The sequence below is a fragment of the Cucurbita pepo genome, chromosome 17, assembly GCF_057944985.1.
Source record: "Cucurbita pepo subsp. pepo isolate OVF chromosome 17, ASM5794498v1, whole genome shotgun sequence".
Lineage (NCBI taxonomy): Eukaryota > Viridiplantae > Streptophyta > Magnoliopsida > Cucurbitales > Cucurbitaceae > Cucurbita > Cucurbita pepo.
In genome coordinates this window covers 1,308,202-1,577,704 of record NC_141814.1, presented here as the reverse complement: position 1 = coordinate 1,577,704, position 269,503 = coordinate 1,308,202, and the positions used below count along the sequence as shown (strand labels likewise).

Genomic DNA, 269,503 nt, shown 5'->3' with positions numbered 1-269,503 from the left:
CCTTCTTTTTCTGTATCTCAATCATAAGAACTTCACAGTTAAGCGTTTTGCTTGGAGCAATTCTATGTTCGATGACATGTGGAAAACTTTTTGAAGATGCATGTGAGTGAAGACAAAGTATGCTAGAAGGACTCGTGTTGATTTGTGGGAATAATCTTCACTCTTAAGAAGCAAGGAGTAGGTAATGGGAATGATAGAACTACCAGGTACCGAATTCGGATTCCAAATCTTGGACGTAAGGCGTTACATGTTAGATATTTTTATTAAATTTTTTTCAAAATCAAAAGAAATAATATTAATATGAAACTAATATATTTTATGATAAGAAATTATAATTTATTAAAAAAAGTAAGATATGGTTGCAGTGACATTCAATATGAAATATTTTGTTTTTTATGGCAGCTGTAGAATTTAATATGAAATCTAAGATGTGGTTGCGTGGATGATCGTTCCACTAGTGTTGTGATAATGAGAGCCACTTGGACGTTATTTAAATTAATATACCGTCTAACTTCATTGCTAGCGTATATTGTCTTCTTTAGGCCTTCCCGACAGTTTCTAAAACGCGTCTCTTAGGGAAAGGTTTCTACACCCTTTTAAAGAGTTTTTCGTTCTCCTCCCCAATTAATGTGGGATCTCAATCTACCCCATGCAGGGTCCAACGTCCTCGCTGACACTCATTCCTTTCTCTAATTGATGTGGGACTCCACCAAATCAACCCTCCCTTCGAGGCCCATCGTTCTTGCTAGCACATCGCCTCATGTCCACCCTTTTATGACTCAGTCTCTTCACTGACACATCGCCTCATGTCCACCCTTTTGGGACTCAGTCTCTTCACTGGCACATCGCCCCGTGTCTGGCCCCTCATGTCCACTCTCCTTCAGAGCTCAGCCTCCTCGTTGGCACATTGCCTGGTGTCGGACTCTGATACCATTTGTAAGAGTCAAAACCCACTGCTGGCGGATATTGTTTTCTTTGGGCTTTTCCGAAAGTTTTTAAAATCGAGAGAAGTTTCCACACAGACGTATTTCATTATCCTCCTCCAAAGGGCGTCGGATCTCACAAAAACTACTTGTCTTATAATTAATTAATTTTAAAATTAACCTCAAGTTTTCCCATAAAAAGCCAACAAGTTTCAGCTTCCCAACAGGCAGCTCAAACCAAAAGCCACAATGTTTGTCAAGTACTTCCTATTGCTTCTCCTCGCAGTGGTGCTTCTTACCACCACTCAAGCTCTGAAGCATCCCTCCGACTCTGCCCATGAAGTGATTCCGGTCAGCAACCAAAAGCTTCCGAGCACCACCGCCACCGACACCGAGGCTGCGTCGGAGCATGAGGAATCCAAGTTCTACAGGAAGCGACCCTACAAAAAGTACCCACCCTACAAGAGGTACCCACCATACAAGAAACGCCCCCCATACAAGAAGTACCCACCATCCTCCAACTAAACGCCACCCACAAAATTATGACTATGAAATAAGCGCCGCTGCAGTCGGCGGCGCCCAAATTTCCCAAGTTTAGGGTAAGTTTACGAGGTTTAAGTTGTGTAGTATGTTAATTTGAAGTTGGCATGTGCCATATGTTGTGTTATGTCTCCATACTCCTTCACTTCTCTCATCTATCATTCAATAAAAAGTTATATTATGTCTCTTTCTTTCGTTTTATGGAACTTCACGCTTTTTCCGTCACAAGAATAACTAACTTGCTTCTATTCTTTCTTCACAACGGCTAGACCTGCTTCCCAGCCGTGGTCGTTATCCACGAGATTAATCTGACCCTTGCGATCGATTGAGTTCGACTATAATAAAATATTACAATAAAAACTTTACATGTCCATTCAAAACTATAAATATGCCATTAGAACTCTATAAATGCACTGACAATATTTTATCCGTTCATGATCACATTTTTTTACATATGATGGAAAAAATTTCATATATTCAGGAATGATTTACAGGGTTCATCAAACATTCATCACTTTCTTAAATCAACTTGAATTGGTCTTAAGAAGAGAAGATGTGAATCTAGTACTAAACTCGGAGAAGTGTCATTTCATGGTAGGTGTTGATAGTTATATATAGCTTATCGTTATACACATTAGATATACATATAATAGATAAGATATATAGTAAATAATCATATTTATTAAATAACGGTATAATAAAACTATATGGTAGATAATTATATATAGTAGATGATTATATCGGGTAAAACTAAATCATACATATAATCCTTAGTCAGTTGTTTGAAGACGTACTTTCTGTATTCTTATTACTGTACATACTTGAAGTTATTAATATAGACGGATTGCATTTTTTCCGTTTTTTTGTATTCATCTATATTGAGTGTGCCAATTGTTGTACAGTTGAAGTTATGAATCTAACACCACCCGCCAAAAAATGTATATTTTAAAATTGACAATAAATTCGAGTAAGTTCGAATCAACCCAATCTAATTTTGGGAGAACGAATGCACCAATCTAATATATAAAATTTCCATTTATTTGAACTCAATTTGACCTAAATAATTCGTAACTCAATCCAAATCATATAAGTTAGATTGGGTTGACAGTTGATTGAATTTTCCGCATCATGAATTTTTTCGAACACTCCTTAATATCCGAACAAAACTTTAAAGAAAATAAATTGAAATAACTTGGGAATAGTTTTCAGACATTGTTCCCATTGCATTATAATTTTCAGTCATTCATTGCTTTAGTCATGCATGACGTTACCATAAGCAGCCTCACATACTATTATAAATCACTCCCATCACTTAATATTTTCCACTTCATTCATAACCTAATAACTATAGCATTCTCGTGCATCATTCCTCTCATATGATCCTGTTACTTCTAGTTTCGAAGAGTGAAGACTATTTCCAAACACCAACATGGGTCTTTTCAGTATGCTTTGTCTTCACTCACACTGTGAGATCCCACATCGGTTGGAGAGAGAATGAAACATTCCTTACAAGAGTGTGGAAACCTCTTTCTAGGAGACGTGTTTTAAAACCGTGAGACTGACAACAATACGTAATTGGCCAAAGAAGATAATATTGCTAGCGGTGGGCTTGGACTGTTACGTCAAACATCGAGCAACGGGCCAGCGAGAACGTTGGGCCCATACGGGGGGAGGGGGGGGGGGGGCATGTGAGATCTCATATCGATTAGAAAGGGAAACGAAATATTCCTTATAAGGATGTGAAAATCTCTCCCTAATAGAAACATTTTAAAATCGTGAGACTGAGTATGATACGTAACCGGCCAAATGGGAGAATATCTACTAGCAGCGAAATTGGGCTATTACACACACGCTTTATATGAAAATTCCTTCAAGGTTACTCAACATAAAATTCCAATTTTCAAACACGAATTAAAAGTCAACTTCAAACATGGAACTAAAATATTAAATTTTTAAAAACTTACAAACCAAATAGAAACTCAGTTTAAATCTATAGGATGAAAAGAAGGGAATTGAAATCAACCTCATAAATGGATATGTGAGTTTGTTGGTCGAAATTGAGACCTCATCTATGTATTGTTTGTTTTAATGTCAACTCCATTATCCAGTACCCATTCCTTTGATCTGCCGACAAAGGGAAGCTCCGTAAGGCCACCCAGAAGGCTGACTACGTACAAGCAGTCGATGAGTTCCAGTACTGTTGCCTCTTACTTTAGTGTCCCATCTTTCCAGATTCTAAACAATATATTTGGATGCGGTGTGTATCAATAATTCAGCTCTCCAATAATACTCAAAATTATTGTATATCCAACCACAGACAGACAGCCGAAACATTGATGTAATTGCCCATTTCCCAATCTAATTGTGTTCTTTGGTTACTATCATCAACGTACAAAGATTCCACTTCCTTCCCTTCCAATTCTCCACTTCTTCTTTCTCTTTTTATGCTTCAAAGATCGTATCCTACTCGTCCACTCCAATGATGATACATGTATTCAGTATATATTTTCAAATGACAAACTATATCGAGTATATTTCTAATAAGTTCTTTCGAGTTTTTTTTTTTCTTCTTCTCTTTTTTAATGGCTTCTCTCTCCCTTCTAAAGATTAGACGTTTCAGCTGACTGTCTATATTTTACTTTTTTTCCGATCAACGTCAACTACAGTCAATTGATTGCTTCAATAACGACCACTACTGGTGGTGTCTATGGGTTTGGTGTACATGAGACCAATATGTATGCAACGTTAACTACTCGTGGTCTCTTATCATCGAGTATGCATCAATTTCGTATGAAATTTTGAATTTCTGACCATAAAAATAAAAAGTAAATATTTTAATGGGTGAGCAATGGTAAGTATAATCAATGTAATCGTTTGCTCTAAAAGCTATAAGAAATAATAAATAGAATATTACCAAATACCTCTAGATGACTTTCATTTTTTAATTTTATGATAATTAGTGTCTTATTTAATGAACTAACGTTCAAAATTACCTATGAGATTCCACATCGGTTGGAGAGGAGAACGAAAGATTCATAATAAGGGTATAGAAACCTCTCCCTAGTAGATGAGTTTTAAAATGATTAAGTTAGCAGTGACACGTAACATGCCAAAATAGACAATATTTACTGTCGGTGAGCTTGGACTGTTATAAATGGTATCAAAGCCAGATACTAGGCGGTGTGTCGGCTAGAACACTTGCCTCCAAAGAAGGTGGATTGTGAGATTCTACATCGGTTGGAGATAGAAACGAAGCATTCATCATAAGAGTATGGAAACCTCTCCTTAATAAATGTGTTTTAAAACTGTATGATTGACGACAATACATAACCGACCAAAACGAATAATATCTACTAATGGTGAGCTTAAACTATTACCGACCCAAATATATTTATTTGAGTGAGTAAGAAGTTACTTATGAAGATTGAAACATAAGCAAGTAAAAAGTAAACCCACAAGTTTGAAATTTGAATCCATTTGGCTCAAATTTCAAAATTTTCTACTTTTCTTTGTCCTCCCTACTTTTAAATTTTAGTCCCATACTTCACTGCCGACAAAACTGTACTTTATTTAATTACTATTTATGTTTCTTACACTTTTCACTTAATAATTGAACCTTTTAAATTTTATAATTATTTTTAATTTTATATCTAAGTTTTTAAGCTATTTATAATCTTAATTAAATCAAATAAAAAGCAACTATTAATCTAAAATTCACATATATTCATTAAGATAATGGTTTCTCTTAGAATCCCTAGCATAATTAAGAATTTAGATTTTAATAATAATTATTTTATTTTTAGGAAAAAGAAAAGTATTGTAATAATTATAAAAAAACCAAATCCACTTTAAAGATGAAAATGTAATTTTAAGTAAAGCAAAAGCAAAAGCAATTATTTACTGATTGGGGAAAAAAATTATTGATATATATACTTTAAACAAAAGGTGTTAGTTAGTGTTAAAAAAAGTTATAAAAAATAATAATTTACCTCATATTTGTGTCTTTAAATACGTGTCATTGCCTTCAAGTTCTTAATCACAAAGCCACAAAAATGACTTCCTCCTACCTGTTAGCTCTCCTTCTTGGCCTGCTCGCGGTGGTTCTCGCCAAACCGGCCGTTGGAGATAACGCCGGTGAGACTCAACCTCCAAACCCACCATCATCAATTCCAATTTACAAACCCCCCAAGCTTCCCCTAGTTCCCACATACAAACCACCCAAGCTTCCGATAGGTCCAATTCACAAACTACCTAAGCCTCCACTCGGTCCAATTCACAAACCACCCAAGCCTCCACTCCATAAATCGTTAAAGCCTCCGGTCGGTCCAGTTCACAAACCACCAAAGCTTCCGGTCGGTCCAATTCACAAACCACCCAAGCCTCCGGTCGGTCCAGTTGACAAACCACCCAAGCCTCCAGTTGGTCCAGTTGACAAACCACCAAAGCCTCCAGTTGGTCCAGTTGACAAACCACCCAAGCCTCCGATCGATCCAATTCACAGACCACCAAAGCTTCCGGTCGGTCCAATTGACAAACCACCATTGCCTCCAGTTGGTCCAATTGACAAACCTCCCAAGCCTCCAGTTGGTCCAATTGATAAACCACCAAAGCCTCCGGTCGGTCCAATTGACAAACCTCCCAAGCCTCCCGTCGGTCCAATTGACAAACCTCCCAAACCTCCAGTTGGTCCAATTGATAAACCACCAAAGCCTCCGGTCGGTCCAATAGACAAACCTCCCAAGCCTCCAGTCGGTCCAATTGACAAACCTCCCAAGCCTCCGGTCGGTCCAATTGACAAACCGCCCAAGCCTCCAGTCGGTCCAATTGACAAACCACCAAAGCTTCCGGTCGGTCCAATTGACAAACCACCCAAGCCTCCAGTCGGTCCAATTGACAAACCACCCAAAACCCCAGTTGGTCCAATTCACAAACCACCAAAGCCTCCAGTCAGTCCAGTAGACAAACCTCCCAAGCCTCCAGTCGGTCCAATTCACAAAACACCCAAGCCTCCGGTTGGTCCAATTGACAAACCACCCAAGCCTCCAGTCGGTCCAATTGACAAACCACCCAAGCCTCCAGTCGGTCCAATTGACAAACCACCAAATCCTCCAGTTGGTCCAATTGACAAACCACCAAAGCCTCCGGTTGGTCCAATTCACAAAACACCCAAGCCTCCGGTTGGTCCAATTGACAAACCACCCAAGCCTCCAGTCGGTCCAATTGACAAACCACCAAAGCCTCCAGTCGGTCCAATTGACAAACCGCCCAAGCCTCCAGTCGGTCCAATTCACAAACCGTCCAAGCCTCCAGTCGGTCCAATTCACAAACCACCAAAGCTTCCGGTCGGTCCAATTCATAAACCACCCAATCCTCCAGTCAGTCCAATTGACAAACCACCCAAGCCTCCAGTCGGTCCAATTGACAAACCACCAAATCCTCCAGTTGGTCCAATTGACAAACCACCAAAGCCTCCGGTTGGTCCAATTCACAAAACACCCAAGCCTCCGGTTGGTCCAATTGACAAACCACCCAAGCCTCCGGTTGGTCCAATTGACAAACCACCAAAGCCTCCAGTCGGTCCAATTGACAAACCACCCAAGCCTCCAGTCGGTCCAATTGACAAACCACCAAATCCTCCAGTCGGTCCAATTGACAAACCACCAAAGCTTCCAGTCGGTCCAATTGACAAACCACCGAAGCCTCCAGTCGGTCCAATTGACAAACCACCCAAACCCCCAGTTGGTCCAATTCACAAACCAACCAAGCCTCCGGTCGGTCCAGTTGACAAACCACCAAAGCCTCCAGTCAGTCCAGTAGACAAACCTCCCAAGCCTCCAGTCGGTCCAATTCACAACCCACCAAAGCTTCCGGTCGGTCCAATTCATAAACCACCCAAGCCTCCAGTCAGTCCAATTGACAAACCACCCAAGCCTCCAGTCGGTCCAATTGACAAACCACCAAAGCCTCCAGTCGGTCCAATTCACAAACCACCCAAGCCTCCAGTCGGTCCAATATACAAACCACCAAAACCTCGAGTTGGTCCAATTCACAAACCACCAAAGCCTCCTGTCCGTCCAATTCACAAACCACCCAAACTTCCCAAACCTCGGATGAGTCCAATGTATAAACCACCCAAGCCTCCCGCTACTCCCATTTACCAGCCACCAAAACCTCCATCAGCTCCAATTTACAAACCACCGGTTGAAGTTCGTAAGGCCACCAGTGTCAACTAAAAGGCCATACCTTCCGCCACCATATCCATACAAGCCTCCCAACAAGCCACCTACATCCAACTGAGTTATGTGTTGAGGTAAGTTAATTACCAAAAATAAGAGGTTTTGGCAACCCAAATGTTGTATGCTTTTTAGCACTCTACTGCTCATCTTTCTTTTGTAAAGCAGCAATGGGTGGCCATTTGGCAATCGTGTTTGCAATCTTTTCTTTTCTTTTTTCATGTTTCTACTTTTAAAATTTCCCCACTTCAAATCCAAAGAAGCCTGCCTACTCTTTTCATTTCGTCATGGTCTTCTCGAGAGGGTTCATGTTGTGTTTCATTTCGTCATGGCCTTCTCGAGAGGGTTCAGGTTGTGAAGTCTTATAGACATGAGTACATGTTTTTTATCGTTCTTATTTTACAAACCATCTCTAGTGGATATGATATGATATTAAAACAAGAAAAACTTTTCTAAACGAGTTTCCTCGTCTCAAAGAAGAAAAAAAGTGCAATGATACACCTATGGAAAATGATTCGAAAATGACCCGAAAATGAAAGTGTCTCAGTTTGGTTTTTTTACTAAACATATGTATCAAATTCATCAAATTTGAACGTTTCTTAGAGATTCAGCACTATCATCAGCAAATAATCTAACTCTTTCAATTTTTCGCAAAATGATAACGAATATAGTTGGAAGAAAGTAAAATTTAATCCATAAAATTTTTATAAATAATTTTAAGGTAAATTCTACCTTTATTCGAATTATTGGAACCAAATTTACAAAATAATAATATAAAAAAAAATAGCATAACAATAGTCAAGAGTCAGTGACCTTGTTACATATAGGCTTATAGCACTATTCCATAGATTTAATGTTGAAAAAAAAAGAAAAAAAGTGTTTCACATCCTTGTAGATTTATAAAATATGTTAAAAGAACTCGTATTAATTTGTGATAATTGTGAGATCCCACATCGGTTGAAGAGGGGTCCGAGGCAATTGCTAGTAGATATTGTCCGCTTTAACTCTTCACGTATCGCCGTCAACCTCACGATTCGTCTTACTATCATTGTGACTTTGTCTTTTCTTTCCTCGATCAATCTTTCTTCTTCGTTATAAGTGAATTTGATGGTGGTGTAGAGATCTCATCCTTCTATTTTAGATATGAAGAATTTTCAAATATATATGGTAGTGGGAGACTTGTCAATGACTCAATCTCTCTTTCTTCTCGGTTGTAGTAATCGTAGTGGACAACATCAAAACTGTAGGGATCTCACAACTTGGTATTAACAATGGAAGGATCGTAGACTATAAGAATGTTGTTCAAAATTTAGAGAGGGAAGGGGCGAGAAAATTAGAGGTCAATTATAAAACTCTATTTCGAAATTTAGATCTAATTTTTTACGTCACCCGGTCAAATTTCTCGTGATCTTTCGTATAACAATTGAACGAAAAAACGAAGCAAACTAGTTGGATATAATTTATACATTCACACTAAAATAAAACAAAAAAAAATGAATTTTTTTTATTTTTCACTTGCTTGAAAAATGCAAGGAAAAATTATGGCTAATGTAGCTATTTCTGGTACGGGTCTCGTTGTTCTAGCCTTTCAAATAACTTTTTATAATCTTGAGATTTCGAGTCGAGATGCCGATCATGGCCGGAGATTCTCAGATAGCTCCAAGAGTTCTTCCAAATAATCAGGGCCAAGATCTTCCAAAACAACCACATTACTCTCTGTTTTCCCAATTTCTTCTTTATTTTTGCTCTTTCTCCTTCTTGATTTATTCCTCATAGAATGTTTTCTCTTCAAAGCAACCACCGGAGATTCGCCGTCGCCGCCGTATGCCCATCTCCTTGAGAGATTCCTGAACTCTTTCCACTGGAAAATTGAGAACGGCGGCGGCGCCCCGCATCGAGAAAGCGGCTTGATCATAAGCCAAAGCAGCCGCCTCGGCGCTATCGAACGTTCCGAGCCAAACCCGAACACCATGCCTAGTTGAATCCCGTATCTCCGCCGCGAATTTCCCCCATGGACGCCGGCGGACTCCTCTGTAGGATTTTGGCTTGTGGGGTTCTTCTTCTCCGAGCGAATCAACCTCCTCTTCCTTGATCGGATCCTGCCGGAGAGAATTCGCCTGCGGGTACGAGGTGGGCTCTGAGATCAAGTTGTGAAGGAGCATTTCGCCGGAATCATTCTCGTTAAAGAGCAGAGAGTTGTCGTTTGTTTGAAAAGCTTCCCATCGGAGAGATTCGAAGGAGCTCAAGGAAGATTCCGGCGAGAAATCGGAGTCTTGGCAGTGAAATAATGAAGAACTCATTGAAATTTTAGAAGAATTAATGAAGGGAAATTGTGGTTCATGAAAGGAGGAGGCCACAACTCTGTTTCTTGGGCAGGAAGATGTCTCCATTGGCGTTAAATAGATATCCTCACGACTTCGAAACAAAAATAAAAAGTTTTTCTTCGGGTTAAACTAAGTTTTAAAAACCGTGAGTTTGGGCTCTTACAAATGGTATCATGGTCAATCACTGAACGGTGCCAGGCACTAGTGGGTCTGCCAAAGTTAGTAAATTTGTCTATAACAGGATGTCTAAGTGTGTAGAACTTTGATCATGCATAGAACTGATAAGCTCTTGCACGTTCTCGCTAACTTCCCACACACACTCTTATTGTCCCCTGCTCGCTCTATCCCCCGCAGACCTCTACTCGTGTGTCTTTGTTTTATTATACTTTTAAGTCAATTATTTACAAGATAAATAACATGATTTCAAATACGTATATTAAAACTGAAGCTACGTAATTTGAACCCGACTTAAAACACATTTATTTTTTAAAAAAATAAATAAGATTTGTGGGTTAAAAAGAGAAGATAATAATAATTTAATAAGAAAAATGGAAGAAGATTTAATTGTAAAAGGTGGGTCAACGGGTGACTAGTCAAATTGGAAGAAAGGAGCACGATGACGTCATCCGATGACTCGGATTGGAAGATGACGTGGCACTTAGCATTCAGTTCATGTAGACAAGTTTGATGGATGGGGAAGTGTTTAGGGTGACAGTTGGGGTGACATGTGATCCTCAACTGAAACCCACATTCCAAATCTTCTAGAAACTATCACATTATTATTAATTTTGACTAATAATTTTCTAAACTTTTTTTTATTTTATGTTTAATTAACTTAACTTATTAGAGATCGATAAATTTTGCGTTTAATACCTTTGTTAAATTTTAAAATATGTTGAATATGTTACAGAGTTATTAAACGTATAATTTGCAGACTTATATCATCTTTTTAATATTAAAAGACGTATTATATATATAGAATCGAAAGTTTATAAATTTATCAATACTTTTAAAGTTTCATATATAAATGAATGTTTACCGGGTTAATTATTTGACAGTGTTCAAGTAAAAGTGGACGTAGGTTGGAAATTTTTTTTGACCAACTAGAAACTTGAAGTTAGCTGGATTGATACTCAAGCAACTCGAATAGAGTTCACAATTCAACACAACTCTCTATTTTCGAGTTAGGTTGGGTTAAGTTGTCGGGTTGTTCTTTTTTTAATTATTTTAAAAAAATCCTACTCTAACCCTTTTTTTTTTTTGTTGGTTGAGTGGACTGGACACAAAAAAAAAATGTTAACCAACAAACTAAACTGAATTCTTTTCAGTTTTTTAAAAACCCAAATGAAAAAAAAAAATTAACCCGACATAAGTTTTTATGTAAAGTTCCAGATCCACCGCTAGCAGATATTGTCCTCTTTGGGCTTTCCCTTTCGAGCTTTCCCTCAAGGCTTTAAAATGCATTTGCTACGGAAAGGTTTCCACACCCTTATAAAGGGTGATTTGTTCTCCTCCCCAACCCCCTTTCGGGGCCCAGCGTCCTCGCTGGCACTCGTTTCTTTATTCAATCGATGTGGGACCGCCCCCAAATCCACCCCCCTTTGGGGCCCAGCGTTCTTACTGGCACACCGTCTCGTGTCTACCCCCCTTCGAGGAACAGCTAGAAGGCTAGCATATCGTCCGGTGTCTGGCTCTAATACATTTGTAACGACCCAGATCCAAGTTGATGATTTGAGTTAGATAATCCAAGTTGATTAGATTATCGAGTCATATGAACACTGTGAGTACTTTTTACTTTCATTTTCAAAAATGAAAATTTGAAGAAAAAACTATAGATAGAAATGATTAACCAAATGCACATCCGTCGCACGTCTCTTATCCTACTTTTTTTAGGGAAGTGTAGGATGTAGATTCATGTGAAATGAGTCCATAAATTCTCCAAATTTGCTACACGACTTAAAATGATATGATTGAAAATGAGTATTCAAAATGGGAACATTTCTCTTTCTATAGGTCTATTTTAAAAATCTTTCGTATCTCTGACAATGAAACTTCACCAACAAGAGAGCGTTTTATTATTTTTCTTCATTTTTATCACTCCTTCATCTATTTTTCTCTAACTTTATGATTAATTACATCATTTTTCATGTTATTTCTTGTTTTTTTTTTTTTTTTTTTTTACAAAAATATATGTTTGTGTATTTCATGTATCATCATGACAAGAACATTTATCAACTCAGGACGAAAACTGGATAGTCGACTGATATTGGAAAGGGAATCCATCTTTTTTCTTTATAATTTACCTGTTATGGAACCTAAACCTATTTACTTTATTTATAAACCTGACCTGAACCTTTCTTTTACTATAATCCCTTAACGAACTCAACTTCCACTGAAAAATCATAATCTCTATGCAAGGTTCGTCCATGGACAGTTAGTCAGGGCTTAAGGCATCTCTTCCCGTGCTAAGGCATTATATGCCAACGAACTTGGTTGACACTCATGTTAGCATCAATAATCTAATTAGTTTCATGACATGAGCTGGGTAAAGTTCGATTCTAAAAATTAGGTGTCAATACCCATCAATTAGGGTAAAGTCTCTCAGAACATAAAAAAAAAAAAATGGAATGTTTTGACTAGAATTATTTAGGTCCTACATATTCACGTCACACACTCATATAGCGTGTACTTATAATGTTCAACCTTTTCATCATAATTTTTTATATCATAATATAAATGTATTATGATGTGAGTTTGATTTTTGGTCGTGTCTAGGTGAACGTCCATTTTAATTCATACTTTAAAATTTTAATTTAATTAAAAAAAATGAATTCAACTTGGTCAATTTAAAATCAAAAAATTGGATGGTTAAAATACTCTTAGTATTATCCATAATTGATAAAATTGGAAGCCATCTAATCAAAATATTAGGCTAAATATGTTTTAAAATAATAATTTATTTGTATCATGATTAAAGATTTTGATAGTGAAATATAATTGGTATCTTTATAATAACACTCATTACCCATTAAAATTATTAGAGATCGGTCTATTTTTTAAGTCCGTAATTTTGACTTTTAGAGTTCCGAGCAACGGTAGAAGAAATCACAAAACTGAGTTTCTCCGCAACAGTCCAAGCTTACTGCTAGCAGATATTCTCCACAACATGAGCTACTTTAGAACGCGTCTGCTAGAGAGAGGTTTCCACACCTAATAATAAAAAATGTTTTGTTCTACTCTCCAACTAATGTGAGATTTCACAATCTACCTCCTTAGAAGTCGAATGTCCTAGCTAACACTCGTTCCTCTCTCCAATTGAGGTGAGATCTCACATTCTTTTATTGGATGTCACATCATCTGTTTGTTTAAACTGAGAATTCTCTCCATGCTTGAGGTGAGTCCCGCAAATAAAATAGACATTTGTGGTCCCGCCGGACTCGTCTCTTCACGTGATCTAGTAATATTTTTCAAATAAATAATAAATAAATAAATCCAACCACCAAATAGATATACAATACGAAAATTCTCACACTCTACTACTCCAAAAATAAATTATCTACTAAATTATGCTCGAATTAATGTCTAAATCTTCTTAATTATATTCGAAAGGTTTCTTTTAAGAGATTTATCATAAAACTCCAAAAATAAAATCCATAATATTTTGAAATTAAATTTTGATGGACGATCTTATAATAACTCTAATATTTTATTATAATCTAAACGTAGCCTTAAGTTTTCGAGTAGGCTTAGACTCTCCCTTTCAAAAGGAGCTTGACCTAAGATTTGACATAAGGTTCGGCCACTGAAAGGGATAATATAATTTAATTTCTTGTGAAAAGAAAATACGATTGGGTTACGTCTAATTCCATTTAATTAATATCTTATGGTTTTGATTATTTGAAAACAAATATAAATATTTTCAAAAATTTTAAAATAAGTTCATGAGACAACACATTCTAAAAGAACTCGTATTAGTCTACGAGAATAGTTTTCACTCTTAGAAACAATTCAAGATAAGTAGCTGACAAAGTCGTGTCGTAAGAGATGCAAGAGAATGTTGAAGAGCATTAAATCTCGAATTCAAATATGAGTGTTACATTTAAAAGTGCTAAAAGAAATTATTATTCTTTCGCTAATAAGAACGATTTTAAATTATAATGAATGAATTATTCATTTCACGTGTTTGGGTAAAAAAATGAAAATAATAATAAGGAAAATGCGATTAATACTATTTGAGGAAGGTAGCATATTGATTAGGGTGTAGACTTTAGGGACAAGTAGGTGAAGTGTACCACATAATGTGACCAAAATTAAAATAATTCATATATATATATATATATATATTATTTTCATGTTCAATTAATTTACACGGTGGATTTTTATTATAATTATTTTTCTCTATTATAATTTTTGTCTATAGTTCCATGAATATTTTTTTAAAAAAATTATTATAATTTTTATATTTAGTTCGAGGATTTTTTTATTTTTATTTTTTATTTTTTAGCTAAATTTGTATTCAATTGCTCGACAATATTTTGATTTTATTTAGGATTAATGATGTTTTTAATAATTGGGGACAAGCATGTTTTTTTTAGAAAATAGTTGTAATATGAAGTAAATATGTGTTTAATAAATTCTAATTAAAAATAATTGAAAAAAGAAAAAAAAATGGATAAAATGAAAAATTTTAAAAATTATTTAAAGAATCGTGAATTTCTTTGATTTAATTATAATCACATTTATTAAATACTAATATATTAGATACGAATAAATACTCTCAAGTCTAGTTTCAATAGTAATGGGCCGATTAGATTTTCCATAATGACCCAAAAATTGGTCTGAAAAAAAAAAACATTTCAATTTTTAATTATTTTTTTCTTACAAAAACCTAATTAATACGAGGAGAGGTGTGAAACATCTTTTTAGTAGACGCGTTTTAAAATCTTTAAGGGAATCTCGGAAGAGGAAGCTCAAAAGGACAAAATTTGCTACCAGTGGACTTGGACTCTTACAAAAGAGTCGGTGTAAGGGCAAAGTTTTTATTTTATTTTATTTTTTTCCATTCAATAGTTCTCGGGTGAGAGATTATACCATCAATTTGTCCACGAACTATATTCAAAATGACGTATGAAGGATTATGGGATGATGTAATCAAAGGAAATGAACCCATAAAGGGTCAGCGTTAAGATGAGTCGAGGCCAATTTGTCCTTGGCCTAATCTCTGACGACCCTATTTTTATTATATGACTTGACTATTAATACATGTCACGAGGTTTTCAAATTAAGTCGAGCAGAAAATAATCATACCTTAAACTCCTTATAAAAAGAATAATTCTAATTATAACATTTTATAAGTATTAATACCAGCATACCGTATTTATACAAAGTCACGACTGATTATATGTGAGTGAACATATATCATATAAAATCATATATAATTATTCAATTCAAGAACATGTAATCTTAGTCCAGAAGGTATGTATTATTTACGCATCAAAAACTTCATCCAACCTAGCTCTTAGGCATTCCAATTGTAAGTCCACTTACATCGATAGTTAAATACGTACAATACGCCTATACTCTGATTGTCCTTAAGTTCAACCCTAATCGAATCCGTACTAACAACCTTCAAAGTATATGAAAAATCGATCATAAAACTTGGTTCAAAATACAATGAACTGACACGAACTAGCTGAAAAGACCTAGAACCAGCTAAAAAATGATGGAATTAGAGCTAAAGCATTGGGCAGAGTGTGAACCAAAGTTGAATGGTGGCTAGAGAGTGGAACGCGTGCAATGAATGGGGACGAACATGAACCGACACGAACCAGTGCAAACCAACAGTTAAGGAGAATTGCTCATACTCATGTGGCTAAACTAAGGCTACAAATACCTAGACTGAACCAAACCAATCAACCTCCAAATCAGTCGAAAAACCACAAACCAACAGTGACCCACGAACTTCAACGAAAAAATCACCACAAGAATAGTTATCAAACTCCAAATCGGTCGTAAAAAAAATGTTCATAGCACCAATCAATTTGAATATACTAATTTTACTTAATCCGTCTGACTTATTTAGATATGATCGTTAGGTGGATTTTAGAAAAGTGAATCGAAAATATCTGAAAATATAGAATTTTGGGTCGTCTTTGGATTTATGCAGATTTATGTGCATAGAAAACCAAAAATTCTTTAAATTCAACTTTTATTACCTTTATACAATTCGTCAAACTCAACCCTCCAATAATTCTCCTCTTTTTTCCTGGTATAAATATTCCGTTTGAATTCTAAAATATTTATATTTTTTAATTTCGTTTCTTAAAAATAAATCATTGAATTCTTTCATATCTAAACTTTGATATGATTATGTATATGTCAAAATGATATTTACGAAATGTTTTACAAGGTTTAAAAATCATGAGTGAAAGTCCGAGAGGAAACACCGAAAGAAACATTATTTGCTACTGGTGGGATCGAACTGTTACAACATATCTATTATCTATCATCAGTAACATAGCGATTTCAAACGTAAAAATCAATTAGTTTTATTATAAAATGCGAAAAAAAAAAAAGAAAAAAAAAAAAGAAAAGTAGTTAATTAAGGTTAAGCCCTTCATATTATATAGACCAACTTTTGGGAAAATTACAACATTATTGATAGACAAATCCCAAAGAAGGTTACTTTCACATCTTCTTCCTTTTCTCCTCATACTCAAGAAGCTCCTCCAGTATCCTATCATCGACACATTCGAATTCAATCACTTGGCGCTCACCCGAGCCATGGCGCCTCGGAGCTGGACCAGAAGAGGAAGACGAAGAGGAAGAGGAAGAAGAACGGCCACCTGAGAGATGGATATTCATCAGGAAAATTCAGGACAGCCAAATGACCACGCATGGCATAGGCAGCTCGGTCATAGGCCCGAGCTGCCTCCTCCGCCGTGTTGAAAGTTCCAAGCCAAACCCGAGCCCCCTGTCTCGATGAGTCACGAATCTCAGAAGCGAACTTCCCCCATGGACGCCGCCGCACTCCACGGTATCGAATCTCGCCACCCTGATCATTGCCGGACCTCCCTTCCACGTCCATTTTGCATGGTGTAATGGGCAAGTAGGATACCAAAATCATCACCTTTTTATAGAACTAAAATCAGTCAAAAGAAAAACTCACGTGGAAAGAAAATCTTGACGTTACCACGTGAGTTTTTCTTTTGTTCTTTATTATATATATATATATATATATATATATATATATATATATATATATATATATATATCAAATCAATTAGAAGCTTCTGAGATATTTTATTGTTTATTATTTAATTTAAGAATATAAAAATTACTCTTTATGAAAGGTAATTTTGGGAGTGAAATTAAAAGAAAAATAGAAAAACCCCATTTAAAATAAGGAAAATGTTTGAGACAATGAAACGTATTCGGAAATTTCAAACGTTTGACCAAAGTCAAAATCAATATTTTTGAGATATTTATGCCTGCCTGTCCTTTTGTTCACTAATTTAGGGCCCTTAATTTTACCTTTAAAAAATAAATGAAAACTTTAGGCTAAAATTCTAGGTCGAGTTAAAAGTGGTTTACTTATTCTAAAAACATATTTAATATGTTGATAAGTAAAAAAATTATATTTTCAATGTAGACTTCACGTGTTACATAAGTCTACGGGACGCACATTATGGAATCAAAGCTAAAAGTCCATACAAAATGATAAAGTTTTACATTATTTTTTGATTTAATGATATGTGGCTTGGGTTATATCTTCATTTTTAGTTCGTTGACGAAAAAATTCATATTCTTAGTTTTATTTTATTTTTATTAGGACATTGTTTGTCGTGTATTTGATCAGATATAATTTTTAAGTAGTTTTATTTTAAAAATATCAATGTCCAGGTTTTTTTTATAAAAAAAATGAAAATATATAAAACTATTTTGAAATTAATTTGGAGAATAAAAGGTTTTTTTTTTTTTTTTTTTTTTTTTTTGAAATTGAACGAATAAAACAAAAGCTATTATTCTTTAAGTGGGATTTCTAGAAGGGCATGCATTTTTAACGTTGGAAGCCAAGTTGCACTTTTTGTTTTATTGAGGATACATGGAAGAAACTTACATGCTACAAAAATTGTTGAGGGTGGAATGGTTGAATACGCCGAAGAAAGATGAGGTTTTTTAGGTTCAAATTCGAAGGTCGAGAGGCGAGCGTGAAAGGACAAGACATCCAGAACCCAAAAGAACCATGATCAAGAGTCTAGAGGTCGAGCAAGGCCCAAAGCTCGACCCCGATAGGGATTGGGCATGTTCAACGAGGCCATCCCATTTTGAGGATTGACCACAATGCCTGTAAAACGACTTCAATAATTTAACCTAAAATTTAAGTGAGAAAACAATTTGTGAACTAGTTGTATACATTTTTAATGAATGATTTGAAATAATTGCGATCAATTTAGGTAAGTGATCATAGGTTAAAACAATTGAAGTGTGCTCGTAAGTTAACTTGAAGACTCACAAATATATCTATATAAAAAAATATTTCGCTCTTTAAACTTTGAGGTTGTTGAAAAAATATATCATATATATTAATTATGCAACACTAGAGAACTAATTTGTAACCCAAGTTCACTGCTAATAGATATTGTCTTATTTAGGTTTTCTCTTCCGAGCTTTCTCTCAAAGTTTTTTAAAACGTATCTGCTAGAGAGAGGTGTGACTCGTTCCCTTCTTCGGGGCCAGCGTCCTCGCGTCTTTGGGGCTCAGCGTCCTCGCTGGCACTCGTTCCCTTCTCCAATTGATGTAGGACCCCCCCCCCCCCCAATCCACCTCCCTTCGGATCCCAACATCCTTGCTGGCACAGCACTTCGTGTCCACCCCTTTGGGGCTCAGCCTCCTTGCTAGCACATCGCCTGATGTCTGGCTCTAATACTATTTGTAATGGCTCAAGTCCACTACTAATAGATATTGTCTTCTTGAACCTTTTCCTTTTGAGTTCTCCTCAATGTTGTTAAAACGAGTATGACATGGAGAGTTTCACACTATTATACTGAATGTTTCGTTCTCCTCCCCAATCAATATGGGATCTCACATAATTAAATTTTAATTTGCTGCAAACAAACAAAACCTCGAGAACTTGTTTAAAAGTTAATAAGTAATCAAAACATTGCCCTAAAGACAATAATTATTCTTTCTTTAATACTAAAATCGACCATACTATTTGAGGTTAATGTCACGTCATTACAAGATATGATATCACATTAAATGATTAATTGAATCATAACTAAAAACTTAACTTTGGATTTGTATGGTGATTTTCTAATTAGAAACTCAATATTGTTGATTTGTTGCAATCTTTAGTTCTTTTTAACAAATTTTTCTTTTTTAAAAAAAAAAAATCAAAATCCTCAAAATTTCAATCCTCATCTTCCCCGTCTCTTCCACTCTGCAACTCAAAATTTTCCGATAATGCCCGAAATCCTCATCGGTCCCTCGTTTGGTTCGCTTCATTCTTCCACCTATGTTTCCAGTTTTCCGATCATCGCCGTTGCCGTCGTCGTATTCTGCGCCACCGCAATTTTCCTCGTCGGCTATTATATCTTCGCCATCAAAGGCTGTTTCAACTGGCACCCAACTGAAATCCTCCACCAGTTTTCCCTCTCCGACAGCCGTGAAGAAACCGTAATACTCCAGGAGCCGGTGGAGCCACGTGGGTTGGACCCATTAACCATCCAATCAATCCCACTGATTCGTTACAAAAAACCCACCAACGAATCAACCGCCGGCAGCGAATGCGCCGTTTGCCTGATGGAATTTCAGCCGGAGGAGGAATTGAGAAAGATTCCGATCTGCAGCCATCACTTTCACGTTGATTGCATCGACATTTGGTTTCAGAACAATTCTAACTGCCCACTTTGCAGAGCCACAATCTCCGCCAAAAATTGGCTGATTCCGGCAGATCAACCCCCTTCCCCTGGAGATTCCACCCCCAATTTCATCCCCATCGCCGCCGCCGCCGCCGCCGCCGCCAATGAGGAATTCCCTGTAATTGAGGTTGTTCGGAATCCCAACCGCAGCCGCCCTCCTTCGTCGATCTTCAGGGAGGCGCCGAAATCAGGGAGGAAGCTTACGAAGGTTACAAGTATGGGGGATGAGTGTATTGACATGAGGAAGAAAGATGAGGAGTTTCTAATGCAGCCGATTAGAAGATCGTTTTCCATGGATTCCTCCAGCAACCGGAAGATGTTTGTGGTGGTGCAGGCGGCGGTGCGCCAGAATTGCGGCGGTGAGAATGAGATTGAAGGTTGCAGTAACAGAATTCGAAGATCTTTCTTCTCGTTTGGAAAGGGCAAAGGATCTAGAAATGCAATTTTGCCCATTCAGATTCAACCTTAAAATGCTCTGTTTTTATGTTTTCTTTTTTTTCTTTTTTTTCTTTTCATATTTGTATTTTTTTAATATTGTAATGTAACTTAGTTTATAGCATATAGTTTATATTTGTTTGATTTTGGAGGAAATTTATATTCTCTCCTTAAATATATGTTAATAAAATAATAATTTACTAGCATATTACCTAAGGTCGAGAATATTATTTTTTTCATAATTATTATATTAAAAAATGAACTTTAAAATAATAATAAATGAAAAAAAAATCAGATTTGGTTCGGTCCTTCATTTTTTTAAATAATTTATAATACATTTTACATTAATAACTAAAATCTCGTAGAACTTAAATATCAAATATTCACAAATCACAGTCAAATATTTATAATCTTTGTAACAAATTAAACACTTCTTAGAACTAAAAATTCAATAAAAGTTATTTTATCTTGCATTTATTTAAAATACTTTAAAATGCTTTTTCCTTACATTTTATTCAAATATGATTAATTAATTACAAAAATGTAACTTTTCTCTTACTTTTTTGTTTCTTTTTATTTATTAAAAAATATTTTTCATCATTTATACTAAATTCACTTTAAATTATTTATTTTCTAAATGAAGCTTCAAAGAAAAATTGATATTTGTTTAAAATATAATTTTTTTTTCAAATGTGTGAGATTAGTTGAGCGATAATTAATATACTCGTTGTTTAAAGGTCAGAGATTCAAACCTGATATCCCATTTATTATAAGTCGAGTCATATTAAAATACCCACTAATTTAATAGGCACTAAGGTTGATGTTGTAGAACATGGTTAGGGGGTGGTGATGCACCAATTTGCAGATGAGGTTGGTTGAAAGTTTGATGCACTGAATCAGATTCCAATTGTGACTTATTTTGAAGCTGGAACTCATCATATTCTTTGCCCCATAACAGCATATACAGCCCCATAATCACGATACCTCCACCAACAATGCTACACAATTACAACATTATCAAAAACAAGTTTCAGATATATCAATGAACTCTTATAGAATTCGATCTAAGAAATTCATCCGATTCTTTACTTTCAATGTTTGTAATGGCTCAAGGCCACCGCTAGCAGATATTGTTCTCTTTGGACTTTCCCTTTCGAGTTTTTCATCGATATTTTAAAACGTGTCCACTAAGAAGAGATTTATACGCCTTTTATAAGTAATGTTTTGTTTTTCTCACCAACCGATGTGGGATTTCACAATCCATCGCCCTTAGGGATCCAGGGTCTTTGTTGGCACACGCCCTCTTTGGCTCTGATACCATTTGTGACGGTTTAAGACCACTGGTAGCAGATCTTGTCCCTTTTGGGCTTTTCCTCTCGGATTTCTCCTCATCTACTAGAGAGAGGATTCCACACCCTTATAAGGAATTTTTTGTTCCCCTCTCCAACCGATGTAGGATCTCACAATCCACCCTCCTTAGGGATCCAGCGTCTTCGCTGGCACAACACTCGATGTTTCGTTCTAATACCATTTGTAACGGCACAATGCCACCCCTAGCAAATATTATCCTTTATGGGCTTTCCCTTTCAAGCTTCCCCTCAACGTTTTAAAATGAGTCCACTAGAGAGAGGATTCTATACCCTTATAAGGAATGAAAGAATGTTTCATTCCCCTGTCCAATCGACGTGGGATCTCACAATCCACCTCTCTTGGTGACCTCAGCTTCCTCATTGGTACACCGCCCGATGTTTCATTTTGATACCATTTGTAACGGCCCAAGGGCACCCCTAGCAGATATTGTTCTCTTTGGGCTTTCCCTTTCAGGCCTCCCCTCAAGGTTTTAAAACGCGTCCACGGGAGAGGTTTTCACACCCTTATAAGGAATATTTCATTCCCCTCTCCAACCAATGTGGGATCTCATAGTGTTCTGTTATATTCGAACAAAAGAAGGGAGAAGAAAAGAAAAGAAAAGAAAAGACCCGTCTTTCAATGAGCTCACTCGATTCACATCTAGCTCTATTGACACAGGAAAAACCGCTGATGAACAAGATCGATAAATTCTCGAACTCTTAAAATTTATAATTTGATCATTTTTTATCATGCTTCATATCATGTTCTTGTTGTAGATTGAATTTTCTTACCTCCCCATGTAGAGCTTTTGTCCAAAAACAAAGTAAGCTAAAGCAGCCACCAAAACTGTACAAAGTGGATCGAACATGGTCACAAAAACTGGGCCTTTTTCTTCTGTGCACCAAAGTTGCACGTATACTGTCAAAGCTGAGCACACAATTCCCTGCAACAATTCAACTCACACCATCAAAATCTAAAGCCCTTTCAATTTTTAATACCCATTAAACCTAATGAAGGTTGCTTTTGGTCTGTTTCTTACAGAATAGATAATGCACCAAAGATCAATGTTAAGTCCAACACTCCAAACTCCTGGCTTGTGTTGTGTCAACACGGCAAACACACCCGATTGCGCTGCTCCAACCAAGTTCATCCACGTCGACAACGATAGCTGCGCCGGGTATCGTTTCAATGTAAATGCCTTCAATTCCACCCCACAATAGATTACATTAGAATATATCGAAAAAAGGTCTTGTTTTTAAGTAACGACACTGATCAGTACGTGCATGGAAAGTCGATCATTAGAAAAATTAGGGTTTAGGGACCTGCATAATGTAGGAGAGGGCCCAAGAAATGCAACTTGAAACAGTAAGAAGTGAACCCTTGAGCCAATTCTCATGGAGATTAGAAGCTTTGTGTTGAATATGGATGAAAGGATGCCATAGATTTTTGATGATGGGTCCTTTATAAAAAGTCATTATCATCACACCACCCAATGAAACCAATGTCCCCACAACTTTTGCTATCCCTCTTGGATTTTTAAGGTCAACAATTTCCATTCTGCCCATATAAATCAAAACAATGTCACGATTTGTTTGATAACGTTTTTGTTTCTTGTCGATATACATAGACGTGTAATAACCTGAACATGACTGCAATTATGAACGTCAAACACGCTATTGTGTTGATCGATGATGTAACGAACGTGGGGGATGAGTATGTCAAGCTTGCAAAGTGCATATTGAGACTCAAACTCATCCTGTATTTCATTATCCGATCTTTAAAGTTTACGTATTAAAATGGATTAAATGATGATGATTCAAAGGCTTACCCTAAAAGCGAAAGAAAAAAAATTTCCAAGAATAGTGTCACCGTCATCCTCGGTCTTGTTTTTCTACGTAAACCAACATATATTTTAAAATAATCTAATACACGAAATAAAGCATGAAACTTTGAGAAGACAATTAGCATGGAACCTTTCGAAGAAATAAGCGAGGGGAAACATCCCGACGCTAGCAACGATTTGTCGATAAGTGATATGGACGTGAGGATTCATGCCATGCTTGAAGGAAGCATCCGTGAAGAAATACATAAATGTATAGCCAACCTGAGCAAAAATTATGAGGATATGTGGTTTAAACCTAGTGAAAAACACTCCTAACCGGACGTTCATCGCCATGGCGATGGTCGATATCCTCCGCTAACGCTTCTCTTCGGTTTACGAGCTAATTGAGCTGAATATAAGAAGGTATATATACAAAAATTTATTGGAAGTATCAAGTTGACAAAGAAAGGTTATTCTGCTGAGCACTTGATATTGTTACATATCAAGTTGTCTCACTCAAATTTCTTCTATTGATTCACTTATTCCAAATTCAGAAAGGTCCAATATTAGAACGTATATATACAAAAATTGGTTATTATTTAGATTTGTATGCAAAAATAACATAATTTCTCATTACACGCCTTTAACTCGAAAGGTCATAAATCACGTTTTTTCATTTGAGATATGCATACTTCGTACTACTTACCTCATATGATGCCATCGCAAGTCATTATAGTTGAAGATACTCATGTGTACTCGTGGGTTTCTCCATAAAGCTTTATACCATCGGAGATAGTGTCTCTTACTTATATATTCCTGATCTTCTCCTCGATTAGCCAATGTGGGACTCAAACAGTTCTCGACATGAAACTGAGAGAAAAAATTACTCCAACGGGTGTGTTCTTTGTTGGTTATCTCAAATTAGTTGTTGTGATACCTAGAAGTCAATAGTTTTTGTTGGGTTATTTAGAGTTCGTTTGTAGCGATATTACTACCGTAACCCTTCGTTTTTATATTGGGGGCATTTAAGTCATTTGTCGTTATTTGCCGATGACATCAGCAAGATTACAAGAAGTTATTATTAAAAATAGATTCTTTTTACTTTAAGAGAGAACATATAAAAAGATTAAGTAAAGCTTTAGAAGGGTATATGTTAAATTATGGTAGAGTTTAAGGAGATTAATGAAGATTAAGATTTGATTAAATTTGGGAAGATTGAAGAACCTTGTGTAATTAGAAGACAATGATGGATCAGAAATTATTGCATTACAAGAATTTATCAGATTTGGGAATGGATCCAATTCTTGAGAATATTTTGTGTTTGATTCTCTCAACCAAAAAATCAAAGAATAATTTTGTTGAATGCACTAACAATTACATTCCCCACTTAGAATAACTTTCTTTTAACATCAATTCCAAATAAACTTCTAATAATCCATTCAACATCGCAATAAAACTCACTATTTTATTCAAATTTAGCTCATAAATATGTTTAGAATAATTTATTTAATTTAGAAAAACAATTTACGATAGAAGCTAGTCGTAAATGTTGATTGATTGAAAAGAGAAGCTTGGACGCTCGGAGCCAAACCCTTATCGATCTTGTGTGGAACCTTTTCTTTCTGGTGCAACTACAGTGAAACGTAACAAAATCTTATGGCAATATATATCAGTTTTAGCATTGATTTTATGTAATCTCAATTAGTAAATTCAATTTTTTATTTTTCATCGTCTTTTGAGCTAAGTTAAGGACAACGAGAAGAATTTTCACTTTATAAGCTTGTAAAGCTTTAAAAGAGAACGGGAGTAAAGGAACCATCTCGTGTAGTGATTGTCAACTTGTACAAGGATATTGAATGGACGATTGATGAATCAAACTCAACCCTATCCTTTGGAGTTTGAATTCTCATCCGTGGCTAATTTAGTAGGCTAAGATGTATAAATAGTGATTTCAAATTGTAACGTTAAACATAATCCTTCGAGAATTTAATACAGTTTTTTTCGTATTTCGACACAAATGTCTATGATGAAGACAAATGTCGCAAGGAACAATTCTTTTGCACTTTTGGTACGAGCGAAAAAAAAATAAACAAAAGGATCAAAACTCAGATAGGACCGGACAAAAAAAAAAAATGCCAAGAGTTCCATCAGTCCACTATTCATCGATAAACAACACTCTCTCTTTGTCATCTTGTGCCAAATGCAACAAAGGATGAGTCCTTTTTCTTTCTCACGAACCACAAGAGTGCCATGAATCCCAAGGAGAAACTCATTTTACTTTCAATATAAAACAACACATAAAAAATGGTTAGTCTTTCAAAAGTTCTGTTCTTTCAAGAACGTAGTTTAAAATCAAAAAGGGTTCATGAATGCAACAGCTCATGCCCACCACTAGCAAATATTGTTCGCTTTGACCCGTTACATATCACTGTCAGCCTCACATTTTAAAATGCATATGCTAGAGAGGTTGTCAGCCTCACGTTTTAAAATGCATATGCTAGAGAGGTTTTCACACATTTATAACGAATGTTTTGTTCTCCTCTTCAACTGACATGGGATCTTACAATGAGCAAAGGTATTGCAAACTATATCCGTATCAAGGAGCTGTAATTTTACTTGATCCATAGTTGGTATATAGCAATGGTTGGATGGTTAAAACGCGAGCTGAGTGAAGAGTATATAGACTTCTGAAATATTCATTCAAATGGCCGACCAAAACAGCCCAAATGGAGAGGAGATTCTATCAAAAATCTGCAATACAACTTTACTTCTATTTCTTTCAAGTCTCATCAACAAAAAACACGATTCTTTAACAAACTGCACATTAGCATCATTCTATCTCATGTCTTCATTCTTTTGCATTGTAGAACAATGAAGAAAGATTAGACAGATGTATGAAAACTACACGAAATTACGTGGCTGAAGTCATCTTCAACCTGCAGCCAATATCCAGAGCATGATCAGAGCTGAAATGGCTATGGTTATCCAGCTTAGAAAGGCTAAAACAACAGAGATTTGAAACTTTCGACATTCGTCACCGAAACTACAGTGTCCCAAATTGCTGAAGAACAAGACGGCTACGCCACCTGAGGCGGACGCTGCGGCAAGAGACAAGGTTGCTGTCACCTGCAAACCAATCAATGGAGAAATGGTTGAACTCCTAGTAGTAATCACAAGACAAAATCTAAAGAATCTAAGAACTTTGTAGGTGCTCAGTTCTCACCCAATCCCCAACTACAAAGAGGCTGACAAGAATGGGGTTATGAAGCATCTTCTTTCTTAGCAATGCATATGCATCTAACAATGCCAACATGAAACTCCATGTCACTTGCAGACCCATTGATGCAATCACATAGCTGCATATCATATCACAAACTAGGAGTTCATTTGGGATAGATGAAGATACATCCAAAGAAAATGGCATCAATACGTTTAAATTTGTGTCGTATGTCATGTCAAACTTGATCACTTTACTACAAGATAGAGATTTCATTGCATTCAATGAGTGATAACAAAATGTGAAGTCCCACATCGGTTGGAGAGGAGAACGAAACATTTCTTATATGGGTGTGGAAACCTCTTCCTAGTAGACTCGTTTTAAAACCTTGAGGAGAAGCCCAAAAGGGAGAGCCCAAAAGAGGACAATATCTACTAGCCGTGGGTTTAGGCTGTTATAAATGGCATCAGAGTCAGACATCAGGTGGTATACCAACGAGAATGTTGGGCACCCAAGGAGGGTTGGATTGTAAGGTCCCACATCGGTTGAAAGGAGAACAAAACATTTCTCATATGGATGTGGAAACCTCTTCCTAGTAGACTCGTTTTAAAACCTTGAGGAGAAGCCCATAAGGGAAAGCCCAAAAGAGGACAATATCTACTAGCGGTGGATTTGGGCTGTTATAAATGCCATCAGAGCCAGACACCAAGTGGTGTACCAGCAAGGATGTTGGGCCCCCAAGGAGGGTTGGATTGTGAGGTCCTACATCAGTTGAAGAGGATAACGAAACATTCCTTATAAGAGTATGGAAACCTCTCCCTAGTAGACGCGTTTTAAAACCTTGAGGGGAAGCCCAAAAGGGAGAGCCCAAAAAGGACAATATCGGCTAGCAATGGGCTTGGGCTGTTACAAATGGTATTAGAGCCAGACACCGAGCAGTGTGTCAGCAAGAACGTTGAGCTCTCAAGGGGGTAGATTGTAAGGTCCCACATAAATTGGAGAGAACAAAACATTCCTCATAAGGGTGTGCAAACCTCTCCCTAGTAGACACATTTTAAAATCTTGAGGGGAAGTGCATAATGGAAAGTCCAAAGAGGACAATATCAGCTAGTGGTGGTGTTAAGAATGAGATAGAAAATATAATTGGGAAGGTGTGTATTATCATTGATATTGATATCCTTTAAATAGGATACAAAAAGTACAAATGAGGAAAATACAAAATAATTAAATACTAGAATAAAATAAAATATACTATAAATCTAACCATAAATGGAAGAATATTAAGATATAATATCTAGGATATATTCCATAAATAATATATCTCAACAGGTGGGCTTGGGTGGTTACACAAAATCCCCTCGAGGAAAATCCCTCGAGGAAGCAATAGTAGTACTTGAGAGAGAGATACATCAAAGAAAGTGTTGGAAGTCATATGACCCACGAAGGAACTGTTCATCTTGAATATGCTAAACAAGAACAATCATATGTAGGTTCGACAGATTTGAACATTCGACCTCAATATATGTTCATTCAGGTTGAAGAAAATCTAGAAAGTTAAGATATAGCCAGTTTCTTTCCTAATAAGCTTCACCTAAGGGATGTTTATAAGCATTAATATAAAGCATAATCTACATTGAACTTGTCACAAAGTTTACTCATATCAAATGAATAAAGAAGAATAGATAGAGTTAATGCTAAGCTCAAGAACACAAGAGGATGTTTGATAGCCCTGCAAGAACAGCTCTAGATAAACAAACAAAGAACTATAACCCCATCCAGAAACCCCAAATGCCCTGTTCAATTATTCAAAATTATAGCGATTTCCAAACAAAAAGGAGCCAAACCACAGCAGAAGGCAATGATCACATCCAGTCATAAAATCCTTATTCTCCATTGAAATGTAGAACAAAAACCCTTGAAGAATATTCGATTCCAATCACAATCAAGAACAATCAAAGCCAAAAGAAAGAGAAGAGAAGGGTAAGAATCAATAAATACCAAAAAGCTGTGAAGTTATAGAAGCCAACAGCAGTAGCCATGGAAGCAACAGAACCAGCAGCAAAAACGCATTGCAAAATCCTCAAAACAAAGGCAGTCAAAGTCCCTGGAGTCCCAGGAAAATCCAACATATTTCCCCTTTTCTCCAAATCAAAACGCACTCAATCACAGATCCCAAATGCAACAAAACCCCCCATTTTCTTCTCCCACAATACTCCATCCACAAGCCACAGAAACCCCTCAAATCCCCACCATTTTACAAACCCATTAAAACCCAATCACCAAATCGAAACGGATCACAAGAAAAACAGAGCAATGTGGGTATTGGAAGGTTGTGGTAAGTGGGTTTTGAAGCGATTAACGAACAAGGAAGGCATCCATGGATGGATCTTTGAAGGGTTGAAAATGGGAAGAAAGAAATGAAGAAAAGAAGGTTAAAAATGAGAAATGGGAATCCCTAAAGGGGGTTCTTCGGCGGCACGCGTTGATAGGCCCACCATATCCCCTGGATTTTTTTGGTGGGGTGCGGTCAGTTAGGGAGTGGAAGAACTAATTTGAACGAAATTGGTTAGAATATTTCTTAAAAGAAGACAACTTTGGAGGTTGTGAAACTTGTGGGTGAAGCACTCAAGAGTGGCCTTCAGCTTACTTTAGCTTTACTTTTTATTCATATTCTTACTATTCTTGTTATGATGTTGTTGTTCATAACTTGTATCTCATTTGGTATGCTTCCAAGAATTTAATTGATATCTAATCTTAGTATTGGATATCTATACGTGAAAACACGGTCATATCATAATTTGTGACTCATATATATATACGAGGCCGTCGGAGTTATGGGGACTTGTTTCCATCTTCAACCTAATTTAGTTAATGAACAGAAATCTCTGCTCTTTCTCACATTTATTGTTTAAATCGAGATTCTCCACCCGGGCCTCATGAGTTCAATATTTTTAAAATGAACAAATATATTAGATCTAAAATTGAATAGTGTGCCTAGTAATTCAATATGCCGGTAAATATTTAAAAATATGAAGTTTATAACTCATTAAACACACAAATGAAAGTTGGTTTCACGGAAAACGTTTTACAACTTAAACAAGTCTAATTTAGAACACTCATCAAGCCCATTTGAAAGGTGAAGCTCTATAAATTCTTTAGGATCGACCTGTTTGTATATTGGAGGGATGTCTTCAAATAATAGCTCTTTAATCGGTTCATACAATTTTAAGTTCTTCACATCTTTCCCCATGTATGGTCGAAATTGGCTTGCTATTGAAGTTCTTGGCCCTATCTCCTTTGCTACCACCCGGTGACTCACACTCACCATTTTATCGTTCGAAATGATCTGCTAGAACCATGAAACAATATATTAATATAGTCTCAAATCATTTACCTAAACTTCTAATATTGTATCTAAACTAACTTTGTCTAAAATTTAAAAAATACATAAACAGTATCTATTGCCAGCACATATTGTCATTTTTGGATGTTTGTTTTCAGTTTTCCTTCAAGACTTTTAAAATGCATACATTAGGAGGAGGTTTCCACGCCCTTATAAAATCGATGTGGGATCTCACAATCCACTGTCCCTTCAGGGCCAGCATTCTAACTGGCACTTGTTTCTCTGGTATCGATATAGTTTTCCTCTCTAATCAATGTTGGACTTCACCGAAAATCAGTTAAAAAGAACTTACCTGAAGGAAATCTCCAACGTTGATTACAAGGGCTCCATGCAATGGGGGGACATCGAGCCATTGATTGTCATGCAAGACTTGGAGACCACCGATTTGGTCCTGTAAAAGTATGGTAATGAAGGCCACATCGGTGTGGTTGGTGGTGCCAAGGGTCAGGTCAGGCTCGGGGCAGGCTGGGTAGTAATGGCCTAACATTAGGAGCCCCTCTGCGCAGCCCATGTCCTTCAAATGGGTAGCTCCAAGTTCAAGAGCCTTTGATATCAGCTCAAACAGAGTCAATCCCAATTTCTTCACTTGCTCTGTGTATTCCATCACTATTTCTCTGCCAAAAATCCATTGCAAATCATCATTTTCTTAGTGGGTTTGTTTCAAATTTATGAACTTTTACCTGCAAATTTGAGGGATCTCCTCGGGAAGGGGAAGGCTGGGAGCCATGGAAAAAGAAAGGGTGTCTCTCCAATTAGCCGCTTTCGATTGGAACAGATCGAAATTCGAAAAATAGCTCACTTTTTTGGTACGATCCCGGCTGTAAAATTGTTTCTTCAACTCTGGATCTTGTTCATGAAACCCACGAACCCCATTAATTATTTGCTCCAGAACCTCCACCGGAATCCCATGATTCACCACCTGGAAAAAACCCCATTTCCGGCAAGCGTTTCTGATTTCATCCACCACCTCTTCGACGCTGCCGTGGAGGTCGATTATCGGAATACTCGACTCTGACTCTGTGGCGGCGGTGTTGGTATGTGGTTTGACGTGGCAGTGAAATATAGACGGGATTTTGGTTATTCCGGCGTCCAACAGCCCCTTCACGCCGGATTTTGTATTCTCGAACGCTTCCAACTGGGATCTTCTCGAGTTGAGTGACTCGGTTTTAATGGCCGCCATTACGATCGAACTTGAGTAAGAAATCTAAGGAAGGAAAATCAGCTCTGTTTTGCTGTGTGTTGTTGGAGTTTCAGAAATGGGATCTTTGAGAATTAGGATTGAGTTGAAATGTGAGGTGGATATTATTTTATCCTTTACTCGTTCATTGTTCATGGAGCAAGAATTCTTGTTGGTTCACTATTCGGTGTCCGGCTCTTATATCATTTGTAACTCTCCAACTCTATTGCTACTTGTTCATTAGGGAGAGGTTTCTATGCCCTTCGGTCTAGCTCTTATACTATTTGTAAGAGTCCAAACCTACCGCGATTTGTTCACTGAGGAAAAGTTTTCACACCTTTATAAAAAAACGTGGTTCCTTCTTCTCACAATCCACCCCTATGGGGGCTAGCACTGAGCTCACCGCTGCTTGTTCACTAGGGAGAATTCTTCACATTAAGGAAGGAATGTCATTCCATCTTCTCACAATCCACTTTTCTTGGGAGTGAGCAACTGCTTGGTGCAAGACTCTTATACTATTTATAAGAGCTCAAGCCTACCATGAGCATATATTGTCCACTTTGTCACAAGCTCACCGTTAGCAGATATAGTTCGTTTTGACTAGTTACATATCGCTTTGAGCCTCACGGTTTTAAAATGTTTCGACTAAGAAAGATTTTCACACATTAATCTTCCCAAATAAAGAGCTAGTAAACTGTATGCAAATAAAAGTCTCTAAAAATGCACAAGATAATATACCAGAACCAACTGTTAGAACTCCGATCAGAGCTTGAACTGTTCAAGCGCAGAGACCCCATTAAGCCCTTTAGTATAATAATGCGCCACAAAGTTCTTGATCGTCGTTTCTCTATAAACCGCCGGCTTCTCCTCCGAAATCAACTCCTTTATCGGCCCATAAACCTTCCTCTCACTCTCCGGCGGAAACTGGTACCTGAAAAAACACGCCACCGATATCCTCGGCCCTTCACTTTTAGCCACCACCCTATGATTCAAGCTCTTCAATCGACCATTCGAAACAAGCTTCAACAACAAAACAACCAAACAAATTCAATAATCCCAAACAAACCCCAACATTCAATCACAAACCCATTACCCTTTTCAATTCACCTGTAACATATCGCCGATGTTTATCACAAGCGCGCCGTCGATTGGCCGGACATCAACCCACCGGTCATCATGGCGGACTTGAAGCCCCCCGATTTGGTCCTGTAAAAGCACTGTTAAGAAACTGCTGTCGGAGTGGTCGCTGGTTCCAATTGCGAGCTCTGGTTCAGGGCAGGCTGGGTAGTAATGGCCGAACAGGACAAGCCCCTCGCTGCAGCCGATTTCGTTCAACCGATTGGGGCCGAGCCCTAGAACTTCGGACACCAATTCGAATAGGGTCTTCCCTAATTCGAGTACCCTTTTGGTGTAATTAAGGATTATGTCCCTACAGATTAAGGGTATGTCTTTGGGTTCAGCCCCTCGTGGTGCGATTGCGCAGGTTAGTGTGTCTCTCCAATTTGTAACAGGGGCTTGGTAGAGATCGAAATTGGTGTTGTAGAGTACTGTTTTGGTGTAGTCGCGAGAGTAGAATTGCTTCTTTAGTTCGCCGTCTTGCTCGTGGAACCGTCGGATTCCGGCGAGCATCTCCGCCGTGACGGTTGAGGGGATGCCGTGGTTGAGGATTTGGAAGAACCCCCAATTTTCGGAAGCGTCTCGGATTTGGTCGATTATGATGGATCGCGATTGGGGGTTTTGGGCCGTTGAGTGAAGATCGATGATGGGGATGGTGAAACGGGAGTCGTCGGATGGTAGGGCGGCCGTGGAGGAGGACTTCTGGATTTGGTGGAGGAAGATTTTTGGGAGGTTCGTCAAGCCCGAGTCCACCAGTCCTTTTACGCCTAATTTTGATTCGTCTAAAGCTTTCAATTCTCTTTGCCGGTCGTAGGCGTGGTTGACGGAATGCTTCTCCGCCGAACTCCGACCTTCCGCCGCCGTCTCCATTTTTGTTTCTTGAGGGAGCTTTTTGCAGTACCCTTACTGACCGCTGCGATCGGTATTAATTTTTCTGGATAAAGATTAGGATTTTATAGAATCATACAAAAATGTATTATTTATTAGTGTTGGATGATAAGTGTCCACAAACTAAAATGATCATGGATTTATAACCAAGCAATACTTTCTCCATTGGCGAGGTCTTTTTGTAAAGTCGAGAGCAAACCCATGAAAGTTTATGCTCAAAGTAGACAATATCATATCATTGTGGAGAATCGTGTTCGTCTAACATGATTTCAGAGTCATGCCCTAAACTTAGTTCAAAGTGGACAATATCATACCATTGTGGAGAGTCGTGTTCGTCTAACATGGTATCAGAGTCATGCCCTAAACTTAGTCGTGTCAATAGATTGGTGAATCCTCAAATGTCGAACAAAGGACTCCAAGGAGTCGAGCCTCCTCCTAATTTAAGGAAGGAATAATCATGGATTTATAATCCAAGAATACTCTCTTCATTCATTCGTATTAGGCCTTTTGGAGAAGCCCAAACCAAAGTGGACAATCGAGGCCTTTTGGAGAAGCCCAAACCAAAGTGGACAATATCATAGGTGTTCTGCTAATACAATTATTATTTGAGCTAGCTTTCGTATCATTTTTTTTTTTTTAATAAGAAAAAGAACAGAAAGAAACTTAAAATTTATGTGAAATAAATTTCATTACAATCACATAATCCCCAACTCGAAAATACAAGAAAACATCCTCAAGTTCATATCACAAACCAAAATGAAAGATTCAAAGACAAGAGGATCATCATATGAGTGTTAAGCTACTAAAAGAGTCCTACAGACAACAAAAAAACATGCGCCGCCCTCCCTCTCCTCAGCTGATTCATTCATCATAATAATCTATGATGTTTTTGATTTGGGATTCCTCTTCCCTGCTTGTCTCCTTGGAATCGAGTTCTTCATGCCGATGAAGAACAGCAATGCTCCCAACAATGCCAGATTCTGCAACAATCGTATCACCCAAAACATGTCAGCGTTTGGATTGTAACAATCAGATGATTCATCATTCATGGTGTTCAATTACCTGAGTGAATTTCACAAACAGTTGGTTGAATTCCTTCTTCTCCACATCATAGTTGTAGAAATCGTACAAGATCGGTGTAGCAATAGCCTGATGCAAGATCTGCCCACCAAGAACACCACCAACATTCAACAAAATTCAACCCATTGGTTTCAAAAACTAGATATCATTATCATACATACCAGTAGAAAGGCTCCAATGGAGCTATTGAAGACGAACAGCAGACTTCCAAGGCCCTTCAACGCAATCGCACTAGCCACAAGATGTAAGATCTATACACCCAACAACAAATCTCAGAATGCCACTTTGAAATTAAGAAATAATGAGAAAGTGATGAACAACATTTTCTCACCTCAACTTTTGGGAAATTCAACCCTGTATGAGATTCGAAATTGCGAGTGAAAACGTTGAATTTCGGCTTCAGATACTTGGCCGCTGATCCTCCATCAGTACCAAAATCATTGAACCTAAACAAACAAAAACCAAATCAAGATCCAAAACAATTTTGTCGATCCCTTATCTAAAAAAAAATCCAAAAATCAACGAAGAACTAAGCACGCTGTCATTTCAACTCACAGATCTGAACTCATAACAGGAAGAAACAAGGCTAACAAGACTTCAAAACAACAGTAGCAACCATGATTTCAAAATTTAAAAGTTCATCAACTAAAACCCTAAATCAGGGTTTTCTCAACACACATTTAGAAAGTGACCCTACACCCGAATATTCAAATTTCCATTGAAGAAACTTCAGATTAGACAAAAGAGCAACAAATTAAAGTAGATCTGAGTTGCTTACTCTTGCCAAGCAGAGAGAACAAAGACCGAGACGAAGAGAACTCTTCCGACGAACGAAACAAACGCCATTTCTTCAATAACAAACAACTCCGATTCCGATACCGATTCGGATTCCGACCGAGATCTCGAGCCCGAAACAAGAGGAGAATAAAAAGAACAGGAAAAAAAAAAAAAACAAAAAGATTTTTTCTTTTCCTGTCTGAAAACTTCCTTCCGTCTCCTTTCGTTTCCTCTGCTTCTCTCTCTCACGCTCCTCTGCCTAAATATAAACTCGGCGCGACTGGAATTTATCCGTACTCGCTTTCGAAATTGACTGTATTGACCACCTCTTGCGGTCCACGTTTCTCCAGCCAATCATATTCGTTCATTTGGCAATAAGTTTGCCATGTGTCAGTTTCATCGAGCCAGTGAGAGCGTACGTGGCTTTTACGGATTTTTTTTAAATATCCGTCTTTTTTAATGTAATTTACCATATTACCCTTCGGTAATTTCTTCCATGAAATTATCGACTGTTATCCAATATTTTTAATTAAAACTTATTTAGTACGCCACGTAAAAAATAAGTAATTCAATCAAAACATATTTGTATAGTATATTTATAAACTATAAATAACAATAAAGTTAGATTTAGTTTATTTTTTAACGTCATATTAATTAATAATAATTGTCAAAATTCGAGTTAAAATATGAAATTTTAATTGATAACTTAACCTATAAGTTGAATTTATTGGAGCTGGAATTTTTAAATTTTTTATATTTGAAGGTGTTTAGTGGAACTAACGTGGCAATGACTTTATTTTTTCTTTTGGAAAAAAAGTAAAAGCTTTAGTTTGGAAAGATCAGATTCACACCCATTAAAGAATAAGATAGTGGAAAAAAACTATGAATTATTGGTGTGATTTTATTATTATTATTATTATTATTATTATTATTATTATTATTATTATTAGTATTTCAATAATTATGCCAATAATAACTGGAAATACAACTAAGCTACGAAGCAAATCACGTGATGCACGTGAAGAGAGTAGCCATCCCAAACTTTACGTTTTAGGATTGAACGGCTGAGATGAGATCTGAGCTGACCCAATCTATTTCTCCACACTTTTCTCCCTTTTTCATTAAAAAATTCATTTTTATCTTTAAAAAAAAAATATATATATATATATATATATATATAATATATATATTATTTTAGTTTTTATATATATTTTTAATAATTTTTAAGTTTGTTTAATAAAATGGTCTCTATTATTAACTTCTCCAAAAATTTGTTCACATTCAGTTTTTCTTACACCAAAATTATTACTGTTATTATTATTTAATCAAATTTAATTTTAAAATTTTTTTAAAATATTTACTAAAATAGACGAAAAATGATATTTAACATCATGGGAAACCTAATAAATTAATTCTACCTTATATCCCACTCTACCTTTAAATAAATTGATGGATAATAATGAATAATGGGTAGGTGATGAAATTGGATTGTTGAATAGGTGGCATTAAATTGTCATAATTAGTGAAAGTTTGGTCTTCTTTGAATGCTACATGTTCTTATGTCCTTTCCCATTTTATTTGTATTCATAACTTCCAACTCTTTTTGTGATCTATTTAATGATATTTATTAAAAGGCGGCAATGTGATTAATTATAATTATTTTTATTAATAATTATAATTTAAACAGTAAATATATATTTCTTTTTCATTTTTCAAATACTAAAAGATAGGATAGATTTGGTATTCATATTAAATTTTATCGTGATAATAATATATAGTCATAATTATTTTCTTAAATTAATTATAAATCCAAGCCTAAATTGTATGATTGGATAGGACATGTAGTTTGGTAATACACCATTTATAAATTCAGTTAAAATATAGGGACAGGACTGGGACAGTGAAAAAGTCCCACATCGGAAAGGCTGAAGGAGGAGAGGGAACTAACCTGTATAAATATGGGCTGACACTCTTGGTCACATTGAAGAGGGTCGGCTGGCTAAATATGCCGCGCTCGCTTGTAATGAGTGGGTTCTGTATTTAGACATGGCCGACATAATTTGTGGAAGATTCATTAGGGTTGGCTCGATTAGCCGACCCTTCAATTCTCTCTCTTCCACATTCTGATTTTGTAGTAAAATAATTATAGCAATTGGAAGTTTCAAAAATATTTTTAAATTAAAATTTTTTTAGCCCCATTTACACTTGTGCGTCACAAGTTAAAAAATTCTAAAAATTAAAAATATCATTACCTTAAAAAAGATTCAAAAGTTCCTTACTTTAAAAAGTTAAAAAAAAAATATAAATTTGTAAAAAGTAAAAAATCTCTTACGGAACTTGTAATTCACTATTACTTAATATGGTAAAAATGAGTAACATAAGAAAGTAATACGGTAAAAATGAGTAACATAAAAAGAAAATTTATAAATTAATTAAAAATATGTGATATAGGATAAAATTAACATAAGAAAGTAATACGGTAAAAATGAGTAACATAAAAAGAAAATTTATAAATTAATTAAAAATATGTGATATAGGATAAAATTAAAATAGAAAATACTGAACTAAGGACGGCTTGTTTAAAAAAATTAACGATAAATTAATAATAAAAATGAATTTGAAGTCAAAATAATTTTTTTATTTTATTTTAAAACCAAAACCTCGTTGATGTACGATTGGGTAGCGAGTAGGTCTAATTTTATCATTTTAGTCTCTCTTATAGTTTCCTCTGGTTGGATTCTACAAGGTTTTGATTAATCCTTTTCTCTCTCTAGAAATGGGGTTCTTCTCTTTCCTTGGTCGGCTACTCTTTGCCTCCCTCTTCATCCTCTCCGCCTGGCAAACGTAATCTCTTGAACTGAATCATCTTTCTGTTTATTTGTTTTCCGATTATCATCGATATCTCGGGTTTGTAATTGATGCTGTGTTTAGATGATTGGCTTTGTGTTTTAACTGATTTTAGTTTTCTATTGGTTCAGATAATTGTTCTCTTTTTGGGATTGATAGTCTTTTTGTTGATTGAATCTACTTTTCGAAATCGGAGTGTAAGTGGGCGTTCTTCGTTTTCAGAAATTGAAGGGTTTAAGGGATAAACGAAGCCTTAATCGGAGTGTATTAGTGTGGACTGCAAGGTTTTTTATTGCGTTTTTTCTCGCGAGCTCTGTTGGCAACTTGGATTTTGAGCTATCGCTTCTTGAGATTCGATTTGGAATATTGGGTATTTTGACGAATTGTTGTTAAGAAGCTGCAGTTTTAGATGATTCTTGAGGACCCACTTTACTTTTGGGTCGTTGTTGATATTTGATTGTTTGAATTATGCATCGTCTGATAATTTGTTTTCCAGATTGTTGTATGTTCTTGATTTCATTTTTTTGTGTTTTCAGCTAGATGGTACCTTTCCAAATCCTTTTTCCAGGAATCAATCTTAATTACGAAAAAATTGGCGAAGGTTTTCAGTTTTCACCTTTGGGCAATGCAAGTGTAGTGTTGCTTAAGTTGTGTTAGATAGATTTATGTTCTGCTTGTTTCTTCAATCTGTGCTATTCTTGCCTCGTCAATGGTAATAATTATTTTAACAACGCTGATCCTAGGAGCTTCCCATTTCTCCTACTAGCCATGGGTTTCTTGTCAAACGTGATCCAAAGTGACCACAAAAAGTAGTATGCAAAGGAAATGGAATATGTTTTGTGAGATTCTACATGTGTTGGGGAGGAGAACGAAGTATTCTTTATAACAGTGTGAAAATCCCACTCTAGTAGACGCGTTTTAAAAACCTTGAGGGGAAGCCCGTGAACAATATGTGCTAGCGGTTGGCTTGGGCCATTACAAAGGGTATCAGAGCCAGACACCGAGCGATGTGCCAACAGGAAGCTGAGCCCCGAAGGGGAGTAGACACGAGGAGGTGTGCCAGCAAGGGGTGGATTGGGGGGATCCCACATTGATTGTAGAAGGGAACGAGTGACAACGAGGACGCTGGGTCCTGAAGGGGGGTGGATTGTGAGATCCCACATCGATTGGGAAAGAAAACGAAACATTTTTCATAAGGGTGTAAAAACTTCTCCCTAATAGACGTGTGTTAAAATTCTTGAGGAAAAACTCGAAAGGGAAAGCCCAAAAACGACAATATCTTAGGCCGTTACATGTCTTGTCTCCTTTTTTTTTTTTATGAGAATCTGAGCTTATATCGAGGGAAATGGAATAAAAGAAACGTAACATGTCTAACAAACACTGAAATAAAGTATTTTCTATGTTGTCTGCTTGCTTCTTGTTAAAGCCTAGTGTGCCTGTAATTATTGTTTTCTACATTAACTTCATAAACTATTGGCTTATAATTTGGTTGAGAACATTGTCCAATTTTTTGCATTTACGTCCATCTTGATAAGGCGTCTATGTATAGGTTCAACGAGTTCGGCACTGATGGTGGACCTGCTGCAAAGGAATTGCTTCCAAAGTTGAACACTCTTAGGTCAAACGTCTCTGCTAGATTTGGATTCAACCTTCCTTTCATTGATGTAAGCTTTGTTTCTTCTGTGAAATGAACCGAGTCTTCATACTTTTTGTGAGATCCCACATTAGTTGGAGAGGGGAACGAAGCATTCTTTATAAGAATGTTGAAACCTCTTCCTAGTGGACGCGTTTTAAGACCTTTAGGGAAAACCCCAAAGAGGACAATATCTAGCAGTGGGTTTGAGCTGTTACAAACGATATCAGAACTAGACACTGAGCGGTGTGCCAGCGAGGACGTTGGGCCCCGAGATTGCACATTAATTGGAGAGGGGAACAAAACATTCCTTATAAGGATGTAAAAACCTCTACCTAGTAGACGCGTTTTAAAACTTTGAGAGGAAGCCCGGAAGGGAAAACTCAAAAAAGACAATATCTGCTAACAGTGAGCTTAGACTATTTCGGCCCACTTCACTTTTTTCGCTGTCGTATTCACATGCGAGTTCATTTTATAGGTTTCCCATTTAGTTGCTGCATTCCTGTCTCTGAAAGGCATTGGCGGGCTACTCTTTGTTTTTGGAAGTCAGATTGGAGCTTATCTTCTGGTGGAATTTTCTTTGCCACTTTTTGATTACGCCTTTGTTACTTAGCAGTTCATTCTGTTTCCCACTATAACACCAAAGTTGGTTTCTGTATGCAGCTTCTCTACTTGGCAATTAGCAGCCCAATTCTATTTGATTTCTTCAACTATGGCCGTGGGAATTCCCAATATAGCCTACTACTGAATGACTTCTTATTGGTCAGTTCATCTAATTGATGTACTTCTACACTAAGCCAATTCATTCATCTCCCTGCAAGCTTCCTTCTTCTGGGTTATGATTCGTTTTTCGTTTTCGCTTTGCAGCACGTCGCACTTGCTGGTGCATTGCTCTTCTTCATCGGAACGAAGAACTCGATTTCGAGGAGGCAACAGAAGAAGAAGGCACACAAAGCCAAAACAAACTAGAAATGTAAGAGAAACCACTACTTCAACTCGAAATCGTTCCTTTCAATTCCCTTCGCCCGGGTCGGGACTTGGGTGGAAAGATGGGATTGGATTGGATTGAATTGGATTGGATTGAATTGGATTGGATGATATGGATGTGGGATTTGAAAAAGCTTCTTATTTATAATTCCTTTTTGTAATCATAGGTTTACCCATTTAGGAATTTTAGTCCTCTTTTGATTGTCAAATGGATATGAAGGGATTTAAGCATATGTTTTTCTCCATTCAAACTGTTTGATGAGGATTAGAATCTTTTGACGACATGCATCGAAACGATGTTGATAACTCTTTTGGAGAATCATATAAGGATATCTTGACAGAAGTCTCGTATCAATGAATATATTTTTAAACCGAATCATCATTTCCTGAGTCTGTTTTATGTATATGTGCTTTTGTTGTAAAAAACTTATGTGGGTTATTTTGAGTTGTAAAAAGTATATGGTTTTATGATGATTAAATGTAAATAACGTGATTCACATGTTTTACTTATGTTATGTTTTATGGTTGATTTTCAAAGCAAATTATCCGTGTCAGCAGTAACACCTGTGATTCGAGTGGTCAATAAATAGGTGTTACAAGTTGGAACGCTCATGAATTTCTTGTAATCATTTATCGTTACCACTCATAATGAAGTGATAATATATCAAGTTAATGTTTTAGGGTACAAAAATCTAATTCGAGTTAGTGTTTTTTTTTTTTTTTTTTTCTTAATAGATGGTAAAAATTTACTAAATTTTCTGCGATAAAGATATATAATTATAATTATTTTCTTAAATTAATTCTAATTATTGAATAAGGCATGTAATTTGCTAACACAATTTCTATAATGTTAAGTTCTAAATATAGAGAGAAAAAGGAAGGGGAACTGGGAGAGTGAAAGACCCACATCGGAAAGGCTTAAGGAGGGGGAGGGAGCTGACTTGTATAAATATGGGCTGACAAACAAGTTGAAACTTAAAAGGGTCGGTTGGCTAAATATGCCGCGCTCGCTCACAACGAGGGGGTGCTGTATGGCAATCTAGACATATGGCCGACATAATTTGTGGAAACTTCATAGGGTTGGCCCAATTGGCCGACCCTCCAGTCCTCTCCCTTCCAAATATTTATTTATTGGTATATACCCCTTCCAAACAAACATTGTTTTGTAACTACATTATTTGAATTCTCAAAAACATAACTAAATTATCAAAATTTTCAATCAAAGTTCAAAAATAAAAAAATATCAATAAAAAATTTAAGTTTTTATTTTATTTTATTTTATTTTTATATTTAAAGTCAAATTTTTAAAAAGGTTTTTAAATTAACTGAAAATACCTCTAAGCTAAAGAGAAGGAAAAGTTAAAAATTAAAAATACTCTTACATCTATATTAAATTATAAATGAGATTAAATGACTAATAGAAAAAAGAAAAAAAAAGAAAAGTCAAATAAATGATAAAAATTAATAGAAAATTCGAAATTAATAATAGACACGTGTCATTAATAGGTCTTTAGGTGAGATAATAAGCTTATGGGCATTTTTATCTTTTTACGTTGTTGGATTTAAAATTTTGTCATATTTATAAATAGTTTCTGGCTTATCCTCTTATATTTGATTTCTACATGTAATTGCCCATTTAATTTTTTTTTTTTCAAATTTGATTTTTTGTTCTAAAATTTAGTTTAGAATACAAACAAGGAATGAAAAAAATTAATAACAAAATATATATATATATATATATATATATATATATATATATATATATATATTTTAACGAAACAGTATAAATTATAAAATTAAAACAAAATCGTTATATCCAACACGACTTAATTTAATTTAATTTTACATTGTAATGGATAAAAAAACTTATATCAAATTAGCAAAAATTTAGAGAAAAAACGAACTACCATAATCAATTAAGGACTAATTGAAAATTGATTCAATTCACATAAGCATACAAATATATATTTATTGAATTTGACACTAAATATAGGACCCATCGAAAACTTGGAAAAGCATGGACTACATCAAAATTATGCAAATCTATAGGGACCAATTATGTAATTTAATATTTGATTCATTTATTGAAGATTTCTGCAGACTATTATTATTTATATCATGATTCCCTACACCAATTCAACAACTTTTCAAAGGTCTACAAAATACACACAATTAAATATGGGTCAAATTTTGTGTTAAATTTAGTCCTTTTCATAATTCAATACAACACCCAATAATTGTTTATCATCACGTGCTAGCTTTTACTATCTCAATTATAAGAAAATGAGCTTAAACCCTATTATTATTTATCTTCCAATTAAATATACAAATCCTAAAATTCATATTTTAAAAATACCCTATAAAATTTTAAATAATTATTTCAATTTTATAAATTAACAAAAAAAAAATGCAAATATCGGTATTACTTTCTATTTTAGTTATTATAATTAAATTATGCAAATTTCTTATCAGATGAAATTTATCAATATTAATTTTCTTCCTATTACATTTAATTTTTCTAAAATTCATTTCTGTCAGGTAAATATTAATTTTATATGCATCAATTTTTTTGTTTATAAATTTTAATACTGTTGGATAAAATGAAATTTTGAAAAGACAAGGGCCAATTTGAAAATAAGTAGAAACTGAAGGGTCATTTAATATATTTTAACGTTCTTTTCTTTTCAAATTATTCGTAACCAGTGGCGTTCGATCAAACAAATATCCACCATACACGTGTCCTCTTATCTCTGCTTGCTAAGAGGTTCTCATTTTGACCATGTTCCTTAAAATCTGACGTCATTATTCCTAAAACCGCCGCAACGTTGTTGAGACCAGTCAAAATGATGCCACGTCGGAATCATACCTGTCACCTCCTGTTTTACGTCACCCTTGTCTGCCACGTGTTAAATCTGTATTGTAAGGCATCAATTCCCATGACCATTATTATTTAATTATTACTAATCAACCAGATAAGATGAAAAATTAGTGGAGCTCACGTGGTCTAAACAACTTTAATTATCCAACTCAATGTTTAATTTTTAAAATTCAATTTCTAAACGTTAAGTTGGATTAATTTTTTTTGAAAAATTAAAAAAAAAATTAATTTGATTTGCGGGCTCGAACTTTTTGATCAAACCAAACCCGACTTATTTCCAATTTCTAATTTAATCTAATCATACATATTTTTAAGATTATTACGAACGTACAGAGTTTATAATTTAACCCAACCATATCTTACTCTTTAAATTGTTATATACAGATGTTAGATGTTAGTGTTAGTGGTAATTTGTGAATGTTTTATATTTGAAATTTGTGAAATTCTAATTATTAACGTAACCTTCCTTGTGAATAAATATTATTAAAAAAAATAAATCAACCAACCCAATCCAACTTAAACCCGATGAAATTGAGTTGGTGTAACCACACAAAACCTATCGTTAGTAGATATTATTGTCTTTAGACTTTATCTTTTGGGCCTCACCTCAAGATTTTTAAAACACGTCTACTAAGGTGAGGTTTCCAGACCCTTACAAAAAAAATGTTTAGTTCCCCCTCCAACCGACTTCGTATCTCACAGTTGGATTCTAAATCCTATTTAAATTTTCTGTAAAAATCTAGAAAAAAATTAGAACACGAGAATATTGTGTTATATTTTTTTGTTTGAATTATTTGTTAAAATAATGTGAGAGAAAAAAAAAAAAAAAAAAAAAAACCAAAACAGGGGGAAGTTTGAATTTTAATAGGGATGGTTTAGAAATTTCATAAAATATTTTCAACCATAAAATAAATTGGTCAAAAAAGCAATGGTTCCAATCCCTTGTATTTTATTCCTTTTAAATTAAAAGAATATCTTTCTTTTTTCTTCAAGATTTTTCTTCTCCTCATAATTAAAAGGAATTTATTTTAAAAAATTCTTCAAGATTTTCTTTCCTAAATTTAACTGCTTAAGTTTTTATTTCAAAAATAGACGTCCTCAAAATAAATATTAATTATACAATATAAAAAAAAATATATATTATTTATTTATTTATTATTATTTAAAAAATAAATAATAATAAAAAAAAAAAGAAGTTGGAGCCCGTTATTCCACGCTCCACCAACTGGATGACACAGACCGTGCCTCCCACATGCCTCCCTCTGTCTCCTATAATTACCCCTTCCCCTCTTCCTCTTCTTCCTTATCTTCTCCATTAATTCCCAATCCCTTCTTTCTCTCTCTTTCACCTTCCATGGCCGAATCGCAGAGACGACCCTCCGCCACCGCCTCCCGGAAGCAGCAGCCAAGCCGCCTACAGCGCCGGGCTCCAGCCTCCCTCCAAATCAGCCGCTCCGATTGGAAGGTCGCCATCCCTCTTCTATCGCCGCTCGTATCACCATCGTCGCCGACAGAGATCCAAAATTGGACCGCCGATTCAGGAGTGATTTCTTCTTCTCATCATCATCATCATCATCATCATAAAGAATCGGAGCCGGAGAAGCCGCCAGTTTTTAAGAAATGGCAGCATCCGGCGGCGCCTTTTCATTACGATTCGGGTTCTAGGGCTCCCAGAGCATTCGTACCCGTTTAGATTTCTCTTCCTTTTTTTTTTTTTTTTTTTTTTAATAAACTCGACTTGGATCTGTAATCAGAAGAATTGTAGTCTGTAGATCTAACGGTCTCTTTTTGACGAGCTTATGGACTAGATCTTATGCTTAACACACTTGATTATTTGTACATTGAATTTTTTTTTTTTTTTTTTTTTTTTTTTGCCTGCCGCTAATATTGTATTATTATATTATTTGGTCACGAACTCCTCACCACACTGATAACGTTTAGATTGAAATTACATTTTAAAAATAATAAATTCAACTCACATTTACTTATTAAAATATTACATTCAACAATAATTTAAGCTTCAATGTGGAGTAGAAGTTGTACGACGTCGTTTCTCTATTTTAGTTATTTAATATCTTTTTTTTTTTAAAAAAAACTAAAAATTTGAATCTAGCCATATTTCAATTATTGTGTTATGTGAATATTTAAATATTTTATATCCAATAAATAAATAGAATTTTTTAAATAGTTAAAAGAAATTAATAATCCAATGGAACGATAATCTTCAATACCCATTTTCAAACACGAAGAAAGGGAATATGTTGATTCACTCACGAGAATGACTTAACTTGATACATTGACGTGGAAGAAATGTTTGAAATTTTCCTTCCTATTCTAGCGCATGATATGAAAAACGGTGTAATTCGACGATACTTTGCATTAAAGATGTGAAAGCAAATTGATCTATTTTACAACAGAACATCCATTAAAAAATAAGAGGAAAAAAACGGCAAAAACTAATTGTTTAGAACATTATATCCTAAACACAACTTTCTGATTCTCAAGTTTAAAACACTGAACTCCGAATAAGTTTTTTACTATCAAGCTTAACACGACACTCAAATACAGAACATTATTTACGTAGCAGAGAGTCAAACATCCCGTAATTTTTATTTATTTTTTTTTCTTTAGCTATTTTGAATATTTATTTATTTTCTTATTTTAATTGTTTATAATTGAAAAAAAAAAGAATATAAAGATATATAATTATGTACCCGTATTAGTAAGGTGATGTTTCTATTTTCATATAAGATTTTGATATGGTTTGAATGGTCAATATTCAAAATTCTGAAGAAAAAAAAAACAATAAAAAAAAAAAAGAAAAAAAAAAGAAAAAAAAAAAGGAGCGGGCTGCAATACAAGAATAATATAAAAAGCATTCAAACTATATTTTAATAAACAATATTTATTCCTTCAATTTTTCTTAATATATATTCTCTGAATATTCCCTTAAAACACGGATTTATTAATTTAAATTATAAATTGTGAATTTAGCATAATGCAAGAATATGCTTTGCTCTAAATCACCCACTAAAAAACACCCAATTTCAACCCTCTCTTGTTTCGCTCATTTAAATATATAATCTCTTCTTATTATTATAATAATAACTATTTTAAAAATAAATTTGATTGTACCCTCCCAATATTATATCATTTACTCACGAAACTTTAATTCTACATTTTGAATTTTATTTATTTTAATTTTTAAAATTAATATTCATTGACGAAATCCTAACACGACCGACGACATGATGCTTCTATTAATTATTTGATAATGTGAAAACTCATAGATCGACACAATCACTCGAACTAGATTTGAGACGAGATAGAACTGGGTTGAGTTAAGATGGAAAAATGCAATTTTTTCTCGAACTAAGATTTAACAATTTCTACGTTTGAGAATAGAGATGTCTATAGGACGTGATGGGACAGAGAAGCCTTTTCCATCTCCATCGTCGTTTCTTTTTCATTTTTCATTTTTGTGAAATTCTTCACAAATTTATTTTACATAAAAAAAACACCATGTTAAAATTTTTTGTATTTATCTTGTGTATGAGCTTTTGTTCGTTAATTTTTTAGAATTAATGTTAAATTTCACTTCTCGGGCTTTCTACCATTTTTCAAACCCAGAGCCGATTGATAATTTAATATCTAGTAACCCGTAAATAAGACGTTCCAAATATAACAAACTAAACTTGAAATGGTCAGATTGGTTCTATCTGACTCGAGGTGACAAATAACATCTTGATTTAATATACTTAATATATATTTATGTCACATCAGCTTAAAAGGAATAAAAAAAAAAAGATTATAATCGTCACTGTTGAACATAATTTGGACGGTAGGGACAAAAGAGACATCATCCCAACCTAGAACCTCAGAAACCTAAATGCTAGTGGCTCGAATACAGGACATCCTTTTAAAAACCGAGACTTGTAAATCAGATGTTATAGAATAATAGATAAGTTGGGATAGGCATTGAAAGAAAAGGGCGATGATACATGCTAGTGTAGTAGCAATATTGATTGATGATGATCACAAAACAAAAAGGGTTGCCCCCACTTTGTGTTTTGTCACTACTTGGTTGCTATTTTGCTAAGGAAAAATGAATGGGCATATGGATTTGGTGTACCCCTCCTTCACTAACTTTTTCTTCTTCTTCATTAAAACCTTTATACCTAATCCCACTATCAACATCTCTACTTTTGACCAAAGACATAGAATAATCGGAAACCGTCTAAATTCGCTGCAAAGAGATATTGTCTTAAAATGTATCTATTAGGGAGAGGTTTCCACACTCTTATAAAAGATGTTTTTGCTCTACTCTCCAACTGATGTGAGATCTCACAATCTACCCCCTTCAGAGCCCAATGTTCTCGTTGGCACTTGTTCCTCTCTTCAATCGATGTGGGATCTCACAATTTCATTTTGGTTTTTGTACTTTGAAATATCTAAATTCAGTAAAATTATAATAGTAACTTATGTTCAAGAAAATATTATAGATTTAAAAGAGAAAAGGACCCACATCCTCCATGTTCCTTTCCATTGTCGAAGTTCATTTTTCTTCTCGATGATTAGAAAGATTTTTTTTTTTTTTTTTAAGCTTCGAAATCAATCGTTCAAGGCTCACTCGTTCCATTTGAAGTTAGTGGGAGAAGTGGAGAAGACTTTTCGAAGGGTCTTAAGTAGGTAGGGTCATTATTATAAGGAGTAGGATCATGATAAACAACTCGAATGTATTATTTGCTACACAAAAAATCAAGGAACATAACGAATACAGGAACATCAAACCATATATGTTTTTCAGTATGAAAACTCGAGTTTTCCTTAATGAACTGGGAAAGCTTATTCCAAAATATATAAAGAGAACTAAAACTAAATTGAGTTGAATCGATCCAATCGTTAATAATTTAGTAAATATAATCAACCCAATTAATAAAATATATAATTTAGTTGAGTTGATGTTTATTTATTGACCAAAATTGTTTGAACTGACAAATTTATAACTCGAACAATTAAATTTTAATTTAAAAAAAATTAAAAAAAAGTTTCAACTAACCCAACCTAGAAGTGATTTTAACATTTTATAATCTCTCCTTTTGGATGAATGATTTTTTTAGGGCTTTTGTCCTTTCTTCTTTTTGAGTTGTTCCATAATAAAAAAAAGAAAGAAAGTTCCAACTCATACATGGCATGCTTTTGAAGGCATTCAGACATTATGATGGAAGGGGTGGAATGGGTTTACTTAAAATCATATCACTTTTTTAATCAAAATCATTCCAACCTTCCAAATCTCGTACCATTAAAAATTTTAAGACAATAACACTTATTTGAGATTCGAATCACTCCACGAGCATGATCGATCATGTCAAGCTTGAATGGTTCTACAAATACAACTTAAGTTACATAGTGTTGAAAATAAATTTAGTTATTGGCTAAAGAAAAGTAAAAATGCTCTCCTACATTTCAAGAGTTTCTAATTTAATATTTTATAATCATAAATTGTATAAATATAACTTAATAAATAAAAAAGTCAAAAAAGCTTAAAAGGCTAGAAAAATCTTTGGAACAGTTGAACAAGATCATTAACCTTTTCAAATTGTAATTGCTCATAATTTAAACGTTTGGGATTATCCAAATCATTATCGACATGAACTTGAAAAAAAATTCACTAAACTTTCTGAAATGGACGAACAAGGACGAGATAATATCGCCATAAACTAATTTCATCAAATTCAAATTCAATTGCTCTAAAAAGTTCGGTTATTTTTCCAAATTTTCAAAAAGAAAAGAAAAAAAAAAAGTCAAAAGAACGTGAATTTACAACTACATCACTGTTCTTCAACGTTTTTGACCTTCAAAATTAGTCACACAGAGTGCGTCTTTTTTTTTTTTCCCTCCAATCGCTCTCCCTCTCTTCTGGGTTTTGTTCCTCAATGAGCTGTTCGGCGCCGCTCTTCGACCTCCGAATTCTCTCTCAGTAATCATCTCTTCCTCTTCTTTAATGCAAACCCATCAATGATTTTCCACTTCCCAACTCTTCGATTCTTCCCAATCTTCATCAAATCTAATGGGTTTGCTCTAATTTCTCTAATTTCTTCTTCTTCAGATCTGCAGGTCACTTGGGTTCAATCTAATTTCGTTGCGCTTTCGAAGATTACTCTCAGAAGGGTCGATTTCTACTGGGTTTTCATCGATACCCAGATCTGTTTCTGTTCGAATTGACGAGCAGCAATGGTTGCAGAGCCTTGGATTGTGAAAATGGGGAACCAGGTTAGCGCTAATCTCAAGCAAGCCCTTCTCGAACCTTCAAAGAATAAGAGCAATACTAAGCAAACAATCGGTATTCTCTCTTTTGAAGTTGCTAATGTAATGTCCAAAACGATTTACCTTCACAAAACCCTGTCTGATTCGGCCATTTCAAAGCTCAAGAACGACATCTTGAGCTCTGATGGAGTTAGAAACCTCGTGTCCTTTGATGAGGTTCATCTTCTCGAGCTTGTAGTTGCAGAGAAGCTCGAGGATTTGAACCGTGTGGCTCATGTGGTTTCTAGGCTTGGGAAGAAGTGTTCTCAACCTGCGTTACAGGGTTTTGAACATGTGTATTTGGATATCATTAATGGAGTTATAAATGTGAAGGAATTGGGGTTTTTGGTTAAGGATATGGAAGGGATGATGAAGAAAATGGAAAGGTTTGTGAATGCTACGGCCAATTTGTACACTGAAATGGAGGTTTTGAATGAATTGGAACAGGCTGCTAAGAAGTTTCAGAATAATCAACATGAAGAGAGTAGAAAAGCTTATGAACAGAAGCTTATATGGCAGAAACAAGACGTGGGGCATCTTAAAGAGATTTCTCTTTGGAACCAAACATTTGATAAGGTTGTTGAATTGCTAGCTAGAACTGTTTGTACTGTTTATGCAAGGATTCATTTGGTATTTGGAGACTCTTTTCTCAAGAAGGATGTTGAGATTGGTTCAGAGTCATTGGAATCGAAGCGTGTGTCACGCCCTGGACCGAGACGAGGGTCGAGTTTCAAGTCTCAAATTAGCACAAGAAGAGGCGAGGTTCCGTTGTTTACACCTGATGACTTCAATTTCCCTTGCGGAACCAATCCTGGGAGGCTTTTGATGGATTGTCTCAGTTTGAGTAGTTCAGTTTCCAAGAAGGATGAGGAGGAGGAGGACGAGAACGGTTATGATGATCGGAGCTGTCGAATCTCCGGTTGTAGCATTAGGAATAGTGGCTCGAGTCATTTCGGTTCGTTCAGTCAGGTGCAGTTCTCTGTTCCATTTGGGGTAGAGCAAAGACAAGCCAAAAGTGTAATGTCTAACAATGGAGGAAGTTTTGGATTCAAGAGTAGGTTATCTGTGTATGCACCTGTTTCAACCGTCGGTGGCTCGGCTCTTGCTTTGCATTATGCAAATATCATTATTGTCATAGAAAAGTTGCTTCGTTATCCTCATTTAGTCGGAGACGAAGCTCGGGACGATTTGTATCAAATGCTACCAACGAGTTTAAGAACATCCCTGAATAAACATCTGAAGTCCTATGTTAAGAGCCTAGCCATATATGATGCTCCTCTTGCACACGATTGGAAGGAGACACTCGACGGGATCTTGAGCTGGCTTGCTCCATTGGCACACAATATGATTCGATGGCAAAGCGAGCGCAATTTCGAACAACATCAGATTGTGACACGGACTAACATTTTGCTTATCCAAACTATATACTTCGCTGATTGCAAGAAAACCGAGGACGCCATATGTGAGCTTCTTGTTGGATTGAATTACATTTGTCGTTACGAGCATCAGCAAAATGCATTGCTGGATTGCGCGAGTAGTTTCGACTTCGAAGATTGTATGGAGTGGCAGTTGCAATGTAAAGCTTCATATCTTAGTTGAAGACATTGTTTCCCTTATGAAACAATGCATCTTGTGAATACTGAGCAGCTTTAGCACACTGAAAGAATTTGTCTGATGGGGACTTCATTTCGTCACTGTTTGCTGTTGAGAGGTATGAATGTTCAATCCAAATCACTCATTTGCATCCATAATGATATGAAACATTGTCATCATTCTTGTAACGGCTCAAGCTCACTGCTAGTAGGTATAGTCTTCTTTAGGCTTTTCCTTTCAGGGTTCCCTACTAGGTTATTAAAACGTGTCTACTAGGGAGAGATTTCCACACCTTTATAAGGAATGTTTCGTTCCCCTCTCCAACCGATGTGAGATCTCACGATCCACCCCCTAGGGGAACCAGCGTCCTCGCTGGCACTCTACCCAGTGTCTGGCTCTGATACTACTAGTAACAACCCAAGCCCACCGCTAGTAGATGTTGTCCTCTTTGGGCTTTCCCTTTCGGGGTTCCTCTCAACGTCTATTAGGGAGAGATTTCCACACCCTTACGAAAAATGCTTCGTTCCAATCTCAACCAATGTAGGATCTTACGGTTCTTCTCGACGTGCCTCGAATAATCGCACCGTATAGTACCAACTTGTGGCCAATCATTCATTTATCTGATATCTTTTTTATCACTTCCAAATCCAAACACAGTGATCTTTTGGTTTGCTGTTCTTGTGGAATGCTGTTTATTTGGTCTTGAACTTGCAGAAGATTGAGTATAATTTTGCTTTTCAGGTGGAAAATTCCTGTTTTTCTGCATGAAGCGATCAGGCTGTATCAGGGAATTTGGTGCTCAAACTCCTGTTCATAGATCTACTGTTAGTTTCTCTCCCCATTTCCAACCCGACCTGACCCGACCCGACCGGTGATTCGTTCTTTTGTTTTAAATGTTTTTGGTGGTTGTAATTTAAATATAGAACTGTAGCTTGATGTATTTAAATCACAACCATATCTATATATTGCCAAATCAATGGATGAAATATATTTCTTACCTATCTGCTACATACACACTCACTCACCACTTTGAGCCCCTCGAACAACCCTCTCAGTTGAGGCAGGTTTGCCTCCCTCCCCTCGGAAGCCCTCGAGCAAAGTTCACATTTTGTTCAATACTTAAGTCACTTTTGACGGTACATTTGAGTGTAAACTCTAGTGGCTGAGTTAAAGGTTTGACTTTGATCTATTAGGCACGAATTTGAAAGTTGATAGGGACGAAACCAGTTCCCACTCGGGAGCCAAAGCTTGACTAATAAAAACTACCTAGTCAGCAAAAATGGTTAAATAACCGTTTTGAGTTCCGAAATAAACACGTAAAGTTCACCTAGCAGTGAATATTAAGAGCAATGTTAAAATCAAAGGGGTAGTATGGAAAATGGTCCAAAGTTTCCTTAAAGTTGGAAGTAATGAATGTTGGGGCTTCACAGCTCTGTGTAGCCATAATGGGATAAATGGATGGAGTTGCATTCATTGTGGCCTTAAAGCTTCTTTGCCCATGTAGTTGGGTCATCATAATGTGCTCCCATGTGCATCATCAATTCATCCAACATCTTTCTCATTTCCAGCTATCTCGAGCATACGTCAATTAGTTAAGATATTTGCTCTTCGTTCTTTAAGAGATTAGAAAGAAAAGTTCTCAAAAACGAAAAAAAAAAAAAAAAAAAAAAAAAACGTTAAATTTGATCAAATAAAAACTCGAAGATTCAATTGTGAAAACAATCCATGTTGGAGTCGAGGTACCTAAAATTATAGTCGGTTTGGATGTGTGTGTATATATATATATATATATATATATATATATATATATAATTGTTTTCCGTTCGTGTTTCTTGCATTAGAGTTATTATTATTATTTAAATAATTTCATTTAAAAATTAACTTCGAACCAAGAATAAAAAATAATTTTAAGATTTATTTAAGTATAGCAATTAAAATTTGATATTTAAAAGTATATGGATTAAGATGGATTGAAACGGAAAATGATATTTTGACCTTAAAAAGACTTAATTAAGTGGTTGTTGGGCTACCATACATTGGGCTGAAACTCAGATGGGCCCAAATATCATGGGCTAACTTCATCAAGTATGTTGAGCCCAGATATAGTGGGCTAAGTTCGTCTAAAATACGAAAGAGGCAGTTCGATTTAGCGCTCACCGGAAGGGAATACAAGGAAAAGGGTATTCAATTTTGTTCGAAGCCAGTGCTGATTTCTTTCTCTTGTCCTCATTTCCCCGGTACTCGAACGGAATAGATTTTTCTCGCGATCGGTTATTGTCTCAATTGGATTTTTCCGTCGATCGAATCTAATATTGCTGTACAATTTGGAACTAATTGTGGCGGAAGAGCAACGCATTTCGCAGAACTGAGCCCGTGATGAGTTACAGAAGGTTCGTATCCGAAATTTTAGTCAATTCCAAGTTCTTTTCTCGGTTATACGCTCAAAATTCACTTGAAGTGATTTAATTATTTCATGAGATTGTTTCGCTGCAATGTGAACTTATGATTTGGATCTGAGGACCTTTTTTTGGTTAAACTGAATAAGCTTCCGTTAGCGCCTGAAATTCTGATTATTACCTTATTTTATTGTCAATTCGTTGATTAACTCGCGTGGAGTTTCTGTGATCTTATATTTGGTAGCTTTTGTATGAATTTGGTTCTGATCTTGTGTTGTATTTTGAGTATGCCGTATATTTGAGCTTTTAATGATGCAATTTGGGATAAAACAGAGTTTAAACTATAGAGCAGGTCATTGCACTGATTTTGTATGATAAAATGTGGTTTTCGATCTTGATGCATAACCGCGAGACAGAAGTGTGAAACCTATGATGAATTAAAAAGCTGCAAATGATTATTAGATTTTCTGCCGTGGTTTTAAGTTTTCGTGCATATTTTGAGAAGTAATTTGAATGAAAGCATAATGAGGTGAAATATCTCCGCAATTCTGTAATTCTGGATGTTGGGGTCTATTAATCGGTTTGCGTCTTCCTCCTTGGTAACATGGAGTTAAATCGTAGTCTATTTTGGTTTTATTGATTAGATGTTGTTATACACATATACTACTCTTGAATACTCGTATCTCATTTTTTATACCACATATCTTATTTCATTTGAAATAACTGGTATCGATTTTGTTCATAGAGAGCACCGTTCTTCTAGATCTGCACTCTTTGATGACCTTGAGGAGGGTGGTCTTAGAGCTAGCGCTTCTGCGGTTGAAATTAAAGAGCATGACAATGATAGAGCGCTCCTCACTTTGGAAGATAGAGTTTCTATTCTGAAGAGGGTTAGTTTTAAGCAGGGAAATTTTCCTTAATTATTTATTTATCTATGTCTGATCTCCCTTTACTATAATCTCCTGGCCGTTTTACTTAGCAAGCTGTTTTTATTTATTTTTAATTATAAACAAACATTTTGGCATTGGGATCTTGTCGCTGTTTCCTCGTTGCTGCATGCGCATAATTTATTGCTTCAGATCCTTTTGCAATTCATCGATTCATCCTTTTGCCTCAGATTCTTTAACCATTAAACAAAAATGATTAGGTAAATGGATATGAAGTGTATTCTTTGAGAATTTCTTCAGCTGTATTTGTGCATCTAAGCATCCATATTTAGTACTATAATGAGCTCATTCAAGTATGATTCTTGCCTGAAAGTGCCTTTGATGCAATAGACTGTTGTGCTTAGAGAGCTCTGGGATAAGTGAACTAGTTGATATTGACTTTTAAGTGGGTTTTGTTAGTTTATGTTCAGGTTGGACATAGTGGTAGAACTCTTGGAGTTAATAAATAATGATGAGCGACCTCTTAGATTATGGGTCCAAATTTCCTTCTAATGACTAATGATATAGTAATTTTTCAGTTTCTCACTGCTTACAATGGTGAATTTCTAGGAATAGAAATACTTTTGAGGATTGCTGAAGTATGAGATTTGGATTTTCCATTGTGGAAAAGAACTTGCATATATGATTTCATCACATAGTACTTAAAGTAACACTTCACTTCATGTCGATCAGCTTAAATGATCACTATATAGCTCCATCATCCCTTGATATATATAACAAGAATTAGGGATCTTTTTGTACTTCGACTTACTCTTAATATGCATATTATTTGAAATAGTTGACAGGTGACATTCACGAAGAAGTGGAGAGTCATAATAATTTACTGGACCGAATGGTATGTTGTTTCTTCAAGGCTATTTGTTTGTGTTTTGTCAGTGGAAAATGATAGGAGCATCTTCATATGGATTTTATTCTAATCCAGGGAAATGGCATGGATTCTTCAAGGGGTATAATGTCAAGAACCATGGATCGATTCAAGATGGTACATGATCTAAGCCTTTTTGAGTTCGTCATGTTTAGGGAATGTTTTTGTTCGTTACCTACCTTTTATAGGGAGAAAGAAAATGAAGAGAAATTGAGAGAGAGCTTTTGCAAGTTCAGCACTTACATTGTTGGACTGAACTTGCAAAAAATCTATTTTGCTCCCAATATTTTTCTTCTTACTTAATAAATGCAAACAACCATATATGTTCCAAAAAGTAAAATGATACAGAAAATCTGGTCCTAGAAATATGATAGAACATTCCTTGATCTTGTAAACGTCTACTACTTCCATGCATCCTCCTAATTTTTCCAAGTTTTCAATGTACATGTTCTGTAGGTTTTTGAGCAAAAATCGAAGTGGAGAACTTGTAGACTTGCAGTTTATTTTGTATTGTCCTTCTTACTTCTTTTCTATCTCATCAGGTAAGGGTTCAGCTCAACATTTCACTTTGATCATCTACTTTTTCCAACATTACTTTTTCCAACGTAATCCATGTTGTTTGATGAGCCTGAATTACATATTTACACCATTTTATCGAGTTCTTTCAAATTTCATTGCATTTTTCATTTACATTGTTATATAACAGCTCGCAACCATGTTTTATCAAGTGAACTCTGGTAAAGCTTGGTTGAATGTTCTTTTTCCTTTTATACAGTAGTGAATGCAATTTTGATATCCTTCTCTCTCTTGCATTACCATTTTGGGGTTTAGATTCATTTCCCCATTTTTGTATTTCATTTTGCTATCTTTTCCATTTCCAGGTTCCTCAGATTTTTCATGCAAAGTTAAATAAGATTTGTACGTCGAGTCAACTCAACGTGACGTATTAGATGCATCGCATGATTGTTCCCACCTCGCATAGTCCTTGTCTTTGCAAGAACATTGGAACACAGGCCACACGATTCTGCAACACAAGACTTGCCAAAAATACATATTTTTAATGGACTGGAACAGGTCAATAAATGGCCCCCTTTCTTCTTTTTCTTTTTATTGTTTGCTTATTATTATTGTTACTATTTTTTGACGAGCTAAAAGCATATCCATGGGTTTAGAATATATACTGCATTCAACCAGTAATAGGTACATAAAAAGAGTGTTCTTTTTGCTCATGCTTTTGAATGAAAGAAGGTTTTTATTTTCAGGATAGTGTAAGACAAGACACTTCCCATCTTACTAGACTACTTTAATAGGTTTATAGGTGGATTTGGTTTGGTGATTAGGATTAGTAGGTTAAATGATGATTGTTATTTTGAATTCTTTTTGTGATGCAATTAGTGGTGTGCTATTTAACATTATCTTAATTTATAATGTGTTTTAAACATTAATTTGGGATATGTTGTTGCTTTTTGTTTATGGAAGTATATAAGAAACAAGAGTAGAAGGATGTAGATCCATTAGCTTTCGTGAAGTATTAGAAGTCTCTTGCCTCATCTTAGTGCCTACATACAACATGTATGCATGTTTAACTTATATGTCTAACTTGATTAGAGAGATCAATTACTGACTTTTTTGATATTAAATTTTTCTAAAGTTTATTTTTTCTTTAAATAATTACATGAACGTATAAGGCTAGTAATGGCTTATTTATTGAATGAGTCGTGGGCTCCATGTCAACATGAATTTTTGCATTATGCCACTTTGAAAAGATTATCTTATTTATAATTCCTTCTGATATTGATTTTTTAGGCTTTTATTTTAATGTGTATGAATGTAACCAAAATGTATGTTTGAATTAAGTTTGAATGAGTTGTATTTAAATAGACGAATCTTCTAGTGTAGGTTTATAAAAAAGTTTAAATGGTGTCCTTTCATTAATCGAAAAACATGTGCAATTGGACAAAGTACTTCAACTAATGAAGCTTTTTGTTCACGTCTTTGAAATTAAAATAAACTTGCGAATGAATTAATTGAAAAGAAAATTAGAATGTAGTTTTTAATTTTTTATTATATAATTAAATTCTAATATTTTTAACCTAAAACTTTTGTATATAATAACGTTATATGCCCCTTCCCATTCTCAAGTTAATTGCTTTTTTCGCTTATGATCTGAAAAAATAGTTGCCCATAAAATATAAACATCTTCCCATTTTTCAAAACTGAACCTTTTTCGAATTTACCTTCATTTTCCGCTACTCTGGCTAATCCGAGGTGGGTCAGTCGGGTGGGCTTCCCAGCCACCAGTCCAGCAGAAACCGTCGTCAACGGCGGAGGAAGAGATCATGACGACGAAGAAGACGAGCAGAAAGAAGGCATGGTGGTGGTTGGCAACCGCCGATCGAGAGGGCGGCCACTGGGATCCAAAAATAAACAGAAATCCCCAATTACGGTCCTCATGCTCTTAGCACGCACGTGATCGAGATCGCCGGAGGAGCCGACGTCGCCGACAGCGTGGGGTTTGTGTTCTCAGCGGCAGGGGCATGGTGGACGACGTCACTTTCCGGCAATCCGTTGCTGTGATTTCACTTCATGGCCGGTTCGAGATGCTGTCTTTGACCGGTTCTTTTCTTCCCGGTCGAGCCCCTCCCGGTTCGAGCGGGCTGACCGTAAACCTCGCTGGCGGGCAGGGGCAGGTGGTCAGAGGGACAGTCGTGGGCCCGCTGTTGGCGGCTGGGCCTGTAGTGTTCTTTTGCTAATGCAACATATGAGAGATTGCCTTCAGAAAACGATCATAAAGAAGATGAGGTTTATCCGGCCACCGCAGGTAGCGGAGAAGTGGAGGCGCCGCCGTCGCTGCCGTATCCTCCGACGGTAGCTTCAATTCATGAGACGACGGCCATCTTGTAAATTGATCAAACTAGTCATAATCTCGTCATTCTATTCACATGCATTTTAAGAAAATTCATACGATATCACACGAATACAAGGTAGAATTGTTCTAAATAAAATGAGTGATTTTTAATTCTTTTAAGCATTTCTTAACCATCATATCCTTAGGATTGCTCTCCTTCGAATGAGGTATTTTAGTATTAAATATGTCTGTTCGCGGTTGTAAATACCTCCTCATCCTAATAAGTTTTCATCTCAAGCAATTCCAAGCACAGCAGTGTAGTAGTTTCTACCTACTCACTTATAATCTCTTCTTGATTGGTGTTAGTAAAAAGTACGGAGTGTTTTCTCATAAATTCGTTGTGTTCAACAACATACACCAAAAGCAATAGGGTTATCTCGAAAACAAAATTGATAGAGAAATTATGGTCGGAATAACTTTTCTCAAAATTTTTTGATAGAGAACTTTTGGTCGGAATAACTTTTCTCGGCCCTTGTTTGTAACTTTTTTCGATGCTTTTAAGAATATGTAAAATCCATTCTTGTTAAAAGTAATATCTATCAAAGAATTAAGCATACATAGATCAGCAAATCAAAATTTCTATCACAATTTCATGAACAAAAGCATGAAATAATTAGGGATTTTTTTTCAAAAGATCATTTACGGAATTGGTACACCAACTTCACATTGAATAACCAAATTATTAGATTGTCTATTCCTAAAACAAACTACAAAATACAAAGAACAGCTAAGGAATTGAAAGATAATGTATATGTCATAATCTTTTGCTCAACTAAAACATGATTAATCCAATGTTATGGGAGCTTCAATACCCTAATTGCTCAAGAAATAACAAGAACAAAATAGATATAAAAGCTTTGTATTCATAAAGTGTAAAGAAAATGATTACCCTAAGAGCATAATTAGTGTACTAAACGAAGTGAAATATAGAGATCTAGGGATAATGGCCAAGTCGAAGCTCCAAATCCAAACCCTCGCCGCTCCAAACCCCTCTCCTCCCCTTACTTGGTTCAATTCTTAGGCTCAAATCTTCCCCCCAAAGGTTCATATTCAAGTCGCCAAGTTCTTGGAAGTACCCATCTGGGTTCGAACCCGATGGTGCATAACTCACCTTAGACCCAACCAAAAGTGGCTCAAAATTAGGCGTATTCACGAACGTGGATGGCTCAATTTGCTTGCTTGGAACACAAAAAGACGCGACTTGCTTAGCTTTATTGGCTCGATCTTTTCTATGGATATTCATATGCCCTCCAAGAGCTTGAGCGTTGGTGAACCCACGCTTGCAAAATATGCACCCATATGAACGTTTAACCCCAAACGAATCCGAATCGTCTTCGTTTACTCGATCGGATTGTTCTTCGCTCGAACTCTCCGAACTACTGCCCAATTTTTCTGAATCCATAACGAAAAAAGATGAGATTTTTGGGAGAATAGGAAGGGGAAAACAAGCTTTGGAAGAGATATTATATAAACATGATTGAGAAGACTATTTTGGATGTTTGTTCTTAGAATTTTTATGGCTGCCGGCTTTGTTTGATCTATTTGTTAATGACATGTGTGCTGTGATGTGAATTCAACTGCTCTAGTTGCTTTCGGCTTTGTCATTTGGATGTGTTTATGAATCTTCCTTCACTAATACAAATATTAATTGTCTCTAATCCACAATTAAAAAAAGGGGTTTTTGTAAAGAATTATAATTTTTAAAATGTTAATGTCAATGTAGTTGTTAACGATATATACCTTTTTGTTCTTGTTTTTTTTAGGGTTTATATCTTAATAATTTGATAATGTCAAAGTCTTTCTTAAATAAGGAGATCACGATCCCATTCTATATGTCCATGCAAAACCCTCCAACAACAAATGGACATTTCTATTGTTATATTTCATTGTGACAAATGGAAACATTCTCCTTTATTTGTTCTTTTTTTATAATATTGTTTTAGCCTAAGATTTGAACTTGGTCTTTCGTTTTTCAAAATTTGATCTTTTGGTTGAGAGTACATGTACAACGACTCTATACCCAGGATTCAGAATCTAAATTCGACACTTGATGGCCCGGTATTTCTTTGCATCCTCTGCGACATGGTCACGTTACCTACAAGAGTGAAGACTATCCCTACAGATCAATACGAGTGCTTCCAACATGTTTTCTCACTCACATGCATCTCAGGAAAATTCCTAAGAGGTCACCCAACATAGAATTGCTCCTAATAAAACACGTTTCACTATGGACCACTGATGATTAAGTCATCAAAAAGAAAGGTGCACTTTGTTGGTATAAGTAATGACTTAAGTCTTTCTTAGTCATCTTATCCTCAATATTTCTCTCATTCAGATATCGTCTTGGTTCATTCATGTATCCCTCTTTTACTCAGGTGTCACAATATATTTTAATAACTCAATGACTCGTTTTCACGCTAAATCTTCAAAAACTTTGTACCAAAATTTGCTTTCACATTCTCATGTCTTCAATCGAAACAGCTTGTAAAACTCAAATACCTTAAACCGTCGTTACATCTATACGTATTATAGTAAAATCAAACACAAATCATATAACGTCTCACATGATGAACAATCCAAATATAGATTAGATTCTACAAAATCTTGGATAGAACACACGAGCCAGTAGTATTCCATAGCTAAATTTATGAAGTAAAAGCCAAAAGTGAAAGAGGAAAGAGGGGGAGGGGGTTTTAAGGTGGGTTTGCAAAGGTGCAGTGTTTATGAGAGAAAAAAGAGATGTTGTGATTGCAGTGAGATGCTTCAAATTTGAGTGGGAAAAGAAAGGCATAAATCCCAAGAGGGAAAAGGAATCATGTCTACTTCCAACCAAACATCGTTGGAAATATGCAAAGACATCAAATTTTGGTTAAGGAAACACAGCCTATGACGCTGTCTTCTTGTCATATTCAAATCCCCAATGCCCTGTCTCACTCATATGCATTACAATTAATAGAAATGGTAATGAAGGGTGGCGTCAAATGGGAACCCTATTACTTTTATTTTCATTCCACAATTTAACCCTAATTTAATACTGGTTTGATTTTTAGTTTACCTTCTTAAACCTCTATGCTCGGTATGCTCGGGATTCAGTGTAATAAGGTGCATCTTGTTTTTCAGAGACTTTAAAGGTAAACATGTTTAGCTCAGAACAATTTATGTTGGGTGACCTCTTAAAAACATGTGAGTGAAGATAAAACATCTTAAAGAAATTTGTGTCGGTCGGTAGGGATAGTTCAAAATAAGTAGATAACATGGTCATGTAGCACCAGATGTAGGAGAATGTCTGGGTCTTCACTCTAAAAAGTAGTTCAAAATAAGTAGACAACATGGTCCGATGGCACGAGATGTAGGAGAATGTTGGGGTGCTAAGAAATAGTTCAAAACAAGTAGACAACATGTTCATGTCTCAAGGGATACATAAGAAGGTTAGGGTCTTCACTCTAAGAAGTAGTTCAAAATAAGTAGACAACATGATCATGTGGCACGAGATGTAGGAGAATGTCAAGGTGTTCACTCTAAAAAGTAGTTCAAAATAAGTAGACAACATGGTCCTGTTGCATAGGACAAGAGAATATTGGGGTCGTTCACTCTAAGATATAATTCAAAACAAGTAGACAACATGGTCATGTCTCGGGGATACCTAAGAAGGTTAGGGTCTTCACTCTAAGAGGTAGTTCAAAACAAGTAGACAACATGGTCATGTGGTAGGAGATGCATGAGAATGTCGGAGTCATCATGTGTCAAATCTAAATTACAAATCTTGGTCTAAATCATGGACATGAACGGTTTGTTTTGTCATTGATTTACTTTAGTCGTACATGATGAACGCAACCTTGGTACCCATAATAGATTAAGAAATTAAACAAAACTATAACATTACAACAAAATTAAACAAAAACTCATTCATGGGTAACGAACTCCATTTCTAGTTGAGACCAAAAGTAAGCTAAAACCCTAATCTAAGTTCCAAATCAATCTCATTGGAACTACCAAGAAAATCAATCTCCTTCACAAACTTCTTAACATTCTTCCAAATCTTACACTCTCCATCTGCTTCTTCTTCACCACTAAGGCTTGTGAAATCATAGAGTTTAAGAAACTTAATGGGTTGAGACGAGGATCCATGAAAATGAGGTGAACCCAATGGAGGAGATCTTCGGAGCTTGGCTCGGTCTCTTCGATGAACATTCATGTGGCCACCAAGAGCTTGCGCAGATCGAAATTGCCTTTTGCAAAACCCACATGAATAAGCTCTTGATGAACCCCATGCAAATCCAACAATGTCTTCTTCTTCTTCTTCTTCTTCTTCTTGATGATCTCCTCTTGTGTTGTTTGGTTTGTTTGTAATTCTAAGCTGTTCTTGTGGGCTGTTCATCTTCAAACTTTTGCTCTCCATTTCTTGAGAGAGAGAGATGGAAAAATTATTGTGTTCTTACCCACAAAATGAGTTGACGTTTGGAATTTAGGGTTTGGATATATATAGAAACAAAAAGGTGTGGGAAGTATCCATGTGTTAGGTGTTGTTCTTCATAAAACCTACATCATCATACCTAGGGTTTCACTTTCATGTCCAAATCTAGTATAGATTCAGATAGTACCTATTTTGGTCCATTACGTATCATCATCAGTCTCACGATTTTAAAATACGTCTCCTAGGGAGAGATTTCCACACCCTTATAAGGAATGTTTCGTTATCTCACAGTCCACTCTCCTTGGAGGCCCAACGTCCTCGTTGGCACACCACTCGGTACCTGACTCTGATACCATTTGTAATAGCACAAGCCCACCATTAGCAGATATTGTTCGCTTTGGCTCGCTAATTCGATTGATTGATACGAGTTGATTTTCTGTTACGATAAATTGACGAAACAATAGCTGGGTCAATAGCTGCTTCAGCAGCTGCAATAGCTTGAGAAAATATTCCCTTTTAATTGGCGACTATAAAAAAAAATCAGAAAATGTTACGAAATTCATATTAACTGCATTCAGTATAAGCTCAAGACACATAATTCATATTAACTGCATTCAGTATAAGCTCAAGACACATAAGGGCCCTAACCATATTCCGGCTCGTGATCAATCCATAGATACCGATAGAAAATAAATAGGCACTTGGAATAAGTACATATTCGAGCATGATTAACCAACTCCACATCGTCAACCTCACAATTTTAAAACGCGTCTGCTAGAGAGAGGTTTTCACATCTTTATGAGAAATGTTTCTCTTCTCTAACTGATATGAGATCTCACTTTAATCAAGTTTTAGAAGTAGTTAAACTAACTCAAATTGACAAATTAAGACGTGGATTGTGGATAAAAAAATTAGTATCTTAAACAAGGTAAGATGATAGAGTTTGTTTAATAATGAAAACAAAAGAGAAGATGAGAATGAGAAATAAATATAAGAAATTGGTATGAGTGATAAGGGAAAAAGTATGGTGAAGAAGGAAAAAATCCAGCAGAGAAGCAAAACACACAAAAGATTATTGCCTTTATTAACTGAGATTTGAAGTATAAAAACTGGTGGCTAATTTGGTGACCCCATGCAATACTCCATATGGGTATCATTTTTTTAAGGTTGTGATACCCAAATTGCAGTCTTTACCCTCACTGCCAACGCCCTCTGCCGTCTCTTTCACTCCTCTCCTCCATCTCTAACATTATTCAATCAAACCATACCTCTAATCCTTCTCTCTTAAGGCTTTATAAACCTTTAGATACAACAAGAGACGTGGATCTTCGCTTCGTTCTAGAGTTCAAAACTGATTTTTTATGGTCTTTTTTCTTAAACGAATGGAACTTTTAGAGTTGATGTAATCATAGTGTTGAACAGGTTGGAGTAATTGTTGAGAATCGAGGGTATATTCAATTGAACAATACATTCGTTTTTTTTCAATTTTCAAGCAGAGTGTGTAAGAGAGTTGATGTTGATATTCGAGCTAAATCTCTAGTAAGTGCTAATTCTTGTGATACCCGAGTAAAAGAAAGGTACATAAATGGGCTAATACCACCTCCAAATGAGAACAATCCTCATAATATGATAACAAAGAAAGAGTTAAAAGAATAGAAAGTTTCTTACTTATACCAACAAGATCAACAAGATGCACATTTCTTTTCGGTGACTCAATCATAGAACGTGATTAAGAATGCTTTGTTTGGTTTGAAGCAATTCTATTTTGGGTGACCTTTTTAAAACTTTTCAAGTAATGTATGAGTGAAGATAGAAGACAACTCGTACTGGAATGACTTGCATTGGTCTCTCGAGATAGTCTTCACTCTTATAAGCGAATAGTAAGTAATTTGACCATGTCGCACGAAAATGTCTAAGTCATCGAGTACCGAGTCCAAATTATGAATCCTAATTCAAATCCTTATAAGCGAAGAGTGAGTAACCTGACCATGTCGGAGCAGCTATCATCGTAGCTATCAAATACCAAATCTAAATTCTGAATCCTAATCTAAAAAAAAATTAATTAAGTTAAATACTAAATCAAATAATTTAAACAAGTACACACGTTTTTATTAATTACCCAAACTAATTCTCTCCTTTAAAATTGAGCTAAATTTTAATCTTCTAGGTTTTTTTTTTTTTTTAAAGATGAAACTAAAATTATAATTAAAATAAAAATAAATGAGTTTCAAATAAAAACAAAATAAAGAAAATTTGAAATCTAATTGTTGGCACGTTTAAAACGTGCGCAGCCAAATAATAAAGTAAATGTCTAAACTGCCAATGCCCACCTCGGAATGAGTTTATTAATAGAATTAGCAACTTTTTTTAAAACAGGGCAGATCTCATCTTTTAATTCAATTTTTTTAATTGTAATAAAATAAAACTACTTTATTTTCCTTTATATAATTAAAATATATTTTATTTTTTAAAAATTAAGAACCTAATAAATTGAAATTGGTAGCTATTTATTTGCCACAAGCTGCATAAATTCATTGAAAGAAAAAATGTTTAAATTTCAAAAACATTTTTAAAATTACTTTACAATAATTTAATCAAATTTCAAAGACAAAAATCAAGTTTTTTTAAAATTAAAAAATTCATCAATATTTAAATAAGAAAAGCAAGAGTGCAACCGCCTTCACATGCTCCTCCACTTCACGGCGGTTCTTTTCCTTCTCTATAACCGGATCACCGCCGCATTCCGTCGCAACGACGTCGTCTCTCCCCTACTTTGGGCTCTCGTCACCATCGCAGAACTCATCTTCACCTTCGTTTGGGTCCTAACCCAGTCGTTCCGATGGCGGCCGGTATCCCGCTCCGTCTCGCCGGAAAATCTCCCCGGCGACGAGGAGCTACCAGGCGTCAACGTGTTCATCCCCACAGTGGATCCGGCGAAAGAGCCGACGGTGGAGGTGATGAACACCGTATTGTCGTCTCTGGCTCTGGAGTATCCAGCGGAGAAGGTGGGCATCTACCTGTCGGACGACGGCGGGTCTCCGGTGACGCTTTATGCATTAAAAGAAACTTTTCTACAATATCAGAAAGAATGATATCTATGACAACCAATCCCGGTATGCCTTCAAGGTAATGAACTCCTCCACGACCCTTTCCTTTTACATGGAGGTTCTTGCAGGCTACCTGTTTGTTAAAATGCCATGTTTCTGGGTTTTGTTTTCTAGACTAAGTGGCGTGGAATGGATGGGGTAAGAGGGCCGGTGTTGTCCGGAACTGGATATTTCTTGAGGAGGAAGACGTTGAATGCAAAAAGCTCTTGGTCGATCCCAAAAGTTCATTGACTCGTTGAATGCAAAAAAGGAGTATCAGTGGGTATCTGCTGCAATGCAGAGGATGGAGTTGTGTTTATCTGTACTCAAAGCGGGCCTGCTTCCTGGGTTGCAGCCCAGTGGACATGAAAGACGCCATGGTTCAGATGCTAAAATGGAGCTCAGAGTTGTTCCAAGTTGCTTTATCTAAGTATAGTCCTCTCACATACGGTGTCTCAAGGATGTCAATTCTCCAAAGCATGGCCTACGCCTACGCCTACGCCTACTTCGCATCCTCCTCCCTGCCTTCAGTTGCTTTCGTCTTGTATGGGGTGGTTCCTCAATGGGGCTTCCTGAAAGGCATCCCCTTGTTCTCCCCACAATTTATTAATAATTCATTAAAACTAATAGTCAATTATAAATTTACTATTTTCTAAAAGAATATAACACTAAAAAAAAATTAGCTTCAGTAATTTCATATGGACACATAAACTAATCCACAAATAAACACACATATATATGAGAATAACTACATTTTTAAGCTGCAATACTTTTGGTTGGTAACTGAGAGATGCATCAAATTTTAGTGAGATAACTGAGAGCGTTCTGCAATTTTCTCAAGTAGTGATGCTTTTACCGAGTTAAGCCTAACATTTCTAAACCATTCAATCAAAAGGGAGTTCATGCCATAGACTCGTGAAAATACCTTCTATTCTTGTGATGCATTCATTTTGGTGTAGATGAGGATCGGTGTTCCAGAAATTTCCATGAAGATCCTGAAGCATTTGGCAAAGCCGTTCCACCCTCCAAAATTTGTTTGATCCATTTAATCCTGTTGATCACCTCTTCCAAGTCCAAAATTGCATCTTCTAATGAACCATGGTGCATGGAATTTAAACTAACATTGGGTACCATCTTCTTTACAGACTGACCATCACTACATCCATCTGCATCCGTTTTTGTTCCTCGAGTTTCTGTTGTCGTGCTTCGTTCTCGAATAGGTGAACTCGAGTCATTGTCCGATGTACTTTTTTTCTTGGCTACTGTATTCACACGGTTCGAATCGGAACTTAATTCTGGTGTGTGTTCGTGTTTCCCCTTCGATGCCGTGTTGCTGTACATTCGCTTGGACTTTCTGGCTAGTGCAGGAATAGGTCGCGTGGAACTAGCCTGTAAATCTAACGATGCATTTGAGTTTCCAGCTGCGGCTTCACTGTCATTTCCTTGACTCACGTTCTGGGGTCTCGAGGCTGTCGTGCATCACCAAGAAACCATAATGAATCAATCCCAAAACATATATGAATAAAATAAATAGCTTATTTTTCTTGTAAGAAGATCTTTCTAATGTACAAACAAGTGGCCATTAACTGTAAAATATAATAATTCATACATTCTTAGAAGTGATTAGTGTTATTATTGCGGCTCTTACCTACACTTCCATTGTTAAGCACCCGAGCACATTGAGCACTTCCATTCACCTATAACCACAAAGGAATTACAAAGACCTTAGTACTAAGCGAACGACAACAAAAAAGACTGAAGTATCTGAATCATCCAACCAAGCTTTCTTTTATCAAGTTTTCAACCCAAAGTTTTGAAAACAAGCCCTTGAGATGGAAAAAACATCCAATTCTCACGCACAAAAGCCCCAATTTCTAACTAACGGGACCAATATTGAATAGAACGGTTGAAAGAATGACACCTTCATATCAGGGACCGTCCAACCAGATCCCGGAGACCAGTCTAAGGATGGCCGCAAATCCTTGGAGGAGGCATGATAAGCCGATCCTTCACCAAATGGAGGGGGAAGCAGCTCAACCTTGAAAAAACAGGATAATACAAAAGAAAAATAATCACTCCCTTGAAAATAGCCTTCAAACTAGTGAATAAAGTTACACACGATAATTAGACAGTGGAGACAAATCAAACAGTTGGTCTGACTTGTTATATCTGACAGGGTAGCTAAGATTTGGGCAATAAATATTTTTGGGGAAAAGGCATCCTTAGTCACAAATAAAAGCCGAGCATTTGTTAGTCATTGCACTATCCACTCTATCATCCATGATTAAGTTAATAAGAAATAAGTAAGAAGTAACCAATGAACACAGTTGAAAATCTAAGGTAGTAGGTAAATAAAAGTACCTTGACCTCCTCATCTCCCAATATTGCAATTATTTTGCAAGACCAATAACAGTTATCCTTCCACCAATCAACTAAATCCCCCACCTTCCAGACATCATTCACAACAAAAGTCACCTCTAGCTGAGAGTTGGTACTATCAGATAATTGTTTTTCACGATATACTTGTGGAAACTGAGGACGCACCATCAACTGCCCTTTTGGCCCAGTTGATGGGATACCAAAGGCAGCAGGTGGTTTTTGAAACGGCTTTGTCCATACTACTTCTGAAATCAGAGACAAGTTCAAACCGTGAATATAGTACTGTCCCAGAAACTGAATCCGATATGTTTCATGACTACGTACTAAATATTTATTCTACAAATAATTTCAGCCACAAGCATCAATTAACGAAAGCCTTCAGGCTCACCCAAAAGAAAATGGGTTCGAAATCAACTTCAACCTACTGCTGGTAAATATTCCACAAGTTTTTTACTACCAAGTACTGAACAGAAGCCAACCACTGTAAAACTATACGACAAAAATGCAAATGGAATTCTTAAAGAAGTTCACAATTAATTCAAATTGTTAGTCTAAGAATGGGCAGTCTCCTCTTCAAACTACTTTATAATGGTTCTCTACAGAGATATATCTCATTCTTCCAATTTTCAAAACAAGTAGTCAAATCAGCTAATTGTGATCACAACATTTGGAGATCAAAAGATGGCTATACTACAAAAGAAAGTATTTCCACGCTGAGTTGGAAAACTAGTTATACATTTGTGATCAAACACTAAGGATCCTTCGTAATGAAAAGCATAGTCAAAGTAATGGAATTTTTCATCGCAATATCATTCACTTGATGTCATAATAAAATCAATGAATAATAGTAGTTATATTCCATGAAAACTCTTGAAGGCTTCGACCAAGAAAGGGACAAGCTAGTACAAAGAATAAAGATAAGTACGTACCTTCATCAGGAAAGTCAACAAATTCCAATTCATACGATAGACTCCCCATTCTCCAGGCAATGTCCTTTATCTGGTTGAAAATGTACAAACAATTAAGAAAAGTATTGTATTCAATACCTGATAACAGAAACTGGCCAAAAGATATGTGTTTTTTAATCCAAGAAGAATTTCTAGAAACAAAGTTCAATTATAGCAGAAGGTTCACTAAAGAAGTAAATTACTTGGACGATCAGAAACCACTTTGCTTTACTAGATCCACATAAGATAAATCGCTTGTAACCCATTCTCATGTTTTTATCTGTCTCATAATACCATGAAAATAGGACTTTAGAACTAAACTACGCTGTAATGTGACATGAAGAAAAATTGCTTGATAGAGAATTAATACTTGGGGAAGTGGAAGTGGGGTATAAATTTTAAATGAATTTATATGGCACTTATGCCTATGGAGAGACTAAGCCCTCAGAATTCCTGGTCAGCATCCCCTCTTTCTGAACTTTATTCACGGGGGGCATATGTATTCTTTTTTATTTCTTGTTTTAGAGACTATCAGAAATGTTCTAACCTTTCTGCGCTTGCTTGATATTAAAAACAAGGGACCAAGCAAAAGATCCAATAGTATTGAAAACTTGGATAACTAATCTTGAAGTATCTCAAGTAGGTGATCCAAGGAGGTTTAAACCCATGACCTAGAGGTTCAATCCATCAGTATTTTCAATGAAAATGCTTAAGCCTGAAAAGGCAATAAGCCTCGGGGAAACAGTGTTCATTTTATTATGATAAATCACAAAACTTTCACTCATTTATTTAAAAAAATGCTGATAATAAATACTGGAGTTGATGGAACTACAAAGTAGGTCTCAGCTTTTTTACCTATTTATCCCATATAACAAAGTAAGTCCTATAAACCAATTAACTACTGGAAGCAGACATATCTAACTTAGGTTAGAGGAATGTTCGCTCTTGTTGCAGGTATAATCCTTTAGGGACTCTGGGGCTTGAGTCTACATAAGTATCCTTTTCTTAATCAAGAGCGTCTCTATCAATGATTGTCCTTAGATTGACAAATTAAGATTGTAAATGTTAAAAATATTTGAAAAAAATGGAAAAAATTAGATCATAAGGGTAAATCAGATACATGCTCTGAGATTGTCAACAACGCCACTTCAATAATTAGCCTTTACAAGAAGGAATATGATTCATACCTTACATCGGAACCAAGCACCACGATAACCAATGAGAAAGCAACGTGATTCTACCAGTTGCCCAATTTCAAAAGGTAACTTGCTTGCCATATCAGTTCACAATCTAGCATGCACCTGCTGGAAAGAACTTCCAAATTGAAAAACTAGAATACATAATTCAAGCCAAAAATATAACATTAGCAGCATAACTTTCATCTAGTTCATCATTTGCATTCATAATACCTGGGTAGAAGGGAAGCCATGGCCATGTAAAGCCAGCGCTTCAATAATCTACATACAAAAATTGCACTAGCTTACAAGTATTAAGCAGCTCTTTGTTCGTACATACAAGCATTAACTATCTCTGTTTGTTCTTGTTTACACATATTATGGCTGGTAATCGCATAACCCTACAAGATTCCCATTAAATTTAAATATGTGGTCACCCTTCTTTGAACCTTTACCTTCATGACATTTTCTTTTCTTTCTTATGGATAAGAAACAAAGCATATTGATTACAAAAGAAGAACTCTCCATTTGGCTGCAGCTAAGGGGAGAGCATAATTATAGAAATCTTTGGTTAGCTTATAAACAATCAATTAGGAAAATCGGTTCACGTCCAATACCAAGTATCTAAGTTATTCTATCTAGATCTTGGCGATGTTTCTCTTATCTGCTAGAGCGGAGGAAAAAAAAAAAACTATCACAACATGTGAAGAATTGAGTAAGGAAAGCCTGAGAGAGAGATAAACAGTTTTCCCAAATGTTTCTTTATTTTGTGAAACATTTCAAGAAACGGATAGGCATTGTTTCCCATTATCATAGGAGAGCACTCATCAACTTCTAGAGAATACCTCCTCAACGAACAGGATACTCGAAAAAAGTTACCTCGCAAATATGTTTCTAAAGACTCTCACTCTCTCTACCACAAACAATTCAAAGCCTACTGCAAATAAAGACTAACAAAACCTTGAGCTCCCCATTTCCCCAACCGTCACGTTCAAAAACCATTGCAGCAAACTGAAAATCGATCATCCACTTGGTAAAAGCATCATAGTAACACTGAAAATTAAAAGATGACAAAAAAAAAAAAAAAAAAAAAAAAGCATTACAGTTATGAGCGTAGCCTGAGCTTGCTCGGCGACAATTCTTCAAATGCCAAAACCTAGGGCTGCTAGAGGTACAGTCTAGTTTATCGCCATTCCCGCCGGTAAACAGCCTGAAAATTCATTTTCTCGATTAGCCAAAACAAGTTTCCTACACTTCCTATCTCCCTAGTTGCTCTGCGACATTCAGTAACGAACGCAGAGCTAAACTGCAATATAAGGCATCTTGTGAAGGTGAAAAAAAAATGGGTGAGCTCGTATTCAAACTGTACCTGCCTGCGCGCTAATTCCTGCAAATGTAACGTCTTCTTCTCCGCCTTTCCAGAGCTGAGACAAGTGCCGAGCGAACCGCGTCTACTGGATTTTCCAATTTTGTTTCGCTTTACATTTTCCTCTCTAATGCCTGTTGGATTTATTATTATTATTATTATTATTATTATTTTAGGTCAAATTACAAATCTAATTTTGCACCAAATTTAAATTTGATATACGGTGGTTATATTGACCTAAAATTACTCCGTTTTTAATTTCAATTTTTTCTTTTTTATCTCACGGACCCGAACCAATCACCATGAATTAAAATAAGTTACCCTGATTTAGTTATTTGAATTAGATTTCATTTAATCGAATGTGCAGGAACAAGTTACCAACAACATCTTTTTACAAATTGTTGAATGGAAGCATAAATGCAACATTATCCGTTAAGACAATTGAATGGAATCCCAAAATAAAACCACCAGAGATTATGCTCAAAGTGGACAATATCATAGACAGTTTTGTTCATCTAACATGGTATCAGAATCATGTCTAAATTTAGTAATGTCAATAGAATCCTCAAATATCTAATAAAGGTCATCTAACAACTCCAAAAGAAAAGGAGTCAACTCCAAAAGAAAAGGAGTCTAGCCTCCAGCCTTGATTAAGGGGAGGTGTACTTTGGGAAGGTGTTGAATGAAAGTCTCATATCCACTCATTTAACGAATGATCATAGGTTTATAATCAATGAATATTTGGATGAAAGTCTCATATCGGCTAATTTAGCGAATGATCATGGATTTATAATCAATGAATATTCTCTCTAAAAAAAATATTACGTGTTGATAGATTTTGGTTATAATTATGTGTTGTCCGTCTCTAAAATTTATAATTATAAACGTTGATAGATTTTGGTTATAATTATGTGTTGTTCGTCTCTAAAAAAAATAATAAATCCTCTTCTTTATAAAAAAAATTTATTGATGGTTGATGTCTAAGCCAAGTATATCTCAATTCATATTCATAATTTAAGAGGGAAAAAAAAGTTAGGTACCTAATGGGATAATTAAAATAATTAAGAACACGTTAAAAAAAACAAAATAATTAAAACATCTTAAACAACCCTTTAAAAAATTAAAAAAATTAAAAAGAAAAAGAAAAAAAAGAACCCACTATTACACCTAAAATTATTCCAAATAATCAGGTACAGTCGATATCAGTGGCCTTTAATCAAGAGGCTCAGATGTCCGTTGGATTAAAAGAAAAAGAAGGGTTGATGAAAATTAATCATCAACCCTATTGGTTGAGTCTCTTCCCATCAAAGCTTTAGAGTAGGCCATGATAAAACGATGTACAAAAACAGTGGGCCCGCATGGCCCACATGCCTTTAATGCCACTCTATTCAACTGCCTCCTTCACCCAATCATAATAATAACAATTAAAAAATCCCTTTCTATTCTTTTCTTATCTTATTTTAGTCTTCAAATATTCGAAAATTTGACTTATTAATTATGCCTTAAGATTTATATAAATTAACATTTTTCTTTTTCTTTTTATACATTATAAATTCTCTTGCTTTTATTGATTTTGTATTTACTTACATACGACCCACTAGTTTAGTTAGCTAGTTGCGGTTTCTCGCAGACATCTTCTACAAAGCAAGTTAGCCCAAAGCGAAATTGATCGATGGTAGTTGATCGAAGTTCCAGTAGGTAGCCACTCTTAAGACCTAATATAGTCCTCGATATAAATAATTATGTAAAAAAATTATTTATGTAAAAGCTCCTGTTATTTATGTGAAAAAATTATATATATACACGCGCAGGAAAAATATAAATAATTAAGACATTTTAAAGAAAAATTATTAAAGGAATTAATATAACTTAATGATTAAGATAAAGGTTGAAAATTCAAATTTCAACAAATGATTTTTTTTTTTTTTTTTTTTTTTTTTTTGAAAATGAAGAACAATAATAATTATTATACAATTATTGCCAACTCACTATTCCATTCAATCATTATATATATCTGTTACCTTCTTCCTCTTTTCATTTGGGTGCGGTGGTTGGCTTCTCCTGCTTGCGGTTGAGCCACCGCCGCCCTCCGTTCCCCCTCCACCCTCCTCGCCTAATTCTATATGCTTTTCGAATCTCCCAATTCGCTTTTCCAACAAACCCTAATTTTTTTTTTTAATTTCTTTTTTGGAGTCTAAAATGTCATCTCATATAAGATTAGACATGGGAGTTGGCATCAAATTATATGTTTCCATCATATGTCTCAATGCTTCCTTTCTTGTTGTCACCTAAACATTATATTATATTATATAATAAAGTTTAATCATCTCAAACTTATTAATTTAGATAAATTTTGTCTATTATTTATTTATTTAGGGTTAATGAGATAAGGATTTAGGGAGGGAAGTAGGAGTGGGGAAATTAATTAATTGGAGGTTGATGAGGCCTTATCACAAGGGTTAGGAGCAATAATCAAATAATTATTTGGATGTGACACCATTATATTTCTTTACTTTTTTTTTTTTTTGTTAAGAAATGGATCTCCTCTTTCATGTACGCCTTTCGCTCAATTTTGAACTCCCTCTTAACAATTCGTCTCTCGAGCACTTCACCATAGAACCTCTCGTGAGACCTAATATAGCCCTCGAACAACTTCTCATTTATTGATACTCAATTTATTCTCTAAAACTCTCGAACAAAATACACCATTTGTTTAACATTTGAGTCATTTTTTACTACACCTTCGAGGTTAGCAACTTCTTTATTCCACATATGAGAATTCTAAGTTAAGAACATGACTCTAATACTATGTCAAATCACAAACATTCGCAAAGTAATATATTGTCTACTTTGAACATGACTGATATTTTTAAAATTTTTGCTCAAATAATTATATATATAATTTAACTAGAAATTATTATATTATTAAAAAAAAATATTAAAAGGAGTTATCTAATTTATTATATATTTTTTAAAGTAAAGAAATTTTTGAGATAAAAAAATAATAAAAGTTTACATCAGGCACCGTCATGTGTCTTCAACAAGACAAGGAAAAGACTAGGGGGAACATTTATGTTACCTACTGACCCTCCTATTTTAATTTCAAAATAGTCCTCATTGTAGGAAGTAATAAAATAAAATTATTACCTTTAAGAATTTTACCAGACAGTAAAAAACAAAAAATGAAATAAAAAACCTTAAGGTTTAATTTACCACTGCATCGAAAAAATAATCTTAAAGTTTAATTTTACCCTATTGAACGGTAACTTGATTAAACATTTTTATAGTTAAATTATTTATATTAAAATTCGAGTTATTTATTGACTATACAAAAAATATATTAATATCCTAAGATTTAAGAATTAAATTAATCAATTTTCTTAAAGTTTGATAACTCCGCGCTTGAATATTTTGAAATGTTAAATTTTAAAATTAAAAATTTAAAAAGATTAAAAAAGGTATACTTCATTTATTAATTTTCATCCCTCTCAAACAAATAAATTCAAAAACGATTTTTTAAAAAAGGGAAAAAGAATAATAATGCCGCCGTTAAAACACGAGAGTCGGCACCGACGCGGCTAAGTTTATATAAACAAGGAACAGAAACAGGACGCACTCCGACACCGTTCTCGGAAGCGCGAATTCACTCTGATGCCTTAATACAATCCCAAGCAATCCACAGGTAGCGTTGCGATTCATCTTCTTCTTCTACATTTTGAAGAATGTTTCTTGGAATCGATGTAGTTGTTAGATCTGGTTGCTATCTCTCGATCCACTGATTTTTTTTTTTTTGGTCACAACTTGTAGATGTCATATTGATTTCTGGTTGCTACATTTTCTTGCTGTTGTTTTCTAATCTCTTGGATGAATTTTGAAAATGATTAGCTGATACTGGATACATGTATGATTTCCTGATGTTTGAGAGGTTGTGTTTTTTGTTGCGTTTAATCTGTTGATAATTTGTTAATCGATCACCATTATCTCCTTTTACAGTTCATTTACAGTTAATGTTTTCGTTTTAGAAAGTTATGTCTGCGAGTACGGTGTTGGTTTGATAATTTTAATTAAGGTAATAGCCACCGCCTATATTGAGCATTTCGCGCGCGCGCGCGTATTTATGGCATGGTAAGATTTGGTTAATTGTAGTTCTTATAGAAAATTTTGGTTGTGGCTTGCGATCATTTAGTTGCATTTTTATACAAATGGCAAATCCCTGGGTGGCTGCGGCAACTGTTTCTAGTTCTCTTCCTTCTCTCTCAAAATATCGTTATCAATATTAACAGCCTCGGATTTTCTTATGTATGTGGTATGTGCATTCATGTATTTGATTCTATTGCAGAGTTGGTTTGTGTACCAATTGTGACCCATTGACGTCATTATCACGGTTTTCATCATTGTAGTATTATGGAGATGGAAGGTACAGATGTTTGTATGGACAAAGAGCCAGATCGTGTCATAACATATTCCTCTGGAGTAGTTTCCCATGATTCTTCTTGTGAAGATAGCCTCAATCATCAAGATGTTGTGGAGTCGTTTGGCGAAATAAATGGGCATCATGATATCCACAATTCAGAAGAGGGAAGCGAAGCAAAGGAATATGAAGTGAAGGAATGCACAAATGAAAAATCAATCAAGGTTCCTGAACTTCCTCTTACAGAAAAACCTGACCAGCAGCAAAGTGTGATCAGCTTGAATAACGAGAAAGAGAGACTGGACGAGAAGGTGGTACTAGAAGGAAAGAATGCCCATCAATCTATGTTAACTGTGAACTCATTTAAATCTTCTGCTGGAAATGCTCGAACAAGACACACCGTCCCACAGCCATTTGCCTTGGCAACAGAAAAGCGTGCTTCATCTGGTACTCGACCTCCCAATGCTATTGTGGCTGAAAAATCTATCAAACACAATGTTCAGCCTGCAAAGATCAAATCCAATCAGGTACGTTCTAATGGAATATTAATTCTATTGGTAATTCAACTTGGTTCCATGGACGTGTATAATTCAAACCCTGTGGTGGTAGACCTACATGCTTAATCCACTGCTTTCACTTTAAGAGAGGTTTATGTTTATTAATTATTATCCTGAAACGTTTTCATGAATCAGAAAAATTAACGTGTACAGCTTCATGGCTTAGGAAAAAACTGGTTTTACTTGTATATGGCTCAATGGATTTGCTTTTACTTCCTGCAGCCTGCATCACCTAGAGCGTTGAGGAAGCCACTGCAACCTAATAACAAGAAGCATGCTGATGAGGAAGATTCCTGCTCGGTGGTTTCCATGTATCTTTCTCAACTCTATGTTTTATTTACTACTGGGTTTAACCTTTCCCATTTGCTCTAAAATTGATTTTTGCCTATCGACTGGTAGCAATGCCGCAGCATCTCGGGCTATTAAGACAAGAACTACTGTTGCTTCAGCTCCTACATTTCGATGCACAAAGCGTGCCGAGAAAAGGAAGGAGGTATTGCCACCCACGCCATCTTATCCTATCCAGTTTCTTTGGATACTATTTTTTTCTATGATAGTCTATATCTTACTACATTTTTCTCATATATGTAGTTTAACTCGAAATTGGAGGAAAAACTTCAAGCTCTGGTGGCTGAGAAGACCGAGTGTGAGACAAGGTCCAAGGTAAAATATGTTCTCTCTGGTGGAGGATATTTGTTGCTTCCCTTTTAGCTGCTTCCTGAAGGTAATTCTAAAGTTATTCTCTTCTTTTTTTTCCATCATCAACCTTCCAAATTTTGAAGGAAGAGACTGAGGCCGCTATCAAACAACTAAGAAAGAGTTTGTTATTCAAAGCAAATCCAATGCCAAGCTTCTACCACGATGGGCCTCCTCCCAAGGTTGAGCTGAAAAAGGTACTTATTACGAATCTTTTGTGGCCCCTACATTATCTTGTCAAACAGAGAGCATATTATTGGGAATATATGAATTCACTATCTTCTTGAATTATCATTAACAATACTCTGTTTGAGTGCCAGCTCCCACCAACTCGTGCGAAGTCACCTAAACTTGGCCGACGTAAGAGTTGCAATGATGCAGTTCATTCATCCTATGGAGACAAGATAAAAGTCAGTTGCGGCAAGGGAAATGGTCGTCATACAGACAGCTACAACAGAGATATCATCGCACTGGATGTCATTGAGAATCGAAGCGATGTCATTCGCTTCGTAGAGAACAAGCTGAAGCAAGAAGGAGCTTTCCACGAGGTGATTCCTATTGATGTAAATGGTTCAAAGAATATGAATATTTCTGTCCAATCTTGAGTTTGTGACCAACTTCCAACTCGCTTCTATCATGCCTACTACGTCTCGCATTTTCAAGAGTTCATTGCAGTGGTTTATGTAATTTATGAAATGTAAATTTCTGTAATTTATATCGTTTGTTTATGCGGAAGCATTTTACTTCCGGACAAAATACTTATCTTATAATGGCCCTCCCCCTGAAAGAAAAAAAAGGAAAACAGAGAGAAATAGATCTACTAAGATGTGGTTCAAGCTATTGTTTCCTTTGTTACTTTTGTACGTAAATTATAGATTGACCATTCTTGTTTTGTAGACTTCAATGTGAAATTAAAATGGATGTTCTTCAAGTGGTTTATTGCTTTTACGCGACATGATTCCATTGTTTCTGAATCTAATTATGCTTTCTATCATACAAGAAAGGATTCTTGCTCATCAGTTATTCACATGCATGGACGATGAGGCAAAACAAGGTACGTTGCATAGACGTTCCAATTTACTGTCTGGGAAATATTTTTGCTTGAACTAGTTACGATAGAAGAACTAAATGGCTACGAGAAAACGTAAGAAATGTAGGTGTTGGAGCCTTGAATGCCATGTATTTGAAATCGTCTAGGCGGTTTTTCTCGAGGCGTTTTAGATCATGAGTTGGTTGCGCTAGGTTTGTTTAATACGAGATTACGAAGTTGATTTTATTATTATTGGTACATAGTGCATTTAACATGATTTTCCTCTTTTGTTTTTATTTTTTCTTCGAATTATTCTTGACAGGGAACACAGACAAATGCAAAATAGGAAATGAGCTTGGGAAGTAATTTCACTCGAGACACCAGTGGCCTCATGGATCTTCTTCTACTATCTCAACTCCCAACTGTCTCTTACGACACAGTCAGCTATGAGTTGCTTGGATCCCTTTTCTAAGGTAAAGAGAATCCTTTTATCCTTGCTTGTTTCTGTAACAAATAATATGTTTTATATCTTGGATGACCATCAAGATCTCAGAATCCCTCGAGAAATTTTCTTTTAGTAAGTTTGAAAACTGATATAGAGTCCCTTTTCACTAGCACAGGGCTCACACCAATCTGAAATGCGAACTCAATACCTTACAGCTAAAGCTTCTATAGGTTGCCAAGAGAAAAAGACGCAGCTCCCATGACACCCTTTTAGAATCTCAAAAAATTGCTACAACTCCAAGTTAGCCTTTTCCAGTTGGATTTAAGGCTGTGTATGTGTTTGATTTAGAAACATTAGGACCAGATCCTTCCTTCCACCTTGACGGTTTGAATTGTAAGGTTCCAAATTGACATTGGGTCCGTTCTAGTGATCTATACTGTATACCTTTTTACAAATCATTAACCTACAAACTTACATGAAATCAGGTTTTTATAGCCCATTCCTTCACGTAATTCAAACCCAAATTTCTACCCATTAGTTTCATAAAACTAAACTTATTGAATACAAACTTCCCTTTAAATTTATCAGCTCCCTTGTAAATATTCTCTTCCTTGACTTGTTTGTGTATGTGAGATCTCACATCGATTGGGGAGGAGACCAAAACATTCTTTATAAGAGTGTGGAAACCTCAAAAACCTTGAGGAGAACCCCGAAAGGGAAAGCTAAAAAATGACAATATCTGCTGGCGGTGGGCGGTGGGTTTAGGCTGTTACAGTTTATTTGATCTATTACTCGATTTCCTCCCAAAGAAATATTCTTCCTCGGGTCTTGAGTATTTATCTCCCAAAAGTGTGTATTATCTTTATTCCATCGGTCATATTGCCATTGAAATCTTTGCCATACCAAATTCCTCAACAATGGAAAATCTTCGCTCGTTTCGTATGCCCCGACATGAGATACTTGCAATATGATGTTCAAAATGAGAAAAATCTAAGGTCTTCAACGGCAGCGAGGGATCAAGCTCACAGGCCTGAGTTTCTTTTAAATACTTTCTAGATATCGTCAAATTTACAAGTCTATTTCCTTCGCTTGTAGTGATCTTTTTTTCGGTAAGAGCAGTCTTTCACGTAAAATCCATTTGTTAGTTTGTTAATTTTTCTTCTTTTCATTACATTTTATCTAGCTTTTATTTACTTGTTTGGTTCATAAATCAAATTATTGAACAATCTGTTTGCATAATTACAGCTATCTACAAGTTAGCCGACCCTAGGTAGCTTGTTGTTGAACTAACCCAATTTCAACAAACACGGTCCAACTATTTTTGTTGTTTCTGTTTTGATCGTCTTTATAGCTTATAGTTGAAAAGTTAGATTTGGTAGATGTGGAAAAAGCACATCCTTTGTAGTACACAACTGACCTTCAAATCTGTGAGTTTACACGCATACACATATATATAAGCCCATATGAAGAATCATTGCATTCTCTCATCTTAGCTCTCCAGAATTGTTGAGGAGAATGCAGTCTGGTCCGAGAGCATCGTTTGAATAGATTGATCTCGGACCAGGCTTCATTCTCGCCAGCTCTTCGATTAGCTCAGCATGCTGTATTACCTAGTTCATATACAACAAGTAAGTTCACATCTATTTCTCAAGTGCTTTTGTTTGTTTTTCTTTTTATTTGTTGGAATTATGCACCTCCACTGGGACTGGAAAGATGCAAGTCGAAGAAGGCAAAGCTGTACTTGGGAGATTAGACCAGGTACATTACTTCGATGAAAATTTTATTTTTTTCTTTAATTTCGTGTAATTTATATTTTTAAAAATAGATTAGACACAGAAAAAGATCTTTTCATTGGAAAAGAACATAACTTTTGAAAGAAAAAAAAAAAGAAAGAAAAGAAAAGAAAAGAAGAGTAGTTTAATAATTCAGCTGGTTTAATAATAGGGCAGACGCTATTATTTAATTTAGGATTAATATTTATTTATTTTGGAAGAATAATTTGTAATTTAGAGGTCGGGGGTGTACATGCTAATTCCTATTTTCTTAATAAATGGGATAATGATGTTGTCGGGATCATTTTCCAACAGCTTTTATCACTTGCCGACTCCTTTTTCTTTCTTCGTTCTCAATTATTTGAAAAAATAGGATGACAGGCGATTAGAGGATAGGTACCAAAATACGACCCAAATTGGAAAAAAGAAAAAGAAAAAAAAAAGGAACAGATAGAGAAATTAATGCAAAATTAGATTACGTAACATTACGGGGAGAGTTCACTAATGGTTTATTTGAATTAATTAGCAGAAAAAAAAAAATCAAATAATATTCTTGATTTTTAAAAATATTCTAAAATAAGTTTAAAGAAGGCTCTTTCTAGTAAAAATGTTTCAATTTTTCTAACCATTCATTTTTTTTTAATATTCTTAATTTTTTTTTAAAATTTTTAAAAAATACATAAACCAAAGGAGGGCGAGCTTACTTGTATGCTAGTATGTAGTTGGTGGCTCAGAAGACTAGCAGCAATTCAGGAGGGCGAATGACAAGAAGTGGTAGACGTTTTCAACTATCTACAATTCAAGAGAACCAGAGACGGTTTATGGCAAAGTAAGGCGAGTGACAAAAGTTATAGCGGAAAGGAATGAAGAACAAAAGATACACACACGAGAGGAGAAATAAAATAATGATGAAGTAGATTTTGTATTTATTTTCTTAAAATCCTTTCTTTACTTTAAGGTTATGTTAAAGACCAAGCATAAATATGAACTAGAAATTTTTAAGGTTCAAAATAAACTTTTGGTCTGCAATTATCTCCATAATAATTAGAAATATAGGATGTAACTTCACTTAAGGTTTTAGAATTAAGATTTTTTATTGTAACGACTCAAGCCCATCACTAGTCGATATTATCTGTTTTAGCTCGTTATGTATCACTGTCAGCATCATAATTTTAAAATGCTTTAATATTAAAATTCAGTACAATATCAAGTTTCATTTCACTAACATATTATAATCGACCCTAATAATAAAAATTTGGGAATGATTCAAATATCGGACACCCACTCGAAATTTGGGGGCATGTGAAAAATGATAATAGGTCTCGTGTTAATAATTAATATTATTAAAAAAAAAAAAGTGAATATAGATACCGATCGATGCAAAAGAAATATATCTAATATTGGGCCTTAAATGGGCTTCACTGTAGGCCCAAGTCAGAAGCCCGAATGATCAAAACTGGTTCTTCTCGGCCTAGGGTTTCAGCCATTAGAGTTGCAGTTTCTGACCAATCTATATATAGACCGCCGAAAAAGAAAGCCTTGAGACCCTGCAGATTCGGAAGCATTCTCCCGCCGATTAGTTCTGCTTTCATATCTCGGAGAGTTGAAAACCTAAACCATGGTAAATTTTCAACACTTGATTTTCCGTAATTTATCGTCTCTTTCTCTCTCTCTCTTCCAGTTTCGTTAATGGCGTTGCTTCGGCCATCTTCAGGCGGATGTAGAAGCCGATGTTGCAGTGGCGGGACAGCCAAAGAAGAGAACGTTCAAGAAGTTCAGCTTCCGCGGCGTCGATTTGGATGCTTTGCTCGACATGTCTACCGATGAGCTCGTCAAGCTCTTCACTGCTCGTGCTCGCAGAAGGTATCTATTACTGAATATATGTCATGAATTTATTTCGAGTTAATTCGATTTTTTTTTTTTTTAATCTTAATTTTCTATTGGATGATTTTTGGGATAGGTTTCGAAGGGGTTTGACTAGGAAGCCAATGGCCCTTATCAAGAAGCTCCGCAAAGCGGTAACTATCTTTTAGATCCTTTTCTTAACTCTTAAGACAATTCATTGGAGGACTCACTTTACATTATTTGGTATTGTTTCCTTGAATGCACTGGCTGTATGCAAGTGGGTATAATTGTTGATGGACTCGTTACTGTATTGTTGTGCATCTGAGATGTAATTCGAGTGATTTCTAGGGGAAAATTTATGTAGTTAGACATGATATCTTTAATTTACGTTCCATGGATCCTTTTCTAGGCTGGTATTAACTTCTATGCTCCATCTTGACCTGCAATTTACTTTAAATGAACATTAGTAAAATAGAACACTCGCCAAGATTTTCATTAGCATAATCTTTCGCCCTGAATCTTAGGATGTAGAATTGTGCTCTCTTGGTTTTTTGTTACACCCTTCAAAGATATTGGAGAAACTAGTTTGTCGTGATATTGCCGACAGGTTATTATGATGGGAAATTGGAATCAGTTTTGACACAAATAAATGAACTCTCTTTAATTTGTTAGAAACCACCGATCTCCACACTGGTATGATATTGTCCACTTTGAGCATAAGCTCTCGTGGCTTTGTCTTTTGGTTTACCAAAAACCCTTATACCAATGGAGATGTATTCATTACTTGTAAACCCATGATCATCCCCTTAATTCCATTGTGGGACTCCCTCCAAACAATTCTCAACAATACTCCCATTGAACAGAGTACACCATAAACTCTCCTGAGGCCTATGTAGCCCTTGAACAACTTCCCTTTAATCGAGGTTTGACTCCTTTCTCAGGAGCTCTTGAACAAAGTACACTCTTTGTTCGATACTCGAGTCACTTTTGACTACACCTTGAGGCTAGAAACTCCTTTGTTTGACACTTGAGGATTCTATTGTCATGGCTAAATTAGGGGCATCACTCTGATAATATGTTAGAAACCATGGACCTCAACAATAGTATGATATTGTCCACTTTAAGCATAAGCTCTCATGACTTTCCCCAAAAGGCCTCATACCAATAGAATTGTATTCATTACTTGTTAACCCATGATCATCCCCTTAATTAGTTATTAGACTCCCACCCAACAATCCTCAACATTATTTATCCTGAACTTTGTAGGCTTCATTATTAATTTAGGTATAACTTTATCTCCCACTACTGCTTCTTGCTATGACAACCTTCTTTTTGCCCTTGATTTATCATATCCTGAAGTGGGATCATACCCAATGGTAGCTTTGTAAATTTTATTTATCATGAATCTCTGAAGCTCTAATTATACCGTTGTGTTAGTTTTTTAATATCCTTGTCTTTGCTATTGGCTTTCCCATAACCACCAATGGGAAGTTACGGTCATGGCCCATCGGTAGATTTGGAAGTTAATGTGCCTTGAGTCTTTGCAATTCATCATTATACTTCTGAGTTCTAACAGGATGGGATCATACACCAATGGTAGATTTGAAAGTAATTTTCCTGGAGGCTCTGAATTTCATCATTATACTTAGGAGCTTGGTAGACTTGAAAATATATGTACAATGAATCTCTGAAATTCATCATGTTTGTGCCCTTGTCTTCCCACCTGGATATCTTTCCTTCAACCACAAGCAGAAGAATAGGTTTCTTATTTTTTTTTTTCTCTCGTCTCATTCATTTTCTTTGCTGCGTTGAATAGAAAAGGGAAGCACCTCCCGGTGAGAAGCCAGAGCCTGTACGAACTCACCTCCGTAATATGATCATCGTCCCAGAGATGATTGGAAGCATCATTGGTGTTTACAATGGAAAAACCTTCAACCAAGTTGAAATCAAGCCAGAGATGATCGGGCATTACCTAGCAGAGTTTTCGATTTCATACAAGCCTGTTAAGCACGGTAGACCCGGTATTGGTGCCACCCACTCTTCAAGGTTCATTCCTCTAAAGTGAAATCTGAGTTCATTTCTTGCTTCCTTAGTTTTGTTATATTTCTACAAGGTTGTTGATCAGATTTTGTTCTTAGTTTTTGCCCATTTTTCTATGCTTCATATCTGATTAGAACCACCATGGAAGCTGGTTTTATTCTTACTTGTTTCAACTAAATGCAGACTTGTAGACTTGGTTGCTTCCTAGTTTTGTTTTAAAATTTTTCAAGTCATGAATCTCATATCTAAGTCTTCTTCAAAGGTACCGAGCTTCTATTTTTATTTAAAATTTAAAGCATAAAAGATAAAATTTCATGATCATAAATGTATTTTATAACTTCGCTTTTTTATTAAAAATTGTAACAGGATGTTATATGTTTGTAACTTTTTCTTCATCTGCCCTTATTTTACTTCTCTTGTTATGATGTCATATGTTTATTATATTTAATACTTAGTATACAAACTTGATATTAACAATTATTTTTCTTTGAATACAATTCATAAAAAGGTTAAAGAACATTAAAAAATCTGTCCCAATTATACATTAAAATTCTATTATTCCAAGTAAATTTAGAATAACCCATCGTTGTTCTTACCATTTAGATATGAATTCTTAATTATTCACTCCAAACATGATGATATAAAGAACATTTGTAATCATACATTCTATACATAAACACAAGAATATTATAAAGATACGTGAAGTTTATCATGTATAAATTATTCAACCCAAGATATATTATTGAATTGAACAAAATTGAAACAAAAACTTACTAGAAAAACATGGTTAGATATGAACTATTAGAAATAGATCTCCCTAAGCCAACATCTATGACTATGACTATCGTGTTTGACTATTGTGTTGTGTGCAGGTGACCAAATAAGAGGTGACATTGATTTGGGGTAGTGGGAGTTGACCGCATATGATCGAAGGACAAAGGTGATCTAGAAAAACATGATAATCGAAGTATTTATTAAGGGAGACTATAAACTTCTGCTTCGACAAATTAAGAAAGGAATAAATATGAGCGACAATTGCCTCTCATGATCGAAAATAAAAAGCTTGCTCGAGAAGGCTGCATGACATCAAATATCCCGTCAACCAAAAAGGACAAAAACAACAATGCATTGTGATGTTATTTATTTCCTAGTTTGTACACGTTTTTGTCATTATATTTTATTCACTTGGTTTAATTTTGTCTTTTTTTTCTTTTCTTATAGCATCTCTAATTCTAACCTTTTAATAATTTAAATTTTCTCTAAAATATTGCAGCTTGACTAATACTGAGTGCCGAAAGAATAATTTATATATTCTTTTTTTTGGGAAATGACTCTATTAAATAGTTCATCTAAAACGTGTTAAACATGGTAAATTCAAATTAAAACATAAAATTAGAAATTCAAGTCAACCACAAAACTATATATTTATTTATTTACAACAAGACACGCCAAAATAATATATATAAAAAAAGAAAATTCCAACGTGTCTATTAAGACTTCAAATTGTGGACCCATCTTTTACGTCATGGGAACCTTCCTCGCATTGCCTTTGAAATTTCCTCTCTATTTCGCTTACCGTCATCTGTAACGCTCTTTCCACTTCGGCACCTCTCATCTGCCCATCAAACCAACCAAACAACCAAAATTTCTTCCAAATCCATAAATTATTACACGAATTCAACCCAATACGTTCAACTTTAAAACTTAAACAGAGATATTTTAAGAACAGATTGTTTACTTCATTCAATTTTCTCTTAGAGAAAATTGAGTGTCTTGTAATTTCTTTTCGATTGATGTTAATAGAGTTACGTTACCTATTTGACACAAATTTAAAAGAGTCGGGTGATCTTACGTGAGAATCAATGGCGATGTGCGTTGAAAACCGAGAGTCCAAGAAAGTGGCATGAATAGCTTTGGCATTCACTCCAACAGTTTTGAGAAGATTAAGAACACCCAGCATAGAGTTAATCCCAGATGAAGGGTTAGCCACTGCAACCCTAATTGGTGTTGTCCCCTTCTCTTGCTTTCTCTTCTTTGCTGATAACGCCATTTCCAGCTCTATATTTCTCTTCTTTAGCATTCCCTCTGAGGCTTTCAGCTCCTCTATCATCCTTGCCGCCATTTGAACAATCGAATTCTTGTCGTTCTACAAAAACAAAATAACACATACAATATCAACAACGACCCTTCGTCTGTGTAAAATTTTTCTCTTGTTAGACATAATTACGACTCTTCATAATAATATGATATTGACAGGACCTTAGTTTTAATTGGAAGCATAGAGTGGAGTTCATAGTAACTCCGTCTATGTTTCTCTCTCCTCATCCTCTCGTTCACCATGTGCCTATGACTTCTTTCTCTCTCTAGATCTCCCATTTTAGCTGGTTTCTTTTTTTCTTGCCACTGCTTTCTCCAGTACCCGATCACCCTCTTGTGGACGTTCTCCGAATAGGTGGCGGTGATGGTGGTGGCGGTGATAGGATTGTTCTTTTGCCTCGATCTGATGGCGGGTTGGGGCAGATATGGTACGAAAGCACTTATCTGTCCCGGAGCGGGGTCGGAGACGGGAATTGGAGCGTCGAGCCAATAGAGATCAGTATGCCAGAATTCCACGGGAAAACCATCATCCATTGGAGGGAAAAAAATTGTATTTTTCTTTTTAAATTGTGGGGGAATAGAGGGTGTGGGTTTGATGTGTGTATTTATATGTTTTGGGGATGGAAGGAAGATCATAAATAATAAATAATAAATAATAATAATAATTGAGGGTATTGAACACGTGGTAAATGAGATTATTGTGGACTTTTTAGGTGGGTTTATTTTTGGTCAAATTTCCCAAGTGGCTCGTTTTGGAAGACTTGAATTTAAGGGGACTATCGTGGGTCCCACTCCTTCCAATGGGGTCAACGTTTTCTGACTAAGCTTCACAGTCTGCAGTTGGTCACCTAATCACTGCTACATTTCCACGTAGGTATTTCTTATAATATTAGGCTAAATTAATAAATATACAACTTTTATCATTAATTCTATATGAATCCATTAATACACTTAAATTTAATATATATATATATATATATATATATTTATTTATTTATTTATGGCTGTTAATATTTGGATTAAAAAATTTCTTTAAAAAAAAAAGTTTAAAATACAAATTTTTGAGTTGGTTAGTTCCGCAGTTAGGATGATTTATATAAATTTTTATTTTAAATAAAATTTAAATATTAGTGAGAAAAATATTTATTATTGGATAAATTATTTTTTCACTAGGGAGAAGTTGACAACTAGTTGTTGTAGTAATTTTTGAGACATTTCAGGTCTGACACACCTACACATGATATTTCTGAAACATTATACTCTCTGTAAATAGAAGAGTAAAACACTAGAATATGAAAAAGACATAAAAAGGTTGGGCTTGTCATGGGCATGCGGCCATGGGCAACATGCCTTGGACGAGCATGACCGTGACATCCTCCCCCACCTAATTGGTTGACGTCCCTGTCAACCGACTACTTTCAAACCTGGCGATGTGGGTGGCAGCGGAGGTAAGATCTTCGACGCGTTCCCTGCTGGTTTCCTCTGTAGGGAGATTCTTCCATTTGACAAGGAATTCACGAATCGTCCGTACATATCTTCCTATCTTCCTAACCTTATCGGCTAGGATCTCCTCTATTTCTTTGCTGTCTCTTTGTTTCAGATCGATGTTCAGTCTCGTGATTACATTTCGCTGATCGTCGTCCGGGTCAGGGTGATAGATGAGAGAATAGATAATTAAATAGATGCATGTATAATTGTATATCAAGCAAAATTATATTTTTAAAATTAATAATAATTTCGATTAAATTCAATTCAACTCAATTTAATTTAGAACCTCCTAACTAATTCAATGCATAAAATTTTAATTTATTTAAACGGAATCCAACTTAAATAAATTTATAATCCGAATTCATATAAAAATACAATTAAGAACAAGAGCATCCATAAGTATAACCACATGGCTTTATGAACTCAACATGCAGAAGAGGCAGCCAAATGGTGTTATTCAGCCATAGTAGAAATAGAAGAAGCAATAATAAGGTGATGATCTAAAGAACATTAGGGCGGCCATGGCAGCAAGTGAATCTGATACCACTTCCCATGTATCGGCGACACACCGGGCACATAACGGTTAGCGGTATCCACCCGCTATATCCCATAATATTCACATGCGTGCATTCAAGGCTTTTACTAGTGAGCTCATCGAAGTAATCTTTGAAAGAATCCGAGAAGCCTACTCGACGTAGGTTTTTCTTCCATGTTTGAAACTCCTCTAATGCTTTTACGATCAAGTCCCCGCCCCCAACCATGACGACGGTCTGGCCTTTGGTTACTATTGTCCAACCCTTTTCGTTTTCGTAAGATATCAGTCGTGAAATATGTTCGGTTGCGGTCGAACCTTGTAGCTGATGCTTGAGAATGAAGAAACTCCGTTGCGCGGTCCAGAAACGAGACATGATGGTTGGATCAGGCTCTCCTTTTTGGTTCAATCCTAGGGGTACTAATTCAAAGGTTATTCCTTCTTCTCTTAGCACTGGGTCTCTTTTAATGGCTTCGGCTGTGTCTTCAAATCTTTTAATCCATCCCTGATTGTGTCCTCCGTAGAATATCATAGTCCTTTCCTTGTTAATCTGAGAGAAGGAATAATCAGATGAGATTCACACAACTCCAATGGATTTTAATTTTTAGTTGTTAGAAAGTTTAGCGGTTAGTAAACAAGAACATTTCATATTGTTCATGGAAAACAAGAACGTTAATGTAATAACCCAAGCCCATCACTAGCAGATATTGTCCTTTTTGAGCTTTCACTTTCGTACTTCTCTTCCTAGGGAGAAGTTTTCACACTCTTATAAAGAATGTTTTGTTCCCCTCTGCAACCGATGTAGGACCTCGCTGAACTCTGAAGGGAGATGGACACTGGGCGGTGTGCCAGTGAGGACGCTGGCCCCTAAAGAGGTTAGATTGTGAGATCCCACATCGATTGGAGAGTAACGATGTGAGTGAGGACGCTGGGCTCCGAGAGGGGGTGGATTGTGAGATTCCACATCAATTAGAGAGGAATGAATGTCAGTGAGGACGCTGGCCCTGAATGGGCTTTCCCTTTCGTACTTCTCTTCCTAGGGAGAGGTTTTCACACTCTTGTAAATAATGTTTTGTTCCCCTCTGCAACCGATGTAGGACCTCGCTGAACCCTGAAGGGGGATGGACACTGGGCGGTGTGCCAGTGAGGACGCTGGACCCCTAAAGAGGTTAGATTGTGAGATCCCACATCGATTGGATAGTAATGATGCGAGTGAGGACGTTGAGCTCCGAGAGGGGTGGATTGTGAGATTCCACATCAATTAGAGAGGAATGAGTGTTAGCGAGGACGTTGGCCCTAAAGGAGGGTGGATTATGAGATCTCACATCGATCGGAGAGGAATGAATGCCAGCGAGTACGCTGGGTCTCAAAGAGAGGTGGATTGTGAGATCTCACATTATTGGAGAGAAGAATCAAACATTCCTTAGAAGGGTGTGGAAACCTCTCCCTAGCAGACGCGATTTAAAAATCTTGAAGGGAAGTTTGGAAGGGAAAGCCCAAAAATGACAATATCTACCTCGGGACGAGTAGATGATAGATTTTTAGGAGAGGAATGTACCATGGCCAAGCTGTTCAACCTAGGTTGATCAGTGAATTTGACAACAGTTGAATCAATCCAACTCCTTTTCAACAAAGCATTTGCTCTCTCATACGTAAAAGGAATAGCCTCTTTCTCCCAAATTCGAGTCAAATGAACTGCATTGGGGAATTCAATCTTGGATTGTGTGTTTAGAACAACAATCAACAAATCTTCTCTAACTTCCCATTTCTCTTCCAAGAACCTCAAACCCGCAACCTTTGTATCAAATGGCACCGCATACCATTTCATTATAGATATCAAAGCTTCATAAGCTTCCTCATCACCTTCAGCAGGAGGGTCTGATATCACAGGAACCCATACAATTTCATGCTTGTTTCCCTTCTTCACCTCATTGTAAACCACATTCAGGCTATCAAGATCTTCTTTTGAAACATCTAATCGCTTTGAAACTATTAATATCAAATTCTTTTCCTTCAGGAAATCTTCAATGTATTCCTGCATCGTTCAGTACAAGTGTTGGAATCACAAATGATATCAATTTTTGAGTGAATTAAGAAAGTGTGTGTTTGAAGACCTCCAAACGAGTAGAACAGTTTATGAGAGGCCTGGCTTTGTGTTTGCCATGTATCAGCTTGGAAAGGAACAAGGTAATATCAATAGGAAAATGATCAGTTTGGTCCACCAGCCATCTATAAAGCTCTACCTCTTCTGCAATACATAAACCAAATTTCTTTTCTTTAAGTATATCGCCACAAAAGAAAAAAGAAAAAATTTAACCGTCCAAGCTCATCGCTAGCCGTATCTGGAGTTTCTTTTCCAAATTTCCCCTCAAGGTTTTTAAAATAGGTATGCTAGGGAGAGGTTTCTACACCGGAATGTTTCATTTTCTCCTCCCACCAATCGATATGGGATCTCACAATCCACACCCAGATGTCCTCGTTGGGCTTTCCCTTTTGGACTTCCCTCGAAGTTTTTAAAACGCGTCTGCTACGGATAGGGAGAGGTTTCCACACCATTATAAAGAATACTTTGTTCTCCTCTCCAACCGATGTGGGATCTCACAATCCATGCCCTGATATCCTCTTTGGGTTTTCTCTTTCGAGCTTCCCCTCAAGATTTTAAAAAAGCGTCTGTTAGGTAGAAGTTTCAAGACCCTCATAAAGAATGTTTCGTTCTCCTCCTCAACCGATGTGGGATCTCACAATCCAGGCCTCGATGTCCTCTTGGGGCTTTCCCTTTCGGGCTTCCCTTCAAGATTTTTAAAACACGTCTGCTAGGTAGAGGTTTCCACACCCTTATAAAGAATGCTTCGTTCTCCTCTCCAACCGATGTGAGATCTCACAATCCACCCCCTTCTCTGACACTTGTTCCCTTCTCCAATCGATGTGGGACCCCCTAATCAACCCCTTTCGGGGCCAGCGTCCTTGCTGGCACAGCACCTCGTGTCCACCCCTTTCGGGGCTCAGCCTCCTCACTGGCACATCACCCCAGTGTCTGGCTTTGATACCATTTGTAACCGTCAAAACCCACCACTAGTAAATATTGTCCTTTTTCGACTTTCACTCAAGGTTTTTAAAACTAGTCTGTTAGGAGAGGTTTTCACACCCTTATAAAAAGAATGATTCGTTCTCCTCCCCAAACGATGTGGGATCTTACAAAAATAAAACTTCCACCGAAGACAAAAGAAACGGACCTTGTTGTTTCATGATGAACTGATGATGCTTCTCAAGTGTTACAAGTATGGATCTCTTTTTCTCAGTCAATTCATTCAAATATTTATGGGTTTGACCTCTGAACTTGCATCAATAATCATTAGAATAATAATAAAGAAAAAAAGTATAATTCATTTTAATAAGAAGAACAATCTTACTCCGTGCCAGAAAGATAGCAATGAAGATCAATGCTGGAAGCCACAAGAGCATGAACAATCCAATAAGAAACCAATGGGATCCGGCGAAGTGCCGCAGACAATTCAGGCACTTCTTTGATATCATATTTGGACAAGTTCTTGAATTCATTCATGTATTTAATGGCCTTCAAGCAGCTGTATATCAAACTGTTGGGCCCAAAAAACACCTGCCCATATTGCACAGAATCCAGCTCCTTCCTCAGCGAACCCACTCGCTTGATCATCGCCAACGATTTAGCGAGCGGGTCCGAGCGCGAGTAATTGTCGAGGTGCCACAAAGCTCCATAGTTCATAGCGAACGCCGCGAAGATCAGCACGGCCTTCGCCTCCCATGAATATTTGGTCAGCTTACTTAGAATATCAAGAGTTGTTTTGTGAGCTATATCTATCCCAGCAGCCTTACATCCCATCTGAAAATTGACATTATTTCAATACAAAAGTAGTGAGGTTAAAATCTCAAGATTTTTGGCTAAGTAAAGACCTGTTTTGAGATATCATGAAGGGTGCAAACTGGTGGTTCAATTGAGGAGGGATATGTGAAGGAGTCATCTGAAAGTTCAACATGCACTTTGCTTCCCTGAGCCTAAAATGATCATAAAAATTTGCATAAGAAGGGAGAATAAGAAGGGGAGAGATTAAGGCATGTGATATCTAACCCAATGAGAAGCTGCGGAAATCTGATCCGAGGATTTAATGACGTTTTCGATGAACAAAATGTAGTCGTTAAGGTCGATCTTTATTGTCTCGTCGTCGCCATGTTTGGTGAATAAGTGATTCATGATAACATCGTCGGATAAGTGCTTTAGATTCGTCTGTTCCTTGTCTGTTTTTTGCATTAGAGCGAGCGCCAATGGAACGGCCGAGATCTTGGGACGAGGTGCAAATGAAGCACACATGATTTTGGTTTGGTTAGTTGTAGCAAGCAAGATTTGGGAGTAGGGATAGAGAGATTTGTATCTTATTTATAGCCCCCACAAGGGTGGAAAATGAGAGATAAAGCAAAGAATTTGGGAGTTTTTCAAAGAAAGAATAATGAATGTAATGGTGGAGATGGGAGCTTTAGTGAAGCTTTTCTATAAGGCTTCATTAAAGAATATGCATTTGGGGCACCTCATATTGACTAAATATATATATATATATATATATATATATATATATATATATATATATATATATATATATATATATATATATATATATATATATATATATATATATATATATTTTAAGCGTCATAATTGAAGTCGAGAAAAGAAATTTAATTGGTGTAACTCTCGACATAACAACCCAAGTTCATTCTAGCAGATGTTGTACTCTTAGTGCTTTCCCTTCCGAGCTTCCCTTCAAGTTTTTTAAAACGCGTCTGGGGAGGTTTCCAGACCCAATATGCTTCGTTCCTCTCTCTAACCAACGTGGGATTTCATGGTCCACCCTCTTCAGGGCCTAGCATCCATGCTGACAATCGTTTCTCTTTTCAAACGATGTGAGATCTCAAAATCCACCTCCCTTCGAGATCCAATGTTCTCGTTGGCACTCAGTTCCTCTCTCTAATCGATGTAGGGTCTCACAATTGGGTAATAAGTTAACTCAAAATTCTCAAAGTAACCATCATTCACAAGGAAAAGGGGTCCTTCAACATTTTCATGCATCTCGTGAGACATGACTACGTCATCTATTTGTCTTGAATTATGCTGAGGAGGTCAACAACATAGAATTGCTCCAAGTTAACACGATATTAAGTTAACAAGGGAGAAGTTGTAAGATTGAATAATTCCTTATCCCACATGTGATAATATTCTTGAAAAAGAAATCGAATTATATTTGCACATTCTATATTACTCAACGATTCTATAGCATAGATCAAATCTAAGAACCCTAATATAAAATCTCATTTATTGATCATTAGGAGGTAGGCTTTTATTGATGAGGATGAATTAATTGAATATATGTACCAAAAGTCTCTTCATACTCGAATATATGAAAGTTTAATTGAATGGAATAAGTTATTAGCTAATCATAGCAAATATTTTTCTTTTTTTTTTCTTTAAATTTTTGTTAGGAAAATTCCTATGGTTTATTTGTTCAAAAAGGGTATGATAAAGCATTAAGACTCCAAATCATTTGATGGGCGACCAAGGTTTTGAAAAAGAATCTTATTTCTAATGGGATTTTCGGTTTAAGAAATGAAAATGTAATCCTATTTCTAGGTCTTCTGAAACTCAGTTTTAGGAACATCGTCATCTAATCTAATTGTTTCTGAACTCGTCCCTGAGCCTAAGGCCACTTACCAAGAAGATTCGCCCAAACGTAGTGGCTGCTTCTTGGCCACGCCCCCCCACAACTAGATACAAGATACTTGATCTAAATTCTCAAATAGTACCTATTGCGGATATTAATTATGAGTAGCAGCCAAAAATTTGTTTCCATTTTTTGTGATATTATGCATGAATCATGGATCAGTTATATCATGGCGAATTCTCGGTCTCACTATTTCATTGTCTCTTCCTCTCGGTCGAGCAATTCCTATATTCATAAGAATCAATAAGAAAATGAACCGGGAAAGAGGTTGGTTTTGATCTATTCGACTATTACATCTAAACATGTGGGTTTGTTCATTTTGATTGACGACAACCAGCTGACAGACAATGAAAAATAAGTTCCAACCACTTGGCAACACTTTCTTAATAAGTAGTAAGTGAAATGATTCGTTTTTGAAACTCCAAAATGAAGATTTGAACGCTTTTTGATAAACCAATAGAAATTTGGACACCATAAAGCATAGGACAGAGAAACACGACCACAGGTATTTCGCTTCGAGTATACAGGTAAGGATAGATGCTGATCTTTAAACACAAGTATTATGAATATTGATAAATTATGATTTTTTTTTTGCTTGCTAAGAGTTTCAAAGTTTTTGAAATTTCTCTCTTCCTATTAAGGATGAAAAAGAGTTGAATAGGAGTTAAAATGGCAAAAAAAAAAAAAAAAAAAAAAAAAAAAAAAAAAACTAGACCGCTCTCCTCACAAAAGGGGTCGCAGTTATCAGGTTGTTTATCAAAAGCACAGGTCTCCACAAAGTTGTAAGACCATGTATGGGGACTGACGTATGTCCAGTGCCGGAAAGTCATGGAAGTTGGTGACCTGATGATAGGAGAGCCGGCCACCGAAGCCCCAGTGAATGACGATCATAACTATAATGGTGGGTTGGGGGTTGGATATGTATGTGTTAAGGATATTTAGTAATAAATTATACTTTCCCGTATATATTATATTTGATATTTTATTATAAGACAAATATCTAATATTTGCCTTATTACCATAGGTATCTTTCCATTTATTGTTATTTCCATTTATTACTATTTCCATATCCTTGTAATTATTTGATTATAAATAAGATAACTTTCACACCATTTAGGTGTGGTGGATTAATCAAACATTCATATGGTATCAGAGCCCTTTTCGGTTTAACAACCCCGATCCCTTATTTTCAATGGCTTTTGAAATCTTCTACTGTTCTTCTCCACCACCACTGCTGGCTTTGACGCCGCAGGGGCAGTCGTCATGGCTGCCACATGCAGAGCCGATTGATTACTCTTCGGCTCCACCCTTTTGACCTCCAAATCATCCTTCGCCATACTCTGTACATACAACCTCACCTTTTCCAAACATAGTCTCTTTCATTTTCTTCCCAATTTTCCCTTTATCCTTCATCCTTCACATAAACCCTAATCTTAGGATCTTCATCAGCATTCCTCTTCGGAAATATACAGAATCTCGATAAGCCTATCGACCTTTTGCAGAGATTTACCTTTGGAATCTAGGCGCCGCACTGACATCTTTGCCAACCAAGTTGCCGCCGCCCTTCTCGCCAAAATTGGCTCCTTCGCCCCAATGTGGCGACTCTTCCGGCTGCCCTTCTTGCCAAAATTGGCTCCTTCGCCCAATGTGGCGACTCTTCCGGCTTCAACATTGTCTTTGTCCCTTGCTCTAGGTTTCCCCTTCTACTTCTTGGGGTTAGACATATTCTCACCAGAGCCAAGACAGCATCGTCGCTAAGCGACAATCCCTCTTCATGGGATAGACATATTCTCGCCGAAGCCAAGGCAGCATCGCCGCTAAGCAGCAATCCCTCTGCAATTTTCGATGGCCAAGAAAGTGTTTCTCTACGCCTCCTCTGAACCAGGTTGTTGACATCTTCACGAAAAGTGTTTCTCAACCTCTTTGAATTTTTCAGATCCAAGCTTCACGTTCGTTCAAATCCAATGCTCAGCTTGCGGTGGGGTGTTAAGGATATTTAGTAATAAATTATACTTTCCCGTATATATTATATTTGATATTTAGGCAAATATCTAATATTCGCCTTATTACCATAGGTATCTTTCCATTTATTGTTATTTCCATTTATTACTATTTCCATATCCTTGTAATTTATTTGATTATAAATAAGATAACTTTCACACCATTTAGGTGTGGTGGATTAATCAAACATTCACAGTATGGTTCACATACGAGTAGTCATGCGTGACTGGAAGATGTAGGTGCACTCATTGCGCGACACGTTACAGTTGTGGATTAGGGCTTCCGATTATCGCTTCCTGCATTCAATCTCTGGAAGACGTACATTTTTCGCTTTACTACCGTTTTGTTGGAAAAGGGATAGTGAAAGAGATAGGAATAGATAAAATAGATGAAAGTTGCACTGTTTTGTTATTGTTTTCTGACTCAATGCTTACACGGTTACACAATTCCAGTATTTATAGCTTATACACCGGACCAGAAATAGTAAATCATGGAAATCCAGATAAATTCAAATCTACTAACAATCTTCTAAAATCTGGTTGGTAGTTATAAATATTTGAATCATATCTCAACTACTTTAAATCATATCTTCATTTTGAATACTTTGAATCATATCTCAACACTCCCCCTTGATTCAAAGTTGCAGAGGTCAAGTACAGAGCTTTTCTTTTGACAAGACCTTCGTAAGTATGTCTGTTTTAACCCGTACAATGTCTGTCTCAGCTTGTATACCTTTGTTTCTTTGTCTTCCTTTATGAATCCCTCTAGCGGTGTTACATAAACCTCTTCTTGTAAATCTCCATAAAACTTTTCGTTTGGTAGGTCAACCATATCCCATGTTCCATCTTTCTTAACGGACTGCATCTCTATTGCCATGGCTTTCTTCCTGTCTTCTTTTTCAGTTGCTTCTTCATAATTCATAGTGTCTGAAACAGTAAGAGTACATTGACATGGTGTATATATGTCAGCTAAAGATTTATACTTCCTTGGAGGTGTCTCATCTGAAAGTTCTTCAAGAGAAGAACAGTGATGCTGAAGATGATGTACCCTAAATCAGGTACAAATTGAACATTATCTAATTGTTTTATCTTACCATGACTGGTTTCGACTTTCACGGTACCTCTTCCTTTAACTTGCATCTCTTTTGTATTTCCAAGTTGCACCTTAATTTCTTGCGTCTCATCAAGCTCTTTGAATAAGGATTTGGTGCCTGTCATATGGTTCGAGCATCCGCTATCAACAAACCATAAGTCACTTTTTTTTGGATTGTATCCATGCATGCCATAAACAACTTTTCTTCTTCTTCTTCTTCATTCTCTGCTCCAAAATTCATTAGTTGATTTTTATACCAACAATCAGATTTTGTATGCCCATACGTTCTGCAAGGGTAACATTGTATGACATTCCTTTGTTCATTGAATTGTCTCTAACCATCACTTCTCCATCTACCCCTGTTATCACGACCACCATGGACGTTGCGAAATCCCCCTTTTCCACGACTTCTACCTGCTAAATGAATATTTTCTCTTTCGTTGTTTTCATTGTTGGTTGTCTCCTTCACTTGTAGTGCCTTTTCTTTGTTCCTTTCTGATGCTCTATTGATTCTTGCCTCATGAGCCTGAAGCGAGCCCATCAGTTCATCAACGGAGAGTGTGGATAGATCCTTCGCTTCTTCTATGGTAGCCACCACATGGTCAAACTTTGGAGTCAAGCTTCTCAACACCTTTGCAACAATTGTTTCGTTTGAAATTTTCTCTCCATAGGTACACATCTGACTGACTATTGTCATTGCTCTTGACAAAAAATCAACAATTGATTCACCATTCGTCATGAGCAAAGTTTTAAAATCACGTCTTAGAGATTGCAATTTCACTGTCATGACATTTGAATTTCCCTGGAACTCCTTCGGTAGAATTGACCATGCTTGCTTTGATGTGGTTGCTGCTGCAATTCGTGAAAAGATAGTCTCATGAACTGCTTGCTGAATAATGAATAGAGCCTTGGCATCGTTTTTTCTTGGTTTCTCTTAGTCTCTCCTTTTCTTCTATTGTGGGTTCTAATAAATCAACAAACCCGTGCTCCACCAAGTCCCATAGCTTCTGCGATCTGAGTCTCTACCACTCATATTTCTCACCATTAAAGATAGACAACAACGGTGCAGAGGAAGAAAAACCAGCTACTGACATTTTTGTTTTGTGAAAGAAAATAATCACTCACCCTCATATTGAAGAAACTTGGCTCTGATACCAAAATTGTTGGAAAATGGATAGTGAAAGAGATAAGAATAGTTAAAATAGATGAAAGCGGGAGTGCTTTGTTATTGTTGTCTGACTCAATGACTCATTGTTAGAAAATGGATAGTGAAAGAGATACGAATAGATAAAATAGATGAAAGCTGGAGTGCTTTGTTATTGTTTTCTGACTCAATGACTCAATGCTTAGAGTTACACAATTCCCGTATGTATAGCTTAGTAAATCATGGAAATCTAGATAAATTCAAATCTACTAACAATCTTAAAAAATCTTAGTAGTTTGAATATTTGAATCATATCTAACTACTTTAAATCATATCTTCATTTTGAATACTTTGAATCATATCTCAACACGTTTGACACATGTTCTTCACTTGACGAGACGCGCTCTGCCTCCCTTTGTGTGGCATGTGTCCTTGCCATCGCTTGATGCATTCTTCCTCGCCCTGCCACCTTCAAGGTTTATTTTTCAGATTTACAGTATTTCGTGTTTTTCTTATTTTCTTTTAGTTTTTGTATCTTTTTCTGTATAACTCAATTCAATACGGTTTTTTTCACTAAAGTTATTGTTTAATCAAGCTATCCAACAGAAATAGTTTCATTCGGTTTTATTAATCATGGAGAAAAATAATAAATAATCGTGTTGAAATTAGGCTCAAAATTCATAAACTCATGGTTCATGAGGATAAGATTTTTTGAGAATAGGACGTTTGGAAATAAGATGCTATATAAAGTTTTGATTTTTTTTTTTGTAATCAATCTTAATAATTAACATCACATAGATGATTTTAATAAAACTATATAAATTTATATTCGTAAACATTTAGTACTAACTTATCATTCAAAAATTAAATGTTGTATTTAGTAAAGTAAATTATATTAAATGAGATATATTTATAAATCTTATATAATTATAATTTGGAATTGTGAGAGACGATTAGAGGGTGAGGAACCATGCTCCTGATCGATCCAGACCTAAGGAGTCGGAACTGAGTAACTTGGATACGTAAATATTTGTCTAGATCGCCAAATCGTTCTAGAGACAAAAGACCACCATGACAACTTCAGAGAAAATGAAGGTAGCATGTAGGCAGGTAGCAGTCGGTGTAATGTTTGTGAAGCTTCCAGTTCCCTGTCCATCCAAAGGTACCGTTGAGCTAGGCGTGAAGCTTCCAGTTCCCTGTTCATCCAAAGGTACTGTTGAGTTAGGCGTGAGGCTTGTTAGAGATGTACGACTTGAGTAGGAGAGTTTGACTGGACTATCCTGCGCGGTGGGTCCATCCTGCGGGAGGATGTTGATCATGTGGATAGTTAGCAGAGTTGGTAAGGGTAGCGCTCTTGACTTTGGGCAACTCCATGACATGTGGGATGAGTTCACATTTACCTCCCATGGTTGACTAGCAGGCTAGCACTCATCATACTGTCCCCGTCTGATAGAGTGTTCCTTAAGGTAGTGCCTCAACTCCAGACATCGGTCACCATTGCATAAGTTAGCTAGCTACCCAAGTCTGAGCACAACAAGAACGACATACCTAGATCCTAAAGATAGCTCGTGGCCTCCGACTAGGTCAATGATGCGATGAGGGCCTACAAGTTGGTTGCTTATTATGTATATGAATGTACTCATTTCTTTTTACATCTTTTTTTCAGGTGCATGACCATATTGGTCAAGGTGAAAGGGTGCTCGGGAACTTAGTAGTCACAAAAGAATATCGACTCAGGACATTTGTCTAGTTCACATATTATGTATCACGCATTCAATTATCTCTTTAAATAAACATAACATACATCTAAGCATGCCTTCGGTTTCACTTTGGTATTGCAAACAATGTTATAAAGTTTTAAATTCGTGGGAAAATTCATATTCGATTTTCTGTCTTTTCATTCATTCATCTTGTATTGCATAATTTGTTTAGTCATATCCAATCTTTCGACGCTTCAAAATTTGGGGCGTGACATCTCTTTTATCTTTCGATTACAAATGATTTTTTTGATAATACAAACTCACTATTGATCTAGCCGACTCAAATCCAATATCAACAAAAGCTAAACTATGAAGTAAAACATATGATTCGTTGGTTTATTTATACCAAACTTGATGCTTGAAGATTTGCACCCCCTCCGGCATAACATATATATAAAGCCACCAGGTGAAGCACGATTCATACGATATGGTCCCACTTTTACGGCTTGTTAGCTAAAGCTCTCGCTCCACCAGCTACCTAATATGCAATATTCTTTAATTGAGATAAAAAAAAGACAAAACGTTTTCATAAAGGTATTGCTTCTTCTTCAACTTTATCTCCCCTTTCTTCACTTATCAAGAGCTATAAGAGACGTTATTAAGAGCAAATGGCACAACAATTTCTTCCTTCCCTCTTCCTATTTACATTTGTTCTTAGTTTCCCAATCCCTCCTTTGTGAAATCATGTCTCTGTCAGTTCCCAACAACCCCGTTGCTTCATTGCACCATCCAAAGCTTTCAACCTCCACCAAGGACGACCAAAGCATAAGGCACTTATCCGACGAGACAGTGATCGGCCACATTTATACTAAACATCGTGAGGACGATAGTGTCAAGATCGACATCGATAATTACCTTGCACTCGTTGAAAGTATCATCACAACTGCTGACCGAATCACCGAAACTGTTACTCACGTACTCATTTCTACCTATCATGTCTATTTTCTCGTCATTAATTGCTATCTTTTTAGTTTAGTTTATATATGTATGTGATTGATCCATAACCAAGATCGACATCGATATATATGTATGTTATTGAATTATTCATATTATCGTTGCTACCCGAATTGAAATTTCAAGTTACTTGAATGAGACCGAGTAAGTTCATAATTATTCTTCTCTTGTTTATCTCCATTGTTTTAAATCACTTTTTTCATATTTATGAAATCATATTGGTAATTCATTCTTTATTGAATGAATTTATTTTAATTTTTTTAAAATAAAACAATGTAGCTTTTCAAGCTCAACTTTTTGCCAAATTTATTTGATTCTTCAATCAACTCAATGATTTTGTAATAATATTTTCAGGGGCCAATCACAAAGGTATCTGAATGACTTGGCCGAAAAGATCAACCATTTACTCTGTACGATTGAAAATCATCTCAACGTCATTCGAGAACAACAAGGTCAATTTTCAATTTAAACATGTTTGTAGAGAAGAGAGAGTAAAATATCTTTTCAACCAAAACTTAGATTTTTACTACATATGTATATGTTAAGTTGCTAACTTCAAAATCATATGTTTTTGTTTTTTTAATATTTTGGATGCAGAGTGGATTGATCTTTATAGATGGCTTGTGGGTCACATTGATAATTCTCCCACTCGGATAACTTTAGTTCTGGCTAAGCTTATTGAAGGCAAGGTCGAGGCAAAGCCTTTCATAGATGGTTCTACTCGATTGCAGGTCTTTGCCTTACAATTTTATAGTACAAACGAACATTTTGTTTTTATAATCAGATATATTTAACATACACACGTGATATCTTATGCGTTTGTAGGTTAGTGTTGAAGATGCTTTGAGAGACAAGAACGTGATCTTGTTAATTTCTGGATTAGATATCTCGGATGATGATATTAGAGCTGTTGATTTAGTTTACAATGAAGTGAGAAAGGAGGATAAGTATAAGATTGTTTGGATTCCAGTTATTCCTGAATATTTTCGAGAAGAAGAAGCTCGAAAGAAATATGAGTACTTAAGCTCTTTAATGAAGTGGTACATTGTGCCATACACAAGAAAGATTGCAGGTTGGAGATATCTGGAGGAGAATTGGCAATTTAGACAAGACCCATTAGTTGTTGTTATGAACTCCGAATCAAAGGTTGAATTTGCAAATGCAATCCATTTAATCCGAGTTTGGGGAGCTGAAGCCATTCTGTTCACGAAGGATAGAACTCTTGCTTTATTGAAAAAGAATTGGCCTGAGTTCACCCTTCTAAAATTTATTGAGGAACCAAGATTGCGAAGTTGGGTATGTAAATATAACGTTTTTTCATTAATTTCCACATATTTATGCGTTTAGCAATGTTGTTTTGACTCGTACTTCATGTCTTGTTAAAGATCATGTATTTGTTTAGATTGCTGTCAGTTAGTATCTAATTAAATCTCGTTAGGAGTTAGATTTAGTTTTTGATTTGATTTAGTTTTGATTTAATTTGATTTTGATTTGTTTACTGGTTTGTTACCAGATTTTCTCCCGATATTTTAGGTAGATTTTCTGAATATCTTTTGTATTCTCGGTATAAATATGGAGCATTCTTGCTCTCCAAAATTCAATCTTCTTATCAATTATTCAATCAATCCCTCTTTCACTAACAATTGGTATCAGAGCTATCTTCTTAAGGGATCTGTGAGATCAAAATGGGAGGAGAATCTAGTTTTTTCGCTGTTGCACCACCAGTTTTCGATGGAGACAATTATCAAATGTGGGCAGTTCGTATGGAGACCTATTTGGAGGCCTTGGATCTTTGGGAAGCAATAGAAGAGGATTACGAGGTTCCTCCGCTTCCAGCAAATCCTACTGTAGCACAAATCAAATTACAGAAGGAAAAGAAGACAAGGAAATCAAAGGCGAAAGCTTGCCTATTTGCCGCTGTATCACAAATGATCTTCATGCGAATAATGTCTCTCAAAACAGCAAAAGGAAATCTGGGATTATCTCAAGGCCGAATATGAAGGAGATGAGAGGATTCGTGGAATGAAAGCCCTAAATTTGATTAGGGATTTCGAGTTGCAGAAGATGAAGGAGTCAGAGTCGGTGAAAGAGTACTCTGACAGACTTCTCAGCATTGCCAACAAGGTGAGATTGCTTGGTTTTGTTTTAAATGATTCAAGGATCGTTGAAAAGCTGCTAGTCACTGTTCCAGAGAAGTTTGAAGCCACCATTACTACTCTGGAGAACACCAAAGACTTGTCAAAGATTTCTCTTACAGAGCTCTTGAATGCTTTACAAGCACAAGAGCAAAGGAGGTCTATGAGGCAAGAAGGGGTGATTGAAGGTGCCTTACGTGTTAAGCATCAAGACAGCAGCAGGTATAAAAACAATAAAAATTTCAAAAATCAATTGACGTATGGAGATTCATCTGCCAATTATCAGAAGACAAAAGGAGGAGTTTCAAAAAATCCTATCCACCTTGCCGCCATTGTGAGAAGAAAGGTCATCCACCATACAAGTGTTGGAGAAGACCTGACGCCTTCTGCTCCAAATGCAATCAACTTGGACATGAAGCTGTGATCTGCAAAGCCAAAGATCTGGTGAAAGAAGTAGATGCACAGGTAGTTGATCAAGAAGAAGAAGAAGAAGAAGAAGATCAATTGTGTATGGTCACTTCTTCCTCAAGCAAAGAATCAAGCGAGAGCTGGTTGATTGACAGTGGGTGCACAAATCACATGACATATGACAAGGAGTCTTTTGAGGAATTAAGAGACACCGAAGAAGATAAGAGAGTGAGGATTGGCAATGGTGAACACTTGGAAGTCAAGGGTAAAGGCACAGTAGCTATAACAAGTTATGAAGGTACAAAATTTATTCCAGATGTTTTATTTGTGCCTAAAATTGATCAAAATATCTTAAGTGTTGGTCAATTACTTGATAAAGGCTATAAAGTGTTGTTTGAGAATAAGCAGTGTTTGATCAAAGATGCTAGTGGCAAAGACTTGTTCAATGTCAAAATGGAAGGAAAAAGCTTTGCTCTAAATCCGACGGCCTTTATATCCAGAGTTAGTGCCACTGAGATTTGGCACAAAAGACTTAGACACTTTCATCATCGAGGTTTGCTTCAGATTCAATCAAAGAAGCTGGTAGAAGAACTCACTGACATTGATGAGGACATGTCTCCTTGCCGTACTTGTAATTTTGGGAAGCAACATAGGCAACCCTTTCCTAAACAGGCATGGAGAGGCTCGAAAAAGCTGCAACTGGTTCATACTAAGCTTTGTAGTCCTCAGCGAACACCATCATTAAATGGTAATCTTTATTACATTGCTTTTATTAATGTTGGATATTCTTGCTGAAGCAAAAGTCAGAAGTTGCGAGTGTATTTTGGAAATTCAAAGCCAAAGTTGAGAATGAAGATGCATGCTTGATTCAGACTATAAGATCAGATAATAGCAAGGAGTACACTTCAGAAACTTTTAACCGGTTTTGTGAAGAGGCTGAAATTGAACATCAATTGACAACACCATACACTCCTCAACAGGATAACGTCACTGAAAGGAGGAATAAATTCATAATGGAGATGATGAGATACATGGTTCATGAGAAGGATCTTCCAAAACGTTTTTGGAGAAAAGCAGCAAACACTGTTGTGTGCTTGCAAAATCGAATTTCAACAAAAGCTGTGAAGGATCTGACACCATTTGAAGTTTGGTATGGTTACAAACGTTCTTTAAAGTTCCTTAGAGTATTTAGGTGTCTTTGCTTCACTCACATTCCACAGGTCAAGCGTGATAAGCTTGACAAAAAGTCAGAAGTGGCATCTTTGTTGGGTATAGCACTATATCCAAAGCTTATAAAGTTTTTCAACCACACACTAGTCATGTTATTGTGAGCCGAGATGTTCATTTTGCTGGAAATGAGCAATGGAATTGGGAAGAACTTACGAAGGTGAATCAGATTTCTAATGCACCAAACAATTTCTTTGGTAGCATGTTAGAAGAGTCTGAAGATAAACGACTAGAAGAGTCTGAAGATGAACAACAAGATGCTTCGGTTGATGATGCACCTGTCAGAGGAGGAGCTTTCAGTGATCAAGAAAAACAAAACTTGAGAGTTGGTTGATCGACCTCTAAACAGAAAGATAATTAGAGTAAGATGAGTGTTCAGAAAAAAGCTTGGAGTTCACACCATCTAAACAAGGAGTGTTAAAGATCATGTATTTGTTTAGATTGCTGTCAGTTAGTATCTAATTAAATCTCGTTAGGAGTTAGATTTAGTTTTTGATTTGATTTAGTTTTGATTTAATTTGAGTTTGATTTGTTTACTGGTTTGTTACCAGATTTTCTCCCGATATTTTAGGTAGATTTTCTGAATATCTTTTGTATTCTCTGTATAAATATGGAGCATTCTGGCTCTCCAAAATTCAATCTTCTTATCAATTATTCAATCAATCCCTCTTTCACTAACAATGTCTTGACATATCCAATATTTCATCTTTGTTAGGTCAATCAAGATAGGACCATCCTATTTTATGGAGGAAAAGATTCAAATTGGATTCAACAATTCGAAGAGAAAGTAGTAGAAATTAAGAACGACCCATATATTAAAGAAAAAGGACATACATTTGAACTTGTTCGTGTGGGAAAGAAAATCAATGAGGTGAATGATTTTACATTGACACCTCGTTTTTGGATCAAACAATGGAGTTATTTCGTAATCAAGAGTCAAACAACAGATTCAAGTGCAACTGAAACAACGGAAGATATTTTACGATTAATATCTTATAAAGATGAAAATGGTTGGGCAGTTTTAGCAGTTGGCTCAACTCCATTGCTTGTAGGTCGAGGCAATTTGATTTTGACAGTTCTCGAACGTTTTAACGAATGGAAAACAACTTTGGGCAATGAAGCCTTCCATGATGTCTTTAAAGACGAGTTCGGCCTGCCACGCCTGTTAAATCGCCCATGTGAAAGAGTTACACTTCCTCAATTTAGTGGGTGGATTCCAATGAAAGTAAATTGTCCTGAATGTCCTCTCGCCATGGAGATTGGTATAAGCTTCAAGTGTAACGGCGGGGGTCGTGAGGACTAATGATGTCAACAATAATATACTCTTTATAATACTATATGTACTACTACTAAATAATATGAGGTGATCCGACAATATGGAATCCTACTATTTGTATCATCAAGTTTGAGCTTGTTATGCTACAACTAAACGTGATTATTTCTTATTGATGAAAGCCGGTTGGTTCTTCTTTCTCTTCTCCTTAGTTTTTAAAAGAATTACTTTTAAGTGAGGTTTTTCAATTTGAAATGAAAATGTTCATTACTACAAACCTTAGCAATTTCATTGTTAGATACTTCGAGGATTTTATCGACATGGCTAAATTAAGGGCATGTGTAAAATTGAAATAAAAAATAAAAAATAAAAAATAAAGAAACAAATCGACCCAAGCCCATGGAGGGGCAAATGTGTCATTTTGCCACTCCACCTACTACAGGGTTCCACTTGGAACCCTAATAGAGGCCAACAAAAGGAAAGGGAGGACTAGGAGAGGGTTTGGGAGAATTGAGGAGCCGCAGCCAGGACTTCGTCAAGAATCGAGGTGAGTTCTTGAATGTTTTCCAGATCCAGACTAACCTTTACGAATCGGGACCTAATGTTTGAATACGTTCATCTAGGGAAGTTGATTTCGTGAAGAAGCTTGGCAGAAATCTGGGAATCGTCCAAGGACAGTAAACAAACTTTTGTGGCTCAAATCTCATTCTATGTTGAGGCTAAAATCACGAAAAATACCAAGATGTATCCCTCAACACGATCTAGAACTTTGTCGAAGGAACCATATCCATCCGAGCTCCGGATCAAAAGATATGAAAATCGAAAAACGGTGGATTGGAAAAAGGCTACGGATTGCGGGAGGAAGAAAAGAAAAAAAAAAAAAAAAAGAGGCGGCAGAGCGCGGCGACATGCGTCGAGCGTCAGCTAGAGCAACGCAGCTCCAGCGGAATGATGAAACAAGTCACCAACAGAAACCAGGCCAAACCGTAGCGAACTGGACCGCTGGCCGAGCCGAGCCGACCCGCGACTGCGTGAAGCAGTCTGTGCATGCAGCCTGCGACTGGCGTCCTTTCCCGCGTGTTGCTGGTACGTGAGGGCGCATGAGAGGCTCGTTTTTCGTCTATTGACCTTCTGTTTGTCCCGATTCCTATTTTAATAATATTTTTATGTGAATAGGGACCTAATCGAGGATAATCAGTATTTTTGGACACCCTACGAGCGTAAAGGCGTTAGCGAAATGGCACGCGTCAACCAGGTAAGTCACCACCCCGTATTTAGGAAGAAATGCTTGTAGGATCCGCTTGGATTGCATGCATGCTAGTATATTTGCCTTAGATTAGCTTTCTATGAATGAGGTTAGGCAGGACGATTGTTACGGGCATATTGGAGAATTATCTGGGTGTTGCTGGTATGTTTTAAGCTTCCGCTATATGTATGCATATGTTTAATTCATGTCGAAATTGTGAACTCTGCGTTTCGGGTGCCCGAGGGATGACATCACCCCTTGAGCGCAAACTCCGCGTTCCGAGTGCTTGATGTAGGTCATCGTCCCGTGACACATGTGTGTCTAGTTTGCATGAGTTATGTATGATGATGCTAGTCAACGACTGCATGCACACTGTTATTTTCCATGACCCATTACTACGATAAGCCTACCTAACAGATTACCACGACGAAGAAGTACCTTGAGTGTTCTTAGCCTGCTGGTTGTCTTCTTACTGCTCCTGGCCATTTCGCATGGGAAATGTGTCCCCACGTCGTACAACCCATTAGCTGCACAGGAATGGGATGGGTTGGGTTAGGTCGTGCCCCCTCTACGGGGACTATATGGGCTTGGGAGTTATTCAGCACACCCTGGGCTAGATACCATGTAGTATCAGATAGCCATGTAGATGTTGGGTTTTATGTCCTAAAACTCATAGTTTGTAAACAAAAACATTGCTTCCGCATGTGTTATATTAACACCATCAATTGGTATGAGAGCAAGTTTTAGGGATTTTATTTACATTAATTTGATCATGGTGGGTACCATTTCATGAATGAAATTTGTGGTTGTTAAAGTGGATGGTTTTGGTTTTGGCATTTTTTTTTATGCTTCCATTTGATACAATTATTGTAATAAGCTTAATGTGTATGGGCTTTAATGAATGAAGAAAGGTCTGTAATTTTATGGAGTCATTAGAGTCCATTTTAGGTTGTAATTGATCGAAAATGGAAGAGATAGCAAGCTGAACCGAAGAAGATGGAAGAGGCGGTTCGAGTGTTTTTTCTACCGTTGGGGTCCGATTCAACGTTTTTAAGGGTTGGTTCGCCCAGTTCGTGATCCTCGGGAACGGCTCAAGTTATTTTTAATTATTAGTGTAATAATTTAGTTAATTGCTTGCTTTAAAATGCCAAAACCAACCCACTTTAGTGTGGTTAATTAATTATGCATTATGAATGTATGTTTGAATTAAATAGAAAATGTATATGCATAAAGTATGTCATATAGATTTAAAATCCCACCATAGGCTAAGCATGTTTCATGCATTCCAAGTATGTTTAAGTGTTATAATGTATAGTATGCATGTTTAGGGTTCCATGAGTGAAAGATATAAATTGTTATATTATTGCATGGAATGGATGATTATATAATTGTTATATAAAGCATGTTAGATGCATGTTATAGGTTATTTTCAACGTCATAAAACGAGATAGACGTTAAAAATCTATAATAAAGATAAGTGCATGCTCACTTAGGGTTGAGAACCGAGCACGATCAATTTTAATAGTTAAAATAGGTCGATGTCTTACAAAATTGCGGTTACGAGAAAGCTCACCTGGCACGATCTTGTCTAAGGCTGAAGGTACTTAAGTTGACGGTTTACGGAACACCTACTACCTGGAGATCGGACCAGTACTTAGCTTAGTTAGCCGAGTTTTATGAGCATGCTTAAGTGATGTAAGATTTAGAAAAATCACATAGACTTAAGTTATATTTAATTAGCCGGAATATACTTAAGTAATGAGTATACCCAACCATCTCAAATACTTAGTGGGAGGAAAAAGGTGTATAACATCATCGTTTTCTTTTCACGCTCTCGGTAAAATTCACACAGTGAGATTCATGCTCGGCCTCGTGTCGCCCTGGGAGCGTCCTCCATTCGGAAGGTATTTGCATGAGTCAATAACAAGGTGAATAGAGAAAGTATTTATAGTAAGTGGGAGAAAGAAGTATGTCAAATACGTCCTATGGTCTCCACCACTAGGTTGCACTGTAAGGTTCCCATGTTCCACCTGCATGTTGCCCTAGAGCAACTACCCATTCGGAGGGTCGTAACATGGGAGTCGAAACAACGCAAACTCCAGAAATGGATAGAATTTCTTAGGTCCGTTCCCAACTTTGGCTTTTTCATTCGATAGCATTGTTGGGACCGATCTATGAGGTCTGAAAATGGCGGGTCACACTTACGAAGAAATACTAAGAGTTGGTATATTCTTGACCAAAACAGCGATAACTAAGAACACTATAGGAACAAGAGTTATTCTGGGAATAGTGTTTAAGTCAAGAATGTCTTGGTTTAGTGAATGAGTGATTGACTGCCCCTCGGTAGCAGTTGCTCTAACTCACTAAAGTATCGCTGCAAATTAATAATGATTTGGGTACATTATTACATTTGCTAAAACTGATTGGATTAAACAGGATTAAGTCAAATCACTAATAGAATTTTCTTTATATCACAGCATGACAAACTCAATAGTACAATTACTCGCTTCTGAGAAATTAAACGGCGACAACTACACAACTTGGAAATCAAACCTAAACACAATACTGGTCATTGATGATTTAAAGTTTGTTTTAACTGAGGAGTGTTCTCCAAACCCCAGCTCAAATGCAAACCGAACAGTTTGGGATGCGTATGACAGATGGATAAAGGCAAATGATAAAGCCCGAGTGTACATTCTAGCCAGCATATCTGATGTTTTGGCTAAGAAACACGATGTTATGGGTACTGCTAAAGAGATTATGGAATCTCTAAAAGGGATGTTTGGACAACGATCCTTCTCCCTTAGACATGAAGCCATAAAATACATTTACAACTGCCGTATGAAAGAAGGGACCTCAGTTAGAGAACATGTCCTGGACATGATGGTCCATTTCAATATGGCAGAAGAAAATGAAGCTGTCATTGATGAGAAGAGTCAAGTTAGTTTTATCATGATGTCTCTTCCGAAGAGCTTCTTCCAGTTCCGCACCAATGTGGTAATGAACAAAATAGAATATAACTTGACTGCTCTTCTCAATGAGCTACAGACTTATCATTCCCTCTTAATGAACAAGGGACAAACAGGAGAAGCGAATGTTGCTATCTCCAAGAAATTACTACGAGGATCATCCTCCAAAAATAAGTCTGGACCTTCAACTTCTATAAGTGTTTTGATGAAGAAGAAGGGTAAAGGGAAAAATAAGATTCCTACTAACCGCAAACACAAGGTTCAAAAAGCAGATAAAGGAAAATGTTTCCATTGCAATGAAAACGGGCACTAGAAGAGAAACTGCCCAAAATACCTTGCAGAGAAGAAAGCCGAAAAGACACAACAAGGTAAATATGATTTACTCGTTGTAGAAATATGTTTAGTAGAGTATGACAACTCAACTTGGATACTAGATTCAGGGGCGACTAATCATATTTGTTATTTTTACTAGGAAACTAGCTCCTGGAGAATGCTTGCGGATGGCGAGATAACACTCAGGGTTGGAACAGGAGAGGTTGTCTCAGCAAGATCAGTAGGAAATTTGAAGTTGTTTTTTGGAGATAGATTCATTATATTAGATAATGTACTTTTTGTTCCTGAAATGAAAAGAAATCTAATATCTATCTCTTGTTTATTAGAACAATTGTATAAAGTATCTTTTGAAATCAATGAAGTGTTCATTTGCAAAAGAGGTATTCATATTTGTTCTGCAAAACTAGAAAACAACTTATATATGTTAAAACCGAGCGAAATAAAAGCTATTTTAAATACCGAGATGTTTAAAACAGCTGAAACTCAAAATAAACGACAAAGATTTCTCCTAATACCTATATTTGGCACTTAAGACTAGGTCACATTAATCTCAATAGGATTGAGAGATTGGTTAAAAGAGGACTTCTAAATGAGTTGAAGACAACTCTTTACCTCCATGTGAGTCTTGTCTTGAGGGTAAAATGACTAAACGATCATTTTCCGAAAAAGGTTGTAGAGCCAAAGAAACCTTAGAACTCGTGCATACAGATCTCTGTGGTCCAATGAATGTCAAAGCACGAGGAGGGTATGAATATTTCATCAGTTTTATTGATGATTATTCAAGGTATGGCTATCTTTACCTAATGCATCACAAGTTCCAAGCTCTTGAAAAATTCAGAGAGTATAAGACTGAGGTTGAGAATCTATTAGGTAAAACTATTAAAACACTTCGATCAGATCGAGGAGGAGAGTACATGGACTTAAGATTTCAAGACTATATGATAGAACATGGAATAAGGTCACAACTCTCAGCCCCTGGTATGCCTCAACAAAATGGTGTATCAGAAAGGAGAAATAGAACTCTATTAGACATGGTTCGGTCTATGATGAGTTTCGCTCAATTACCCGATCCGTTTTGGGGATATGCAGTGGAGACTGCTACATACATTTTGAACATGGTTCTTACTAAGAGTGTTTCAGAAACACCTTATGAGTTATGGAAAGGGCGTAAAGGTAGTTTACGTCACTTCAGAATTTTGGGATGTCCAGCACATGTGTTGTTGCAAAACCCCAAGAAATTAGAACGTCGTTCAAATGAAATAAAAAAAACCTCATTTAAAAGTAATTCTTTTAAAAACTAAGTAGAAGAGAAGGAAGAGCCCAGGCTTTCATTCATAAGAAATAATCACGTTTAGTTGTAGCCTGACAGGCTCAAACTTGACAATACAGATAGTACAATTCCATATCGTCGGACACCTCATATTATTTAGTAGTAGTACATATAGTATTATAAAGCGTATATTATGCTTGACATCTTAGAGCTCAGGGCGTCCATGGTTACACTTGAAGCTTATACCAGTCTCCATGAAGCGAGGACATTCAGGACAGTTTACTATCATTGGAATCCATCCACTAAATCCAGGAAGTGTCATTCTTTCACAAGTGTGAAATTTGAGATTTAACTCGTTGAAGTAGTCTTTAAAGGCATCAGGGAAGGCTTTTATGTTCAAAGTTCTTTTCCATTTGTTAAAATCTTCGAGAACTCCCAAAATCAAATTGCCTCGACCTACGAGCAATGGAGCTGAGCCAACTGATAAAACTGCCCAACCATTTTCATTTTCATAAGATATTAGTCGTAAAATATCTTCTGTTGTTTCAGCCGCACTTGAACCTTTTATTTGACTCTTGATTACGAAGTAACCCCATTGTGTGATCCAAAAACGAGGTGTCAATGTATAATCATTCATCTCATTGATTTTCTTTCCCACACGAACAATTTCAAATGTATTTCCTTTTTCTTTAATATATGGGTCGTTCTTAATTTCTACTACTTTCTCTTCGAACTGTTGGATCCAATTAGGATCTTTTCCTCCATAAAATAGGATGGTCCTATCTTGATTGACCTAACAAAAGATAAAATATTTGATATGTCAAGACATGAAGTACTAGTCAAAACAACATTGCTAAACACATAACTATGTGGGAATTAATGACAAAAACGTTATATTTACGTACCCAACTTCGCAATCTTGGTTGCTCAATAAATTTTAGAAGGGTGGACTCAGGCCAATTCTTTTCCAATAAAGCATGAGTTCTTCCATTCGTGAACGGAATGGCTTCAGTTCCCCAAACTCGGATTAAATGGATTGCATTTCTAAATTCAACTCTCGATTGGGAGTTCATAACAACAACCAATGGGTCTTGTCTAAGTTGCCAATTCTCCTCAAGATACCTCCAACCTGCAATCTTTGTTGTGTATGGCACAATGTACCACTTCATTAAAGAGCTTAAGTACTCATATTTCTTTCCAGCTTCTTTTTCTTCTTCTTGAGAATGTTCAAGAGAATGTTCAGGAGCAACTGGAATCCAAACAATCTTATATTTATCCTCCTTTTTCACTTCATTGTAAACTAAATCAACAGCTCTAATATCATCATCCGAGATATCTAATCCAGAAATTAACAAGATCACATTCTTGTCTCTCAAAGCATCTTCAACACTAACCTACAAACGCATAAGATATCACGTGTGTATGTTAAATATATCTAATTATAAAAACAAAATGTTTGTTTGTACTATAAAATTGTAAGGCAAGGACCTGCAATCCAGTAGAACCATCTATGAAAGGCTTTGCCTCGACCTTGCCTTCAATAAGCTTAGGCACAACTAAGGTTAACTCAGTGGGAAAATTATCAATGTGATCCACAAGCCATCTATAAAGATCAATCTCCTCTGCATCCATAATATATATATATATATATATATATATATATAACATATGATTTTGAAGTTAGCAACTTAGCATATACATATGAACTTAAATATCAAATTTTGATCTTTATTTTACAAACATAGATCAAAAGTTGAAAATTGACCTTGTTCTATTCGAATAGTGTTGAGATGATTTTCAAGTGTATCAAGTATAGAGTTGATTTTTTCGGCCAACTCGTTTAGATACTTTTGTGATTGACCCCTGAAAATATTGCCACACAAAAGTTAGCTGGTTGAATAGGTATAGAATATCAAAATCAAGTTGTTTATACATTAGGCAACAGAATAAAGTATTGAATAGTGCATGGAGTAGTACTTCACACAAAGAGAACAGAATCAAATAAATTTGGTATCAACTTTACTAAGCATGAAAAGCTACAATATTTTCTTTTTAAAACATTGAAATAAATTCATTCTACCAATATGATTTCACAAATATGAAAAAAGTGATTTAAAACAATGGAAATAAACAAGAGAAGAAGAATTATGAACTTACTCGGTCTCATTCAAGTAACTTGAAATTTCAATTCGGGCTGCAACGATAATGTGAATAATCCAATAGGAAACCAAAGGAATTTGGCGAAGAACGGAAGATAACACGGACAGTTCTTTGGTATCATATTTGGCGAAATTCTTGAGTTGGGTAATGTATTTCATGGCCCGCAAGCAGCTGTAGATCAAACTGTTGGGGCTAAGAAGCACTTGTCGGTACTTCATAGCCTCCAATTGCTTCTTCAACAAAGGAACTCGCTTGATCATTGACAATGATTTTGCGAGTGGATCCAACGATGAGTAATGGTTGAGGTGCCATATGTCTCCATATTCAGTGGCAAAAGCAGTCAATGTTAGCACTGCTTTGGCCTCCCATGAGTAGCTTACCAATATGTCAAGAATGTCAAGGGTTGTTTTGTGCGCTTGTTCTATACCTGGAGCTTTGCATGACAGCTGATACACAATTCATTTCACCAATTAATACATATATGAATGTCCCATGCTAACTTCTTTTCTTAACCTAAAGTTTTTGTATGTTTAAAAATCGTCAAGAAAATGATTTGGAAATATTTAATCATTTAATGATTGGTTAAATATTAATTTTTGAGAATGACCTGGCTTGACACTTTGTGAAGGGTGCAAAGTGGTGGATCAACAGCATTGACCTTCAAGAAATCATCCGAGAATATCAAACGGCCCTCGGTGCCCTACAATTTTGGTTATGGATCAATCACATACATATATAAACTAAACTCGAAAGATAGAAATTAATGACGAGAAAATAGACGATGATAAGTAGAAATGGGTACGTGAGTAACAGTTTCGGTGATTCGATCAGCAGTTGTGATGATACTTTCAACGAGTGCAATGTAATTATCGACGTCGATCTTGACACTATCGTCCTCACGATGTTTGGTATAGATGTGGCCGGTCACGGTGTTGTCGGATAAGTGTCTTACGCTTTGGTCGTCCTTGGTGGAGGTTGAAAGCTTTGGATGGTGCAACGAAGCAATGGGGTTGTTGGGAACGGATAGAGACATGATTTCACAAAGGAGGGATTGGGAAACTAAGAGCAAACGTAAGTAGGAAGAGGGAAGGAAGAAGTTGTTGTGGCATTTGCTCTTAATTTGGTGTCTTATTTATAGGTCTTGATAGGTGATGAAAGGGGAGATAAAGGTGAAGAAGAAGCGATACCTTCATGAAAACGCTGTCCTTTTCTCTGTCTGAATAAAAGAATATTGTGTGTATAGCTAGCTGGCTGAGTGAGAGCTTTAGCTGACAAGCCGTAAAAGTGGGTCCATATCTACTATAGATTGAACTTAAATTTGGTAGGTTTTACTAAAAGGGGAAGAAAATCGGCATGCATCACGTTTGGAATAAATATAAATGATTATATGGTACTTAGCTTCCATCTTGGATTCGTAATGTTCTCACTATCACATCTGAACAAGGGCGATGAAGATGTATTCTTTACTTATAAACTCATGGTCATCCTCTAAATTAGTCAATGTAGAACTCCTTCCGAATGATCCTCAGCACAATCTTGATAATAAAATGACTAAAAAAAGGTTTTGTAGAATTTGAAAGTTACTAAAAGGTGCACATTTCTTCGGTTGGCTCAATCATATGAATTCAAAAATTAACCAAGCTTAATTTGAATAAGTCCATGTTAGGTGATTTTCTGAAAATTTCTTACAAAACATATGATTGAGAACCGAGAATGCTGAATGAACATGATCATGTTGCAAGAGATGTAGAATAGTGTAAGAGCACATAGGTACTGAATTCAAATTTTAAATCTTGATCTAAACTTTTGGACATAGGACGTGGCAAATGAAAGGGAGTGCACAACTTTTTTTTTTTTTTTTTTTTAATTATTGGTTAGGATTTTACCGAGAGTTTGTAGAAGTGAGAAATGAGTGATTGCTACTAAATTAATAAAAATATCTTTCCAATTTTGTCTCAAAAATATTTTTAAACTTAAATTTATAAAAGTTTTTATTTATTTTAAAAATAAAATATTAATGATTTTCATCCAAAACTAATAAGTTGATTTTTTTAGTTTAAAGATATTTTTTAAACTTGTATATTTGATTTTAAATCATGTAGAAGTTTATGATTATGTATAATGTTGAATCTTTTTTTTAACTTCCACGTTTGGAAAGTTAGAAATATCTATTTACGTAACACTTGAATCTCGATGTAGTATTAAATACTTGAATTCAGGAAAAAGACCGAATTTTAGGACAAGGTAAAACAAATGGCTGAAAGGCATTCTTGGAGTTGGATTCTAAATTTTTGAAATGTCATCGTCGAGGGATTATCGAGCAAAATTGGATCGAAAAATGCATTTTCGGCGATCGTCAAGAAAAGTGCAAGATTTTTAAGATTTTAGTTTTTGAATGATTTTTAGACTCATTTATTTCGGCCTATGTTTGATTGTAAATTAGGAAAAAAAAATATCTTTATAAGGATGGATTAAAACTCTACAAATTTGATGAAGAAAACAGGTTGATTTGAGTTATGTAGAGAAAGTTAACTAAAATTAAAAAAAAAAAAAAAATAGGTTATTTGATAGAAAAGTCTACGTTGACAACTCTTTCTATGGAGCCCTCGAACAAAGTTCACCATTGGGTTTCCCTTTAAATCGGCTCACAACTTCTTTGTTCTTCACATGAGTCACTGTGACTATACGTTCGATGCTCACAATTTCATTGTTCGACATTCGATGATTTTATTGACATGACTAAATTAAGATAAGGACATGACTCTTATACGAGGGAAAGGATCAATTAACCTCCACATTGGTATGATATTGTCCATTTTAAGTATAATTCTTCCTTAAGTAGCCAACCTGACACTCCAACAATCCTAGACATTTATAATAAAACATAGAAAATTACAAACAAAATCTTACCAACTAAAAAATAAAATGATTATTGATATAATTAGTACACAAACACAAAGTAGAGTAGTAATCCCACACAAGGCATTAACTCGACCTTCTACTGCAATTTTCATATTACAAAGTTCATATTCTACGAACTAGGATGGAAAAGAAAAAGACCAATATTTTCTTTTGTCCCTTCTTTCTAGATGCAGCAAATGTTAGAACAAAAATTTAGAAGGTGGAGTAATTTTATTTAGCTCTAACATCGTTCCTCTCAAACGATGTTGAGATAACTTCCGAGCGTATTAAGTATTGAATCGATCTTTTCAGATAATTCATCCAAGTAATTTTGTGGTTGACCCCTGAAAAATAAAGCCACAAAACTTAATAAGTTGCTTGAACACTTTTGATACTCGTATTCTACTCGAGACCAAATAAAGATAATCAGAATTAAAAATCTTAAATTTATTCAATCCTTCGAAAGATTTGTACAAAAATATCTGAAGTTTGAAATTTGTGTCTATTTAGTCATTTGAACTTTAAAATACTTTAATACTTACTCGGTAGAATTCAAATAACTTGAGATCTCGAATTGAGCCGCAACAATAATGTGTATTATCCAATAAGAAATCAATGGAATTTGTCGAGAAAAGGCCGAGGATAACTCCGAAAGTTCGTTTACATCATGTTTGAAGTGTTTGTTGAGTTGATTCATATATTTGATGGCTCGTAAGCAACTATAGATTAAACTGTTGGGGCAAAGAAGCACTTGTCGATATTTGATGGAGTTTAATTGCTTCTTCAAGAATGGGACTCCTTTGATCATTGACAAGGAGTTTGCAAGTGGATCCAACAATGAGTAATGGTTGAGGTGCCATATGTCTCCATATTCAGTGGCAAAAGCAGTCAATGTTAGCACTGCTTTGGCCTCCCATGGGTAACTTACCAATATATCAAGAATGTTTAGTGTTGTTTGGTGAGCTTTCTCTATTCCTGGAGCTTTACGTGTCAACTAAGAAACATCAAATTCCACTCGTGGTTAGATCTTGTTTGGAATCCTTTTTCAAACGTTCAAAAATTCTTTCAAATATGCACTTAATGTGTTCGAATACAACTGTAACAGTTCAAGTCTACGACCGATGGATATTGTCTGTTTTAGCCTGTTACATATTATTATCAGCCTCATAATTTTAAAATCTGTCAATAAGGGAGAGGTTTCCACATGTTTGTAAGGATTGCTTTGGGCACATTAGTTGGAGAGGAGAACGAAGCATTTCTTATAAGTGTGTGGAAACCTCTCTCTAGAAGACACATTTTAAAACCGTGAGGTTGACGACAATAGATAACAGGTCAAAGCTGACAATATCTGTGAGTAGTGGCTTTGAGGTGTTAAAACAACTTAAAAAGTGATACTAATCCATTGAAAATTGCATAATTTTTTTTCTTTCAAATAATCCAAACAAACCCTAAATGTGATACATATAAAACTAAATGTAGATCACACAACAAGGTAAGTCGATTTTTATACTAACCTCGGTCGATATCTGATTAAGAGTAAAAATTGGGGGATCAACATTCAAGAAATCATCTGAGAATTTCAAACCTTCTTTGTTACCCTACAATTGATTATATAAAAAATACATAAATGGGGGGAAATGTAAATGGAATAGTACGTATACGAAAATGCTTACTTTGGTGATTCGATCTGCAGTTGTAATGATGCTATCAACCAGTGCGATATAATTATCGATATCGAACTTGATTCTTTTACCATCACGGTGTCTAGTATAGATGGATCTGGCGACCACCTCGTCGGAGAAGTGTTTTAGGCTCCGGTTCGAGGATGGGTTGGTAGAAAATGATAGAGACATCGATATCGAGAAGGAAAATCAGGGAGATAAGAGTATATTGTTGTGTTGTTTTGGTCTGGTTTCCACTGCCTATGTAGTTATTGAGAAGGGAAAGAAAGGAGACAAAAAGAAAAAGAGAAAGGTCAAAGTGGGTCGTGATATGTGCATGCACCAACAACCTTCCTCACTTTTGTCACCGACACAAAATACTAGCTGACTGAGTTAGCTTTGCCTAGCAAATGGTCAAAGTGGGATCATTATTCCATTTTTTTTTCTTTTGAATTCATCTTTACACATGCATCAAAATTAGTAGTAGTCCAAGGAAACAAAAGGTATAAAAAAATGTATCAACCTTAAAACAAATAAAATTATAATTAATACGATTAAAAGGATCTCTGTTAGAAGATAATCGAAACAAGTTAGAGTTTCAAAATAAATATAAAAGAGATAAGAGAAAAAGAATTGATGTCAAAAGTTGTATTGGTTCATCTCCAAATTCGAAACTGTATTTAGTATTCTGCAACTTCAAGAAATCATCACCGACTACACATCGATTCGATCCAAATTGCATTTTCCTACTTTCAACCATTTTACTATTAGATAATTAATTGCATTGAGTTATTTTACTTTCATTCGAGTCATTCAATTAAATTTTTAATGTACTTTCATTATTTATCCTTTAAAATTTTGGATTTAAATTGATCTAGCAATCAAATTTAACTATGATTTTCATATAAATAAATTTCATAAATACATGTTATAGTTTTTAAAAAATCGAATATGATTAATTTATCTCACTTTTCTTAAAAACACAAGTATATTTCAATTTATTATCATTTATTCTCTACTTCTTCTTAACTCCTCAATAAACTATTTGAAATCTCTAAAATTGTAGATGATGTTGGATGATGAAAGTCCCACCTCTCAGCTAATTTAGGATAATCATGATTTTATAATCAAAGAATACTCACTCCATTTGTTGGTATGAGGCCTTTTGTGGAAACCCAAAATAAATTCACGAGAGCTTATGCTCAAAGTGGACAATATCATATTATTGTGGAGAGTAACACGTCTAACATGGTATCAGAGTCATTCTTCTACCAGATAAAAATAATATTTTTATCAAGAAAAATAAAATACATAATAAATAACGAAAAGAAAACCATAAACAAAAAACAAAAAATTCGAGTTAGAAATGAAGACAAGACAAAACACAAATAATATAACAAAAAAAAAATCATATTACAAAATTAAAAACGAAAAAATAGAAGAAAAACATGGAATACCGGAAAAATAAAGAAAATTGACTATTATTTTTTACTCTCATCTGCATCTCTATGTCTATGTTTGTTTTGACCCGTTACTTATAGTGTAAGTCTCATAGTTTTAAAATAAGAGATATCCACATTCTTATAAAAAGTGTTTCGTCCTCTTGGAAAAATCCTCATTTTTTTATTTTCTTACAAAAAAATTCGAGAAAAAGTATCACGTTTTTCATTCTCATTTACATAAGAATGAATACTATAATTCGCATTTCGAACAGGCATGAATATAGCGTCTATAGGATAATTTGCGTCTTGAAAATTATTTCACATTTGTACCACTAAAGTTTACAACTTTAATCATCATTCCTTGTCTCTTTGACCCTTTGGCAAAATTCAATGAGACAAAAATATAGTGTAGATTTTCTACAAAATTCAATGTAGTGTAATTTAAAGTGGAATATTATTAATACAAAAAAGTGCAAAGAAATATTTACATGGTCCTAAATTATGAACACATTTCTTTTATGTAATTTATCTTTTCTTTAAATAAAGTGATAAAAAAAATGGACCCATTACTATATTTGCAAACTAAAGCTTATTAATTACGTTGGAGGAATATTCTAATCCTTACGGACAAGATTGTTATATTCTATGTCCCTAACTTTTATTTTTGGAATATATACATATATATGATTGTTTGATAATTAATTCATTTCTCAAATATATTTTTTTCAATTAAAACCATGTTTTAAAGATAATATATATATATATATATACATTTTGAAACATATATGGTAACACTCGAGTAAAGGAGGGACAGATGAATAAACTGAGACCATTCTAAATGAGAGCTTTCACGAGGATAGAATAACTAAAAATGTTTAAAACAATATTATACTGAGTGACTTCCTAAAAGAAAAAAAAATTTAAGATGCACGTGAGACACATGATCACATTACAGGAGAATGTTGGGATTATTAAGTGCCAAATTTGGATTTCAAATCTTGAGTTTGTGTTACCATCTCAAAAGCTCAATTTTTTTTATCTAAATTTTTCTTTGGTCTTTCTAAATTTATACTATTTCTCTTAGTTTCTATATTTTTGTATTCATTTTTCCACACTTCTCTCTCTCAGTGAGTTTCTCTATCATCCTCAATGGCAAACCAAAGGATAAAATATGGGTAAACAGGGGCATTATTAGACATTGGCAGAATCAACCGCGCTCTTGGGAGATTCCACGTCGATTGGGGAGGAGAATAAGAGTGTGGAAACATCTCCTTGACAAACGCATTTTGATAACAGTATGTAATGAGTCAAAGCGGACAATATTTATTAGCGGTGAGGTTAGCTGTTACAAATGGTATTAGAGCTAGACACTGGGCGGTGTGCCAGCGTGGACGCTGGATCCCAAAAGGGAGTGGATTGTGAGATCCTACATTGGTTGGGGAGGAGAACGAGACATTCTTGGTCTACCGCGGGCGAAGGAATTTTCTCTATTAACACCATGAACCTACTTCTCACATAAGATCGCCCTCATTTGCTTGTGCTATTGGTGGTGAGCTTGAGTCGACTTCATCGAGTAGACATGATTGACGAATATGGCTAGGAAGGCCTCGCAATCCCTTCAATTTCTTCACGTAATGTTAAATGATTCAATGCAAAGCAAAGATTTTCTTAAAAGTTGCAACATTTTTTTTAAACAAAGAAATAAAAATGATTCGGTTCGTAGATGTGTGAGTGAGATCGATCTTATTTACACTTCCGCTACAATATTGGAACAACTCAAATCCACCACTACCCGATATTGTTCTTTTGGGCTTCATCTCAAGTTTTTTAAAACTTGTCTAGTAAGGAGAGGTTTTCCCACTCTTATAAATAATGTTTCGTTCTCCTCTCCAATCAATGTGGAATCTCATAAACATCTTGAAAGATTTCTTATGTTTCGAGTTGTAGTGCTCTCACCTACCATTCTCATACTTAGGGGTGCCTTTAGGGGTTAACCCCTCCTCCTCATCGTTTTGGAAACCACACCTACATCTTAGTTGGGATTGTATGACATTAGTGACTCATTAGAATTAATTTAGACACATATGAGGATATAAATAGTCTAATTCTTTAATTGTTGAGAATTCGTAGAGTTTCACATTGACAATTAAAGAAAGATGATAGGTAAATAAGTAAGAGACTATCTTCATTGTTATAAGGCCTTTTGGAGAAACTAAAAATAAAACAACGAGAGCTATACTCAAAGTAGACAATATCATACCAATATGGAGGGTAGTTGTTTCTATCAAGTAGTATCAAAGTTATGCTCTTATCTTAACTTAGCGAGTCTCGAAAGTGTAGTCATAGTACAGATCCATGGTATAGCTATATTAGAATAGAAGTGTGCTTTAGTGAAGAGGACCTAGAATAGTATAGTGTTAAATGGATAGATGACTATTCAAGAGGATGCTCAATGGTATACTTTGTTCGAGTGGAGAATTGTTGAGTATTGCTAAAATCCCACATTGACTAATTAACGGAAAAAAAAGAGTACATAAACGAGAGACAATATTTTTATTAATGTGAAGCTTTTTGGAAAATAAAAAACGAAAGCCATAAACATTTATTCTTAAATATATCTTCAAAAAATTCCATATTCTAAAATATATATATATATATATATATATATAATGATTATAGACAAAAGCTTAAATTTGAATAGATTCTTAAAAACTTAATTTTGAAGGTCTTGCCCTGCTTTAGCCTCGACAAGATGTGAGGACCAAAAGGGAACTATTTTCATGGGGATAAAATAAGGTTATCGTCATGTTGGTTGGTTTGCATAGGAAGAACATCCTGCTCTTTACTCTCAGACAGCTAAGAAATGAGATCTTTGTCTCTCATTAATGCATCATACAAAATCAGATCTTTGTCCCTTCCTAACAACAAGGAAACATCTTCTGTTCTGTTCAAGCTAAGAATAGATTCAACCACCTTCACCCATACACCATCCACATTCTCATGCCAACAACCACTCATTTAAGGATCTCGAAAATTTTCTTAGAAAGCATATTGAAAGGACCCGTATTGATTTGTGGGAATAGTTTTTGTAAGATCCCACATCGGTTGGAGAGGAGAATGAAACATTACTTATAAAGGTGTTAAACCTCTCCGTAACAGACCTGTTTTAAAATCGTGAGTGGAAGCCCAGAAGAAAAAGACCAAAGAGACAATATCGGCTAGCGATGAGCTTGAGCTGTTATAGTTTTCACTCTTACAAGTGAGAAGTAGGTAATGTGATTATGTCGCAAAGGAAAGTCGAGGCCATCAGGTGCCGGGAAATAGTATTATAAACTTGATTTTCACAAATAGAAAACAAAAATTAAAATAATTTGCATTCAAAGCATTAAACGTGAATCACAAATATTACATAATAATAACATGAGTACAAAGGAAGATATGATATGATTCATTATATACTTTAACCAAATTTCAATTATAAAATATTCTATCCTTTGGACCAAAGCTGTGGATTTCCATGGTTGTCTTTACCATTGTCTCTTCATTCTTCATTCACATTCTTCTAAGACCTATAAATATCAAACCCAAATCAAATAAACAACAAACAAAAACCCTTCTTTATTTCTTCTCTGTTTCTCTACCATACATTTTTTTAAATCTCCTTTAAGTTCCCCTCAATCATGTCTTTGCTATCACTTAAGAAACCCATCACCTCACTTGTTCATCCAAAATCGCAAAACCTTGACGAAGCATTGAACCTCGAAAGCTTCACAGATGATATCGTTGCAAATTATATTTACGCCAAACATTACGAAGATGAAAAATTCAAAATTGATATCGATAGTTATATCTTACTAGTGGAAAGCATTATTATAACTGCAGATCGAATCACCGACAGTATTTCTCGAGTATAAACAACTTTTGAAGTCCTTCGCTAAGAAGTTTCATCAAATTTTTTTTTCTTTTTTGTGGGAGGATTTTGTTGTATTGTATCATATGATTTGTTTTGGGTGCAGGTAATTGAAGGACGTATTGCATTTGGAAATGACTCCTATGCTGCTTCACTCAATCTACCTCTTTGTACTCTACATCTTATCTCTAGTCAGGTCATTTATTACAGCTTTATTGATGTGTATCTTTTTAGATTGATTGTTAATCTATAGAAATGAGTATCATGTCATCTCTCCGTGTCTAGTTTAGATTTATTTATAAGTAGGTGTGTACACTCGTTGGATTAGGTTGGATTGAAAAATTTTTTGAACTAACCTGTGAGATCTCACATTGATTGGAGAGAGGAACGAGTGTCAACGAGGATGTTGGGCTTCGAAGGTGGGTGGATTGTGAGATCTCACATCGATTGGAGAGGGAAATGAGTGCCAACGAGAACGTTGAACTCCAAAAGAAGTGGATTATGAGATCTCACATTGATTGGGGAAGATAAAAAAACATTTTTTGTATAAGGGTGTAGAAACCTCAAACGCGTTTTAAAAACCTTGAGGGAAGTCTAAGAGGAAAAGTCGAAAGAGGATAATACTCGCTAGGGATGAGCTTAGGCTATTACATAACCTGAAATTTCGAGTTGGTTAAGTTAGTGACTGGAATAATTTGAATGCAATTCACAACTCAATACAATACAATACTCTATTTTTAGATTGAGTTATCTATTTTTTAAAAGAAATTCTACTTGTCACAATGTATAGTACATTACTGACTAAAATCTTTAAAGTTCAAATATCAAATACAAATATTAAATATTCTTAATATTTAAAGAAAAAAGTAGAGAAAGGTTGAGTTGTACTCTTTATATTTTCGGTTTGATGAGGTTGATCGACCAGAAAAAGTGTCAACCTGCAAGCTGAATCAATTTTTTCAATTTTTCAAGAAATCAACCGAAAGGAAACTAAAAATAAAATTTAACTTGACTCAATCTTTATAGTTTGGGTTGAGTAGTCTAAATTAGTATGATCAACTGGATATAAACACCCCTATTTATAAGTTCCACTAGATTTTTGTTTTCTTTTAAAAAGGTTTGAAATGTTAATGATTGAAAGTTTTGAAAACACAACTAATTGGATTCAATATTGATTAGTTGGCATGCAAAGCAGCAGGGATCGAGAAAGCACACGAGACAACCATGGAGATCCTCAACATACTAATCAACTATCCATGGGAGGCAAAGGCAATTCTTACCCTAGCAGCATTTTCCATGGATTATGGAGATTTATGGCACCTCAACCATTACTTCAAAACAGACCCATTGGCCAAAACATTGGCCACAATCAAGCGAGTGCCCGAGTTATACAAGCACTTGGACACACCCAAATATCGCCAAGTGTTTCTTAGCCCAAAGTGCTTAATCTACGCTTGCATGCAAGCCATCAAATATATGAAAGAAATTAAAGATATATCCAAGTATGATATGAACGAAATAACTGAGTTATCTTCAGCCATTCGCCAAATCCCTTTGATCACTTATTGGGTTATACACATTATTGTTGCTTCTAGAACACAAATTTCTGCTTATTCCACTGCCAATCAGTAAGTACTCTAAGTTCATGCTTTTAACTAAACTTGATATCAAATAGCTAATGAATGTTGTATTAATCTCAGGGGTCAATCACGGAAGTATTTGAATGAATTGACAGAGAAGATCAATTCAATACTCTTCACACTTGAAACCCATCTGAAAGATATCCGACAACGGCGAGGTCATACAATTTTTTTTTTTTTTTTTTTCAAAATCATTGTTAAATTTTTTTTTTGAAACAAAATTCCTTCTTGCAGAGGAGATTAAACTATATAAATGGTTGGTGGATCATATCGAAAACCATCCTACTCAATTGTCGGAGGTTGTATCGAAATTGATCGAGGGAAAGAACGAAGCAACACCTTTCATAGATGGCTCGACTCATAGAAAGGTCAATATCTTTAATACTCATTTGTTTTCATATTTGATTTATGCATTTCATAATGGATATGAATATGATATAGGTTAGAATTGAAAGTAGCTTGAGGAGGAAGAACGTGGTATTGGTAATATCTCGATTAAACATTTCAGAAGACGATATCAAAGCTCTTCATGAAGTTTACGACGAATTGAGTAGAGAAGATAAATATAGGATCGTTTGGATTCCGATTATCAACCCACATGATCGAGAAGAAGAAAATCGAAAAAGGTACAACTATGTTGCATCTAAGATGCCATGGTATATAGTGCAATATACTACAAAAGTTGCAGGATGGAGATTTTTAGAAGAAAATTGGCAACTTCGAGAAGATCCATTAGTAGTTGTTCTTGACTCAATGTCAAAAGTGGAGTTTACAAATGCAATTCATTTAATTCGAGTTTGGGGATCTGAGGCTGTTCCTTTCAGTCGTAGAAAAATAGACATTTTGTTGGAAAATGATTGGCCAAAGTCTACTATTCTCAAATTTACACGCCACTCGAGAGTAGTAAGTAATTTTGTCTATTACACACATTTTTGTCTATAGGGTTTGGTTTGGCCATAAAACATTGATAAAGTTTTTGTTTTTCAATTAGATCGATGAAGACAAGAGTGTCATATTTTATGGAGGAAAAGACCCGAATTGGATTCAACGATTTGAAGATAAAGTTATAGACATTAAAAACGATCCTCTAATAAGAGCGAAAGGGATTACATTCGATATTATACGCGTAGGGAAGAACGCTATGGGAAAGGATGATCCTACCGTTATGTCTCGTTTTTGGACTACGCAATGGGGATTCTTCATAATTCAGAGTCAAATAAGAGGTTCAAGTGCAAGTGAAACAACGGAAGATATTCTGCGGTTGATATCTTATGAAAATGAAAATGGTTGGGGCATTATAGCTGTGGGTACTCTACCTGTCCTCGTTGGTCGTGGGGATTTGATTTTGGCTGTATTGGAAGACTTCAATAAATGGAAACAAATATTGAACATAAAAAGTTTTCCGGATTCTTTCAAAGATTACTTTAATGAAGTTGCTTTAAGGAGGCATCAATGTGATAAAGTTGTTCTTCCAGCATTCAGTGGATGGATCCCAATGGTAGTCAATTGTCCTGAATGTCCTCGTTTCATGGAAACCGGTATCAACTTCAAATGTTGTCACGGTAAAACTCACATGTAATGATGGGAGGTCTTATGCTACCCTTTTTGATGTTACTCCATTTGGGTATAATCTCATTGTATTTCCTTGAAAATTAGTGAATTAAGCCATGCAATTATTAGAGATTGGTATTAGCATGCATCTTCTATAAGTTTATCCAAGTAAAATATCTTTTTCCATTAAGATTTTTTCTTTTGTTGATATTATATCTCATAAGATAGGGTTGATAATCAAGTAACTATCAAACGGAGTCCAGAAATATAGATCGAGATAAAGTAATTCGGTACCATTACAATTAGCATGAGGCTAAAAATAATAGTTTCCATTACATTAAGAAGAAAAATAATATATTTAAGTATATTACTAGATAATTTAAACAAAAAAAAAAAAAAAACATCGACAAATTCATATTCGACACATGATGGCCTCAACGGCCTCAACATGGTCACGTTACGTACTCCTCACTTCTTTCACATGCATTCCACGGAAATTTATTAGAGGTCACCCAACATTGAATTGCTCCAAATAAAATACATTTAACATTTCTATGTTTGAGCCACCGAAAAGAAATGTACACTTTATTGGTATAGATAATAATTTTCATTTCTTTTAAGTCTTTCTTTATTATCATAGTCCATTTAGATATGATCTCATATCTAAATTCATTCATATACCCTTTCTTTACTTGGGTGTTACACGAATAATAGAAAACTGTGAATGTTTGCTGAATCCACCACACCTCAATCGTGTTGAGAGTTCTCATATTTATAATCATTTACAGAATACAGAAATATAGTAAATTACAAATAATATGGAAACAACACTAAAAAAAGATAATAAATGAATACAATATATTTACCTTTAATAAAAGGACAAATATGGTAAGCTTTATTCTTACGCAATATATACCTTATAATGAACGGTCAACTATCGAAAGAATAAAATTACTTTCGAGATTGTACAATATGAAAGAATATGAAAGGAGAAAGCATGGCTCCTTGCAGTCAAATTCCTCATCTCCCTTCTTTTTAAAGTTATGAATCTTGATTCTTTGTGCCCTTGTGATTCAATACTCACAAAAGGCTCCCTTGTTCATACCCCACCAATCCTTTACGCTACTACCTCCCTTTTTTCCATCCAATATTTTGCTCAACATTACGCCTTCTTTGTTTCGGGTTGTTTGTACGACTCCTTTTCCTATTTATTCTTGAACGGTAAATATACTAACTTAGTTTATTAGCCGTCACTCTATGACTTGTGGCCCAATGTCTACAACCTCCCATAGAGAGGTAATCAGAGTTAAGTCACCCATGACACTAAAAATAACTCGATTCATCAATTGGAAATCATAAGCCATAGATTGAGGTGTTCAAAAAGTATCAATGTCCCAAAAATTTGATCGATCCATATCCGTTAACCGATATGACTTAGGTTATGTTACCAACTTATTTAAATTGAATTAGGTTATTTAAATTGGATTGAATTCAAATGAAAACGGTACGCATCAAACCACTTTTTTTAAAATTAAATTAGTTCCCCACTAAAAAATAACTCAATTCTTTGATGTTGTTGTGACTATGATTTTGTTATATGTATAATTTTATTCACTTCTTGATGGTTTTATAGAAAAAATGGAGTTTGATATATAACCATAATATTCTTGAGGGTTATACTTCATTTGTTGAGGTTTAGGAGAAGATTGGATAATCATTTAATCTCACGTAATATAAAGCATACATAAGTTGTTCAATGACAACATCGAGACCTAATGGACTCGAGTTTAAAATAAAATTGCATTATTCATTTTAGTAGTAGTATAACATAATAAAAGTATGAGTATGACTTTCCACCATGGATGCAAGTGTGGATCACATATGAGCACCTCCATGGCAACACTTGAAGCTAATACCCGTCTCCATGAAGCGAGGGCATTCAGGACAATTGATAGTCATAGGAATCCATCCACTGAATCCCGGCAGAATTACACGATCACATTGGTGACTCTTGAGAGCCAATTCATTAAAGTATTCTCTAAAAGCATCCGGAAATGCTTTCAACCGCAAACTTTGCTTCCATTTAGGGAACTCCTCTAACAATCTCAATATCAAAACCCCACGACCAACTAGCACAGGTGCCGAGCCAACAGTCAAAACAACCCAACCATCCTCATTTTGGTAAGAAATCAATCTTAAGATGTCTTCGGTTGTCTCACTCGCACTTGAACCTATTAATTGACTCTTCACTACAAAATAACCCCATTGTGTGTTCCAAAAACGACTCATAAGTGTAGGATCATCCTCTCCTTTCACATCCTTTCCTATCCGTACGATCTCAAACGAACTACCCTCGATTATAAAAGGATCATTTTTCAAAATTTCTACTCTCTCTTCAAATTGTTGGATCCATGCCGGGTTTCTTCCTCCATAGAATAAGATACTTTTTTCTTGTTTGATCTGTTCGAAAAGAGTATATGTCAACGTATAAGATAGATAGATATATATAGTAGATAGAACGAAATAAATGATATCAAAGTGCATGCATACCCAATTTTGTAGTCTCGGTTGGTGGGTGAATTTGACGAGCGTCGAATCGGGCCAATTTCTTCTTAGCAAACTCTTGCTTCTATCATGAGTAAAATCAATTGCTTCATTACCCCAAACTCGAATCAAATGAATTGCATTTGTAAATACTACTTTAGATTGTGATGTGAGTACGACAACTAAAGGATCCTCCCTAAGTTGCCACCTCTCCTCCATATATCTCATGCCAGCTATTTTTGTAGTAAATGGTATTGAATGCCATTTCATTATAGAACGCAAGTACTCATATCTCTTGAGATCTTCGGCATGATAAGACGCAGGAATAATCGGAATCCAAACGATTTCATATGTCTTGTGATCCGTTTTCAATCTTTCGTAAACATGATGAAGAGCCTCGATATCATCATTCGAGATATTCAATTCAGAAATTACCAGGATCACATTCTTTCCCGATAAACTTTCTTGAACGCTAACCTGTAAACACATATTAATGTTAGATAAACACGACTCTTCACAATAGTATGATATTGTCCACTTTGAGCATAAGCTCTCGTGCCTTTGCTAGTATTCCTTGATTATAAATTCATGATCATTCCCTAAATTATTCAATGCGGGACTTACGTACCCTCTTAATAAAATACATTCCAAAAGATTATAATAGTATTTATGATAAAGATGAGACCTCTCTTAGCGTAGAGCCATCAATAAGTGGATTGGTTTCAGTTTTGCCACTAAGGAGCTTGGAAACAACTAACGTAATATCGGTATGATAATGCTCAATGTGATCAACCAACCACCGGAAGAGATCAACCTCGGCTGCATCAAACACAACAAATATAATGTTATTTTTCCAATCATAGCGTTACGATTAACAATCGATAATATGAAAGTAAGTATTCGACCATGTTGTTCTCGTATGGCGTTGAGATGCTTTTCGAGCTCGTTGAGTACATTGGCGATCTTATCGGACAAATCATTCAAATATCTTTGTGGCTGATTCCTGAAAAAAATAACATTTGTAATGAATCGTAAATAAAAACTTATAGATCGTTGTTCCAGTACTAGGGTTTCACTTTAATTGTGACGACTTCGTTGAATAATTTGTTGCGGGTATGAATAGCGTACTTACTCGGTTTCACTAAGGTAGCTGGAGAGGTGTATTTTAGAAGCAACAATAGTGTGGATAACCCAATAAGTGATTAATGGGATTTGACGAAGAGCGGATGGTAATTCAGGAAGCTCCTTGACATCATATTTGGAGAATTCTCTAATTTGATTCATGTATTTGATGGCTTGCAAGCAACTACGGATGAGGCTGCTGGGGTTGAGAAGCACTTGTTGGTATGGGAATGAGTCTAAGTGCTTCTTTAATGAAGCAACTCGCTTGATAATTGCCAATGATTTAGCCAATGGGTCAGTCATGGAGTAATGGTAGAGATGCCATAAGTCTCCATAATCTGATGTGAAGGCTAACAAAGTGAGAGCTGCCTTGGCTTCCCATGGATAATTTGTCAGTATGTCGAAGATTTCTAGTGTCGTCTCGTGTGCTTTTGTTATCCCCGGAGCCTTGCATGACAACTGAGGACGTAATATTTTAACTTTCAATTGCATGTTACAATGAATCAAAGTAAATCCTATTGAATCCTAAATTGAAATAGAAGTAGAGATGTCCATTTAACCTACGAGAATCTACTGCAACAGAGTAGAAAATTCCCGTTAAAATGAGAAGTGAGGGAGAGACAAGAAAATTTTCTCCGACATGGATTGTCTCACTTTCAAATAAATAGAGAAATTTTGCCTGTTCACGCCCCACTCTGTGAACATCTCTAAATATCGTCTGAGCCCGTATTATTATCAATAGAAAAAATTAAAGCTAGAGACTAGATTATGATCAAAAGGGTCGTAATAATTAAAGTTTAAGGAGTATGACCTCGCTATTGATACGATGAAGAGTACAGAGCGGAGGATCAATCACAACGTTTGATCTCAAAGTATCGTCTGAATATACTAGACGTCCTTCAGTTCCCTGCATGAATACGATAATGGTTACTCATACATTCATTAAGTTGAACAAAAGCGACACAAATGGTGCATAAATATTATATCTTTACCCGATGGATATTATCGGTAATTCGATGAGAAGTGGTGAGAATATTTTCAATAACTGAGATGTAACTAGGGAGATCAATCTTGGTTGTGTCGTCGTCGCGATGTTTGGCGTAAATGTGTCCGGTGACAAGTTCGTCGGAGTAATGCCTCGTGCTTGTCTCCTCCTTGTGGGCAGAATGCAGCAATGCAGGTGCAGCGGTGGGTTTCTTGGGGACAGTAGAGGCCATGGTTTGGGAGTAGAGAGAGGAGAAAATAAATGGAGGAAAGAAGGTTGAATCAATGAATGAATAGATTGCTTGTGTTGTGAATTGAGTTATTGGGCTATATTTATACACAAAAATCTTGAACAAGAGAGAGAAAAACAGAGCAAAGAGTGTGAAGGAAATTAATGTTGTTGTCTAAAGAAAAGAATGTTACTGCTAAGATTTGAGCTTTAGCTAATCACATGGTTTGAGTTTGTCTACCTTGCTTCTTTGTCGTCTTATTGTCTTTTACCACTTTTTTGTTTGTTTATGACATGGGCCAAACACCTTCTAATGTTCAAAATTTGAAACCAAAGTTTTCGGGTTTTTCGATATAACGTTACTATCACCAAAGGGTAAGTGAAAATTTATCTCTATAATTTTTTTAATGTAAGGTCTCGACATTTTCCTGCATCTTCTGTTACATAGACATAGTTACGTTACTTACTTTTCGTTTCTAGGATTGAGTACTATCCTCCCAGATAATCACTCAAAATTTCCACGAAATCACTCGAGTTGCTTCATCCAAAATATGCTTAATTTTAAAGTTTCTTTTGATTGAGCTACCGAAAAAGAATAACGGTAGTAACTTACAATTCTTTTGAAGTTCTTTAGTCATTTTATTCTTAAGACCGCTCCGTCCTAACTTGTTTTCGATTCATATATGAAAAACTTGTGATTTAGCTCATCATGATTAAGGGAATAGTTATGGGGAGTGGGGAATTGTGTGTGCATAAAACAAATGTGACAGCTAGAAAAGAGATTGAAGAATCATTTCATCGGAGAAAGTGAATCTTCTAAATTACTACACCCAACCATTCCAACCAAATAGATTCTTTAAAAATAGATGAAAGCATTAAACAATATATAAAATTATTAAAAGAATCGTCAAATTAAAATTATAATCATAAAGTTTTTATGATTGAGTCACCGAGAAAGAACGTACATCTTATTGGTATAGACAGTGACTTTCATTTTTTTTAAAGTATTTCTTAGTCATCCTATTCTCAGAACCATGAGCCTTCAACGGAGATTGTGAATCTCCCATTAGTTGGAGAAGGTATATTAAACCTCGAGGAAAATCCAAAGAAAACAATATCTTTAGTTCCATTTAAAAGATCTAAACGATGTTTGTACAATTATCTGCCTGAAACCAGAGTTAAATCGAACAAATAAGCTATGAAATACCTGCTGATCTTTGATTTCATAAGCTTGTTTCATCCATATTTATTTTCTTTTCCTCTTCTTTCTCCAATTCATATACTATAATCCACAAACTGCAATTATATAGTCAGGTATGTAATTCACTCTAAACTATCTGCAATGGACTTTTCTTATTTCTATCGTTTTTTGCGACGGTTCGACTACCGACATCCATCTGTAAAGGGTCGGATGTTCAATGCAAGAAGATCAAGACCCCACCAAACCTTTGAGGCGAGCATAGTAAACAATCACCACGAACAGCAAAGCGCAAGCTACTCCAGAAACAATGACAACCTGCGCATAACGAAGACCAGATGATGGTTATACGTTATTGTTCGGAGTCTCGAGTTCCAGCATTTCAAGTCAAATCACAGTCAAGTTCTTCAACATACCCATTTAAACATGTATCCATGGTCGTCATTCCAAGTATATGGAATATTCATTCCAAATATGGCACTCACCAATGAATAGATAGACATACAAACCGTTCCAGAACTTAAAAACAGCTCCAACTGCAAAATTGAAGAAATTTTAATAAACAAGATTGTGGGAAGTGAAGAAATCTCATCAATGTATGGAATGATATAGAACCTGGATGAGTTGATTTCGATGATTATCGAGCTGCGAAAACGGTGAAACTTCAAGTGAGAAAAGAAAGAAAAAGAAAAAAGGCTTACATATCATGCATCAGTAGATCAAAATCTTTCATTTCTTACCTGGATATTGATATAATCTTCTGTGTCGTCAATATATTCTCGCAGCTGCAAATCATTTTAAACAACCAAAATCATACATTACCACAAATCATTCAGATTAAGGAAAATCATCTTTGGCCCGTTGCGTATAGCCGTCTGCCTCACGGTTTTAAAACGCGTCTATTAAGGAGAGGTTTCCATGCTCTTATAAGGAATATTTCGTTCCCCTCTCCAACCGATGTGAGATCTCATAATCCACCTCCCTTAGGGCCCAATGTCCTCACTGGCACACCCGCCCGATGACTGGCTCTGATAACATTTGTAACAGCCCAAGCCCACCACTAGTAGATATTGTTCGCTTTGATCCGTTACGTATTGTCGTCAGCCTCACGATTTTAAAACGTGCCTACTAGGGAGAGGTCTCCACACCCTTATAAGAAATGTTTCATTCCTCTCTCCAACCAACGTGGAATCTCACGTATCAAACTCCAAACGAAATTTATCGATCACGAAGTGTTTCATTTCTGAAAACAAACTACAAATCCTACGGATAGAACAGTCCTTTGGATTATGGTTCGTAGGAAGCAATCTCAGTTTAAATGTAAATTGAATAAGCAGGGAAAAAGGTGAACTTACTGTAGTTAATTTGTTCAATGTACCATCAATCTGCATAAAGTAGGCCTGCAACAGGTAACACCTCCATTAGAGACCTTTAAGAAAATAGAGTACCCAGAAACTATATGAACTATTACCTCCAGTAACATTTCAAGCTCTTCGATGTCATCTTCGTCCCCTCGTGCAGTTGCAATACTTGCTCTGCTTGCTCTTGAGATCTTTGAACCAATGGTAGGAGATGCAGGAAACCAATTGGCAGGACCAGAACCACTTACAGGAGAAGATGAACTCGTCTTTCTTGACAAGTAAAGGTCTGCCATATCTTCGTCATCGTCTAGTAATTGTTCAAGCTCATCTCTCACCTGATTGAAAGGAAAGCCCGGAGCCACTAGTCAAAAATTATAGCTACGCGGATGATAACTGCTGATCTAGTTATGCATTATTATCAATTTAGAACCGTGTAACAGAGAACTTTGGAACATGCAAAGAAACTCCAAACCCACCGCTAGCAGATATTGTCCTCTTTGGGCTTTACCTTTCGGGCTTCTCCTCAAGATTTTTAAAACGCATCTTACTATTAAGAAAAGGTTTCTACACCCTTATAAAGAATGTTTCGTTCTCCTCCCCAACTGATGTGGGATCTCACAATTCACCCCCCTTCGAAGCCCAGCATCCTTGCTGTCACTCGTTCCCATCTCCCATCGATGTCATTCCCCTCTCCAATCGATGTGGGATCACACAATCCACCCCTTTCGGAGTCCACCTTCCTCGCTAGCACTCGTTCCTCTCTCCAATCAATATGAAATCTCACAATCCACATTCCTTCAAGGTTCAAAGTCTTCACTGGCACACCGTCCCGTGTCCACCCCCCTTCATGGCTCAACGTCCTCACTGGCACACCTCCCGATGTCCACCCTCCTTCAAGACTTAGCATCATCGCTGGCACACCGCCTAGTGTCTGGCTCTAATATCATTGGGAATAAACCGATCTTATCTTACCCATTCAAATTATTCCTAGGAAATGAGATGTATATGAGTTTTTTCTACTACAAACCTTATTTTCTACTGCACTTTCGGAGCAATCTGCTTTCTCCAAATAGAACATATTCCAGCATACATATTTTTTCATGTAAAGAACCGAACATTCATTGAGAAACAAAAAAAAAAAAAAGAAAAAACTAAGCCCACAAAAGAGAACTCTATTAAAGAAAGAGGCTCCAATCAAATGTTTCTACACGTACCTTTTGAACCCTTGCGGTCAACCTAGTCATTGCACTCTTCAATTTACGAACTCTGTCCAAATTGCGGCTACTAATCTGCAAATTCCCGGGAAAAACAAAGCAAAAAGGACAAACAGAGCATGAGGTCATACGGCAAAAAGAACATATAGTTACATAGTTTCTTAGTGTAAGGATTATGGTAGAAACTAGAAGGTTACTGAGGGACATATTAGTTAATAGCTAGTGAAATTGTTGGAATGTGAGCTAAGTTTATTGGTATCAATGGTCTTATATAATTAATTACTGGGTGAATCGGCTAGGCGAGTGGGGAAATAAAGCATATTATCTCAACCTCTCTTCAGTTTCACAACTGTTCTCTTTCCAGGACAATAATCAAACAGCAAGGGCTAGAGATACGCACGTTTGACGTTTGACTACAAATAAGCTCCCACCTAACTCCTTACAAAAGATTTCGTTAGGGACATATTAGTTAATAGCTAGTGAAATTGTTGGAATGTGAGCTAAGTTTATTGGTATCAATGGTCTTATAAATAGGGACATATTAGTTAATAGCTAGTGAAATTGTTGGAATGTGAGCTAAGTTTATTGGTACCAATGGTCTTATAAATAGGGGGCATTTCATGTTCTCAAGGCACCACAAGAACTTAACAATATTACCTCCCGGAATAATCATTTAGTACCTTGGTAGTAAGCTCATCCAATGCTGGATAAGCAGCAGTCTCCAGTTCAGTTGTCCGAGCGGCAAGAAAACTACATATAGCTTCCAAAGCTACCTCGAGGGCACGGAATTCAAATGGGGATTCTGGAATGCACATTCTCAACATCATTCATATATTGACGAAGTAAAAACAAACCATATGGACAAATTTGATTGCTTGTTATGAAAAAGGACTTTGAATATGTTAAGAGCAGTATGAGATGGCTGAGGAAAACTGGTTACCATCTTCTTCAGCTTCCCCATCATGTAGCCCACCCTGATACTCTTGGAAGACATTAGAAGGAGGCAGTCGTCTCTGAAGCTCTTCAACCACAGGGATGACATGTTCATCTGTTGGATCTCTAAGCAAAACCTATAGATAACACGAATTAACAAGAAAACCAACGACGAAACGAAATCAATAAGATCTGTATGAAGAGGGAACGATATTGATTTCACTTGTTTGGCGTAGAGAATTAACAAGAAACATAAACAAAATCAGTATGAAAAGGGTTGAGAAATAAAAGAAAATTTACCATAACCTATCCATTTCGGTTTTAGTTTTATCCGAGCAATTAGTCTCAAATTCATACTCCACATCTCTTCTTTCATTACATACCATTTATCTCATCCTAATATTCATGTAACAGCCTAAGCCCAACGCTAGTAGATATTGTCCTCTTTGGGCTTTCCCTTTCGGGCTTCCTCTCAAGGTTTTTAAAACGCGTCTACAAAGAAGAGATTTCCACACTCTTATAAAGAATGTTTCATTCTCCTCTCCAACCGACGTGGGATCTCACAATCCACCCCTTTTGGGGTCCAGCATCCTCGCTGGCTTCGTTCCCTCCTCCAAGGGACCCTTAATCCACCTCCTTCGAAGCCCAGCGTCCTTGCTGGCACACCGCCTCATGTACATCCCCTTTCGGGGCTCAGCCTCCTCACAAGCACATCGCACGGTGTCTAGCTCTGATACCATTTGTTATAGCCCAAGCCCACTGCTAGCAGATATTGTCCTCTTTGGGCTTTACCTTTCGAGCTTCCTCTCAAGGTTTTTAAAATGCATCTACTAAGAAGAGGTTTCCACACTCTTATAAAGAATGATTCATTCTCCTCTCTAACCGACGTGGGATCTCACAATTCAAGTCTACAAAAGCCCACCTAATCAACCAACTTCTACCACTAATTCAATACTAATTGATGATGCAATTGCTGCAAGTCAACTTAATGAAATGCCCGTCTCCGATACAGATTAGCAGGGATCAACAGGCTAGTCAACTTAAACAGACATACAACTGTTGCACCCTCAATTAATAATCAAAACTGGCAGTCAAGAATGAACTCGAGAATAAACGTTTCAGTTTGACTAATATTGATTAACCAGAAGAAGAAACAAATCCTCCCTTGGTTTATCTTATATCAAAGTTTTCCTGCAATTTGTGTCCTGTTTTTTCGACTATGCATATACATGAAAATATCCCATTCAAGTATTAAAACAGTACCAACTTGATAGAGTAGTAACAAAAGAAACAAAAGAACAAGCCGACCTCTTCAGCAGTAATGATCGCCTTTATATGCTGCAGAACCCACATACAAACAAAAATAAAAAAAGGCTAGATTAAGAACAATTCGCAAAAAGAATTGAAAAGGACTGAACAAAACTACAATGAATTCACCTCCAGATTAAGAACAATGGCCCTCTCACGCCCCAAAATCTTAGAGGGATAAGAAAGCAAAGGGTCAAGAATCCGAAGATCTCGAGCATGAATTTGAACTCGATGCATAATCGCATACTTGTCGACATCGAGGACGGTCCCTTGGCCCGTACAATCCAGTAGAATCCAACTCCGAGAAGACTGTTTCTTCTTCTTAACAGTCAACGCCGTCTGTGAATCCACCGGCACCACATGCCCGTCCCGAGCCATTACAAATCATCCCATAAACCAATCACATCCCAAAAAACTCTAAACAGCCCTCTTCAAATCTTGTTCAGAAAAACCCTTCACCATAAATAAAAGCTACAAAAGAGGATCAAATTACACAATGGCGGAGAAATTACGACGTGGGTAATCAAGAACAGGATGAACAAATTGAAAACTAGAAATGAACTGGAATTGAGGGTTAATGGGTAAAGATTTGAGTGGAGAAGGTTGGGTAAAAACGGAGGGCTTGAGAATTTCTTCTCCACCTAGTTGCAGAGGGAAGAAGGCGAATAGGAGAAGGACGAGTATCGATTCTTTGTAGGGCATATCGGTTTCACATATGGAAAGAAGCTGAAACATTGGGCCACAGCCACAGCCACAGCCTCAGCCGCCAAATGTGAACTCCAGACGAGAATTTGTTCTGCACATTACACCCTAATTTTACCATTAATCTTCCCATTAATTACATATTATCTCCGTTTTAGTTCCATTAATAGGACCCACTGTCAATTTACCAGTTTTCTTTTTTTTTTTTTTAATTTTGAGTTAATAATTTAAATTATTTTAAAATCACTTTAAAACGTGTAATGGCTGTCATTTTTAATATTAAGTAAATTGTTTAAAACAAAATAAGTTTAAATTTATTGTTAATTGTTATAGTATTAATTAAAAATTATTTTGCTAAATGTATTTTAATTAGGAAAAAGAATATAAAATAGATATATTTAATTTCTGTTTTATTCTTTACCATCTTTAATAAATAACATTAATCAATTTCTAATTTTGATTTTGATTTCAAACATTTTTAACAATTCCTAAATAATTAAATTATATCAAAATAATATTTTTATTCTTATTCCAATTATATTTAAATTTTATTTCCGATAATATAATAAAAAAAATTAATAATACATTTTTGTTCCAATCAAGCATGTCTTGTCCTGACCCATAGAGCTAGTAATTGCTCCAAATAAAACACATTTAACCATAGAGTTCCTATAATTGCGTCGTTAAAAAGAAAAGGTACGTTTTTGTGGTATAAATAACAACTTTCATTTTCGAGCATTTTTAATCCGATGACGACGACGAGAGAAAAACATATAAAAATTGTATTTATTTAAATCTTATAAAGGTTACAAATTTGAAAATTTTACCATTAGTCCTCAAATTTCCAAACTTTCACATAAAAGGTAAGTTTGAAAGCCAATTTTGATTTCTCTTCGACTATTTCGGTATTATTTCTTTTTATTGGTAGTTTGGTTGAATAAAATGGATTATTTAAATATAATTTCATTTTTATGTTTAAATTTCTAGAAAATTTCACAATTTTATACTTTGATTTATTTGTTTTGTAGGGACAATACTATATTAAATGATAAAAACAAAGTTATTATTCGACTCGAATAATTTTTTTAAAAAATATATCAGCTAAATATATGTTAATTTTTTTTAAAAAGTCAAACTTTACACAAAATTGAAATTCTATCTGAGAATGTTTTTATCGATAAATTTTTAAATGGTTAAATAAATTTGAAGGTAAAAATTACGACATTTGTTTAAATTTATGATTAAAACCGACCAAGCTTGGAGTTTAGCTAATCAAATGCATATTTTAGATGTGATTAGTGGAGTTGTTATATGGATAGACCCATTTAATAATTTTATAATCATTAATTTGTTTAGTTAATTATGCTTATTAATATTATATTATAAAGTTTGCATCAAATAATTATTTTTATTTATGACCATGGGTCCGTACATGACCTATGCCTGAAAAAATAAATAATTTCATTTTTAGGTTTATTCCTATTCCTATTCTTAAAAAAATAATTATTCTTTATTATCCTTTTCTTTATGAATTTCAAAACCATAAAAAAGACATTATTATTATTTATTCAATTTTCAACTCAAAAAACTTCAAACTAATCAATAAAATAATAGAAGACTCAAACTACATAGAACAAAATGCTCTTCTAACCTAAATATTTTATTATTTGTTGTCGATTTTTTTTATTTTTAGTTAGGATATTTGAATATTATAATAATAGTGGTGTACACGGATTAGGTTGGGTTGGAATGTAGAAATTTTTTGAACCAACTCGAAATTTTGGGTTAGTTAGATTGGTAACCTGACCAACTCAGACAGCGTTCACAACCCAACTCTTTATTTTTAGATTGGATTAGGTTGTCAGGTTATTTTTTTAATTATTTAAAAAAATTATATTTATGGACAGTACATGTTACATTAATAACTAAAATCTCATACAGATCACAACACATCAGTTATCGGCCGTAAACAAACGTCAAACATTTGAGAGAGTCTGAAAGGAAAAGGTGGATTTTTCACTTTATTTTCTAAAGTTTCCTTTTTTTCCATTCAAATGTTTCATGTTTAAAGTTGACTTCAACTTCTTTCCATTCAATCTGCTATGGCAACTGATTCTTGTTTTTTGGGCTTTACTTTACATCTCCTTCACATGTTTGTGTTGACTCATCTTATCGTGTGTTGACTCATCGTATCGTATGTATATGTATGTATATATATAATATATGACACTTGAATAAAGGAAGAGTTCATGAATAAATCGAGACCATATGCTTAAAGAATTGAAAGTCGCTACCTATACTAATAAGGTGCATCTTTCGTTTCAGTGACTCAATTATAGAAACTCCAAGGTTTAACGTGTTTTACTTGGAGCAATTATATGTTGGGTGACATTTTTTGAGTTTTCCTACAATGCATGTGAGTGAGGTCAAAACATGCTGGAAAACCCTATGTTGATATGTGGTGATAGTATTCTCTCTTAAAAATAAGGAGTAAGTAACATGACATTATCGTAGAGGAATACAAGGTCATTGATGTTGAATTTAGATTCTGAATCTTGAATATGGTTCGTTACATAATAATCTCGTTCACTTGTGAGTCATGCTCTTTCGTGGGCATTCCAACCACAAGCAACTCATGAGTCATGCTCTCTATGGGCATGGTTTGTTTCATCATAGTTCATGTTATGTCATGAACCTATGTTATTTGATATATGTGTTGGATGATGAAAGTCTCACATCGGCTAGTTTAGGGAATGATCGTGGGTTTATAATCAAAGAATACTCTCTCCATTGGTAGGATGCCTTTTGGGAGGCCCAAAGCAAAGCCATGAGAGCTTATGCTCAAAGTGGACAATACCATACCATTGTGGAGAGTTGTGTTCGTCTAACATTGTATCAGAATCATGCCCTAAAATTAATCGTGTCAATAGATTAGTAAATCCTCAAATGTTGAACAAAGGACTCCAAAAGACCAGAGTCATACCCTAAACTTAGTCGTGTCAATAGATTGGTAAATCTTCAAATGTCGAACAAAGAACTCCAAAAGATCACAGACAACAAAAAACCACTAGCTATGAACAAAACAAGGAGCGATTAGACCACAGTTAATACCAGATCCAAGAAAAACCCTACTACACTATATAATATTGGAAATGACAACATTAATTTTATACATTGATCCACAAGTTAAGTAAAATTGTCATGGCATAAACTGACATAGTTTATGATATTCATATTATTTGATTAGGATTATTCCCACCATAGACTATATTATAAAATTAAATTTCCATTAATCAATGCCCCCATGAACATGCTAGCACATGCCCTGTTCCCTCTCAATGGGGTCCCTAAATATTTATACTCATTTATTTCTCTCCTTACGCACAAAAAATGAGTACATAAATACCATAAATTAAGGTATAAAATAATGCAAATAAAAAAAGAATCTTCTTTTTCTCTAAATAATACAATTTCATAGAATAAAATACCATCTGACAACCAAACAAAGAAATGGGTGTAATTATTAAGCAAAAAAAACCCATTTTTTTGGAAAATTAATTAGTGATAATAATAATAAAACATGACAAACAAACCAACCAGACAGACAGTAGGTGAAGGTTTACAGCTTTTCATGTCTCATCCATTACAAATATTGTCCCCAACAGCATATCATTTTGGGTTTTTTTTTTTTTTTTTTTTTTTTTTTTTTTTTTTTTTTTTTCTGTATATACTAATAATTTAAATTATAAAAAAAAAAAAAAAACATTAAAGTTTGAAAAATACACACAAAACAACATGCATGTTTCCAAGCTGGAACCATCTTCACAAACACTTCTGTTCTAGCTTCTCCTCTTGCATTTCTCCATAGCTCTTGGGGCTGAAAATTTTTAAAAAATAATGTCAAGATTTTGTATTCTTTAGAATAGTTTCAAAATGGAGCGTGAATTACCTAGCCCGATGGCTTCAGAACCTTTCATGATTCTCAAACGCTTGCATGAATCGACAAACATCCTGTTAGAGAAATCGTTGTCTAGTTAATGAAACCCAACTACGAAAGGAATGGAAAAATTTAAATAAAAACTTACTCCCATGGAACGTCCCCGACGAGCATCCAATCACCGTCTTTATCTTCGTAAGTTGGAACGAACTCTGAGCTATTGAGAAGATCCATCAACTTTCCTTCGTTCATGAAGTCTATCATTCCTTGAGTACCAGAACATTTACCCATTGCGAAGGAGCTAAACATCTTAGCCAAGGCATCGGAAAGTTCTTGGTAGCTTTGGTACATTTTCAAGTCTACCTTACGAAGATATGGAGCTCCGTCCATGCAAACCTTCACGAATGCAACGGCGGCGCCACCACTCGCTTTCTCCGTTCCTTCACCGCTCGTGTTCTTCTGTGCCATGACGTTCTTCCTATACGATCGCACCGGTGGCCAACCCACAGCTTGTGCCCTACAAACCCAACAAATATCCATGAGAAAAATCATTCAACCTAACGCTTAGTTATGTCTTGGAAGAAGAAATTTACTTGACAAGAGGCTTAGCCGGATCCTTGGAGCCGAGGCTCTTTGGACCGTCGACACTCGTCGGAATGTTCTTAATATCGTCGTTGAGACCGACTCCAACGCGAGAATCTCCGCCGTCATCGTTGCTCTGAATGTTAAGCTTCAGATCAATAGTTTGAGAGAAACCCCTCTTGCCGGAAGGTTTAAGGGTGAGGTCAGGAGGCGGATCTCCGCCGCCGGGCAAGGCGAGGCAGAGCTCAGTCTCCTTCAAGCTTACAAACTGGTTGGGCATATTCCGGCCGACAGCTTCCATATAGAGAATGAAAAAAAGGTTGTCGTTTTGGGATTTCTTCTTATGGTGTCGACTACCCGATAATATTTAAAACCAAACAAAATTCACCCTCTTTTATTGGATAGGGTGGTAATATGTATTCTGTATTTTTATATCAAATAATTAATAATGGGTCCCTATTATAAAGTTTTTATTATATATTCAATGCAATAAATCATATGATATGTCAATTTCTTTTTCTACTCTCTTTTTTCCCATTTCTACAATTTTTTTAAATTCTGCATTCATTTTGATATTGCTAATATTAGACAAATAATTATTAGGGTCGTTTTTTTTCTCAATTATAGGGTCGTCATGCATTTCCTATAACATGATCACGTCACCTACTAGTATTGTATTGCTTTTAAGAGTGAAGACACTGTTCCCACAAATCAACACGAATCTTTTTAACATGTTTTGTCTTCACTCACATACGTCGTATAAAAATTATTAAAAGGTCACCCAACATAGAATTGTTCTAAATTTAGCACGTTTTATTTCTTTTGACCATTTTTTAACTTTGAGATCTCTCTCGTTGGGATGTGGTCTCAGTTCATTCATTCATGTACCTCTTCTTTATTTGAACCTTACAATGAGGTATATGGGAAAATTTATAATTTTTTTTCAATGAATAAAAAAGAGACACGTCACATGGAAGAGATCACATGCAACACACTAATCAACCTTTATTATACACTAATCACTTAATTAATATCCTACTCTTTCCATTAAAAATACTTTAAAGTTGTTAATCTTTGATTAAAATTTCTAATTATATTAATGTTTTTTTTTTAACTATTTTTAAATAATCTAACATTATTACAGATATTAAAGGTGGAAATTCAAAGCTAGTAATTACAGAGTTTGGCACTAATGTTCTAAATATTTAATTAAAATAAAATTTTGACAATAATTAAACTCAAAAAACTGTTTGGATATTGTAATTTTCAATCTAAAAATGCACGTAATATTAAATTTTAATTTTAATTTTCGTGAAATAGAGAATATTTATTTTACTAATTAAACCATTCAATCTCGTGGATCAATGAAAATTATTATTATAAATTAATTCCCTTTGATAAAAAAAAGAAATAAGGGATTCTTCCATGAACCTTCCTTATAAGCATATATGCACATGAAAATCATATCTTATAATTGCTTCTTTTTTTTTTAATTTATTAATATATTAAAGAAGGGTTCGTGATAGAAAGAGATCGAGCTTTGTACTAAGCTTTCGAAGCTTGTTTTCTTGGGAGGAAAAGATTTCCTCTTATCGGACTGATATCAATAAATAACTTGCTCGAGCGTAGAACAAAAAAAAAAAGGTATAACGAGAGAACGTTTTTAGCCTCGATATAAATTAATGCAAGATAGACGAACGAGTCAACGTAATCCAACACATTATTTGAGACCGAATGTCTACTCTTCTTATCCCACAAGACATATGAACATGAAACAACATTAATTCTAGGAAATAAGATGACATGGTGGTGACTAACAGACAAGTCACATCTCAAGAAAATGGAGACATTTCTTAGCCTAGCTGTGCCCTTGGTGTGTCACAGTCCCCAAATTATGAATTAACGTTTTTTTTTTTTTAATTCTTACTGGGACCTAAAGGTGGAGACGAGGATCGGGATCAATTCCTCATATCTACCTCACTTCGTGGATATCTCGATAGAATCATTACAATATTAACTTATCTAAATAAATATTCAACTCAAAATAATAAACAAATTATTGTCCATAAACATACAAATAGTACACGTTTAATATAGTATAGCCAAGTATTTTTTGGCTTAATAAAACATTTAAAACTAACAACAAATCAAATCTGGTATGATATTGATAATCCTCAATTTTGATACTTTTGAAAAGAGCAATTTTATAATATAGTTTTAAAAAGTAAAAATTAGGTACCAATAAGACCATAGTTTATTTGCAACCATCTCCATAATATTCCAAATGTTCCTTTAATTTAGGACATGGTGGGGACTGTTTTTTTTTTTTTTTTTTTTTTTTTTTACCTTGGAATGTCCAAAGAAAAAAAAAAAAGAAAAAGACAAGGTATTTGATTATCCTTGACTTTATAATTGCCATTTATTATTATTTTGCTTCAAATAATAATAATAATAATAATTCTTACTGCCTAAGTTTACCTTAACATTCAAATAATGTCAACTATATGAATATCAAGTTGATTTGTCTAGATAAAATATTATCTTAAACGTTAAATATTTATGCTAAATTTATATCAAAGAATTAATTTTTAAAAAAATATAATGATATTAATCGGGTGTGATTAAGGTTATTTATATCAAATTAAAACTATAACTAATCTTTATGGTCTACGTCGATAATTATTTTGTGCTCCCATCATTATTTAAAATAATAATAAACAAATAAATCATTAAAAAAAACATGTAAAAGTGTGGTTTTTTATTTGGTAGTTTGAGGTCATCGGTATCAGTTAGTGGGTGACAAAAGAATCTCAATCCTCACATTATAAAAACAATTTATTATTACTATTATTATTAATTATTTTGGGTGCTTGTCTTTTACATTATTTTCTATTCTCATGTAATTAAAAAATAAAATATATATATTTGAATATAAGTTCAGATCCATTCAGTTTATTTTAATGTTGTGTTTGTCTACGTCTAGAATATAGTTCAACTGATAAATATATAAATATTTAATTAAGAGGTTTGAGTTTCAAATCCCGAATACTTTTGATTATAAAGTCTAAAATTATGATGGTTAAGTTTTGAATAAAAAACGTTAAAGTTTTGTTCCAACTATACTCCTAAACTTTTATATATATATATATATATATATATATATCTCTCGTAAAGTTGTAAATAAAAAACATTAAATTTTCGTTTCAATTGCCCTTTACATTTAAAACAATGACTTTATATGACAAAAATTTAATAACATCAAATTATCATACTTCACATATTAACCAAAAATATAATTAGAAATTTTTATTTTAAGAAAATGGAAATAAAATAGGAATTTGAAATTAATTATGTATTTCATGGCCCACAGAAAGAAGGAAGCAAAATTGGACACGCAACGGAACGCGGTCTGCAACAGGTAAAACGGCGTCGGTGAGTGGTAAAAAAATAAAAAGTTTTTTTTTTTATTTTTTTTAATAAAAATGTAAAAAAGAACACGAATGGTAATGGCTGCAGATACGTGGCACGGGGTTTAAGGCAACAGGTGGCGTGTTTGTCAGGTGAGGACTTTGAAAGCTGCTGACAGCGCAATCCAACCAAACAGCCTCTGGACAGTGGACAGGGCCCCACGTTTCCTCGTCAGCAGTACCACACGTGGACGATGGTCCAACCCACCGTACGTGTTCCCGCCGTTCTCAATCTCTGCCCCCACACGCTTCCAGTTTTCTCCCCGGCCCCACACCCCCAGCTTTTATCCTAAGATTAAATTACATAAATTTTACAAATTAAATTCAAATTATTTATTTATTTTTTTTTAATTCTTTTGCCCTTCTCAATATTATACTCTCTGCATTAATTTTTTAATTTAATATTTAAATGATAAAAATTGAAGGTTTATAAATAAAAAATGAATAAACAAGATTTAAACTTAATTTATAATATAATTCTCAATTTTTTAATTTTATATCTAACAAGTCTCTTAATGTTTAATTTTGTGTCTAATAAATCATTGACCTACTCGACATTTTTTTAAAAAAAATTACGAACTTATTAGACTACCAGCAGTAGCCGATATTGTTCTTCTAGGCTTCCCTCAAAGTTTTAATTAACATGTGTATATTAGGGAGAGGTTTTGACATCCTTATAAGAAATGTTCCGTTCCCCTACCCAATCGACGTGGGATCTCACAATCCACCCCCTTGAGAGTCTAGTGTTCTCACTGGCGCACTGCCCGGTGTCTGACTCTGATACCATATGTAACAACTCAAACCCACCTCTAGCAAATATTGTCCTTTTTGGGCTTTCGGTCTTCCCTTAATGTTTTAAAACGTGACTGTTAGGGAGAGATTTCCACACTCTTATAAGGAATGTTTTGTTCTCCTCTTCAACCGGGGTGAGATTTTACAAACCCATTAGACATAAAGTTAAAAGATCAAATACTTGTTAGATACATTTTACGTGACGAGATGTACTAGCCACAAACAGGAAAGTTGAAGACTAAACCTAAACTTTTAACACAAGCAGTCAATATGAGTTGAGTGACGAGATTTGTGAATTATTTATGAGTTAGAACGGCGAGAAAGACGCGAGGAATGAATATGGTAGGAGAAAGATTAGGGTTTGAGACAATACATTAATGGTAGAAGAAGTAATATAATGTTTGGGTGAGAGATAGAAAAGGAAAGAGATTGTGCATATAGTTCAATGTATAGGTGATAATGGAACATAGGGGGATGGTCCAAAATTAGAGGTTGAATCATGTGGACGCAATGCTCAGAACCATAATTGAAAGATATTTGTTTTCAAGTTACAAAGTTATAAGACACTACAACAATTTAATGGATTTTAATGCACCCAAGACAAAGTTTCCCACTTAATTTTTTTGTCTCTATGTCGTGTTCTTTTCACTTCCTTAGCTTATTTCATTTATAACAACAGTTGTTTGTTCTTTCTTTTATTGTTCATATTAATTTTGATGAGTGGAATGTCGTCATATGTGCAGGTACCCAAAGTTTTGGCATTGATTTTTTTTTTTTTTTTTTTTTTTTTTTTTTTGGTAAGAAACTGGCAACGAGATGAGTTAAATTATTTGGAAATAATTTCTGTATATGACGTTCGGGATAAGTTTGATATCACTTCGGAAATGGTTGGTGTGCAAATATGGATAAGGTGGTAAATTTGTTGAGCGAAACACATACGTAACTTGTAAAATAGTGAACGTTTTAATCTTTTGAGTTAGAGATGTTGGAGTAAGAGAATTCAGTTTCGACTTTTAACTGTAAAGCATAATTATCTATTTCTACTTGACAACCTAGGATTAGGGTCGGGTTGGTCTTCCTTTTGGCCTAAGGGTTTGATAATGAGTCAAGACAGTCATAGGTATCTTAATCAATTTCTTGAGATTTTGGCCCAAGGTACGTATTGTTTCCCCACGACCATATAAACCCTAGGGTGTGGTCAGTTGGGTACGAAGCTAGGGGCTCCATTTTGGGTTAGGTTCATCCAGTTTGACTCTCTTGCCCTCTTTTAATTAGTTCGAGATATTATAGTTAGGTTCAATTTTATCAATATAACATAAAAAATTATTTTCATAATCTCTATATGTAATATACCATTATAGCATATAGACTCGTGTAACTCCTAAAAACAGAGGTATGATTCAGTAGCTTTATTAGAGACAAAAGAGTTAGGCACCGCCCTTTGTACTCACTATTAAAGAGCTAGGGACAATAATAGCTCACTAATATCTCGTTGTTGTAGATAGGTGATGATGATGGTGATAAATAATCATTTTTTTTTCCTTTAAAATTTTAATTTTTCTTAATTTAAAATAATTTTAAGTCGGCAAAAATTTTCTTTTCCTTTTTTGTCACTTAATTTGAAAAGTTGAAATTAATAAATAATTAGCTGTTTAGTCAAAAAGGTTGTGTTCTTTCAAATTTTAATCATGCCTAAAAAGACTATCACCATAAAAACTACTCCTTTTCAAATGTTTTGTTTCTTTCACTTTTTCAAATTGATTTTATTTGTGTGAAACGATAAAATTGAAATTTTTTATTGTAAATGCAACACGTAAATGAGTTGTTCATAAATAAATCAACAACACATTCGAATGTTTAAAATAATTTAAAGTCGCTATCTATATCAACAAGGTATACTTTTTATTTCGACAACTTAACCATAGAAACTTCAAAATTAAACATATTTTATTTAGAACAATCTTATCTCACTCGATGCAAAAGAATAACAGAGTCATTATCGTAACATTATAAAACCAAAATAATAATAACAAGGGTCGAGATTTGAAAGCATTAATGAGTTAGAAGACGCGCACGAGGTGGGGGAGGATGGGTCCTTTGGTTCGTGGGACTCAACCACCACCAAATAGAGAACAAGAAACAAAAAATAAATTATTAAATTATTAAATTTTAAAAACTAATATTTATATATAATAAAATTTCAGGACGGTTTTAAACTTTTTTTTTATTTTATTTTAATATCTTCCCCAATTTTTTAGGCGTAACTCAAGTTGGTCAACTAGAGACGACTTTGACTTAGTCAACTGGATTTTTTTTTTCTTTTTAATTTTTCCATGTAATTATAAAGTAACTTCTTCTAGAAAGAATATAATTTAATTGTGTTTGTTTTAAATATTTTGAGAAAATTGTATAAATATATAAATTATATAAAATGTTTAATTTTATATAATTGTAAAGGCTATGGGGCCCCCACATCACATGGCAATGCTTGTACCTTAATATCCAACGCTCCCGATTGGGTTTCTCACAGCCACGTAAACGCATCTCAACCGTCCATTTTCACTGCTCTTCCTGTCCCCTCCTCTGTCCCTCCTTTGCCGCTGTCTGCTCCCATTCCCGCCGACAAATTCCCATCCTCATCCCCTTCTTCATCTTATCTATAAAACCACCTTTTTCTTCTCTCCCAAACAAAAAAAAAAAAAAAATGGATTCCAAGCTCTCCGATCTCAATCTCGGAGCCACCGAGCTCCGCCTCGGCCTCCCAGGAACCGCCGCCGAAAGCGACGGCTCTGCAGACAACTCTTCTGGGGTTCGAACTAACAAGAGAAATTTACAGAACGACTCTGCTCCTCCACCCAAGTATGCGCCGTTTCGATTACGACTCTTTGTTATGGTTTTTGGGGCTCTGTTTTGATTCTCAATTTGGGTTTTGTAGGTCTCAGGTTGTTGGGTGGCCGCCGATTAGATCCTTTAGGAAAACTACTCTGCTTCCCAAGAAAACAGAGGCAACCACGGCGGCGGAGGGCGGAGGGATTTATGTGAAAGTAAGTATGGATGGAGCTCCTTATTTGAGGAAGATCGATGTGGGTCTCTACAAGGGGTACCCTGAACTTCTCAAGGGTTTAGAGGAGATGTTCAAGTTCAGAATCGGGGCGTACTGTGAAAGAGAAGGGTACCGGGGATCGGATTATGCCCCAACTTATGAAGATAAAGACGGAGATTGGATGCTGGTGGGCGATGTTCCATGGCGGTGAGTTGTTCTAACAATTCCCTGAAATTCCAAATCTGTATTTAATTAAATTCATGAGCTTATTTGATTTGGTGATGAATTAAATGCAGGATGTTTATTTCGTCGTGCAAGAGGATGAGAATCATGAAAGGATCAGAAGTTGGGGGACTGAGAAATTAACACAGAACGATATGTGATGAATTTATTCAAGTTTTGTAACATAAATTTGCTGATGAAATCAAATTGTAATTAATATATACTTTTATTACGATATATATATTCCGAAGTCTCTTTATGGAGTGTTGATAATTCCATAAAACTGAGAAGCTTTAACAACTGAATATTGGAGGGGTGCGCCTGGCCCACACTGTAGTGCAACGAATAGGCGATGCTCGAGAGCCCCAATAGCAAGCTACTGTGGTGGGCTCTCCCCCTTGAAAAATTAATTTAATATCATGTGGGCCAATGGCCCACGTATCAGATATTAAACTGATAAGAACAGATACTACACTTGATCTTAGCCAAAAGGCCGAGAAAGGTATGCTTTAGAACGGCGTATGCAGGCCTGTTTTATACCCAGTCTCCTGCTCTTGCTTCTAAGTTCAACCGATGTGGGACAGATTGCTCACGGCAATTCTGTTCATTTTCTAAAATCCCATTTTCGTTGGCAAATTTAATTTTTTTATTTTTTCTTAAATTCCAATTCAAATCCTATTTTTGTTCTGGAATATTGAGTTTAGCATTTCAGTTGTAAAAAGGAAAAAAAAAAAAATAATAAATAACAATTTTGATCTTTGTTTTGTACAAAGACTATGATGTAAATAGAAAGATTATGAAACTCGATTATTGAATATATTCTCTCTTTTAAATTAAAAAAAAAAAAAAAACTAAAAAGACTTCAAAATTTAATAGGTTGTATTTTATATTATTTTTAAATATATTATTTATTACATAAATAAATTAATAAACTATTCATATATTTTATACTAATTTTTAATATATTATTTATAAAGTAGTAAAGAATATGATTTATAGGACAGAAAGTATATTAGGTTTAATATTCATACATATATTTAAATAATTTTAAAATATATTGTTTTCATTTTACATATTATTAAATGCATTTTTTGAAATTGAAATTTTCGGTTGAAAAACGTTGTTTTGCTTCTCTCAATCCATAATTTTTCTTATTTTAAATAAGAGTTTTATCAAAAGTAAAAATATTGAGTTGTTCAAAATATTGTATAAAGTAAATAATTTTAAATAACACGATTATATCAGAGTTTTTGGACACGTACATACATCACAATTTACATTATTATTTTTTAATTTAAGACCCTCCCCTTCATAACAATCATACAATAAGTCTTTTATAAAAATTTTATTTTCTTTATGCACCATTTCTTTAAACTATTTGTTTTTTATAATTTTCGATATATTTTATTTTACAAAATCTTTATTTAAATAATTATAGATTTATTTGTTAATTATTTTTATTATTTTTAAATTTCGTCTATGAATATATTTTATTAGAATAATTATAGATTTATTTGTATTTATTTATAAATTTTACCCTATTTTATCAAAGATGGTATTTAATAAGTATGAATTATTGATAAAAAAAAAAAAAAAATTAATGGGAGAGTTTTAAAAAGGTGGGGCCGTTATATGTCCAAACCCTCTAATGCATAAAGATAATCTAGTTTATTAAATCTAACATGTTATTGAATGTTTCCATTAATGAAGCATGGGTGAAATCTTTTTCTTTTCTCAGTTCATTTCAGTTCCTGAAATCAACTTTCACAAGATTAAACACCATACCATTTCTAACAATACACCACAAACATGTTAGACCTCCCCCTCTCCTCCCCTCAATTAAGCTCTTCTAGTCCAATTTCCATATAAACAAACACCTTCAACAATACCCCTGACCAATGCCAAGATGGAGCCTGAGCCGAGGCCCGGCCCCGGCTCGACTACCTTCCGAGCACCCGAAAAGAAGACTAGCTTGTGAATCATATGGCCTCCTCATTGGTATGCCAAGAAACAACAATGTCCTGCAACTTGGCTTTCAAATCCCCCCAATGCATCCTCTCGAACTCAGCTTTGGATTCAGCTACCTTGACTTCAACAATTAAGAGATTAGCAGTGATTTCCAAAACCTCCACCACCAAAATCATCCTCCCTTTCCCTAACCCAATTGCTCCGCTCTTCCCTTTCTCCACTCTGTACCCCAATTCCCCACCGATCTCTGTTACTCTCTCCTCCACCTTCTCCACGCTCACCGCCGTCGTGAATCTCTTCTTCTTACAATCATCCGTTGTCTCAAACAGCCCCGACAGATCCAAACCAGATGACATTGAAATTATATCAAAAGCATTTAATCCAGAAACCCCCAATTCAGATTTGTAATTACCCAACGATTCGAACAAGCTTCTGTTGCTGATTTGGGGCTTCGATCGCACCGATTTCTTGTACCACGAGTGCTGCATCAACGCCTCGATGCTCATCCTCGTGTTCGGATTTGGATCCAGAAGTTGGAAAATCAAATGCCTAGCCGGCTTAGAAATCGAATCGGGAAATTGATACTCCCGGCGGTAAACTTTACTGTACATGGCCACGAGATTGTTGTCGGTGAATGGGAGGTGTCCGGAGAGTAAGACGAAGAGGATAACGCCGCATGACCACGCGTCGGCTTTTGCGCCGTCGTAGCCTCTCCTGGTGACTACCTCTGGCGCTGCGTAAGCAGGGGTTCCGCACGCTGTGTGGAGCATTCCGTCTTTGATTTGTTCTGGTAACGCTGAGAGACCGAAGTCGGAGACCTTTAGGTTACCGTCTTCGTCGAGGAGGAGATTTTGGGGTTTGATGTCGCGATGAGCGACGGCGTTTTGGTGACAGAAATGCAGAGCAGAGACGAGTTGTTGAAAGTAGCGGCGAGCGGAGGATTCCGTTAACCTACCACGGCGGAGGAGTTTCGCGAAGAGTTCACCACCGGAGGCGTAATCGACGACGAGATAGATCTTCGTCTTTGTCGCCATGACTTCGTGGATTTTGAGGATGTTTGGATGGTGCTGAAGGCGGCGCATCGCGGCGATCTCACGGATAATGCAAGGCTCCATGGCGGCATCGATGGTTTTGTTCTTGTCGATGATTTTAATGGCGACGATGGAGTCATCGGCGAGAGAACGAGCCTGGTACACCTTAGCGAAGCTTCCACGGCCGAGAAAACGACCTAACTGATATTTGCCGAGAAGGATGGCGCCGGTGGGCAGCGGCGGGAGCGGCGGAGGGGTGGGCGGACCACCGGACTCCATTGTGAAATATCGGTAATCGAAACGGAGATTACCGACTGATGTTTCGTTTCAATTTAGGGAAAAGGGTTTTTATAGGCTCCATTTTCGCGTTCGTTGGGAATTTCCTTTTCCATAGAAATTTTAGGAGTTTTCTTTTTCTTTTTCTTTTATTCACCAAAATGCCCTTCTTATTTTTTACCATGATTAACGTTTTTGCCATTTTTGTAATCCGTGTTGAGGGGTCAGTTTCGAGATAATGTGAGGGACAAGTTTAATTTATCATTTAATTTATCATTCAAATTAAGTTTTGATAATTTACTGTGTTAAACTTTGAATGAGACTTAAAACTTTACCGAGGGTCAAAATTGTAATCTAAAGTTGCATCGGTCCTCTATCAACGGTCGGAAAATTTAAGAGCTGATGGGTGACGTGGCTGCTGTCGACTGTGAATGGAGTTATGACGTGGAGTAAGCAGTAGCGATTTAAGAAATTTGGCGACAGTGGAGTTGACACGTGGAGATACAGTTCATCGATTCGGAAATGTGGGGTCCAAATTTGGAGAAGTTGACTACGCTCCTATTATTTGTTGATTAGGTGTCTCGAAAATATTAAAAGAATAAAATTTAAGAATATTCCCCTAATTATACCTCCAAAAATACAAATTTTATTCTATAATTTAATATGGTTTAATAGTTTTTTTTTTTTTTTTTTAATTTTTTTTGTTTGTTTCTCATAATATTTTTTTTTAAAAGAAAATATTTAAGTTCTTAGTTACTCTTTTATTACTGTTTTTACTTTGTGTTTTAAAATTTAGATAAAAATTAGATAAGAAAGAAAAAATAAAATTCTTTCTTCCCCTCCATGTGGTTGGTCTTCTAACTGACGATTACTTGCGATTTCAGCTCTATAGGAACGAAGTATCAAATCAAAATCAAGTCGTTTATTCAAACAACAATTGGAGGATTTCTTCTTATTATCGATGTCTCGAATATCCATCTAATGCATTCTTTTCAATCTTGTACAAAGGATACACAGGCACCCATACCCGAAGATTTAAAATTGCTTCCCTTTTGCATTTAATAATATTAAGAGAGATATAGCAATACAACCTCACTGCTAGCACATATTGTCATTTTTTGGTTTTGGAACTTTGGTTTTTAAAATGCGCCTACTAATAATAGGTTTCCACACGAATAATTTATTCTCATTCCAAAATCGAAGTGGGATCTCACAATCCATCAAACCTTTGAGACCTAGCGTTCTACTCGTTCCTCTTTCTGATCAAGGTGAGATCTCACGTATCCATAAATAATTTGTGCAATTGGAAAGGGTTTTGGAAGGTGATTTGAGCAAGCTCCTAGCCCATAAATGTAGAAACAGAGCTTATTGGGCTTCCTCAACCGGACGAATCTCTGTTTCTCTCGTCATCTTTCTAAGGTTTTCTGTGGCACACGATTTCTGCATAGTTCTTCAAATTTCTTGTGTAAAATGTGTTCAGTTGGAACCTCCAAGGGAATTCTGGAGATAGCCAAGTTTGGGCGTTACCCTACCTATCTGTTTAATGTTCACCTTCTTGTAAAAAATCGCAACAATTAGACTGACTCTTGACCCGTAGGTCTTGACACAAGGTTAGAATTCTAACTATTCTAGAGTGGCATCTCACTGATGACACGTCGATGATATGTGATTTTGTGAGTAATGCAGGCATTTAAGTTCAAAGCTGTTGAACTAATTGGTCCGCATGTATCCATGTTACAGCTCATGCCCACTTTGGTTCGTTACGTATCGTTGTCAATTTCACGGTTTTAAAAAGCGTCTGTTAGGGAGAGGATTCCACACTCTTATAAAAGATACTTCGTTCCCTTCTCCAACTAACGTGTAATCTCACAATCCATGCCTCCACATCTCACTGATACTATTTGTAACAGCTCAAGCGCACTGCAAATAGACATCATTCACTTTGACCCGTTACATATTGCCATCAGTCTCACAGTTTTAACCGATATAGGATCTCACAATCCACCCCCCTAAAGAGTCCAACGTCCTCGCTAGCATTCGCTCGATGTAACTCTGATACCATTTGTAATAACTTAACTCCACCACTAGCAAATATTGTCCGCTTTAGTCCGTTACGTATCGCCTTCAGCCTCATAATTTTAAAACGCATCTGTTAGGGAGAGATTTTCATGCTCTTATAAGAAGTGATTCGTTCTCCTCTCCAGATCTCACAATCCATCTGTAGTAAAGTTATTGATGACTAAGAACACGAAGAACAAGAAGAGCTGAATCAAACTTTGGAGAAACCAATGCAATGTCATGTCTCATCTGGCTTATCCATTTTTGAAAGCTAGTTTCCTTATAAGATGATTATCCTTTTTACATTATGCAAATATTTTTGTTTTATTGGACTCTCAATTTTTAAATTACTTCAAGAAATTTAAATTATTTTTTTTATTTTTATTTTGAGAGATTCGTGATAATAATTTTATTAAATATTTTATTTTTGAATAACGCCTCATTCGTTGAGTGTAAAATGATAGGTCGTTGTAGATTTTTTAATAAACACGGTTTAAATATTATTTGAATATTAAAATAGCTATGCATAAAAATTATTTTTAAGTCAATTAAGTTTTAATTAATATTGCAATATTATAATTCAAAAGGGTCTCTATTACACTCATTATTATCATTTAATTTTTATTTACTATCAATTGAATTATTGATAGATTAATTTATTTATTGATAATGATAAATAGGTCATATTGAAAACAAGACATTCATTATTAATTTTTTTTAAAATCAAATAATGTAAAGGATAATATATTATTATTTATTGAATCTTTCAATAAATAAACTTAGTTTTCATTAATTGATTTATTACCATCTAAAAATAAGCTATAAAAACAAGCTTTTCAAACTAGTGTTAAGAAAAATCCAAATTTATTAAAACCATTAGTGGTTTTTTTTTTTTTTTTTTTTTAATAAAATAAACTAATATTCTTCATTTTAATAAAAAAAATGAAATATTTCTAAAATGCACGTGAGTGAGAATAAAACATTTTGAAAAGACTCGTGTTAGTCTATGAGAATAGTCTATGCTCTTAGAAGGAAAAGAGTAAGTAACATGATTATGTCGTAAGAGATGTAGGAGAATATCATGATTATTAGATGTCGAATTAAAATTTTAAGTCTTTTGAATGCAATTTTTTAAAAATATACTATAATTTTTTAAATAAGTTAAAATTACTCAATATTTGAAATATTAAAGTTTTTAATCCAATTTTGTACAGAAAAAAGTTATATCAACAAAATTAAATTTTAATCGATTTTTTTTTTTTTTTTTCAAAAGATGATTTTTGATTGACGATACTCTATAATCAAACTCTAATCCAATTGAACCTAAAGTCAAGGATAAGAACTATTCAACTAAGTCACTTATTTGAAAATAATTGAAAAAAAAATGAAAATAATATCCAAATTGGATATATTATTGGATAAGATATTAATTATTCAAATAGGATTTAAATATGTGACGAGCTTCTTTTCATGACCTAAGTTTTAAATAATTAAATGTCTTGATTGTGTCGATGATTATTTGGCTTGGAGCTAATATTATAATTTTATTATATTTTTAAAAGGGTAATAACCAAAAATGTATAATAAAAAAATAAAGGGGGAATCATGAGAATATTAAATGGACCCATTATTTAGTTAAAAATAACAAGAAGTTGAATGGGTTTCTTAGAAAACCATTCAAATTAAATTAATTAATTATATATATATATATATATATATAATTTTTTCCCACAATTTATAATTAAATCCAAATTCAATTATTAATATTATTGTTTATGTTATTTTACTCAGTTTAATTAATAAGTGTGGTAAAGGAAACTTTTTTTTTTTTCTAAATGTTCACATTAATTGGAACATTGTTTTTCATAAAAGTAGTTTTTTAAAAAATAAATAAATAATTCGAAATTAAAAAGGGAAAGAAAAGCTCTCAAAAGACGAGAAATTATTAATTTTGATGTATAAATATTTTGGCAAAATTATGCTTTTAAGTCGTCCTGCTGTTCCCTTTTAGGAAGCATTCACTCTTCGATTCAATTATAAAAAAACTCTTATATTTTAAAAATAAATTAATAAAAATATTAACAAACTTTGTATTTTTATTTAATAAATTATTCTTTAACTAAAAAAAGAAGTCGCGAATGAATTGCTCACAGGCTAATGCCAAAAGTACATAGATAACGAAACAAATCAAAAAAACGCGTGTTGCCAGCCATGATCAAGAAGTTTCCACAAATGTGACAAAAGCTTAGACTTTGGTCGAGTCCTAACAAACTTTGTATTTTATTTAATAAATTATTCTTCATCTTAAAAAAAAAAAAAAAAAAAAACTCTTATTACTATTGCAAAATTCTACAATATATGTTTTTTTCAAAAAAAAAAAAATTACAAAGACGATTGGCAATCCAAATTTTCAACCAAAAACGGAAGGATTTTCCTTTTTTTTTTTTTTTTTTTTTTTTTTTTCCTCCACTAAACAAAAGGACATTTATATATATCCTGATATTTAATATTTACCCACTTAATTATTATTTTTTTTCTTTTGTTTATGATATTTTAGATTTTCAATACAAAAAAATAAACAAAATTTCTACGGATTCTCTTTGAGGATCGATGTCAATCCAGTAACGATCTTCGCTCCTTTATCGAGACTCTTCGGTTTGATCGCCGGAGGTTGCCAGGCCGTCACTGCCACAGCCGCCTTCTCACCGCCATTAAAACATTTCTGCGGCGGAGGCGATGATTTCATCGAATCACTCTCAGGTGATGTTGTCGTCGTCGTTTCCTCGTCGAAAATCATTTCGAATTCTTCGCAGTCCGTCTCTATCGAGGACTGCTCGCTGCTGTCGCTTCGGTCCTCGTCCGTGATTTCGTTCTCGTTTTGCGATGGATTTGGAGGTTTGGATCTGATGTGAGAGGAAAGCCATTTGGATCTCATGTATTCGGCTTTCCTCCATGGCGGAAAGTGCATCCCCTTCTTTTTCAAGCTCTGTCTCGCCGCCTCCGATACGATCGAGACGATTTGACCTAGACGATCCGTTTTGCCGACGAAGATAGTCGGAAGTACTTGGAGGATCGCCTTGTACACACCAGTCGAACGAGCGATCTCAAACTCCGATCTGAAATCTATGTCTATCACCAATCTCTCGCCCTCCACCATCACATCGATGTATTCATATTCCCCTACACCAAGAATATTCAGTTTAATTCGAATCTACTGGAGTTTTTTTTTTTTTTTTTTTTTTTTTTTTTTTGTTTCATTGTTTGGTTTTGTTCTTAGAAGAGTGAGTACCTGCAGGATATGAAGGAGATTTGTCCCATTTTGATTTACAGATTGAAGAATCGTAACCGAGAGATGTAAGCGCATCCGTGACAACTTTTCTCAAATCGTTCTTCATTTTGTGAATTTTATTGTTCTTCTCAACAATCTTTGCGGTGTCCGCTAAGAGATTTCTCTCGGTTACACTGGCGCAGAGAATCAGACTCTGATTCCCAAAATCGATTCGGATCAATTTAAGTTTTCAAGACCTTAGAGTACTAATTTTCAGAGAATAATCGAAGTGGCGTTTACCTTGAGTAAATCGGAAACATCTGCACCAGATGATCCGATTGTTACCGATTCACCAAAGTCATCGGACTCATCGTCGGAACTGTCATTACTGTTTCCGTTGAAGCAATTACAGCGGTTGCGACCATTTTTCATAGCAGTGGCCACTGACGACTGCTTCTCGTTGCTCTCCTCTATAAAACACTGAATCATTTTAGCCAAACAGATGGAGCTCGGCTCGAACTCACCCACTCCATCTTTATTGACGATGAGCTGTGCGGCCTCTCCAGTCGCTATGGGCTTTTCCGCTGAAGAATTCTTTAGAACATTCGGAAACGGCCGATCGAAGAGCTTTCTCAAACGCGATTTCAGCATCGGCTTGCCTGGATCATTACGAATGGCAACCCTTCCATTTGGAGGATCGATATCAATAGGCTGAATCTTCATCTGGAGATGAAACGAAGAAAAGGTACGAACAGATTTTTTCAAAACAGGAATAAAAAAAGTAAATGAGGGTTTTAAGCTTAATCTGAACTCTAAAACCCTCAGGCTTTCTTTATGATGCAGTAATTAGTAATTACGACGCTCTTCATCTCTGCTCCATTATTAGAATCAATTAATAAGCACCGATTCATAATAAAATCAAAGAAGATGAACACAAGCTCGATGCTTCTAATTTTCCTTTTCATACATTCATCCCGCTCTTAGAAATCAGAGAAATTACACAAAATTGATGAACATTCAGAGAAATTACTGCCAAGAAAACAATACTCCAGTTCAAAATTCATTCTCCTCCACCAAACACTCTTCTCAAATTCAAAATTACAGAATAAAAGAAACCTTAGAAGTCAGAATATACCAAAAATTTAACCAAGAGGATGCTAGAGATGGATACCTTTCCCCGAAATTCCATGGAACTAGCGCGGATAACTTCGTAACTAAGCGAACGAGGAAATGGAATTCGGATCAGAGCTTTTCGTGAAATACATGACGGCGATGATCGGAGATTCGAAGAGTGCGAGCGGATTGTGAAGAATCAGTCGCTGGAATATTCATTTCACCGGCCCGATGGTCGTCGCCGGTGAAGATGATGATTAAGATACAGAAGTTTTGCAGGGATTTTTGTGATTCTCAAAAGGCGGATTGTGGAGTAAACAAATTTGGGGCTGGACTTCTTTATAACAATTTCAGATTGCTGACTGGGACTGTTTAGCCACGTCATAACCCCATGGCATGTGTTATTTTTCATTTTTATAATGTCAGAATTGATGACGTGGAGGGTGAAAGGTATTATGCCGATGTAACGTGGCGATTTCTTATTCGTTGTGAGTCAATTATATTGAATTTACGCCAATGCCCTTAGTTCTAGTGGACTGTTTGATGACCCTCTGTATCCGGGGTAAAATAGTAAATCGCTCGAAAGGTCCAAATAAAGTATGACAGTACGAGATAATTTGTTTATTAATTTTTAATCATGGTAATTTTTTCTTACCCATTTTTTTATTTTAAAAAATATTTGACAAATACTAATATTTAAAACATATTTACACTTTTAATATTATATAAAATTAACCTCTAATTTGTTTTTTCATTAATACTCTTATTTTTTTAAAAAAAAAAATCATTAATTTTCAAAAGTAACATTAAAAAATGCGAAAATAATCTATGAAGTATCCATAAATAGTTTTTATATTTTTTTAGTTGAGATATTATTGAAACTTTCGCTATTTAGAGTTATTTTTATCAATTTAGCTTAAAGTTTAATATTATTAAATGAATTTAGTCTATTAGTTTTTAAATTATTTAATAAATTTTTGGTCTTAATTTTAATTTAATCAAATCTTTTAACATAGTCAATAAAGATTGAGAGTAAAATACAATGAAAAAATAATTTAAAAAATTAGAAAAAAAAGTATTAAATAAAAGTTTTACATCCTTTTGACCGAATATTAAGTAAAGTTAAAACTATATTTCTATTTATATTATATATAAAAACAAAAAGTTATAAGTTGCTTTTTTTTTTTTTTTTTTTGAAAATTATGATTAAAATTAATGAAATAGGTTTCCATTAAAGGGGACAAAAATTCAGCTTTTTTTCAAATGTAATTATTCTTTTTTGTTAAGATAAAGTCTTTCAATATCCATTGCTATTATCTGTCAATTACTTATTGATTTTAGTGAAGAAATTAATAAAAGTTATAACCATAATGATTCCTTCTTATTATTATTATTATATAATTATTTATTAATATGTTTATTAACAAATTTCTTCAAAAATTCTTATGTAACGTACAAAAATATAAATTAGGTAAACGTAACAACCTTCCTACATTTGGCACACAAGTTGTCTGATACCTGCTCTCAAATTGGTAAATGCTAGTAAATATTGTCTTATTTGAATTTTTACTTTCAAATTTCTCCAGATTCTAAAACGCATATGTTAGGAGAGGTTTCCACGCTCTTTGTAATGAATGTCTTGTTTCCCTCTCAAATAGATGTGGGATCTCATCCACAAAGAGAACAATATCTGCTAGCGGTGGATCTGGGACGTTACTAATGATATCAGAGCCAGGTTACCGGACGAGTTCCCCGAAGGGGTTAGACACGAGGTAGTCTGCCAGTAAGGACGCTGGGCCTCAAAGGGAGGTGGATTTGGGGGCGGTCCCACATCGATTGGAGGAAGCAAAGAGTGCCAGCGAGGACGTTGGGTCCCAAAGGGGGGTGGATTGTGATGTCAAACCACCAATCTATAAGTGTGTGGAAACCTTGTGTTTTAAAGCCTTGAGGGGAAGCCCGAAAGGGAAAGCCCAAAGAGGACAATATCTTCTAGCAAGGTATCTGAAGCGATACCAAACTTTTTTTAATGATTAAAATACGAAGCTATTGATAAAATAAGAAAATGGCACATTTTAATGTTTATAAGTTTAAGGAGACAAGATTATCGATGCCAGCTTAATTAGTGAGCTCGTTCTAATGATATACTTAGTTGAATGATTTATCGATTAAATTTCATATCTTAACCTCATCATTCCCAAACTTCAAAAAGATTTTTGGAACAGGGGATTGTTATTTGCTTTTGAGACTCAATCCCCCTTTATATTTACTAATATAATAACTTTTCGACTCGTTCGGGACACGTTGCACGCTTTAGATATATATATTATTTACAATAAACTATTCATTATTGATTGATCCAATAATTATGGTTATCAAAGTAATTATAGTTTACCTAACATAAATTTATAGACGTCAATTTAACTCACACAAACTTACCCAAAACGAAGCAAAAAATTTCGATTACACTGAGAGTGGAGAGAGATTATTCTCCATCAACTAGATCCAGATATATTCTTTTTTCTTCAAAGAATAAATGAAGAATTTTAGGAGGCTAAATAATGAAACAGGAGTTTGGGATAGAGTTGGGAAAGGCGTCTCTATCCCATTAATCTCTACATTAAACGTATAGTCTGTCGATAAAAAATTGACGTATAGTCTGTCGATAAAAAATTGATAATATGATTATTGATTAATTAATTGCAAATAAGCATTTTTGGGGCCTCTAAAATCTTGTGGACTTCCCAATAATATTTGATTGCCTTAAATTTATGAGACATGAGGTGAGAGTATCAAAAGGACATCCACTTTCTTTTATCAATGGCCAAACCTCTAATTTCAAACCAATGGGTGTATTTCCTATGCTTTTAATGTTCAACAATCAAACTCATGCATTTGGAGAGGTTGTTCTGTGTCTTCTCCAAGTGCTTTTCACGTCGTAAAAAGTTGAATATATAGTAGTTGTTCTTGTTCAGATTGGGCTTCATCCTCGAACCACCCAGTCCTTCTTCGACCTATACACAAGAGATCAATGATCAAAACCTAAATGTACTAGAAAGTGATCATCGATGGACATTAGCCATCAAAACCCTAAATTAGATCAATTCTCACGTGGAAAAATAGAACCAGATAATGACGGAAAAACTTACCCTAAATAATAAAATGAAATTTTTGGGAATTGAATTCAATGAGGGTTTTGAATTTAAACTTTAGTAAATAATATTAACCCTAAATTATTTGTGGTTTTAAACATAGGAAATTTAAATATTGTAACAACCGTCCAATTTTTTAGAATTTATTTATTAATAATACAATTTGCTTAATATAAGTTATTAAAAATTATATAGGCATCATCTTTCACTCCTTCTTAACTGATTGTTCAGTCATATGAGAATACCAAAAGAGAGGTCTTAGGTGTAGCTTGTGTTAGATTGAATGGCACAATGACCTATATGGGTCACGACCTCATGTATTTATAGATGCGTATAATGAAGATTACATTCCAAATCTATGATTTGGTAACAAACCATAAAATCATAGATTTGGTAACAAACCCTTCAAATCATAACAACTAGTAAATCTTAGACTATTTTAGTATATACAGTTATGATCTATTTTAGGTTTAACACCCCCCCTCAATCTGGACGATGTACTACTAAGTTCAGATTGCGCCTAAAATAGCTAAAAGAAGGAGCTGGCAGTGGCTTTGTCATGATATCGGCGAGCTGATCCTTGGAAGATATGAGTCGAACATCAAGCTGACGAGTCGATACTCGTTCACGAACGAAGTGATAATCAACCTCAACATGCTTCGTCCGTCGATGAAAGATTGGATTGGCGGATAGGTAGGTGGCACCAATGTTGTCACACCATAGGCTAGGCGCTCGCGCTTGCGAGATCCCGAGCTCACGCAAGAGGACTTGGATCCAAATTAATTCGGCAGTGGCATCAGCAACCGCCTTATATTCGGCTTCCGTACTAGAGCGAGAAACTGTCGATTGTTTTCTCGAACTCCAAGAGATAAGATTGCCACCAAAGAAGATCACATAGCCTCCAGTGCTTCGACGATCATCAGGATTCCCAGCCCAATCAGCATCTGAAAAGGCACTCAACAAATCAGTGCTGGACTTTGTAAGACACAAACCCATATCAATCGTGTCATGTAGATAACGGAGAATTCGTTTGACTGCCGCCCAATGTATAGAAGTCGGAGAGGACATGAACTGACACACTCTGTTGACACAGAAGGATATATCAGGACGTGTCAGAGACAAATATTGGAGAGCACCAACGACACTTCGATAGCGAGTAGTATCCTCAGGTGAGAGCTTTTCACCACCATTCAATAACAACTTCTCACTGGGAAGCATAGGTGTGGGCACACCTTTGGAGGTGAGCATATTGGTTCTGGCTAATAAATCTCGAATGTATTTATGTTGTGTCAGAATAAGTCCACTAGAAGTATGGCGGACCTCAATCCCAAGAAAATAACTCAAAATACCAAGATCCTTGACGGCAAAATCATCCTGAAGCTGTGTAAGAAGTTTCTCAGTAGCCGTAGAAGATGAGCTGATGATAATAATATCATCAACGTAGATGAGGATATACATCTGAATGCCCGTTTTGTTAAAAATAAAAAGAGAGACATCAGCCTTTGAAGGTGTAAAATCCAGCTGTAATAGTTTGGAGCTAAGGCGAGAAAACCAGGCACGCGGAGCTTGTTTAAGGCCATAAAGCGACTTATCCAGCTTGCAGAGATAACCAGGGTGTTGAGAATCCACAAATCCAGGGGGCTGCTTCATATAAACATCTTCATTAAGAAGGCCATGAAGAAAAGCATTTTGAATATCAATCTGCCGAATAGCTCAACCACGAGAAATAGCAAGAGATAATAAGAGCCGAATGGTAGTGGGCTTAACAACTGGACTAAAGGTATCATCATAATCAACGCCATACTGCTGTTTAAAACCTTTAGCAACCAGGCGTGCTTTGTAGCGATCAATAGAGCCATCTGGCTTTTGTTTGAGTTTGAAAACCCATTTGCAATCAATAACGTTAAGACCAGCACGAGGAGGAACTAAGTGCCATGTCTTATTTTTTTGAAGTGCCTGAAATTCATCATTCATTGCCTGACGCCAGAGGGGATGCTCAATAGCAGTAATATGTGAAGTAGGTTCAGAGGCAGAAGACCGAGCTACAAGATATGTTACTGTTCCATCTGTACGCACCTTGGGTTTCTTGATATTGTGCTTCAATCGAGTACCATACGGATGAGTAGTAGGTGCAGGATCCACATTTGAGGGGACGACCCTATCAGCCGTTGCGAGGGGAGCAACCGATGCTACAGCAGTTGGTTGACCAACGGCCGAGGATTCGACCGGGCATTGCGCAATATCATCTGCTGGCGGAGGAGCCGAGGCCTCAATCATTGGCGGAACAACCAACGCCGATTCGCATGGCAGCGACGCGGAGGATTGTTGCGGCAATTCCGAAGCTGATGTAGACACCAAATTTTCTGCATCCAAAGAGTTAGTAGGCCCAGACATATGCATGTGATCATTCTCCAAATTAGTACTGCTATTACCCAAATGCAAGGTGCACAAATCAGGGGCATTATGCGTCGACTGCATGATTGGGGAAGAATTAGGTGAGGCTCTCTTGAATGGAAAAACATTTTCATCAAATATGACATCTCTAGATATATAGACACGACCAGAATCGGTGTCAAGACACTTATACCCTTTATGTGAAGAACTGTAGCCTAGAAAGACACATTCCTTTGATCGAAAAGAGAACTTTTGTTTGTTATAAGAACGAAGATGAGGCCAACAAGCACACCCAAAATTTTTTAATAAGGAGTAATTTGGTGGGGTATGAAAAAGAAGCTCTAAGGGGCATTTTTTATCGATGACACGAGTAGGAAGACGATTGATGAGATATGTGGCTGTAAGAAACGCGTCGTCCCAAAATTTAATAGGTACATGAGCATGAGCTAGAAGGGCTAGGCCAGTTTCAACAATATGACGATGCTTGCGTTCAGCAGACCCATTTTGTTGATGTGTGTGAGGGCACGAAACACGATGACCAATTCCAAGGGAACGAAAAAATGTGTTATGAATTTTCTGATATTCCCCACCCCAATCAGATTGGACCCACTTGATTTTAGTATCTAGGAGGCGCTCAACATGAGCTTGGAATTGCAAAAATATACGAGGAGCTTCTGTACGATCATGCATCAAATAGATCCACGAAAATTTACTGAAATCATCAATGAAACTAATATAATATTTAAAACCCCCAACAGATGGAGGTGCAGGGCCCCAAACATCCGAAAAAATAAGTTCCAAAGGTGACGAAGACCTATGGGAAGAACTAGTATATGGTAATCGATGACTCTTTGCTAACTGACACACATTACAAACTGACAAAGATGACTCACTAGCACACGAAATATTATTTAGACGCAAAATGGATTTTATTACTTGAGATGAAGGATGTCCAAGACGTGCATGCCATTGGGCGTGAGTAGTAGATCTGCTCACCAAGGCGTGCTTGAGATTATCGACATCGGATGGCTTAATAGGATAAAGACCAGATTCACACCTCCCATTTAGGAGACTTTTCCTCGACTGTCGATCCTTTATAGAAAAATGCCAAGGATGGAATTCAAAGAATACGTCATTATCACGAGAAAATTTATGAACAGAAAGAAGATGTTTGGAAATTTCAGGCACATGCAAAATATTACGCAACGCAAGAGGACGAGTAGCAGTATTAATTAGAGAATGACCAGTATGCAAAACACGCAAACCTGCTCCATTGCCGACTTGAACTTGTTCACCTCCATGATAACGTTCACGCACAGCGAGACAATCCAGGTCACTGGTGATATGGTCTGTAGCGCCTGTGTCGCTGTACCAATTTGGGTCAATCTTGTAAGAGGAAGTAGTCGCCAGTGCCGTAGGAGGAGCAGAAGAAGGTTCATCTTGATAGGACTCATCCATCCTATGCCAGCAGCGGATAGCAGTATGCCCCACTTTGCCGCAGATCTGGCAGGAAGGACAAGCAGAAGGGCCACGACGATCACCAGCAGGATGAGAGGGTGCATAACCTTGAGAACGACCACGACCGCGATCCCTACGCCCACGATTCTTCTGCTGACCACCACGACTAGCATAATTGGCAGAAGATCCAAGATTTAACTGAAGTTCAGCCTGGTGTTGTAGTTGGCGAGCTTCATACGTCATTAGATGTGCAAACACATCATCAAGGGTGAGGGCTTCACTCTTGGTAGTCATTGAGGTGACGAAGGGATCATAGTCAGGGCCAAGACCAGCGAGAAGATACGCGATCACATCATCATCCTGCAAGGCAGAGCCGGCGGCGGCCAGCTCGGTGGCTAGCCCTTTGATCTTGCAAAAATAATTTGCAGCAGATTGATCTCGTTTCTTGGACGTGGCGAGCTCAACACGAATCTGAGTAGTGCGAGCACGAGTTGACGATGAAAACATCCGCTGCAGGGTATCCCACGCCTCCTTGGACGTAGTAGCGGCAACCACATCATGAAGAATCTCCTCAGACATGGAGGAGAGAAGGCCGCTAAGGACTTGTTGATCCTGATCATACCACTGATTATAGGCCGGATTAGAGACCAGCTCAGCACCAGCAGCAGTTGAGGAAGGGATCAGCTTGGCAGGTGCAACATTGGTCCCATCGAGGTAGCCCATAAGCTTCGTACTCCGTAGGTAGGGGAGGAGCTGGGCACGCCATATGATGAAGTTGTTTTTGGTTAGACGAATTGTGACAACATGGTGTAGAGGGATTGGATATTGTTTAAGGCCAAAAGTCGCCATGGTAGTTGAGACGGTGTTGGAGATGGTGGATGGAGAGGAGGAAGAAGACATGGCGAGGAGTTTAAAAAATAAACCTTGGCTCTGATACCATGTTAGATTGAATGGCACAATGACCTATATGGGTCACGACCTCATGTATTTATAGATGCGTATAATGAAGATTACATTCCAAATCTATGATTTGGTAACAAACCATAAAATCATAGATTTGGTAACAAACCCTTCAAATCATAACAACTAGTAAATCTTAGACTATTTTAGTATATACAGTTATGATCTATTTTAGGTTTAACAGCTTGGATGTGAGCATTGGACCGCATGATCGGGAGAGCATGAAAATTCTTTCCTCAGACTACTTTGACTTTACAGTACTCAATTTCATCGAGCCTGCATGTTTGAATCTGTTACTTGGCAGACTGTGGTTGCACAAAAAGGGGGGCCATCCTCTGTGCACCTGAAACAAGAATTCCCCCTCGGAACTTCCTTCGGTGGTAACCAGGGATTTGCATGGAAAACATGGCAAGGTCAATAATGCCCCAGTACTATAAATCCAACCCGAGGCTTCTTTTGCCGCTTTATCTTTATCCGGGTTTGATTTCGACACTGTTCAGGTTTTTGACCATTTGGATAGTAAGGAGCTCATTGGTCTTTACTTTGACCCATATGCAAATCACGCAGTGACTAACATCATGAGGCAGATTGATTACTTCCCTTGGGGTTAGGGAAGAATCAGCAAGGCATAACAGAAATACCAGAATACCCAACCTCTATACGGGAAAGGATAGATAGATACGCTCCTTCGAAGGAAGATCAAAGGGAGCGAGAGGAAAGAATCCAAAGTTGGGTCTTGGCCAAAAAGAATGGAATGGCCAGACTTTTGATTGGAAAATCCCTACTTCAAAACCCTTAACGCTTACTTTGTTCAGGGGCAGATTTCCTTTTTGTGGCTTTCCTGAGCCTTGGTATTGCCCTACTACTTAAAAGAGAGAGAATGCCGGGGTTTATTTGATTTCAATCTTCTTCGATACCAGCCTCAAGCTAGAAGACTGTGAGCCGGTGCAGCTGATGGAAAAGGATTGGGAAGAGAACATGGACTCTCTTTGAGAATGTTTATGTCCTTGAAGATGGAGATGAAATTGAGCCAATAGGATAGGGTTGATTCGGTCTTCCACTCCAGAATTGGTACCTCGCAGAAGAGTCCAGACCTATGCATCTAGAGTCAGAACCAGAGTCCGAGTCCGAAACCGAGTCAGAGTGTCTGAGTCTGATAGTGAATCTCCTTTTAAAGAGGTAACCTCTTCCTTTTACCCTTTCTTTGAACAACGGGTCTCAGTAAGCAAATATTGGGTTGGGTGGGCTACAGCCTCTTTCTTTTCTTTTCCAAACAAGCTACAGCTTTTGAATCGAAGCCAGGTCACTCTTTCTAAAGAGAATCAAATCAGATTATGAGAATGAAATCTTATCCGGCATTCTCTTTTCTAAGTGCCGCGCTTACTCAATGCCAAACCAATGAAAAGAGTCCTAGTCCACCACAGCTGAATGCGTACTTTTCTAGTTAGCCCGCCGACAGAGAAGGAAAGGAAAGCAAAATGACTTGCTTCAACTGAAGAAAGGAATGTCCCATGACTCAGGCATTCGCTTGCTGCGGATTCGGCCATAAGAACTGACTCGGCGACAGCAAGGTTTGAAATCAGTCTTTGTTTGATTGATCTTGCACTTTCATTTCAAGTAGTGCTTGAGAGAGGAAATGGCAAAGCCAAGAACCAAGCTGACTGAATGAAAGCTAACAATTTCATTGCCTCACAGCCTGAATGCCTGCTTCCCGCTCCGAACCTGGATGACTGAATTTCCTGTGCCCTATTCACTCTCTTCCTTCTCATTCATTGATCTAAAACAACTCTTGCTTGAAAGGACAGTTGATAAGGTGCTCCAACTCAAAACAGAACGTTCCTTTCGCAACGCAAGGCCGATATCTTTCATAGCAACCAAGGATGAGTTCGATCCATTAGTTCTTCTGCATGGCTTCTTTTTCTATTTAGTAGAAAGCCTGGTTTAAGCTGGGGTGTGTGTGTCCCCATTCATTTTCTTCATGATAGAAGGGCCGATAAAGGCCAGTCGTATATATATATATTTATTTATTTATTTATAGCAAAATATATTGCTACATCATCTCTCACTAATATAATATAGGCAATCAAATCCTATTTTATATAAATCATGTGACAACTTGAAATAACAGTGTTTATATAGACACTGTAAGCAGCGTCTAGGCATGATAAAAAAAATGTAACATTATTTATTTTAGTCTTTCGAGTGAGACACTACAAGTACATCTCAACGTCATCCTAAATAGCATTTGAACACCCTTCCACTCGAGTTTTAGGCTTTGTTCCCTTTTCTCTTTGCTCAATTTCTTCAATTTTCGGTTAATTGCTCCTATTTTTTCAGTATAGACCCGTTGTTACTCTATTTAGCTATAAATGCTAAATTTTTATAAAATAAACAATTAAGCGTCAAAATTAGCACAAAAAAAAGTGTTAAAAATAGTTGACTCTACGGGATATCTCGGGCCAAATGTATACAAATTATTATGGCATAGACATACTCTACACTCTTTTGTACATATAGTGTAGTTTAAACAAAAAAGGTGGGACAACCAAGTAACATTTTCTTTTAATTATTTACAAATAAATAAATAAATAAATAAAATAGAAGATGGTGATTGATCAAGACATAAAAGCTTAATAATAAGAGAGAAAATAATAGTGGAATTATTATTTTAAATTTAAATTTAAACAATTAAGGGAAGGAAAATAGTGGTTTTGGAGTTTAATGTATTGAGATTTCATTTCAAGGGTTAAAATGTAAATTCACACAAAATATTGTACTTATCAGAAATGTATTTTTATTTTAATTTTTGAAATATATAGATGTGATTTTTTTTTTTTTTTTGTTTAAATAATAGTGAATTTATGAAAAAAAAATATTAGCTCTGTTAATAGTGAAATAAATTAATAATGGCAATATTAGACGTTTTTTAATTAAAAAATAATAAATAAGTTTGAAGAGGTCAGTGTGGGCCAATCATAAGATGCCAAATATATGAATAAAAATCACATCAATCATCTGAAGGAAGCAAGAGATTATTTTAATATTTTAATATTTTAATAAATATAATTATCTTATTTTAATATTAATAAAATCACCGTATTGAATTTTTAATGTTAAATAAATTAATATAAATTACCTCAAAATCATAGCCAACCAGCAGTTGACATGTGGCTGTCAAAGCTACGTCCAACATCGTTTTCTCTCTCTCAAATTATATAATAATTATCGAAGTTATTCAAATTGTAATTAATATTTAATATCAAATAATTTGATGCATTAATCTCATTTAATTAACATAGATTTATTATTTATTACTCAAAATTGTCTTCTTTTTTTTTTTTTTTTAATTTTAATTTGGGCTTGAATGGAGAAAAGTGAAAAAATGAACTAAAATTGAAAAATTGCAACCATAATAATAATAATAATTATTAATTTTTAGCCCTAGGTGACGAAGAGCCAACATCAAGGTACCAAACCTTCTTGTCGATGTGAGCTCTTAAAGAAGATCAGTCTGTTATCTCTATAATAACTTTTATCCGTTGAGCGATGACCCAACCACTTTTCTAACTTTTGCACCCGAGGGTCAATCTCCGTCTAGCCCGAGAAAACCTTTACATGCTTCCATTATCTTTTGGGAGGCCTACGTTGCATAGAAAATGTCTATCTGAGATTGTCCATTGGTTCATAGGTCCTAATATAAGATTAGGAGCTACTGGTATCTCGCTGATGGCTCGACCCAAAAAATTCACAACCAACAAGTTCCCAAAAGAATTATATCCGCTTTTTGTTGGAATGATTTACATTTTCTCACATGTTTTTTTTTTTATTAAAAATGTAAAAACTATAAATAAATTCAATAATATTTCATTTATTGATTGTACAATATTCAAGTTAAAACAAAGAGAAGCTTTTAATACCAAGAATGATCAACTAAAAATCACTTAAAAAAAGAACACTTTTTTATCAATCAAACGCCGAAATACATAATATTACGTATTAATATCTAAAAAATTACATAAATAGCACGTAGACCATGTTTGTTCATAGAACATTTATCTGATACCCATAAAAACACTACAGAGAATAAGAAGAAATAAACCAAAATGCTCAAAAGTTCAACTAAACGTTTCAGATAGGGTCGAAGGAGAAAAACCTGAAGCTCGAGTCGAGTCGATCACTTATCCTAGCAGCTAAGTAACAGATCCAAAGGCTTAGATTAAGTCAAATAGTTTGGGGGAATGAAACATCAGAGCAAGCTAAGAACATTACAGAACCCCCTCTTTCTTATGGAACATTCATTACTTGAATAGACTGCAGCATGTCTGATACAGCAAGTACAAGGTCACCTGATTTTATCAAGTTTCTGGCTTTAAGCAGCATAAACGTTTTGTTGAGGTTGTTTTCCATGTCGTCCGAGAAGCTCAAGCGAAAGGGTATCAAGCCCCATTGCAAGTTAAGACGTCTCCTCACAGATGTCGTGGAAGTAAACGCAAAGATCGGGCAATCGGGTCTGCAACGGGATAGGAGAGATGCCATGTGGCCTGTCTTTGTGTAGACAAAAATTGCATCCACCTCCAAATTATTGGCTAGAGAAACAAAGCTCACAATTAGACTGGAATAACCAAACCAACAGGAGAAGTGCAATAAAGAACTGAGGGAAAGAAGATAGTAGCGTATGACGACGCCTGACTCAACCAACCATTTCAACGCTCGCATTTTTTTAATGTCTGTGTTCGATCCAGTTTCTATACACTTCGACTACTCTCTCGAGATAACCACTTGACCCTACTCCATTTGATTCCCTCTAAACAATCCATGGTGATTCAATATTGGCATTGTAACACAGCATAACGATCGCTTTTGTAAAAACGATTTGAGATAGTATTCGAGTTCTTAGTACTAAAGCATAGATCTAAACTATAATATAGGTATATGATCCATAGCTGGAGAATATGATAAAGCTTACCCATTTTGGCAGTGGAACTGCAGATCTCTTCTAAGATGCTATCCGAGTATGAAGATCCAACTTCTGGGAGTTCCATAGCTTCATGGCGTTTCTCATCCCTCCACCACTTCTCAATTCTTAGACTGACGCTTCTCAAGACGGTCAATGCCTTCTCGGGGAACTGGCCCATGGCGGACTCACCTGAGAGCATTAGAGCATCTGCTCGCTGCCTAACAGCCTCGGAAACATCAGCAACTTCAGCTCTGGTAGGTGTAGGGTATTCGATCATCGACTCGAGCAGCTGAGAGGCAACAATAACTGGCTTATTTAACCGCCTGCATAGTTGGACGACCTTTTGCTGGACTGATGGCACCTGTTCCAGTGGTATTTGAGCTCCTAAATCTCCTCTGGCTACCATAGCTCCATCAGATGCTACAATAATTTCTTCCAAGTTCTTCAATGAGTCCAGACTCTCTATCTTCGCAATGATGGAAATGTCACTGCATAACAAATTTAAAAACACAAAAATATTTAGAAGATCTCTAAAGATGAAATTCAGATTTGGAGTGAAAATGTGGTCGTGGACTACCCCATGTGCACCTAATGTAACAGCCCAAATCCACCGCTAGCACATATTGTCCTCTTTGGGTTATCCCTTTCAGACTTCCCTTAAGGTTTTTAAAATGCGTCGGATAGGAAGAGGTTTCTACACCCTTATAAAAAATGTTTCGTTCTCCTCTCCAACTAATGTGGGATCTCACACATATATGTGAATCAGTGATATACTAACACATAGTTGAGATATATTTGATCCCCCAAGGACCGTGAGAACCAACAATTACACCCACAGCTTCAAACCCAAATGGTAAAGAAGAAGATTAAATCAGCAAACTGGCACAATTCTGCTTACCTGCCACGAGAACGTGCAGCAATATAGCTTTTGAGATGTTTAATCACTTCAGCAGACTTGACAAATGATATGGCAAGAAAATCAACACCTTCAGCAATCCCAAAATCAATATCCAACCAATCCTGTATTCATAAAACTTGCCTTAGACTGGAAAGCAAGTCACTGTATCAGGGCAAGTTACGCCATTAGGTTGCACAAAAGGTCAGCCATCAAATCTAATGAGACTACGATCCAGATACAGATGCAATCATTCGGTTGCATAAGGAGTTTAGGGTACGATATTATACCGCTGACCCCATTGAACATGTCCTAAAATTTATGGTGCAAATCATAATTCTCTCTACATTAGCTTTCAACTTAAATCTAGTTACTCTACTAAGTGTAAATTTAATATTATACCCAATACATTAACGCCCTTCACTTGTGGGGTTAGAAATTTGCACAAGACACAACAAATAGTTATCAATCTTAATTGGCGAGGAAATGACATTATAGAGATTTGAAACACGAACTTCTACTCTGATACTATGTTAAGATACCATTGATCCGAAAGTTGATAGATTATGATAAATTTAATATTGTATTAATTCTTTAAAAGTGACCCTAAAACAAATGAAGTTTAAGGAAAAGGGAGGCACCTACCTTAGAAGAAATTGTAGGGAGCATGGCGTTACGTTCTCGTACGAGATGTCCATCCCTCCAAAAAGTCAAATTAGCCCGTGGCAACAACAATCCCGGGTCAGTACACAGGCACTTAACATCAGGACCAATCTTTTCGATTACCTCAAACCTCACCATTCCACCATCAACAAGGAGATCATCACCAACTCTCACATCTACACAATATCAATTACAATTCGAGATTGATAACACACCATGGAATTTACTATAATAATGAACACAGACATCCAATCCACATATGCCATGCCCAAATACCATATTTATAGTTGATTGTGAATGAATTCAGTAAATGTCAGAGCAAAATTTAGATTAAGGATAGAATCAGTAACCTTCTGCAAACCCTTCGTAGTTCACATTAATGGTGCGTTCTGGGAGTGTTGAATCAAAAGCTCTGACACTGAATGTCCAGATTTCACCATCCTATATAGAACAGAGCAAGCAGTTATACATGTTCTTAAAAGCCCTTTCACAAGTACATAACTCGCTTAATGATGAAGGACCCATCTAATTTGAAATCCAAATGTTTTTCTGCTTCTAAATCAAGAACTTAACAATGTCCTCCAATTGGGAGACGGACAAAACCCAGTGAAGTTTTTAAATCCAGGACACATGTAAGCAAAGATTCGACCGGTTGTGATTCAATAAGATGGAAAAAGATAAAGAACAGAACAGAACAGAACTCACTTCCGCTTTAGCCGAAGAAGCTCCACCAAGATCACCCATATGAATTTCACTCCCTTCAGTATCCATCATAATAGCCACAGCATAGCCCTTCTCCTCATTGAGCCTGCGCACGCGTTCAATGACCATCCGATGCCACTCTCGAGTCCCATGGCACATATTGATCCTCGCAACATTCATACCACCAACAGCAAGCGCTTCAAGCTGCTCAAATCCGCAAGTAACAGGACCAATAGTACACACAAGCTTCGTCCTCCTTGTACTCCTGAAGCCATTCTCCTTCAACTCAGCCTCCGTGACAGTATCGACGTCAATCGAGCTGCCATCAGACACAGCCGGCACAAACTCCCTGGTAGCTGCAGAAGTAGACACAAACCCACCTCCGGAACTCGAGCCATTTTCAGAAACCAAGACTTGGGAAGTGGAAGCTGATGACAGAGGGTTGAGATCCGGAGCGGAAGCGGCTCGAATTGAAAATTTGTTGAAGGAGACAGGGAGGCGGAAGGCGGCGGTGGAAGAGGGGGGGTGTTTTGAGAGGGAATGTTTCGGAAGAGAAATGGGCGGCGAGCGGGTGGTGGAGGAGGTGAAAAGCTGCAGAGATTGTGCCATTATGAGGGGAATTTCGAATTTGGAGAAGGAAATGGGAATTGAGAAAATGGAGATGGTGATTAAAGCAGAGAGAGGTACGGAGATTCCAAAGGTATACGAATTATTTTGGTGTTGATAGCTTCGGAATTGCCGCCGGATGATCGACGGCGTAAAACGTGTTACAGCTTTCGCACTGTAATTGAATGGGTTGGATGAGGTTTATTACGAATACTTCCTTTTTTTTCGTTTTTATTTAATTTCAATAATTATGAAACCAAGAAAATATATATAATATAATAAACTAAATTATTTTTGTTACTTAATTTTGATATATATATATATATATATATATAGATGTGTTTATATTTATATATAAAAATTAAGGCGGGTCATGATTTCATGATTTGAACGGGATTAGAGGGAGATGGAAAATATAATCCTAATCTCGCGCATTAATTTTTCTCCACTCCCTCTCTCGTTATTGACCTTGATAGATTAACTTTCATTGACGAGTACAATAATTGCTCTCATTAGCCCTCCAATTAGGCTCGCGAGTTATAAATTTTAAATTACGTAGAATTTGTAACAAGAAATTTTTTTTTTAAAAAAAATACGGTAACAGCTCTCAAGTCCACCGATAACCACCAATAACAAATATTGTCCGTTTTTGCTCGATACATAACGAGCTAGGGTGGACAATATTTGCAGCTTCCACGAGGACATTAGCCCCCAAAAGGGTAAATTGTAAGATCTCACGTCAGTTTAGAAAGGGAACAAAGCATTTTTTAGAAAAGTGTGAAAACCTCCCCCCACAAGATAGCATTTTCAGATCGTAAGGTCGACGACGATATGTAACAGGCTAAGACGTACAATATCTACTATTTTCACGCAATATCTATTTATAAACTCGAAACCATATCATACTAGAACATTAAAAAAATCATGTTCGAAATGAACCGAGCTGGAGCTCTCGGATGTAAAAATGATAATTTGCTGAAATGTTTTCTATATAGTGATATTCCAAGAAAGAATGTGCAAAGGGGAAATGGAAAACCTTTATGGAAAGTATGTTCAAATGAATACAACATTGGTTTGGAAAAGCTATTCACAATGTACCTAAGTTGAAGAAGTCTTTGTCGTTGTCGTTGTCATCGTCGTCACGTTCTACCAATGTATATGAATCCAAAGGGAAATCGTAACAGCCTCACAGAATCCAGCATCGGCAACCTTTCGAATCTTGCAGACGTTCGAACCATCGATCCCATAGCGGATTAAGAGGGCCACGGGTTCTGCAACCAACCAAGAACAGAGACAGAACAAGAAGATTAAGATTCAAGGTCAATTTGAATGTAAAGAAAGAACAGAGATGATGATCCTACAGTGGAAGAAGTGGGTCTGGTCTTGTGTCCATGTTGCTCAGCATTCTGGCAGGTTCAAAAACAGCAATTTCACAAATGAATTGGGGAGTTTCATACTTTGTTTGGGTATGTTTATGGATACTCAATTCAGCAGATCCCTAATAAATTTTATCATGCTTACTCTTTGCATTTTGTTGATGCCTTCTCCAGTTTTTCAACCTGTTCCAGTTCTTCCTGCATTAGAATTCATTTCACAATGCTACAAAATTAATCCAGCTTCCAATCAACGCTAAGAACTATAATAAAACTTTTGATTCTAGTCGTGATTTAACGGGACTTCTAAGATTCGATATATCGAATGTTATTCACTCTCTTGTTGCATGTTAGTAGTCATTGCAGATTATCTGTGTTATAACATTTGGATTTCCTTATCGATAAGCTTTGATGTTTAGTGGTGATTCTCGAGCACTGTAAATGAGAACTAAGAGTATATAAATGTGAGATCCCACATTGGTTGAGGAGGGAGACGAAACATTCCTTATAAGGGTGTGAAAACTTCTCCCTAGTAAACGCGTTTTACTTGAGGAAAGTCCATAAGAGAAAATCCAATGAGAACAATATCGACTAGCGGTGGGCTTAGGCTGTTATAAATGGTATCAAAGCCAAACACTAGGCGGTGTGCCAATGAGGACGTCGGGCTGGAGTGCATAGTGAGATTCCATATTGGTTGGAGAGGGGAACGAAGCATTCTTTATAAGGGTGTGGAAACTTCTCCCTAGTAGACGCGTTTTACTTGAGGGAAAGCCCATAAGAGAAAGCCCAAAGAGAACAATATCTACTAGCGGTGGCTGAGGCTGTTATAAATGGTATCGAAGCCAAACACCGGGTGGTATGCCAATGAGAACGTTGGGCTGGAGTGGATAGTGAGATCCCATATTGGTTGGAGAGGGGAACGAAATATTCTTTATAAGGGTGTGGAAACTTCTCCCTAATAGACGTGTCGAAATAGAATTATTGGTTGAGCTTGGGCTGTTACAACAATAGAATTTGCTCGTCCAACGGGACAAACAGGAAAAACAAGGAACAACATTCTTAGTTTTGATCTTTAAGATTGAAACAGAGCCAACATTTCTCAATTTCACCACCTTAATTTTCCAGCTTTAAGAATAAAGATAATCTGCTTAACTCTAATGGTTAGAACTGAGAATCATATTCAGAAATTTTGAGAGCACAAATCACAGTGCCACTAAGCAAGGACACTTATATAACCCACAAATTTTCACAGTTCCCCTGTAGAACTATCAAGAACAGAATCAAAGTAAACATGAACACCTTCAAAACAGAGCTAATTCACATTACAGTTCAAGCTCCAATCCAAATTTCACAAGTTCCCAATTCAGAAATGGACGTCTAAACATTTGGGAAGTAATAATTCAGCACAACACATTCAAAATCAAACGCGATCAAAAGCCTCAAACAAAAGAGACAAAAGGGACAAACCTCCAGGAACCTTGCTTCTAGCTCGAGCCGCTTCACTTCAGCCTGAATCCTATGTTTTCCTCTGGTATCAGTAGACGAAGAAGAAGATGATGATAGAACCCGTTGGGTTGTCGGGCTCGCCGATTCGAACATACCCGACTACTCCTCAGTTACAAGAACCAAAAATTCAAACCCTAAACGTATAATCCACTCGCAGACAATAAAGATCAAAGAAACGCCATTAGAGGCGGAAATGAAGAAGACCCACAAGCGATAATGGCGATTCCATGACCCCCTTTTGCTGTAAGTGATGGATTTAAACAGCGAGAGAATTTCGCAGCCGCTAAGGGTCAGTTCTTTTGGTGGGCTGTTTTATTAAGCGTTGTTTCGGCCCTTTTCAGGCCAGTGAAGAAGAAAAGGCTGGATTTCTTTTTGTCAAAGTGTAAGAACAAATCCCACTTCGTCTCTTTGTGGGTTGTTTCTGGAGGACAGACTGTTTAATCACACAGAAGGAGTACAGAGAACAGTAGAGGAACGGTGATGACTGAAATTGGAGGCTAAAATTAGGGTTCTTCCAAGATTTTGAACATGATTTTGCAGGTGTTTTGTTTTGGATGTATTTTGGGAAATGTCAAATGATTAAAACTGTTCAAATTAACATGGTTTAAAATAAATAATTTAAGATTAATTAATGAAATTAAAATTAAGTCTTAGTTTTTTGTTTTTTTTTTTTAAATTAAGTTATGAACTTAACGGGTATGAAATAAATATCATCCCTTATATTAAGGTTTACTTAATTAAGAAAATGATTGAGGATGTCACTTTAATTAATCAATTGAATTCAATTAAGATATAATTTATTAATGAGGTTAATGTTATTAGCTGGTTAACTTTTTAACTTCATAATTGGGAAATGATAAAAATGATTTGTTTAAAAAATAAGTTTACACTTTTAAAAAAAATTCATTAATATCAAAATATTTTTACTGTTAAAAAAAATACTCATAAAAATCTATAAATAAAAAATAAAAAAATTTAAACGTCTCATAAATTATCTACAAATATTTTAATATTATTTTGTTTTTTTTAATTTTTTTTTTAAATTAAAAGGATAATAATAAAACTTTTGAAAGGTTAAAAGATATGTTTTAAACACTTTTTCAAAGTGAATTTGTTTAAAAACTATTTTGAGTATTTTTTAAAGAAAATATTAATTATTTTTCAAAAAATGTGTTGAGATTTTTTTTTTTTTTAAATATTATTGAAGGAAGTATTTTAGAGATACAGTGCCAAATTTATAAATTTTTTTATTAATTTAACAAAATAAAATAAAAATAAACACTCGAACGTAAGAGAACATAATGATCTAATCATAATGGGAAATAGTAGAAAACCCATAAGACTAGCAAAGTTGGGGATCCAAAGATAACGTGTGAGGACGCTTTAGTGTTTAAATATTAAGATGAATCTCAAATCTACAAATATGAGTTTGACCATCGTTAATGTAAACACAGACGCTCGTATAAATCGAGTTCAGGGTTTGAAGTAGTAGTAGTTCGCCTAAAAAATTCTACGATATATGAACGTCAGTTGAATCACTGGAGCGACATGGTTCTAACAAAATTTACAACCATCGAAAAGTGAGAATGAACGAATAACGAATAAGACAATTTTTGGGAAGAAAAATGAACCACTTTCATTTTTTTTTTTTTGGAAGGACTAACCAATAGTGTAATTAAATACAAAATGTGATATATTATATAAATTTAAATTTTTAATGACGAAAATGTAACCAAACTTTAATACGTACTAAAAAGAATATTTCTAAAATTATTTTGTCACGGGTTTTGATCTTTAAAGGAATAGTTTTTTTTTTCTTTTGAAAAATATACAAGAATCATTTTTAATTTTTACTTTTAAAAAGAAATTAAAATCGAATATATTTTTTTTGACATATTTAAAAGTTTAAATAAATAAAAATGAATCTATTTTTTTTTTTATCATGCCAATTTAATTTTTAAAAATAAAATTTGAATTAAATTGGTAACAAAAAAAAAAAAGGATAATCGTGTGGATATAAATGCTTGGTGTAGTTTAAATATTTAAAATTTATTAAATATAATTGTTTAAATTATTATATTTAAAATTTGGTTGTTTTATATTTTTCTTTTTTTAGTTTTAACAAATTTTGAAAATTTGGACGGTTAGAATTAGTTGGAAGCAGTAGGCAAAAACGCCAAAAAAGAAGAACCCTCCGGCATGACAGTACGCAACGTGTCACCGTCCAAACTATGCTAATAAAGAAACAGTTATTTGAAAGAAAAGTGACCGACGGGTAACGGCATCGCAGCCTTTCTTCCATTTCAAGAAATTTTCTCTCTTCCATTTCCCGAGGGATAGGTGGGTGTATCGTGGGGGGGGATGAAGAATGGCATCTACAAATCAAATCACCACCTGAAATCCAACTCAGATTGAAGAGTTGCATTTCCGACTCAATGGCGTTCCGGTTAGGAGCTTTTCCACGCGCCACCGTGGCCTCTCACTTTCCCCTACTCAACCGCAAGAACTTTCTCGTTCTCCCTCTGGAACTTCAGGTTGAGATTCGGCGCGCTATAGGCACGCGGAGACTGAGAATTAGGGTTTCGGATGGAGGAGAATCGTATCTCGGGATGTGGAAGAACGCGGTGGATCGTCAGAGGAAAGGCATAGAGTTTCAGAAAGTTGTGGAGAATACTGTGGGAAATGACGATTATGATGGCGGTGATTCAATTGCTGATCAGTTGGAGAAGAAGAGCGATGATTTTAGTAAGATTCTTCAGGTGCCGAGAGAGGAAAGGGATCGGATTCAGCGGATGCAGGTCATACATCGAGCTGCTGCTGCCATTGCAGCTGCTCGTGCACTGGTCGGTGAAACTGGATTTGTTGCAGAGGCAGAGGCAGAGTCGAGTTCGCGTGATTCAGATCTTTCTATAAATTTGAATCTTCGGAATGACGGTGGACTGCTAGAGCGTGAAGAAGGTATAATTAATTGAACGATTGAATCTTGAAGGATCGATCTATTTTGTTGACTACAAAGCTCTACAGTTTTAATAATATTAGTTGAGGTCAAGTTACATATTATATCAATTCTTGGCTCTTTTCTCTACTGTATTTGACTTTCTTTCAAGTTGAAACTTAGAATACAACTAAAAAACTTTCATGTTTGATCAGCCAAATCTTCACTGAGTTTCGAGTTCAGAAAATTGATTATTAATGTAGATCTGTAATCAATCTGATGAAGAAAATTATGGCAGTGTTGACTAGCATGACTAGAAATTAATTTCATGGTTATGTGGTTGTTCAGATTCTCATACTAATTCTTTCTTTTTCTGTTTGTTTATTGTTTTTTATTCATCTAGATCTATCTGAATTTCAAAGTGAGGACACCCTGCTACCTGAGTTAAAAACTTCACAAACTGGAACACCTGGTCCAGATTTCTGGTCTTGGACGCCCCCTCCAGATAATGATAGGAATGATACTACTTCCAGTGAATTGCAACCAGTTGGAGAATCACAGGCATATCCAATGTTATCCAATTTTGTTGAGGAGAAAGAGCCACCGGTCGGCTTTCTCTCTATTCCATTTCAGAGCAAACACTCTGAAAGCAAACTCAAACCTCTTCTACCACCCTTTCAATCATCCGTGGTTGTCGAAAAATTAGAAGCATCAGAATCTAGTACTGAGACACATTCCATGGAAGAAGGTGCAAATGTTGGGATGGAGTTTTTGGTACAGGCAGCAGAAGCATCACAGGCACTTAGTATAGATAAAGAATCAGCGGAAGGAATAGAAACGGATGGTTCGCGTTGGTGGAAGGAGACGGGAGTTGAACAGAGACCAGATGGAGTGATTTGCAAGTGGACACTAACCAGGGGAGTTAGCGCAGACCTAGCCACTGAGTGGCAGAACAAGTATTGGGAAGCTGCTGATGAGTTTGGCTACAAGGAACTTGGTTCTGAGAAATCGGGTCGCGATGTGTATGGAAATGTTTGGCGTGAATCTTGGAGGGAATCCATGCGGCAGGTCAGTTTGAATTGTTACTGATTTTCTTGCTTCTATCGCATTATCCTTGTAAAATATTTGCTTTATGCATCAGTTAAAGTCTCAATAGTCTATTTATGTCCATCTTCAAGGGAAAAAAAGATTATTTTTACTGCAATATACTGCTAAAATAGTTTGTTTTATGCACTAACTTCAAGTGCTTAAGGGTCAGGGCACATCCAAAAGCTAGTTTGATACCTTTGTAAATGAAGTTATATCACTCTTTGGATATTGCGAGATGATGGAAATGCCTTTATTAGTGTGTAATGTACAATGTGTCAGTTGATATCTAACCGATTCTTTTGTGTCTTCCTCTTTGATATTTGAAAAGGATTCACTGATATTTAGATGTGTGGAAATGACAGGAGATCCACCTCTATAGTGGATCCCTCAACACCTTGTAGCTAATGCCTGATTCATAATTTCCATCTCTTCAGAAAGCATAGTTTTTTATGACCTTAACCGAACCAACTTTCTTTCAGGAGCAAGGCATTGTGCACCTAGAAAAAACTGCAGACAAGTGGGGTAAAAATGAAAGTGGCACTGAATGGCAAGAGAAATGGTGGGAATATTATGGTGGCTCTGGTCAAGCTGAAAAAAATGCTCATAAATGGTGTAAAATTGACCCGAACACGTATGTCGATCCTGGTCATGCTCATATCTGGTGCGAAAGGTATAATTTTTTTTTTTCTTTCAAACGTTTGTGTGTAAATCAACTATTGTTCTTGCTGTCCTCTTGACTTGGCCTTTTACAATGCATTCTCGATCTTCTGGTTCCTTTTTCAAGATTTTATACATTTAATACGGTGGCAATACTTGCTTCTTAACAATTTGTCTATTTCGATCTGCTTTAGCATGTAACTTTCCTCTTGCAGATGGGGTGAAAAGTATGATGGACAAGGGGGCAGCATGAAGTACACAGATAAATGGGCTGAACGTTGTGAAGGTGATGGTTGGACAAAGTGGGGCGACAAATGGGACGAAAACTTCGATCCAAATGGTCATGGCGTCAAACAGGGAGAAACATGGTGGGAAGGAAAGCACGGAGAACGTTGGAATCGAACATGGGGCGAGGGCCACAACGGTTCAGGCTGGGTTCACAAGTATGGAAAGAGTAGCAGTGGGGAGCATTGGGACACACATGCCCAGCAGGAAACCTGGTACGAGAGATTCCCACACTTCGGCTTTTATCACTGCTACAACAATTCAGTCCAGCTCCGGGAAGTTCAGAAACCATCTGAGAGGTCGTAGTAAGTCTTTTTTTCTTGATGCCAATTGGAAATAAAAGCTTTTAGTAAAGCTCATTTTGAAGAAATAAATTGAATGCTTAATTAGGATGGTTACCTTTTTCCTTGCATTGTACATTTAAATAAACCTAGCAGTGATATTAGATATCCTCTTGAGACAATAAACTAGCTTACTTTCTTTCCCAACATCAATGCTAGTTGTACATGAAATTATCTGCCTTGAAATTAGTCATAAATGTAGTTACTTCTCAAAGCCAGATGTGACATGCAGCTAGAACCTTATTATCATATTAGAAGCAAAGTTTAGTTATACTCTATGTATGGCTAAGATTGATCAGGTTGTGATTGTGACTACCGACTTATTTTCAAAGAAGTACTCTGAACCAAGGTCAACCTTGAAACTTCTTCCCAAGTTTCCAGGTGAAGCCTTTGCACTTTCTTAAAAGTATACTTGGGACATGATTAGTTTACCATTTTAAGTCCAAAAAAATGGTGAGGTTAAGAATAGAAGGGTCTGAATAAGAGGGCTAAAGTGTGATGATTAGGGCATTAACCTTTGAAAGTCCGTCCCCTTACATAGCCTAAATAGCTTGTTTTTTCTAAGTAGCTGCAATTTTATTGGGTGGTCTAGAATTAGCTACGTCAGAATAGGCTGCTAGGGGTACGGATTTGCTAACAATTCAATTAGCCAATGTGTTTGTGATTGATAGTAAGTGCAGCACTATCCTTGATTCTTGGAATAAGCACGAAATTAAGGTAAAAAACAGTCTCTTTAGATTCAATTCAAACTCTTTTTTGATGCATGAAGGAACCAATTGGGGCAGGAGGTTAATTACCAAGATACCGTAGCAGTTGTCCTACTAGCCGAAGCAGATCGGGAACTAACTACCTACGGTTTAGTATCCTACTAGTAATAGATGAGAGGCTGTTTCATACGGAAGAGTTTGATTTTCATTCCAATAGAAAATAGGAAGGAAGGACAATAGTTCCAAATTTAGACATTTTCTAGCAATATTCAAATTCAAACTTCAGCCACAAGCCTATTTCCTGTCATGTTCTAACTCATGGAATACTAAATTTGGTACCTTTTTTTCAACTTTGACTCCACCACAACCTAACCTAAACACACACTCATATTTTAACACAAAATCTATAAATTTAGATTTTTTTTTTTTTTTAATAACAATAAAATGAATCCATAAAAGATTGTTATTAAAAGCAAACATGAAAATAGAGAGAATTGGAAGGTGGAAAACCGCGTACTATTTCTAAGTACATTTTGTCTTGCCTATTATTTTCAAAGGCGTTGGCCCCTCATTTCTTTTTTTAATAATTACCAAACTTGTTAACCAAGCTTCTATTTTCCTTTTTTCTTATTACACAAAAAAAATATATATATTTTTTTATCATTTAATATTTTTTTTTCTTGCCTTTCACAAAAATTTATGAAAAAAAAAAACATCTAGAAAACAAAATAATTAAAATCTTCATACTGAATGAAATTTCTCTGAAATTCAATGGTATTGATGATTGCAATATATTAATTTGATAACGTCATTATTCTAAAACATTGAAAATAAAAATTTTGATTCAAAAGAGAAATTGCCAATATAATTCCCTCAACGTGTTATCAGTCACATATTCATAGAATATATGGTCAATAAAATAATTTTCTAATTGCATACAAGATAAAGATTCGACCTTTTGATATTTTGGTCGGAAATATAATATTGATATGAGATAACTTATTTATTAAATACTAATATTCCGTATATAAATGAATCGAGATTATATTCGAATGAAAATGAAACACGGTTGAGAAACACTTAAATTAATTGAAATTACTATTTATTCCAATAAAGGTGCATCAGATCACTAAGGCCGACTTTCGTATCTACTCAACATGTGGGTCTTGCGGTCAAGCTCGTTTCTACCTTTACACTTGAGGGTCAATCTCGGTCTAGCCCAAAGAAACCTTTGCACGCCTTAGTTACCTTTGAGGAGGCCTACGCCCCATAGAAATTGTCTACCTAAGAATGTCCCTTAGCTCATAAGTCATGACGTAGGTCGTGAGGCAAGATTAGAATTTCTAGCTGTTCGAGAGTGGTGTCTTACTTATGGCTTGGCCCGGACATTAATAGCTAAAATTTATATTTGATTTTGTTAAATTTTAATCATTTTAATAATTGGGTTTTGGGAAATTTTTGTATTTAAGGGTTTGGTTGTGGGGTTCTTCAATACCCACACAAGGCTTCTCTCTCGCTCGCTCTGTATCTCTGTGTTGATCTCTGAAGCTTTTGTTAATGGAGATGGGCGAAGGTCTTACCAGACAACAAATGGATCAGCTTCAAGAAGTTTTTCATCTATTTGACAGAAACGGAGATGGTGGGTCACTTTCTTTCTTCCTTTCTTTTCCCCTAACATCATCATCCAGTTCAATTCATCTCGTTTTTTTTCTGAATCGAACCAAGCAGGTTGCATAACCCTTGACGAACTAAGAACAGAGATCCAAAAATTCGATTACAATCTCACAGAAGAAGAACTCAAGGACATGATTAACGAAGTCGATGCTGATGGAAACGGAACCATTGAATTCGGGGAGCTCCGAAATTTGATGTCCAAAACCTTCAAGGTCCGTCTCATTTCTTTCGATTCCCCTGATTTTCAGTTTTTTTTCTTCTTGTTCTTGTTCTAAGTCGAGTCTGTCCTGTTTTTCAGGAAGAAACAGAGGAGAAACTCGAAGAAGCCTTCAAACTGTTCGACGAAAATCAAGATGGATATATATCAGCAAACGAGGTAAAAACGCAAAGATCTGGTTCTTCTGTGATCAAATTCATATTCTTCCCCTGTTTTTGAGAAAACCCATCAAAATCTTTCATGTTTTTTGGCAGCTGAGCAGTGTTCTTCGGATGCTTAATTTGGGGGAGAGGTTAACATACGAGGAGATTCAGCAAATGATCAATGATGCTGATTTGGATGGAGATGGGCATGTTGATTACCATGAATTCGTCAACATGATGACGGAGTATTGGAAAAAAGCTGATGATGAATCAGAAATCCTACCATAAACAAGCTTAGTTTAATGAGATTCATAAGAATCAAAGTGTTTGAGTCAAATAATTTGTAGTTTAATCTTTTACAAAATAACCCTTTGTTTGATTTGTTCATTTCTCCATTAATCTGTTTTAGTGAAAGAAGGAAGCTCAGGAAGTGTATGAGAAATTATGGTTTGAATACAAAGAAATGATATTGATGTGCAGAATGAGCCTTTTTTGGTTGAGATCAAGAGCTGCAGGCTGTGTGGTTTGTGTCTAATCATTGTTTCAACATGAACTAGAAAGCTTGTCCAAATCTGTCAAACTATTTTTACTAAATTCGGTGTGATTTTTGAGTTCTTGATTTGATATGAACACGAAAAAATCAAGGGCTGATATACTGATACTTTAACAGATGAAACTCCCATTGTTTGTTGGAATCAACCTGCTATAGTACTCGACCGATACGCTCCAGTCATTGGGACACATGAATCGAACAGGAGGATTCTCCTTATTCCTCGCATAATTGGGAAACGAAACATTCTTTATAATGATGTAAAAACCTCTCCATAGCAGACATGTTATAAAAACCATGAGGGAAAGCTCGAAAGAGAAAACTAAAAAAAAACAATATCTATTAACGGTGGGCTTGAACTGTTATAAATGATATTAGAGACAAACAGTGGGAGTTGTGCTACCGAAAACGTTAAACCCCCTAGGGGTCAAGCGTTCTCACTAGCACACCGCCCAGTGCCTAGCTATGATACCATTTGTAACAACCTTAGCCCAATGCTAGATATTGTCCTCTTTGAGCTTTCCCTCCTAACTTTCCCTCAAGGTTCTAAAACGTGTTTGTTAGGAAGAGTTTTTCACACTCTTATAAAGAATATCTCGTTCCTCTCTCCAATTAACGTGGAATATCACACGCAAGAATTGATTCAATTGAATCGATAGTAGCGAGGTTTGTAGGTAGGTAGAAAGGAAGGATGTTTAAGCGCTCTACGCCAGGAGCCATGGTCTGCATCATAGAGATCCCACTTCTCTGTTGGATGCCTCATGCCTGCAGGATCTTGCCTGCTCCTGCATTGATCCTTGCCTCGGCATGCCACTGCATCTCGGTCGGACCAGCGTGGTGCATCGCCAATAGGAACGTGGAGATGATGATCGTCTCGGGATCAAGAACACCATCCTCAAGAACCCAAGTCAATTTCGTATGTTAATAAGAAGGATGCAAAATAGTCCTTACAAATGCATTACATCAAACTGTTTATGTTTATGTCTACGTGGCTCGACTAGTACATGTACTAAATATTAAATAACAAATCTATATAGTAAGATAGAATTTAATTTGAAAATTATTGAATGAATTTCTTAAATTTGACTTTTTATAGAAATGTCCAACAAACTAAAATTATTTTTTAAAGAATTTAATTTTAATTTCTAAAAACTGTGAAAATACTGTTTAAATTTTTTAAAAGAAAAAAAATCTTTGATTACATGTTCAAATAAATTTGGAAAATTTAAAAGTACTTATATTGCAACTTTAAATATATTTAATAAAAAATACTAGGTCAAACTCAATTTCTTAAATGGGTTAGGCACAACGTTTTTAAATTAAAAAAATAATAAAATGAATATATATTTTTTAATTCACCAATATATTTGACTATATAATAAAATATTGCATTGAAAATTTTGAAATATTCAAAGCAATTAACAGAGAATAATTCTTCCTAAACAAATAATAAAATAGGGAAAACATCCACAAAAAAAAAAAAAAAAAAAAAAGTCCACGTGGCAAGTAATGACACGAAGCCACGTTAACGGACGGAGTCAAAGAAATACAGGAAAATTACATTCCAGTAATTTAAAAATTAAAATGTTTTTTTTTATATTACCCGATCACTCAAAATATAGAGAACCTAACCGAAACTATAAAAATTGGATCGGGTTAGATTTTTTTTTGTCCGGTTGTATTTTCGAAAAATAAAAAATTCAGTTCAATTTGAGGGTTGATATACCCACCAACCCGTAAATACTGTTACAACCAAACCCAAATATAAGTTTCTGTAAAAAAAATTAAGAATATTTAACATTTGTAACAGATGTTGTTAGTGGTAGGTTGTGATTTATAAGTATTCGATATTTAAAATTTATGAGATTTTAGTTATTAAGATAATATATAGTGAAAATAAGAGTACGATTTCGTAAAATAATTACAAAAAAAAAAAAAATAATAATAATCGATCAAAATATTTTTATCATTCAACCCGTGTACATTCCTACCAGTAAGAAAAAAAGGAAAATTGTAACGACCCAGATCCACCGCTAGTAGATATTGTTCTCTTTGGACTTTCCCTTTCGTGATTATGATGTCCCACATTGGTTGGGGAGAAAAATAAACCACCCTTGTGGAAACCTTCTCTTAGGAGACGCATTTTAAAACCTTGAAGGGAAGCCCGAAAGGGAAAGCCCAAAGATGACAATATCTGGTGTGGATCTGGGTGAAGAAAGAGATGGATAAGGAAACCCTTACGTGTTCGGTTGACACATGCAATATAGTATGAGTAGACCGATCGACTTTTGTAAAACATATATCTCAAATGCATGAATGTAATAGACATTTTTTTCTAAGTTCAGCAAGAGTGACGTTAATAATAGGTTTATGAATTCGGGGTTGGTGAAGCAATTCCATGAGAGTTTAACATGATGTGGAGGAAAGAAAATTAGGGTTTTGATGTTGTGGGTATAAAGAAAAAGTAGAAATTTGTGGATGAAAGCAGTAAAAAATGAGAGGGGTTTGAGCACAAGAGCTTTCTTTTGTAGGAGATGAGAAAGAGAGTGCATGGCTCATTTTCCAACAACTTTGATTGCAACTTGAAGGGATAGCATGAGAGGTCGCTACCCCCTTTATTAATAGCCCTCATATTTCTCTCATTTACTCTCTTTCTGGGCTCATCCACTTTGTTACTACACAATAAATATGTTCCCAACACAAACAATCCATTTCTCGCCGATTGGAAACAAGAACGAATGTCACCAAGCTCGTTGAACCTTCAAGAAGGGTGGATTGTGAGATCCCACGTCGGCTGGAGAGGAGAAAAGGAAACCCCAGATGAAAAAATCTAAAAAGAATAATATCTGGGCTATTACAGTTTTTATTTGTACATAGTTGTGATAAATTTAAATTTAAGATAAGTTTTAGGTTAAGTTCTAAGCTTTCGTTCAATGTATGTCTCTTCCTACTGAGCCACTTCGTCCCCATGTGAGCAGAATGGTTATTTCTGTAGCTCCATCCTCTAATAGGTTCTCGATTTAATTATTTTAAAATTTTTTAAAAATATTACAAACTTAATAAACAAAAAAATAAAAAATTATTGTGATTTTGCATTTATGGAGTATATTTTTTAAGAAAATTGAAAAATGTTTAGTTTATAAGAAAGTAAATTAAAAACAAGATATTACATTTATGAAAGGAATTTAAACTTTTAAAAAGTATATAATCGTTTATTGAAAATATTTAATAATATCCACCTTTTATGGAAGGTGGATATTATTAATAAAAATCCTTTGAAAAAAGATTTTATATTTATCTACATTTTTTCTCTACTATTTCATTAATTTCTTTTCATAATTAATATTAATTGCTTTTTCGATTCAATAATGGAAATAATAACGAAATTATGCAAAAATGTCACAATTTTAAATAATATTTCTTCATTTATACCATTCAAAATTATGCACATCTTTATAATAAATGATATTATTGTATTCATTTTAGGTAAATAATTTTACCATTAATTACATATATAATTCTCTTTTAATTTTCAATGTTTTATTCCCCAAATTAATTATGAAGATAATTATTATATAATTTTAGTTTTTGGACTAGAGAAACATGGGCGTGTTCGTGGTTATGCAGTTTGGAGTATGAATGAACTGATACCACATTTGAATAAGAGCAATTTCGAGAATAAGATGGCTAAAAAATCTTTAAAAAATAGAAAGTCATTAGCTGTACAACAAAGTGTACCTTAATTTTCGGTGTTGGTCCGTGGGGATAATCCTCACTCTTAGAAGCGTAGCCAACGTGAACCCTGTCGCAGAGGAATATTGGGACACACAACAGATGCCGATCGTTGTCTTAAAGACGTCCAGTTCAAGAATCTAAGCAACAAAGAGAAGTCGAGGTACAAGCACTCAAAGATTAAATTGTGGATTTGAAAATTTGTTTCGAAGATAGAGTTTAAACAAGAATGATAGAGTTGTCTACACATTTAAACTTTATTAGACATAAAATTTGAATTATTCAAAAGCTTTTACAATAATTAAATATATTCAATATTAAAGTTTTGTAATCTAGGGACAAAAATAGACCGAGCTAAGAACAAATTTAAAACGTCGGGTGCCCGCCCTTCGGACTTCCTATTCGATTGTCTAGAAAGGGTTTTTGTAGATTCATTAATCCGAGCTTAACAAAAGAACATTCAAACAATTGAGCTTTGTAGCACCAACTACTCGATGTTGGCTTAAAAGCACATAAACGTCAAAAGTCGTGATGATATTCAAAAGAAAAGTCTAATGAGAGTCTAAGAAACATCCATAAACTTACTTATTTGTTATGGGCAAACAAATATAAGAAATGAATTCATAGAGATCCGAACTACTTGAATCCTTGATCAATATTATAATGTCTCGATCTTAAACAATAAACTAAACCTTTGAATGATCAAAGTTACATAAATTTGAAAACACGAACATGTACAAAAACAGAGTCATAAACAAAAGTTTGTAACTTTATATAATTAAGACAAACATGTACCAACAGAAACTTGAATCCCTTGATCGAAATTATAACATTGTATCTTTAAACAATCACTTTTAGATGAACCAGGTTTCCTAAATCTATAAAACACAAACACGACAAGAAAATTAGAAATCTTAGAAATCTTTCATCGCTTAACGTATAAGGAGAAAAGATTCAAACCTCTTAATCGAGATTATAATGTCTCGACGTTAAACAACACGACACGACACACGAGTTTCGAGTATCATAATCTAAAAACACACAAACACAAAGAAGAGCGAAGAGTGAAGAACTTTTAAGATTCAAGAGGATCAAAAAGACAATTGCCTTATCTTTTAACTTTGCTACTCGGCCACTGGACACACATACCAAAGATCAAGCTCGCAATTGACCCCAAGAAATGCCTGCAACATTAAAGCACAACAAACAAAAACAAAAAACCAAGAATAACCATTGAATGACAAGCAAGAGAAAATGTCTGAAAATGGCTTCAAATTTGTTTTGAAATATCGTTATCGTATTCACTTCTCTGAATCATTTCCTCTCAGACAAGACAATCTGGTAAGCCAACAACAGTGAAGAAAGTACGAAGAAAAAGAACTCACATGCTTACAAATTTTCTATATTTTTCGTCTCTTCTAATTAATTTCTCTCTCTCATTCAATATGTAATGCCATAATCACTCTGAATCCCTCTCGAAATTCCCAAAAATAAGAGATTTGTTTGAGAATTCAAATGGCTGCTTCATAAAAAACCCATTTTTTTTAAGAATCATAAATAGATACTCATGAATTCTTATTTGAATGAGGAAATCAAGCAAAACCCATCAAGAAAAACATGCTCCAAGACATAAAAATTCAATCTTTATCAAAATCCTAAAAAAATTGAGGTGTTTATGATTGGGGAAGCATGAAAAAACAAAAAAGAAAGCAACCCAGATGAGAATTAAAGAGAATGAACAAAACCCATCAAGAAAAACATGCTCCAAGACATAAAAATTCAATCTTTTTTCGAAACCCTAAAAGAATTGAGGTGTTTATGATTGGGGAAGCATGAAAAAACAAAAAAGAAAGCAACCCAGAAGCAAATCTAAGAAACCCAGATGAGAATTAAAGACAATGAACAAAAATTTCGTACCTTTTTTAGGAATTATGCATGGAAAACGGGTGAGAATGAAGAAATTGTTAAGAAGGTGATTAGGGTTTTGTATTTAGGGCTAAGTTCTTCGTGCAGCCAAGAACAGGTGAAGCTGCCATATGATCTGATCTTGAATCTCGAACATAATTAGCGGAGATTAAGGTTAGATCATGCTGGCAGCTTGAACTGATATAAGCGCACGACAACAGTAAACCAAACAAAAATTAGGGCAAAAAGAGAGAAAAGAGAGCCAAAGTTTGCAGCTTTTTATGTTGATGAAGAAGGATAGATGGAAGATGAAGGGATAAGGGAATATATATATACACCAAAAAAACAAAGAAAAGAACAATCTTGGATAATTTTGTTTTAAAAAATTCCCTTTTTTTTTCCTTTTTCTTTTTCTTTTTAGGGTTTTCATTAAATTTTAGACTTAAATTATGTAAATGAATAAAAACAAAAGCAAAAACAAGACCATAAGAGAGAGATATTAAGTGGTCCAAAAAGGGTAATGCAAATTGAATATTGTCACGCCAGGACTACAACCCCTAAGAAAGCCCTTCCATTTTACAAATTGAATATTTAACCCCACCCGTTTATGCTTATCGGAGTATAGCTTACGCTTAGTGGATAAAACGTAATTTATGATCTGAAAAGTCGATAATTCGATCTTCTTAACCCTAAATATGACTCGATGGGTTGAAACATATACTCTTAACGAAACTCGAGGACCTGAGGACCTGAGGACCCGAGGATCGAACTCCGACGTCGCGTGTTTGGAGATTAGTAAAGAGTTGGTATAGTAATGAAAAAGTTTTCTTTTTGGGAACCCAAGAAAATTGAGGGGAAATCTAGCTAAAGTTTTAGGTTTAAGTGGAGATTGTGAAATGCATAAAGAAATATGAGCATCTTTTGTTATTTAAGGAAAGGAAAAGGGGTTTGTTTTCTTTACAGCTTTGCCATTTTGCCTCATATTTCCCATGGGCTTCTGACTAGTGCCAGCTGCTGCATTGACTCAACTTATTGGGGACTCTCTCATATAGACAAAGGGAAAATGACTTAGGGATGATCATTTTATTGAATCTTCCTCCCTATAATAGCATTTTCTTTTTAAATAATTTGGGTTTTTTCTTTAATGAAACGGATACGTGCAATGATTTGAACTACTTTCGATTGATAGCGGTGCTTGACAAATGAGTTATAGAAGGAATTGTTCAAGTTTTTAGGTTAAATTTACTTGTATTTGATGTTTTATAACTTAGTTAAATGATGGATGATTCTATGAGTTTGATTGACGTGAGTTAATAAGCTGTATCAAACGTTCACGATTCATTTTTTAATGAAAATATTACAGTCACTGAGTATGAGTGTGGATTGAAACCTAACATTATTTTAGGGTAGGTAGGAATGTCAGTTGGCTAACATATTTTTGAAGATGGGATAACATGCATTTATTTCTCAAACAGAAATATATAATTGATGACCAATTCTCTCATTTTTCTTTAGTTTAAACAATAGGCTAGGTGGGGATTATATTCAAATCTCGAACCTCAACAAGGAAATTGGATAAGAAAGGTTATTCAACGAGACTGCTACAATACAATAATCTTTTAGTAACGGTTCAATTAGAATTCAAAAATATGCATACTTGTAACTGCCTAAGCCCACAGCTAGCAGATATTGTCTGTTTTGGCCCGTTACAAATGGTATCAGAGTCAGACATCAGATGGTGTGGCAACGAGGATGTTGGCCCACAAGGGTGATGGATTATGAGATTCCACATCAATTGAAGAGAAAAACGAAGCATTCGTGGAAACATTTCCCTAGCACACGATTTATGTAACAAGTCAAAACAAACAATATCAGCTAGCAGTGGGCTTGGGCTATTACAATACTCCTAATAACAACATCTAACGATATAAAATAATCAGTCATATCATAGCGGTCTCTTTAAATGAGTTTTCAAGTGTAGATTGTATTCAAACCTATAACACTTGCAATAAATTTACAAATCTTCTACCATCATGCCATATACACAAAGATTTTGTTCTCTCTCCAAACTATTAAGACCCAAGTTCCCCATTTGATTTGTGAGGGTTCCTTGAAACTAGGATGGTTTGAGTAGGGGTTCTTGGAAGCCCTATTTAGAAGAGGAAACCATTAAGGATCTTTCCCCTAAAAAGCATAAAAAGTAAGAGTTGCTGGGACCAAAACTTCACTGGCATAAGCATGTTGATATCATATTTTGAAGGGTATCTGCCATTAATGCTCTTTCAAACAACACTGTAATAAGGGGAAAAAACCAGTCTTTTTGTAGGCTGTTGAGAGAGAAAGAAAGAAAAAAGATAGCATTTTTTTTGGTTGAAATGTTTCCCCTAAGAACCCTAAAAGGGCTCTGTTACTCTTTAAAGCTTTTTGGTTCATATGAACTAAGAGTAAGTGTTGGGAGTCCAAGTGGGGCTTAGAGTGGTCCATTGTTTTTTGCTTCTTCGGCTTTCTAACTTCTTTTTTAACTCTCACATTCCTTCTCTTTCTCTATGAAAACCTCACTTTATGAAGTGTGATTTAGCTATGAAGTTTGAGTTTTTGGTAAAGGAAAATGAGTGGTGGAGATTTTGTTGACTGAGTTAAAGAGAGTGTGAAATGGAAATGGTGAAGTTGATTGGAGACTGCTATAATATCAATGCTGATCTTTTTCCACATGGCCCGATTTCATTTTTTTCATCTCGAGGTATATACCAAGGTTAAAATGTCAATGTCGATATCGAGATTTCAATCTTACAGATATCAGTAAAAATGCTATTAAGTATTTATAGGAAACGTTCCTGAAAGATGCCATTAAGTATTTCATTGATTAAAAATTAAGAACCACGAATGTTTATAGACATCAGTTCAATAAGTTGAAGTTTATCTCATCGACTAACACACTTTTGTTTCTTCTAAAAAGTCTTATACACGTTCTTCTAAGAGGTTGGAGTAGTGTGGTTTTGGTCACATATTATGAACATAAGGTGGAAGAATTGACCTTACACCCTCAAAGACAATGTAGGAGGTTGAGTTTTAGCTACTTTCATGGCATATTCCTTTGTCATGAAACAAGAAACTCAACACACTATCAATAATCAAAGGGTACAAAAAAGTTCCATTCGGGGGAAGAATCATCAAGAGAATTCCACAGGAAATTGCAATATCTGCAGAGTATAAGCTCCTCTGATATCTTCAAAATGGAGGGAAAGCCCCAAAATCTGATCCAAATCCCCAGAGTGAAACTGGGTAGCCAAGGATTAGAGATAAAGATTGATCACTTTTAAGAAATGGGAACTTGAAAAAGAACACGAAACTTTTGGTTTGACAGTGAAAATCCTTGAGACTTTGCAAGTTCCAAGGTTGGGTTTTGGGTGTGCAGGGCTTTTCAGGGTGTCCCAGTGTTCCCCTTTCTCATGAACATGGATACCAAATTATCAAACAAGCTTGCATCAAAGGCATAACTTTTTTTTTATTCTTCTGATCTTTATGGACCTGATCATGACAATGAAATCACGATTGAAAAGGTGGTGTTTGAGACCTTACCAATTGACTGAAGATGTTTTATTTTGCAGGCCTTGAAGCAGCTCCCTGGAGAGAAGATTCAGTTAGCTACAAAGTTTGAGATTGTGTCATTAGCAGGATTTGAATTGCAGTTAATGGAACACCTGAATATGTAAGGAAGTGCTTTGAAGCAAGTCTCGAGCACATTCAAGTTTCATGTTTAGTAGGCCCCTAATGCAATTCATTTCAATGTATATGAACGAAATAAATCAAATCGAAAAGGTTTAGAGACTAGAAACCTTATACTAAATGGTCGAAAATAGTATTCAAACCCAAACTTATAATGGTTCAACTTACAAAGTTATATGTCGAAAGACTTGGTGGATGAAGCCACGGTGTTTTGCAGGGATCTGGGAGTTGGGACAGCGACTTACAGTCCTCTGAGCCGCACGTTCGTTGGTAGGTCCGTAAAAGGAGACTACTGTGCAAGTTCTGCCATGGTCGCTCTATTGTATTACATAACAAACTGATCCATATACTTGTTTGTGATGTGTTTGACAGACTTCTCATTCAAGGTTCAGCAAGAAGAATTTGGAACAGAATGCACTTATCTACAAAGGCTTGCTAATGTAGCTGTGAAGCATGGTTATACCCCAGTTCAGCTGGCTTTAGCTTGGCTGCTCCTTCAGGGCAATGATATTGTTCCCATCCCAGGTGTGTTTTCATGATCTTCTGCTTGATCCTGTCCAATATGAAGTTATCTTTACGTTAGAGCTTTCGTCATTTGATACTTGTTACTTATTAGTATTACAACTGCAGACATGAGTAAAACAGTTCAGTTCCCAGCTCTGTCATGGACACAACACTACATTTAATGAAATTCTCTCTTCCAATTGCCTGCTACAATGATAACTTCATTCAAAATAACCATAACATCATATAAATGACCTTTCTAAATCTCCTTCAAAAACTGCAATAGTTATATTTTCAAAAACCTCTGTAATTCATTCTTCCTCAACCAAATAAGTCATAAAAATGAACAATGAAAAACTAGTGCCGACTCAGTTATCTGATCCTAAACTATCACAAATAATTTTTTGGAACGCAAGTCTTATAACTCTGTAACTTCAGCATTAAAGCTACTATGTCCACTCCCCCCCGCCCCCAAATCGAAAAAAAAAAAAACAGATATATTTTGAGATTCCCCATCGGTTGGGGGAGAACGAAGTATTCTTTATAAGGAGTGAAACCTCTTCCTAGAAGACGTGTTTTAAAAACCTTGAGGGAAACCCGAAAGGGAAAGCCTAAAGAGGACATCTGCTAACAGTGGGTTTGAGTTATTACACATATATTAGCGCCCAACAATATTTTCAATTTTTTTTTTTTGAACTGCTGTTCAATTTTAACTCACCTTCTGCTGAATATGAAATAATTGAACTTTTTAGGAGCAGTTGAGCAGCAGAAAAGAGCAACTGGCAAGCATAGTCTTTTAGACCAAACCAAGCAAATAGGTCCTCGCAGTAATAGAATCCAACTCCAGCAGTTGCTGACTGACAAAATTCTGCAAACAGAATCAAACTCAGTTTTAATAAAATTCATAACACTTAAGAAGAAGCACTCTTTGTGTTAACTAGACGGTATAAATGAAGTTTGTAAAGCAGGCATATGGGATTTTAATATCATAACAGCTGCAATATTTGGCAATACCAGTGCACAAGATGTCGAAAATGTAGATCATTCATCAAAAGCCTGGCGAGAATGGATAGAAAGAGCATGTAAGTAACATCAATATTGCAAATTCAGAAGATGCTTACCAGAGATTTGCTTTGTGGCAACAAACTTTCCTACATTTTCCAGTGATAAACGAGTCTCTGATCTCCAAGAGCCCTGCAACTTTCTGGTCAACAAGAGAACTAAAAAAGTTAATAATCTCTAAAGCAAAAACACCATAGCTACCCCTCAATACTGTAGGGAAGAATATAATTGACATGTATAACAAGAACAGTATTCTGAAGGAAATGATTGAACTATTTATCTGACACACAAACTCAATAGTCTGTAAAACATTATCAAACAGGCTTTCGTGATAAGGTACTACGCGCTTCAGTATTAATCGACACAAATACAGGGTCCTGTAGAACAATAAAAATAAATGTAGTTTATAAGAATTTTATATTCGAGATTCCATATCTTTCCTGCAAGAGAGAAATCTCTATCGTTTAATCATAAAATCAAATGGGGCCGATAATTTTCCAAAGTGGTTCAAATTACAATTCTTTTGAGAAGCTCAATTCATAAATAATATGAGGCTCAGACATTTATGAAGCCATGTTTCAACAGCAGTTGGCAAATTTATATAGTATTTAATCTAAGCCATACCCAACAATGCACAGCCTGAGCTAAACCTCACAGTTTTGTATTAATTGCCATAGTACAGAAGTTGGAGTGGCGCTCCAGCTTTCTCAGTGAAGGTATTGAGGTACTCTTTCCTTGCTGGATGCTGCCCTTGTGGTCGGTTAAACGGGGTCCAAATTGGCTCTCCCTGGAACAGCCTCATTAACTGCGGATAATCCAACAACATTGATAATGCTATGAAGATTGTAACCTATGAAATAATTTTATTTTTGTTTTGACAAAGATTTACATGAATAACAATCTTCGAATAGATGGTCAGTTCCATCCAAAGTGTAACGAATTTCTTCATAATCACCAAGTTTCTGTGTGCATATACCAAGTAAATCCTACAACATCTCAAGAAAAACGAAACGTATCCAAAAAAGTTCGACTAAAAAATAGAAATGGAAAACATCGATGGATTAGTGAAGCATTCCGTCCTCTCGGATTTTCTTCAACTCTTCATCGTTTTCATATTATTTAGGGTTCAATTTCCAGTACAACACTCCAAATTTGCAGATAAATCATTCAACTCAATCAAAGAGCCAAAAATCTCTAGAGCAGGTTTGGTAAAGAGGACGGAAGAGCACCTGCTAATTGGTCCATGGAGACGAACTCTTTAGGGTTGCGATGAAGAGGAAGCCTCTGGTCTTCATTGCTATCGTTCATGTACCAAGCCTGCGCAAAGACTAGTTTCCTCCATCAATCTTCCGAGTTTATGTCGATGTCCAATAAAGAGAAGTTCCGTTCGTGGACTCACCTCAACGGCCATTCTTGAACGAGCTCTCTGAACTTGTTCACAGAGTTGAATCGTCAAGAACGTGCTCCGATGAACCACCGCACTCCAAATTTGAGGGCAATGGCCGGCGGAAGGAGAAGAGACTCCCGGTCGAACTTGAAGATTCGAGTCAAAGATTTTTCTCTCTTTTTTGGGTCTTAATTTGCTGAATCAGCGTCTATGGTACTGCCACGTGTAAGAACGGATTTTCTTTTTAACTTAGTATACTAGCTGACGTGGATTACCATATTTTTTAAATAAAATTATAAATTTAGTCTTTAATTCTTTAACTAAAATTTTATTATCAAGAATTTTTTTTTTTAATTCAAACAGTTGACTTTTTAGTCCATAACATAGACTTCATACCGTCTAGCGTTCATAGTTTGCATCTTGTCCCAGATTAAGCGGGTCTCAAGAAAGCGCTCAAGCATTATGAATGATTAAAAGGAAGCACGGGTTTATGAGGTTGGATGTCAAGTATTACAGTCTCGGGGGTGAGAATGAGTACGGCACAATCGCTTACAAATATCAGGAGAAAATACGATTGTGACACTAACCGGCTTAGTTCTGATATACACAGAAAAAGAGGTTCTTGGCACAGAAAGGATAGCATTCATTTTTATACATATCCAACATTGCATCATCATCTCAACCCAATAAACCTTGACAGCACAAACATGAACAAATTCTCTAATCATCCTAACAACGGTGTCGCGACACCGTGTTCGGGTTACAAAATTGATCAGCTGAGTGAGATACTCGTACCGTTCGGATATAGACACCTCTCCCACGCAAGATCTCCAAAACATGACTGGTTAGTAAAGGCCTACATAACGCTCCTTAAGCAGCCAAATCGTGCAACAGACAACCATTTCGACTTCGCTCCTCTTCTCTCTCTAAGTTCTTGCTAATCACAAGGTGATCTCTGAAGTAGAGTATGTCATCAACTCAGCACTCCTGGATATCTGCAGAAAAGTAGCTACCAAGCTAAGATGATCTTTTACGGTATTTATAACCAGATCCCGACACCTAAAACTGATATCGAGTTCCTTGGGCACATTAAGAAACTTTTTTTGAGCTAGAAACTAACAACACCCGAAGCATAATTTTAATAGCTCGTGCCAACCTAAGCATAGCTAAGCATATACCCTTAACGAACAGGTCAGAAGTTCAAACATCAGTTTTAACGAGCAACGCAAATGCAAATAAATGCCAGTAAAAAGTGAAGTGCTAATATAAAGGCTCTATAGCTCTACCTTTGACATTAAGGTCGACAGGGAAGCATGCAAGTTTTGGCTGATTGTCAGCTGTTCCAACGAAGGCTTTTGCTACTCCAGTTGGGGATAAAGAGCTTGTCACAATCTGACCTAAATTCTTATTGGATATATGCGTCCTCATTTGATGGTTCATATACCCCTCCAGGCTAGAAGAAGCCAATCCTGTATTTTTCTTGTTCTTTAACCTTCCCCTTACAGAAATTTAACCACAAAGATGGGAGGGAAATGAACGAAATGAGATCCGAGACCACAAAGCTTATCTACCATGCAAGACGTCATCGTTATCGACTTATAACTGAAAAACAAACTTAGTCAAAGGTACCTGTCTTTTCGCTTTTCAAGATATCTCTGTAACGAAACTTTCCGACTCGCCTGACCCTCAATATCTAATATGAAAATCCACAATATTTTATGAAAAGCTATTCATTAGATCAATTGTTTCTATGGGAATCTATGAGTATGGAGACTGGTCAAACTAAATGGGAGCTCACGAGGTGAAGATAACAATTTAGTAGCAGCAAAACACAGGAACTTTTACAGCAGGGAGCTCATAAGCTATAACCATTACAAATTATCACAAAATTTTGTCCAAGCGCATAAAAGTAGATTTGAAATTACTGGGACGAAGAACAGAGTCGTGCACGTTTCTAGCTAACAAGAGAAATGTAGAGTTCTTATTTTCACAATGCAATTAACAAAATTACAAGCAAACGGAACGCTTACCAGAATCTCGAGTACTGGTTCCTTTTATATGCTGCTGCTGCTGAGGGTACTCAACCATCTTCTCTGTCAATTCAAAGTAGAATTTTTCATTTAACTAGCTACCACCAATACTAAACTTTATTTTTCAGGATATATGAGGACAAAATCAAATAAAAACGAATACGCAGTTTACAGAAGAAAAAGTGAAAACAGCCACAATCAAGAACTATCTATCACCCACAAAATGTAGATTTCGACCCACAGTTGCTAAATTACCCGCCAGAAGTATGGTCCAATAAAAAGGAGCCAAGTCAAAGTGGAATTGAGGCTATAGATAAGTTTTTATGTAACCACCTAAGCCCACCGCTAGCTGATATTGTTCTCTTTGGGCTTCCCCTCAAGGTTTTAAAATGCGTTTGCTAGGGAGAGGTTTCCACACCCTTATAAAGGATGCTTCGTTCTCTACTCCAACCGATGTGGGATCGCTCTCAAATTTAGAGCATGAAAAGTTATTTGCAACAAAATTGCTATAATCCACTCACTCACCACCTGTATGCACATTCCGATAGATAGTACCACTAGGAGGAAAAAAGTCATCTCTCTCATTGGCATTCTGCAAAAGACATGGTGGAGACTGACATGAAGCAGTTCCACCCATGGTGTGATTCTGAGGGAAATGAACTGGACTAGCTGCTAGATGCATGATTGCCCATGCCTGCAAAAATTCCATAAATGACTACAACATGTTGAAAGGGAGGGGAAAAAAAGATTACGTCCATAACAAATATTCTTCAAGAATCCAAAAAAGAGATAACATCTAAACCTTATCTGCTGGAACTCCATCATACACATTCACCTTGCCACAATAGAAAATTGTCATTTGGCCATCCACTCCATGTGTATCACATTGATCTCTGTCAACCATTAAAATATTCGTCATCTCCTTTCAGTAAGTACAAATTTTATTGAAGAAAGAACAAGAGGGAATCATATCAAGATTATAGATCCTCTACAAAATGCCTGTATAACCTTCAACAAAGCAGAATTCCAGAACGTTTTTCGTAGATGGCAAAATCACTAAGATTTCGAGTGAATAATCTAGCATCAGCCAGTTTTCGAATTGTAAACAAAAAACACGCAGAAAATTATTGTCATATTCCATCAGACCAAGCCATATAGCAAGAATAACAAATAGGCCAGCAAGTTTCAGCTCAAGAACTTTCATAGCATGAAAATACATCAAGTGAATTTAAATTGAGATTAAGCTAGCAGGATTAGTTCCGGTTAGTATTTTTCGTAAAAACCAAACTTGAGAAAATAAATCCAGTCTTTCACTAAGATTTTGAATAGATATCCCGAATTCAAGTTGATTATGTTTCATTGCTTCATTTTCTTTTGAATCTGCACATTAATTCCTAAGTTCTCTGCCATGCCTAGTATTTATGACTAAACAAGGATCTGTAGTTCATTCATAGATTTTGAAAGCAAGCATTCTCAGAAGATCACAGGGAAGAAGTAGACCTGGGACTAGTGACCTTGTTGTCTGGTTCAGCCGGTGGATCCTCAGGAGTAGATTTTGCAGTCTCCATATTGCTATACGCAGATTCATCAACTGATATCGTAACCTGAGCATCATCACTCGGTTCCCTGGGTGAACCGCCTTGATTTGAATTCACCTACACAAACATCATTCAATAACATCACTAATTACTTTGAAAAACACACACAAATATGCCCAGAAAGGAAAAATGTTGATCAAAGAAAACCCTCCATTGAGCAAGTAAAAAGAACAGGAATCTCAGTCGACATTTGGGGGAGGTTTTGTTCTTTTCTGTCAGCAGCCAAACAGAAGATTAAAACCAAAACTCACCCGAGGCGAAACGGCGACCTTCCTGAGAGCACTGGCGCCGGAATCATCACAAGGTTCAAGCAATGCTTTCAAACAAATAACCTGCTGGATCGCCTGAGATTTGTTCCACGAGGGCCGCCGCATTCCTGACCCGACACGTGTAGTCACACAAACAAAAAAAAATTAAAAATAAAACCAAAAAAATCGTAATCATTCCTTCGAACCCGCTAAAGAGCAAAAAAAAAAAAAATTAAAATAAATAAAAGATGAGGAAAGAGAATGGAAGCTTCCGTGATTTGGGGGCGCCGGAAAAAATGGAGGGAAGAAAGGAACAAAACTGGAAATTGAAGAAACGAAGAAGAGAAAAGAAAAAAACCTTTTTCTTTTAGGTATTTGCGACAGTCCTCTCGCGTGAGCTGCGAAATGTCATCCTCCGTCAGCTGGTTTAGGGGTTTGTCGAGTATAGACCGGAACGTCGCCGCGCCGGCACTCATCGCCGCAGATTCAAAAAAAAAAAAAACAACGAAACGGCCGGCGCTCCGCTCTAGAACCTGCAATCAAGGGCAGAAGCAAACGGAATACAAGGCGGAGACGGTCATCGGAAATCGGCCGGCGGAATTCTGGAGGCGGAGAAGGGAAATTGAAGAAGGGGGTGGTTGTGAAGTTTGATTAAAGAGCGTCTCCCCAATATTGGAAGGAAGAAAATGGTTTTTGTTTTTCTTTTTTGTTTTTCCTTTTCTTTTCTTTTCTTTTCTTTTTTTCAATTTCATTAATATTATTTTAAAGTTCGTAATTTTAGTTAACTGCGCTTCTCCCTAGACTGCCACGTAAGTGGGTTTCGTGTATAATTGACCTCAATTAATATATCATTAATTGTCATTATTAAAGCTCCCCTAATCTTATTAATTTCACTAATTCAGTTTCCCAACTTACCATTATCTTTAATTAATATACATTCTTATATCAATTCCATTCAAATAAACCCACCCAACATCCAATGATCAACAAAATGTACGTTTCTTATTTTAGCAGCTTGATCATATGAAACCAGATGTGAGACGTTTCTGGGTCTGTCAATGCTTGGAGTCAATAACTTTATACGAGGAATTACTTAACTCAACCATTTGTTGTTGTTACTCTTAAGTTTCCTATTGAAGTCATATCCCGTAGAGTTACTCAAATTGGATCCGTTATCGATTTATAGGTTTTGTCGTAAACCCAATTGTGGGACATTTTCTATTTTTTACAGAAATATGTGAGTGAGAATAGAACATGCACAAAAACGTATAATTTTCACACGGAAGAATAAATAAATAATTAAAATTTTAAAAATTTTAAAAATTTTATTAGATAAATAAACATAAAGAAGTAAATTTATAATTTATTGAAATGAAATAGTGCATTAATAATGGGAAATTAAAGAGTAAAAAAGTGAAAATTTATTTAAAGGTTATTAAAATGGACAGAGAGGTACACCTTTTTCTGACACCTGCTGAGTATGCGTTAAATGAAAATTGAAAAAAAAAAAGAAAAAAAGAGAGACTATTTGGATAATTGCAATTAATTATTTTTTTCTGTTTATAGAACACAAAATTCAAAGTTTCACAATTTACTCTATTTAGATAGTTGCAATTAATTATTTTACACAAACTTTTTTTTTTATGAAACTCAAAATTTTAAATTTCACAATTAACTTATTACCTTTAATTATATGTGGTATTATCGAGAGATTCTTACGCTAATTTTTTTATATTAAAGTTTCGATTTTAAGAATAAAAGTTTGTTTTTAGTATTTTAAATATATTTGTAAATGTAGATAAATAAATTTAAAATATAAAACTAAAACAGGGTTAGGTCATTTCGAGAAAAGCGAATCACTTCTGATAAAAGAGGATGAACTTCAGAAGAATGATTTAGAGTTTTTCAGAGTGGAGCCATGTAGCATCAGACACGAGATAGATCGTTCAACAAACAAAAACCGTGCATGAGACTTTCATCTCGCACGACTCCTAAGCTTACTCGAATATAGGAGGCATCCTTCTACTCTAGCAAATCCTTGTACCAGTTATCGTGCCTACGGTAAACACTGAAATAAAAACTTACAGATTAAAGTAGTATTTATAAGTTAAATTTTTGAAGAACAAATATGACCAATATTTGCTAGTGAGTTCGAACAATATCTTGTCTTTTATAATATTATATCACATACGTGAGATAAAATAACTGGTATTATTTGAAATCAACTTAATATTTGATATGCACCGACATTATTTTTTATCAAATAAATTTAGATTTCAAACACGACAAAAGTGATTGAAAAAATTATGCCTGTTCATGTCATAGGTCGAGTCGAGCTATTTTTTACCACTTTTTATTTTAGAATTAACATTATCCATTTTCTTATTTTGACTTAATAAAATTACAACTAATATATCTATAATTATTATCTCATCTATTTAATATAAAAAATTTATTGATATTATTAATTAATTTATATTTATTTTATTATTTGCCGGATAAATGAGAGAAACTACTCATTAATTGCTCTAATTTGTCGTTAGTTAATTAATTATCTTATCTAATTATATTAATCCAATAATTTAGATTATTTTTTTAAATTAATTGCTCTAATTAGGTTGATTTTAAATTATTGTAATATAAATTTAATGCTAGTTGATAAAAAGTAAAAAAAAAAAAAAAAGAAATTAGATAGAAAATTCATAGTTGAAACTTTTATTTTAAAAAAATATTGAATTTAATACTTAATATTTGTATACAATTTTAATTTTATTTGGTTATACTAAAAAAAACACTCAAATAAATTTTTTAACAATTTTTTTTTAATTTTATTAGTTCATAAATATCTTAGTTACATTTATACTCATATTTTAAATATTCTATTGAAACCCCACAATATAAAAAAAGTAGTCCCCAAGCATTATCTCAAAACAAAACAAAAGTAATATATTTTTAAAATAATAATAATAATAATAAATATTTTTATTAATATGTTATATTTATAATTTTGGAATGAATATTCAAATTATCAATATTTTCTTGGATATTTCGATCCGAATAAAACTTTTACCTCAATATATTATTATTAAATTGTTGCCCTAAAAAAATTAGGTAAAAAATAGTGTCAAAAGCTTGTAAATAGTAAATACTACATCTTTACCTCTCACTGAACCAAACTTTGGAAGTTTGCAAATTTGGGCAATCCCTATTGGTTGGCTTATAGGCCACACTCACCAAACCGTCTAAGGCTAAATGGTAAAATTGGTCCATAAAATTCTTACCCTAATTTATCTTCATATTCTGTTATTGCAACCAAATCATCAATATCATATCTAAGATTCAAATCGAAATTTGGAATCTAGATCCGACACTTAACGATCTCGACATTTCTCTACATCCCCTGCGACATGAATATGTCACTTACTCTTCGTTTCTAAGAGGGAAAACAATCCCCAAAGACCAACACGAGTCATTTCAATATATTTTGTTATCACTCATATGCATCCTAAAATTTTCTGCAAGAGGTCACCAAAACATAAAATTGCTCCAAACAAACTACGCTTAACCATAGAATTTCTATGATTATTGAAAAACAAGGAAGACCCTATTGGTATAGGTAGTAACTTTCAATTCTTTTAAATCATATTAACCATCTTATTCTCAAGATTGCTCTCATTCGAATTAGTCTCGATTTATAATAACTTTTTTAAAAATTACAGTTGCAAAATATAGTCGTCTCCAATGATCGGGATTCAAATTCTATATGTTTTTCAACAACCATATGATCTAACAAATTTTAAAAAATGATTTATTTGACTAATAAGTTTGTTAATATAAAATTGTCAGTTACATGGTTGGAGCGATTCAAATAATAACGTGTGAGAGATTCGATGAATGATTCAATAATGGTGTGGAGGATGAGGAGAGTGGGGTCATTTGGATTCAGATGTTTGTCTCAACCCCTTCTCTCCTTCCCTATTCCTCCACAGTCTTCTGCATATTTTCCTCCATCTATCCCTAAAATACCCTCCTACTTCTCCAAATATTACCATTATGGCACTCCCCTGAATTCCTTTTTCATACCATACCCCTCGTATTTGCTTAATTTATACTTTCACCCCCCCGATTCCTTCAAATTATTTCTTGGGATTGATGGGTCCGCTGGATTGCCTTCCATACCAGTAAATAAGAATTTTATGGAGATCCAAACCTCTCTATTTTAATTTTAAAAGAATTAATTAATTAAACAAGAATAAAAAAATCCCACTGACTTAAGACTTTCCATAGAAAATTTTAATTCCAAAAAGACCCCTACTCTTTAAAAATCTTTATGTTTTTTCCTCCTTTGACCACAAAACACAAAGAAAAGAGAGAAATTTGTACATGGATTGAGATATGACAGCTCTCTGTTTTTTCTCGTTTTTCGTTTCGATTTTATGACCTTACTCCACTTCACTTCCTCCCCCATTTCTGGCCGGCGATGGCCGTAGTCCTCCTCCATCACCACCATAACCACCACCGTCGCCGCCGTCTTCCTACCCTTTTTCTCTTTGCCGTCGTTCTCCTCCTCCTCGCCTCCGCCATTGCCGCCCGCCCCACCCCTATCAGTAAGTTTTTTAAAAAAAGAGAATTCATTTCCAATTCTTTCTTCTCAACCCCATCTCTCAATTCCTCTAATTAACCCATGTTTGGGGTTTGTTTGTGGTTTTCTTTTGGAACAACAGAGGAAACACAGTTGCTGACCGGAGGAGAGGAGCGAGTTGTGACACGGCGGAGACTCAGCGGGCCAGGGTCATCACCTCCTACTTGTAGATCGAAGTGCGGCAGTTGCACGCCCTGCACGGCGGTGCACGTGCCAATTCACCCAGGACTGAGTTTACCATTAGAATATTACCCAGAAGCTTGGCGGTGCAAATGCGGCAACTCGCTTTATATGCCATGAAATCTTAGGGAAGCTCTGTCACAAAACACTCTACTCTTTATTCCTTTCTTCTTCTTCTTCTTCCTCTTTGTCAAATATATTCCGCTTGATTTTTATGCCAATCTTGGTCACTTCAATGGAGGATTTTATGATTTCTTTTTTGGGTTTCATAATGTCTATAGGGTACGGTCTTATCAAAACTCCAAATCGTTCATTGATTTTTGTTTCGCTGCGTTGGGAAAGTAATTTAATGACCTTTGGAAATACAATAGTTTTTCTTTTTCTTATTACACTTTTCCCTTTCACATTAGACTAAAGAACCAATTTTTACTCATCATTCAAAAATTTTCACTTTTCTCTCCGTATTTTTTTACATAATATGTACATAATGGCCTTTGTTAGTTATTAATGGGTGGAAAGTTTTTTGCTTCACATTTCGAAAAGGAGATTGGGGAACAGCATTCCATGTGAAGGGGAGGAATAAATATAGGTTAGCACATTACTATAATTAGGGTAGTAAGAGTTAAGTGGCCAAAAGGCTAGGAAGAAGGAACGCAAAATATAAGATCCTGGTCGTCTAGGGAGAGGGATGAGTGTCCTCATGGATTATGAGATCCCTATTCGCTTGGAGATGAGGAACGAAACATTCTTTATAAGCGTGTGGAAACCTCTCCCTAACAGAGGTATTTTAAAAATCTTGAGAGAAGCTCAAAAGGAAAAGTTTAAAGAAGATAATATCTACTCGTGGTGGGCTCAAAAGGAAAGTAGATGAAGAGAAACTAGGATGGAAGAACCTAAATCCCGGGCTCAAAAGGAAAGTAGATGAAGAGAAACTAGGATGGAAGAACCTAAATCCCGACCTCTTGGTCAATGAATTTTAACCAATTGAACTATGTTTAGATGGACAAATACTTCGGATTTTGTTAGTTTAAAAGGTATGTTTCACGATTTTTTTACCCAAATAACATGTTTGGTTTGGTGTAATATTCCAATCACTTTTTCTTTCTCAAAAGTGAATGAAATTCAATCTCTTTCATCCCCTTTCCCTCTCTCCAGAGTTGATAGACAATGTTCAGAAGACCCTCTATTATTATCTCCATTGAAAACTTGACCTTTTCTTCCCCTTTTACTCTACTTTTTCTATAAAAATTCTTCTAGGATTAGGGTTCAAGGGTATCTCCAAGTAAAGAATATTTCACAGTCCAAAACACCTCTGATAAAGATGGAGGATTTTGTTTGAGACTTTATGATAGTTTCCTATTGTAATCCTCAGAGTATGGAACATTGAAATCACTATTCACAAACTCATAATTTCAGATACAACAATATATGCTCTTAAAGCTTCTTCGAAACAGAAAAGAGTGAACAAATCTTTAACCTAAACAAAATTCACAAACACGAAAAGAAATTGACATCGACACTGACTTAGTTCAAACTCGTAAATCTAGAAAGAACATAGCTTTGACCTAATTCCAGAATTGGAATTTAAAAGATACAAAGGAGGGTAAATTAAATTTAACTTAATTTACCAAAGAAAGAAAAACATGTGAGCAGTGGACTAGAAATTATAACGTATGGTACGATGCCAAAAGAGGGGACTCTAAACAAACAAAAGTGTTCATAATTTTGTGACCTAATTCCAGAATTGCCCTTGTAGAAATGTCTATATTACTTGGTTTAGAAATTTATTTTATTATATATATTATCAACAACCCAGTTTTCTCCCCCTCGTGCATGTGCCAGTATTGGGCCAAAAATTTTCAGCTCCCACGTGGGGCCATTCCCACTGCTGTCACCCTATTTTATATACATGTATTTTACGTACAATTTCTTTAAAAAAGGCAAAAAAAATTACAAAATAAAAATAAATAATTATATAAAAATTGGGGTCCGGAGAGTTTTGAATGGTCCATTCTCTCCCATTCAAATTATATTTCATTTGAGACAAAACCCCAAAATTTATTAGATCCGTCTAATTTAAAATTGAATTCGAGTTTATAATTTACTTTATTTTGTAGAGAAGAGGATGGTGAATGTGTAATGTAGGTGGGGAGAGACAGGTTGAAAAAGAAGATGTGAAAGGTGGGGGCCATTACCCCATTCCTCTCGCCATCTTCATTTGGTTTTAGTTCTCAGATGGGTCAAAAAAAAAAAAAAAAAAAAAAAAAAAAGAGGAAAGGGGCTTATTTTGGTGAATTGATGGTTGATTTGATGGAGAGGTTTGGAAGGAAGGAGGGTGGGTGTTGCAGAGTTTTGGTGGTGCAGTCGATACCAAACACCATCCCATTCCCATCTCTAAATTTTCATCCCTCACAATTATCTACCCTTTCTATGGACAATTTTCAGACACTTTCGTAGCCTTTTCTTTTTCACCAGACAAATGTGTTCTGAGTTCCTCAAAGAAAATTCTCCAAATCACTGCAACTTCAAAAGTAAACAACCGATGATTTGTCTGGCTTTTGTGTTTATACTATTAATTTGAAAGTGTAAGATCCTACATCAGTTGAAGAGGAGAACGAAGTATTTCTTATAAGGGTGTGAAAAACTCCCCTAGCAGACGCGTTTTAAAAGAGGTTGACTACAAAACGTAACGGACTAAAACGGACAATATCTACTAGCGGTGGGCTTAGGCTGTTACAAATGGTATCATAGCCAGACATCGGACGATGTGCCAGCGAAGACGTTGGCCCCTATGGGAGGTGGATTGTGAGATCCCACATCGTTTGGAGTAGGGAACGGGACATTCCTTATAAGGGTGTGGAAACCTCTCCCCAACATAGTATTTTAAAACTGTGAGGCTGATGATGATACGTAAAGGAACAAAGTGGACTGTAACAAAAAGTAAAACTACTTTCAATGACTTCTGGATCAAGAGTATATACCCAAACTAATTGGTATATGTTCAGAATGCCAACTACTGTGTAAGATGTGTTCTGGCTTTCATTTTTTTTACTACTAAAACGAAACAAAAATCAATCATGGACTATAATCTCAAAAGAAGCTCAGCAACAAATCTAGAATTGTAATTTAATCAAAAAATTCATATCATTATATGGGGAAGAGGGAAAGAAAAGAGAATATGAAGTATAGGGGGTCTGATGCATAAGATAATATCTAGTATGTATGATATGACGCTAAAATTATGAGAGTATGTAATGTTGCTGTCAGTAATTCAGTGTCGGGAGCATGTGCTGCTTCTGCTGTTGCTTTGTAAGGAGATGGGGAGTACCCTAGGGAAAAGAAAATCTCGGCTTCTTCTTCCATGTCTAAAATATTAGGGTATATTTAACAAACAGAAGAATAGTGATGAAAAGAAGCCCAGCTATTTTCGTTGTTTACCACTCAAAAGCTTTCTTTAACTTTGATTTCTCATTCTATTTTTGGGAACTGTCCCTCTCAGTTTCTATCTTTTTCACCTAAAACCCTTGTCTACACATTATGAATAGTCGAGTTAAGGCTTGAAGATGCAGTACAGAGCCATGTCTTTTTGGGTTTATCGTTTACAGGCCAACCTTGTGGAAGCTCTTTTTGAACTGAGGCAGCAAATTTAGGCTTAATCTACAGACATTCGCCTAAGTTTTGAAATGGGTTCAAGTTGTTACCATGGTTTCTTCATCGGCACCCCCAACTCCTTCCTCCTTCTCCATGGCTTCGGCCTCTTTACATTCCTTTGGAGCTACTTCGGATGTTGATTGAGGTGCGGGGAACACCTGTTCCACCATCTCCGTAAGCTCTTGAATTCCATCATCTCCCATACGAACATCACTTTCTTCTATAATCTAGAAACAAAAGGAATTAACCCCAATTAATCTGCATCTCAATCCAACCACTTATCCAAATGTTTTCATTTCCTTCGTCCAGGTTCTTACATGAACACCAAAACAAAGCATCCCAGCAGAGGAAAAGAATCATGATCAAACAAAACACAAGAAGACGAGAATTTGGTTTGGGATCTATTTGAAAAACAACCTTACTTTCCAAGAATGGCCCAGTAGTAGTTGACAAGAGTTTAGAATGTTTGAACATATATTTAAGTCTCAAGAACAAAACTTAACAACTAAAAAAGCTCTTTTTGTCTTCCGGATCAAGACTTGAGGTGGGCAAAACCTCTTGGAGATGTAATCGAATGGGCCATAAGTATAATACAAGAAGCAGAACATTTGTACTCAGAGGTAAGAATTTTAGCATAATTGATTAAGATCACCCCCAAGTATTTACAGAACTACAGACTAGACTATTTGTGAATGAGTAGAACTTTTGTCCAAAAAAGCAGAATGCTGTATAAGGAATCCTTCCGACCACCCCCAAGTCTTTACAGAACTTCAGACTAATTGATTGAGATCTACAGTTGAATTTTAGCTACAATTTCTGACATCTACTTCGATCAAGTTCTCAATACTCAGACAAATGTGCTCCATAGCTAGAGGAATCTTAAGCTTTTATAATGTCAACAGAGAAGTGAAAAGCAACCAAGACTACGTAAATCTGTTCTAAACATTAAAAATGCAAAAAGAAGGCGTCATATGAACATGGCTGAAATAGTATATCTCATCAGTCCTCTAAAATTTCTACAGGAATTCACAGCTCCTCGACTTCTTAAACGTAGGTTCTTCAAGAAAAAGTTGGAAGGCACAAATTAAAAGAAAAGGCCTCATTCACATATGGGAAAATCGAAGATGAGTTTAGAACAGAGACCACATACAAAAAACATAGCATAAAGTATGAAGAATTCATGTAGTGAAAGGAGGAAAGAGCGGGAGAAATTACCGGAAATATCTCAACCGGAGTAATCGGCCGCAAGTTAACGATATTCAGAATTTCAGCTTTCGCTAGATCATACTTTTTGGACTTGTCAACAAACTCAAGAATAGCTTCTCTTGTTTGATAAGAAGCAGGAGTTTGATTCAAATAATCATAAACCTAAAAACAAAAACAAAAAAAGATCCGATCGAAACTTACAACATAAAAACTCGTAGGCCAGCATAGAAGAAGGAAATAGAAATATAACCTTGTACTCGGATGGTACCACTTTCGCAAGAACCCTAGTGGGATCCTTAGCTGCTCCCTTTGATCTTAGAAAGTCGAGAACCTCGAAATTAGTAAGAGGGCCTGCGTTTGCCTCTAATCTGCAAACGACAGTTCCGATCAAACTGTTAGCGACAGTAAATTGAAACCTCTGTTCAATCGCAGAATCAAGTAGTTGGAACAAGATTGCGAAAATTACAGAAAGAGTGAAGATTCAGAGCATACATTTTCATTGAGAGGAAGCTTCAGAATTTGGCCGGAACCAGAAACCCCTCGACGACGGCGACAAAAACCCTTCGTCGAGCCCAAATCGCCAATTACCGAACAAATCCCAATTGTATGCCTGGGCTTTGAAAATTGACGATTGGGCTTTTGCTTGAAATTTCGGCCCTTTTGGATTTTTATGTGCCAGCCCAATAAGAGCCATGTAATTTTGCTCAATAATAAATTTATTATATTTGGAATAACTCGAGAGAAAAAAGAAAAAAAAAAAACAAAATTAATTTATTTTTAATAAAACCATCAATTTTAACATAAATTGGTAAAAAAATTTCAAAAACTCATTCATTTCGACCAAATTTTAAATTTGGTTTTATTTACTTATCCACCAAGAAAGTTAACACTAAAAATTTAAGAATTTATAATAATTTATAATATTTAGGAAAAATATTAATTATATTTTTGTTTATTTGTAAGTCGTGAAAATTTGAGTTTGAATTTGAAAATAAATATTAATGTGCAATACATTCTTCTCATAAGAGGTATTGGGCCTTCCTTATTGGGCTTATTTCACCTCCTCCTTATTGGGCCTTCTTTATTGGGCTTCCTTCAACTCCTCCTTATTGGGCCTGTTCTTTTTTGTTTTTTTGTTGTAGTGTTTGTGTTCTAATTATTGTTTTTGTTTGTTAATTATTAATACTATTTATTTTCATAGATTCTATACAAAATATATATATCCTAAATACAAATTTAAAATAATTTTATAATTTCTCTCTCCTGCATTCAAAAATTTAAAAGTTTAACACTTTTTAAGAAGATTTAATAAAGATTTAATGTATAAATAGACACAATTTTTTAAGAGTAAAAAAATCAAACTTATTCTTTGTTTCTTAAAAGTGAAAACTATCCTTACATACTAACACGATTTCTTTGAACCCGCTTTGTCCTCACTTACATACTATTCTCAGAGACCAACCTACTCTATTCTCAGTCACATGCATCTCAGAAAAATTCATAGCAGATCGCCCAACATAGAATTGCTCTAAATAAAACACGTTTAACCATAGAATTCATTATTAAACCACCGAAAAGGAAGGTGTACCTTGTTGGATGATGAAAATCCCACATCGGCTAATTTAGCATGGGTTTATAAACAAAGAATACTAACTCCATTCGATTCTATTAAGTTTTTTTAGTCACCCTATCCTCAATATTCCTCTCATTTAGACGTGAACTCCATTCATTTAAGCATTCCTTCTTTATTGGAGTGTTATGTAAATTATCCTTAAAAAACAAGTTTAAAAATGTAAACAAATGATTGGAAGACAAACAGGAAGACAATGATTATCCCCAACATAAGCAAGAACCTTAAACAACAAGAAAAATAAAAAAATAAAAAAGGAAAAAAAGAAGGAGCATCTTGCTTTTATCTTCATTGTTATTGGTAGTAGTGGGGGTTTGTATTATATTCCTCTTGACTGCCTCACTCCAAGCTTACCCCTTTTGATTCCCAACACACCAACAAACCAAGACATCTAAAACCCCTAAAACTTGACTCACATGGACTCACTTTCATTCAAATTCCCTCACTTTACCCTCAAAATTCAACCATATCATTAAACACACAGACCCCATTTCCATAACCCTTTTCCTTTTCCTTTTCCTTTTCCTTTTCCTTTTCCTTTTCCTTTTCCTACCTTTAATCTATACCTCTTTTTACATTACTCTGTCTCCTCTCTTCTCCGCTGCCATCGCTAGCAGCCGAGACACGCCTTGAGTCCATATCTCGTACTCTCGTACGTTCTTGCATTCGAATTCGACGACGCCCCGCAGGATGGTCTTCAGGCCGAAGTAGCGACGGTGTTCTCCTCCCTCGAGAAGGTGGCGACCGGGCCAGGCGGGCATGTTTTTTATTACCTCCAACACGATATCTGAGAAGGGTGAAAAAGAAAAAGGGGCAGGGTTAAAGAGAGATCAAAGAGGCCCCTCCATTATGAACTTCTTTATTCTTGGTTTGCTTTATAGTATGTCACATTGTGTAAACCTTTCATCAATCCCCAAATCGAAGACCCACATCCATTTCTGTTCAAATTATTACAGAAAAGACAAGACTATTCTCACTTACTCTTTTTCTTTTTTGTTATGGTCCCAGCTACGTGCCTGCTCTTCATCTTCAACATAACCTGCACAAAACAACCTCAATAAACCACCTCGAGGCTAGTTGCTTCTTCTACAATATCATTCTGAGATCCCGAGAACTAAGCATTCTTTATAAGGGTGTGGAAACTTCCCCCTAACACATGCATTTTGAGCGGAACCCAAGAGGGAAAGCTCAAAGAAAACAATATCTCCTAGTAATGGGTTTGAGCTATTACAAATGGTATCAGTGCCAAACACCGGACAATGTGTCAGTGAAGAGGCTGAGCTTCGAAAGGGGGTGGACATGAGGCGGTATAACAGCAAGGACACTAGACCCCAACAAGGGGTGGATTGGGGGATCCCACGTCAATTGGAGAAGGAAAAGAGTGTCAGCAAGGACGTTAGGCCCTGAAGGGGGTCCATATAGATTAGGGAGGAGAACGAAACATTCTTTCTAAGGGTGTGGAAATCTCTCGCTATCAGACACGTTTTAAAATACTTGAGGGAAGCCCGAAAGGAGCTGTTACAATCATTCTGTGCTAAACTTTATATCTTCAACAGGGTTCACATCCCAAGACAAAAGGCTGAACTAGAGTACTGAATGATTAACAGATCAAGTTGCAGATTAGAAAACTAAAACAAATCGAAGTCTCTTTAAGGCTTTTTACCTGATTCATTCCGTTAATGTATACAGAGACTATTTTCCAGTGTAGATCACCTGCAAATCAACAATAACTAAGACTCCACTTTGATTCTGATCAAACCCCTCAAACACGAACACGGAGATTAAAGATCATACCTTCACGAGTACGTTTCAGAAGCTCGCAGCCTCGAGCGAGAAACTCTCGGCTGCAAATGCCTAAGAAATTCTCTTCAGGGTGGACAAGTTCACCACTGAAACTACTGTTGGAGTTGCCAATGCTGCCATTCTCAGCAACTCCCATACCTTTATCTACTGGAATCACTGCTGCTATGTTCCACACTTCCTTCAACGCTCTCGCTTTAAGCGTCGCCGCCCCACGTAACGCTGAATCAAAACAGGAAGCTTCATGTTAATAAACGTTGGAATCAAGAATCAAAACCATGAAGTATTGAGCTATACACTACCAGTAGCTGCAGCTGCAGTTAGTGTCATGATATCACCAGCTGACTTGACATTAACAGCATTACTCAAGACTGATGCAAGGTGATCGCGTTCAGCACCCATTACTTCAGCTGCCTCAACGCATTGAGCAGCAACCAACGTTGCAGCGGAGGCAACAGCCATGTCAGTTTTAGCTTTATGTTCGTCTTTGCTAGAACCAGAAGAAGCTGCAGTGGCTGCAGCAATAGCAGCAATGGCTGCAGCTACACCAGCAACAGAAATAGCAGCATGAAGCTGAGCATTCTGAGCTCTTGTTTCTTCCTTCTTCTTCTCTTTCCTGTCCTTTAGCCATCTCCCAACAGTTTTTCCACCGCCGGCAGTGGTGGCACCGCCACTGGCAGTAACTCTGTACTGGTTTACAGGGATGTTTGAACGGCCACACTGCAGAGATAAATTACAGATGGGACATCGATCGAAATGGATGACAAGAACTTAGATATGTGTCAATTTATGGGGTCCATATATCAATAAATGCCCCAAAGTGGAGACACCCATTCAAGAATTCGATTCAAATTAACATATAAACCACTCGCCGGAAATGGAAATAATCCGGCAATTCGCCGACGGGAGGAAATTACAGAAACCCCATCAGAAACAGAGGCAAAATTATGAAAATCAACACCCAATGAGCAAGAATTGTCAAAAAAAAAAAAAAAAAAAAAAGAACATCGATTACTGTGAAAGCTGAATATGGTCTGTAATCAAAGGAAGAACACTATAATATGACCGAAAGAGAAGAAATAAACAGACAAAAAAGAAGAGACAACAGAGCCGGCCTGAATCTTGGTGTCAGAATCGGCAGACCCAATATTCAAAAAAACGCCGGCGACAGAATACTAACCTTAACGTCATCGATCTCCGAAGGAGAGACAGGTGGACTGTCGGTTAATGAACCACAACTTTGTGCGCCATTGAGAGGGCCACTGCTGTGAGACAGTCTGCCAGAAGTTCGCGGCGAAACCTCTTGCTGCCATTGAGTAAAGAAAAGGAACAGATCATTAATGGCGGAAACGTAGAAATCACGAAAGGATAAATGCAGCCATGAAAATGGGTCGGAAATTGTAATGAATCGTTCTTACAATTAACCTCGAAAACACCATTTACGTTCTCGATGGTCGATTTGTAGTTGAAGAAGAACAATGAAAGGGGAAAAAATTGAAGACCCAATTCAAAATACAGAACCCCAGAGGATTAAATGCACTAGAATTGGATTAAAAAGAAACAAACAACAGGAATTCAGCACAAAAAAGTGGGATGTACGCTGCGTGAGACAAAAGTTGGGGGAAATAAGAGAAATCAGAAGTATGTTTTTATTAGTAGATAAAGCCAGAGAGAAAATGGGAGGGAGAACCAAAAACAAAAGTATAAGCAAAGTTCCAATCAATTTGAATCCATCCAAAACATGAAACAAAAATAAAGCAAATCCCATTATTTGTCCATACATGCTCTGCTAAAACAAAAACTCTGCTCCACCAAACTTACCGACTGTGACATAATCCGTTCCATCACCATCTGCGACGTTTCAGATGAAGCAAATGAAAATGGGTTTCCAGCAAAAGGGGTAATCTCTTCAAGTTCGCCGGTTAAATCCTCCAAAATGATGCCGGCACCGCCAGCAGCGGTGAAGCCATTTCCGGCAGTGGGGTGCTTAGAAAGAGTCAAACGAGGAGGGGCGAGGGCTTTGGAGACCTCGAGAGCAGAGACGCTCCAAGAACGGGAGAGGAACTCCATGGGCTCTAATGGGGTGTCCGGCGGACGGTAGACGGAGGAGGAATGAGACGGTGGCGGCTCGAATCGCCAAGGCTCTGTAGCTGTTTTTTCCATGATCGTCGGAAGCAAGTGAATCGGAATGGCTGTGTGCAGTGCAGAGAGTGGAGATGGAATTAGTGAGAGAAAGAGAAACGGAGCTGAAAAAACGATGAGTTGAACCTCTTGGAGCTTTATTTGAAGCTCAGTAAAAATAAAAATAAAAATAAAAACAATTTATTATATTTTATTTCTAATTGTAAATAATTTCTTAATTTTTTTCTAATTTATTACAGAATTTTTAAGATATCTAATCACATGGAAAGGCCCATTTAAGCATATTTTCTATTTTATTTTCTTAAATTAAGATAGCAATTAAACTCAATGTAAAAATTAATTTTTAAAAAAATTAGTGTAATAAAAATAAAGTTAAATTATAACAATTTAATAATTATAAAAACAATCTTTATAAAGGATTTATTTACATAAATTAGAGGTGGATTTTTGCAATTTTCTTTTAATAAATATAAATATTCAGACGTATTATTAATTAAAAGGTCAATATTTGAATTTTAAAATATTAATTATTTAATATATATATATATATATATATATATATATATATTAATTGCGATGAGATATGGAGCAGAGGGGTTTTAGTGAAAGCAAAGAATTGTTTGGACAAAAACGGAAAACATACCGTGAGAGTGAAGAAGAGAGTCCAGTCAGCAACCAAATACGCACTGGCCAATCACCGTGTTCACTACTTTTTATACCATTTCACACGTGTCCCTCTCTCGTTGGCTGTTTTTTTAATCCTCGAGGCTAAATTTGGTATTTCCTCTCTTTTAACTTTCACCCCCAAAAACTTTAAGCTTATTTAATTTAGTTATTTATTTTAAAAAATTAAATTTATAAATGCTATTTTATTTATTGCGAACTAAAACTAAATTTTTCTCCTTTTATCATTATTACTATATTTATTTATTTTTTATTTTCATTTTGTTTAAGGAAGCTTTGGATGCTCTATAAAGGACGAGAGCGTAATGGATAATTCAAATTATTTCGTATCAAATCAAATGTAGCATTTAATAATTCAACTTTGTATGCTTCATTAAAAACAACACAAATAAAATCATATATATATATATATATATATATATATATAGATTCAAAATTAAAGCTCGTCTTAAATCAATATCACCGAAATTTGCATCCAACTCACAAGATTTTACTTTAAAAAAAATCTGATATCAACCGTGATGATATTTTACGAACTAATTTTCAAGTTAATGTAAGACATTACTTACACTAGTTGTTTCGAAACTATAACAGAGAGTTTAAAGATCGAACTAAGATTTTTTATGAATAGCACGAAAAGTGAAGGAACAGTGTACGAGTCCAATAATGAAAGTTTCAAAAAAATAGTGTCTTATTCAACGGAGCTATTGAGTGATATTACAATTCACTAAGAGATACAAAGCGATGAGCGTTCTCATATCGGGATAGGTGTGAGGTTGTTTGTCAAAAAATAAATGATCCCTCAAATGTCACTTTCTCTAAAATTGGCCAAAAAAAACTCATGGGCCTAATAACATTCCAAGGGATAGGGATTTTTTCGTCTTTTCCAACACCCCCCTCCTTCCCCCTTCGTTTAATTATTTAGGTGTTATATTTAATTAATTATATATATTAATTTAAATTTTATAATTTTCATTAAATTTAAAATTAAATTTTAATCTTATCTTTGTACCAGCATTGAATTTAATAATAGCTTTAACGGTTAACGAGAACAATTACTAATTTTAGAATTTCTAAAACCCGTTTGTTTTTTTTAATTTATTTTTTAAACTAGTGAATAATTGTTTTTTAAACTAGGAATTTTAATTATGCAAATTATTCTAATTATTTTAATAAAACAATCATTCTTTTTTTTACCCAAAGTACAATAATTTACCAATTTCATCGCAAAATTCCAAAAACACCCTTGCCCATCTTTTCCTTTTCAAAATTGACATCCCTCCCCGTCAATAAAAAATACCAACCTTTTTCTAGAAAATAAAGTAAAAATTTTTATTAAAAAAATTTATCATCTTAGTCTTGTCATTTTTACGACACAATGAAACATATACATTCAGAATGTCGATAACTTTTTTTTCTAATGTATTTTTGTTTCCATTAAATAAAAAAATAAACGAGATATATAATAATTAAATTAATGGGAGGGTAATTATGGTAAAATGGCAGAAGTATATTAAAATTGGATAAATTATTATTTAAAGATATATGAACTGATGAAACATATGCATTATTATTATTTAAAGACATGATGAAACATATGCATTCAGAATGTCGATAACTTTTTTTTCTAATGTGTTTTTTTTCCGTTAAATAGAAAAATAAACGAGATATATAATAATTAAATTAATGGGAGGGTAATTATGGTAAAATGGCAGAAAAATATTAAAATTGGATAAATTATTATTTAAAGATATATGAACTGTATCCACCTGGAAAAAATAAATGAACAAAGGGCCCTTTCCTTGGAGTACCTGAGAAAGAGGGAAAGAAGTCCCAATCATTCTCTTATATTTTTCTTTATCTTATCTTATTATTATTATTATTAATTAATTAATTTTTCTTTTAATTTCAAGTTATCAACCCTATTAATTTAATTCATTCTTTTTTTTTATAAGATGATTGGGACGTAATACAAATTTGCTGATATACGTCAATTTGTTGTCATAAATGAGGTAGATATAGCTTTAAAAACAGGGTGAATTGTCCGTGCTTGAATATATGAATGCATACTGACCTCTATAGATAGAGGACGGTGTGCGAAGAGAGATCATTTTTTATAACTAGTACAATTTACCCATAATTAATATATATATATATATATATTATAATTACAACAGTAATTTATTAATATTATTAATTAAAAAAGTATTTTATCTCTCTTGAGGCAGTGGGACTGCTGGGAGCACCGAGGAATGTCTGTACTTTGTTCATATGAAACCCAACAGAATTGCTGCAACTCTCAAATATTTTTAATTTAACTGCAATTTTTTACCAATTTTTATGGAATTTTGTGTCTTTTTTTATTTTTTTTATTTACTATTTCAATAACTCCTTGTTTTCTTCTTCATTTGTCCATTCAAAGTTCCAAAATCTTCACCATCTCCATAAATTAAGGCCTTTAATAATTACTATATATATATAATTAATGTTGGGTTCTTTTTGGATAATAATTGCTTCACATAATGTTTTTCTAAAAATAGAGTGATAACTCAATTAGTGAAATAAAATCATTGTTTGGTGGGATAATATGGGGACACACACGTGCAAATATAACATGAAATTATAAAATTAATTTGATTTTTTAAAAAATAAATGTTCTTAGATATTGGCAAAATTAATTTAATTTTTTCTAAAAAAGAATAAAAATAAACGAAATACTTTTGGATTCAACTTTTGATTGTTTTCTGTTTTTAGGGCCGACGTTGGGAATGAATTCTTACATTTTTTTTTTTGTAAACATGTGTCTAATTTTTTTTTTAAATATTTAATAAACATTTCATACATATAAATTAGACAAATTTGATAATTTATATGTTATTGAAAAGTTAATAAAAAAAATAAAATAAATAGTAATTTAGAAGAAAATGATATTAGATGGGGTAAAGAAATTGAAGTTAGAAAAAGGAATATATTTGAAAGGGAAAGCAAATATAAAAAGGGAAAAAGACAAAAGGAGAAAAAGACGGAAAGGGCCATCCGTTGCAGAAATCTCGAGTGACACAAATTTTAAGAAAATTATTAAAAGTAAAGTTTCCAATAATTTTCTTCATTTTTAAATAAAATAAAAATTAAATTGATTAAATATAAGATTGAAAATTAAAATTATGTAATAATTTAAATTAAAAAAATCTCCCACTGTGTTCTCTCATGATTATAAAAGCCCCGCCACGAATATATAAGAGGAGAAAGGGAGGAGCACGACGGCGTGTCGGAGGGAGTGGGGGCGGCACGCGGCGGCGAGTGGGGGGTGGGGGGTGGTGACGTACAGGAAGTGGAAGGGAATGATCTGGTTTTATAATGGCGATGAAGGAAGGATGAGTATTAATAATAAAAGAGATGGGACAGAGTGTGGGGGTTGAACTGATTGAGAACTCTATTTCCCCACTACCGCCAGCTGCGTGTCTTCCGATGTGGGATTTGATTGGAAGACTTTGTCATGGTTGTTGGGCTTCTGAATTTCTTATCATTCCACCGCTTCCTAATCTTTTGTTCACTACATTTAATGTTTGATTAGATATTATATCAAAAAATCGTGAGATTGATGGCCGTACGTAACGAATCAAAACAGACAATATCTGTTTGTGGTGAGCTTGAGCTGTTATAAATGATATTAGAGTCTCTCACTAAGTAATGTGCTAGCGAACACACTAGCTTTTCAATGGAAGTAGATTTTGAAATTCCATATAAGTTAGAGAGAAGAACGAATCATTCCTTACAAAGGTGTGAAAACCTCTCTCTAGCATACACGTTTTAAAACATGAGATTGACAATAATACATAACAAACCAAAGCGGACAATATCTACTCATGGTAAACTAAAATTACTAGGTATCAAACTTAGACATCAGGCGGTGTGCCAACAGTGACGCTAGCCCTTAAGGAGGTGAGCTGTGAGATCCCACGTCAGTTGGAGCGTGGAACAAAATATTCCTTATAAGAATATGAAAACCTCTCCCTACAGACGATATGTAACGAGTTTGGACTATTACCATAAGCGATCATATGGCGTTATTGGGCTATAGATTCGTACAGCTCAGGAACTTGTTAGTTAAATGCCAAAAAAAGGTATACTAAGTGGTGTGACTGTCTGCTGTAAGCATATATATACAAGGCCCATCATCTCAGAACTCGAATGGGGACCTTATTTCATCCCAAAAAGGCCATAAATAGCGGCCATGCACAACAAATACTACACACATAATCAAACTATACTCAACTATAGAACTGGCACTACACATGTCACTCTATTTGATCAGCAGCAGTAGCGTCGCGACACATGTTACCACCGAGCTAATCGTCGAGAGGGAGCTTCGCTTGAGAAGTAATCCGCTTGCAGCTGCAGATCAAAACAGTTTGAATCACTGTCAATACAATTTCTAATTTTGCAGCAGCATAATTGTATCAGTAAGGAGGAAACAAGTAATGATAGATAGAGTGCTAAAAAACATCGAGTTGGGTAAGCTCGTGTAACATCTCAAGGCCACCGCTAGTAGATATTCTCTGCTTTGGCCCATCACGTGTTGTCGTCAGTCTCACGATTTTAAATACTAGGGAGAGGTTTCAACACCCTTATAAAGAATGTTTCTTTCCCCAATCCCCCTCCTTAGGGGTCAGCGTCCTCCCTGACACACCGTTTGATGTTTGATTATGATACTATTTGTAACAGACCAAACTCACCACTAGTAGATATTGTCCAATTTAGCATCTTGTTAGCCTCACGGTTTTAAAACACGTCAGTTAGGGAGAGGTTTCCATACTCTTATAAAAATGTTTCGTTCCCTTCTTTAATCGATGTGGAGAAAATAGAAGATTTGACAAGATAAAAAGTCGGGATTGTGAACTGACTGACCGTTGTTATTAGTTGAACTGGCAGTTGCAGAAGGAGGGGAGGTTGCCACTGGAATTCCCAGTTCCTGGCAATCCATTCCTATTGAGCCTTAAAAATGATAAACAAACAAAACATCAGAACAGCTCTTAATCAGCTTAGTGAGTATGATATGAGCTTACAATCTTTGTAGCATGGAAAGGCAGTGATGTTGAGAAGATTATAGTAATCAGCCAAACAATCACATTTGTACGTAAATGGCGACGTCTTGTTGCACGAACCGCCTCCACAGTCGACCCAACTGCAAGCTACACAGCCATGAGCAAGCATAAAAAGCAGTTACTAAATTGTTATATTCACAAACAAGGTAACATTATGGACAATAGGTTTGGTCATTACGATCGAATATCGAGTCATTGGTTCTTGGTTTGGTCTGTATGCCCGGTGGAGGCGCCGATGAGCACGAGTGCGTCAAAGTACCTGTCATCAACAGACAAATCCAATGCCCATCAGCATCATTCATAGCAGTGAAATGTGCTAAATCTTCAAATATAATATGCTAAATCAAACATGTCTACTAGGGATCGACTTTCGCTCATAGTTTTTAAAACGTGTCTACTAGGGAGAGGTTTTCACACCCTTATAAAAAAATGTTTCGTTCCTCTCTCTAATCGACATGGGATCTCACAATCCACCCTCTTTCAAGGCCGAACGTCCTATTTAGCACTCATTCCTCTCCTAAATCAATGTGCAATCTCACAATCCACCCCATTCAATGCCCAGCATCTTCCCTGGCACACTGTCCAGTGTCCACCCCTCTTTGAGGTTCGGTGTCCTTGTTAGCACACCGCTTAATGTCTAGCTCTGATACCATTTATAACAGCTCAAGCCCACAAATACTAAATATTGTCCTCATTGGTTTTTCCTTTCAAGCTTCCCCTCAAAGTTTTTGAAACGTGTCAGAAGAGGTTTCCACACTTTTGTAAGGAATGCTTCGTTCCCCTCTCCAACTTATGTGAGATCTCACATACACGCACCAAATTAAGCATCGAGTTCAAAATGGATAGTTTAAGATTACATTGCTCAAATGAAGAACACTACTATGAATTCTAAATCTACTTCTTACCAGCTATCTCCATAATAACTCTTAGCAAATACATGAATCAAACAAAAACAAGTCCAAATTTGCAGAATCAAATAGCTAGCTGCTGCAACAGCTATGGCTAAGAACATAGCAACTTTTCAAACAAAAGCTTCATAACAGAGAGAGAGGAAACTGACAATTGGGTATAATGCAGGGAAGAAACTTGAAGTGACCATCATCATCATCATCATCATCAGAAAGACTCTTCTTCCACCCAGAATCACAATCACATTCAAACGAGAAAGTATCATTATCAGACGGTTTACAGCTCCCTTTCCCACAGTTCACTTGCTTGCAGACATTCTCTGTCATTACAAACCCAATCAAAACAAAACCAAACACTATCTCCAATCAAGTTCTTCAAAAAACATGAAAATACCAAGAAACCCAACAAAGAACAGCCACAAAAATCGCAAAAACAAACCGAAAATGGGCGAGAGAAGAGGCGATAATAGGTCGTTGAATTCATTAGCCGCTGTAGATTGAAGGATGAGCAGCAGAGCAAGAACAGGAATGGCCGCCATAGTCCTCTTACGATCAGAAACCAGCCGCGTGCTCTTGAAATAGCCGAATCCCTCGTAATTGGGGTTTTAGGGGACGGCGCGGGTAGTTGGAAGTTGGGGTTTTTTGATGCTTTTCGTGGATTTAAGCTTATAAAGCGCTGTGATTTTTCCATGTTCTAACCTTATCAGAGCTTAAGAGACAATAAAAGTCCAATGTTCATTAAATTTTCGGCCGAACCCAGCATGGAAGTCCACGATCTTCATAAATGAACTTGATTTATCACAGTAATGGAAATGGACCGTTACCCTCATAATTTCTATCCATAAATATCTGCTTTTATTAATTAACCAAATTTTTAATATGAATTTCAGATAATTTAGTAGAATCCTAAGAATCATATTTTACGATCTTAATTTTGGGTGATGAATCCAATTTAGTAAGAAGTGAAAAGATGTTACCATTTTAAATAATCCGACATGATCCTTAACCATTGCTAAACTGCAAAAACTTGTTTCCTAATTCACAGAAGAAGAGGCCGACAAGGTGACATTTGCAACTTTTCTACCCTATTTGGATCTCAAAGTTCATCATTTTAATCCCCATTTTTAGATTATTCTACAAAAGTTACTGCATGAATAACTACTTTTATGTTTTAACGAGAGTGAAAGATCGAATTATTGACTTTTAGAATGATAATTGTGAGATCCATCGGTTGAGAAGGAAAAAGAAACATTCTTACAAGAGTATGAAAACTTCTCACTAACAGACATGTTTTAAAAACTTTGAGAAGAAAGTCCAAAGAGGATAATATCTGCTAGCGGTGAACTTAGACCGTTACAAATAGTATCAGAGTCAAACACCAAGCAATGTGCCAACGAGTGGGCTGAGCTTCGAAAGGGGTGGACACGAGGTGGTGTGCCAACAAGGATGCTAGGTCCTAAAAGGGGTGGATTAGGGAGTCCTATATCGATTGGAGAAGGGAACAAATGTCAGCAAGGACATTGGACTCCAAAGAGGAGTGGATTATGAGATCCCACACGATTTATTCATTTAACTTGATTTTGATCGAATTGTCATTTAAACTCGTGTTCCATTTTCTACCAAACTCTTTTGACTCCCTCACTCTCTTTCCCCTCAAGATTGCTTCTTCAGAGGTCTTTGTATTTTAATGTCCTTTTCTTCTGGGATCTTAGCACCCAACAAAAAGCTTGAGGTGCACATGCTTCTATTCCTAGAGGTACACCCTAAACCGTCCCTACAAACTCCTCTCTTTTTGTTTTTTAATGTTTTGTATGGGACGGGAAGAATAGTTTGAGTTCACTCTTGAATCAACATGATCAACCAATTTAAACGTAGCTCAACTAGTTAAGACACTGTGTACGAACTAGAGGTTCATATGTCTACATTACATTTTGGTGCAATGTGGATCGAGATTCTAAGTAGAAACGCAACTTCCCAAATTGGATCCAAAAAGACAACTCTCAGTTGCTTAAGATTCAAGTTTGACACTCAACTTAAGCTTCTTTGCTTTTAGTTTTAGCCCTTTTTCACGTGGTCAATTGTACACTTAACAAGGCCACAGTACAATTAACTCTGCAACAGCTGCTAGAAGGACTTTACCGATGACTTGTCTGTGGAGCTTCCTTTCTGTTTCTTTCCCCTCAAGTTTACACCAAATCCATGCCATCTCGCTGTAAAAATGGAAGTTGAAAAGATAAGAAGACATGAAAGCAAGAGTTTTTGTTCTTATCAAGGAGTAAACTAGAAGCTGCTCTTCATTTCAAGAGAGATTTATAAGTGGTTTCTATTTGCTTTCTTCTATGATTCTTGAGATTATTCGAGGGAGGAGGAGATGGGAAAGACAAGCAAATGGCTGAGGAACTTTCTGACGGGGAAGAAAGACAAAGAGAAGGAAAAACGCTCGAGTAATCAGAATTTTACGACTACTTCCGAGTGTCCAGCCACCCCGATATCGATTCGACACAATCCTAAAGAGAAGAAAAGATGGAGTTTTCGAAGGGCCACAGCGGCGGTGTCGAGAGATTCATACCCTCTTGAGATGGTTGCTACAAGAATGCCTGTTGCTGCAGCTGCACAGGCTGCAATTGATATGGATTATGAAGAACAAAGGCAAGGCTTGGCCATTGTAGTGGCAAAGGCTGCGGCAGCTGATGCTGCTGTGGCTGCTGCCACCAAGATTCAGTCAGTCTTCCGGTCTTATTTGGTACCATAACATGAAACTTTTGTAGTTATTTCCTTTTGGATATGCAGATGGTTACCATTTACCAATCTCCTGGTGATGCTGTAGGCAAGAAAAGCACTCAGGGCATTGCGAGGATTGGTGAAGCTGCAGGCACTAGCTAGAGGTCACCTTGTTAGAAAACAGGCCAAAGCTACTCTCCGGTGTATGCAAGCATTGATCATGGCTCAGGCTCGAGCTCGTGCCGAACGGATCAGGATGATCGAAGGGAAAAACCCTTCGGTTAACAAAGACCACTTTGGTTGTACTGATCATGTAAGTATCATTCTTTTGCCTAAACTTGCAGCTTAACTTGAACGTTGCTTGAAACATCAGTAAAGTAGGAACTTCAACAAACCCATTTTAATATTGTGAATGAAGGTTGCAGAGGAAAACATTAAGATTGTGGAGATGGATCATGGAGAGTGTATACGAGGCTCGAAGAACAGGACAAGACATGAACGTAGGTTCACACATCAAGCACACCTTGTCTCACTAGTACCATCTACTCAAACCGACATCGACCCACGAGGTTGCAGTCGTCATTTCGAGGACCCACAAGATTCCACAACAAATTGTATGCAGTCTCTGTCTTTTGAGTATCCAATGTTCCCAAGTTACATGGCCAATACACAATCTTCAAGAGCCAAAGTACGGTCACAGAGTGCGCCAAAGACGAGGCCCGAATCATTTGAGAGACAATCAAGCAGAAGGCGGGCACCAACTGAGCGATCGTCTTCTCATATGGGCTGTGCACCCCAAGACTTCCAGTATCCATGGACAATGAAGCTTGCCAAGTCTGCAAGTTCAGTCAATAATAGTGAATGTGGTTCCACATGTAAAGTGCTCACAAATACCAACTACAGATCTCTTGTTGCATGTGAAGTAAGAAAAATTCCTGACTGCCATTGTCAGGAATCACTCTGTACAGTGGTTCCATGTTTAGAATTCAAGGACAAGAAATGAAAAATATTGATAAGAACTCTGTTCCATGTTTAGCAACGCTACATAACAAAACAGCAATCAACAATCGTACAACATAGAATGTCTATTGTTTGAAAAAACAAAAGCAGCTCTCAGTTTTCAAACTTCCTACAGTTCTATCTGTGTGGGCATGGTATGAATGTGAAACGCTTACAAACATTCGCGAAAGAGCCTTCTAAGAAGCTTTCTTGGCAATGCGCTCTTCAGAAAAGACGATGATAACATTGAGAGTTCGAACCCAAGTCTGGCTCCATTGAATCTAAGTGCTTGGCAGCTTTTCTTTGAATATGCGCGGTATTAGTTCATGCGCACCGATATCCAGAACCTCAGGATCCCTGAAAATGATTCGAGTCAGAAAGTATAAAAAGAAGACATGAATGCTGTGACCATGGATACAGATCTCAAAGTTACTAAAACGTTGATATTATAGTCTATAGATGAGAAAAATCCAACAAACCATAAAAGTAGTTAATTAACAAAGGATGATAGATAAATCGTTCGCATAAACCACAGTTTTGTACAGAGCTTGATTCTTGTCCATGGAGATCATCTTGCAATTGCTTTATGGTAAAGAAAACGACAGGTTGCAACCGAACTGAGGTTAAAAAACCACATGAAAAACACACGAAAATGGGGGAAACCTTCCATGTCAAATAAAATTATGCAACCCAGACGTAGAATTGAGGCGAAAGAAACGTTTAAGATGATTGTGTTTCTTAATGGCAGGTTTGCATAGAACAAGTGCAATTTATATGCATGAAAAACACTCAAGTGTAGCAGCAGAGAGAGAGAGAGAGAGAGAGACCGGCACAATGGTCGTCCCAGTTCATTGGAACTAGGAACAAACCATAGCTTTCTTAGGAAAGGAGTTTCAAGCTGAACAAAGAAACCATCATGCTGTCCATGCTTCCATTTTCTTGAACCTTGTCCTTTCCAGACCTGCAAACAATATTTATATTTTGAGAATTTTTGCACAACTAAAAGTTCCTAGGAATACTATTAGAATAAAATGTTGTTTATGAACAGAGGGAGTTAGAGGAGATGAAGATAGATGTAAAAATGGAGTTTTATGGATATATTATATCTTTGCTATGTAGAAACAAAGACATTAAACCTCACCTGTGGGTAAGATATCAAGCTTTTGGGAGCAACTAAGCATGCTGCTCGGGCGACTGAATCCTCGGCATATTTCCTTAAGAATTGAAAACAATCACCATGCGTGTGAGGCGATTCAAATGCCTGCATTGCATAAAAAACAGGAATGGTTGGTATATAATGGTTACACTGTTTCTTCTAGGAAACAAATAAACAGTTCAGACTCAATATTCAAGTTTTGAGAATAACGGTAGACGGCGAACACCTTATCAATGTTAACAATTGGAGCATATTTTTCGGTATCCGTCTTTTCCTTATCGAGTAAATAGTACACTTTAGCATCCACATTGGAAGTTTCATGCCATGATCTCACAGCAGCCTCCATTGTCTCAACAAGAAAAGAAAATATGTCTTTGCAGCCTTCTTCCGAGCCATATTTGTCAGACTGCAAATAGAAAGCAATGGTTATCCGTACGCGTCGGGAGGGCTAATTCAAGAGTAAATTCATCTCTAGAGAATCGAAACATGGAAAATTGCTATTTTCATAACCTATTACAGTATATGCTGTGAAAATAAGCCTCGGTTGGATGAATGCAACTCACCAGTTCATATTTCAGCTTATCCAAGTGCTTCTTCATATCTATATTTGATCTCTTGTTCTCCACTTCTTGGGCTCTCATTTTATCTTTCACTAACTGTGAAACCCTTTTGATCTTTCTTGAGACTTCTGCACTTTGTGGATTGTACCGTAAGGCGGCTTGAAATGCAGACAATGCCTACAACAAGAACGTTTGAACTATCAGATGAATTCAGCCATAGTTAGTAAATATTATGTACGTCATTGACACGAACGTTGCAAAGGAAGCATTCGACATACATCATCATATTTTTCCATGGCTTCCAAAACGCATCCCTTTCTGAAATATCCCTGTGGCATATCAAAACTGAAAAGACTGAATGAACGGAACTGAAAAGGATTTGGCTCAAACAATACATGGAATGGAATTTGTTACCTTTTCCCATTGTGGGTTCAATGTAATTGTCATCTCAGCGTCGGCAAGTGCTTTGTTAAGCTTAACTAGATGCAGAAAGGCAGCAGCACGATTGCTGGAAAACCGAAAATACATCAGCATAACTTATACTTTGTACAAGCATATGGTAACGAAGCACAAATATTTTAAAACTATCCATTGTTTCGTCGTCTCGTGTGCTGCCAGCCAATGATCAAAATTAGGCAAATGGACAAGTGTAATCACCACAACAAATTAAGGAAACTTCAGTTTTTCCTTAATTTTCTTTGTAATTCCACTTTGATTGCAAGTGGGCATGAGTTCCTTATATTTCCTCCAATTCAGAAAAGGGTTTTGCAGCTGACTGAAAAGTGGACGTTGGCCTATGTTTCTCAAATACTATGCATGAGTATGCAACTTTCTTCTTCTTACAGACTAGACTGTCTTAAATTCAATACCTAATCTCGTTTTTCTTTTATATCCACGGCTGTCCAAGCCAACTTGCACATAATCCCTACAAGGGAAGTAAGATTCGGATTACCTTGTTAATCAAATATCTCAAGGCAAGAACACTTGTTTGATATTCAAATCATTCCACAAGCAAGATTGATCATGTCGAGCTTGAATAATTCTACATGCAACCTAAACTACATGGAATTGCAAAGAAACTTAGCCAGCTCCTTTTACTACATTTTCCAAGTTTCCCTTACAATGGTAACATACATGGCTTTATATAGCCTCAAAATGAAAACCCTTAACCTTCCCTGAGGCATTCGAAGAGTCGTAACTTTCATACATTATGACTATAAATTAACCACTATAAATGTAACTTTTAATAAATAAAAGTCTCAAAATACATTCATGAATATCCAAATACTAAATTATGAATAAATGAAGCCCTACTTGAATGAATCTTGATTGGTTCATATCACTTGCACTACTTACATTAGCCTTTATTGACCACTAGGCCATGGTGATATTCTATAACCTAATCAGTGTTGATGAGCTACCGGGAGTCAATAATTGAGCTCTCGACTAAGGTAACATCCAGATCAGGAGAAACATTGTATTCACAATCAATCCCAGATGTCAAAATCAATCAAATAGTGCAAAGAACACACGAGAGTAACATTCTTAATAATTACGAAAACAGTATGAAGCAAAAGAAAAAGGAAAGAGTAATATACCTATAAAGAGCATGATTCGAAGGGTCTAGCTTGATAGCCTGAGTGTAAAGTGCAGCCGCTTTGAGATAGTTTCCTGCTTTGAAAAACTCATTGCCCTTGTCTTTCAGCGACGCCTCCGCTCTTCCGCCACTGCTGCCTGTAGCTGATCCTGTCTCTGCTTCCGCCATTGATACTCCCTAGTCGATTTATGTGCAGTGAAACTGGTGGGGCAGATAGAAACTACAGAGAAAGAAAGAGCGATAAATCCGGTGCCGGAGGAAGAGTAGAATCGGCGGAGCGCCGCGTCCCTTCTTCAAAATCCGAACTTTTAAGCGTATTTTTGTGAATTGCTGGAAGCGCAGAAGCTAACTAAGGAGAACGAGAGGAACAGGGGGAATTTTTTTTTTTGTTACAAATTACTTTTCAATGTTTGCCCCAAAAATTAAATAATTATATTAATTTTTTAAAGTTAATTTATTCAATAATTGTCAATTATTTAAATTGATTTATTATTGATTAAATAATTATAACTTTACATAATCTAACTAAAAATATAAATTGATAGAATTATTAATTTAATATTTTTATCAATACTCCTATCTATTTTTTCAAGTGTTTAAATTACTATTTTACATCAAATATAAATAAAAAAAAAGTAATAGAAAATGAGCAATTTAATTTAATTTATATAATAAATATATATTTATAAAATAAAAAAAAAAAAGAAATAAAACAATAAATAGTTCACCATTGCTATTCTGATTTTTGTGAAATTTAACGAATTTTGTAGAAAATAAAAATAAAAAATAAAACGAGCCGAGGACCTATTTAAAGAGATGAAATTAGGGTTTTTGGCGCAGCCGTATCTCTTTCGATAGTTTTTCTTCCTCTGGAGCTTCTCTGAGCTTCCCAACTGGTCTAACCATGGCTGTCGGGTAACTCTTCGTCTCCATTTCTATTGTCACCTCCTTTCCATTTATACTCTTGTCACTGATGCTACTGTTTTTCTTCTTATATTTGCAGAAAAAACAAGAGGATTTCGAAAGGAAAGAAGGGTGGCAAGAAGAAGACGTAAGTGTTCTGTCTCTTTCCTTTGAATTTTCTCATATCAGATCTAGGTGTCTAATGTCGTCAAGTTTTAGATTTTCAATTAGTCTGTAATGGTTTATAGTGCTCAATCGTTGTATATATTAATTTGGTTTCGTTCCTCCGGGGATCCTTTAGTGTCGACCCATTTGCCAAGAAGGATTGGTACGATATCAAGGCACCTTCTGTGTTCAATGTCAAGAACGTTGGGAAGACACTCGTTACTCGCACTCAGGGTACCAAGGTAGATTCGGCACTTTAATCGCTCTCCTTCATTCATACTTTATTAAGTTTTCTCCATCTGCGTTTGCCCTAGTTTGCTTTCGTTGCGTGGAAGCATTTTTCTTATTATGGGGAGGTTACTGTATTTTCTGGTATAGGCAGTAGCCCGACACTACAGGCACTTAAAAGGAGTAGGCCCCGTAATGTAGAGTATACTGAAGAAAAGATAAATTTACATACTTGAAGTGTTTGCCTAATATTCTAACCAAACAGTTATTTCTTGCGAAAATGGAATTATTTTATTCAGATGTTATTTGGTATGGAATCTTCAGTAATATTGAAACTACATTTACTGTGTTAACTCTCAAAGCTCTTGAGGTATATAATTGTGGTTTTTGTGCAAGACCAGAAATTCTGGTGATGTAGTGGTACTTGAAGTCACTCGTTTGTAGATTAGGAGATGCAGTTATTGTTCTAAAGTATAAATTTTAGTAAAATATGTTTGTACTTGTAGATTGCTGTAGCAATTATTTGTCTTTCAGCTTTGTGCATTTTCTTCTTGTTTGTATCTTTTTGAATACTTATAATTCTTGTTCCAACAGATTGCCTCTGAGGGACTTAAACACCGTGTGTTTGAGGTATCCTTGGCTGACCTTCAGGATGACGAGGAGCACGCCTACCGAAAGATTAGATTGAGAGCCGAAGATGTTCAAGGAAGGAATGTGCTGACTAACTTCTGGGTACGATTGGTTCTTTTATATTTTTGGAATGGATATGAAAATGTTTAAATGGTACTAATTTTTTAGTTTTCTGCAGTAATGGTATTTTTTTTTTCCATTTCAAGCAGTCCTTGTGAATTTTTAGAACTCATAAAACTCCATTGTTAAACAGGGAATGAATTTTACTACTGATAAATTGAGGTCATTGGTAAGGAAGTGGCATACGTTGATTGAAGCTCATGTGGATGTTAAGACCACAGACAGCTATACTCTGAGGATGTTCTGCATTGGATTTACCAAGAGACGCCCAAACCAGGTCAAAAGGACCTGTTATGCACAATCCAGTCAGATTAGACAGGTGACTACTGACTACTTGTTATCTAATGTCTTAAGAAACTTTTACTGATGTCTGAAATTTCTATGATTAGTTTACTGTGGAAACTGATATTGAGTTAAAATTATGGATGAAAAAATTCATCGTGGATAACCATTTTTCTTAAACAAGGGCATGTATGGAAGCATTACTTGTTCTATGTGCATTATATGCGGCTGAGACTTGTTCATTGTCATTGATAATATTCTTTCCAGATTCTCAAAGACTGTTTTCTTTAATAGCTTAGTTACAATAAAATCATCTACTAAGAATGGATTTTGTTAATCTTTACTGTGATGATAGTCTATTATTATGTTTTGTTCTACCTGACGTTTGGTACTTGGATCTAGTGGTTTTCTTATTCCCATTACAACAAGATCTTGATTTTCTATTATTTTACACTACTCTCTTGTATCAAACATTTAGTTATACAGTATAAACTAAGAGTTGTTCCACATCACTTGAGTTGAACTTTTCTCTATGCAGCTTTTGCTATGTTTCTGTTTTCTCACTTGGAATGAAAATATGCTTGTGCATTGAGCCTGGTTTTTAAGGACATGGGAATGAGATCTTCATGATCAACCAGGCAGATCTGTTATTGTTTGTTAACTATAGTTTTTTATTGCAGATTCGCCGAAAGATGAGGGAGATCATGGTAAACCAGGCAACGTCTTGTGATCTGAAAGAGTTGGTTCGTAAGTTTATTCCTGAATCAATTGGAAAAGAAATCGAGAAGGCAACATCTAGCATATACCCTCTACAAAATGTTTTCATTCGGAAGGTCAAGATCTTGAAAGCTCCCAAGTTTGATCTTGGAAAGTTGATGGAGGTATATTGCTGTTTGCCTGTTCATTAAACCTGCTGGTTCCCCTTCCATTTTCACTCAATTGAAAGATTCACGATCAAGTCTGCTCGTCAGCCTTTTCAAATTAGTTCTCAAGTGCCACTTGAGGTCGTGAAACTTGTTGCAATAGTTTTTATCATTATGACCAATCCTTTCTTTTACTATGTCTAGGTTCATGGTGATTATTCAGAAGATGCTGGCGTGAAGGTAGATAGGCCTGCGGATGAAGTTGTCGAGGAGGCCACCGAAGTTGTTGGGGCTTGAAAATGGATTCTTGAATCAACTTTCTCATATTTACGAATGAACTGTGGCTTTTTGTTTTAGTTATAGTTGTATTATGCTTTCTTCTAAGTTGAGAAATCAGAGATAATCAGCGATTTTGACTATGAAAAATACTTGCTGCTTATAAGTTGAGTATTATTCCTTGGAACCATTTGAATATGTTCAAATAGCTTGCATTTGATCGAGTTGCCACTATTTAGTACTTTGACGATATCAAATGGTATTATTTATAGTGAAACTTGTGTTATGAGACAGCCAAACTCGTACATATGTATGTATCAGTGGTATAGAACACGAGCTCATCGAGTATTTTCTCACGCATGAATGATGGGTGACTAAATCTTGATCATCTCGTGTGGAATCAGATTAAGTTGATTTTTTTGGCTCATATCCATCTCTGCCCAGCAATGTCCAATCTACTTCATGGTTGATTTGTTAACAAAGTTGGAAGCATAAGAAGCAACGATCCAGGCTCTGAATCGGGAGAAAAAGAAAGAGAAAGAAGCTGACAGTAAGGAATGCAGAAAAAGAGACAGAACATGGGAAGAAAACAGAGAATTCGTTTTATAGACATTTTTCCGCTCAACTGCGAAACTCATCCGATCAACTGCTTCGTATTGTCCGTTACTACTCAGTCCAAACGACGTTGCCGAGTGCACAAACAGCCGATTCGGCTGCGTTGACGCCCGCACAGACGCGATCATCAAGTCACCACATTCCTTTTACGATCCGCTCTGCGTTCTGCGCAAGCCTCGCATCCTCGCCGGCGGAAGAGGATCTTTTGATTGAGAGGCGTCGGACCACAGCTCGGCGAAAATCTGCTCGTATATGTCTTGGATTGGGTGGCCAGGGTCGGGATCGACATAGGAAATCTACCTGCTGGATCGTTCGATTGAAGCCAAGTGTTTATATTTACATAAGTTTGTTTAATCAATCAATATTAATTTACACCACATTCAACCAAAAAGAGTAGGATGTATATCAAACCTTTATGACATGTCATGAACTAAAAAAATACGGTTTCCAAACTTTGTTCATTGAAAAAGTCTAGTTGTTCCAAATAAGGGATAGAATCCAGAAAAAGGCTAGTTGTTCCAAATAAGGCATAGAATCCATAACTTACTCTTTGATACAGTACATGGTAAAAACAGAGGATTCCAACACAGATGCAAACCTGTTGGCTCCACCAAAAAGACAACCAGAGATAGCCATCAAATGATATTTGTTACAGAACCCGACAACATTAGCTCTTATTTTTCCCTCTTAGAGAATCTAAACCCAAATCCTAGAGATCTAGTGAGACAGTCAGTGTAGGAGCAGTACAAGATTGGTATGTATCTTCATATCCGCTCCACACTTGGAATTGAGTTCTTGCTTTTGTCTTCAAGCTTCTTCCCTTTCTAGTTTTGGGAAGGCACCCGAGTTTTGTATTTGGTGGTTTGCAATGGAACCATCCATCACTATTCAGTTTCAAAATTATTGCATCTTGAAAACGCTGTAAGATCAAAGTCTGTGAAAGAAAGGAAAAAAAATATATATATTTAGCATTTGAGAATCTAGAGTATTTAGGATATTATGTAATGCCTAACAACAAACCTTATCTTTAGATTAAATAATTACTCAACACGATAAAATATCCTGAGCTGAATCAAGTATTCCAACCATATCATTATTAATCTCAATAAATATTGGGGGGAGGCAGGGGGATGGGTTTATACTTATGAGCAACTCGCTTCTTCAATATTATCTCGTTTGGAAGGATGTCAGTCGCATAATCATCTATGACTGTTTCTATCTCTAGCACGACCACCACTATTCAGAGAACAACTGATATTGAGAAAAATACATACCAAAGCTTGTAAATTGACGAAAACAGCTCAAATGGTGTTAAGGGAAAGCGCTTTTGCTATGCCTCTGATGGTGTTTGGAGTTGTCCTGCAACACCCACCAAACAGAGAGGCTCCAGCTTCCTTCCACTTTCTTACATATGAGACAAAGTCTTCCTCTATCATTCCATCAGATTTCTGCAACAATAAAAGAAGCCACGAAATCGTTCAGAGGAGAGACAGTACAAAAGAGAGAATGGCTAATCTACAGAAAGAGTGGGATAGGGAAGGGGGGAATTGGGTTTTTCTCTGTTTGTTTGCTCTTCCTTGTACGTCGATGCGAAGGAAAGAAATCGTGACTTTAAATTAACTCGCTCAAGATTAAAGTAGAAAACTCACCAACCACTGTTTGGTCTCACCATCATAAGTCTCCCCACTGTTTGGATATACCAATATAGGTTTGCAAGTGACCTGCCAATTTAGATTACCAGATTCACTTAGATTACGAACACATATCTGAGGACTGGTTTCTATGCTCTCTTTTTCATTACTAAGCTGCTTGCTATCTTGTTCCATCAGCTCCTATGTCCATTAATCTTATCATTGGGCCTTAGCAGAAGCCTTTGTCATTAAAGGATCAACTATACATACATTTCTAGATTGCATAGTTTAGAGGCAGATGCCCAAATGTTCAGTGATAAATCTTACCATTGTCCATGAAGAGAGGTTGCATTGAATTCATTTCAACACAAAATAATTCGCAATCACCGAATGACTTAGATGACATTTGTGGACAGATCTTATTTTTTTAAAATTTACCCTTTAGATGATGAGAATGTTGAAGTTAACCCAACTTTAAGGTTTCCTAATATGGAACTCTTTCAAGCTCTAAAGTCACAGAAGGATATTGTCAAAATTTACCTTCTGAATTGACAAGATTAGCCCATGAATATATCTGGGAGGAGTACAGTTGATTCCAACAGCAACAACGTGCTTTGAAGCATCCGCAATGGAGGCACAGTCAGATAATGAATCCCCACTAACCACATTGATTCCATCCTTGGAGTTGAAAGCAAACCAAGCAGGAATTTGAATGCCCTCTTCATCAAGAAGCTCAGCATATGCCTGAAAATTCCACATAGGCAGCATAAAGGAGTTAAAATCGGAACCTTGCCAATGGATTACAGATAAATGTGAACAACCAGTTTCCAACTGCAAATTCATACCTGAGCTTCCAACTTGTTCGGAATCGTCTCGAATGCGAGTAAGTCAGCACCTGCATTAGCCAAAACTTGCACTCTTCTTCTGTGAAAATCTTTCAGTGTTTCTAGAGTCACTGAATCACCATAATTCCCACTGTAAAAAGGATATAACAATTCATACAAGCATTGAAGTCCAAACTTAAATCACTATGCTACGATTTTGCTCACTTGTATTCAGATCCGTCGGCCAAATAAGCCCCATAGCTGCCAATCGAGGCGGCTATCAGAATCGGCCTTCCCCAACTCCCTCCACTTCCGAGAAAATCCCAAGAATCCTTAGTACACCGTTGGAGATAGATATCACGTGCTTCAAGTGCAATTTCAACACTTCTCCTTACTAAATCTTCACTCTCAGCCGTAGAAAATCCTTTAGCCTCAAAACCCTGAATTGTAGCCTGCATAGATTTTAGACCTTGAGCAACAGTGATACTAGTTGAATCAAATGAGCCAAACACAATTAGAAGCTACAGAGCAGGGCGGAGAAAAGAACCTGATAAGATGCTGTGCAAATGATATTGGCCCCAGCATCAAGGTAGTCTAAATGTACCTGCCATTATTGAGCTGTAAATCAGTTGATAACCAGGAAACATTTCTATATCATGTTGCAAATTAGTCTTCTGAGATAATTCAAAATAATAAATAACAAAAATAACTTTACAACGTGTTGTCCTTAACACCACTTCAATTTTTGTTACTTCGAAATCAAATTTTAAATTTTATTTTTTATGAACTCTTAAAAACATCTAAAAACTTGATAAATTTTAATTTTTCTTTCTAAAATTTCTGTATCATTAAATAAATAACTTGTTCGAAGCAGATACTAAGAGACGACACAGAAGTCGGTAAAATGGGCAATCTAATTAGAATTCACCATTTCATTTGATCTCTCGAAAACGCTATAAACTCGAATCTTCTTGTCATTATAATGTATTGAAAATCTTATGAAATTAATTCCAAATATTATCGAGAGAGAGATAAAAATACACGGCGGATGAGGTGAGGAGAACTGATGAGACATGTAGCGCTCCAGAGAGGATCGTTGAGATCGGCGCCGTGGCGCTCCAGTTCGGTCGCAAAGCCACCGTCAATGACGCTACAGCCGCCGCACTGCTGGAGAAAATCGGCCATGAAACTGCCCATTTCGGGCAAAATCTGTGGGCTATTGCTCTGATCTGATTATAGACGAGAGCGAAGTGAGAACGGATTGTGCACTGCTGCACACACATAGCTCTGGAGGGCGGTTTGTTGAATGTTTTATACATGGAGGTACATAGAGGAAAATACCAAAATGCCCCTGTTATTATTGAGTAATTCTTTTTCCTATTTTGTGTTATTTATTGCCGGATTAAATTAATAAAAATATCATTAAATTTTATATTTTGTTTAAAAATTATTTTTCCACTTTTTAAATGTTTCAATAATACATTAAAAATTTTAAATAAAAATCTAAAAAATTACCCTTATATTAAAAAAAATAAAAATACAAGGAAACTATGGATACTTTATTTCAAAAATATCATTAAAATATATAAAGTGATTAAAAAATACTTTTAAATTTTCAAAATTTCATTAACATCTTTAATTTTTTAAAAAAACTTCAGGTAATAAATCAAATTATTTATGGAATATTAATCAACTTTAAAAAAATAACATTAAAAAAATAAATAATTATGAGTTGTATGTAGACGTTTTTTCATCTATAAGTTAACCTTAAAAATCTTTTTTACCGTTTTTTTTTTATTAAAATTGATGGTATTAATGCTATTGTGTAAATGTTTGGACATTAATGAAAATTTTAAAAGTTGGAGTATTAATTATTTTAGATTTTTTTAAAAGTTTAAATTATTATCAAAACTTTTAAATTTTAAGATTATTTTCTGAAGATAAATTTTTAAACTAAAATAGTTTCTATTAAATTATATTTATTTTTAGAATTTAGGTGAAAGTTGTGGTAAATAAATGGTAGGAAAATAAGTTTGAATTTTAAAACTAAAAAATCAAATAATAATCCAACAAGTCTTACATAAGCAAACTCACGTATTGTAATATGGACACGTGTCATTCTTTAGTTGAATGTTGACACGTGTCATACCCATTTTCTAATAAAAGTGGGATTGGATAAGATAAGGATTTTGTCTTATGTAATACTTTAAACTGAATTTCTCTTTAATTATTAAACTTTTACAAAAGTAAGAAATTAGCTTCAGAATTTAGTTTTTAAATTTTAATATTAATAATTTAATTCATTAATTTTATAATCCTTATATTACAAGGATGGGCCGAATGGGCCGAATGGGCCGAATTATAAGAACGAAATTCGGCCCGTAAACATTAGTTGGGCTATAATCGTTGTATAAAGCCCAATGGGTTAGTTTAGTGGGCCCATTATTCACTTGAAAATGGCCTAACAAAAAGCACGTGAGGGAGTAAATATGAATGGAGTGGACAGCAAAAAAAAAAAAGAACAATAATAAATAAATAAATGTGGTGGATCACATGATGCCTGCCCGTGGAGTTTAAGGTGCCCTTATCCTTAAACCATACGAACGACTAACCTACACGTGTCTACTTTCACGTCGTTTCATACCAATTTTTTTAATATAGTATATCATAATTGGCTTTCAAATCTATTGCCCGCCAATCCACCTATCTACAACACCAAAAACTCTCATTGACTTTGACACGCATATTGACTAAGATATCTCATTGATCGGAAAGAGTAACGAGTGCCAGTGATGCTAGCGAGGATGCTGAGCCTCGAAATGGGTGGATTGTGAGATTTCACCGGTTAGAGAGGGGAACGTAACATTATTTATAAAGGTGTGGAAACCTCTTCCTAACAAACGCGTTTTAAAAACTATGAGGCTGACGGTGATACATAACAGGCAAAAGCAGACAGCGGTGGGCTTAGATGTTACAAATGGTATATATAAGAGCCAAACATCAGGCAGTGTGCAAGTAGGGACGTTGTGTCTTGAAGGGGTGAATTGCGAGATCCCACATCGATTGAAGAGTGAAACGAGTGTTAGTGAGGACGTTAGACCTCAAAGGGAGTGAATTTTTGAAATCCCACGTTGATTGGAGAGAGAAACAAGTGTGAGCGAGGATATTAGGCCCTAAAAGGGAGTGAATTGTAAGATCCCATGAGAGGGAAACATAACATTCTATTTTGTATCATCTCATGGGGACCTACCGGCCATTTCACCAACAATCATCTAATTCCTGAAAAAGATAAACCCACGACTATTCTAGCACATATCTTAAGAATCCAACGATGCACCGAAATAGGATGACCTAACAACAAGGTCAGGTTAGACATTTCCTTCGTTTCACTCTCGGAAGTGGCTCGACATCACTTTGATCTATATACTAAAGTAAGAATTGGAGCATGTTGACTACATCACACGGACCTGATATCCTTCTTGCATAAAAACTTAGCATCTAGATCACCTATTCATAGGACTTAAAAACGACCTATTCTCACCAACCAAATATATTAAAATTTTAGAACGAAAATCAGCATCATATTTACCCGAAAGAAAGACGATGATTTAAAAAATATATAATTAGTAGAAAAAAGACAAGTTGTATTATTTTAAAATAAAAGAAAAAGTAAAAAAAAAAAAAAAAAAAAAAAAAGAAAAAAAAAGAAAGTTACCTATATACTGCAGAGGCCTTCTCTTTCACTTTCCCGCTCTCTTCAAATTTCATCTTCAACGCCTCCTCCTCTGCCTCTCTCATCCATCCATGTCCAACCCACTCATTCTTTCTCCCTCCACTTTCTGACCGCCCCCCGCCGCTCCGCCATGGACTCCACTCCCAACAAGAAACCCACCACCACCCCTCCGCCGCCTCCTCCTCTCCCCAAATTCGAGGTTTCCTTCTTCTTCTTTTTCTTCTTCTTCTTCTTCTTCTTCTTCTTCCTCTGCTTCTTTACTGTAACTCTAACATTCTTCTGGAATTCGAGTTCCTGCAGAGCAAAGCTTCGAGATCTGGTTAAGAACTTGTTAAATTTACATTTTAATTTAACGAAATTCTCTAATTTACTGCAGGATTCCCCCGTTTTCAACTTCATTAACAGCCTCTCACCCATCAAGCCTCTGAAATCCATCCACATTACTCAAACATTCAACTCCATTTCCTTCCCTTCCCTTCCAGTTTTCACTTCCCCCAAAAGGTAAAAATCATTCACAATTACATTTAATTTACTTTTCTGGGCTTTTTCTAAACGGAATCCCATTTCTTCAGGCCGAATTTTCCCAACCCATCAAGATCCTCCCCACCAGTTTCTTCAAATGAAGGAACTGTTATAATAATGGATCAGTTACTCGAGATTTTCGTGCCGGAAATTCCTACCGCCGATGACGCTTCTACTCCCGGAATGCAGCCGCCGGAGACTGTCAATCCCGACGCCGGTGAGGTTGGGATTAGCTCAGAAGCTATGGAGTTGGGGAGTGATGAAGCCGAAGATGAGAATTGTGATTGGTTTGGAAACAAGGTGAAGATTATGGTTCTTAAGCGTTACATGAATGAATCTCGATTATGTTGACTAAATGGTCGATTTTTAAACAAAGACAACTAAGTTTTGTTCTTGTTCTTGTTTTTTTTCATTAAAAATGGTGTTGGGTTTTGATGAAATCTTGGTTTTTGTGTGTTTATTATTTTGTTTTAAAATTTTAAAATTTTAAAATTTTATTTTAGTCAAAAATAAAAAATTAATAGTAATAATAATAGTTATTATTTTAGAAGAAAAGACTGTACTAATGGAAAGTGTGGCTGTCAACTTGGGATTGTGTAGCCTCTCCTTAACCTACAGAGCGGGAACATGCCGAGGCGATGCCTAGATTTCGAAATGGCGGGAACGCCCAACACGGCGGCGACGGCGACGGCGGGTGGCGATGGTTCAATCCGCGGCTCTTCTTCTTCTTCTTCTTCTTCTTCTTCATTTCGATGCACTTTGCCTGGAATCGGTTTGCACTTGAATGCTATTGCAGCGACTTTGAAGCATGAGAATCTGAGTCATCCCAGCTCCTCTGCATCTATTTCTAGTCCTAATTCCATTCGAGATCAACCTCTTATGGCTTCATCGGCTACTGAAATTGAAAACCCTTGTCATGAACCTGCGAATCTGAATGGGGAAAATCTCAATCTCATCAACCCTAAAAAGAATGGGTATGTTCGATTTCAATGTCTACTGGGAAGATTGTTCTTCGTTCTGAGTATTTGGATTGATGTTGATTTTCTTGTTCGTTGTAGCTGATGATTTGTGAATGGATTTGTAGGACATTGATGGAAAATGCTGAAATTGGGGCGTGTAAACGTTGTAACTGTAAGAAATCTAAGTGTTTGAAGCTGTAAGTAATAATGCCACGTTCTTGATGCTGAGATATCTGTGTTTGCTATGCCTGAACGGCTGCAATCGATTGAAATTAGGCAAACTCTACTAATATTAGGCCTTGTGATGATGGTTTAGTTTAAGTTTCTAATGAAACGTTGCTACAGTTTATGCTGCACTTAAAAGAGTTGTATTGAATCTAAATCTGTAATTTTCTTCAGCTATTGTGAATGCTTTGCTGCTGGTGTGTACTGCATTGATCCATGTTCATGTCAAGAGTGTTTCAACCAACCGATACACGAAGCCATGGTTCTCGAGACTCGTAGACAGATCGAGTCTCGCAATCCGCTTGCGTTTGCTCCTAAAGTGATCATGAACTCGGATTCTTTTTCTGAACTTGGGGTTAGATATTATGCCACTTCGTTAAAGAATTTATCTGCACTTGGCTTGTGGTTTGACCTTGATAAGTTATCTTGTAGGATGATTCAAATAAGACTCCAGCTTCAGCAAGACATAAACGAGGATGCAACTGTAAGAAATCAAGTTGTTTGAAAAAATACTGTGAATGCTATCAGGTGATTTGATTGCATCCCTTCCCTTTGTCAAGTTCTTCTCTGGTGTGTTGCACTTCATATCTGACATTATCTTGGTGCTTTTGTTCTTGAACAAGGGCGGTGTTGGGTGTTCCATCAACTGCAGATGTGAAGGTTGTAAAAACACATTTGGAAGAAAGGATGGTGAGTTTGATATGGATTTTGATCATACATATCTGTCGTCAATGCTCCCATTGATCATCTAGTTCTATTCGCTGAATTTTTTACAATCTTTCTCGAAGAGACATTAGTTTTTCCTAGTTCTGTAGCCAAGTATTTGTTCTTTCTTGAAAAACTTAACTCGGTTGCTATCAAGCCATCTTATCACCCAAGCCCACCGCTAGTAGATATTGTCCTCTTTGGGCTTTTCTTTTGAGCTTCCTCTCAAGGTTTTAAAAAGCATCCTAGGGATAGGTTTCCACACCCTTATAAGGAATGATTCGTCCCCTTATCCAACCGATGTGGGATCTCACAATCCACCCACTTGGGGATCAGCATCCTCACTAGCACACCGTTCGATGTCTAGCTCTGATACCATTTGTAACAGCCCAAGTCCACCGCTAGCAGATATTGTTTTCTTTGGACTTTCTCTTCTAGGCTTCCCCTCAAGGTTTTAAAATGCGTTCACCACGGAGAAGTTTTTACACCCTCATAAGGAATGGTACCATTTGTGACAGCTCAAGTCCACTACTAGCAGATATTGTCCTCTTTCGGCTTTCCCTTCTAGATTTCTCCTCAAGGTTTTAGAATGTGTCCTCTAGGGAGAAGTTTTTACACCCTTATTGCTTTGTTCTCCTCTCCAACCGATACTGCATCTTACAAAAAGGCAATACTTGTTAATTCTTATTGAACAACGTCCTTGCTTGGAATTTTTGTTTCTTTAGATATGCTAATCTCTTTGATTTCCAGAATCAGCTGTAATAGAAACTGACACTAAACAAGAGGAAGAAGGAAGAGAACATTGCCTAAAAACTGCAGAAGTACAGAAAGATGAAGACCAGCAGAACCCAAACAGTGCTGTTCCCTCGACACCACTAGGACGATGCAGGTAAAGACAATCTATTATTGATATTATTAAAATTCATAACCATTAACAAAAATGCTGTTCCTTTCAGATCATTGATTCCACTACCATTCCAATTGAAGAGGAAACTTCCATCTTTCATTGACGACGAATCCTCCTATAGATTAAGTGTTCGATTCAAACTCGAGAAGCAAGGCATCATTCAAACAGAGACCAAGTTTGAGAAAACCCCCAGTGCAGATGTGATGCCAGAAACCATCTGTAATGGTTGCTCTTCCAGCATAGGTGTTGTTAAGAGTGTTTCTCCCAACAGTAAGAGGGTCACTCTACCTCCACCACAGGGCGACTTCCGGCCACTGCCATCGACTCGAATCGGCCGGAAATTGATACTGCAGTCCATACCCTCCTTCCCCTCCCTCACGAATCTAAACTCAAGAGTGAATGGAACCAGTGAACTGTGAAGAAGTCCAGGCCATATTCCTCTTCCTTCTTAGCCATTACTGACACCTCAACCTCTGACGATCTGGGTATCAATTTGACTTGCCTATGATGCCAAAACATTGGTACCTACTTCCCCTTGATTTTATCATAAAGTTTAGGACTAATGTAGTGGGTTCATTTAGTCTTTCCTGATACTTATCAGACACAATTCGATTTCATAATTCATTGGTTTAGGTTACATGTATTCTACTTGTAACCATAAGATTTGTCAAACTAGGTTAAAGGTTCTCTTATTTCTTTAAGAAAGCAAAGATGTTATGTATGGTTACTCTTGAATAACTTGTTATTATGGCAGTGATGTTTCTGTATTCCATTTATTGTCTTCAAACTCATATCTAATGCTTCTATTCAACTCCAACAACAAGAAAAAGAGAAGTGTTTTGAAAATATAGGAAAAGAAAGGAATAATGAAGCACTTTAAATGGATGAGCTAAAAAAAGACAACAAGATTATCTTAAGGAAGATTAGGTGGATAATCACATGTTCTAATAAAATATATGGTAAGCTTTGACCAATGACCAATATTATCAAACTAAAAAGATTAAAGAATTTGCGTGTTTTTGTGAATGGCTTGTAACAGGCAAGTTGTAGCCCATACTCTAAACGTGAATTGGGCTTAGAGGCCCATACTCTAAACGGGTTGTTCAAGTCGCTGTTGGTGCCACTTTGTTTAGAGCACACGATCGGAAGAGAGGGAAGGATCGAAGAGTGGAGGATTCTCAAGAACAAGATTATGGAATGTGTTTTCGGGTTAGTGGGTAATGGTTTCGCCATTGTTGCTGCCGATTCTTCGGCGGTACACAGCATCTTGGTTCATAAATCCGACGAGGACAAGATTATGGTTCTCGACTCTCACAAGCTCGTCGCCGCTAGCGGCGAGCCTGGTGACAGGTCGATTTATAGAGCTTTTACTTATGTTTTTGTTTTCTCAGAAATCTGGGGTTCTTATCCTTTTTTGTTTCCGCTTGTGTCTTTGTAGGGTTCAGTTCACTGAGTACATTCAGAAGAATGTTTCGTTGTATCAGTTCCGAAATGGGATCCCCTTGACTACTGCTGCTGCTGCTAATTTTACCCGAGGCGAGCTCGCTACCGCCTTGAGAAAGGTACGTAATTACTGCTTTGTTTTTCTGACGATTTCAAATGTTTTCTTAGGGTATTTGGAGGTCCATTTCTACTTTTATCTTCTTTCGATCAAATCTGGGTTATATGGGATGGGATCTACTTGTCCTGGTATCACAAATACTATAGTTCTGGTCTTATTGTCTCTGGGGTGGCACAGAGTTTCAAATTCTTAATCAAATTGATTTCATATTCCAAGCGAGGTCTCACATTCAGTGAGATCCCGCCTCGGCTAGAGAAGGGAATGAAGGGAATGAAGCATCCCTTATAAGAGTATGAAAATGTTTCCTTAACATATGTGTTTTAAAACTGTGAGGTTGACGCTGGCCTCCAAGGAAGATGATTGTGAGATCTCACATCGGTTGGAGAAGGGAACAAAGTATTCCTTATAAGAGTGTGGAAACCTCTCCCTATCAGACGCGTTTTAAAACTGTGAGATTGACGGCGATACATAATGGGACAAAACAGACAATATCTGCTAGCAGTGGGCTTGGGTGGTTACAAGTTGGTTCTTACTCTCGTTAGAAAGAAAATTGTAGCATCCTTACCTTTTTCCCTAATAAGATGTCTAGATATGCATGCTATTGGGTAGCTGTTCTTGTTGATTTCTCATAACATACATAATGTACAAGTGTAACGAGTAGCAAGATTTGGCGGTGTATAGGTTGGACTAGACTCTTAGTAATTTCGTGTTTCTGCATTGCCATTAAGACGATTGATTTTGCCCCATAGTAAGATAGACTAGGTGGTTCAGATGGTAAAATCTTTGGTAGAATTGTTAGGAGAAGGTCAGGAATAGACTGGGCTGTTCTCGTACTTACGGGCATGGCTACTTGATGATGATAGGTGGACTAAATGATGTTCTTTTGCATTGCTATGCCATATGATCCTCTTGAATACTCTAATTTGATTATCTATGACTAAAACCCATTAGCTTTTGAAGCACCTCTCTTTCTCACAATTATGCTTCTTAATTGGACCTACTAATTGTCGGGCTTTTCCTCAAGGTTTTTAAAATGCTTCTACTAGGGAGAGGTTTCCACACCCTTATAAAGTGTGTTTCGTTCTCCTCCCCAACCGATGCGGGATCTCACAATCCACCTCCCTTCAGGGCCTAGCGTCCTTGTTAGCATTCGTTTTTTTCTCCCATCAATCTGGGACCCCCAACAAATCCATCCCTTTTGGGGCCAGCGTCCTTATTGGTACACCACCTCGTGTCTACCCTCTTCGGGGAACAGTCTCCTTGCTGGCACATCGCCTGGTGTCTGGCCCACCGCTAGCATATGTTGTTCTTTTTGGGCTTTCCCTCAAGGTCTTTAAAACGCATATGCTAGAGAGAGGTTTCCAATCCTTATAAAGGGTGTTTCGTTCTCCTCCCTAACCGATGTGGGATCTCATACAATCCTTACATCTCTTCTGCCTTCCTCCCGAGTTTATTTTGTTCTTGTTAGGCAACTGCGACTATTGGTTGTTACTGAACTAACTGAATCTTTTATTTTCAGAATCCATACTCTGTAAATATCCTCCTGGCTGGGTATGACAAGGAGAGTGGCCCATCGCTTTACTACATCGACTACATTGCAACACTTCACAAGGTTGAGAAAGGTGCTTTCGGTTATGGATCCTACTTTTCACTCTCTATGATGGACAGACATTACCATAGCGGCATGTCAGTGGAGGAGGCGATCGAGTTGGTGGATAAGTGCATCGTGGAGATACGTTCAAGGCTGGTTGTGGCTCCACCAAACTTTGTGATCAAGATTGTAGACAAGGATGGGGCAAGGGAGGTTGCATGGCGTCAATCCATTAAAGACACTGGGGCACTTCCAGTCTGAGGAGTTTGACATGGTTGCAGTCTTTTTCTCTGTTTTGTATACAAATGTTATGTCCTGCTGAGGCATGGTTCATGGATCTTTGTTAGTGGCTTGTGCTGCCATTTGAGTTGCCTCTATTTGTTGAACAGGTTCAATTTAGTTAAATGGATCAGTAGTAGTTTGGCTCATACATTTTTTTGTCATTGTACTTCCAAAACATATGTTTCGGTCCATATACTTCTAAAGGTGTCCATTAAGTGAAGAATTATGCTAAAATTATGATAAAAAAAATGAGACAAATTAAATTAAACAACCATCTTTTAAAAATTTGGAAAATATGAATATAAAAGTTCTATATAATTTAGTGTGAAAAACCACATTAGTTGTGGAAGAAGACGAAACACTAGCCCAAAAATGACAATATTGACTGACTAGTGGTGGACGTTTGATATTTTAATAAAAAGTTAATAAAATTATACCTTAGGAAATGGGTTTACTTATTTATTTAATGATGAATAAATTAAAAAACAAAAAAGGGAAAATATGGGAACGCTAGGAATTGGGGCATTAAATAAGACTCACTTGACTGCTAGTGTGCACGGACGCAGTACGATCTCTAAAGACATTCTTGGTGAACCAAACTCCGTTTCCAAAATAATTAGGTTTAGTGTGTAGAATTTACGTTTACACAATTATCGTGAAGCTCTGTATTAGCGGTGACCCGGAAAGCATCATTGTGTTGAGTGATGACCCCATTTTAACACTCAAATCTCTACTTCTCTACTGCATTCTGCAGTGAACTGGAGCCCCAACATTCGCTTCCAGAGTCTCCGCTGCTTTATAAGCTTCGATCAAAGGTGAGTTTTCTCCGTCTCCATCTTTCCAAGCTAGTTCTCTTATTCACTGACTTTGTTCATACGTTATTCCTGGATTTTGTTGCTTTCTCAATTTTGGCGTCTCCAAGTTTCGTATGTTTTTTGGATTTTGGTTATTGTTCTTATCTGGGTCTTGCTTAATTTTGGAGAATGGATGGTTTAATCTGTTCTGTATTGGGTGTTTTGACTCCTTGATCCGGATTTCTGGGATTTTGGTGGATGATTCTTGTTTGATTCTTCGATTTTGATGGGGTGTTGTGTTTTATGTTATCATTCTCTATTGAGTATTTGAGCTTGGAAGAGAAATTCGTGAGTGAGGAGTTTAAATCTTATGATTTCCCTTTTCTCCTGTCAGTTTCCTCTTGACAATGGGTACCATTGGTGATAATTGGGGTGATGATTGTTCTGTCATCAAAGACAGAGGAGAGATTTCCTACATCGACTATGAAGATGATAAATCTGTTTGCAGCTACAATCCTATTGAGGAAGGTCCAATTATCATTTCAGTGCCATTTGCTTTTGTGAATGGCAAACCACAATCAGTTTTTGTAGGAGAATCAGTGGCAGATGCAATTACGATCAAGAACACCACCGATGAATCGGTGGACCTATGGGCTGTTAATATTTATGCATCCAATCCCGAGAACTCGTTTACGCTCTCTCTAATGGAGCCCCCTTCGGCAAATGCCAACATAGAAGTTGTACAAGCTTTTTTGGAGTCCTTTTCGTTGGAGGATAGAATGATCCATCCGGGCGAGACTCTTACTGTATGGTTGTCTTGCAAACCGAAAGAAATTGGCTTGCACACGACTGTTGTGCATTTTGATGTTGGCAATGAGAGAATAGAACGCGTTTCTTTTCTGTTAGCAGATGATAAGATTTCCCAGTCATTGGCTTCTAGGAAGCCGTATTCAAGAGATAGAAAAAAGAGGCACGAGGTAGCAGACTCTTATATTCCTGGCTCACGTCCCATTAGAACGCAAGGTCGAGGATTCAAAAATTTTCTTCCCCATTATGATATCCCAAGAAGAATTAGAGATGAACTTAACAGAAAGGAGACTCCTAGTGCTGTTAGGGAAGGACTTAAAAGAGATACCTACGTTCCCTACTTTATGACATTGTTGAACATGGAAGAAATACAATTGGAGGTAAATAAATGAGGTTATGAATGTATTTACACATTTCTGTTTGAGATTATATGAAATTTGGTCCGTTATTGCCTGCAGGAAGACATGAGAGCTTACGATATGGAACGTGTAACTATGAAAAGAAAGGGACATCATTTTTTGTCCCTTGAGGTTCCAGGGCTTGCTGAGAGAAGGCCTTCACTTGTCCATGGAGACTTTATTCTTGCCAAGATGCCTTCTGGACATGCAAATGACACGGTTAACGCTTATCAGGTCTAGGTCTGCATTAATATTGAGTTTTCTACTCCTCCTTTGTGTATGCAATCATGTTTAGACGTGCTCGTTCAATCTTTTCTGTAATTTGTGGTTTAACATTCAGAATGTTCTTGTCCATGTTCCATAATCAATTCCAGTATTGTGCAGGGCTATATTCATCACGTCGAGGCTGATGAGGTTTACCTAAAATTTGCTCCTGAATTTCACGTTAACCATAGAGACTTCAATCTATACAATGTCCAGTTTACCTATAACAGAATTAACATGAGGAGGTTCTATCAGGCTATTGATGCTGCAGATAGTTTGGCAAAGGAGTTTCTATTCCCATATGAGTTTTCGGATAGAAGAGTTATCAAGACTAATCCGCTGGTGCCAATAACTCAAAATATCAATGAGGAACAAATGCGTTGTGTTCAGATGATCCTTGGTTGCAGAGGAGCACCACCTTATTTAGTTCATGGACCTCCTGGTACTGGTAAGACTCAGACCTTGGTGGAAGCTATCCTTCAACTCTACACAACTAGAAAGAATGCTCGTATTCTTGTTTGTGCTCCTTCAAATAGTGCTGCAGACCACATACTGGAGAAACTCCTCAGTGAGGAGGGTGTTGAAATTCGTGATAATGATGTTTTCAGGCTTAATGCAAGCTCACGGCAATATGAGGAAATCAAGCCTGATCACCTTCGTTTTTGTTTCTTTGATGAGCAAATTTTCAAGTGTCCTCCACACAGTGCCCTTGTGCGCTATAGGATTATTGTGTCAACTTATACAAGTACTTCCCTTCTTTATGCAGAAGATATCAAGCGTGGCCACTTCTCTCACATTTTCTTAGATGAGGCTGGCCAAGCTTCAGAGCCAGAAACGATAATTCCTATATCCAACCTCTGTCTTAGGAAAACAGTCGTTCTTCTTGCTGGTGATCCCATGCAATTAGGTCCAGTGATTTACTCTAAAGAAGCAGAAATTTATGGATTGAGTAAATCATATTTGGAAAGGCTTTTTGAATGTGAATATTACTGCACTGGGGATGAAAACTATGTAATAAAGTTGTTAAGAAACTATAGATGTCATCCGGATATCTTACATCTTCCTTCTACATTGTTCTATGGTGGTGAATTAATTGCATGTAAAGATGAAAAAAGTTTCCTCACGGATTCAGCAGATATCCTCGAAGTACTTCCTAGTAAGGAGTTTCCTGTTCTTTTCTTTGGTATCCAAGGTTGTGATGAGAGGGAAGGCAACAATCCATCATGGTTCAACCGAATTGAGGTTAGCAAGGTGGTAGAGGTCATAAAGAAGCTGACTGCTGGTGGAAATCTGGTCGATGAAAATATTGGGGTCATAACGCCCTATCGACAACAAGTGATTAAAATAAGGAAAGCCCTTGATAGCCTTGATATGGTTGACATAAAGGTTGGTAGTGTAGAACAGTTTCAAGGACAAGAGAAGCAAGTGATTATTGTTTCTACTGTTCGATCAACGATCAAACATAACGAGTTTGACAGAACCTACTGTTTGGGGTTTTTAAGTAATCCAAGAAGGTTTAATGTGGCTATTACCCGGGCGATATCTCTTCTGGTTATAATTGGCAATCCCCATATAATCTATCAGGTGATTTTTGTTACTTTAGTAAATGTTGTTCAAGATTGAACCCTCTAGACTAATATATACTGGAGATATGGGATAGTGTACTCTTAAATTTATTCATAATAGGCACATTCCCCTCAAGTTTAGTAAGTTTTAGCAGATGTAGCGTTGTGAAGTGCCTTAAGGTCTCTCCAATAACTAAGAAGATAACTTGAACATAATGACTTCCAGACTTGGAAGCAAATGTGAAAAATGCTTAATGGCAGGACTTGGTTGTTTTGGCAGGATGTGTATTGGAGCAAGCTATTATGGCAGTGTGTTGACAAAGATTCATATCAAGGTTGCTCCCTCCCTGAAAGGCAGGATCCCACAGATGAGGAACTACCATGCAATAACGAAGAGGGACCATGTTCAGGATTTGAAGGAGCAGGGAAGAATCATGAGGGACAAAGTTCAGGATTTGAAGGAGCTGACCAGAATCAAGATCTGCCGGAGATGGAATTTTCGAGACCGGCTGTTAATGAAGATGAATGGTCTGATGGTTGGAAGTAACTTTTGGTACAAGTCAAGGAAGGAAGTGGAGAAAGAGAAAATTTCTTGCTTATTTTTTTCTTCTTAGATCTTTGTAGATGTCTTGGAAACATTGTTTATATACTCTACTGTTAATTTAAGAGTGCTTTTGTTTCTAGTCTTTCCCGTTGAAGGTAGAAAATTCCATGCTAATGTTTAAGGCTTCATAATTTGTTTTCAAATCTATGCGAGAAATCCAACTGGAGAGCTTTTAAGGAGACAAGCACGTGATGATTTCTCGATGAAGAGAAGATTTAATTTGTTATTATTATTATTATTATTATTATTTTGCGGTTGCATGTTCTTAGATTCTATAAACATAATTTCCTGAAGATTCAGATTGATGAAATGCATATAATAAGAAGAAAATCCCAAGAGAATTACCAGGACTATCACAGGTTTTTGAATTCCTGGAATCTTCGAGCTTCGAAGAGGAGGCAGATTAAACAATCTTCAAATTAAGCACCGGAAACAAGAATTGCTGGAATCAAGAAATTCAAGTCATGAATAAAGAACGAGAGAGCTGAGAAAGTGAATCACGCTTTCGAATTCATACCAGCACAGAGCGAGTCTAGAGAATTATTCGTCTCCAAATACATTCCGCCATTGAGAGGGAAAAAAAAAAACGAAGACAGAGCAATCAGCTTCGTACTATTCAACGGAAAGCCCCAAATCTGAGGTCCTCCTCGACGAAAGTAACAGAGGCAAATGCCACCAAATGGAATCGTAGGCGGAGGAGACCGCTCACAGCAGGCGGAAGGAACCGTATCGGATCGGCGAAGCAGAGATGTAAGGCAAACATGGCGAGAGCAAGAGCAGCTCTCTGGTGGCGCATCCGGTCGGCGGCGACATTGCAAACACCCTAACAGCCGTGAGAAGTACAATTAGCGAGACGACGACGCTAATTATCGCCGCCATTGTTGCGGTTCGGAGTTGTAAAGGAGATTACAAAGATCGAACAACCGGAGATTTCTTCTTCAGTCGTTCCGGTTTTAAATGATAAGTCCCTTTTTAAGACGATCAAAATGGCGGGAACAAACTTTGAATACCGAAAATACCCTTAACCGTTTGACAAATAGTTGACTCTATTTGTATTTATATTTTTCCTCAAATATTTACTTTTTTTTTTTTAATTCATAAACTTGTAAAATATATATATATATATAAAAACTTAGGATTTTATTAGATAAAATTCCATTTTTAAAATTTTGAATATACAAAGAATTAAAATGGACTACAAAAATTTGAGTACGTCTCGACGCTTCAAGCTCATGATTTATAATTTGATCACTTATTTTTTGCGTTTTGGCTACTCCAAATAACGACCAATTAACTCATTTTTCACCGATATTTTTATAAAAATTTTGTTTTTCTTTGAATGCTCGATATCTAGCCAATAAATAAATACAACAAAAAACTATACAATTAAGCCATAAAGTAACATAAAATAGAGCCTAAAGATATCACTTTTTATGTGCTATCACTTATGCCTACTAAAAAAAGAATAAAAAACAATATAATATAATATAATATACATATACATATATATATATAATATATTATATAGGGCAAAAAGTTAATGAATTTGGTGATTAGACGACAAAAGAAATAATTGCATAATTTAATATTTTAAAATTGAATGCAAATTTTTTAGAAATGGAAAAATAAATAAATAAACGCAAGTGGAGGGAGAGAGACATTACTTTATTACTTTACTACTTTATTTATTTATTTTGTGAAAGAGAGATGCTTTTCTTAATGGATAATTACATATTAAATTCTTGTCTCGTCTCATTTTCAAATCGTAATTTTAAAATAATTTAAAACACCTTTTTCCAATTTATAGAATAAAAAAAATTATACCATTATTTTTAATACAATTCATTCATATAATTTATTTTGTGTTCTTATGTCCTAACAGAAATATATATATATATATATTGAAGTTAAATCAGATTTTTAATTTTGGTATTTTATTTTTTTAATTTTTTTCGCTAATTAATTTCATTATTGTAATTAAAGCAAACGTATGGATAATAAATAAGTGAATAAAATATAAACTTATCAAAATAACTTATTATATATAAATGTAAAGTATACCTGAATTTTTTTTTAAAAAAAATCTATTAAGAGAAACCTATAAAAGTTGATGGGTATTTTAAAATTTATATAAAATTATCAAAATAACTTATTAAATAAAAAGTATTAATGATTTTTTTTTTAAATGAAGAGTATTTTAGAGAGTTTTTTAAAAAAATTGTAAGATATTATTGAAAATTTAAAAAATTTAGAAATATTTTTTAGAAAAAAATAAAAAATACTATATTAAATAATAATTAGATGGTTCAATATTTGTAGGTCAAGTCTAAATCAACAATTTGCAATTACTGGTCATTTTAATTTAGTCAATTGCAAAAATTTTATTTATTTATTATTATTGGATAAAATGTATCTAGGTGTCTTTGTCCAAGTAAGCAAGTTGCCAGCTGTCACTATCTCTCATTTCTTCATTTCCTCTCATCTTTTCAATGTAATAATTATGACTAAAATGAAAATAAAAAATTAGCCTTAAGTTAAAAAATAATTTTATTTTTTTATTATTAGTCCTTTTTTATTATTTTTTTTATAAATCACATACTAATTTTTTTTTTAATAAAACAACCAAATTTAATTCGTCAAATCATCTAATCTCATCTTAACCAAATGTTATCAACTAAAAATTGCAAAATTACAATTTTAACCTAAAAACGATTTACTCGCGTTTTAACGAATTTGACAATTATGTTATCAACTAAAAATAACTCGATTAACGATAGCGAGAGAAAGATCGGGACTTTTAAAAGTACACATACAAACTTATAATAACGATCACGATGATGCAAAATTACAATTTTAGCCCTGATAATTAAAAAGCCAAAAAAAAGAAAGAAAAAAAAAGTATTATGGCCCATGGGTTTCGGCCTTTATGAAGCTTTGGCTGATCGAGCACACAGAGAGACTCTTTGCACTGGTTTTTGTGGAGAGAAATGGTGTCGTGTCATTAACAAACCCCCTTTTCGTGGGCCCCAACTGCCATTTGTCAAGGCTTATACAACGTCATCATTAAAAAAAAATTAAAAAAAATCTAGTAATCAAAAGAAAAGAGTCTGACGTGGATGCAATCAAATCCCAGCTGGTCAATGTGGGGTCCACTGTTTGAAATTTGAGTAATGCAATTGGGTGCGGTGGTTTGATTAATTTAGAGTTTCTTTCTCATTCTCTAATCGAATCCTTCCACGTAAGGGGTTCCCTACGAAAAGGACGTTACGTGTGCCCCTTACGTGGAGGACCCACCTCTTACGTGGACCCATGAAAATTACTTTCTTCTTTTTTTTTTTTTTTAAGAAAAAAGAAAAATTTTCAATGATTATTTATCGACCTTATAACCCTAACTAGATTTATCTTTCTCCCTTAAAAAAATAAAATAAAAAACCTTAATTTATATACTTTTTTGCTTACCTATGATTAAATCATATCATTAATGGACAAGATGAAGTGGTTGGGTTCTATATCAAGCTCAAAGTTTATATTAATTTTTTATACATTAAGACTAAAGTTTAATATATTTCATTAACTTTTCTTTTGGTAGGCCACCCCTCGTCGATTAAAGTTTTAAATATGATTCCATCTGCCTCCTAGACCTACTTTGAAGTAATAGTGTCAACATTTTTGCTCAATTATTCTTAGTATATATTATATAAATATTTTGTTGCCTCGAGATAAAAAGGTATCCTTTACACTTTATTTTATTCTAAAATAAAGGTTATTTAAAATAATTATTTTAAATAACTTATATTTAGACACTAAAATAAAAGGTTTAAGAATGAGACCCAAATAAAAGAGAATGGACCGAAACAACATCTAAATCAGTGACTCAATCATGAACTTCATGGTTGTTTTACTTTGAGCAATTCCCTGTTGGGTGGCATCTTAGGAATTTTCTTTAGATAGGACAAAACATGCTGGAATGACTTGTGTTGGTCGGTAGAGATAATCTTGACTCTTAACCAGCGAAGAGTACGTGACATACTATGTAACGGATGATGTAAGGGAATGTCAAGATTATCAGGCGTCAAATCCAAATTTCGAATCGTGATTTAACATGATTAGATATGAACGGTTGAACTAATTCAATTTTAATACGCTATTAAATTAGAGCCATGATCTTGTTGTCCCAAATAAACCCATTAACCTAATATTCCCCAAAAACATATTAATCAATAAAGAGAAAGGGAAGCTAATTAAAATTAAGTTATAAAACCAAGTAATTATTGTAAAGTAATCAAGGAAGAAAATGGGCATGGGCCCACAATTAAACCAATAATTAACAAAGACCAAATCATTTAGCTTAGCTATTATTAAAAATAAATATTATAAAAGAAAAGAGGAAATCATAGTTAAAGTGTAACCTTCAACAATCCATTAGCTATGAGGTTCTTCAGATTTCTTGGTGCCATGTCACCATCATAATAAATAGCATCTTTCAAGAGATAAGTACCAAAATAAAAATTTATTTACGATTTAAAACGAGATTATTTACGAAATATTTTTATATTTATTTATGCTACGCTTCCTTTTCATATGAAACGAGCGGTAGGGTCGTGGACTTGTAAGAGTCGAGATAAATCCTTGAGAAAGTAAAAATTAAATAAAGTAATATTTTGAATATAGACGCATGAAGTCGAGTAGAGAAGATTTCAATGGATGGAAAGGAAAGTAGTTGCGATATAGTCAAAGTCAATGCCTTTAGTCTTCATATTCATATTTCAAAATTAAAATTTTCAAACAAGTCAATTACCTTATAACTGAATTATTGTATGATATCATGTAAAGTAGGGCTACTATCACATTTATACATTAAAAAAAAGAATTTAATAGTAATGATTTTATGTTTATTAATAAATTTAAAGTTAAAAGCACTAATTATAATTTAAATTAAGATGCCTATAAAAAATATTAAAAGTTTTTTTTTTCTTTTTCTGATTTTATTGACACCTCTATCCCTCACCTTTTTTAAAAACTCTCTTTTTACACACTTTATTTTCTTTTTCTCAAATGAATTTTGTTTCTAATCAATTATTTAAAAATAAATACATGTTTTAGTTAAAAAATTAAAAAAAATTAAAAAATTTAAAAAGTCTAAAATCTTTGGTACGAGAGTCTAACCTTTTAATTTTATCGTGATTAACAAAGTTCTCTATACCAAGTTCAAGAAGAGCATCCCGTGCATGGTTATAAAAAAACGATTCAACGGGAACAAACCTAAGACGAAGTAGAAGGAAAGAGAAGGAATTGGGTCGCGACTAACCAGAACTTCATCTTCTAGTTAAAATTCTAGTTCGGTCTAATTTAGTTTATTTTTAACCTAATTTACGAAGGGAATAGGAAAACTCCGGAAGACTGGTATAAATACATTTATTCAACGATCGAATAATGTCTTCTTCATATTCAAAACTCTCGTGACGTAGAAAATTTTCTTTATTCGATAATTTTTTTATAAATAGTTTATATTTTTTAAAAACATAAAAAAAAAAAATTCCTCGATTTTTGGGAAATTAAATATCATGAAAGCGTGGGGTGAGATTGGTTGAGTTAGGCACTGTGATCATGAAACATTATTGAGACACTCTCTCGGTCACAGGCACTCTCATCAGCTGTTCATCTTTTCAAAACGGGCCCCTCCATATTCTTTCACTCCGTTAAAAATCCCCATCAGGCCCCTACGTTGACTCTTGATTATAACTACATTTGTAGGGTAATTCCGTCATTTAGGGAGGTAGATAATGCCATAAATTTCATAATAATAATAATAATGAGAGAAAATTAAATTAAATTAAATTAAATTAAATAACCGTGGGGGTGGGACCACGAGGAAACATTAGAATGATGTGGGGCCAAACCAGACCAAGAATCCTGCTGTTTAACTGGAGTTAAGTGGGGCCCATTCTTTTTTTTCTTTTTAATTATTATTATTTTTTTTGTGTTTATGCGGCCGATGAGTCCGGGCTTGATGATGATGGGCCCCACGAGCCGGTCCGTGAACTTTACAACCCCGTTTATAACTCTACTGTGGGCTCCACACCAACCCCCTCTTCTCTATCTCTCTCTCTCTCTTTTACTTTAGCCGATTTTAAGTTCACAGCTGACGGACCAAGCCAAGCCAAGCCAAGCCAAGCCAAGCCGATCCCTAATTGTGAAATTTTAAAAAATATTTATTATATCTAATAATTTTCAAATTTAAACTAATATAGTTCTTTAATATTTATTTTTAAATTTTGTATTTAATGCGTTAAGAAAATTTAATAATTAATTAGTTTCAACAAATATAACTGATTTATATTCTTAATTTTTAAATAGAATCTTATAAAAAAAAATCAAAATATTGTGGAAAAAAAAAAATGAAGAGAGAGAAAATGTGAGTGTCGGGTCAGTGGGTGTGGGTGTGGGCGTAGGGACCGGTTGTCTTGTCAGCCTCCGGCGTGGGAGTTTATATATTCTTCCATCGTCTCCTCTGTTTTCTTCCACCCCTTCTTCTTCTTCTTCTTCTTCTTCTTCTGGTTTTTTAATTTTTATGAAAGCTTTCATAACAAAAATGGAAACTAAAACACGAAGCCGGAGGGTGGATTGATTAACTAAACTCTTCTCTGTTCATCCAGTTTCTTAAATGGAAGCCACCGAAATTTTAGTTCCGGTGAATAAATCCCAACCCACGGCGGTGTCCGATCATCTTGTTCCGGTGAGCTTCATGTTTGAATTTCTCATCTGGAGAACTGTTTTTGTTAATTTTTTTTGATGTTGTGATTTCAGGGGGCTACTCATTGATACTGGGGAGTTAGATCTAGAAGTAGAATTTGATGGCCGGCGGCGGTGGCGGTGGCGGCGGCGGTGGTGGTGGTGGTTGTTTGTCTTCTCCGACGAGTAGTAATAGGAAATTGACTTCGTCTTTCTTTGGTTCTCCGAGGTTGTTTGAAACAGAGGCTATAATGAGTCCAACGTCAATTCTCGAGCCATTTTTGGGTCTGAGGAATTCGTTTTGGTCGGAATCAAGTTCGCCCAGAACGCCGATTACAGAGTCCAAACGGCCGTGGGATTCAAAAGGGATCGGTCTCGCCATTGTCGATGCTCTAACAGAAGAGAATTCTAATCCGAAACCAACAAAACCCGAAACCCGTTTGGTTCTGTTGGGATCTCAGTTGAAGATTCAAATCCCTCCTCTACCGCCGTTCGTTTCTCCGGCCGACGAGGAATTCGGGATCAAGACGAGGAATTCCCATCTGGGTTCCTCATCCCCTGTTTCATCTCTGTCGCCGCCGAAGAAATCGGCGTTCGGATCCTCGAGCTCGAGCTCCGGCCAGGAGACTCCGAATTCCCCTCTGATTTTCACCGGCTGTCTCTCCGCGGATGAAATCGAACAATCAGAGGATTACACCTGCGTGATCTCTCACGGCCCAAATCCCCGAACCACTCATATCTTCGGCGATTGCGTAATCGAAAGCGGCTCGGGCGTATACTCACCGGCGAGGAAAGAAAATGGAACAAGCTTTTCCCCAGAAAATTTCCTCAGTTTCTGCGACAATTGCAAGAAGAATCTAGAACAGGGGAAAGATATTTACATGTACAGGTCGGAATCCAAAATTAAAACATATTAAACCTCATAAATGATCATTAATTTCTGATCCATTTAATTAATTTTCCAGAGGCGAGAAGGCATTTTGCAGCCATGAATGTCGATTCCAAGAGATGATGCTAGAGGAAGAAGACGACTGAAATGAAGAAAGCGCCATGGAAATGGAAATTATTGGAACGATTCCCATGTCTTTGTGCTCTGTTTTGTAGAGTTGGAATTTTGTTGTATGTTTGTTTAATTACAGGATTTTTTTTTTTTTTTTTTTTTGCCCTTTTAATATTTCATTGTCGTAATAATGAAGCTATTATATTATGTGATTAATCTCTATTCTTAATCAACTCTTAATTATGCACTTACCACTAATCACATTATTAATCTTGCTTTATTTCTTTGTCTCCCACCTTCTTTCACATTATCTATACATATAATAATTACTTCTATTTTTTTAGCTCAATTTTTAAAAAAAAAAAATGCTCACAATTTAATTAAAAAATATTTATATATTTTTTAAATAAAAATACTTCAATATATTGACGGTAATTATTTGATTAATGTAAGAGTAATGATTAATAATATTTTAAGAGATTACAAATTTCATAAAAAACCAACTTCTCATGCTAAGTTTAGGTAAAAAAAAAATATATATATATAATTACCAAAAGGCCCTTACGGGCTTCATTCATGGGCCGAAATTGTAGCTAAACGGGCCAAGGCCCAAAATTCAACAAAACAAAAGGAGGGGGGGTAGTATCGTCATTTCACAAGAAACTGTAGAGCATTTTCACCTGGGCGAAGTCGCAGAAGCAGAAAGGGACAAGAAACTCCAGAAAAAAAAGGAAGTTTGGATCCGTTTCAAGCCCAACTACCCGATCCGATTAGGACGACGACACGCTTCTGTGCTCCAACAATGGTAAGATCATCAATCAATCAAACTCAAATTATTGAATCAATGTTGTTGAAATCGAGTTTGAATTTGTGAAAGATTTATGATAATCCCTTTTAATTGCTTAATTTCAGAACGCCATTGCTTTCTAAGTTCTAACAAATTTCTGCATCTGATGCACTGCCATCGGTAATCAAACATATTTCTGCCATGGCTTTCTTTAAGCAGATATTACCACATGGATTTAGCATGGATCGTTATCTTTCGCTGTTGGTGGAATTGTGAGTTCCTAATTTAGTGGCTTACTGGTGGATTCTTAATATAAGCATTAGAGTATCAGTCTTATTACCTTTGTTGATATCAGCAGTTGCTGTTCTTGTTGAAGAAAATGTGTTTGTGAGAGATCTTACATAAGTTGGAGATGGAACGAAACATTTGTTATAAGACTGTGGAAACCTACGTAATGAACCAAAATTGGTTTCGGATTTTCATTACGTCTGAGTACTTGCTATATGGCTTAGGTTTTTCTTATTACTGGTTTAAATCATCACAGTTCTTGGTCAGGTAGTATGTTTTTGTTGAAATGCCACTCTGATGTTCTTAATATTGCATATGCATAGTAAGACATAGAAAGTGGAAGATTTGAAGGGGAAAACTCCATGATAATGCACCAAGAAACAATTGGAACTAATATTATGAGAAGATATCTAAAATAATTGGAACTAATATTCCTTGATGTTCATCAGTTTGTTCTTATTCTTTATTCGACACATGCTTGAAATAATGTTAGATCTTTTGCTGGCAAAACTAATGAAGGAGAAGAAAAAACAAAATCAATATTTGTGGATTTATAAGGATATTGCCTTGATTTTCTTACTGTGTTAGAAGGACCACTTGATTGCACTTATTATTCTCTTTCAAATCGTTTCCCTTTCAGGCAATACAAGTTATTAGTTGATTTTAGTTGCCACTCATGAGCCTTCTCTTATTTTTAGCTTTGTTTTCTTCTCATTGTTTGGCTTCGTTCTTCTGTGGAAAGGCTAACATCAAGTCGTTTTTCAGGCTTCTTTCATGCTGTTCTTGTGGTAGCAGCAAGAACATGTCCACTGGGAATAGAAGCCACAGTTTTTCCAACTCTCATGTCTTATAGCAACGGAGGGAGCCTTCTTGGAAGTCTGGTAGGTGCTCTGCCTTGACTTAGCTCTTTGGTGTCACTCATGATAGATTTGAATTTTTGACCTCTTTAGAAATCTTGTGAATCTGAGCTCAGTGTTGCCTTTCCCCTCCTTGACTATAACAGCCCAAGCCCACCTGTAGCAGATATTGTCTTCTTTAGAACACGTCTACTAAGGAGAGGTTTTCACACCTTTATAAAGAACGTTTCATTCTCCTCACCAACCGATGTGAGATCTCACAATCCACCCCCTTTGGGGCCCAACGTCCTCGCTGACACTCGTTCCCTTCTCTAATCGATGTGGGACCCCTCAATCCACCTCCTTTCGGGACTCAGTGTCTTTGCTGACACACCGCCTCATGTCCACCCCTTTCAGGACTTAGCCTCCTTGTTAGCACACTCTTATAAAGAATGCTTTGTTTTCTTGTCCAACCGATATGAGATCTCACAATCCACCCCCTTCGAGACCCAACGTCCTCGTTGGCACCCGTTCCCTTCTCCAATCGAGGTGGAACCCCCTCATCCACCCTCTTTTCGGGGCCCAGTGTCCTTGCTGGCACACCGCCTTGTGTCCACCTTCCTTGGGGACTTAGCCTCTTCGTTAGCACACCCTTATAAGAAATGGTTCGTTTTCCTCTCCAATCATTGTGGGATTTCACATTGCCCTTCATCAAGATGAAAACCCAGATCTCAGCTCAAAAGAGAGCTCAGACATAGAAATGAAATCAATTTAAGTCTCATCCTCGCTTCTTCCCCACCAAAACAGAAGAATTTTTGCAACAACTGTAGATATTTTGAAAAACTTTCTTGTCACACAATTAAAACAATTCATAGATTGCCGAACATTGCTGCCGACCAGAATCAAATAGAGTCTTGTAGATTGTGACATTGATTAACGCTATATCTGGCGCACATAGACCTTTCCATTTGGATATGGACATGGCTTTGTGCATCATCAAGGGACCCAAAGAAACGTCTCATGTGGTTGGCGGATTCTGCAGTCCACATGGTGGGTCCTGTTTTTTTGCCACATACTCTCATTCCTATCCCAATTTCATTAACCAGAAAAAGCTTCCTTATGAGTCGTCAAACCAGCCAGAAACCTGCCCAAGTTGCTAGGCAGCTACCATTCAATAGTACTACTGGATTTTATTGCATGCTCCTATTTTTCTGCTTTAGATGTATGTTTGTGTTCTAAGACTCATTCTTAGAGACTGTTCTGAAGCCCACCTTAAAAGATATTGTTTTCTTTAGATTTTCTTTTTCGGACTTTTTTCAAAGTTTTTAAAACGTATTTAGAGGTTTCTACACCCTTATAAATAATGCTTTATTTTCCTTTCCAACTGACGTGGATCTCTCAATAACGAGCATTCTGCCATCTTTTGATTTGATATGAGTTAGAACAAAAGAAACCGGGAGAGGAAGGGGGAATGCATGTGGGTTGCCATGTGAAGATTGCATTGTTCATTAATTTCTTGAACAAACTTCACCTAACCCCATAATAATAATTATCTTTCAAAATAAAATATTCTCATATCCCTCATCTAATTTAAAGTATGCCCATTTTTGTTTTGTTTTTGGAACTTAACTCATTGGTTCGGGTTGGGTTTGAGTTTGAGTTTATTTCGTCTCGTTCAATATCAAGAACTAAAATTGAATTGACCTGAAACTAAAATTGCTACGAAGCGGGAGGGAAAATGAAGTCGATTTCTTTTTCTTTACACATGATTGATTATTGAGTAGAAGATTTTAGGTAGATTTGATTTGTGGGTTATTGCAATAAAGATGAGACATGAGAAGCCAAACACTCATTGTAAGACCATTTGGGTTGCCGGACATCCACCGGACATCCACCGGACAACCATTTAGTTGTCTTGAGTGTATGACATTTGATCCCTACTGTTAGGGCTTCTCACCAACCCCACATGTTTCTTCCCTTTCTCTCAAACTTCTCATATTCTTTTCATATTCCATTTAAGTATTTCCTATATACTCCACATCTCAATCATACCTACCCTATATATATTTACGCTTTATCAGCCCAAACTCGTGTCCTCGACCTTGATATAGCTCGATCGTCTATAACCTACATATGAGTTGGACTCTACATGCCAATCATTCTAGCCAACATTTACACTTAATCAGTTCCAACTCGAGTTGTCGACCTCAATGTAGCTTTATCGTTAGCTCACCTAAATGTAGCTGAATTGGACTCTACATGCCAATCATTCTAGCCAACATTTATGCTTGGTCAGTTTGAACTCTAATGACCAATGTTAATATAGTTTAGTCATTTGATCACATGATCGAAACTGTGTATTTAAGTTATCTATTATTTCTTTTGACTCGATTCTTTTATCTCAATTTATTATTGGATCATTAGTGCACACGTTTTTTATTTTTATCACACATCAAGAACATGACATGAATTTCAAGAATTGTCAACTACCCAAAATATTTTTATTGCAATTTTAGTTTCTATGATTTGGAGAAAGTTAAAATTCAGTTATATAGTCTTAAATGGTAGAATAAGTCTCTACGACATTATAAAATTCTCACCTATTATATTTATAATACGATAAAATTGAATCTTTAATAAATAAATTAAAAAAAAAAACTATATATTAAATGGAATCCACGTGAATATATTGCACAAAATTCAAGAACATATTGATGAAGAAATATTGGTGGGAGAGTTTGATATGATATGTTTGAGTGTTTACATCAAATTCCAGTTGTTCAAATTAGTTATAATGCATTTAATTTTTCCATTAAATAACACCTAAAATAAATAAATAAAGGGAGGTCGGAGTGGGTGTGCTTTTGCTCCGCCGCCACCACCACCACAACCACCGCCCTCCATTACCGAATGTTGCATTTAATTTCATGATTAATTTATATGTTACATCAATCATTTGATAAACCATTTAAAAATGAGTCCACTTCACGTTACATTAAAATCTTATTTGACTCGAGATTCGAAATAGTTTCGAGTTCATAAAGTTTGAGATTGAAAAAAGCTTAATAAGAACACTTTTTCTTAATAAGAACGCTTTTTATCTTAACTCTTATTTAATTATGTCAAATTTTATCTTAATTGACATAAATCGTGTTTAAAGATAAAATTTAAAATATTCATTAAAAAAATTATCAAATTTTCTATAAATTTAATAGGATGAAATTCAAAGTTTTAAAAAAATTGTTTTAATGGATCGATTTAGATTTTTTTTAATAATTATTTAACTATCCTTTGAAAAAAATAAATAATACAAAATTTAAATTTTGATAGGCAAAATATTAAATAATAATTAGATTTTGAATAAAATATTATTCATTTAGAAAATAGTATGCTAAAAATAGCCACTACTTAGATTTTAAATCTTTATTATTTTAGATATTTAAATTTTTTTCTAAAATAAATTATTTAATCTAAAATATCATAAGGTGGCCATGGGATTAATGTGACATTAATTCTAAATTCCCTAATGATATGATCAGCTTCATAAATGCTTTTAAAATTAGTTTTAGCCCTTTAAATTAATTAATGATGCAAACAAACAATCATTATTGCATCATTTATATCACACTGATTTAAAAAATATTAAAAATTAAATTTTGAATTGCTTGTTGTTGGGGGCAAAACATGAGAATAGGACATGACTAAATAATTAAAAACAAAGTATATCATTATAATATATTTTTTCATTTTTTTTTTTAAAATATGTTACTTTCTTTTTGTTAAAGTTTTGAACTTTATATTATTCATATGAAGCCAAAAAGTTGTTTGCATTATTACATTAGTACTTTGTATCTAAATATGTTAAAATTTGGATAAATAATTAAAAACTTTAAAATCACTCTCAAACATGTTCTAAATATCCATCTAATCCATTTAGTAAACACGTTGATTCGTATTTGTGAGATCCCATATCGGTTAGAGAGTGAAACTAAACATTTTTTTATGAGGGTGTTGAAACCTCTCCATAGTAATCACTTTTAAAACTGTGAGGCTAACGGTGATACATAACAGGCTAAAATGAACAATATCTACTAGTAGTGGGCTTATATGGTTACAAATGATATTAGAGTCAGACACTGGACGATGTGCTAACGAAGACGCTAGAGTAGGCCCCCAAGAGAGGTGGATTGTGAGATCCCACATCGGTACACTGGGCGATGGGCTAGTGAGGACACTGGGACTGAGCCCCCAAAAGGGTAGATTGCGAGATCCCACATCGATTGAAGAGGGGAACAAAGCATTACACCGGACGATGTGCTAGCGAGGACGCTGGGGCTGGGGTCCCAAAGGAGGTGGATTGAGAGATCCCACATCGGTACATTGGGTGATGGGCTAGTGAGGACATTGGGACTAAACCCCCAACAGGGTAGATTGTGAGATCCCACATCGATTGGAGAGGAAAACGAAACATTTCTTATAAGGGTGTAAAAACCTATTCCTAATAAAGACATAATTAAGAAGTAAAGAAAGAATCAAGTACTCGTAAAGGGTATAGTTTATAAAAGAGTAAAAGAAACGATTTGTATAATTGCATGTGTAAATTGGTGAACCCACCAAACCTACTTGAAAATACACTTCCATATACTTAGAAGCAATGATTTTGAGCATAAAATGAATAAAATTGAAGAAATTGAAGAAATGGGTAATTAAAAGGTGTAAAGTGGAGTGATTTAGTTCCACATATTTGCCTTTTGGATTTTAATGGGACCAAAGCATCAAATATTAATTGCTAGAAAGGGCCAAGTTAGGGCCACCCTTGACCCACCTTTCTTTCATTTTCCATTGCCCCATGTTCCCTTAGAACATGGAGCAAATTATGGCACATTTCCCTTTCTTAATTCAACCCAACCCCTCTCCTACCTCTCTTTTTTTCACTTAAACCCTCACC

General features: G+C 35.8%; 45 protein-coding genes, 3 long non-coding RNA genes, 3 other non-coding genes and 4 pseudogenes across 75 annotated transcripts; 24 read left to right on the top strand and 31 right to left on the bottom strand.

Annotated features, from left to right (window-relative positions):
* The first annotated feature begins 5,480 nt into the window (after positions 1-5,480).
* On the top strand, positions 5,481-7,979 carry LOC111778709 (uncharacterized). The gene is made up of 2 exons (XM_087119318.1): positions 5,481-5,687; positions 5,754-7,979. The coding sequence occupies exons 1-2, from the start codon at positions 5,516-5,518 to the stop codon at positions 7,694-7,696; spliced, it is 2,115 nt and encodes a 704-aa protein (XP_086975444.1). The 5' UTR covers positions 5,481-5,515; the 3' UTR covers positions 7,697-7,979.
* Positions 7,980-9,126: 1,147 nt separating this feature from the next.
* LOC111779067 (ethylene-response factor C3) lies at positions 9,127-10,132 on the bottom strand. The gene is given in 2 exon segments (XM_023659124.2): positions 9,127-9,525; positions 9,527-10,132. Coding segments are annotated over 2 exon segments (756 nt in total). The 5' UTR covers positions 10,087-10,132; the 3' UTR covers positions 9,127-9,329.
* Positions 10,133-16,640: 6,508 nt separating this feature from the next.
* Positions 16,641-17,107, bottom strand: LOC111779351 (ethylene-responsive transcription factor ERF098-like; annotated as a pseudogene).
* Positions 17,108-19,482: 2,375 nt separating this feature from the next.
* Positions 19,483-20,716, top strand: LOC111779068 (RING-H2 finger protein ATL16 pseudogene; annotated as a pseudogene).
* A 405-nt stretch (positions 20,717-21,121) lies between these two features.
* Positions 21,122-23,959, bottom strand: LOC111778428 (WAT1-related protein At4g08300). Of its 3 annotated transcripts, XM_023658234.2 has the most exons (7): positions 23,702-23,959; positions 23,557-23,619; positions 23,368-23,484; positions 23,051-23,285; positions 22,768-22,926; positions 22,520-22,671; positions 21,122-21,376 (listed from the first exon to the last, which is right to left on the bottom strand). In XM_023658234.2, exons 1-7 carry the CDS (start codon positions 23,902-23,904, stop codon positions 21,190-21,192), a joined length of 1,116 nt encoding a protein of 371 aa, XP_023514002.2. In that variant the 5' UTR covers positions 23,905-23,959; the 3' UTR covers positions 21,122-21,189. The 3 variants fall into 3 exon arrangements, with proteins under 3 accessions (XP_023514002.2, XP_023514004.2, XP_023514005.2); XM_023658236.2 differs by lacking the exon at positions 23,368-23,484; XM_023658237.2 differs by lacking the exons at positions 23,368-23,484; positions 23,557-23,619.
* A 2,329-nt stretch (positions 23,960-26,288) lies between these two features.
* LOC111778427 (CASP-like protein 5B3) lies at positions 26,289-29,323 on the bottom strand. Its single transcript, XM_023658233.2, has 3 exons — positions 28,766-29,323; positions 26,774-26,906; positions 26,289-26,676 (listed from the first exon to the last, which is right to left on the bottom strand). The coding sequence occupies exons 1-3, from the start codon at positions 28,894-28,896 to the stop codon at positions 26,482-26,484; spliced, it is 459 nt and encodes a 152-aa protein (XP_023514001.1). The 5' UTR covers positions 28,897-29,323; the 3' UTR covers positions 26,289-26,481.
* A 411-nt stretch (positions 29,324-29,734) lies between these two features.
* LOC111778426 (1-aminocyclopropane-1-carboxylate oxidase homolog 1-like) lies at positions 29,735-31,786 on the bottom strand. 2 transcript variants are annotated; one of them, XM_023658231.2, is made up of 3 exons: positions 30,851-31,786; positions 30,463-30,784; positions 29,735-30,116 (listed from the first exon to the last, which is right to left on the bottom strand). In XM_023658231.2, the coding sequence occupies exons 1-3, from the start codon at positions 31,348-31,350 to the stop codon at positions 29,853-29,855; spliced, it is 1,086 nt and encodes a 361-aa protein (XP_023513999.2). In that variant the 5' UTR covers positions 31,351-31,786; the 3' UTR covers positions 29,735-29,852. The 2 variants fall into 2 exon arrangements, with proteins under 2 accessions (XP_023513999.2, XP_023514000.2); XM_023658232.2 differs by having other exon boundaries at positions 29,735-30,113; positions 30,851-31,539.
* On the bottom strand, positions 29,974-33,405 carry LOC111778424 (1-aminocyclopropane-1-carboxylate oxidase homolog 3). 2 transcript variants are annotated; one of them, XM_087119165.1, is made up of 3 exons: positions 32,455-33,405; positions 32,086-32,367; positions 29,974-30,113 (listed from the first exon to the last, which is right to left on the bottom strand). In XM_087119165.1, the coding sequence occupies exons 1-2, from the start codon at positions 33,331-33,333 to the stop codon at positions 32,110-32,112; spliced, it is 1,137 nt and encodes a 378-aa protein (XP_086975291.1). In that variant the 5' UTR covers positions 33,334-33,405; the 3' UTR covers positions 29,974-30,113; positions 32,086-32,109. The 2 variants fall into 2 exon arrangements, with proteins under 2 accessions (XP_086975291.1, XP_023513998.2); XM_023658230.2 differs by lacking the exon at positions 29,974-30,113 and having other exon boundaries at positions 32,003-32,367.
* A 595-nt stretch (positions 33,406-34,000) lies between these two features.
* Positions 34,001-35,461, bottom strand: LOC111778423 (uncharacterized). Its single transcript, XM_023658229.2, has 5 exons — positions 35,210-35,461; positions 34,763-34,877; positions 34,593-34,682; positions 34,414-34,512; positions 34,001-34,331 (listed from the first exon to the last, which is right to left on the bottom strand). The coding sequence occupies exons 1-5, from the start codon at positions 35,275-35,277 to the stop codon at positions 34,230-34,232; spliced, it is 474 nt and encodes a 157-aa protein (XP_023513997.2). The 5' UTR covers positions 35,278-35,461; the 3' UTR covers positions 34,001-34,229.
* A 2,433-nt stretch (positions 35,462-37,894) lies between these two features.
* On the top strand, positions 37,895-40,981 carry LOC111778204 (uncharacterized). The gene is made up of 5 exons (XM_023657893.2): positions 37,895-38,052; positions 39,605-39,719; positions 40,167-40,256; positions 40,352-40,450; positions 40,556-40,981. The coding sequence occupies exons 1-5, from the start codon at positions 37,985-37,987 to the stop codon at positions 40,655-40,657; spliced, it is 474 nt and encodes a 157-aa protein (XP_023513661.2). The 5' UTR covers positions 37,895-37,984; the 3' UTR covers positions 40,658-40,981.
* Positions 40,982-41,651: 670 nt separating this feature from the next.
* LOC111779428 (U11 spliceosomal RNA) lies at positions 41,652-41,779 on the top strand. The gene has a single exon (XR_002812694.2). It is a non-coding gene; the product is annotated as a U11 spliceosomal RNA (small nuclear RNA).
* Positions 41,780-44,797: 3,018 nt separating this feature from the next.
* Positions 44,798-45,378, top strand: LOC111779176 (uncharacterized protein At4g14450, chloroplastic). Its single transcript, XM_023659260.2, has one exon. The coding sequence runs from the start codon at positions 44,806-44,808 to the stop codon at positions 45,244-45,246; it is 441 nt and encodes a 146-aa protein (XP_023515028.2). The 5' UTR covers positions 44,798-44,805; the 3' UTR covers positions 45,247-45,378.
* Positions 45,379-49,384: 4,006 nt separating this feature from the next.
* On the top strand, positions 49,385-52,449 carry LOC111778137 (protein PSK SIMULATOR 1). Of its 2 annotated transcripts, none has more exons than XM_087118931.1 (3): positions 49,385-49,533; positions 49,663-51,570; positions 52,194-52,449. In XM_087118931.1, the coding sequence occupies exon 2, from the start codon at positions 49,788-49,790 to the stop codon at positions 51,456-51,458; it is 1,671 nt and encodes a 556-aa protein (XP_086975057.1). In that variant the 5' UTR covers positions 49,385-49,533; positions 49,663-49,787; the 3' UTR covers positions 51,459-51,570; positions 52,194-52,449. The 2 variants fall into 2 exon arrangements, with proteins under 2 accessions (XP_086975057.1, XP_086975058.1); XM_087118932.1 differs by having other exon boundaries at positions 49,412-49,533; positions 49,671-51,570.
* A 1,152-nt stretch (positions 52,450-53,601) lies between these two features.
* Positions 53,602-56,921, top strand: LOC111778196 (bet1-like SNARE 1-2). 3 transcript variants are annotated; one of them, XM_087119352.1, is made up of 6 exons: positions 53,602-53,842; positions 54,594-54,738; positions 55,574-55,630; positions 55,718-55,777; positions 56,094-56,202; positions 56,542-56,921. In XM_087119352.1, the coding sequence occupies exons 1-6, from the start codon at positions 53,829-53,831 to the stop codon at positions 56,571-56,573; spliced, it is 417 nt and encodes a 138-aa protein (XP_086975478.1). In that variant the 5' UTR covers positions 53,602-53,828; the 3' UTR covers positions 56,574-56,921. The 3 variants fall into 3 exon arrangements, with proteins under 3 accessions (XP_086975478.1, XP_086975479.1, XP_023513654.1); XM_023657886.2 differs by having other exon boundaries at positions 53,605-53,842; positions 56,117-56,202; XM_087119353.1 differs by lacking the exon at positions 56,094-56,202.
* Positions 56,922-57,851: 930 nt separating this feature from the next.
* LOC111778708 (AT-hook motif nuclear-localized protein 20 pseudogene) lies at positions 57,852-58,859 on the top strand (annotated as a pseudogene).
* Positions 58,860-59,502: 643 nt separating this feature from the next.
* On the bottom strand, positions 59,503-59,970 carry LOC111778706 (putative transcriptional regulator RABBIT EARS). Its single transcript, XM_023658678.2, has one exon. The coding sequence runs from the start codon at positions 59,968-59,970 to the stop codon at positions 59,503-59,505; it is 468 nt and encodes a 155-aa protein (XP_023514446.2).
* A 2,547-nt stretch (positions 59,971-62,517) lies between these two features.
* LOC111778705 (uncharacterized) lies at positions 62,518-62,967 on the bottom strand. Its single transcript, XM_023658677.2, has one exon. The coding sequence runs from the start codon at positions 62,965-62,967 to the stop codon at positions 62,518-62,520; it is 450 nt and encodes a 149-aa protein (XP_023514445.2).
* A 2,549-nt stretch (positions 62,968-65,516) lies between these two features.
* On the bottom strand, positions 65,517-72,070 carry LOC111778053 (uncharacterized). 7 transcript variants are annotated; one of them, XM_023657667.2, is made up of 9 exons: positions 71,939-72,061; positions 71,673-71,779; positions 70,582-70,695; positions 69,377-69,446; positions 68,430-68,692; positions 67,990-68,106; positions 67,717-67,765; positions 66,994-67,537; positions 65,517-66,654 (listed from the first exon to the last, which is right to left on the bottom strand). In XM_023657667.2, the coding sequence occupies exons 3-8, from the start codon at positions 70,669-70,671 to the stop codon at positions 67,014-67,016; spliced, it is 1,113 nt and encodes a 370-aa protein (XP_023513435.2). In that variant the 5' UTR covers positions 70,672-70,695; positions 71,673-71,779; positions 71,939-72,061; the 3' UTR covers positions 65,517-66,654; positions 66,994-67,013. The 7 variants fall into 7 exon arrangements, with proteins under 7 accessions (XP_023513435.2, XP_023513436.2, XP_023513437.2 ...); XM_023657668.2 differs by having other exon boundaries at positions 65,517-66,640; XM_023657669.2 differs by lacking the exon at positions 65,517-66,654 and adding an exon at positions 71,530-71,580 and having other exon boundaries at positions 66,740-67,537.
* A 3,408-nt stretch (positions 72,071-75,478) lies between these two features.
* Positions 75,479-78,547, top strand: LOC111778394 (protein WVD2-like 3). 3 transcript variants are annotated; one of them, XM_087119027.1, is made up of 7 exons: positions 75,479-75,617; positions 76,275-76,873; positions 77,126-77,214; positions 77,306-77,396; positions 77,495-77,566; positions 77,686-77,796; positions 77,920-78,547. In XM_087119027.1, exons 2-7 carry the CDS (start codon positions 76,340-76,342, stop codon positions 78,202-78,204), a joined length of 1,182 nt encoding a protein of 393 aa, XP_086975153.1. In that variant the 5' UTR covers positions 75,479-75,617; positions 76,275-76,339; the 3' UTR covers positions 78,205-78,547. The 3 variants fall into 3 exon arrangements, with proteins under 3 accessions (XP_086975153.1, XP_023513954.2, XP_023513955.2); XM_023658186.2 differs by having other exon boundaries at positions 77,303-77,396; XM_023658187.2 differs by having other exon boundaries at positions 75,483-75,617; positions 76,336-76,873; positions 77,303-77,396.
* Positions 78,548-80,189: 1,642 nt separating this feature from the next.
* On the top strand, positions 80,190-81,956 carry LOC147787395 (uncharacterized). Of its 2 annotated transcripts, none has more exons than XR_015413285.1 (2): positions 80,190-80,832; positions 81,569-81,956. It is a non-coding gene; the product is annotated as an uncharacterized LOC147787395 (long non-coding RNA). The 2 variants fall into 2 exon arrangements; XR_015413284.1 differs by having other exon boundaries at positions 81,562-81,956.
* Positions 81,957-82,310: 354 nt separating this feature from the next.
* On the top strand, positions 82,311-84,935 carry LOC111778393 (small ribosomal subunit protein uS19x). The gene is made up of 4 exons (XM_023658184.2): positions 82,311-82,467; positions 82,561-82,709; positions 82,807-82,864; positions 84,508-84,935. The coding sequence occupies exons 1-4, from the start codon at positions 82,465-82,467 to the stop codon at positions 84,754-84,756; spliced, it is 459 nt and encodes a 152-aa protein (XP_023513952.1). The 5' UTR covers positions 82,311-82,464; the 3' UTR covers positions 84,757-84,935.
* A 1,167-nt stretch (positions 84,936-86,102) lies between these two features.
* On the bottom strand, positions 86,103-87,423 carry LOC111778392 (transcription factor bHLH92-like). Its single transcript, XM_087119028.1, has 3 exons — positions 86,991-87,423; positions 86,584-86,877; positions 86,103-86,346 (listed from the first exon to the last, which is right to left on the bottom strand). Exons 1-3 carry the CDS (start codon positions 87,360-87,362, stop codon positions 86,230-86,232), a joined length of 783 nt encoding a protein of 260 aa, XP_086975154.1. The 5' UTR covers positions 87,363-87,423; the 3' UTR covers positions 86,103-86,229.
* Positions 87,424-88,613: 1,190 nt separating this feature from the next.
* Positions 88,614-93,225, bottom strand: LOC111778391 (protein SIEVE ELEMENT OCCLUSION B). Its single transcript, XM_023658181.2, has 7 exons — positions 92,954-93,225; positions 92,779-92,880; positions 92,259-92,707; positions 92,082-92,179; positions 90,963-91,096; positions 90,407-90,883; positions 88,614-89,398 (listed from the first exon to the last, which is right to left on the bottom strand). Exons 1-7 carry the CDS (start codon positions 93,191-93,193, stop codon positions 88,817-88,819), a joined length of 2,082 nt encoding a protein of 693 aa, XP_023513949.2. The 5' UTR covers positions 93,194-93,225; the 3' UTR covers positions 88,614-88,816.
* A 6,678-nt stretch (positions 93,226-99,903) lies between these two features.
* Positions 99,904-106,702, top strand: LOC147787394 (protein SIEVE ELEMENT OCCLUSION B-like). The gene is made up of 7 exons (XM_087119212.1): positions 99,904-100,042; positions 101,290-101,507; positions 101,635-101,690; positions 101,901-101,998; positions 102,144-102,277; positions 102,372-102,842; positions 106,032-106,702. Exons 1-7 carry the CDS (start codon positions 99,904-99,906, stop codon positions 106,617-106,619), a joined length of 1,704 nt encoding a protein of 567 aa, XP_086975338.1. The 3' UTR covers positions 106,620-106,702.
* Positions 106,703-107,053: 351 nt separating this feature from the next.
* On the top strand, positions 107,054-108,576 carry LOC111779065 (uncharacterized). The gene is made up of 3 exons (XR_002812639.2): positions 107,054-107,136; positions 107,213-107,675; positions 107,766-108,576. It is a non-coding gene; the product is annotated as an uncharacterized LOC111779065 (long non-coding RNA).
* Positions 108,577-112,463: 3,887 nt separating this feature from the next.
* Positions 112,464-115,668, bottom strand: LOC111779312 (protein SIEVE ELEMENT OCCLUSION B). Its single transcript, XM_023659437.2, has 7 exons — positions 115,370-115,668; positions 115,175-115,267; positions 114,565-115,013; positions 114,173-114,270; positions 113,896-114,029; positions 113,313-113,801; positions 112,464-113,200 (listed from the first exon to the last, which is right to left on the bottom strand). The coding sequence occupies exons 1-7, from the start codon at positions 115,598-115,600 to the stop codon at positions 112,613-112,615; spliced, it is 2,082 nt and encodes a 693-aa protein (XP_023515205.2). The 5' UTR covers positions 115,601-115,668; the 3' UTR covers positions 112,464-112,612.
* Positions 115,669-117,406: 1,738 nt separating this feature from the next.
* On the bottom strand, positions 117,407-119,382 carry LOC111779311 (protein SIEVE ELEMENT OCCLUSION B). Its single transcript, XM_023659436.2, has 4 exons — positions 119,142-119,382; positions 118,983-119,066; positions 118,011-118,462; positions 117,407-117,812 (listed from the first exon to the last, which is right to left on the bottom strand). The coding sequence occupies exons 1-4, from the start codon at positions 119,319-119,321 to the stop codon at positions 117,725-117,727; spliced, it is 804 nt and encodes a 267-aa protein (XP_023515204.2). The 5' UTR covers positions 119,322-119,382; the 3' UTR covers positions 117,407-117,724.
* Positions 119,383-124,183: 4,801 nt separating this feature from the next.
* LOC111779310 (protein SIEVE ELEMENT OCCLUSION B) lies at positions 124,184-127,805 on the top strand. The gene is made up of 7 exons (XM_023659435.2): positions 124,184-124,479; positions 124,588-124,677; positions 125,661-126,109; positions 126,182-126,279; positions 126,356-126,489; positions 126,563-127,024; positions 127,113-127,805. The coding sequence occupies exons 1-7, from the start codon at positions 124,252-124,254 to the stop codon at positions 127,698-127,700; spliced, it is 2,049 nt and encodes a 682-aa protein (XP_023515203.2). The 5' UTR covers positions 124,184-124,251; the 3' UTR covers positions 127,701-127,805.
* A 1,578-nt stretch (positions 127,806-129,383) lies between these two features.
* Positions 129,384-132,616, bottom strand: LOC111779309 (protein SIEVE ELEMENT OCCLUSION B). Its single transcript, XM_023659434.2, has 7 exons — positions 132,331-132,616; positions 132,150-132,245; positions 131,349-131,797; positions 131,122-131,219; positions 130,902-131,035; positions 130,223-130,693; positions 129,384-130,132 (listed from the first exon to the last, which is right to left on the bottom strand). The coding sequence occupies exons 1-7, from the start codon at positions 132,553-132,555 to the stop codon at positions 129,548-129,550; spliced, it is 2,058 nt and encodes a 685-aa protein (XP_023515202.2). The 5' UTR covers positions 132,556-132,616; the 3' UTR covers positions 129,384-129,547.
* Positions 132,617-133,649: 1,033 nt separating this feature from the next.
* LOC111779307 (magnesium transporter MRS2-I) lies at positions 133,650-139,346 on the bottom strand. 2 transcript variants are annotated; one of them, XM_087119107.1, is made up of 12 exons: positions 139,207-139,343; positions 138,695-139,036; positions 138,566-138,595; positions 137,265-137,394; positions 137,005-137,126; positions 136,325-136,399; positions 135,221-135,445; positions 135,105-135,149; positions 134,490-134,534; positions 134,365-134,394; positions 134,166-134,285; positions 133,650-134,067 (listed from the first exon to the last, which is right to left on the bottom strand). In XM_087119107.1, exons 2-12 carry the CDS (start codon positions 138,941-138,943, stop codon positions 133,981-133,983), a joined length of 1,158 nt encoding a protein of 385 aa, XP_086975233.1. In that variant the 5' UTR covers positions 138,944-139,036; positions 139,207-139,343; the 3' UTR covers positions 133,650-133,980. The 2 variants fall into 2 exon arrangements, with proteins under 2 accessions (XP_086975233.1, XP_023515198.2); XM_023659430.2 differs by having other exon boundaries at positions 138,695-139,346.
* A 3,425-nt stretch (positions 139,347-142,771) lies between these two features.
* LOC111779305 (auxin-responsive protein IAA14-like) lies at positions 142,772-144,157 on the bottom strand. The gene is made up of 4 exons (XM_023659427.2): positions 143,798-144,157; positions 143,353-143,721; positions 143,217-143,278; positions 142,772-143,144 (listed from the first exon to the last, which is right to left on the bottom strand). Exons 1-4 carry the CDS (start codon positions 144,085-144,087, stop codon positions 143,107-143,109), a joined length of 759 nt encoding a protein of 252 aa, XP_023515195.2. The 5' UTR covers positions 144,088-144,157; the 3' UTR covers positions 142,772-143,106.
* Positions 144,158-150,721: 6,564 nt separating this feature from the next.
* Positions 150,722-151,569, top strand: LOC111779306 (auxin-induced protein 22B). The gene is made up of 3 exons (XM_023659428.2): positions 150,722-150,904; positions 150,981-151,295; positions 151,385-151,569. Exons 1-3 carry the CDS (start codon positions 150,750-150,752, stop codon positions 151,452-151,454), a joined length of 540 nt encoding a protein of 179 aa, XP_023515196.2. The 5' UTR covers positions 150,722-150,749; the 3' UTR covers positions 151,455-151,569.
* Positions 151,570-151,620: 51 nt separating this feature from the next.
* On the bottom strand, positions 151,621-151,816 carry LOC111779430 (U2 spliceosomal RNA). Its single transcript, XR_002812696.2, has one exon. It is a non-coding gene; the product is annotated as a U2 spliceosomal RNA (small nuclear RNA).
* Positions 151,817-152,977: 1,161 nt separating this feature from the next.
* On the bottom strand, positions 152,978-154,643 carry LOC111778928 (CBL-interacting serine/threonine-protein kinase 7-like). Its single transcript, XM_023658940.2, has one exon. The coding sequence runs from the start codon at positions 154,586-154,588 to the stop codon at positions 153,290-153,292; it is 1,299 nt and encodes a 432-aa protein (XP_023514708.1). The 5' UTR covers positions 154,589-154,643; the 3' UTR covers positions 152,978-153,289.
* Positions 154,644-158,878: 4,235 nt separating this feature from the next.
* Positions 158,879-161,395, bottom strand: LOC111779410 (uncharacterized). The gene is made up of 4 exons (XM_023659582.2): positions 161,083-161,395; positions 160,212-160,634; positions 159,933-160,125; positions 158,879-159,823 (listed from the first exon to the last, which is right to left on the bottom strand). Exons 1-4 carry the CDS (start codon positions 161,098-161,100, stop codon positions 159,231-159,233), a joined length of 1,227 nt encoding a protein of 408 aa, XP_023515350.1. The 5' UTR covers positions 161,101-161,395; the 3' UTR covers positions 158,879-159,230.
* A 6,859-nt stretch (positions 161,396-168,254) lies between these two features.
* Positions 168,255-168,394, bottom strand: LOC147787393 (small nucleolar RNA Z247). Its single transcript, XR_015413572.1, has one exon. It is a non-coding gene; the product is annotated as a small nucleolar RNA Z247 (small nucleolar RNA).
* Positions 168,395-172,926: 4,532 nt separating this feature from the next.
* Positions 172,927-176,975, bottom strand: LOC111778687 (pyruvate kinase isozyme A, chloroplastic). Its single transcript, XM_023658655.2, has 6 exons — positions 176,206-176,975; positions 175,851-175,941; positions 175,483-175,676; positions 174,841-174,962; positions 173,952-174,430; positions 172,927-173,571 (listed from the first exon to the last, which is right to left on the bottom strand). The coding sequence occupies exons 1-6, from the start codon at positions 176,809-176,811 to the stop codon at positions 173,270-173,272; spliced, it is 1,794 nt and encodes a 597-aa protein (XP_023514423.2). The 5' UTR covers positions 176,812-176,975; the 3' UTR covers positions 172,927-173,269.
* A 790-nt stretch (positions 176,976-177,765) lies between these two features.
* On the bottom strand, positions 177,766-180,233 carry LOC111778297 (guanine nucleotide-binding protein subunit gamma 2). Of its 2 annotated transcripts, none has more exons than XM_023658032.2 (4): positions 179,649-180,233; positions 178,330-178,367; positions 178,170-178,214; positions 177,766-178,079 (listed from the first exon to the last, which is right to left on the bottom strand). In XM_023658032.2, the coding sequence occupies exons 1-4, from the start codon at positions 179,778-179,780 to the stop codon at positions 177,995-177,997; spliced, it is 300 nt and encodes a 99-aa protein (XP_023513800.1). In that variant the 5' UTR covers positions 179,781-180,233; the 3' UTR covers positions 177,766-177,994. The 2 variants fall into 2 exon arrangements, with proteins under 2 accessions (XP_023513800.1, XP_023513799.1); XM_023658031.2 differs by having other exon boundaries at positions 178,330-178,382; positions 179,649-180,225.
* Positions 180,234-181,967: 1,734 nt separating this feature from the next.
* Positions 181,968-185,147, top strand: LOC111778665 (protein LIKE EARLY STARVATION, chloroplastic). The gene is made up of 4 exons (XM_023658619.2): positions 181,968-182,645; positions 183,026-183,690; positions 184,191-184,381; positions 184,584-185,147. Exons 1-4 carry the CDS (start codon positions 182,123-182,125, stop codon positions 184,957-184,959), a joined length of 1,755 nt encoding a protein of 584 aa, XP_023514387.2. The 5' UTR covers positions 181,968-182,122; the 3' UTR covers positions 184,960-185,147.
* Positions 185,148-187,178: 2,031 nt separating this feature from the next.
* LOC111778961 (calmodulin-1) lies at positions 187,179-188,220 on the top strand. Its single transcript, XM_023658975.2, has 4 exons — positions 187,179-187,340; positions 187,430-187,587; positions 187,674-187,751; positions 187,847-188,220. Exons 1-4 carry the CDS (start codon positions 187,259-187,261, stop codon positions 188,021-188,023), a joined length of 495 nt encoding a protein of 164 aa, XP_023514743.2. The 5' UTR covers positions 187,179-187,258; the 3' UTR covers positions 188,024-188,220.
* Positions 188,221-192,768: 4,548 nt separating this feature from the next.
* LOC111778644 (uncharacterized) lies at positions 192,769-194,672 on the bottom strand. Its single transcript, XR_002812590.2, has 2 exons — positions 193,935-194,672; positions 192,769-193,201 (listed from the first exon to the last, which is right to left on the bottom strand). It is a non-coding gene; the product is annotated as an uncharacterized LOC111778644 (long non-coding RNA).
* A 2,085-nt stretch (positions 194,673-196,757) lies between these two features.
* Positions 196,758-200,795, bottom strand: LOC111778641 (acireductone dioxygenase 4-like; annotated as a pseudogene). Its single transcript, XR_015413435.1, has 9 exons — positions 200,614-200,795; positions 200,444-200,531; positions 200,279-200,367; positions 199,839-200,019; positions 199,274-199,356; positions 198,871-199,020; positions 197,817-198,201; positions 197,624-197,690; positions 196,758-197,546 (listed from the first exon to the last, which is right to left on the bottom strand). The product of XR_015413435.1 is annotated as an acireductone dioxygenase 4-like (transcript).
* LOC147787392 (putative aldo-keto reductase 6) lies at positions 197,825-198,334 on the top strand. The gene is made up of 3 exons (XM_087119211.1): positions 197,825-197,918; positions 198,021-198,173; positions 198,279-198,334. Exons 1-3 carry the CDS (start codon positions 197,825-197,827, stop codon positions 198,332-198,334), a joined length of 303 nt encoding a protein of 100 aa, XP_086975337.1.
* A 409-nt stretch (positions 200,796-201,204) lies between the features above and the next one.
* Positions 201,205-205,184, bottom strand: LOC111778640 (protein TIFY 4B). Of its 3 annotated transcripts, XM_087119049.1 has the most exons (9): positions 204,836-205,183; positions 204,481-204,605; positions 204,132-204,286; positions 203,434-203,524; positions 203,160-203,325; positions 202,632-202,694; positions 202,231-202,294; positions 201,888-202,099; positions 201,205-201,596 (listed from the first exon to the last, which is right to left on the bottom strand). In XM_087119049.1, the coding sequence occupies exons 1-9, from the start codon at positions 204,951-204,953 to the stop codon at positions 201,580-201,582; spliced, it is 1,011 nt and encodes a 336-aa protein (XP_086975175.1). In that variant the 5' UTR covers positions 204,954-205,183; the 3' UTR covers positions 201,205-201,579. The 3 variants fall into 3 exon arrangements, with proteins under 3 accessions (XP_086975175.1, XP_086975176.1, XP_086975177.1); XM_087119050.1 differs by lacking the exon at positions 202,231-202,294 and having other exon boundaries at positions 201,888-202,070; positions 204,836-205,184; XM_087119051.1 differs by lacking the exon at positions 201,205-201,596 and having other exon boundaries at positions 201,909-202,070; positions 204,836-205,184.
* Positions 205,185-212,391: 7,207 nt separating this feature from the next.
* Positions 212,392-214,785, bottom strand: LOC111778202 (uncharacterized). Its single transcript, XM_023657891.2, has 4 exons — positions 214,649-214,785; positions 214,407-214,524; positions 214,166-214,318; positions 212,392-213,177 (listed from the first exon to the last, which is right to left on the bottom strand). The coding sequence occupies exons 1-4, from the start codon at positions 214,654-214,656 to the stop codon at positions 212,989-212,991; spliced, it is 468 nt and encodes a 155-aa protein (XP_023513659.2). The 5' UTR covers positions 214,657-214,785; the 3' UTR covers positions 212,392-212,988.
* Positions 214,786-216,043: 1,258 nt separating this feature from the next.
* Positions 216,044-219,858, bottom strand: LOC111779415 (VAN3-binding protein). Of its 3 annotated transcripts, none has more exons than XM_023659587.2 (7): positions 219,408-219,857; positions 218,767-218,892; positions 217,889-218,306; positions 217,581-217,808; positions 217,450-217,499; positions 216,768-216,825; positions 216,044-216,573 (listed from the first exon to the last, which is right to left on the bottom strand). In XM_023659587.2, the coding sequence occupies exons 1-7, from the start codon at positions 219,747-219,749 to the stop codon at positions 216,359-216,361; spliced, it is 1,437 nt and encodes a 478-aa protein (XP_023515355.2). In that variant the 5' UTR covers positions 219,750-219,857; the 3' UTR covers positions 216,044-216,358. The 3 variants fall into 3 exon arrangements, with proteins under 3 accessions (XP_023515355.2, XP_086974980.1, XP_086974979.1); XM_087118854.1 differs by lacking the exon at positions 219,408-219,857 and adding an exon at positions 219,005-219,258; XM_087118853.1 differs by lacking the exon at positions 216,044-216,573 and having other exon boundaries at positions 216,760-216,825; positions 219,408-219,858.
* Positions 219,859-224,519: 4,661 nt separating this feature from the next.
* On the bottom strand, positions 224,520-227,096 carry LOC111778927 (neurogenic locus notch-like protein). Its single transcript, XM_023658939.2, has 6 exons — positions 226,865-227,096; positions 226,578-226,745; positions 225,696-225,776; positions 225,479-225,604; positions 225,321-225,407; positions 224,520-224,807 (listed from the first exon to the last, which is right to left on the bottom strand). Exons 1-6 carry the CDS (start codon positions 226,962-226,964, stop codon positions 224,716-224,718), a joined length of 654 nt encoding a protein of 217 aa, XP_023514707.2. The 5' UTR covers positions 226,965-227,096; the 3' UTR covers positions 224,520-224,715.
* Positions 227,097-228,641: 1,545 nt separating this feature from the next.
* On the top strand, positions 228,642-230,296 carry LOC111779223 (protein IQ-DOMAIN 19-like). Its single transcript, XM_023659320.2, has 3 exons — positions 228,642-229,168; positions 229,253-229,459; positions 229,565-230,296. The coding sequence occupies exons 1-3, from the start codon at positions 228,797-228,799 to the stop codon at positions 230,147-230,149; spliced, it is 1,164 nt and encodes a 387-aa protein (XP_023515088.2). The 5' UTR covers positions 228,642-228,796; the 3' UTR covers positions 230,150-230,296.
* Positions 230,138-233,851, bottom strand: LOC111779224 (uncharacterized). Its single transcript, XM_023659321.2, has 8 exons — positions 233,460-233,851; positions 232,276-232,369; positions 232,140-232,190; positions 231,865-232,038; positions 231,528-231,707; positions 231,287-231,406; positions 230,973-231,106; positions 230,138-230,502 (listed from the first exon to the last, which is right to left on the bottom strand). Exons 1-8 carry the CDS (start codon positions 233,624-233,626, stop codon positions 230,427-230,429), a joined length of 996 nt encoding a protein of 331 aa, XP_023515089.2. The 5' UTR covers positions 233,627-233,851; the 3' UTR covers positions 230,138-230,426.
* Positions 233,852-234,238: 387 nt separating this feature from the next.
* On the top strand, positions 234,239-237,143 carry LOC111778869 (small ribosomal subunit protein eS1). The gene is made up of 7 exons (XM_023658866.2): positions 234,239-234,373; positions 234,462-234,509; positions 234,663-234,768; positions 235,349-235,486; positions 235,638-235,823; positions 236,467-236,667; positions 236,854-237,143. The coding sequence occupies exons 1-7, from the start codon at positions 234,363-234,365 to the stop codon at positions 236,944-236,946; spliced, it is 783 nt and encodes a 260-aa protein (XP_023514634.2). The 5' UTR covers positions 234,239-234,362; the 3' UTR covers positions 236,947-237,143.
* An 836-nt stretch (positions 237,144-237,979) lies between these two features.
* On the bottom strand, positions 237,980-241,272 carry LOC111778868 (homocysteine S-methyltransferase 3). Of its 2 annotated transcripts, XM_023658865.2 has the most exons (8): positions 241,037-241,272; positions 240,543-240,599; positions 240,221-240,447; positions 240,017-240,146; positions 239,712-239,915; positions 239,190-239,261; positions 238,815-238,988; positions 237,980-238,474 (listed from the first exon to the last, which is right to left on the bottom strand). In XM_023658865.2, the coding sequence occupies exons 1-7, from the start codon at positions 241,190-241,192 to the stop codon at positions 238,842-238,844; spliced, it is 993 nt and encodes a 330-aa protein (XP_023514633.2). In that variant the 5' UTR covers positions 241,193-241,272; the 3' UTR covers positions 237,980-238,474; positions 238,815-238,841. The 2 variants fall into 2 exon arrangements, with proteins under 2 accessions (XP_023514633.2, XP_086975446.1); XM_087119320.1 differs by lacking the exon at positions 239,190-239,261.
* Positions 241,273-243,741: 2,469 nt separating this feature from the next.
* On the top strand, positions 243,742-247,818 carry LOC111779091 (CRC domain-containing protein TSO1). The gene is made up of 10 exons (XM_023659154.2): positions 243,742-243,927; positions 244,105-244,229; positions 244,301-244,550; positions 244,851-245,224; positions 245,335-245,406; positions 245,609-245,789; positions 245,867-245,962; positions 246,058-246,124; positions 246,890-247,028; positions 247,096-247,818. Exons 1-10 carry the CDS (start codon positions 243,859-243,861, stop codon positions 247,463-247,465), a joined length of 1,743 nt encoding a protein of 580 aa, XP_023514922.2. The 5' UTR covers positions 243,742-243,858; the 3' UTR covers positions 247,466-247,818.
* A 349-nt stretch (positions 247,819-248,167) lies between these two features.
* LOC111779092 (proteasome subunit beta type-2-A) lies at positions 248,168-250,626 on the top strand. Its single transcript, XM_023659155.2, has 3 exons — positions 248,168-248,396; positions 248,485-248,608; positions 250,127-250,626. The coding sequence occupies exons 1-3, from the start codon at positions 248,239-248,241 to the stop codon at positions 250,457-250,459; spliced, it is 615 nt and encodes a 204-aa protein (XP_023514923.2). The 5' UTR covers positions 248,168-248,238; the 3' UTR covers positions 250,460-250,626.
* A 415-nt stretch (positions 250,627-251,041) lies between these two features.
* SDE3 (P-loop containing nucleoside triphosphate hydrolases superfamily protein) lies at positions 251,042-254,991 on the top strand. The gene is made up of 5 exons (XM_023658755.2): positions 251,042-251,295; positions 251,669-252,461; positions 252,540-252,713; positions 252,864-254,327; positions 254,589-254,991. The coding sequence occupies exons 2-5, from the start codon at positions 251,682-251,684 to the stop codon at positions 254,853-254,855; spliced, it is 2,685 nt and encodes an 894-aa protein (XP_023514523.2). The 5' UTR covers positions 251,042-251,295; positions 251,669-251,681; the 3' UTR covers positions 254,856-254,991.
* Positions 254,992-261,360: 6,369 nt separating this feature from the next.
* LOC111779239 (FCS-Like Zinc finger 8) lies at positions 261,361-262,873 on the top strand. Its single transcript, XM_023659346.2, has 3 exons — positions 261,361-261,648; positions 261,720-262,533; positions 262,610-262,873. Exons 2-3 carry the CDS (start codon positions 261,767-261,769, stop codon positions 262,677-262,679), a joined length of 837 nt encoding a protein of 278 aa, XP_023515114.2. The 5' UTR covers positions 261,361-261,648; positions 261,720-261,766; the 3' UTR covers positions 262,680-262,873.
* The last annotated feature ends 6,630 nt before the right edge of the window (positions 262,874-269,503 follow it).

What these genes read in the sequence shown, in the direction of transcription:
- LOC111778709 (XM_087119318.1), top strand. Translation starts at nt 5,516, where the DNA reads ATGACTTCCTCCTACCTGTTAGCTCTCCTTCTTGGCCTGCTCGCGGTG. An exon ending in CACATACAAACCACCCAAGC is followed by an intron (nt 5,688 to 5,753) that starts TTCCGATAGGTC and finishes AACCACCCAAGC; the next exon opens with CTCCACTCCATAAATCGTTA.
- LOC111778428 (XM_023658234.2), bottom strand. Translation starts at nt 23,904, where the DNA reads ATGGCGATGAACGTCCGGTTAGGAGTGTTTTTCACTAGGTTTAAACCA. An exon ending in CTCGCTTATTTCTTCGAAAG is followed by an intron (nt 23,620 to 23,701) that starts GTTCCATGCTAA and finishes TGGTTTACGTAG; the next exon opens with AAAAACAAGACCGAGGATGA. An exon ending in TTTGGTGCATTATCTATTCT is followed by an intron (nt 22,672 to 22,767) that starts GTAAGAAACAGA and finishes GAATTGTTGCAG; the next exon opens with GGAATTGTGTGCTCAGCTTT.
- LOC111778427 (XM_023658233.2), bottom strand. Translation starts at nt 28,896, where the DNA reads ATGTTGGATTTTCCTGGGACTCCAGGGACTTTGACTGCCTTTGTTTTG. An exon ending in TATAACTTCACAGCTTTTTG is followed by an intron (nt 26,907 to 28,765) that starts GTATTTATTGAT and finishes TATGATATGCAG; the next exon opens with CTATGTGATTGCATCAATGG. An exon ending in TCTTTGTAGTTGGGGATTGG is followed by an intron (nt 26,677 to 26,773) that starts GTGAGAACTGAG and finishes ATTGGTTTGCAG; the next exon opens with GTGACAGCAACCTTGTCTCT.
- LOC111778426 (XM_023658231.2), bottom strand. Translation starts at nt 31,350, where the DNA reads ATGGCGGCCATTAAAACCGAGTCACTCAACTCGAGAAGATCCCAGTTG. An exon ending in GAGATCCCTCAAATTTGCAG is followed by an intron (nt 30,785 to 30,850) that starts GTAAAAGTTCAT and finishes GATTTTTGGCAG; the next exon opens with AGAAATAGTGATGGAATACA. An exon ending in ACGTTGGAGATTTCCTTCAG is followed by an intron (nt 30,117 to 30,462) that starts GTAAGTTCTTTT and finishes TCATGGTTCTAG; the next exon opens with CAGATCATTTCGAACGATAA.
- LOC111778424 (XM_087119165.1), bottom strand. Translation starts at nt 33,333, where the DNA reads ATGGAGACGGCGGCGGAAGGTCGGAGTTCGGCGGAGAAGCATTCCGTC. An exon ending in ACATCGGCGATATGTTACAG is followed by an intron (nt 32,368 to 32,454) that starts GTGAATTGAAAA and finishes TTGTTGTTGAAG; the next exon opens with CTTGTTTCGAATGGTCGATT.
- LOC111778423 (XM_023658229.2), bottom strand. Translation starts at nt 35,277, where the DNA reads ATGGCGTTTGTTTCGTTCGTCGGAAGAGTTCTCTTCGTCTCGGTCTTT. An exon ending in TGAATTTCCCAAAAGTTGAG is followed by an intron (nt 34,683 to 34,762) that starts GTGAGAAAATGT and finishes TTGGGTGTATAG; the next exon opens with ATCTTACATCTTGTGGCTAG. An exon ending in TGTTTGTGAAATTCACTCAG is followed by an intron (nt 34,332 to 34,413) that starts GTAATTGAACAC and finishes CGATTGTTGCAG; the next exon opens with AATCTGGCATTGTTGGGAGC.
- LOC111778204 (XM_023657893.2), top strand. Translation starts at nt 37,985, where the DNA reads ATGGGGTTCTTCTCTTTCCTTGGTCGGCTACTCTTTGCCTCCCTCTTC. An exon ending in TCAACCTTCCTTTCATTGAT is followed by an intron (nt 39,720 to 40,166) that starts GTAAGCTTTGTT and finishes TTCATTTTATAG; the next exon opens with GTTTCCCATTTAGTTGCTGC. An exon ending in TACTGAATGACTTCTTATTG is followed by an intron (nt 40,451 to 40,555) that starts GTCAGTTCATCT and finishes TTCGCTTTGCAG; the next exon opens with CACGTCGCACTTGCTGGTGC.
- LOC111779176 (XM_023659260.2), top strand. Translation starts at nt 44,806, where the DNA reads ATGCCTCCCTCTGTCTCCTATAATTACCCCTTCCCCTCTTCCTCTTCT.
- LOC111778137 (XM_087118931.1), top strand. Translation starts at nt 49,788, where the DNA reads ATGGTTGCAGAGCCTTGGATTGTGAAAATGGGGAACCAGGTTAGCGCT.
- LOC111778196 (XM_087119352.1), top strand. An exon ending in ATAATTTACTGGACCGAATG is followed by an intron (nt 55,631 to 55,717) that starts GTATGTTGTTTC and finishes ATTCTAATCCAG; the next exon opens with GGAAATGGCATGGATTCTTC. An exon ending in CCATGGATCGATTCAAGATG is followed by an intron (nt 55,778 to 56,093) that starts GTACATGATCTA and finishes AATTTTTCCAAG; the next exon opens with TTTTCAATGTACATGTTCTG.
- LOC111778706 (XM_023658678.2), bottom strand. Translation starts at nt 59,970, where the DNA reads ATGGATTCAGAAAAATTGGGCAGTAGTTCGGAGAGTTCGAGCGAAGAA.
- LOC111778705 (XM_023658677.2), bottom strand. Translation starts at nt 62,967, where the DNA reads ATGGAGAGCAAAAGTTTGAAGATGAACAGCCCACAAGAACAGCTTAGA.
- LOC111778053 (XM_087118841.1), bottom strand. Translation starts at nt 70,671, where the DNA reads ATGGCAAGCAAGTTACCTTTTGAAATTGGGCAACTGGTAGAATCACGT. An exon ending in TGGGAGATGAGGAGGTCAAG is followed by an intron (nt 68,107 to 68,429) that starts GTACTTTTATTT and finishes TGTTTTTTCAAG; the next exon opens with GTTGAGCTGCTTCCCCCTCC. An exon ending in GGACGGTCCCTGATATGAAG is followed by an intron (nt 67,766 to 67,989) that starts GTGTCATTCTTT and finishes TTGTGGTTATAG; the next exon opens with GTGAATGGAAGTGCTCAATG.
- LOC111778394 (XM_023658186.2), top strand. Translation starts at nt 76,340, where the DNA reads ATGGAGATGGAAGGTACAGATGTTTGTATGGACAAAGAGCCAGATCGT. An exon ending in CAAAGATCAAATCCAATCAG is followed by an intron (nt 76,874 to 77,125) that starts GTACGTTCTAAT and finishes TACTTCCTGCAG; the next exon opens with CCTGCATCACCTAGAGCGTT. An exon ending in AGTGTGAGACAAGGTCCAAG is followed by an intron (nt 77,567 to 77,685) that starts GTAAAATATGTT and finishes CAAATTTTGAAG; the next exon opens with GAAGAGACTGAGGCCGCTAT.
- LOC111778393 (XM_023658184.2), top strand. An exon ending in ACTGCTCGTGCTCGCAGAAG is followed by an intron (nt 82,710 to 82,806) that starts GTATCTATTACT and finishes TTTTTGGGATAG; the next exon opens with GTTTCGAAGGGGTTTGACTA. An exon ending in TCAAGAAGCTCCGCAAAGCG is followed by an intron (nt 82,865 to 84,507) that starts GTAACTATCTTT and finishes TGCGTTGAATAG; the next exon opens with AAAAGGGAAGCACCTCCCGG.
- LOC111778392 (XM_087119028.1), bottom strand. Translation starts at nt 87,362, where the DNA reads ATGGATGATGGTTTTCCCGTGGAATTCTGGCATACTGATCTCTATTGG. An exon ending in TGCTTCCAATTAAAACTAAG is followed by an intron (nt 86,878 to 86,990) that starts GTCCTGTCAATA and finishes TTGTTTTTGTAG; the next exon opens with AACGACAAGAATTCGATTGT. An exon ending in ACATCGCCATTGATTCTCAC is followed by an intron (nt 86,347 to 86,583) that starts GTAAGATCACCC and finishes TTTGATGGGCAG; the next exon opens with ATGAGAGGTGCCGAAGTGGA.
- LOC111778391 (XM_023658181.2), bottom strand. Translation starts at nt 93,193, where the DNA reads ATGTGTGCTTCATTTGCACCTCGTCCCAAGATCTCGGCCGTTCCATTG. An exon ending in TGCTATCTTTCTGGCACGGA is followed by an intron (nt 92,180 to 92,258) that starts GTAAGATTGTTC and finishes ATGCAAGTTCAG; the next exon opens with AGGTCAAACCCATAAATATT. An exon ending in ACTGTTCTACTCGTTTGGAG is followed by an intron (nt 90,884 to 90,962) that starts GTCTTCAAACAC and finishes TGAACGATGCAG; the next exon opens with GAATACATTGAAGATTTCCT.
- LOC147787394 (XM_087119212.1), top strand. Translation starts at nt 99,904, where the DNA reads ATGACAACTTCAGAGAAAATGAAGGTAGCATGTAGGCAGGTAGCAGTC. An exon ending in TCACCGAAACTGTTACTCAC is followed by an intron (nt 101,508 to 101,634) that starts GTACTCATTTCT and finishes TGTTATTGAATT; the next exon opens with ATTCATATTATCGTTGCTAC. An exon ending in CGTCATTCGAGAACAACAAG is followed by an intron (nt 101,999 to 102,143) that starts GTCAATTTTCAA and finishes TTTTGGATGCAG; the next exon opens with AGTGGATTGATCTTTATAGA.
- LOC111779312 (XM_023659437.2), bottom strand. Translation starts at nt 115,600, where the DNA reads ATGTCTCTATCCGTTCCCAACAACCCCATTGCTTCGTTGCACCATCCA. An exon ending in TCACCGAAACTGTTACTCAC is followed by an intron (nt 115,268 to 115,369) that starts GTACCCATTTCT and finishes CCAAAATTGTAG; the next exon opens with GGCACCGAGGGCCGTTTGAT. An exon ending in AGTTACTTGAATGAGACCGA is followed by an intron (nt 114,271 to 114,564) that starts GTAAGTTCATAA and finishes CAATATTTTCAG; the next exon opens with GGGTCAATCACAAAAGTATC.
- LOC111779311 (XM_023659436.2), bottom strand. Translation starts at nt 119,321, where the DNA reads ATGTCTCTATCATTTTCTACCAACCCATCCTCGAACCGGAGCCTAAAA. An exon ending in TTAATCAGATATCGACCGAG is followed by an intron (nt 118,463 to 118,982) that starts GTTAGTATAAAA and finishes GATGTTTCTTAG; the next exon opens with TTGACACGTAAAGCTCCAGG. An exon ending in AGTTATTTGAATTCTACCGA is followed by an intron (nt 117,813 to 118,010) that starts GTAAGTATTAAA and finishes TTTATTTTTCAG; the next exon opens with GGGTCAACCACAAAATTACT.
- LOC111779310 (XM_023659435.2), top strand. Translation starts at nt 124,252, where the DNA reads ATGTCTTTGCTATCACTTAAGAAACCCATCACCTCACTTGTTCATCCA. An exon ending in GCTTATTCCACTGCCAATCA is followed by an intron (nt 126,110 to 126,181) that starts GTAAGTACTCTA and finishes TATTAATCTCAG; the next exon opens with GGGTCAATCACGGAAGTATT. An exon ending in TTACACGCCACTCGAGAGTA is followed by an intron (nt 127,025 to 127,112) that starts GTAAGTAATTTT and finishes TTTTTCAATTAG; the next exon opens with ATCGATGAAGACAAGAGTGT.
- LOC111779309 (XM_023659434.2), bottom strand. Translation starts at nt 132,555, where the DNA reads ATGGCCTCTACTGTCCCCAAGAAACCCACCGCTGCACCTGCATTGCTG. An exon ending in CGCCATACGAGAACAACATG is followed by an intron (nt 131,036 to 131,121) that starts GTCGAATACTTA and finishes TGTTTGATGCAG; the next exon opens with CCGAGGTTGATCTCTTCCGG. An exon ending in AACCGAGACTACAAAATTGG is followed by an intron (nt 130,133 to 130,222) that starts GTATGCATGCAC and finishes CTTTTCGAACAG; the next exon opens with ATCAAACAAGAAAAAAGTAT.
- LOC111779307 (XM_023659430.2), bottom strand. Translation starts at nt 138,943, where the DNA reads ATGGCTCGGGACGGGCATGTGGTGCCGGTGGATTCACAGACGGCGTTG. An exon ending in CGATCATTACTGCTGAAGAG is followed by an intron (nt 137,395 to 138,565) that starts GTCGGCTTGTTC and finishes TGTTATCTATAG; the next exon opens with GTTTTGCTTAGAGATCCAAC. An exon ending in CATTGAACAAATTAACTACA is followed by an intron (nt 134,535 to 135,104) that starts GTAAGTTCACCT and finishes AATGATTTGCAG; the next exon opens with CTGCGAGAATATATTGACGA.
- LOC111779305 (XM_023659427.2), bottom strand. Translation starts at nt 144,087, where the DNA reads ATGGAAGCTGTCGGCCGGAATATGCCCAACCAGTTTGTAAGCTTGAAG. An exon ending in CCGGCTAAGCCTCTTGTCAA is followed by an intron (nt 143,722 to 143,797) that starts GTAAATTTCTTC and finishes TTGGGTTTGTAG; the next exon opens with GGCACAAGCTGTGGGTTGGC. An exon ending in TTCTGAAGCCATCGGGCTAG is followed by an intron (nt 143,145 to 143,216) that starts GTAATTCACGCT and finishes AAAAATTTTCAG; the next exon opens with CCCCAAGAGCTATGGAGAAA.
- LOC111779306 (XM_023659428.2), top strand. Translation starts at nt 150,750, where the DNA reads ATGGATTCCAAGCTCTCCGATCTCAATCTCGGAGCCACCGAGCTCCGC. An exon ending in GACTCTGCTCCTCCACCCAA is followed by an intron (nt 150,905 to 150,980) that starts GTATGCGCCGTT and finishes TGGGTTTTGTAG; the next exon opens with GTCTCAGGTTGTTGGGTGGC. An exon ending in GTGGGCGATGTTCCATGGCG is followed by an intron (nt 151,296 to 151,384) that starts GTGAGTTGTTCT and finishes AATTAAATGCAG; the next exon opens with GATGTTTATTTCGTCGTGCA.
- LOC111778928 (XM_023658940.2), bottom strand. Translation starts at nt 154,588, where the DNA reads ATGGAGTCCGGTGGTCCGCCCACCCCTCCGCCGCTCCCGCCGCTGCCC.
- LOC111779410 (XM_023659582.2), bottom strand. An exon ending in ATGTTTCCGATTTACTCAAG is followed by an intron (nt 160,126 to 160,211) that starts GTAAACGCCACT and finishes TTTGGGAATCAG; the next exon opens with AGTCTGATTCTCTGCGCCAG. An exon ending in ATCTCCTTCATATCCTGCAG is followed by an intron (nt 159,824 to 159,932) that starts GTACTCACTCTT and finishes TTCTTGGTGTAG; the next exon opens with GGGAATATGAATACATCGAT.
- LOC111778687 (XM_023658655.2), bottom strand. Translation starts at nt 176,811, where the DNA reads ATGGCACAATCTCTGCAGCTTTTCACCTCCTCCACCACCCGCTCGCCG. An exon ending in CTTCTTCGGCTAAAGCGGAA is followed by an intron (nt 175,942 to 176,205) that starts GTGAGTTCTGTT and finishes TGTTCTATATAG; the next exon opens with GATGGTGAAATCTGGACATT. An exon ending in GCTGCACGTTCTCGTGGCAG is followed by an intron (nt 174,431 to 174,840) that starts GTAAGCAGAATT and finishes TTTGTTATGCAG; the next exon opens with TGACATTTCCATCATTGCGA.
- LOC111778297 (XM_023658031.2), bottom strand. Translation starts at nt 179,780, where the DNA reads ATGTTCGAATCGGCGAGCCCGACAACCCAACGGGTTCTATCATCATCT. An exon ending in GCATCAACAAAATGCAAAGA is followed by an intron (nt 178,215 to 178,329) that starts GTAAGCATGATA and finishes TGAACCTGCCAG; the next exon opens with AATGCTGAGCAACATGGACA. An exon ending in CCAGACCCACTTCTTCCACT is followed by an intron (nt 178,080 to 178,169) that starts GTAGGATCATCA and finishes GGTTGGTTGCAG; the next exon opens with AACCCGTGGCCCTCTTAATC.
- LOC111778665 (XM_023658619.2), top strand. Translation starts at nt 182,123, where the DNA reads ATGGCGTTCCGGTTAGGAGCTTTTCCACGCGCCACCGTGGCCTCTCAC. An exon ending in ACTGCTAGAGCGTGAAGAAG is followed by an intron (nt 182,646 to 183,025) that starts GTATAATTAATT and finishes TTATTCATCTAG; the next exon opens with ATCTATCTGAATTTCAAAGT. An exon ending in GGAGGGAATCCATGCGGCAG is followed by an intron (nt 183,691 to 184,190) that starts GTCAGTTTGAAT and finishes ACTTTCTTTCAG; the next exon opens with GAGCAAGGCATTGTGCACCT.
- LOC111778961 (XM_023658975.2), top strand. Translation starts at nt 187,259, where the DNA reads ATGGAGATGGGCGAAGGTCTTACCAGACAACAAATGGATCAGCTTCAA. An exon ending in ATTTGACAGAAACGGAGATG is followed by an intron (nt 187,341 to 187,429) that starts GTGGGTCACTTT and finishes CGAACCAAGCAG; the next exon opens with GTTGCATAACCCTTGACGAA. An exon ending in GATATATATCAGCAAACGAG is followed by an intron (nt 187,752 to 187,846) that starts GTAAAAACGCAA and finishes GTTTTTTGGCAG; the next exon opens with CTGAGCAGTGTTCTTCGGAT.
- LOC147787392 (XM_087119211.1), top strand. Translation starts at nt 197,825, where the DNA reads ATGTCGAAAGACTTGGTGGATGAAGCCACGGTGTTTTGCAGGGATCTG. An exon ending in TCTGAGCCGCACGTTCGTTG is followed by an intron (nt 197,919 to 198,020) that starts GTAGGTCCGTAA and finishes TGTGTTTGACAG; the next exon opens with ACTTCTCATTCAAGGTTCAG. An exon ending in TGATATTGTTCCCATCCCAG is followed by an intron (nt 198,174 to 198,278) that starts GTGTGTTTTCAT and finishes TTACAACTGCAG; the next exon opens with ACATGAGTAAAACAGTTCAG.
- LOC111778640 (XM_087119049.1), bottom strand. Translation starts at nt 204,953, where the DNA reads ATGAGTGCCGGCGCGGCGACGTTCCGGTCTATACTCGACAAACCCCTA. An exon ending in ATGGAGTTCCAGCAGATAAG is followed by an intron (nt 203,326 to 203,433) that starts GTTTAGATGTTA and finishes GAATTTTTGCAG; the next exon opens with GCATGGGCAATCATGCATCT. An exon ending in CTTGAAAAGCGAAAAGACAG is followed by an intron (nt 202,100 to 202,230) that starts GTACCTTTGACT and finishes AATTTCTGTAAG; the next exon opens with GGGAAGGTTAAAGAACAAGA.
- LOC111778202 (XM_023657891.2), bottom strand. An exon ending in TGGTACCATCCGAGTACAAG is followed by an intron (nt 214,319 to 214,406) that starts GTTATATTTCTA and finishes TTTTGTTTTTAG; the next exon opens with GTTTATGATTATTTGAATCA. An exon ending in CTCCGGTTGAGATATTTCCG is followed by an intron (nt 213,178 to 214,165) that starts GTAATTTCTCCC and finishes TTTTGTTTCTAG; the next exon opens with ATTATAGAAGAAAGTGATGT.
- LOC111779415 (XM_023659587.2), bottom strand. Translation starts at nt 219,749, where the DNA reads ATGGAAAAAACAGCTACAGAGCCTTGGCGATTCGAGCCGCCACCGTCT. An exon ending in ACATTAACGGAATGAATCAG is followed by an intron (nt 216,826 to 217,449) that starts GTAAAAAGCCTT and finishes TGTTTTGTGCAG; the next exon opens with GTTATGTTGAAGATGAAGAG. An exon ending in CATAACAAAAAAGAAAAAGA is followed by an intron (nt 216,574 to 216,767) that starts GTAAGTGAGAAT and finishes CACCCTTCTCAG; the next exon opens with ATATCGTGTTGGAGGTAATA.
- LOC111778927 (XM_023658939.2), bottom strand. Translation starts at nt 226,964, where the DNA reads ATGGCGGCCATTCCTGTTCTTGCTCTGCTGCTCATCCTTCAATCTACA. An exon ending in TCCCTGCATTATACCCAATT is followed by an intron (nt 225,777 to 226,577) that starts GTCAGTTTCCTC and finishes TGTTGATGACAG; the next exon opens with GTACTTTGACGCACTCGTGC. An exon ending in CAATGACTCGATATTCGATC is followed by an intron (nt 225,605 to 225,695) that starts GTAATGACCAAA and finishes ATGGCTGTGTAG; the next exon opens with CTTGCAGTTGGGTCGACTGT.
- LOC111779223 (XM_023659320.2), top strand. Translation starts at nt 228,797, where the DNA reads ATGGGAAAGACAAGCAAATGGCTGAGGAACTTTCTGACGGGGAAGAAA. An exon ending in CAGTCTTCCGGTCTTATTTG is followed by an intron (nt 229,169 to 229,252) that starts GTACCATAACAT and finishes GTGATGCTGTAG; the next exon opens with GCAAGAAAAGCACTCAGGGC. An exon ending in ACTTTGGTTGTACTGATCAT is followed by an intron (nt 229,460 to 229,564) that starts GTAAGTATCATT and finishes TTGTGAATGAAG; the next exon opens with GTTGCAGAGGAAAACATTAA.
- LOC111779224 (XM_023659321.2), bottom strand. Translation starts at nt 233,626, where the DNA reads ATGGCGGAAGCAGAGACAGGATCAGCTACAGGCAGCAGTGGCGGAAGA. An exon ending in CAATTGTTAACATTGATAAG is followed by an intron (nt 231,407 to 231,527) that starts GTGTTCGCCGTC and finishes TATGCAATGCAG; the next exon opens with GCATTTGAATCGCCTCACAC. An exon ending in CTGGGACGACCATTGTGCCG is followed by an intron (nt 230,503 to 230,972) that starts GTCTCTCTCTCT and finishes AATCATTTTCAG; the next exon opens with GGATCCTGAGGTTCTGGATA.
- LOC111778869 (XM_023658866.2), top strand. An exon ending in AAGGGTGGCAAGAAGAAGAC is followed by an intron (nt 234,510 to 234,662) that starts GTAAGTGTTCTG and finishes GGGATCCTTTAG; the next exon opens with TGTCGACCCATTTGCCAAGA. An exon ending in ATCTTGGAAAGTTGATGGAG is followed by an intron (nt 236,668 to 236,853) that starts GTATATTGCTGT and finishes TACTATGTCTAG; the next exon opens with GTTCATGGTGATTATTCAGA.
- LOC111778868 (XM_023658865.2), bottom strand. Translation starts at nt 241,192, where the DNA reads ATGGGCAGTTTCATGGCCGATTTTCTCCAGCAGTGCGGCGGCTGTAGC. An exon ending in CTCCTCACCTCATCCGCCGT is followed by an intron (nt 240,600 to 241,036) that starts GTATTTTTATCT and finishes CAATAATGGCAG; the next exon opens with GTACATTTAGACTACCTTGA. An exon ending in TTTGCACAGCATCTTATCAG is followed by an intron (nt 240,448 to 240,542) that starts GTTCTTTTCTCC and finishes AAATCTATGCAG; the next exon opens with GCTACAATTCAGGGTTTTGA.
- LOC111779091 (XM_023659154.2), top strand. Translation starts at nt 243,859, where the DNA reads ATGGACTCCACTCCCAACAAGAAACCCACCACCACCCCTCCGCCGCCT. An exon ending in GTGATTGGTTTGGAAACAAG is followed by an intron (nt 244,551 to 244,850) that starts GTGAAGATTATG and finishes GGGATTGTGTAG; the next exon opens with CCTCTCCTTAACCTACAGAG. An exon ending in ACACCACTAGGACGATGCAG is followed by an intron (nt 247,029 to 247,095) that starts GTAAAGACAATC and finishes TGTTCCTTTCAG; the next exon opens with ATCATTGATTCCACTACCAT.
- LOC111779092 (XM_023659155.2), top strand. Translation starts at nt 248,239, where the DNA reads ATGGAATGTGTTTTCGGGTTAGTGGGTAATGGTTTCGCCATTGTTGCT. An exon ending in AGCGGCGAGCCTGGTGACAG is followed by an intron (nt 248,397 to 248,484) that starts GTCGATTTATAG and finishes GTGTCTTTGTAG; the next exon opens with GGTTCAGTTCACTGAGTACA. An exon ending in TCGCTACCGCCTTGAGAAAG is followed by an intron (nt 248,609 to 250,126) that starts GTACGTAATTAC and finishes TTTTATTTTCAG; the next exon opens with AATCCATACTCTGTAAATAT.
- SDE3 (XM_023658755.2), top strand. Translation starts at nt 251,682, where the DNA reads ATGGGTACCATTGGTGATAATTGGGGTGATGATTGTTCTGTCATCAAA. An exon ending in TGGAAGAAATACAATTGGAG is followed by an intron (nt 252,462 to 252,539) that starts GTAAATAAATGA and finishes TATTGCCTGCAG; the next exon opens with GAAGACATGAGAGCTTACGA. An exon ending in ACACGGTTAACGCTTATCAG is followed by an intron (nt 252,714 to 252,863) that starts GTCTAGGTCTGC and finishes AGTATTGTGCAG; the next exon opens with GGCTATATTCATCACGTCGA.
- LOC111779239 (XM_023659346.2), top strand. Translation starts at nt 261,767, where the DNA reads ATGGCCGGCGGCGGTGGCGGTGGCGGCGGCGGTGGTGGTGGTGGTTGT. An exon ending in AAAGATATTTACATGTACAG is followed by an intron (nt 262,534 to 262,609) that starts GTCGGAATCCAA and finishes TTAATTTTCCAG; the next exon opens with AGGCGAGAAGGCATTTTGCA.